General features: G+C 40.6%; 1 protein-coding gene across 6 annotated transcripts; it reads right to left on the reverse strand.

The window, feature by feature from the left end:
* Positions 1-48,826: 48,826 nt before the first annotated feature.
* On the reverse strand, positions 48,827-218,991 carry TBC1D32 (TBC1 domain family member 32). Of its 6 annotated transcripts, XM_043542855.1 has the most exons (35): positions 217,715-217,883; positions 214,588-214,742; positions 207,829-207,990; positions 202,644-202,821; positions 201,020-201,091; positions 199,484-199,603; positions 197,384-197,462; positions 197,148-197,251; positions 196,996-197,057; positions 193,866-194,010; positions 192,679-192,738; positions 189,242-189,341; positions 188,709-188,846; positions 187,926-188,018; positions 187,749-187,757; positions 187,521-187,663; positions 186,298-186,425; positions 176,206-176,407; positions 170,346-170,428; positions 167,682-167,820; positions 166,844-166,931; positions 162,011-162,129; positions 160,801-160,917; positions 156,367-156,455; positions 136,048-136,170; positions 133,957-134,065; positions 132,915-133,008; positions 118,089-118,214; positions 101,509-101,592; positions 75,919-75,988; positions 73,144-73,259; positions 70,965-71,119; positions 68,338-68,478; positions 63,672-63,860; positions 48,827-49,152 (listed from the first exon to the last, which is right to left on the reverse strand). In XM_043542855.1, the coding sequence occupies exons 1-35, from the start codon at positions 217,820-217,822 to the stop codon at positions 49,048-49,050; spliced, it is 4,005 nt and encodes a 1,334-aa protein (XP_043398790.1). In that variant the 5' UTR covers positions 217,823-217,883; the 3' UTR covers positions 48,827-49,047. The 6 variants fall into 6 exon arrangements, with proteins under 6 accessions (XP_043398790.1, XP_043398793.1, XP_043398791.1 ...); XM_043542858.1 differs by lacking the exons at positions 187,749-187,757; positions 217,715-217,883 and adding an exon at positions 218,834-218,991; XM_043542856.1 differs by lacking the exons at positions 187,749-187,757; positions 217,715-217,883 and adding an exon at positions 218,532-218,724.
* Between the last annotated feature and the right edge of the window lie 43,806 nt (positions 218,992-262,797).

Below are 262,797 nucleotides of genomic sequence, written 5' to 3' on the forward strand. Positions count from 1 at the left end.
CTCTCTGGGTGGCAGGTCTTGCCTCCCTTTTTCCAAAAGATTTCTCCTTTGATTTAGTCGTAAAACTTGATTTAAGTTTCCCCAAAATGTTGGACAGGGCAGTAAAGTTCTTTAAATAAATTGCTTGTTAAATGTTTTATGGAAGAAATTCTGTGAAGCCCCAAAGAAGGACACTGCTGGGCCTGAAAGTTGATGTGCAATAAATTATTTATTGGTCCAGCACAAGGTAGCACATTCTCTACCCTGTCTGTAAATTTTGACATTCACAGTACTTGGCCCTTGCCCTAGAGCACATAAATCCTTTTGATAAATTACTAATGAAAAGCTGAATGTCCAGTGGGCACAAAGAGAGTGGTGTCTCTTTCTTCTCCGCCCCTATTGATCAGGAGATACAGCATATTTGTCTTTACACTAAGTTACTATTTTCTAAAAAGATTATAGTGATTGAATCAACAAATAGTCACAACAACGGCCCTGGCACAATTGTGTCATCTTTGTGAATAGCATTGTTTTGCATTTCACAGCTCTCAGTGATCCACCTCCTCTTTCTACCAAGGGAAATACCAACTTATTTATACCATATAATTTACATTTTAGCCCTAAGAAAACTCCAACAAAGGGACACATCTCCTTGGCAACATGGGCTACCACGAACACATCAAACCTGTCCTCCAGCCTCAACATTGGCTTCCCAATTGAATACTGAGTCAACTTCAAGGCCTCAATTCTGATTTTCAGGTCGATCTATGGCCTGGGCCCAGCATATCTAAAAGATTGTCCAGAACTCTGGGACAAAGACTATATTTGACAACTCTGCTCCTCTGGCACAGTGGAACCTACGACCATTTGGGTAAACCTCATCTGTGCAGGAGACAGAGGTTTCTCAGAAGCAAGTTCATGACAGTGGAACAAATTCCCACAGGAACAAAGGACCAACACAAACCTCATCACCTTCCCCTCTTTAAGGGAAAGATGTACATCCTTGACCTTGGTTTCTCTAGCACTAACACATAGCAGTGTGCACATTTAATAGGGAGATTCCCCTAGCTCATTTAACAACAGTAGGAAAGAAAAAATCTGATCAGGTGCTACAACAAACTCTGGTGACCTTATGAAGACGACTCACTGAGATTTCACATAAAGATTTTTGAGCTAATTTAAGTCACTGGGCTGGAAAAAAATACTCTTTAAAATGGATACACATAGTCTGTGGGGGAAAGGAATAAAAAAGTAAGGCTGAATTTAGATTGTGACATTTTCTCTCATTTCTCTTTTGTGGTCTTTAAGGCTTTGGCCACTAACCATGCATGGATGCAGGATGAATAACTGTGACCTTAAAGCACATTCCATCCGAATTTGTGGGTAACTTTGTTTGACTTGGTGGCAGTGATTGCTATGTTAATGAGATGTCTTGCAATAACTGGTCTCTCTGTATGAAAATGTCACATGTTATAATTGAGAGGGCAAGGCTACAGTCAAAACTAAACTTAACTTTCTCCCCCCGCTTTTCTTTTTAAGTTGCTCCTGTTGTTTTAAAAAACTTCAAAATGCCACAACGATTCCATGATCTTTTGCACAGAGCATTGGGCCTGTGGCTTACAGTATTAAATCTTCTTTTTTTGTGGGGCGAGAGGGATGGCAAGGAGGTAGAGGTCTGTAATAGCTTGAGGTTTTAAACTGCGGTCTTGTCTACTCTCATGGCTCCTCTCTTGCTGGCTAGCTACTTACCTTTCTCCCTCTTTAGGATGAAAGGGATAGGGAAAGCTCTAGAAGTGAATAGAAACATCAGCACTTGCTCCTCCACTTTAGGAATGCGGCAATCCACCAAAAAAGATCCCTTTACATTGCTTTATAGGTCAGAATAGTTGGGCAGAATGTTTCCTGCCTTGAAAGGCTTGTCAGTGCAAAAAATGCCTAACTGTATCATGGCAAATGCTGGATAATGCCTCTTTTATTTAACCTGCTGGGAAATCAGTTCATCTGAAAAGGGTGCCTTCATCATCAATTACCCAGACTGGTCCATTCTTTTGCTCAAAGCTTTCTAATATCTTAGTCTTAATGGAAATAATAACTTTGCACTTATCTCAAGAGGCTTTTTATTAAATTAGTCTCACCACACCCCTGTGAGGCAGGTGAGTATTATTAGCCTCCATTTACAGATAGGAAAGCTGAAGTACAGTGAGAGCAAGGGCTAGACTCACACAAAGGATTAACTCCAAGGCACTCTGCTGCCTAATGGAACTCACAGCCTCGAGCTGGGCACTCAGATTCCCTATACAATACATGAGGAGAGTTAGAAGCCTAAGAATAGGATCCACAGAAGCCACCTTAGCCAATGTTGTTGTTCTGAGGGTGTGGCCTTAACCCCTAACCCTCAAAGAGAATTAGGCACCTACATCTACACTCAGGATTCGCAGCTATGAACCTTTTCCTGGAGTTGGGTTGCCTAAGCCAGGCCAGTTGTTTATCCTGAAAAACCAAGGTGGTGGAGGGGATGACGGTGGTGCCTCCACCTGGTAACTTCTCAACTAGTGATTGGTACACTCGCCCGGGATATGGGAGTCCCAGGTTAAATTCCCGCCTCTGGCAGATACAAAGGGATTTGAACTTGTGTCTCCTACTTCTTAGTGGTATCGTGAAGCAGATTGCGCTCAGTCTCTCCTGCTTGAAGCTGTTCCATGGCGTATAACGAATTAAATATTCACTGGGCTAAAGAGAGCATGAGAGACTCTAGTGCCCAGTGGTTAGGGCACTCAGTTGGTAGGTGTCTTACCCAAGGTTCAAATCCCTGCTTCACATCAGGTAGAGTGGGGAACTGAACCTAGATCTCCTGCCTCCCAGGTGAGTGCACTTATCACTGGTCTAAAATTTACAGAGGGGACACCACCATCATCTCCTTAGATGGCCAATTTGTGTGGATTTAGCCATGCTCTGAGCACCCCTACCAGCTCAGGTCCCAAAGGAAAGATAGGCACGAGAATGCCTAGCTTGTGAATCCTGTTGGGGCTTAGGCATGAGCTAGCTACCAAGCACCTCAGTGGTGTCAGGACTTAGACGGCTGCGTGTGTGCCCAGCTGCTGAAATGTAGGTGCCTCAGCAACTTTAATCGGGGAAACTCAGGTGCCCAGGGACTTGACACTCCGACAGTGTTAGGCGGCAGCTGAGCGGCTTTGGGGAAAGTGGCAGTGGCACCAAAATGTTGGACCTAGGTGCCTAAAGAGGCAGTGAGATGCCTAAGGCCTTTTGTGAATCTAACCTTAAGTGACTTGCTTCAGGTCACATGGTGAGTCTGTGGCAGAGCCGCTGTGATTGACAACCACTGAGCCTCACTCTTCTACCCTCATCTTTAGACCATATTGCCAACCCAGAGCAAAGAAATGGTTCAGTATACGGGTTTTTGTTGTTGGGGTTTTTTTTGTTTTTTTCTTTTGCGGGGGTGGGGGGGTTGGGAGAGACAGAAGATTTGAAGTATGGTGAAGTGGGGGTGGATAGGTGTGTGTTCGGCTTGCATTTCTTTCCGTCATTATTAAAAATAGCTGGAATATCAGCAATGCCAATAGTTAAGGATGCTGATGGGTTTCTTCTGTAACCACTATAATTTTTTGAGTGTTTCACCTCTCAGGCTTGGATTTTGTTGTCTTGGTATTCCAATGAAAATGGGTTGCAATTTAGACAAGCTGTATGAGGCTTTAAAAATCTCACTTTGCTCACGCAAGTAAATTTAATAGCAGCATTACTGAACTGCCAAATGGATGGTCATACATTTAGGAATAAAAATATTGGTCACATTGACAAGATGGGGGACCGTAACCTAGAATGCAGTCACACTGAAAAAGAATTGGGATTCATGGCAGATAACCAGATGACCACAAATGCCTAATATGATATGGTAAGTGGGTGAATACAATCCTTGGATGTGCAAGCCAGCGAATATCAAGTAAAAGTGATGGATCCTGGGAACTACAGGCCAGTCAGCCTCACCTCAGTCCCTGGAAAAATCATGGAGCAGGTCCTCAAAGAATCAATCCTGAAGCACTTACATGAGAGGAAAGTGATCAGGAACAGTCAGCATGGATTCACCAAGGGAAGGTCATGCCTGACTAATCTAATCGCCTTTTATGATGAGATTACTGGTTCTGTGGATGAAGGGAAAGCAGTGGATGTATTGTTTCTTGACTTTAGCAAAGCTTTTGACACGGTCTCCCACAGTATTCTTGTCAGCAAGTTAAGGAAGTATGGGCTGGATGAATGCACTATAAAATGGGTAGGAAGCTAGCTAGATTGTTGGGCTCAACGGGTAGTGATCAATGGCTCCATGTCTAGTTGGCAGCCGGTGTCAAGTGGAGTGCCCCAGGGGTCGGTCCTGGGGCCGGTTTTGTTCAATATCTTCATAAATGATCTGGAGGATGGTGTGGATTGCACTCTCAGCAAATTTGCGGATGATACTAAACTGGGAGGAGTGGTAGATACGCTGGAGAGGAGGGATAGGATAGACAAATTGGAGGATTGGGCCAAAAGAAATCTGATGAGGTTCAATAAGGATAAGTGCAGGGTCCTGCACTTAGGATGGAAGAATCCAATGCACCGCTACAGACTAGGGACCGAATGGCTAGGCAGCAGTTCTGCGGAAAAGGACCTAGGGGTGACAGTGGACGAGAAGCTGGATATGAGTCAGCAGTGTGCCCTTGTTGCCAAGAAGGCCAATGGCATTTTGGGATGTATAAGTAGGGGCATAGCAAGCAGATCGAGGGACGTGATCGTTCCCCTCTATTCGACACTGGTGTGGCCTCATCTGGAGTACTGTGTCCAGTTTTGGGCCCCACACTACAAGAAGGACGTGGATAAATTGGAGAGAGTCCAGCGAAGGGCAACAAAAATGATTAAGGGTCTAGAGCACATGACTTATGAGGAGAGGCTGAGGGAGCTGGGATTGTTTAGTCTGCAGAAGAGAAGAATGAGGGGGGATTTGATAGCTGCTTTCAACTACCTGAAAGGGGGTTCCAAAGAGGATGGCTCTAGACTGTTCTCAATGGTAGCAGATGACAGAACGAGGAGTAATGGTCTCAAGTTGCAATGGGGGAGGTTTAGATTGGATATTAGGAAAAACTTTTTCACTAAGAGGGTGGTGAAACACTGGAATTCATTACCTAGGGAGGTGGTAGAATCTCCTTCCTTAGAGGTTTTTAAGGTCAGGCTTGACAAAGCCCTGGCTGGGATGATTTAACTGGGAATTGGTCCTGCTTCGAGCAGGGGGTTGGACTAGATGACCTTCTGGGGTCCCTTCCAACCCTGATATTCTATGATTCTGTGATTCTATGAGGTGATGGGGGGTGGATTACTGTTGAATACAGCATAAGTGAGACCATTAAAGGAATACTGGGTTCAGTTCTGGTGTCCACATTTCTAAAAGGATGTCGATAATTTGGAAAGGGTTCAGAAAAGGGCTATGAGAATTAGCTGAGCTCTGAAAATCAGGCCTCATATGTTAGAGACTTTTAAAAGCTCAATCTAGTTCGTTTTCAAAGAAGACATAAAATATGACTTGATCAAGAATCAGCATGTACCTACATGAATTTCTGATAGTAGATGGCCTTTTAATCTAGCAGGAAAATGCATAAGTGGATCCAGTGGCTAGAAACAGGAGGTAGCCAAATTCAGACTAGAAATAAGGTACAAAATTATGGTGACGGTAATTAAGCGATGGGACATCTTACCTAGGGGCATAATGATTCTTCAGCACTTCAGGTTATTAAAGACTGGCCATCTTTTTAAAATATATGTGATAGTGCAAACACAAGTTATGGACTTGATACGAAAATTAAAAGGTGAGGTTTTCACGGCTGTTTTATGCAGGAAGTCAGACCAAATGATCATTATGGGTCCTTCCGGTGTTAAAAATCTATGAGTTTTATGAGTTCATTCTATTAATGGCATATATTCTACTAACGGGCACTCACATCCTTGTGTACTAGGAAAACATTTTTTTCTCTTAGCCCCAGTTTATCTCATTGCTTCCCACAGCCACATCTTTGTTACTAATGAGGCAGACACCCCTTAAGCAAAATGTATGTGCTATGTAATACTCACTGTCTATGCTGGATCAAGGTGCATGGTTTGCAGGCAGCTGTTGCAGTTTTGCCTGACCTTACCTGGAGGAGGGCCCATCAACAGCAGAACCCTGGCTTCATAGACAGTGATGAGGAAAGACTGCCACAGGGCCGTAAAACTATAGGCAAACAGCTGGCTGCATAACCAATACCATTATGGCTCCATTGGCCAGCTGTTCAGGTCCAGAGTGTCTGATGTCGCATCTGTTCCTGCCTTCCTTGGATGCTGCTAAGCACAACATTTCTCATCCCATATCTTAACCTCTGTCAGCCAGATCTGAGAACTAAGATTGTCACAGCCCAATTTATTGCTATAGTCAGGGGCCCAGTGCTGAATAGAAAAAGATTATCTTGCATGATCAGCACAATAGGATGGAGAAAGGAAAAGACAGCACAGAATGTCAGGCAGGAAAGTCTCTGTACAACTGGGTATGTGTCAGATCTTATTTCTAAGTCTTCAGTCTTAACCAGGACTTTATAGCATCCTTAGATGTGCAGTCAATCTGTGTCAGGCCATACGCTGCAAATAACGTGGACTGGCAGTTCACAGATTAAGTGAGAGATGAAAAGACTTGGCCTCCGTCGTCATTTAATTTAGTTCCAGGTTGATGAGCTTCAGGTGGCTTTGCATTAAATTCTGACATGGAAATCTTTAACTTTACTTTTGATCGAAGAAAGCTAGTCACCGGGGAGCTTCATATCTGGCTGAAAGAAGTGAATGGACTACAGGCCCTGAAACCCAGCGGGGTAGAATCATTTATGAAGTGGTAAGAACAAGACATTCTGTGAAGTCTTTACAATCTCTAGTATGATTAGTTTCTTATTGATCTGTGTGTTACATGTCCAGAGGCTGAGAATCATTTCTGAGAGCAGCAACTAACCCAGGGGCCCCCAAAGCAATGAACAGGTCAATTTCACTTTTCTGCAATGACATTCCTCACCTTGGCTTTTACTGCCTGATTGTCTAGACTGGAAACCCTGCATAATCCCCAATTATTGCATTTCATCATGTTGATGGGGAAAGAGAATGTGCTGTGGTAATTTTGGTGTGTTTGGTTTGTATTTAGATACAATTGCCACACTGTGCTGTGCTTTCCAGATGTGTGCTGAAATAATTTCTGTAGTTGTTTACATCTACTTCATTTATTAGACTTGAGTGGACTAGGGGCCAAATGCAATATGTCTTCAGCTGAATTCAATCTGTGATTCTGGAATGAAGACCTGGCTGTCTCTTAAAAAGTTCGGAGTGAGGCTGAGGACTGTAAAGATAAGTCCTTTTGCTTTTTCTGCCACTCATTTTTGGGACTGAAATGTAAAGCCTGAACTTTTGCAAAGGTGCAGAACAGCAATTTGGATTTCTTATGTACAGGCTGTTCTTCATAATAACCTATTCTGAGTTTTTCAAATCATGGCTTATTTCAGGTTTTATCTAGCGCTCCCAGCTTTACTTCACAACAACCCTCATTGTGGTAGCCAAAGATTGTGCATTAAATATGTGTTGCAGGGAAAGGCAGAGAGAATTTTTTTTCTAAGGCTTCACTTCTTATTTTTGAACAGCAGGGCATTTATTTGCTTTGTGCACATTCACGTTGCTTAGTGCTTTCATCAGCGGTGCAAGTAGAAATCATTTTTTGCCCGTACGCTGCACTCATGGGAGGGATGCAAAGGGGGGTCACATGACCTCCCCATGTGACCCCCCCCGCCCCATGTTGCTCCTCCCCGCCCCCAGCCTAGGGCCCCCACGCTCCCTGTCCCCTCCCTATGATTCACATCCATCCCACATTACCTGGGAAGGGGGGGTCTCTGTCCTCCTCCTGAGACTTCTGCTGTACAGACCTCAGATTAGGAGGACTCAGGAGATGCAATTGCATGGAAGGGTTGGGGACGGGGCTGGGAGCAGGCTCCTCCTATGTTTTTCAGGTACATCATACCAGCTATAAATATCTTACTGGTATGGCGTACTGTACCGTACCACCGTACTTGCACCACTGGCTCAGGTGGCAGTTTTTAAGTTAATCCTGGGTACAGTTTTAGGGGCTGGCTTAAACTGTCATAGTTCCATGAAGTCAGTGTACCTGTGACAACTTACATCAGTTGAGAATCTGCCCCACTGAGCCTTAACATTCCACCCATCCTATATAGCTTCCTATCCTGCAGGGTGAATTCCATTGGAAGACACTGGGTTCCTATATTTAAAAAAGAAGTTTCTCTTCTTGAGGAAAGGTAGAATTTTAAGAGTCAAAGGGCCATATTCTCAGTTGGTGTAACTCATCCCCATGCCTTGAAGCTATGCTGATCTATACCCACTGAGCATCTGGCCTCAGGATTGGAACACTGCAGACAGAGAAAAGTGAAGTATAAAATCAGTGTTGTTTTGTGTTTAATTAGCATACATCACTTCTTTAAAAAGAACCTATCAAGAGCTGAGCTGGTAATGCGTCAACAAACACAGCCCAGAAAACAGATAATATCCAAGTGCTATATTATGTCTCACCCGTACTCTGCCCACAAATTAATCTCTGCTGGGATTACTGCATTCCAAATATCTAGAAAACATCCAAAAGCTGCATTTTTAAAACAAAAAAAAGGGGAAATTTTCCCCACCAAATTGGACTGAGCTGAACTGAAGGAAATGAATATTCAGTCCTATGTCAGTGACAGCTTCAAAAGGGCCTAATTGTCATAAACTACCAAGGCTAGGAGTGGGTGTGTTATACCACAGGACAGCCATTTCCTGCCCACCTGCAAAAGGAAAGCACATGTATTCCTAGCCCTGACATGCTATAAAATATCAGACATTAAAATTATAACTCTATGCTTCATACCAAAGAAATTATATATAATTTTAGCAGTTTCTGAATCAAAGTTATAATTTTCCTTTCTCTCACCTAGCATGAGGGTGGAGGAGGTGACCAATATGGAAGTCAGCAAGGTTCAAATGCACCACTAACAGCAAAGGAAATGACAAAGCCCTGTCAGCCTGCAAAAATGTGTTTTGTGTGTGCGTGTTTGTATTCCTAGACAAATCTATATTAAGATGGGGTTAAGGTTGCAAGCACATATCAGTAATTTATGGTAACATACATTACAACAATGTTGTAATTATCCCAAAGGCAAGTGGTACAGATGAAGAAAATCCAGAGTAAAGATTACATTTAAAAGAAATCTAAGCATATTAAGCTATATAAATGTACAGTTAGGACACCCAAACAACCTTAGCTCTGCACAGTAGGGTCACCATGCATAGCCATGGGTCACCATGCATAGCCATACTGTAACAATTGACACATATTAGTGATTGTGCTTCCAGATTAGATGACATCATTTTTTAAAAACACATCGGATAATGTCATAGTTTTTTTCCCCCCCTCATGGTGTAACTACAGGGCAGTTATGTCTTCTTTGCAAATAATTTTAGATTATTATGGAGGCAATAGTCACAATGCCATAGTTAATGATACACATGCATCAAACTACTGCACCAAAGTCGACATCTGGGAGAAGGTAGTGCGGTGGGGTAAAAAAAGATTGAGGGTTAATCTGGTGTGTTTGGTGGGTGTAACTTGCTAAAAGGGGATCTGGAAGGTGGGATAACCAGTCTTTAATAACCTGAAGTGATGAAGAATCATTATGCTCCTAGGTAAGTTGTCCCATCGCTTAATTACCGTCACCATAATTTTGTACTTTATTTCTAATCTGAATTTGGCTACCTCCTGTTTCTAGCCACTGGATCCACTTATGCATTTTCCTGCTAGATTAAAAGGCCATCTACTACCAGAAATTCATGTAGGTACTTGCTGATCCTTGATCAAGTCATATTTTATGTCTTTCTTTGAAAACGAACTAGATTGAGCTTTTTAAAGTCTCTAACATATGAGGCCTGATTTTCAGAGCTCAGCTAATTCTCATAGCCCTTTTCTGAATCCTTTCCAAATTATCAACATCCTTTTAGAAATGTGGACACCAGAACTGAACACAGTATTCCTTTAATGCCCTCTGAGGAAAATAGCAAGCTCCTAAGGTGCCTTCAGCTCATGCTGCCCTCAGGACTGGCCTTGGTGCTGGCACCGTGAGCTGCTTCTGAGTCTATCCAGGGAGGCCTGTGGAATATCCCAAAATTAAAGTAAGAAGAAAAGAATGCCAGGGTAGGCAGGCATCCTTCCCAAGTGTGGTATGTGATGGGAGAATGTATCCTGTAGCCAAAGATTTTCCATCCCAACTGGATATGTAATCAGATGGACAACTTTATCTACTGGTGATGAATACCAGTATGAAACCTGTCTGTATGTGAGAGAGGAATTGTTTTGGATTATTCAGAGGGTGAGAATTAGGAGCACATCAGATGTGTTGCAATCTGCATGGAACTTAGAGGGAGAAGAAAAGTTTGCAGGAGAGAAGATTTTGGAGGAGGCACCAGGAAGTCAGTCTGTTTGCACACGGCTGTAATGCTGGCTGCAAGGACATCATCTCGGTAAATAATTCTCTTAATGTAGAGCAACTTTACTTTTAGAAACATATAGTGTGTTCATGTTATTCCACAGCACGCAGTATACAAAAGAAGATCTACTCCTAGCCTACTGCTGCCTCCTCTCTTCATTTTCCCTTTCACTGCACTCCCTCACTCTTGTCCCTGTGTTCTTCCACCATGTTACTCCCTTCCTGTCTCAGCTAATTACAATGTAATTGTATCACTTTAGCTCCCATCCATTTCTTCTACAAGGCCTGAAAGCCCTAATCTGCCCTCACAAGAAGAGTTTATGTACAAAGAGCATAGTACAAGAAAACTTCGATCATTAGAAGACTCAAGAGCTTCTTATACAGCATAAGTGAGACCACAAACCTTTTCAGCTTTGCAGTTATGATCTTCGTTTATGTCACCAGGGGTCTTTGATGTCTCTCTGGCCTGTGTCCCACACTAGGGAAAATTAGTATATTCCTGTATCTGTCTATATGTTAAAATATAATCTCCCAGTCACCGAGAGAGGCCCTTATAACACATTGGTGCAGAGTAACATGAGGAGAGTCAAACAGTTATCTAACTAACCCTATTTCAAATACTGAGCCTATTTGTGCAGAATTCTCTAGTCGTGCTGACACACAGAGGGTGAAATCACTCCTGAAAGTCACAATAAGACTTAAATAAAGGGACCTGTCTGTAACAGACAAACTGGACTTCCCTGGCCCTTTTGGGTACAGACTGTCTCTTAGTACCGAACCCCAATCTCCAAACCACCATCATCCAGTATCACAGGACTTTACCCTTTTCTGCAGGTGCTCCTCCACTGGGTGTTACCGAGGAGGATGAGAGAGACTTCCAGTTGGTCTCTTCCATTTCTGTTCAGGTTTTCCAACATATCCTTTCAGAAACCCATTCTTTGACAGTCACAGGGAAGATCACACTCATCATCAAAGATGGCAGCAACAGCCCTGTATACCATCCCCATTCCAGTATCGGCCTACCCCACCCCACCCCCCTAAAAGGCCACACAGGAAACCTTGAGCTGCTTATTAGCAGCAATTAACCAGACCACCAATACCATCTCATAGAGAGGCTAGAGTATTACAGTTCTCTCCTCCCCAACCAGCCCCTCCCCCCACAGCAGTTGATGTTTGAGGAGTAGAAACAAGGGGCAGATAAAAAGTCCACTCCTCAAATACTGATATCATCTTCATCTCCAGACAAAGTGGTTATGCTTCTGCCACCTTCCATGGCTGGTGATTTTGAGCAACTTCATAAAGTGGGTAGCAGATGCTCTTCAGATTCCACTTGAAGAGGTTAAGGTGTCTCAGCAACACACTCCAGGGTGGCTTTACCCATTAATGAGGTTCTCCTGGATGCAGCTAAGATTATATGGCAAACACCTGCTACCATAACAGCAACTTATAAGCGGGTGGATACGAAATATTATGTCCCCTCTAAGGATTCTGATTTTTTTGGTTCTCCCACCTCTCACCTAACTTTCTGGTGGTGGATGCAGTAAATGAGCAGGGTAGGCAACACTTCTCAAGTCTGCCCTGTATGACAAAGATAAAAAGAATTGTTTCTCTTTGGACAGAAGTCCTACTTGACAACAACCCTGCAATTCAGGCAGTCAAGCCCAAATATGATTTTACAATTAATAATAGATTTACTCCCTTTATTGAACATCTGCTGCAGGAACATAGGGTGCAATTCCAGTCTGTCATCTTGGAGGGCTAATTAGTGGCCAGACCACTCTTCAAGCAGCTTTGGATGCTGTGGACATTGCCGACAGGTTCCTCTCCATAGCAGCTATTATGTATAAGGCATCATGGCTCCAGCTTTTGGGGTTTCCTAGAGAAGAACAGAACACCACTGAGGACCTCGTCTTTGACAGTTGTAAGCTTTTCTCAGAGACCAAGGATGAGTCCTTGCACATACTGAAGGACTCTACAGCCACTTCATGATCCCTGGGCATATATACACCTATAAATAAGAGAGGGTTTAGTACATTACAGACAGCCCTGAGAACATGCCCTGATTAGTACTCTGGATTCCACGGATTGACTGAACCACCCAGGAAAAGACAAATTTCAAAGAAAGAGGGGAGCTCACCCACTGTCCACAACCACCCAGTCATCATCAAAACAGCAATTTTGATGGGTTTGTATCCTCTTGCTTCTCTGGTTTTACAGCTGCATCCATTTGACCACCTCCCCCACTTTGGAGACTGCCTTTCTCAACATGCTTGGAGGCAGATCACAACAAACAAGTGGGTCATATAGAGCTCATAACATCAGGATATACCATCTACTTTACGTCACTCCCTCCTTTCCACCCTGCCTTCCCCATCCCTCATGAGGGACCCCTATGACAAGCACTTCTTGAGACCAAAAGTTAACTCTCTCCTTTGATTAGGAGCAATAGAGCCAATCCCTTCTCCTCACAAGGGCAAGGGGTTTTACCCAAAATATTTCCTTGTGCTAAAGGAAGATTGATGATGGAGACCAGTATTAGATCTAAGAGTTCTAAACAAGATAATAAAGTCTCAAAAGTTCAGGATGGTGACTCTGGCAGCCAGAATTTCACCATTGGAGAAAGGGGATGGGTCTTCAACACTCATCCTACAAGATGCCTATTTCCATATAACGATACACCAATCATAAAGGCAGTACCTACACTTCACTGTTTGCCAGGATAATTTCCAATTCTGAGTGCTTTCCTTTGGCTTTTCTTGGCCCTAAGGGTGTTCTCAAAGGTCTTGGCAGTAATGGCTACTTACCTCTGACAGGGAATACTCCTAGTCTGCCTGTATCTTGACGATTGGCTACTCCAGGGTTGCTCCTACAAAACAGTGCTATCTTCCACCCAGATGACCCTTGCTTTGTTCCAGGAGTGGGTCTGCAGCTGAATGTACAAAAATCCAATTAACCTCTTTTTAGAAGATACAGTTCATAGGGGCGTATTTGTACTCATTGACAACAAGGGCCTGCCTTCCCTTAGACAAATCCGTAACTTTGTCAGATCTGGTGTAGGCAATTCAGGGGAGCCCTCAGATTACAATAAGGAACGGTCTACTGGCAGTTTGTACCTTTGTGACTGATCATGCAAGGCTACACCTCCGCTGCTTTCAAGCTTGGCACGGAAAGACCTGTCCCGTGAGAGACAGCTTGGACAAATAGGTGATGGTCCCTCTACAAGTTAGACACTCCCTAGGTTGGTAGAAGATCAACTCAGTGTCCATGCAGGGATTCCTTTCTGTGGCCCAGCTCCACCAGTAACTTTAACAACAGACCATCACTGTTGGACTAGGGAACCCATCTCAGTGGCCTCACCACTCAGGGCAGATGGAAAACTCAGGAAAGTTGCCAACATGTTGGAGCTCAGTGCTGTCAGAAATACTTGTCTTCATTTCCTACCCCTCCATCAAGGGCAAATCAATCAGGGGCATGACTGTTCTATATCAACAAATAGGGAGGCACTCCCTGTGTGCTGAAGCCATGAAAATATGGAACAGGTGAATAGCTTATCAGATCCAAATTTCAGTGGTCTTCATAGGTATTCATAACACCACAACTGATGTCCTCAACAGACAGTTCTTACAGGACTATGAATGGGAGCTACAGGCTCAAATTCTCCACAGCATTTTCCAAAGATAGGGACGGCCAGAGATAAATATCTTGGCCACTTCCAGGAACAAGCTCTTTTCTGCTCAAGAAGAAGTCTGGGCCACCACTCTTTCGGAGATGCCTTTCTTCAATCTTGGAAGAAAGGTCTGTTCTATGTGTTTCCTCCACCACCACTGATACTAAGGGTGACAAACAAAATCAGACAGTACAGGGACAGAGTTGTCCGTGAAGTGCTGACCTGGCCGAGACAAGCTCGGTACTGTTAACTGCTTCACCTACATGTTCAACCACCACTCAAGCACCTGACCACAATTCATCTTCTCCCATAGGATGCGGGTCATGTGCTTCACTCAAATTTGGGGGTTCTCCATATCATGGCATGGTTCCTTGATAGTTGTCATGGGGTAGAATCCTCCACTTCTATTCAGTAACACCCGTTGCAGTTGCGTAGTAGAAAGAGTTCAACCTGTACTATCTACCTACAGAAATGGAAAAGATTCTTCCATGGGTGCTGTTGTCACTTCCCCCTGTCTGAATGTGTGCCACTTTGAGTCATTCTGGATTACCTGTTGGATTAACTAGTAGCCATCAGGTCAGCCTGTAGCATGGGGGAGACTGGAGAGTTGATGGAAGAGTCCTCCCCCTCCCCAGTATTTTTCAAGGACAAAATGTCTTTAAGTCCAGACCCTACATTCTTACCTAACATTGTATTGGAGTTCCATCTTAACCAATCCATTCATCTACCAGTGTTTTATTCCAAAGCTGCATAGCTCTCTTCAGGAGTCCTGTTTTCATGCCCTGAATATTAGAGGGGTGTTGGCTTTTTACTTAGATAGGGCCAAACAATTTGGAAAGTCCCCTAGGCTCCTGTTTCATGATCCAAGGGGTCCATGGTCTCTGGTCAGAGACTATCAAGATGGATATCTGGATGTATTATCACTTGTAATGATGATGCTGATATTCACCCTCTCGCCCCCCACAAAGGGTGATAGGACATTTGACCAGATCACAAGCAATGTCTACTGCATTTCTTAAGAATGTGCCCGTATCTGAGATATGTAGGGCCACTTCATGGGCTTCAGTAAATACTTTTTTGAAACATTATGCTTTAATCCATGCCACCAGATCTGATACGGCACTTAGTACTTCAGCACTATCTTCAGTTCTAGACTCAGTTGTGAAGCTCCCTCCTCCCTCTGAGGATACATGAAGTGGAGAGCCCATAGGGATGCTACTTGAAGAAGAAGAAGGAGAAGAAGAAGAAGAAGAAGAAGAGGTTACTAACTTGGCGCAGTAACAGTGGTTCTTTGATGAATGTGTTCCTATGCATGCTCCATTATCTATCCTCCTTTACCTCTGCTTCAAACTCTGGGATGTTGTGGTGAAGTAGGAACTGAGGCCGGTTCACCCATGCATCCCTATATAGCCTCAGTGTCCGGCACAAGGAGGCATAGGTCTCATGCACGAGCTGACCAGACACTGTTAATGGAAAATCTCTGATCAAGGGCTTGAGAGTCACACACACCTGAAGTGGAGCACCCATAGGGGAACACATCTCAAAGAACTGCAGTTACTGCACAAAATAATCTCTTCCTTGTAGAGCATAGATTTTTAAGACCAGAAGGGACCACTGTGATCATCCAGTTGGACCTCCTGCAGAACATAAGCCATAGCATTTCCCTGTATTAATTCCTGCTTTAAGTCCAATAGCTGTGCTAGGAAAAGCAATTTTCTTTTCTCCTTGCTCAGATGCCATCAGAAGAAATGGAAAAATAGAAAGGTACATGAGAGTGTCTCTTTAAGTTCTACTACGATTTAACAGACGGGGGAAGGAACTAACTCCTGATTTCTTTTTCATTGGAGGGAGTACAGCTTCTGAATGTGCTGGTAGTCAGCAGAGTAACTTTATTCAGAACAGCATTCTTCCTCTCTTTAACAAGGGCCGGTGTGCTTCTTATGGTGTGGATAAGGAAGCCTGCTTTAGTCAGAGTCTGGTATAAATAATAGTTCATAGTGAGCTACAGTAATACATAATTTCCAAATTAAGACAGGGCCACCAAAGAGTTACTGAGACTTTTTTTTCATGTGCAGACCAGCAAAGGAATGAATTATTATCCTCATCTGCCATTGAGCTATCTGTGTCACATTCACTATGCCCAATCAGTGCCTCAGCAGTGACATTCTATAGCAAGAGTCTCACTGCCTATTAGTCATGCAGTAAAATATCCTATTGTTTAAGTACAGGTTGTTAACCATAATGAAAGTATTCCATTTTCTCTCTAGCATAAGGGCTGTGCTTTTGATGATGACATTTACTACTCTTGCACGAGGGATTATGTCTCAGATATTTCTGACAGCACTAAGTGCCTCAAACAGGCCAACTCACTAAATCACTCTCTATATCAGCTGAACTGTGATCAATCTCAGTAATCAACAACAGGAACCAAATGGCAATTTGTTCTGACCCATTGAACATCTAACATTTGCTTATTGCTCATAAAATCTCTGTCCTCCTCTCTCTCTCTCTCTCTCAGATATGTTTTACCAGACATCAATGTGCTGCACAGACAGAAGATTAGAGTGTGAAAAAAATGCTTTAATTTATTTTATTGCCACACCATGGTGTCAAATGGATTCAGGTAGGGTGAAATTAAAAAGCCTGTGCTGAGCTGGTGATCTGGGACCATGATACCTTCAGAAATCAGGTCCTTGGCAGAGTTCACCTTGTCTGGGTACACGTATGAGCTGCTAGATGTCTGATTTGCAGTTCAGTACTAATCTGGAGCTAATCATTGTGGGCAGAATTGCAAGGCAGAAAGAACACACAATGATGTTCAAATAAAGAAAAATAAATATATGCTAAGTGGAGGAAAGGATTGGGTGTCTTTTTATGTAGTCTTTGCCTGGAAACTTTGTTTCTGTCACTGACCTACTGCTAAAGGCAGTAGCATTAAAGTGGAACTGGGATATTAATAACTTTTTCTCAAGTGGCTCGTTCTGATGATTTAGACATTACACACCTTTGATTAAATTTATTGGAACATGCACTCTGCTTTTCTTGGAAAGGTGAAAAATGTCGATAAAGATGCATTGCTAATTTGGGTGCTGCATTTTCTAACAATCAATGCAATTAGTGATGGCCCTTGGATAGTTTGCAGCAAAATGTAATGTCATGGCTTTTGCATGTTTTCCATAATCGTTTTATAAAGTGTAACTGTTTGCTTGCTGCAAAATAAAATAGGAGCAAGACAGAGTGGAAATAACTATTGTTCCTATTGATCGCACTATAGCTGCATAAAGGTTAAATTGTTATTCTCTTTAGACAAGTAAAGTAATGAAGTATCTTTCTCAAGGTTTTAAGTCATTTCCCCTTCTTAGGATACAGAAGAGTTGCTTAAGTTTTATCTGTTAACTATATCTAATGTAACCTTTGTGCATGTTGGACGTAGCAGCAACAAGGGACAGGTTCAATATCTAGGGGGGTTCCTCTTCACAACACAAAACAGAAGCCTTTTAAGCCCCACTCAGTAATCTGGAAAAAACTAAACACATTCCTGGGTGCTTCAAAAAGGCAATACTTTCCCACTCACAAGCATAGAGTCTGTGTACAACAAAAGAAATTTTTTATTAAAAGGGAAAGGGAAGCCAGCATTAATTTGGGAAAACATCACACCCACAATTAAAAACCATCAGCAAACACCCACCCTATGGGAGTATTCATGTAGCTGGGCGTCCGGCGCCACATGTTGATGGCTGAGTGATCACAGAGCCTGTAAGGGTGTTGCTGCTTATCACTGGCAGAGCATTGTGTGAGACAACCCAGGCTACATCGTTAAGGAAGCACAGCAGTCCCACACTTCCAGGTTGTACCCGTCACAAGTGTAATGAACAAATGTCCCTTTAACATCCTATTCCCCTTTCCCTCTGTCACACCCCACCCACAGCTGGTGGTCCTGGTCAGCGAAGCCTCAGCCTTCAGAGTTGTGGTCACATGGCTTCACCTCCTACTCCTGAAAAGCACAGGGGGTGGCGTCAAGCAATGCCTCTGTGGCAGCCACCACCTCTGGAACTGGCTCAGTGCCGCTGCCACTCAGCACTTCTACTGTTATCGCTGCTGCTGCTGCTGCTGGCCACTCATGGCCACTTCTGCAATGCCATGTCTTGAGGGTCCCCCTCTTAGCCCAGTGCTAGTGATTTCAGCTGTTACTGATTTGACTAAATAGTGGGGAACCTTCTGCTGCTGCCTCATTGTTTCATTTCGTTACAATACTGTCCCCAAGCCTGGTCTAAGGCTTAGCCCATAGACCTGCTCACCAGTAATATCAGCTCTAACAATCACTGAACTGCAACAAGGACTCTCAATTGTGCCAAATCTGCGCTGTCTTTAAACACTGGAGAGGACATGGCCACATGCTATACAGGACTCTGTAGGCAGCAGCCACCCCACAAGATAGGAACATCTACTTTCACCCTCTCTCGTTTTCACTGGGATTTGACATCCGTACCCTCTGCTTAGCAAGTGAGGTTCAAGTTACATTGATCCCCCTCAATAAAGGTATGCTAAGTAAAGGTCTGTTGCCCTTTATTCATACAATAAGGATAAAAACATTTCATTACCCCTGCATTCAATACTAAAGTGAATTGTAATCCCAAATCAGCCTAAACTGGTCACTTTGACAAAGCAGCTCTGTCCCCGAGCACCCAGGCAGAGTAGGTGTGTCTATGCAAATACAATTTGTCCCTGAAGTGTTTTCCCCCCACTACGTCACTAGATGTCATGGGAGAACTCATCCCAGACCCTGCTTGTACTGGGTAAAATGCAATGAGTGAAAGCTTGACTCTACTGAAGTAAGTGGCAGAATGCCCATTGACTTAAGCAGGGCTGGGATTTCACCAAAATAACCTACAATTACAAAAATGAACACAAAACCCTCTGGTAGATGCCTCCCAAATTCCTAACTTATGTAGAGATTTTCCCCTTTTTTCAAATGTTGATTGAAATGGGGATAAGAATTTGGATAGGATTTTCAAAAGACCCTAAAGGACAGATTTTTAAAGGTATTTAGGCATTTAAGGAGGCAGATTGGGATTTTCAAAATTGCCTAGGCATTTTAAAAATCCTACTAGGTGCTTATCTGCCTCTATGGACATGACAGTACCTTTAAAAATCTGGCCCTAAGTGACTTAGGAGCACAAGTCCCACTAACTTTCACTTGTATTTAAGTGTTTTGGAATGTCCCTCCAAAAATCCCGTCCAGAGTCAAGGTTAGCATTTTGGGGAGAGACAGTGAGATGAATTATTTGTCCTCTTTTCCCCCAATTTAATCAACATTTGAAAATTATTTCAGTGCATGTTAAGATAAAGTTAAGGATGAGAACATCTATTAGTAACTCAATGGTAAAAAAAAATTACAGGGATGTTACAATTGAACCAAAATCAAGCATTATAAACCTAGGACATTCAAACTCAAGGTTACACTTAAAAGAAATTCCAACATGTCAGAAATGCAGTGTTAATGCACTTAACCTCAACTCTATCCTGGAGCAACACTATGCCACACGATTATGATTAAAGCATCTTAATGTTTGTGGTCCCAGATTATATTAAACTGATTTTTAAAGATACATTAGATATTTTTTCTGCCTTGCAGCATCACTACAGGACAGAGTTAAGGGTATTTGAATATCTTAACTGCTTTTTCAGACCTTAACATATACATATCTTTTTTTCCCTGAAGTATCCTTATTTTGTAAATATTATTAAAAACATGAGCACCTCCACACACCCACAAACAAAAACTCTTCATGGGCTATTCCATATGATTTGAAGATATATATAATACATCTTAAGTAATTGTACATTCTAACTGTTAAGGGCACAGTCACCAGTTACACCAAAGCAGCCAGACCACACTACCCAGTTAAGGTGAGTTTATTGATGCTTTGCATCACCAGAGCAATGCAAAGCAGATGAAATATGCGGGTGAACTCTGGACGTCAATTTACTTTTAGAGGACTGTGTTACAGAGAGCTGTACTATGTGAGACAAGGGGCAGAAGAAGCCCAGTCTGTGCATGTTAAAGGCTACCCTTCATGTTCCCCTGGCAATGCTACCATGGTGCACAGTGGAGCTGAGACAGCAAGCCATGGGTGCAGCCATGAACTGCTTAAAGAGCAAGGACACTTGGGAAACATAATGAGAACTCTTGGTACATGTGTCCAGTCTCCCTTATACCTCTGCATCGTTACATCCCACAGAACTGCTGCATGTGAATTAGGCTGGTTATTGGTTGAGTTACAAATGATGTTCCAGTGGCCCCACATAAGAGGCTCTACTTTCTTTGTAGATACAGCAATCTTTAGAAACTGAATGTAACTACCACCCATTTTTTTTAAAAAAAAATATGGCCTATGCACAAGAACGTTTAAAATATCATGCTACTCCATTGTTATGATCATCTGGGACAAAAACTGACCCAGATGCTACATTTCTTGAATCCCATTTAAATCAAATTAAGCTCAAACTAATTAACACATATACTTATAAATGCACCTGAAATTCATACTCAAAGAGTAAGTGCTGTAAGTTTGACGAGAATACACTCTATATTTTGTAGAACTCAACCTTAACTTTCATCTTTAATCATAGAATCAGAGGACTGGAAGGGTCTTCGAGAGGTCATCTAGTCCAGTCCCCTTCACTCATGGCAGGATTAAGCATTAAATAGACCATCCCTGACAGGTGTTTGTCTAACTTGCTCTTAAAAATCTCTGACAGAGATTCCACAACCTCCCTAGGCAATTTATTCCAGTGCTTAACCACCCTGACAGTTAGGAAGGTTTTTCCTAAAGTCCAGCCTAAACCATTCTTGTTGCAATTTAAGCCCATTGCTTTTTGTCCTATCGTCAGAGGTTAAGGAGAACAATTTTTCTCCCTCCTCCTTGTGACAACCTCTTATGTAATTGAAAACAGTTATTATGTCCCCTCTCAGGCTTCTCTTCTCCAGTTTTTTTTTTCAATCTTCCCTTGTAGGTCATGTTTTCTAGACCTTTAGTTATCTTTGTGGCTGTCCTCTGGACCTTCTCCAGTTTGTCCACATCTTTCCTGAAATGTGGCACCCAGAACTGGACTCAATACTCCAGCTGAAGCCTAATCAGTGTGGAGTAGAGCAAAAGAATTACTTCTTCTGTCTTGCTTACAACACTCCTGCAATGAATGTCTGTAAAGTACATATGTGACTGGGTTCAACATATTGGTTTATGAAATTTTAAATTATCCTCTAGGGCTGGGTGGGAAATGATTTTCACATTCAGATTTTTTTAAAAAATTCCCAGCCCACATCTGAAAGAAAAGTCAAAATCTCAAAAAATTTCACAAATGGTTATTCTGAAGGAAACTCTTCCCCCCCCCCCACCCCCGCCACCCAGCAATTTACGGACTGCCAAAATGTCTTTTAGATTTCAACTTTTGCAATTTTTAAAAATATTTACTATAAATTAACCAAAAATTAAACTTTTTATTTTGAAAATGTGGAAATAGGATGTTCTAACAACATCAAAACTTTTCAGGTTTTTTTCCTCCAGTCTTTTCTGTGAAGACACTCCCTTTACTTTGGAAACATCTTTCCCATTGGATGGTTCTTGGCTGATGAATGATCTTATACCTCCCTGCTCCATTTTTTGGTTTGACCTCACATATTGGGATAACTTTTCTCTTCGCAGCTTTATGAATCTGACACTCCCCAAATGCTCAAAATTTTCCTGGACCCCCACTCTCTGACAGATTCCTGGCAAATATGCAGTCTATGGGCTGAAGATCAGGTTCTCGCACTTTCCCATTGGAGAATTCTTTCCCTCTAATCATTGATTTCAGATTTGTGTGTGCATATGCAATCTGGTAAATATCTTTCATCTGCTTCTTTCTGTGCTTAACATATCCCTGTTAGGTGACAATTTCTTGATCTGGCTTCAGTCCAAATAATAAGTCAATCGGTAACTTTGGGTGTCTCCCATACAAAAGGAAGAAGGGTGAGAAACCTGTTGCTTTGCCAACTGTAGGCATGCATCACTTTGTAAGCTATTCCTTCCAGTTTGTTTTCTTGTATATTTCTAGAGCTCTGAGCCTGGAGAGTAAAGATCAGTTAAAATATTCAGCTGGATTTGTTTAAGAAAGGTATCTAAACCAATGCCTTACCAGTGTATTTCTGCAGTTTTTAAAACAACTGGTTCTGAAATTTGTTCTCAACTGGTTCACTCCTTTGTCCTGGTATATCTTTGAAGGGAATCCAAATTTAATTGAGAAGTCATTGAAGATTTTCTCAGCAGTAGTTTTAAGAGACTTATTTGTTGTAGGGTATACTTCAGCAAATTTTGTGAAATTATCTACAATCACAAGGATGAAAAGGAGTACTTGTGGCACCTTAGAGACTAACAAATTTATTTGAGCATAAGCTTTCGTGAGCCACGCGTACTCCTTTTCTTTTTGCGAATACAGACTAACACGGCTGCTACTCTGAAAGCAATCACCAGGATGTATTCATACCCTTCTTTACTCCTCTCCAAATGAAAATAGTCAGTGCAAATCATTTCAAAGGATGCTGTAGAGATGACACTGCGTATATGCTCTGCTAGGTACCTAGGCCTTTCTTGCTTCATACACTTACAAACTCTTGTGATATAATATTCAGTGTCCTGTCATATATTAGGCCAAAAGAACCTGCCTCTTGCTAGGTGTACTACTTGTTCTGTTCCCAAGTGTAACCTTTTGAGGTTCACTCAGGCCAAGGAGTGATTCAGTCAACATATGCCTTGTAACCCTGGGTGTCTTGTCGCTGTGTGCTTTGGTCCAGAGCTCTGACCCCAACAGCCTGCAGCAGCCACAAGCCTCACCCTGGATTTGCTTAACTTGGATACTCCTTGCAGGCTGGCCTTAGTGCCCTTCCAGCCCCAAATTCATCCCAAAATCATCCTCCTTCAGGGCCCTCTCCCTCTCACTGGCCCCTCACAAAAAACTTATTAAGTTTGCTGTCTTTACAGTGACAGTGTGTAACACTCCCACCTGTCAGCTTACTAGAAACAGACGCTTTACTGAACTCATCTGATATTGATGTTTTATAATGAATTCAAAATAAGTTTATTAACAAAAGAGCATGGATTAAGTGATACCAAGTAAAAGAGGTAAAGGTAGAGCTGGTTACAGTCAAATAAAAGTGAAACCAGGGACCTACAAGTCTACAACTTAATCTAGCAAAAAGTATTTGTTCAAGATTTTTTTCTCTCATTCACAGCCTTCTTTCCAGCTCTTTAAAGGCTGGCCTTAAGGTGAAGGATATTTTATGGGTTCACTTCCTGTCTCTTTATAGTTCAGTGAACCTTTGAAATGTATTCTTTTGAAGGGAACCCCCAGATAAAGTTCATTAGTTGAATCTGAGTAAAGGAGCCATGAGCTCTGGAGAATGAGAATCCATGCTGGTTCCTCCCCTCCTGGTGGTTGCAACTATGCAAATTATCTGTTCCTGTTGCAACCACCAGTACAAATGCATAGCCCATTAAATTTGGCCACACACGAGGTGACAGCCTCTTCCTTTGTCTGGAGAAAAATGTGTTATCAATTCTCACTGGTATGCCTGGGTTTTAGTCATAGACTTTAAAGCATAATATCAATGTGTAGCCATCATTTCACATACAGCATTGTTACCTCCTGTACAATGATATTATTGACCACTGTGGCATTAGGTTTCAAATGATACTTCAGAAGGCATATTTTGTTCAAAAATCATTGTAGTAGTTGTGGAGTCTGAATGAATGTCTAGGGTCACACCAAGTATGCCATTGCTTCATCCAGTTGTCTATATACTAGCTCCCTATATTGCCCTGGCAACCCAAGTTGGGTCCCATTGGCTTCCTTGTGCCTCAAAATATCATTACAGTCAATATGAATTGTTTAACTCCATAGGATTCCTTTTTTTTCTTTATTTCCTTCAGATTCAATTTATGGTTGCTTTTCTTTAAGGCTATAATTTAAGGCTACCAATTGTAGAATTGCTTGCTTGAGATTATTTTAATTCATTGGAGTCCCCCACACCAACTCCTGTGGTCAATATGTTCTATTCATTCACTTGCAGAGTAGATAGATGTGCTGAAATTCACTCCATGACCCTCATATTGGGCTTTTGCAGCTTGAACCATTGCGGAGATATTCTCATTATACATTTCACTTCAACTGCTTGTTCTACTGGAATAGTGATATCTCTTGCTCCTTTCTTAACAGTGCAAATATCCTATGCCCTTTTGCTGCATACTTTTGCTCGATTTGCCTCTGTATGAAGTGCTGAGGTTAAGAGTTGCACACATTGTGAGAAATGGGCATTAACTTTTCCTTGAGTCACACTAATAATCTCTTAAATGACACTGAAGCCTTGCTCCATCTCCCACAACTCACCATCATAGGAACACAAATCTTAGTCATATGATTGGCAGTGATGACTAGCAGAATTCTGTTTCAACCCAACCTTCAAAAGGACCTTCAGTACCATTCACTGCTTTTATATCTGGCCTCCCTTCAACACCTAACGGTTCTTCAATAAGTCTTATGTTCCACTCTGGGAGATGGTCCTTTTTCCATTTTTTTTATCAATCGCTTATACTTGGGCACCTGTGTCCCATAATACTGTTACTGTCCTATCATTAAGAACACCACACTAAACACCATTTTCCAGCTAATTTGGCAACTTTTCCTTGCTGTCTGCAAGCACCTATGTTAAAGCTTTCAGTCCCAGGCTTGGGTAAATTATTACTGTTCTCTGTGGAGCCTTGCTGGCTTTGGCAGACAGTTTTATGTTTTCTCCAGTGGTACATTTGATAATCCCTTGAACAATACATTTCCTGAAGATACTTTAAACACTGCATAAGCTGTCCTTCATTTCCTTTTTGTTGGCAAAAAGAGCACATATACTGCGACTTCTGCTTTCATCCAATCACTTCCTGTCCCACTGGTGTTGGCCCTCTCTCATTACCCAATTGCTGATATTGATTTTGCACCCAACGTCCTCTTGCCTCGTGTTCATTGCTATTAAACTTGTGGCAGTGATCACATCTTTCAGTTCTGTTTCCTTGCACTTCAGACAGTTTCTCTGATCATTATTTTGCATTTGTCCTTTCTGATCAGCATAATTTGTGGAATTTATTATAGGTCTTCCCTGACCCCTGGTCTTTGAGAGCAGCGATTTCAATTGCTAGTTGTTAGATTGCTTCATTTTTCTGTTCCACCTGAATAACTAATGAATTTTGGTGGCAAGATCTTTATTTTCTTCTCTTTCAAAACAGATTGCATGACATTTATTTGTAAAGGCATCTGTTGCCCCAATGCTCTTAATTTTTTGCTGGTGTTTCAACTCAGTGCTACAGGCAGTATTCAGCTTTTTCCAACAAAAGTTCATCTACATTTAAGTACAGTTTTAGGTCAGCTCCAACAGAGTGTAGAAAGTGACTCTGAACCAGGTCAACCTGATATTTTAGTGTAGGCTCTGCTTTCTCTGGTGCAAAGATAATGTTTTGATGAAGATCCACTGCACACACCAAGACATCCAGTGGCTTCTCTTTGGGTTTTTGAACTGACCTAGTTAATTTCTGATAGAGATCAGTGGCAAAATTCTTCAACATAATGTATTTACAGGATCTGCCTTAGTTTGGGCAATGTGAGATCACTCCTGCCCTCAAGATTTTCCGTTGAGCTAATGGACTCACTCTGTAAATGCTGCAGAATATTCTTCATCAAACCTCCTGGCCAATGGGAGCTGCAGGAAGTGGTGGCCAAGTGGTGGCCGCCTGCAGCTCCCAGTGGCTGTGGTTCGCCATTCCTGGCCAATGGGAGCTGCAGGAAGTGGCATGGGCTGGCCGCCACTTCCTGCAGCTGGTCACCACTTGGCCACCACTTCCTGCAGCTCCCATTAGCCAGGGACAGCGAACTGCTGCCACTGGGAGCTGCGGGCAGCCGTGCCTGCAGATGGTCAGTGTAAACAAACTGTCTCACAGCCTGCCGGTGGATTACCCTGATGGGCTGTGTGTGGCCCACGGGCCGCAGGTTGCCCACTTCTGCCAGAGGTTCATGAGCTTGCTTCAGTCATGGCTAATACAAGGGGGTCCCAGAGTTCGGGGTCAATCACTACAAAGAAGGAAGACCAGTGCAATACAGTGGCAAAAAGATTACTGTCAATGAAACTCCACAAACCAATCAAAAAGGACAAGGCCTGAGGGATCCTTTACAAATGCCACACAAATGGTGGTAATGGCCGTGTAATAAATTGCTTTTATAATTCACTTCTCAATATATACTCTTTGCATGAATCTAAGTGCACAGAGACTTACTCTGACATTCACATTTTAGTGTCATCACAGTAATGGAACTGTGGATTCTCATCCTCATTCACTAGAATCAGGTGGGGAGCATGCATCCAAATTCACGATTCAAAAGAGCAGAAGCAAAAGCACTTACCACGGCTATACTCCTGTTCCTTTTCTTTTTTTGTTTTTAGACTGGGTCCTCTGTAATAACTCTCTCTGTATGTTTCATCAGAGGCTTGTGCAGAAAAGTTACTCTGTCACAGCAATGCATTGCAGGGAGAGAAGATGGTTGCTTTACTTACCATTCGAAACTAATCAGGAAAAAAACAAACATTCTCCCAAATAAACTCTTTTCTGCTGTGTGTGGTTAATTAAAATCCCTTATTGCTTCTGGTTTGTGCAAAAACCACTCAACTAGATTATTGGTGGCTTGTCAGTGAAACCTGAAAAATGCCAGATTGAGAAAGAGCAAACTATTTGCAGCCAGATGTTAATTAGAAAGCAATGTAGTAGCAAGAGCTAACTGGGGTTATCAACCATGAAGGATCAGAAAATGAAAGACAGCAAACACTTAAGGTCCAATTTCCAAATCTCCATACATCATTTAAAGTACCAATTCCATAGTTTGGTATCCCATATTTGGCATCTGATCATTCAAATACAAACTTTAAACATTTAGCCCCCATTCAGCAGTGGTCACCTGCTTAAATGCTTTGCTGAAGCAGGGCCTTACTGTGCATGCTGGGCATATGTGGAACTGGGTGGCCAAATACCGATGCCCAAGCTTGACAACTGGGCTCTCAGAAAGAATCTTGAGAGGTGTTAGAGACCAGAAACTTTTTTATGATGTTGGACTACATTTCCTTACACAGTACAAGAGCAAACAGACAATCCTACCATCTCATTGGATAAGGGGTATATTGTTTTAATTTGCCTCGGGGAGGGGGGGTGTTGCTTATGTGGGGGAAGGCATGACCTATACTGTTTGTTATCCGTTGAGACTGCAAAATGAATTTCTAATGGATAAACTGTGCTATTCTCTGATTATTTTATGAAGTGCTTTATTTTGTTCCATCATACTGACATACTAATTTGCTAGTTATACCTATTCTAATTTTTTAGCCCCAGACCCCATGTTTACACTTCCTCTAATTGTTTTTTTTATTAATGCACTGATTGTTTTAAATTCTAGTGTCTCTGTGTAACTTAAGTACCTGGTTGCCAGTGCCACATCTTTGCTCTACCTCTGTGCACACACTGTTCACTGCCTGCATTTGCATAATGAGCTAATCTTTGTTGGCCAATTACTTTGTGGATAGACTTGAATATTTAGCTGATAATAATTGCAATTTATCAAACATAGATTCACCTTCTGTGGCACACTGTGCCTCAGAATGGCACCCTGTAACCCCCATATTCATTATTCATATATCCCAGTGATATTTCATACAAAGCATGCCATGTAAAGTATATCAAAGGTCATGATCTGCTGAAATCAGTTGTTCAATCCAAATATGGGTATCATTAGTGTGTATAAAGTTATGAGATTGTGCTATATGGTTGTAAGTTTGCTAGTGGCATGCAAAGGATGCCTGCCCAGGTGGGTGTTGACCAGCCATTAATCAACTGCGTGACTCAACTATGCAAGCACCAGACAATGGGAACTGATCATTCACTATGACTCAGCAAAGCCCACCAGGACATGCCTGGGCTAGTGTCTGCCAGGCACATGGGCCAAGGATATAAAATAAAGGACAGTTGCAGCATGCTGGGGCCTTTCTCCTTTACCACCTATGCTGGACACAACTGGGATGCCAAGAAAACAAAGATCTGCTGAGGAGACTGGTTGAGACTTCAGGAGGGAAGTCTGTGCATTAAGGACTGTAACATCCAGTGGGGTGAGAATATTGCTTAATTCAAATCCTGTTTAGTTCATAGAATATAAATTGCGTGCTTAGCTTTATTTTCTTTGGTGACAATCTCTGTCCTTTTATGCCTACCACTTATGACCGTTTAAAATCTATCTTTCTGTAGTTAATAAACCTGTTTTATATTTTACTTAAAACAGAGTGTTTTGCTTGAAGTGCTTGGGAAACCTCAGTTCAGGAACAAAAGCTGGTGCACGTCCTCTCCACATTGAGGGAGGGGCAGATTGGGTTATGAATTTACGCTGGCCAAGCTTCGGACCAGGGCAAGATGGTAGAGCTCTGGGGTCCTAGTCTGGGGACCTGTGGGGAATTAGCTGGAGCCTCTCTGTTGTTGGTTCATGATAAGCATTCGTGTAACTCAGCTGGGTGTGTCCCTGCCTATGGATGTCTGTGTAAGTGCAGTACGTGGAGAGGTTTGCAGCTTGTTACAACGTCACAGTGTGAGAGGCAGCCCAGGTTGGTAAATCAGAGGGCTCAGAGGTATCCTACTTCCAGGTTGCACCCGAGGGAACCCCTCACACCATCCAAGTGACTTCACTTTGTTTGGGAAGAACACGTTGCTTTTTGTATGAGCTCTAAGTTAGTACTTTTGGAGCTGGTTAGAAATGTGCATAACAGAGAACTCTCTCAGAAGAACACCTGGGATTTCTGCAACTGAAATATTTTGTTTCACTGAAGGCAACAGATTTCTACAAACCCCTTAATCCACTTTTGGAGGTGTTGGAGATTCCAAAGAAATCCATTCATCACTACTGTTTCAGACTCTTTGTTAAATGAATCAACTGTCATATGTTACCATATAGCACATATCTGAGATGAATGGGGAAAGTACACACTTCTCAGATTCAGACAGTCAGCAGACTCAGCAGATACCTTTTGCCTGCACTTTTTTTTTTACACACAGTTCACATTTTGAAGCTGCTTTTTTAAAAAAAAAATTTAGATCCTTTCTTGATAGACTTCATGATTCTAAGGAATGGAAGGAGTCAGAGCAGCAGACTAGGGACAACAGACTTCAAAAAACAAACAAACTTTGATGAACTCAGAAAACTGGTAGGTAAGGTCCTATGGGAAGATAATCTAAGAGAAAAAGTTCAGGAGAGCTGGCAGTTTCTCATGACAGTATTAAAAGCATAAATACAAAGAAAGAATAGTAAGAGACCAATGTGGCGCCATCAGGAGCTCTTTAATTGCCTGAAAACCAAAAAGGAATCCTACAAAAAGTGGAGACATGGACAAATTGCTAAGGAGGAGTACAAAATAATAGCACAAGCATGTAGAAACAAAATAAGAAAGGCTCAGGCACAAAATGAGTTACACCTCGCAAGAGACAAAAGCAATGTGAAGAGGTTCTTTAAATACAATAGGAGCAAAGAAAGATGAAGGAATGTAGGTCCTCTACTTAGCAGGGAAGGAGAGCTAATAACTGATGCCATCAAGAAAGCTGAGATGTTGAATGCTTATTTTGTTTCATTATTCATTACTGTTAATGGTGACCAGATACTCAACACAAGTAATATTCGCAAAAAGAAAAGGAGTACTTGTTGCACCTTAGAGACTAACCAATTTATTTGAGCATATGCTTTCGTGAGCTACAGCTCACTTCATCGGATGCATACTGTGGAAAATACAGAAGATGTTAACTTAGGCTTGAATAGAGACTGGGAGTGGCTAAGTCATTATGCAAGGTAACCTATTTCCCCTTGTTTTTTCCTAGCCCCCCTCCCCCTCCTCAGATGTTCTTGTTAAACCCTGGATTTGTGCTGAAATGGCCCACCTTGATTATCATACACATTGTAAGGAGAGTGGTCACTTTAGATAAGCTATTACCAACAGGAGAGTGGGGTGGAGGGAGGTATTTTTTCATGCTTTGTGTGTATAAAAAGATCTTCTACACTTTCCACAGTATGCATCCGATGAAGTGAGCTGTAGCTCACGAAAGCTTATGCTCAAATAAATTGGTTAGTCTCTAAGGTGCCACAAGTACTCCTTTTCTTTTTGCGAATACAGACTAACACGGCTGTTACTCTGAAACAAGTAATATTAACAATAAGGGGAAAGGAATCCTATCCAAAATAGGGAAAGAACAAGTTAAAGAATATTTAGATAAGTAAGTTAGATGTATTCAAGTTGACAGGGCCTGATTAAATTCATCCTAGTGTACTTATGGAACAAGCTGAAGCAATCTCAAAACTGTTAGCAATTATCTTTGAGAACTCCTGTAGGATGGCTAAAATCCCAGAAGACTGGAGAAGGGCAAACAAAGTGCCTATCTTTAAAAAGGGGAACAAAGAGGACCCAGGGAATTATAGACCAGTCAGTCTGGAAAACTACTGGAAGAAATTATTAAACAATCCATTTGTAATAACTGAGAAGATAAAATAATAGGCTTATAAGGAATAGACAGCATGGATTTGTCAAGAACAAATCATGCCAAACCAACTTAGTTTCTTTCTTTGACATGGTTACTTGCCCAGTGGATGGGAAGTGGGGAGTGGAGCAATAGATCTGATATATATAGAGAGAGAGAGAGAGAGAGAGAACTTGATTTAAGTAAGGCTTTTGACACAGTCATATGACATTCTTCAGCAAACTGTGGTCTAGATGAAGTTGCTATAAAGTGGGTCTATAACTGGTTGAAAGACTGTACTCAAAGAGTAGTTATCAATGGTGTACTATCCAACTGCGAGAGTGTATCTAATGGGGTCCCACAGGAGTTAGCACTGGGTCTGGGAAAATTGAATATTTTCTTTAATGCTTTGGATAATGGAGTGGAGAATATGCTTATAAAATTTGCAAATGACACCAAACTGGGTGGAGTTGCTAGCACTTTGGAGGACAGGATTAGAGATCAAAACAACCTTGGCAAATTGAAGTATTGGTCTGAAATGAACAAGATGACATTCAATAAAGGCAACTGTAAAGTACTTCACTTAGGAAGGCAAAGTAAAATACAAAGCTACAAAATGGGGACTAACTGGCTAGGTGGTAGTACTGCTGAAAAGGATCTGGGGTTATAGTGCATCACAAATTAAGAATGTGATGCATCCACAAAAAAGGCTAATCTCATTCTGGTGTGTATTAGTAGGAGTGTTGTATGTAAGACACGGTACTTGATTCCTCTAATGTGTAGGAACTGTCTTGACCCTATCTTTTGTGTTATTCTACAAAGACTAAGTATTGTAAATATGTTTCTTGGAACAGTAAAACACAGCTTTAATGTCTAAAATCATAGTAGAACTATATTCACTTTTTTCCATTGGTGTTTTGACAAAACCACAGCTGCTATCCTTAAATGAGGATATATGCTATCCTTAAAAGAATAGTATTTTAAATTTACTATTGCCACAATGTTTGAGGGAGAAACCTCAGTGATTTTTCAGATGCTTGGATGATTCCTCCAGAGCTACTCTGCCACTATGTTTATTCAAACCTTGGACAGAAAAGAGAAGAAACAAATTTGAAATCTCTTTTCTAAAGAGAAGAAACAAATTTGAAATCACCTATCTGTCAGACTAGAGGATAGACTATCTTAAAGAAGAACATGGTTATGTTGTGGGATGTCCCACAGCACTTTAAATGACCATACTGGGTCAGACTAAAAGTCCATCTAGCCCAGTATCCTGTCTTCCGACAGTGGCCAATGCCAGGTGCTTCAGAGAGGATGAACAGAACAGGTAGCCATCAAGTGATTCATCCCGTCACCCATTCCCACCTTCTGGCACCATCCCTACCCATCCTGGCCAATAACCATTAAGCCATTATCCTTCATGAATTCATCTAGTTCTTTTTTTAACCCTGTTAGTGTCTTGGCCTTCACAACATCATCTGGCAAAGAGTTCCAGAGGTTGACTGTGCATTGTGTGAAGAAATACTTCCTTTGTTTGTTTTAAACCTGCTGCCTATTAATTTCATTTGGTGACCCCTAGTTCTTGTGTTATGAGGAGTAAATAAAACCTCCTTATTTACTTTCTCCACATCAGTCATGATTTTATAGACCTCTATCATATCCCCCCCCCAGTCATCTCTTTTCCAAACTGAAAAGTCCCAGTCTTATTAATCTCACCTCATATGGAAAAATATATGCAAAAATATTTTACAACTGTTTTTTTAAAAACAATATAGACAGAGTGGAGTTATTTAGTAGGCTATTCTCCTATTGTGAAAATATATCACTGAGCTATAAGAAAATATTTTAAGCAAGTCTGATGGCACAAATTCACAATGGATCCAATTTTAATGTCATTATTCATAGTGGATGAGATAATAGAAATGTGGAGAATGAATAATGGTATAAACAGAACTCTATTGTGTGCTTGAGTGTGCTGTTAATTACAACAGTATTGTCAGTGTCTAGTTCAAAAAGTAACCTCACAGATGAAAAGTGGCTGGCCCTGGACAAAGGAACACCACAATTGTAGCATGTTGGGAGTGTCTCTGATTTACAATCCTACACAAATTCATTTCTTTGGGTATTTGCAGTCCTCCTTCAGATACCTATAGAATGATATACAAATGATAAGTTTAATAAAACATACACAAATGTTGATCTTCAGCCGTAGCATTATTAAGAAAATGATAATACTTTATATAGCACCTGTCAACAGGGGATTGTAGAATGGGTAGGTATTGTGGTATAGCTATTGTATAGAGCTCCGTTTTGAATTCAGCTATGAAGCATTTTAAGAGTCCATAAAAAAACTAAGTTTGAAATTACAAAAATATCGCTAGTAATACGACTGCTTTAAAAAGATTAAGACAAAGAAAATGTTCAACATAATATAAAACCGAGACTTGAAAATAAAGCAATTTATGTCTATTTTTCATACCACTTCTTTCTGGGTCTGCTGAATAAAAGCACATCATAATCTTTCTTATTTTTTCAGCAGAGCTATGATTGTGTTGACTTTTCTAAGGACTGCATCTTGCATTGTGTTCTTATGCAGGGTGGTCTATGTTTTTTGGGGAAAAAAACCACCTTGGTAAAGGGTGTCTATGAATCATTTTAAACAGATTAGTTTGGGACATTGAGGGCCAGGAGTTTTATCTTAAATAAACTCTGGATAAATGGACTCCTTGTCAAATTAGTTCCCTGAAGCTGAGAGCTCCTTATTGTCCCTTATTGTTGTTGCAAAAACTAAATATTCTGAACACTATGCGTCCAACTGTGGGTGGATGTGCTAATATGTAGGCAACAAACAATTGCTATTACCTGTTTGGGGGTCAGATACTCAAGTCCGAGCTACATATCTATAAAAGTTTTTTTTACATATTATCATGGGTTTTGAGACAGTCACCCAGAGAGGTGCTTTAAGAAAAAGACAGCTACATGCCTACTTTTTAATGAAGTGAAATTAGTGCTTATAAAAGGCATGGCCTGTTGATCACTGAACAGGAAGTGGTGGTGCCAACATCAGACCTGATCAGGAGTGACCACCAGTAGAGGTGAGTATATGCTTCAGTTCCCATGCCCATTTATGCATTGCCTCTCTGCAGAAGAATGCCAACTGTAGTCGTGCTTTTTCACTGTGAACCTCTTCCTAATTGAAACTGGAAGATTATTGACTGATGTAACTTAGAGTAACAGCTGGAAGCTGTGTTTGATCAAACTGACCAGGCCAATACAGGGAACTAATAATGGAGAGGAAGTAGTTTCACTGTCTTGTTGACAGACTACTGAGGTGCCAGTGATATCTTCTTTCTCCTCCCCCATCAGCTCTAGAGATCATTTTTAACATCTGTTCTGTAGAGTAGGAGACCGAGTAAGTAAATCTTCAAGTGAAGAATACAAAGTAGTGAACTGAGCTACTTTAATAACTTCCTGGCTGCACCCGGTTAGGACTAGAGATAGCATCCCCCAAACAGAGTCAGTCAGATGGGTTGCTTCAGGTCACCTAGTTTAACTGGAATGAAGCTATTCCCCTAGAAGTGTATGCAGAGAAAGTCCCTGCACTAAGTTACACAAGATAAGAATGGGAAATGTCTTGCTGCACAGAGCTTCCTCTCCAAATTCAGCAGCTTAAGTACTGTGGCGTGTTTCTTGTTCTGCATACTACAAAAGATAAAACATGTGTAGCCTTCTTTTGCTACTGGGAATCACTCAGTCAAAACATAAACTATTAAAAGGTTTAATATCAGCTGCAGGAAGTTGTGCAACAGGGGACTGAATCCAAAATGGCGGCCTTCACCCTCTGCAGTGTCATTTCACAGTTCCTGTAATGCAGTGTTCTGTGGGAGCTTCAATTCCAGCACACAATTAAAGTGAAAGCAATGAATCTGGGTACAAAATTAATTTCTCTAAAGGAGAAGTTGTTCCTTTGGCTCCAAATAATTTGGCTGAAACATTCATCAAATTTCATTTTCAGTGGGGTCCTGAAAGGGTTTAGGCATCTGGGGACTGTGGTTTCCCCTCATGTCCCTGATCTATACAAAATGAATTTCCTAAGAGTAATTGAATAAATTCAAAGTGTTCTAGACAGATGGTCTCACTTTCTGCTCACTTGCTGTCTGGGTGCATAATTTCCCTAAAAATGAATTCCTTGCCAGAGACATTGTATTGATTCCAAATCTTGTTTTGCTGTTTTCCAGCAGGAGACTTTTCTCTGTTGACTTGGAACAGGAGAAAAATGAAGTAGAAGCTAAACACCGTCCTGAATGAAAATGGGGAAATAGGTCTGCTGAGCCTAGGGAGTCATCATAATTAACACTGTAGAGCCTGCAGCTGTAACATCTTGGGTTCTTAATATCAGTGGATTTTAGAGGCAACAATAGAATGAGACTGAAAAATACTTCTACAGGAACGCTCCAAGGGAAAACTCTGCTGCAAGAAGTAGTCTGGGTGATTCCAAAGAAGTTATACAGTCTGTGAAGAATTTGGAGAGGGTTTTTTTTTTAAGATTAAAGATACTAATATGACAAAAATGGTACATAAATTACTGGGTAAATTGGTCACAAGATTTGGTTTGGTAACGGTCTGAATTCTCTCTGGGTTTTTTCTCCCTTCTCCCTTCCTTGTCAGAAGTTGTACACGTCTTTTGTTCTTTGAAGTGGGCAATTAAGTTCTGTTAACAAGAAGCCTTCTCCTTTCAAGAAGTACCCTTTTCCTGAGTTGGTGAGATCCTCAACCTTCTGCTAGCTTCCTTGTGATCCCCCCAAACCACTTTCCCTGGCGCCCAATGAAAAGCTGCCACTCCCTTAACACACACTTTAAAAGAAAACTGCAGTCTATATACAGCAGTATAGGCTTACTAATGTACATATAAAATTGCATAGTGAAGAATCATTAAAATAAATCAAGTCAAATGTAATAAAGGTAATTACACATCCATAAGGAAGCTGCCATCACGATAGGTTGTATCTTAGGATACAGGAAATGTCAATAGAAAATAAAGTATTTCAGAATTGTATTAAAAAAATAAAAAGTAGCTTCTCACAAATGTTTCTATTCTTTCAGTTATTTATTCTGAATGCATTTCATATATTTCCCATGTCTCATTCTATTTTCAAACACCAAGCCCAGCCTGATGAAGTATTGCAAAGTGTCAGCACCTACTTTTACACCGTCTAAACTAATTTTTCAGATCATGTCAGCACCTTTGGGTGGCCTTTTTGTGCTGAACCTGAGTCAAGCAGAATTGTGTTCTGGACCTGTTTTGTTTTTTTGTTTTTTGGGGGGGGGAGGGGACTTACTCCTCATTGTTTGCAGCGCCAAAATATCACATATGGAACTTGCAAACATACAAATCATACTTGCTTACATACAAAAGCCAGTAGGAGACCACTTCAATCTCCCTGGACACTCAATAACAGATTTAAAAGTAGCCATTCTTCAACAAAAAAACTTCAAAAACAGACTTCAAAGAGAAACTGCAGAGCTACAATTCTTTTGCAAACTTAACACCATCTGTTTGGGCTTGAATAGGGACTGGGAGTGGCTGGCTCACTAAAAAAACAATTTTTCCTCTCTTGGTATTGACACCTCCTCATCAATTATTGGGAGTGGACCACATCCACCCTGACTAAATTGGCCTTCAACATTGGTTCTCCACTTGTAAGGTAACTCCCTTCTCTTCATGTGACAATACTTATGCGGCTGCCTGTATCTATTTTTCACTCCATGCATCTGAAGAAGTGGATTTTTAACCCACGAAAGCTTATGCACAAATAAATCTGTTAGTCTTTAAGGTGCCACCAGACTCCTCGTTGTTTTTGATACACCTCTGATACTCAGGAATATGTCACAGTTTCTGGGTTCTGTAGAACTTCTGTTGTACTCTACAAATGGCTTCCCCTGTGTACCACTGTACATGGAGCTTTTACCAATAACTTTTTTTGGCATTGGTATAAGGCTATCAGATTTCAACCAGTTTTGATTTTTCTGTTCTGTCTGTTCAGGCTGGTTAACACTGTTAGATAGTTCAAATCCTACATATTTTTATATACTGTAACTGTTATTTTGAAAAATGTGTATCATCTTTACCATCCAACATAAATCCTTTTGAAAATATGTTCCAGCTACCATTAGCTTCTACCTTGTCCTGCTCCTATTTTGTTAGAATTTCACAAAAAATGTACTGGGAGAATAAGTGTAGATGTCACTCAATCAACTCCAGGCTATTTTGATAGCCATTTTTAACAGATTCGGATAGTTTTAAGGCCATAAAAATCAATCATTATTTAGTCTGACCTCCTGCATAACTCAGGCCATACACTATCACCTAGTAATTTCTGTGTTAGACCTGTAACTTCTGTTTGGCTCTCTTTCTAAAATATACTGTATGCTCTAGCCCAATCTTGATTTAAAGACTTCAAGACTCAGATCCACAAAGAGACTTAGGTGTTGCAACACAGAGCATTGCAATGCCTAACTTTTAAGCACCTAGAAAATCACTGGAATAACAATAGGATCCATAAAGCTTGAGTTAGACATCTAGGCTCCCTATACAATGAATGAGGAGAGAGAAGCAACTAAGAATGGGATTCACAAAAGCCAGCATGCTAGGCAGCTCCTTGCCTAAGCCAGCCAATGGGAGATGTTAATGAGAAGGGTGTATCCTCAGCTCTGCCCCACTCACAGAGGTAGGTGCCTCTGGGCTGCAAGGCTGCACCTATCTAGAGATCTGCTTCTGGCAACCCCTCTCCCTGAGTCAGGCAGCTTAGGTATTAAGTCATTTCTTGGGAGGGGGAAAAGGTGGAGGTGGTGACTCAAGAGGGCATTCAAGTGGCATGTGGGACACCTGGGTTCACTTTCCTCTCCTGCCTACTGGGGAGAAAAGACTTTAAAAGGGGTCTTCAACATCTCATGCGAGTGCCTTAACAAATGGGCAATGACACATTCTGATGTGGGGCTCTCTCAGTCTCACCTATTGAAGCTGGTCTACTGTGGATAAATACTTACAGTCAATGGATCAAAAAGAGAAGGACAGAAATTTCTGCAGCTCGATGCTTCGGGCACTTACCTGGGAGGTGGGAGACCCAGTGCCCGTCCCCCTGCTCCAAAGACTCTTAATTTTTTATCCAATATGGAAGCAGCTTCAACAGGAGAGACAGAAGGAGCCCCACATCAGACTGTCCTTCTACCTAGTGTAGGGTTGCCAACTTTCCAATTGCAGAATACCAAAACACCCTTTCCCTACCCCTTCCTGAGGCCCTGCACTTGCCCCGCCCTTTCTCCAAGGCCCTGCTCACTCCATCGCTCACTCTCCCCGACACTGGCTCACTCGCTCATTTTCACTAGGCTGGGCAGGGGGTTGGGATGTGGGAGGGGGTGAGAGCTCTGGCTGGGGGTGTGGACTCTGGGGTGAGGCCAGAAATGAGGGTTTTGGAATGTGGGAGGGGGCTCTGGGCTGGGGCAGGGGAGTAGGGTGTGGGAGGGGGTATGGGCTCTGGGCTGGGGGTGCAGACTCCAGGGTGGGGCTGAGGGGTTTGGAGTGCAGGAGGGGATGTGGTCTCTGGGAGGGTGTTTGGGTGCAGGAGGGTGCTCAGGGATGGGGTGGGGGGTTCGGGTAAAGGAGGGGGCTCAGGGCTGGAGCAGGAGATTGGGATGCAGGAAGGGTGTGGGCTCCAGGTGGCATTTACCTCAGATGGCTCCCGGAAGTGGCCGGCATTTCCTTCTGGTTCCTACGCAGAGGTGTGGCCAGGCTGCTTTGTGTGCTGCCCCCACCTGCAGCTGCCATTGGCCAGGGTTCTCAGCCAATGGGAGCTGTGGAGTCAGCACTCGGGGCATGGGCAGCACACAGAGTCCCCATGGCCACGCCTCTGCCTGGGAGCCAGAGGGAAATAGTGGCTGCTTCTGGGAGCTGCGAGGAGCCAGGGCAGGCATGGAGCCCACCTTAGCACTGCTGCGCCGCCATTTGGATTTTTAATGGCCGTCAGCCATGCTGACCGGAGCCACCAGGATCCCTTTTTGACCGGGTGCCTCGCAACACTAGCCCAGTGGTTAAAGCACACTCCAGCAAGGTAGGAGATCTCTGTTCAAATCCTTTCTCCCCTCAGGCAGAGAGGTAATTGAGGCTGGATTTCTCACATCTGGTGGAGCATTGTATGCACTGGGCTGAAATTATAAGGGAGGAGGCAGCACCTTCCTCTCCATGCATTTTAAATGTGGCCCAATCCAGTTGGTGTGCTCTGAGTACACCTACTAGATCAGGTGGGATAGGCATTTGTCACAACCCAAGGGCCCCCTCCCTTAGGGGGTCCCCTGGGGAGGAAAATCAGCACTGTATGTTGCTAACGTTGTTGCAAGCATTACAAAGCATATTGGGGAAGGGTCAAAGGTGTGAGTGTGGAGTGGAAGATTTCTTTGCAGGTTGCAAGAGACCAAAAGAGGGAGGTAGGAAGAGAGCAGAGAATGGGTTAACTCAACACTTCAGCTAGCTCCGTCTGAAGATAAGACACTGGCCCCGTCCAAGGTCAGGAGCTCGACAAGAAGTTGGCAGCTGCATTCACATCTTTACCCAACCTCCCTGCCAGCCATGAGAAATGGAGAACTAAGCGGAGCAGGGCTGCAGAGATTACAGTGAGAACGAATGAGAAGGCAAAAGCCAACGGGGGTGGGGGGGAACAAAGTTTCTGGAGCAGGTGTGTTTTGGGAAAGCCAAGGAGGCCACAGTGAGCCGGTTTGGACTGGTACAAAGGACACCAGGAACAGAACAGAAGCCACCGAATAAAAACACCCCCCAAAAAACCCAGGACTTAAAAACCCTCCTGAGCCACAACAAGTCAGAGATCACAGCAGACCCCAGACAACCCGTGCACGGGGCAAGAACTCCCGTCCACCCTTTCTCCCCCTCTTCTCCTTACTTTACACCCAGGCTTGGCCAGCCTCGGGTTGTGCATGTGTGAGTATGAAAGTGGGTTAGGGTTGGGGTACTAACGCTTTCTTTTTTTCCTTTGAGTGACGTGAGAGCAGTCCCAACACTCACCGCTGATATTTTATTGATAAAGCTTTGAAACTTAGACACTTTGTGTGCTCCATCATCTCCTCCCGTAAAGATCCTGCGACCTCAGCCTGATCACCTGATGCCCCAGGCAGATTGTTAACAAAAATCTGTCACACATTCCCTGCCTACTGTCCCCTGGATTGAGGATCATGCTGCATCTCAGGTGGGAGATAGACATCCTTCCACCTAAAGTGAGGCACCTAGAGGATGTTTATGGCAAAAAATATAGACACTGAAGGAGTTTAGACCCCCACAGGCTTAGTCAGCAGCTGAGAGGGAGTTTAGGCCCTTCCTAGTGCTTTATGGATCTGGGCCCAAGTGATGGAGAATCCACCCCATGCCCAGGTAAATTATTTCAGTGATTAATCGTTCTCACTATTAAAATAGTTTGGCTTATTTTGAGTCCCAGTTTCTCGGGATCTTATTGTGCCTTATGCTGCTAGATCAAAGATCAGTCTACTGTCAAAAAAATCTATGTAGGTACCTGTAGACCATGATCAAGTCATCTCTTAACCTGCCTTTGAATAAACTAAATAGACTGAGCTTCATAAGTCTCTCATTATAAAGCAGGTGTTCGAACTGTCTCATCAATCTTGTAGCTCTTTTCTGATCTAGCTTTTCAACCTCCTTTTAGAAGTGTGGATGCCAGAACTGGACATAGAAAAGGGGTCACTGATGCCATAAATAGTGGTAATACCCCCTCCCTACTTCTACCTGACATTTCCTTGCTTATATAGCCAACGATTGCATTCATCCTTTTAGTTATCATACAGCACCGGCAGTTCAGGTTCAGTTTGTATACACTCCTGAGTCACTACATTCCAGGATACTTTCTCTTATCTTGTAAGTCTGACCTATATTCTTTGTTCCTTGATGTGACATCTTGCATTGGGTTATATTAAAACATGTTGTTTCAATTAGCGCACCTTACCAAGTGATCCAGATCAATCTGCATAACCATATTGCCATCATTATTTACCACTCCAATAATTTTTGTGTCATTTTCAAATTGTACCAGCAATGAGTTTATATTTTCTTCCATATCATTAGTTTTGTGACAATTCCTCCCCATTGAAGCCTAAGAATTCTGTACACATGCTTTTACATATCCTTGTCCATGTGGGATAGATAAGACTGATTAGCTGCCCTTTTCCTTATGAAATGCAGCTTGAAATAATTGCTTCTAATGAATGGTTCCAGCAGTGACATTCAATGACTTATGTTTTTGCTCAACCACTGACAGAATTCATTTCCTTCCCTTGGGAAGAGCTATTGATCTAACTCATATGGATGATCTAGGGCCCCACTGTAATCTCATCATTGTCACTTTGATAGGGATAGATGATCCAGGTCTCTGGAGCCCATCTTGAACCTCGGAAGGAGCCATCTCTGCTCCTCCCACCAAATTCCTTGCCAATTTTGTAATGTCATCTCTATGTATAAAGAAATAGTGATGCAAACAAATAACTAGCATATCACACAGCTCTATTGATTCTAGCTAGATGAGGAGGAAAGGATAATGCAGGACTTAACCAAATACAAAGGAATTGGAAATGAATCACTAAGTTATCAATTTGCAGCATATCAGGGTACAAGCTTTCCCTGTAGGCTTGCTATTGCAACTCTCTCACAACTGCCAAGGCAGACTTCCCTCTGCCCTCGCTTTGAATGTGGCTTGGGCTCCTCCTCTTAGTGAGAACATAAAACAGAAACAAACTGTCCATTTTTTTTAAAGTGTGTATACTGAATTTAAGCTCAGTAGGTGGGATTTTCAAAGGAGCTCAGTGTTGGCCTAATACTTCTCCTTCTGAAGTCAGTGAGAGTGTTATCAATTTACTGGGAGCAGATTAAGACCAAGGCTGAATGCGTTTTATAATCTCAGTTTCCATTGCCCTAAGCAATGCTTACCTTGGACATCTTAAAATATTGACAAATCAGATTTTATAATTTAAAGATCTGACCTCAATTTTATTTTCTCCATTGAATTTAAGTTGCCATTTAAAGTGTTTATAACTGTTTCTGTGTCTCCTTCACAATATAATTTGACTAGTGTTTCTTCATTATAATACTATTATTTAGTTCTTTTAATTTATAGAGCAGTCTGGGGTTATAGGTAGGGTAGTAGAATTCATCATACCCCTATCTGTTTGCCCACCAGCACCTGCTGTTAATGCCTTCATGTCCTTCCTTCTGGATTCTGGGGGCATGACTTCACCCTGTTCTCTGGTTTGAGCCAGAGGCATTTGTCCTGGTCAGCAAACTTCTGTTGCCCCAGCTTTGCAAAGTAATTTTACAAATGTCTGTGTCATTTTATAGACAGGGTATCTGAAGCAAACAGCTGGAGATGAACGTCAGGTGTCCTGACTCCTAATTCTATACCCTCTCCTCTTGGCCACACTGCTTCACTAATGTAGTCTTTCAGCCAAAAGGCTGCAAAGAAAGGGCAGCAGACAGAAGCCTGCTGTGATAGAATTAGGTAGTCCTGTTCACAACTAGCAACTCTTGCATGGAATCCTTGCTGAAGAGGGTAATGTGTTATGCTTTAGGGCCTGATTCAAAGCCCACTGAACTCATTGGAAAGGATCCCATTAACTTCAGTGGGCTTAGGAACAGGCCCTTAAATGGCAAAAGTTGGGAGGATGAGGTAAATTAATTAATTTAAATTAATTAATCCTACACTATTATGATTCTATGTCTGGGCCTCTTTATGTGCAAAGATGGCTTCCAGTTAATGAGATGTGGGGTTGGTAGGGTTCTGTATTCTTTTTATGGACTTGAACAGCTGATTAATAAAATTGCAGGCTTCTGCCATTGATGCTCATTCTGATGTATATTCTGTGAAAAAAACACTGACATAGAAGTCAAAACACTTTAAAACAAAACAGTTTTTCTGCAATCAAAGGAAGAGTCTGGGTTGGCTAAACATAGGTGTTGGGGCGGGAGTGATGCAGGGGACAGGGAGCCAGGAGAACTGGGGCCCGTGGGAAGGAAATAATAGAGGTAAAGGTCACTTGGTTAGAAGAGAGGATGAGACAGAGGTGAGAGAATGATAAAAGGGGAAAACTGATACACAAGAAGAAAAAGAAAATATGAAGATGAAAGTGAACAATAGCAAGGGAAGAGGAGAGAGGAGTGGAAGGACAGCACCAGAGAGAGAGAGAGAAATGTATAGACCAGAGGGAAAAGGCAACACACAACTGTAAGGTTGGAAAACTGTATTTTATTTCCTTATTTTCCTGCATTTCACTTCTAGAAAAGGGGAATCTGAGTGGAGAGCAGAACTATTTTTAAACCCACCAGGGCTGGAGGGAGGAATATTGCAGCTGAATTTCACTCAGGGAGTGGGTGTATCTTCTGATGTTTGTGGCCCAGGTGGTGTTGGAGGAGTGTTTTAGGCTGATCATAGCCTAGAGGACATAGCAGCAGTTTTCCCCCTTAGTTCAAGCTCTGCTTCCCTCTGTCCCATAGTTGCATGCATGTCAGTGGTGCTGTGTCTTATTCATACAGTGCTGGGGAATCTTTTTGATTTTATACTGTCAGATATTAATACTTAGCTCTTATACAGCACTTTTCATTTTCTGAGTGCTCTACAGATATTCCCTAATTAATCATCACAACACCCATATGAAATGACTTTTATTGTTCTCATTTTACAGATGGGGAAATTTGAAGTTAACTGACTTGCCCAAGGCAACACGGCAGGACTCTGTCAGAATTAGCATTGGCACTCAGGAACTCCTGAATCTTGGCTCTGTACTCACACTTCACCTGTCTTTCTGATTATTTAATGTATTTTTGAAGTACTGTATCTTTTAACTCCTTCAAGTCATCCACTATGTTTTACGAGCAGCTGTCTTTGAATATATAAACCTTATTATTCCTGATGATTTGAAGATGTGGTGGTGATGGTGATGCTGAAAGCTGTTTTTGCATTGGTGGCTTTATGTATAAATGGTGTTTTAATGACCTCTTTGCAATGCCCATTATTTGTGCGTGGGGGTGGTTACTAATAAACTGGTAACAGTCCCTTGGGTGTCCCAATGCCTGTGGCAGGAGACATTAATTTCTGCATTGCATATTTGCCAATGATATGTGGATTAACTGTTATATAATTGATGAGTAATATAATAGCTATCATCCTCAATATATCCAAAATGCACAAGTTTGCTAAATATTCACATTTTAAGAGCCTAGCACTCAACAACTGCCTGGACATTTGCTAGCTGGCATAGGTATTGAACACTGTGGCAATGAAGTTAGGTACTTTTAAAATCAAATTAGAGACAGTACTAGCATTGAAAACATAGATTTGATAAATATGTGGTAGCATTAACTATTGCCATAATTCTTTTATTTCACTCTGCAGTACACATAACTAACGTGTGAAATCCACCCAGCAGTTTAAGAAAGACAAACTATTTTAATCAAGTTTAAGAGTTTCAATTTCTTTCTATTAAGCAACCCCTATCAAACACATTTTTATAGACAGAAAAAAGAAGTATCAATAGAAAATGTCAGTAATTCCTGGAGCATTCTCAAATTTACATGTAGAAAAAACCAAACCAAAACCCCAAACCTGAAAAACCCAGCACTACTGAATGCAAGTATGTTAATATTTTACCTTTGAGTGTGTACATATGTATGTATTCATTTCACACCAGTGGAAATATAGGGCAAAAAAACAAGAGCCATTACGAGTGGAATTAACTGTCCCCAAACTGACAGTATTTCTTCATTCACATTACGAGAAAGTGTTGTGATGACATTGGGTAACCTCAAATACAGCACTGACAGTATTTATAGAGCTGAGATGCTTTATTTTTTTCCGCCATAGATTTCAATTTTAAAAAATTCTGATGTAGCCACACCTAATTTGTACAGCTAGCTAGCTAGCTTTATTCATAGGTGGCAATCCCTTAGTGCATTGCAACATGTTCTGTAACCAGGTACTTCCCTAACTTAAACTTCCCCGAGCACCCCACCTCACCCGTAATTCTGCCTATATATACAGGAGGCACTATGGTAGTTTATATTGCTTTGCTGCTGGAACTAACCATAGCATGCCCTTTGTTCCCAACATTTCTGTTTTCTTAAGGGTGAACTATTATGCTGGATACTTGCACCTATCAAAATAGAAAATCTTTGTTGAAAGCCTCTATACTCTTGCACAGTAATCTAACTAAGATTTCTTATTGCAAAAAGGAAAATGTAGTGGAAACTATCAGACATAACGTGTGCCTTCTTGTTATTTTAAAGAGACCTCATTCAAAATGGCAGCAATAGAAGCTGCCACCACACCCACACACAATCCATCACTTAAATGGGGAATAAAACCTCATTATAGGGTGCCGACATTAGCCACACACACAGATCGACTTAGACAAGCCACATCATTTTTCTTCCATTCTGAGACATTACTGTAATAGATAGTGGCATAAGAACAACTTTGGTCTCTTGCAGTATACTGAATTCTCTCTCTTTGTGGTTTTGATTTTTGGCAGATAGTACGCAATTATCTTGAACTGTCTATCCACATTTAAAGTTCACAGTCAATATAGCCCATCCAGGTATTGTAAACGTTAGGTTTCTACTTGAAATTTTCTTCTTGAAATTTTGATAAACAGATTTGATAGACAACATGGCATCATCCTGGGACCTTTTAATCTTTTCAGTGTCTATCTAAATCCTTTGTTGATTTAGCTAAATGCCCACCTGTTTGCTAACAGTACAATCATTTTGAGTGAAATACAAATCTGATCTGTAATTACTAGTGGGACTACTGCAGTGTTCAGCTGAAACATATTGTCACCTAGCTGCTAATGCTCCTTATTGACTCAACATCCTGCTCACTGCTGCAAGACTTGGCTTCAGAAAGGTGACTGAAATTAGTGCACAAAGATTGTAGTGCTTTCTTTTTAAAAAAATTCCAATTTTTAGGGCCAGATTATGGCTTATGCGAAGGGGCAAGGGAAAGAGGGTTCTGGGAATCTTTCCCAAGCGCACCCACACAATTGTCTCCCAAACCAATTCTTCAAAGTCAATGAAGGAAGACAGGATGCAATTCTGGCCTCAATGAAGTCAATGGGAGTTTTGCCACTGATTTCAGTGGAAACAAGATTTCACCAATGACGTGATGGTTTCTGGTAGTCCTGTCACTGATGAGAAGCAGTAGGAGATGAAGCCCCTTCTGATGAGATTTCTCTCCATCCTGAAGAAGAGATGGAAAGTGGTGCTGCTTCTTATTGAAGGGGAGAAACTGGGGTGTGAAGTCCCTCTAAATGAAGAGAAGCAGCTTTTGTCACTTGACCATAACCCCGGCCAAGAAAAAGTCAGTAGCAGATGTCTCCTTCTTCTCTGCTGAAGCACAGACTTTGTAAAGGGTCAGAGGTAATTTTCTCAAGTCTGACTCCTTGTGGTTTGATGGATTTAAAGATGTGATTATGCTCCAGATCATCTTTCAACATTTCACATTAGTTGTCTTGGTGTTTAAAATGATGTTTAAAAAAGAATAATAACCTTTCTGCATTTACGCCATATTTAGCCTCCAACAAAACAATTTGATCAAAATTGTTACTGGCTCTGTATTGTCTCCGGAACGTCTAATGAAAAAAGAATGCATATACAAGTGCTCAAAACTACAATGTATAAATAAATAGCTGTGGCTGAGATCACAAATGCGCACAGCCCTCACTCTACTAAAGCAGGGACCAGTTTTTTGGAGGTAAACAGGTAAGTACATCATCCACAGTTATAAGACTAATAGGTGTCTGTCAGGGAAGGAAAACTGGAACAAGATACAAACTATTGGATCTGGAATAAATTAGTCCATTCAAGTTACATTTCTGAATTTAAATGAGATAAAATAATGACCTCCTCCTATTGATGATCACAAATAAAGTTCCAATTGGAGTTCATCTTCTGCATATGCAAGCACATACATGTGTACTCACTTACTTAGCCTTTGATAAGTCAACATTTGCTAGCTTGCCCCACAGTCATTTCCTGCTGTAAGTACAGGAGAAAACTCTTCTCTTAGATTTCACTGTGTAATAAAAGTGGGCAAATATTGACCGGAGCACATCACCTATATACGCACTAGCAAAAATGAACATTTAGCACCCGATCTTCTCCCAGCATGCTTGGGCAAAATGTAGCCAAAATACCATCTTTCTAATACGTTAATGGGGAAGGCAATGGAGAACCAGCCAAAGGAGACTCTATAATCTCATGTTCACTATGGACATGAGTAACCCACATAGTTGCAAGAAGGGTGGAGAGCAATGGCTGTTGCTACTGAGTCTGCACAGAGCACAAATCTGTATATCCCAAATTCAATGGAGCAGCTGAACAGTGCTCTGCTTTGTCTCCTCCCTTTGATACCTGGGGCAGCATCCCAGCTGTGAGAGCCTTTGGGATTTTACCAGAACGTAAGGACTAAAAATCCAATTCCTTTGCTGTTCCAGGAAAGCACAACCCTTCGTTCATAACTACATGGCACTTAAGTCTTAGAAATCCAAGAAACCACTGGACATTCATTTTTGGTTTTGACTCAGTTGTTAAAATCAGTGATTGTATATGGTACAAAATTAAGGTGAAAAGACTTCCAGTTGGCACAGCTTACAACTGTTATCAACTAATCAAATTGTTGTATATTTAGTCACAAGACTTTCCCTGGTGACATAAAATTTGGCCTCTCAGCCTAAGATGAATTCAGATTTCTGCAGTGTAATTGTTATCTGCTTCATCTTTCTTCAGATCCCAATCAAGACAGGGAGACGATGTTTCAAAATTAATTTATAGCTCCTTTTTTCTATTCAGTTTTTCCTGTTATTGTGATGCAGCTTTTTAAAAACAGTAACAAAGCACAGCAAGATTCTCTACATCAAATACAATAACTCACCAGCATAATGGGAAGAAAGGGAACCATAAACTTATATTATACATTGGGAAACAAGTTTGGAAAATGTAATTTTAAAGTAGTTCTTGTGCTTTTAGTACCATTTTTAGGACTCCTTTGTTAAATTCATATCAGTTGGGGCAAAAAGTCCAGTATGTCAAGCTAACTTACTGAATTTTCTTTTATAGACTTGCCATGCTATTGTAATAACAGAACTATAGGTTACACTGTAATGGAATTATTTTTATATACTCCAGTTTTTAAGTCAGTATTTTAACTGTCTGAAGTCACAATGAACAAAAAAGATAAAACAAGTAAATGAACCTTAATGAAAATTTGTTTTGCAAAAAGTATTTTAGATTAGTTGCCATTTTTTGTACTAGTGATACATAACAAAGTTATTTTGACTTATTTTATGTTTCAGAAACCCAGGCTTATACACACCAATACACACATTTAAGAATGTTGAAATCATTTATTTACCTCAGAATTATCTTGCTTTTACTTTTGCAAGATTTTTTATATAATGGCAATATGTACAATCAAGCCAATCAATAAAATGACTGTACTAAATAATGCATATTTTAGTAATCTGCCTTCCCATTTATCCATTCTGAGAATATAAAATTAGCATATAAGATTACAAATATAAATTTATGGTATAGACATATTTTTAAAATCATTATGGCTGAGGGCAGTATCAATCCCTTGTTCCACTTGGATGTAACTATTCCTCCTCAGCCAAATCACAAGGTCAGATCAGCTGCATACAGGAAAGCTGCTTTGCTTTTGCTCATCCCCATTCACATAAATACAGGATACCCAAGTGATTATTCTCAGTACTGCTTCTTATTGCCAGACCTGTGCAGAATTTTAAAGTTTTAGGTAAGATGATGTGGGTAGGAGATGACCAAAATGTATTAGTTTGGGAACAGCTTTCAGAGAATACAAACAAGACCCCTAAGTTAGCTAAGGGCAGATTTTCAAGCAATCTACCAAATAAAAATAAGGCAATACATTCAGTATGGCTGGAAAAATTATTTATTTTTCAGTTGATCCAGTTCAGATGATGTCCCCTTGAAAAACTTATATTCTGAAAACCTTTATTATTGATTTTAACGTATGTATATTTCCACAGCATGAATTTTTATGGAGACTGATATAAAACAATCAGCATTCCCTTTCAGAACTCATCTAAAGCTTGAAGATGAAATGCTTGTTTGCTTGATCTATGTGCTCTGCATTCAAATGTTCCTCATGTCTCTCAACAGCAATGGCCTGTAGGTTGCCTCCAAGCTTTCCATGTATTCTAAATAATCACTCACTCGAAATCTATGGAGTGCTTCTTCCTGCACAAATACACACAAAAAAATTATTAGCTATGAAAAAAGATGCAATATTACAGTGTAATGAATTTTAGATGTTTGAAGGTAGCCTATTTTACTTTTGCATGTCACTGCCTTGGTGTTTTATGGTGCAAACAGATACTTTATTACCCTTTGTTTAAAAGTGAAAAATCAGTGTGCTCATGTTCAGACAGCTCTTCCTAATTAGAAATTTGCTAACAAATGGCTTTTTCCGACTGAACCCATTTCTTCACTCTTAGGAGAGCATGCCATTTGATGATTTCAAGGAATACAAAATAAGCCTTAAATAGCAAATGACAGGTTACAAAAACAGTCTTTTCTCAAAGTGTATACAAGCTCTGGAAGCCCTAAGGTTGTTAATGTGCTAGGTATAATGAATAGGTTCCCAGTACGTTGATCCACTCTTTTTGCTAACAGCCAGCTAGGAGAATAGCACTCGTTATATATTTTAAAAACCAATTATGAACACTGATCTTCAAAATATGCTCTTTTAAAGCAGGCTAAGATACTTTTGCTTCATCGTCATTGTAAACAACGATGAACATTCTATAAAGCTCTGGATTTCATGTCCATATTTAACAGGGCAAAATAAGTCTGACCGCAAAAAAGACGATCAGGCTAAATCCTTCCATGGGACTGACAAGGTAGACAAGGGAGAAGGATGCTGGCAGATGTATCCTCTGCAAAAAGAAACCGAGAGTAGAGCTGGATTCAACAGGAAAGCCAAGAAAAAACTCTCTGGTACACTTTGATACTCCTTTGAGGAGGAACAACCTGTGTGCTGACCATCTGCTGAGCAGTGTTACTGCTAAAACAGCATATGCTGTAACAAGCATTTAGGAGCTCGACAGTGCTCTAGGGCACATGGCTGGTGCATTAGCTGAGCACTCCCCTAACTAGCGGTCTGCTGAGCTTAGAGTGACCAGATGTCCTAATTTTATAGGGACAGTCCTGATATTCAGGGTTTTGTCTTATATAGGCACTTATTACCTCCCAATCTCTGTCCTGATTTTTCACACTTGCTATCTGGTCACCCTAGCTGAGCTCATGGAGCACAATTTCCTACCGTCCAAAAGTCTGCACATCCCTGTTTGAATGAGGGTCTGAGGATGTCCTTACCCTTTTCCTCTCCTCCTCACAAGTGCAAACAAGGGCACAATTTTGTCCTATTTTGGGGAATCTTTTTTGCATATCTGGAATGGGAGAGGATTGATTACACTAGGCACTGGAGGAAAAAGAGCCTGTTGTAGGAGGAGTTTAACTCCCTTTTTCAGGCAGCCAAGTTTGTATTGATTAAATGTGTGTACGCTCTATAATGTATGCCTAATAAAAATTAAATAAAATAATTGCATATGTTATTAATTATTCTAGCTAGTGTTTATTTCAGCTACCTTTAAAACAGTCTGCAAAACTGTTCTGAGTTCCTCTGCATATTTTATGTAAGGGAGAATAAGAAGCCAAAGTATCTACTGACCACGTAGAAGAGAAAGAAGGTGCTACTTCATGGCCATATTTGACTTCTGAAATAAAATGGTTCCTGAGTTAAACTCCTTTTACATTCCCAAGTAGGAACCCACCTTAGTTCCTTAAAAAGAAGAAAGAAAAGGTACCTGATATATTGCCTCTCCAGACCCACATTATAGAACCTCTTTGTTGCATGACAAGACCCATGAAACATCCTAAAGCAGTTTGACTGTTAGAGGATGCACACACATCAATACAAAAGACCAACATATTGGTAAAAGCTGACCAACTGTGATTACAAAAGGCCCCATCCCTGTAACCATTCCCAGTTCCCCTCTGCTTCATCTAAACTAGCTATAATACACCACAGATTCAGAGAAGGATGGAGAGTAAATGTGGATTTGCAGAGGCAGTGAGCTAGAGTACCCAGACCCTCATGTGATGGATGGAAATAGGAAAGGTACAAGGAGCTTTGCCCCAGCCCCCATGCAAGGGCCAGTGATAATCACAGACCTTGCACTTAAGGAAGCACCACAAGACCTGTTGATTCTAGTAATTCTGGGGCTGCAAGACACTTCAAAGAGAGAAGAGACATAGCCTTCCCCACCAACATGCTGGCCAGTGGATCAGCCAGACACAGATAAAGGAAAATGCTGTACTATCCTAAGGGAAAGTGCAGCATGCACAATCCCCAAGTGCTCCCTGGAGCTTTGGCCTGGATTGTGCTTCCCAAGACACAACCCCTCTCAAAGCTCTCAGCTTCATAATGCCCCCCCTGAATACAGCTGTGTAATTATACAATCTTCTGGAGAATTCCAGTTACTAAGTACACTTTGTTTCTTCCTGAAGAACTCCACTGTAGGAGGGTAGCAAACAGAAGCCATTCCCAAGGGGAGGGTTGGAGGAATGTTTAACTCAAGAAGGCTGCCTGCTCAAACAAACATCCAATTTAGCTTCAGAATCAGAGAATATTGCTGAATAAAAGTGTAAATTTAACTACAAATGGTGATTTGAAGCCTTACAAATCTCAGACATACAGCAGCAGCCAATAAAGTCAACATCTGTCACAAGTTACTATAAACTGGTATCGTAGCTACTCAAGTTACTTCCTTGTCTAAATAGGGACAATAACCTCAGTATCTCAGATACCAATGTGTGATACATTCTTGGAAAACACTGATCTTCTAACAGAATGAACCTAATGTGGATATATTATGGAGACGAGCCTTGGAGGGGACTATTCCTCTGATAGAATGGACTCTAAATGGATCTATTTTAGGATTATGTATTGGAGCCCTTCCACATAATAATCTCTGTCTTTCTGGAATGAACCTCAGCTAGCTAGATCTCAATTTAAGCCTCTCTGTTGGTTAGACTCTTTTAGGGATGCTCCTACATGACATCAAGTAGACAGAAAATGAAGTCTTATGTCCCAAGAGCCATAAACAGTAAATTGAACATTAGGGCCCATACCTGACAAATTTGTTCCCCATATGACTGGGGAAGATTTGGTAGGAAGATTCTTGCAAATGTGAAGAAACTGGAGTCCCTGAACCCTGGGAAGTAGGAGAGAGACTGATCAATATGAATGGCCTCGGTGTTCGGTTGCACCTAAAGAAGGGAAGATTTTCACAACAAAGGCTCTGATTCAACAGAGGTGGTTCTGGATGGATGAAGCAGAATTAGTGTCTTGGAGCTGAGCAGCTATGCTTTGTCTCTAGATCCGAAAGCATAAGTAGGAGCCAGAGAATCCTTCCATTTTGGTGAGTGTTAGATCAAAGGATTAGCCGGGACCTCTCAAGAAACCTTCCTGACCTCATTGACAGCTCCACAAATGGTGACTAGGGTCTTTAAAGGCATCAGATACAAAACTTCCTCCCATACCTAACATACACATTGGCACTCTACATTAAACAGTGGCTAAATCCCTCATAATCAATAAAACTGAATGTACTGAACCACCTCACATCCCTAAACCACACCTGCAAACAGAAATTTGAAGAAATTCCCTCTGTTTGCCTAGATTTAGAGCTCTTCTTGAAAATCACTATTTCATAGTGAAACAGAGTCTTGAGTACTACTTCTGTTTGAATAAAGATTCTAGGTCTCTTTCGCTAATCTATTCATAGAGGTGGTAAGTATTTATGTTGGGACCTAGAACAGGTTAGTGGAAGACAAGGTTATTCACTTTGTATAGTAACTGAGGTTCTTCAAGATGGTTGTCCCTGGGTGCTCCATTTTAGGTGTTTTGATGCCCTGTGCTCGTAATTGGAGATTTGTGGTAGCAATGTGCTGTAGCCATCTCGTGCCACTCCGAGCGGTTACATAGTGGTGCACAGCCAATCGTCCCCATGTTCCCTCTCTACCTCAGATAATCGGCCTGAAATTCTGAAGTAGAGGGCAGGAGAGGGTAGTGGAGCACTCACAGGGACAACCATCTTGAAGAATCTCAGTTACTACACTAGATGAGTAACCCTCGCTTGTTCTTTGAGGAGTGTCCCTGTGGGTGCTCCACTTTAGGTGACTGTGGAGCAGTGCCCCTCAGTGGAGGCGAGGGGCTTCAAAGTTGCACTGTTGATGGTGCATAACACAGTAATTCCAAAGTGAGCATCTGACACGGATTGTTGTTCTAAAGCATAGTGTTTAATGAAAGTATGGACTGATGCCCAGGTAGCTGCTCTGCAAATGTCAGTGATAGGGACGTTATTGAAAAGGGCCACAGATGCTGCCATTTCTCTGGTGGAGTGTGTGCAAACTCCTGGAGGAGGTTGTAGATTGTTGTTTTGGTAGCACAAATGGATACATCCTGATATCCATTTGGATAGTCTCTGTTTTGAGATGGTTTGACCCATCGAGCAGTCTGTTATGGAAACAAATAGTCTAGATGATTTTCTAAATGTTTTTATTCTTTCAGTATAGAAAGCTAATGCTCTGAGAACATCCAATGTGTGGAGCAAGGCCACAAATCTCCAATTACGAGCACAGGGCATCAAAACACCTAAAATGGTTTAAATGAAAGGGGGAGGTGATTTTATCTATAAGAATATTGTATAAGGTGGGTGTGCCATTAGGGCACCTAATTTTGCCACCAGTCTGGTGGACGTGATGGCAATGAGGAAAGCCCCCTTCATGGATAAGTGCAACAAAGAGCAAGTTGCAAGGGGTTCAAGAGGCTTTCCCATGACTCCTCGTAGAACAAGGCTGAGGTCCCACATGTGTGTAGCGTTTATCATTGTGGGATGTTTTCAATGCCTTTAAGGAAGTGTTTAATCATCGGGTGAGTAAATATGGTGACCCCATCCACCTTTTTATGGAACGAGGTAATAACAGCCAAGTGTACTCTGATGGAGCTTGTGGATAGTTGGGGATTGGTCCTGCTTTGAGCAGGGGGTTGGACTAGATGACCTCCTGAGGTCCCTTCCAACCCTGATATTCTATGATTCTATGATAGTTTGCCATCTGATGCAAGTATGAGAACCATGCTTGTCTGGGCCATGTGGGCGCTATGAGAATGACCCCTGGATTTGTCCTGCTTGATCTAGTGAATGACTTATCTTAGGAGTGGGGTCAGAGGAAATGCATACATCAGTGGTGCCTCCCATTTTATCAGAAGAGCATTGCCTAGGGAGTGGTATCCCAATCCCGCTCTGGAGCAATATTGTGGGCACGTGACATTCTGAGCTGTTTCAAATAGATCTATGGTGGGGAACCCCCATTGTTTTAATATGGATTTGAGAATTTCAGGATCCATCTATGACTCATGCGTTTGTGAGAAATCCCTGCTTAGTACATCCACTGTTGTATTCTGACATCCCGCCAGATAGGATGCCGATATCTCTATGTTGTTGGTGATGCACCATTTCCAAAGGCGTATCATCTCTGTACATAGGGAGTATGATCGTGCTCCCCCTTGGCAGTTTATATAAAACATGCATGCTATATTGTCCATGAAGATCTTGATTGTATTGTTCTTGACTAGAAGGAGAAAGTGATCACATGCATTTCGGACTGCCCTTAGTGCCAATAAGTTTATGTGTAGGTTGGACTTCGCTGGGGACCTGCAGCCTTGGACTGTATTGTTGAGTAGATGTGCCCCCCAACCTATTAGGGAAGCATCTGTCGTGATTGTCATGGTTGGAGTTCTTTATTGGAAAGGGACTCTTGAGCAGATGTTCTTTGGTTGTGTTCACCATGTTAATGAGTCTTTTACTCTGCGTGGCATTATGAGGAATCTGTTGAGAGAGTGTCTGTGCGGTATATACACTGTTCGAAGCCAGGCCTGCAAGCATCTCATGTGGAGTCTGGCATGCTTAACAACAAATGTTGTTGCCGACTTATGCCCCAAGAGTTGTAAACATGTTCTGGTGGATGTTTGTGGGCTTTCCCTCACCACTGAATTTAGGTTGACGAGGGTGAGGAAGCGTTGTTGGGGTAGCGTTACTATTGCTGTTAGACAGTTGAGACAGGCTCCTATGAATTCAAACTTTTGGACAGGAACCAATGTGGACTTTTGCACATTTATTTGGAATCCTAGGTTTGTAAGGGTTATCATGCTCTGTGTGGCGTTTATTGCTTCTTGCTGTGTTGGTGCCAGTATGAGGCAGTCGTCCAAGTATGGAAATATCATTACTCCATGTCTGCACAGGTGAGCTGCAATGACAGCAAGAATCTTGGGAAAAAACCCTTGGGGCAGTGGATAGGCCGAAGGGTAGTACTCTATGGTGGAAATGAATCATAGAATATCAGGGTTGGAAGGGACCTCAGGAGGTCATCTAGTCCAACCCCCTGCTCAAAGCAGGACCAATCCCCAACTAAATCATCCCAGCCACGGCTTTGTCAAGCCTGACCTTAAAAACTTCTAAGGAAGGAGATTCCACCACCTCCCTAGGTAACGCATTCCAGTGTTTCACCACCCTCCTAGTCAAAATTTTTTTCCTAACATCCAACCTAAATCTCCCCCACTGCAACTTGAGACCATTACTCTTTGTTCTGTCATCTGCTACCACTGAGAACAGTCTAGATCCATCCTCTTTGGAACCCCCTTTCAGGTACTTGAAAGCAGTGATCAAATCCCACCTCATTCTTCTCTTCCACATACTAAACAATCCCAGTTCCCTCAGCCTCTCCTCATAAGTCATGTGTTCCAGTCCCCTAATCATTTTTGTTGCCCTCTGCTGGACTCTTTCCAATTTTTCCACATCCTTCTTGTAGTGTGGGGCCCCAAACTGGACACAGTACTGCAGATGAGGCCTCACCAATGTCGAATAGAGGGGAATGATCACGTCCCTCGATCTGCTGGCAATGCCCCTACATATACATCCAAAAATGCCATTGGCCTTCTTGGCAACAAGGGCACACTGTTGACTCATATCCAGCTTCTTGTCCACTGTAACCCCTAGGTCCTTTTCTGCAGAACTGCTGCCTAGCCATTCGGTCCCTAGTCTGTAGTAGTGCATGGGATTCTTCCATCCTAAGTGCAGGACTCTGCACTTGTCTTTGTTGAACCTCATCAGATTTCTTTTGGCCCAATCCTCTAATTCGTCTATGGCCCTCTGTATCCTACCGCACCCTCCAGTGTATCTACCACTCCTCCCAGTTTAGTGTCATCTGCAAACTTGTTGAGGATGCAGTCCATGCCATCCTCCAGATCATTAATGAAGATATTGAAATGCTGTTTCCCTAGGGTGAATCTCAGGAATCTTTTGTGTGATGGGTGGATAGTAATATGAAAATAAGCATCCTGAAGGTCCAGGGCTGAGAGTCAATCTCCTTTCGCTAATGCTGGAATTATTGTGCTTAGAGTCACCATTTTGAAACATTGTGTTCTCATGAATTTGTTGAGTTTTTGTAAATCCAGGATGGGTCTCCACCTACCGGTCTTTTTCTGAGTTAGAAAGTAATGTGAATAAAAACCTCTCCCCCTGTGTTGTAATGGTACAGGTTCCATGGCACCTAATTGTACCAGGTGATTTATTTGCTGTTGTAACAGGTACGTATGAGAGGCAGTGGCGTATTAATGCCTAGGCCGACAAAGCCTAGGCCTAGGGCGGCAAATGTGCAGGGGTGGCAAATTTATAAAAGCAGCCAGAGGCTGCCTACCTTGGCGCCGGTTCGCGCCCTCCGCTCCTGGCTCCTCCCCAACTCCACCCCTTCCCTGCACCCTCCCTGCCCCTATGGTCCCCTTCCCCAAATCCCCGCCCTGGCCCAGCCCCGCCTGCTCTCCTGAACGCGCCGCATTCCCCCCTCTTCCCCCCTCCTTCGCGAATCTCTTTCGCGCACAAGCACTGGCAGGGAGCGGGGAGAAACAGGACCCGGCGACACACTCAGGGGAGGAGGCGGAGGCAGCGTGGAGGTGAGCTGGGGCAGGGAGTTGCTGGGGGGGGGCAATTATTTCAGGGCCTAGGGGCGACAAAATCATTAATCCACCACTGGTGAGAGGGGTCCCTGAAGAGGGACGAGGATGGGGGGTGGGTAGGTGGGATAGAAATAAAGGGGATAGAGTAGCTCTTCTGGATAATCTCTGAAACTCATTTGTCTGTCATGATGGTGTTCCAGACTGGGTAGTATGGTGACAGATGGTCTCCGAATGGGTGGGGGACTGTTTCTGGTTCCAGAGTCAGAGAGTATGGAGGTTTCGTGCCCTCGACCACACCTTCAAAATAATCGTTTAGAGGTGGATTGTTGCGATGTCGAAGACTGATCTTGGTTCTGCTGACATCTGTTCTGTCTTTGTTTACGCTGTTGGTCACACTGTCTTTGGGACTAAGAATATGGCATAGACCAGAATCTCGGATTGTAAAACCTGCTCTGTTTCCTTTTGTTTGCAGGTATGTAAATGCCACGGGTTTTTAAGGTTGCCCTTGAGTCTTTAAGGATGCGTAATGAAACATTGGTTTTGTCTGCAAATAGTTTCCGCCCCTTGAAGGGTAAGTCCTCAACTGTTGCCTGGACCTCCCTTGGGAACCTGGAGAGGTGGAGCCCATGACCACAGATATCACAATGGATCATGCTGCTGTGTCTGCAGAGTCAAGGGAGGACTGGAGGGCCATCCTGGTGATGAGAGACCCTTCAGAAATGTTTGCCTTGTATTGTTCTTTTTTGTCATCTGGTAAATTTTCAAAAAAAGTTGACATTTTGGTGAACAAATTGTGTGTATATTTGGCTAGCAGGGCAGCATAGTTGGCTATGAGGAGCTGAAATGTAGCTGAGGAATAAGCTTTCCACCTGAAAAGGTCTAGCCTTTTCCAGTCCTTATCATATGGGGTCGTTCGAGACTGGTGTTGTTTCCCCCTTTGGTTGACCGCCTCTACTACTAAAGAGTTTGGTGTGGGGTATGTAAATAGGAACTCAGGAACTTTTGCTGGCATATAATATTTTTTTGGTCAGATCTTTTACTTGAGGGTACGTGTCTGCCAGACTATTTTTGAAGGCTCCATGATTGCATCATTAATTGGCAGAGCTATCTTTGCTGATAGGGATGCCTGGAGTCTGTGAGCTTGTGTTGGGCTTCTGTAACTGAGCCAATGAAATGTCCAGAAATGCAGCAACCCTTATGAAGAGGTCCTGAAAGGATTTGAAATCATCCCCCATGGTGTTTGGGGGGGGGGGGTGGCATTATAGTTTTGTCCAGTGACAAAGATGAGAGGTGAGTAGGCAGCGAAGTGTCATGTTCAGCTGTGTCTTCAGGTTCCTCAGTGTCTTCGTCTTGTATTTCTGAGGGTTCCGGGACAGTTGGGGAAGGAGACCAGGATGTTCTGGACTTAGGCAGACTAGGGGGGATGTGGTTTTGAGCCCTATACATTTCCCATGGATCCCAGTATGACCAGTAAGGTGGGAATGGTATGGCGGGGCGGTGCCCATGGGTGACCATACCATCCTCGTATATCTGCAAGTGTTTGGTGATGAGATGGTCTTGGCTTGGGTGAGGAGTTGTGAAGAGTATTTATTACTGCATCATCATCTTCTTCCTCATCACCAACCACCTGCAGATATACAGTGTGGTGGCTGAGCAGCAAGGAGTAGTCAGCTGGCTTACTACCGATCTAGATGGGGTACCCTTGGTGCCAAGTAGAGGAGATTCAGGAATTAAGACCACTATCAGGTCCGCATGCCTCACAAATTGCTGTGGAACTGTGAGGCTTGGTGCCGGAGACGGTGTGGTGGACAGCCCGGAAGCATGAGCTGAAGCTGCAGGTGCCAAGGATTTAGAGCTGTGAGGCACGGATACAGCAGTGGCACCACTGTAACTCTCAGTGCTGAGATTTTCTTCAGCTCCATGGGTGCCAAGCTGGAAGATTTCACTTTAGTGTGTGAACCTCCATTACGGCTTGCTGGCAGAGGGTCTTTAGCTCTTTGAGAACTCTCAGTGCCGGAGGTTCCCAGTGCCTCGTGGTCCAGTGCTCTTGGTGCCATCAGTACTGGGGCAGATTTTTCAACTGGAGATTGCTTCCTTTTAGGCGATTCTTGACGTGGGGATGTCTGCAACTGCTTTTTGGTAGCCCTTCTAGGAGCAGGCTCCTTGGTAGCCATTGTTGAAGTGGAGCCCCTGTCAGAGGCTGCCGCTGGTGACCATTGGCCAGGGGGTGTCCTGAACTCAGGGTTGGAGGCTGGCCTGAGGGATTTCTCCATCATGAGGTGCTTCAGTTGAAGATCCCTGGCTTTTCTTGTCCTAGCTGTCAGTTTTCTGCAGTACGGGCACTTTTGAGTAATGTGTGTCTCACCAAGGCAGCGGACACACTGAGCACGATCGTCAGAGACCAGTACGGAGAGTCTGCAAGTCAGGCAGCATTTAAAGCCAGGTGAGCTGGGCATGCCTGAGAGTCAGTCTCTTAGAGAGAAAAAAACAAGGGTAAACCCTGTTTCAGACTAAGACTGTATACCTGCGAGAGAGGCAGGAGTAGATAGGGAAAGTAAAGGAATTTTTTTTTTAATTTTAAAGAAATTAGAGTAATGCAAGGGGATAGGGGAACTAAGTACAACTAAGCTAACACTATCACTATGAACTAGCTACTATAAATCTTATCTGAGGTAAGAAAGGGTGCTGCTGATTGCTCCGAGTCAAGCCAACGGAGGTGAATGGTTGGCTGTGCACCGCTATGTGACCATTCAGAGCGGCGTGAGACGGCAGAGCGGCCCAACTGGGCACTGCTACCACAAATCTCCTATTGCAAGCACAGCGCATCAAGGCACCTAATGTGGAGCACCCACAGAGAAACTCTTTGAAGAAGAACCCAAAGTTTTTTCCTTTCTTTTCAGTGATTGATATATTGGCATCTGATGTCTCCAGCTTTTTGATATAGAATGTTGAACAAATAAGGCCTCCTCCAAAAGGATAAAGTCTGTCTCTCTTGCTTCTTGCCCGCACCACTTCCCTCAGCTCCCACTGGCCGGGAATGGCGAACTGCGGGCACTGGGAGCTGCGGGCAGCCGTGCCTGCGGACGGTCGTTGTAAACAAACTGTCTGGATGGTCGATGTAAACAAATTGTCTCACAGACCACCAGTGGATTACCCTGACAGGCCGCGTGTGGCTCGCGGGCTGCAGGTTGTCTACCACTGATCTACTCTATTATTTTATTAATTCAAGTTCAGCAATTTTATGGACTGTCAATAGGGTTAATTAGGTTTAATACCCATAATGCTGTTGGTCAATTACTAGTTTTCTTGAAATTTACAAGTCCAGGTTTGAGTTTTAACTTCTCAGTGCAGGGATTATTCACTTACTGTACTGAAACAGCACTCATAAAATGGAAGTCTAAAAGTTTCTGCATGCATAGTAATTGCAAAAGGAGTTGAATCTACATTTTCCCATTTCTTTAGATGTGCTACATCTCCTCCATTTCTTATTAATAGGAGTCATTTGATATGTATAGAATCCCCAACCCTCTCTATCTATCATATACAAAGATATGGTATAGTGCTTGATGGTTGTATATTTTCTTTTTTTACCCGCTGCCACTTATATTTTCTAAAAGGAAAGGATCATGATTTGTCAGCAAAAAATTATTTATCTTGCTTATAACCACCACTGTCTTTTCATACTGGCCTACCTTACTATTCCAGTTTAAAAAAAAAATCCTTTAAAATATGAGGACACTTTCATTTGCACACAAAAAAGAAGCTACAGACAAGCATTATATTCAGCACCAGATAATATTAGCCCTAACTCTTAAAATTCTCTAAATAGTCACATGTACCCTTTCAGGGTTCAAGAATCTTTTCCATTATACATTAAAAAAATAGGAGCTAAAATGTGAAAGAGAGAATTTTTTAAAGTACCTTAGTCCGATGATTTGTCCCTCCTCTAAAACCCTAACCACTTTCTTTATGTCTGTAAATAATAAGATGCACTGTTCCTGACATAAGATTTATTTTTTCTTTTGCCGCTCTCTTCCTCCTTTGTTGTCTTGGCATCTCCTTTTCTTTTCTCTTACCTTCATCCCTTTGACTCTCCCTCAAAGCACTTACAATCATACTCCCCTCCAAACACAAATCAGCACTGGATACCCAGTGCGGCATGCGGGTGGCACTTCTAGTGTATAATATAAGAGAATCTCCATTTTATGAACACCAGTACTACAAATGATAAGTTATATGAACCATTTTTCCTGATTAAAAAAAATTATATAACAAAGGTGATGTTGGTGATGAACAAGTCAACATCCTTTCACATTCTAATGCCTTTAATACACTCAAAATGCCTTACCGTGGTTTGAAAAACAAGAAAGCAATTACTCCTGACAGAATTCCAGAATTCATATAGCCCCCACTTTTCTGTGCCCCCTGCACAGAAAAATGAAAAAAAAAAAATCTGCCAGCAATACCTGGTTTTTCTGAGGTACCTCAACGGAAGCTAAAATTGTAAGGGAAAAGATTGTGCCTGAAGCTATTCAAAGTCAACCTATTTTTTGTTGACCTCCAAGTGTTTTGACTTTCAGTGACACAGAGAATTCCAAATATCGCCAAACTGGCCTTGAATTGCATACGTGCTGTCTCAAATTCTGCAGATGCAGAGAGAAGTTTTTCACTGTACAATTTGATCCTTTCAAGCAGAAGGAAATCACTAAGTGAGAAAAACTTGAAGGCTCCGTTTTCTGTACTATAATTTAAATGAAAATACTGGATTGCACAGAAATGCAGGACAATGATTAGCAAAACTGCATGACTTTCATGTGTGAAAGTCTGAGCAATTTAAAATGACACACTTTTTTTTTTTTTTTTTTGCTGTTTGGTGTTCTGTAATGTAATTTCAATGAAATTCCAGAATTATAACTCGAATGCAGGGTATTAGTTACTAACTTTGTAACTAACTTTCATCTGTTTAGGAAATGCTAAATAGTTATTGTAACTTTTTTCTGTTTTGTAGTTTAAATAAATTACCCAAACAACTGAAACTGGTGTGAGTCTATTGCATTATTTTGACAAATAAAATATGCAGAATTTTGAACTTTGTTATGCAGAATTTTGAATTTTTTGGAGCAGAATCCCCCCAGGAGTAAGCAATACAGTACATCATACTGAAACGTATGTATCATACCTACTGTAATATTGTAAGACCCCTACAGTATAAGCGAATGACAAGTGAAAAAAGGGTCATATTGTGAAGCTACCAAAGAAAGGAGACTTCAGTAAGGGGTAAAAACTGGAGAAGCATTCAACTGCTGTCTATTCCAACTAACGTATTTAAAGGTATTATTCTCGACAGAATAAAGAAAGTGGTAGGGTCACAGTTTCAACAACAGGTATTGTTCAAACAAGAGAAATAACGTATAGATCAAATAGTAACCCTATGTGTCATCATAAAACTGTTGATCAAATGGCATTTACCACTTCATATTGATTTTATAGATTTCCAAAAAGCCATACAGAGGATAAAACTCTTTTATGGAAGTTGCTGTGCCATTATGAAAATTTCCCTTAGAAATATGTGAACATCATTCAGAGCTTTTATGAAAATATGACGTGCCAAGAAATACATAGCAGCGAACTGATTAAATCATTCAGGTGTGAGACAAGACTGTTTAATGTCACCTATGATCTTTTTTACTGATAGGGGATTGGGTAATGAGAAAGACTACAGGGTCAGATAATGGACTGCCACACAAGTTAACAGGACCTTGACTTTGCAAATGACATCAACTTGCTATACCATACCAACAGAGACATGAAAGCTCAAACGTACGATTGCCAGGCCTCTGCACAGATAGTAAGGTTGAAAAATCAACACCAAGAAAACTAAAACCATGAGAATCAACACACAACATGAAACACCAACAGAAATTTCCGAGACGGACAAAGAAGAAGTCTGCTATTTCAAATATCTTGGTAACACGGTAAGTACAATGGGTGGAACAGATGAAGACTTTAAAACCAGAAGAGTAAAAGCTAGACATGCGTTTGTAACTCTAAAGCCAATCGGGAGAAACAGAAATCTTTCTCTCCAAACTAAACTTTGAATATATAACACCACTGTACAGTTGGGCTTACTATGTGGCACTGAAACTTGGAGACTTATTATGAGCATATTATTTAAATTCCACGTTTTCATTAACAGCTGCCTTAGACAAATCCTCAATATCAGGTGGCTAGAAAAAAAGTCACAAACAAACAACTCTGGAGAATGATGAAACAGAAACCAATAGGAAAGGAAATTACATTAAAAAAATGAGATGGCTATGACACAGATGGAGGAAAGACCTGAATAACATAGCAGGAGAGGCCTTGGACTGGAATTCCCAGGGGAAGAGACAATGAGGTAGACGAAGGATAACATGAAAATACACAAAAGAAGCAGAATTGAAAGCTATCAGAATGACATGGGAACAAGCTAAGAATGCAGCAGGAGATCAGCAAAGATAGTAGGCGGGTGAAGGCCCTTTGTTCCTCATGGAAAACAGACATGAGAGACGGGGGAGAGAGAGGAATGAGACTAAAATAAAACCAATACTGGAAATTCAGTTGTTTGGCAAAATAGTATCTCTTTTCAGTCTGGAAAGTGTAGCTTTCCTCTAATCTGGTAATCTAAAGAAAAAAACATTACTTTGAGAAAAACCTGTAGATCTTGGGTCTGTGTGTGCTGCAGAATATCTTGCTGAAGATGTTTGAACACAGATATACACATATAGATCTGATAATCAGGACCAAGGAAAATACATGTAGCAATGTAGTGACAGATCTCGCTCCAGTCCAAGTAATTCCAGAAACACTGAGCTAGCCACTGCTGACAAATCTAGGGAAATATAAAAACAAATTCAATTTCCTACAGTAATTCACTGATAAATTAATAACTTTTCTATACCACAAACCTCTTTTCAACACCAAGACCATCCTATGCCCCCTTCTCATCCAGCCAGGATCTAGCTAAAACCGCTACCCAACCCATAGGTTGGTGGTCATGACTAACAGGCAGAGAACCCCGGCTTAATATATGCATTTAAAATGGATACACTACGTAGTTGGTATATTGAATAAAAAATATTATTTACCATAGTAACTGTGGTTCTTGAAGAGAGGCCTGTGTAGATCCCCACTCTTAAGAAAAGTGTGCCTCTAGTGCACAAACCCAAAAGTTTGTAGCAAGCAGTGTTGGTCTTAAATTCTTCCCTTGTACTGGGATGTAAGAGCATAAGAGGTGTGGCTCCCAATGCCCTTTAGTCATTCCCATGTATTCAAGACTCCCTCACCTGAGGCTCTAAAGAAGGTACACAGTGAGTCTGAATTCCTGTGGGCAACCATCTCAAAGAACTGCAGTTAGCACACTCCGTAACCATTGTTCTGCTTTGAGAACTTCCCATATGGCTCACAACTCTTGGGAGATTCAAAAGAACAAGTGACTCTCCAAGAGGTGGTCTGAGAAGGATAAGATCAAAAATAATTCAGAGCCAGCTACTGGCTTCAGACATGTTGGTCTCAATATTGTCTGGCTTGGAACAATGCAAAAGTGATACATAACAGCGTCGCCTTAACCAACAAAGTCAATTCAACAAAACAAAATGACCCATAAAGTGAAAAAACCTCCAGATTAATTGTCCTAAACGTATTCTCTTCTTAACAACTATTGTTCTGTTAACAGGAAAAAGGGGTTTTAAAAAAGGATAATGAAGTGAGCTTTGAAGTTTGACCTCACTGCTTATGATAGTCAAAAAGAACTGAGGTGCAGCAGGGACCATGATCCTCATTTGATATCACTGGCCCTGAAATAATGCATGTTCAGCCCCGATTGACACTGCTATATAGAAGAACCCAATGCATGTAATCCATTAATGTACATCTATAGAGGCAATTGGGATACTGTGTGCAGTTCTGGTCTCCCATGTTTAAGAAGGATGAATTCAAACTGGAACAGGTACAGAGAAGGGCTACTAGGATGATCCGAGGAATGGAAAACTTGTCTTATGAAAGGAGACTCAAGGAGCTTGGCTTGTTTAGCCTAACTAAAAGAAGGTTGAGGGGAGATATGATTGCTCTCTATAAATATATCAGAGGGATAAATACCGGAGAGGGAGAGGAATTATTTAAGCTCAGTACCAATGTGGACACAAGAACAAATGGATATAAACTGGTCATTGGGAAGTTTAGACTTGAAATTACACGAAGGTTTCTAAACATCAGAAGAGTGAAGTTTTGGAATAGTCTTCCAAGGGAAGCAGTGGGGGCAAAAGACATATCTGGCTTTAAGATTAAACTCGATAAGTTTATGGAGGAGATGGTATGATGGGATAACATGATTTTGGTAATTAACTGATCTTTAAATATTCATGGTAAATAGGCCCAATGGCCTGTGATGGGATGTTAGATGGGGTGGGATCTGAGTTACTACAGAAAATTCTTTCCTGGGTATCTGGCTGGTGAATCTTGCCCATGTGTTCAGGGTTTAGCTGATCGCCATATTTGGGGTCGGGAAGGAATTTTCCTCCAGGGCAGATTGGAAGAGGCCCTGGAGGTTTTTTGCCTTCCTCTGTAGCATGGGGCACAGGTCACTTGCTGGAGGATTCTCCGCTCCTTGAAGTCTTTAAACCACGATTTGAGGACTTCAATAGCTCAGACATAGGTGAGAGGTTTCTCGCAGGAGTGGGTGGGTGAGATTCTGTGGCCTGCATTGTGCAGGAGGTCGGACTAGATGATCATAATGGTCCCTTCTGACCTTAGTATCTATGAATCTATAATTGTTTAAGTTGAAACACAAATTTCAAAGTTTAATGACAGAAAAAATAAACTATTCTTTATGTATTGAATTTTCTTATGATTTTTTTAAATGGCATGGAGGTCTTTGAAGGTATATTTAATGTGTGTTTCCCTTTAAATTAAAGAATTTCTGTGCCTTGTAAATGAATGGTAGGTCCTTCCCTGAGGCAGCTTTGGATTTAATTGAATGGTATGGGAGACAGGCTTTAGCAGCTTGTGTTTTTTCCATTTCTAAATCACAATTTGTTGCTTAATCCCTTGTGTACAGCACACTTCATTTAGCTCTAGACCACAAATCCTTTGTTAATCAGCCCCTAAGTGTTTAAAAATATGAAGCAGCAGAAAGTACTGTGTTTCTAATTAGATTACAATGGCTATGCTTTAGAATGAGACTGCATTCAGTTGTGTATTCCTGTACACTGACATTTATATATGTTAAAGTTGCTTTCATAGTTAAATGAAGCATTATCTTTTGCAATAAAATAACACAATAGTATAGCCAGAGGATGTGTGCCTATTACAGTGGTGTCCATTCTAGTTACATGTTTCCATTAAAAGCTTATTCTTGCCATGGGTATTACTGTGAATTGTGATAAAACTTGGCATACAAATTATCTCATATATTTTTCAAAAGACAGATTATTTATTATTATTAAAAGTAAATGCAGTGTTTGTGAAAGTGAGATCCCTGGAGGGAAAGCCTCTATTCCACTTAATAGCATGCATTATTCTGCTTGTGCAGTACCTTTCTCTATGCTGCCCCACCAGTATGCCTCAACCCTGACCCTGAAGGGATTGCATGGAGGTCTAGTTCAATCTCCATATTCACTGAGTTTTTAACATCCCTGCTGAGACTTCCAATAAAGGCGTTAATACCAATATTGATTTATTTAGTTAATAGGTTGTTCAACTGCTCATCACTGTAGTATTTCAACACCTCACGTACAATGATTTTATCCATGTAATACCCCTGTGGAGGAAGGACAATATTACTACCTCCACTTAACAGATGGGGAACTGAAGAATAAAGAAATTCAGGAACTGATTTTCAGATGAGTTGAGCAGCAACAACTCTCATTGACTTGGGAATTCTTGATCTCAACACCTTTGATAATGAGGCCTTCAAGTGACTTGCTCAAGATTGCACAGGAAGGCTTTGAATCCCAGTCCAATGCTTTAATACTAAGACATTCATTCCCTTCATCTGAGCTTTTCTGTGATAAGAACATCTGTCCTGTAAGAATGAGAATCCAGTGGGAGTTGGGAATGCTCAGCATCTCTGAAACTTAGGCAATTAACTTTTATTGGGGCCAGATCCTGCTCACTATGCTTGTCTAAAGGACGATAAAAAGTGTGTTGTAAGGATAGGTTCATTAACAGGTACTAACACCACATTTTTAATCCTAAACTAGACAAGAACAATTGACTTCAACAACAGCTGGATCAGGCCATGTGTGAACTGATGCTTTGTGCTATTATACTTCCTCCCCTTTCTCATTTTAAAAAAAACAGTCCTTTCCTTTCACTTTGAAAGGCAGCTTTTTCTTATATTTTACATTTTATCCTTTATGGGTAAGGCTGAGCAGTATACATAAGGAAGTAGAATCAAATTCAGACATTGTAGATCTTGATGAGTTCATGTTTTCTCTCTTTTAATCAATTCTTGCATCACATCCACATCCATTCCCATAAAGAACACACTTGGGCCTCCAAATCTTGGCACAAAATGACCTTTTTAATGAGTTAAGCCCAGTACAACTATAAGACTTTTTCTTGATCTTTTCCAGCACCCTTCCCCACCCGTAAGGTGGTGAAGAAGAGCCTGCATGTTTGTTCATCCATAGCCTTGAGTAAATCTCTAGAAGCAACAGCACTTACATGGGACTTTACGTCTTCAAAGCACGATGGAAACACACATGAGAGGACCTAAGGTTGCTGTGTTTGAGTAAAATCTCAGCCTTAATATTACATTAATATATGGATTTGGGCTTGCTTTTTCACCTAATTGTAATGATTGGTTGTGATATCAGGAAATTTAACTCCAATATAAGCTGAATTGTCTTATACCATACAAATGTACTACAGAATTTAGCCCCCTACTGGAAATGACCGTGCCATTGAGATTTTTTTACCCCTTATGATTCCATTAAAAAATCCAGCACATTTTGGTCAAGCTTTTGCATAAAACAGGAAGGGGCAGCTCCTCAGCTGAAGTAAATTGGCATAGTTCCATTGAAGTCAACAGTTTTCCATTTTAAAATGTTTTAACTGTGTACTTTTAGTCCTAAACATAAAAATCTATATTAAAAAGCCTACAAGATGAATAGTTATCTGATTTTCACAACAATTTATTTTGTGTGGCTGAAGACTAAAACTTTATTCTTTAGTCATTTTATTGTGGCTGGGTTTTATAGCTTGTTATGTACCTGAGCCATAGTAGCTTCAACCTTCTCTGAATAGCCTTGATTTTGTGGATTTAAGTCAAACATTTAACAATGCTTTAATATGCTTTTGTAAATTACCTGTGATGGAGTGAAACCAGACATGTGGAAAGCTGAAAAGACAAGTGGCAACTCAGCCTTCAGCAACATCTCAATGTAGTGAGCACTGCAAAAATAGATTGGGTGGATGCCAGATTCTGCTGTGTCAATAGATAGGTGTACCTGACCAACAAAGCAAACAACAAATAATAATTGTTACTTACTACAGAAGAAAATGTATGATTTTACTTTAAAAGACACTACTAAATAAGTAAATATTCATTGGTACCAGAAGCAGGAGAAAAGTGTGGTAAAATGAGTGGAAAACTGTAGAGAGAGAAACTGTTGAGAGAAACAAAAAGGTTTACAAGCTATTTCTCTTGGTTGACAGCCCAAGTCATTATTACATATATGTTTTAATGAATGTTAACTTTGTGAGTAGGAAGGGTGAGATTCCCCTCCCCATTCATTGCCCAAGTAGACACATAGAGACTGTTGTTTATAAATGAGGGAGTGGAGAATAGGAGACTGATGCTGTCAAGGTTCCTTCCCCACTTTGAACTCTAGGGTACAAATGTGGGGACCTGCAAGAAAACCTCCTAAGCTTACTTTTACCAGCTTTGGTTAAAACTTCCCCAAGGTACAAACTATTTTACCCCTTGCCCTTGGTTTTCCACTGCCACCACCAAACGTTTCTCTGGCTTCCTGAGAAAGTGTTGTTTGGAAATGTCTTTCCCCCCAAAAATCCTCCCAACCCTTGCACCCTACTTCTTGGGGAAGGTTTGGTAAAAATCCTCGTCAATTTGCATAGGTGACCACAGACCCAAACCCTTGGATCTTAGAACAATGAAAAAAAAGCATTCAGTTCTTGAAAAGAAACATTTTAATAGAAGAAACAGTAAAAAGAAAAGGATCACCTCTGTAAGATCAGGATGGTAAATACCTTACAGGGTAATCAGATTCAAAACGTAGAGAATCCCTCTAGGCAAAACCTTAGGTTACAAAAAGACACACAGACAGGAATATTCATTCTATTCAGCACAACTTATTTTCTCAGCCATTTAAAGAAATCATAATCTAATGCATATCTAGCTAGATTACTTACTAAGTTCTAAGACTCCATTCCTGTTCTGTCCCCGGCAAAAGACTCACCCAGACAGACACAGACCCTTTGATGTTCTCCCTCTTCCCAGCTTTTGAAAGTATCTTGTCTCCTCATTGGTCATTTTGGTCAGGTGCCAGTGAGGTTATCCTAGTTTCTTAACCCTTTACAGGTGAAAGGGTTTTTTCCTCTGGCCAGGAGGGATTTAAAAGTGGTTAGCCTTCCCTTTATATTTATGACAGATGCTTTTTGCAATCCTATGTAGTGGATAGAGAATTGGATGGAGCTGTCATGATTTGCCCAGGTGTGGTGTGTGTGTGTGGAGGAGAATATATATGGAGGGTAGAAGTGAAGTTCTATTTGAATGGGAGAATGGGGAATGAAAGGTTACCAGTGTGGAATGTGCTGGGTAGATGGGTGTGTGGTTTGTAAGTAATGTGTTTTTGGCTTGGTGAAGACGTGCATTCCTTTGAACTTTTCCTTCTTTTTCCTTTGGGTCCTGGCTCACAGGAGGTTGCATGTATAGTACAACCTCCCACTCCATATAGGTGACACCTCAGTTGAGACGGAGAGTTACATAATGGGAGAAATTAAGACTCCTGTTTGGGGCAAAGAGGAGGTAGAGGTGAGTTCTGGATTGTACATGTTAATGCTTTGGTGGAGCTAATTAACATTTAATGTGGGGATCTTTAGCCTAAAACTGCTTTATACTTTTGCCTGGAGGTTCCACACTTGTTAATTTAGCTATGAAGATACCAAACTCCTCAGTACGGAGGATGGTCAGCACAAACAGACTCACAAAATGAAGACAACCTTCTCAGTGCTGGAACAGCAGCAGAATTGGACCAGGTGCTAGTCATACGGTATGTACTACAATTGGGAATATACAAACACCCTCTTGAAAAAGAGCTAGAGAATCATCTAATAAGACCACAATTTTCTAGTGACTGACTATAGCTGATAGTTTAATTTACACCAGTCACAGAACCTGACAAAGAACAATACCAAACAAAAGAGATTTTTTAAAATAGATGACATCATATTTAACAAAGGATGAAAATTATGGAGCTTGTGTAACTAGCTTGATTTAAATACCAGCCATTTGAAATATGGAATTATTCGGTACTTGGTCAGTACGGAAGTTTTTAATTACTAAAGCATTTTAGTATCTTCTGTACAACTCTGATATTTTGTGCCTTTTATTGATTTTATAATACAACAAAGCTAATAATCAAAACAATGAACTTGCACAGTGTAATAAGAATAAAAAGGCCACTCAACAGTACCTTCTCCCTACACAAAGAATTTAACACAACCAATAAAGTTTATTTTATTGCCAACTTTAACTTTCAATAACACTGCCATTAGCATACCCATTATTTCACAGCCTTTAAACAACCATTTGAACAAATGTCAAATCTATATTTTTCTGAGAGAATTTTTAAGGGACAAGCATTCAGTTAGAGGATCTTAATGAAAAGTGAAACAATAACTCAGTGAAACTGATAAACATTCCTTTAAAAAATTTCAAAGCCACCTTTAAAAAGAAAAGCTTTTAAAGTCTTACAGAAACATGCAGTCTTCGCAGCCAGAGAAATGCTGAGATGAGAAGACTGGAAAATTGTTGAAGAAATGTTAATGTTTTCTCTCTCTCTCCTGACATTATCAGAAATACAGAAGATGCAAACCAGTCATAGCCAGCGTAACCGTCCTGCAAACAACCTGTAGGAGAACGTTAAGGAACTCTGACAAAGAACAAACTATTGCTGGCATAAAACCACGTTTCTTTTCTCCAAGGAACAAAGAATCAGCAAAATAATAATAAAAAAATTAGATTGTGAATCACAACAAATCAGGTACTTTAAAAAAAATGGGAACCTGCAAGTTAATATAACAATCCAAACACAACAATGTCAAGATGTGTAGACCCAGGGCCCTATTGTAGCAACTCCGGTGTTGCACTAGTGTAGCTACACTGAAGATGGTTTCTTGAACATAAAAAGTCCATTAAAGTTAAATCAGTATAAAACTGGAGTAAAATTCATTGTGATAAATTAGGCCCCTAGACTTTGAACTAATTTTCCTCTCTGCAAAGTCCACGTAATTCTGCCATGACCCTTCGAAAAACACAAGCAAAAACACCAAAACCTAGGTGCTTGAATGCTTATTTTAAGTTAACACTAATAGCCCAACACCCATAAGTACTTTTATAACAGTAAACAAATATGTGCATGTGTCAAGGTTCCTTCCCCACTCTGAACTCTAGGGTACAGATGTGGGGACCTGCATGAAAACCCCCTAAGCTTATTTTTACCAGCTCAGGTTAAAACTTCCCCAAGGTACAAACTATTTTACCTTTTGCCCTTGGACTTTATTGCTGCCACCACCTAACGTTTAACAGGGAAAGAGCCCGCTTGGAAACATCTTTCCCCCCCAAATCTTTCCCAAACCCTACACCCCCTTTCCTGGGGAAGGCTTGATAAAAATCCTCACCAATTTGCAGTGAACACAGACCCAAACCCTTGGATCTTAAGAACAATGAAAAAGCAATCAGGTTTTTAAAAGAACAATTTTAATTGAAGAAAAAAAGTAAAATCAGGATGGTAAATACCTTACAGGGTAATCAGATTCAAAACATAGAGAATCCCTCTAGGCTAAACCTTAAGTTACAAAAAGACACAAAAACAGGAATATACATTCCATTCAGCACAGCTATTTTATCAGCCATTTAAACAAAACAGAATCTAACGCATATCTAGCTAGATTACTTACTAAGTTCTAAGACTCCATTCTTTTTCTGTTCCCGGCAAAAAGCATCACACAGACAGAGAGAACCTTTGTTTCTCTCCCTCCTCCAGCTTTGAAAGTATCTGGTCTCCTCATTGGTCATTTTGGTCAGGTGCCAGCGAGGTTCTCCTAGCTTCTTAACCCTCTACAGGTGAAAGGGTTTTTCCTCTGGCCAGGAGGGATTTTAAAGGTCTTTACCCTTCCCTTTATATTTATGACAGCATGTAATAAAGAGGAGCCTGGATACAAACATTTCAGTAAGAAAACAGGTTGTAGCTTCCAAACTTCCAAGGAGGTATAAAACAATAGTAAACATAAAAAAATTAAAGGCTTTAAAAATGAAGTATATTTTGCCAGCATCCTTAAATATTGTATAAAATAATAAACCAAACACATTACTAGGTAGGATAGCCTGTCAAAGGGCTTTTTTGTTTTGTGTTTTTTTTATACAAACAAGTAAAATACACAACGATTTGAAAAAATATTAGATCAAAACCGTAGTGCAAATCAAATTATAACTGCAGATGACTAAATGTTCAATATTAATAATATTATCATCAATATTACAGAAGAAACTAGCAGACCTAATGGGGATCAGAGCTAATTGCTCTAGGCACTGTACCAACATATTGAAAGACATGATTCTGCCCCAAAGAGCTTAAAATCAAAACCAGACAAGACACACAAGCAAGTTTAATAATCAAATGAAAGGGAAGGACGAGGGTTACAGTCAAAGATCATATAGTTATTCTGTCAAGTACACATTTTAGTGATATAAAGGTTTCATAATAATGGATTTTTCTTTTATGTGTGCACAAAATGTAATGAAAAATACTATGTAGTCTGCACCACCACCAGGAATTCAAAGAACGAGATAAATGAAGAATTTCTTTGACAGTGATTAGTGACTACTGTCACTAATGTCTTGGTCAATCTAACGTGTCATCTAAAAAGGATACGAAGTGAGGACTTTACAGATGTTTGCTGTTGTTTCAGAAATTTATCACAGTGCATTAACACCAGGCACAGATCATTTTCAGCACCATCTTTCAGCAAATTTAAATATTTACCATACCTAATAAAATAAAGTTTAAACAAACTTAGACACTTAAGTTTCAATAAATGTAAAACATAAAATGTCTATTCTTTAAAAATAAGAACACATTTTACTGGATGCATTTAATACAGTCTAGGATTTATGAAAAGTTAAGAACTCATAGCCCTATATGTAATTAAGCGTATACTGTGGTTAGGGCTGGGAACTCAGTCTGGTGACAGTTCGGGAAGCAACTGGTGAACTGGTCTAGATTCTATTGAAGGAGCACAGCAGACATTTGTTACTAAGGTTTGCAACCTGTCATAGGAGTCTTATTATATCCTCAGCTGTCCCTGGACATTCAGATTGCAGCAGATGCCAACACTGTATTTTTTTTAAATCTGCACTGTGCTAGAAGGCCTCAACCATTTCTTTCAGACACAGACCTTGCTTCCATTATCCATGTCTTTGTGATTTCAAGATAAGATTATTGTGAAGTCCTACATGTGAGGCAATTCTTTAAGATCATTTGGAAATTTAGGCCTCAAACCTGCACACACTTATGCAACCTCACTCACATGAGCTCTCCTGTTGACTTTAATAGGATTACATGCATTTAAAGTTAAGCATGGGTGTGATCCTTTGCAAGTTCAGGGTCTGAAATTCCTGTAGAAAGTGATGTAGAAATTTGGTGAAGAAATAATCTGCTTAATCTGCAACAAGGAAGATTTAGGTTAGATATTAGGAAAATATTTCTAAGCCCTGGTCTACACTAGGACTTTAGGTCGAATTTAGCAGCGTTAAATCGATGTAAACCTGCACCTGTCCACACGATGAAGCCCTTTATTTCGACTTAAAGGGCTCTTAAAATCGATTTCCTTACTCCACCCCGACAAGTGGATTAGCGCTTAAATCGGCCTTGCCGGGTTGAATTTGGGGTACTGTGGACACAAATCGACGGTACTGGCCTCCGGGAGCTATCCCAGAGTGCTCCATTGTGACTGCTCTGGACAGTACTCTCAACTCAGATGCACAATTGTTTGCCATTGCTCTGACGCAGGGAGGGGCGACTGATGACACGGCTTACAGGGTTGGCTTATAGGGAGCTAAAATCAACAAAGGGGGTGGCTTTACATCAAGGAGTATTTCAGGCAGGACTTCACGGAGGGTTCCAATAAGAAATGGTGCACCTAAGTTATTGTTCTTATTGGAACAAGGAGTTTAGTCTGGCCTCTGATTGATACATGGCTAGATTTACCTCCCTGCACCTTCTCTGTGAGTGACTGCAGTGTGACCTAGAGGAATGAGTCCCCTAGACGGGGGGTGGCGGGGGGGTTTGCAAATGAGTACAAAACAAATCTGGTCTATTTCTTGTTTTGATCCACTCCATCTATCTTTTACATCTTTGGCTGGCAGCAGACGGTGCAGAAGGACTGCACGCCATCCACATCTCATGGCTGCTCGGCAGAAGATGGTACAATAGGACTGCTAGCCATCCTCATCTCTTGCCTGCCCAGCAGAAGATGATGCAATAGGACTGCTAGCAATCCGTATCACCTGCCTGCTCACCATAAGATGGTTCAATAGGACTGACTGCAGGACTAAAGAGAATGACTTGATCAAGTCACTCCAAATTTAGTCCCTGCGCCCATGTCTGCCCAGGCGCTCCTGATCGACCTCACACAGGTGACCAGGAGCACCTCGGACATGACGATGACTGCTACCAGTCCTATTTCACTGTCTGTTGCCACAAGGCAATGGGTTGCTGCTACTGTGTAGCAATGCAGTACCGCGTCTGCCAGCACCCAGGAGACATACGGTGACAGTGAGCTGAGCGGGCTCCATGCTTGCCGTGGTATGGCGTCTGCACAGGTAACACAGGAAAAAAGGCGTGAAACGATTGTCTGCCCTTGCTTTCATGGTGGATGGGAGGGAAGGGGGGCCTGACGATATGTACCCAGAACCACCCGTGACAATGTTTTAGCCCCATCAGGCATTGGGATCTCATCCCAGAATTCCAATGGGCAGCGGAGACTGCGGGAACTGTGGGATAGCTACCCACAGTGCAACACTCCGGAAGTCGACTCTAGCCTCAGTACTGTGGAAGCACTCCGCTGAGTTAATGCACTTAATGCACTTAGAGCATTTTCTGTGGGGACACACACACTCGAATATATAAAACCGATTTCTAAAAAACCAACTTCTATAAATTCGACCTAATTTCGTAGTGTAGACATACCCTAATAGAAGGATAGTTAAGCATTGGAATAGGCTTAAGAGGGGCTGTGAAACCTCCATTGTTGGAGGTTTTAAAGAACAGGTTAGACAAGCACCTGCCAGGGATGTTCTTTGTTTTGCCTCAGAGCAGGGGGGTGGACTAAATGACCTCTCGAGGTACTTTCCAGGCCTATATTTCTAAGATTCTATAATGTACGGTTAGCTGTAAATCTTGCTAAACAAGTTGCAATTAGCCCTTAGAAAAATAATGAATAATAACCTATTTAATTTGTTGCAGATAATTTAACCATGTACTAATACCTTTTTCATCTTTAAAGTAAATATTCATTCTCTCAAAAATGATCTTTAGATTTAAATGGTACAAAACGTTGAGTTGATGGATCAAATATCATTAAAGTCATTGCAAAAAAATCAAACAAACTCTAGAAATACAGAAGAGAAATATTTTAATGCAATGTACCTGACTGTCATTTTAATGCCAAGCTGCTGCACAGATGAAAGGCTTTCATTCTTCACATTTGCATCATCAGCTAAAAACAAAAGCAAATATAAATATAAATATGTAAAAAGTCTGCATTATAATGATGATTTTAATTGAAAATGGGATGAAGGTAATATTTTTACATATTTTAATGCCAAATCCAGAACATTGTTTGTATCTGAAGTGCTGTCAGTAATCTCTGCAAAGATTATTACAGGAAACTACATACAACTGAACCGTCTGCTTTTTTTAAAAGATGTTTGAAAACAAAAAGCAATTATGTGCATGTTTCTCATGGTCACAACCAGCCTGCAGCACAACCAGAACAGGCAACTAGCTAGGGCCCTACTCCTTGATACCTCCATTCTCAGCATAACATCTTCGCTCTGGCAGGTGAAAAAGACAAAACTGTAACTCCTGGCCCAATTCCTTCCCTTCCAGCAGTTTGGGACCTCACGAGTGTAAAGCCAACCTTGTTTGCACATACCGTGTTGTAAATCTCATCAAATATATCAAACATATTGAAAATATTGAACTGAAAGGGACCTAAAAGTACTTTCCTCATTTATTGTTCTGTATGACTGTAATGTACTCCTCTACTTTACGCACTTCGTATTGAATTTAAAAGCTGTAAACTAGAGTGTGGCAAGCCTCAGCTGTTTTTACCCTTGGTGAGACGGGGTTGGGGTAAAACAGTCCCTCTTGGCTGCACAGGGGCAGTACGTCCTTCCCTCAGTCAATGTTTTGGGCTTATTTTTCTCCATTATGGGAGGGAATACAGCCTCCCCTCCTGGAGAGGCTTGCTCCCATGCTGCTACTCGCCTGATAGCTTGACTCCTTCCCGCCCCCCAGGGAGGGTTTATAAAGGTCCCAGGCCACCCTTGGTTGGAATCAGCTGATCCTAATTGACCTCAGGTATCTTCCTCTCAGCTGATCCTAATTGATCTCTGGTAACCGCTTCTCAGCTGAACCTGATTGACGTGTAGTCACCCGTCCCCAGTTGATAGGGAGGAGAGCCTTTTAACCTTCTGAGACTGTTTTCTACCGCTCTCTCCCTCGCAGCCATTTGTCCTGAGTTTATCACAAGAGCAAAAATATAATAAATCTGATGCATTAAAACTAAGCATCCTCTAAAAATATTATTTTATCACACATTTAAATCCTAAATGCAAAAGACCTAACAAAAGGATATTATCTCTCATACACATTATAATGAAAGACAAGTATAGAGTCCTCAGCAAACAATTAACACATAATAAATGTTCTGAGTTGGAGGGGTCCAGGGTCTGACAGGTTCTAATTTTCATTTTCTAGTTTAGTTTGTGGTCCTGGCCAGTAAGTACTAAAAAATTGACACTAAGCAGGTTTTTGTCATCTATCTAGTGGATGGCATGATTTTGTGAAAATACGTGATCAGTTTTCACATTTTTTAACATATATATTCAGCAGAAACCAAAATATACCATTTTCCCAGGATGTAAGTGATATTCTGTGACAGATCAGCTCACTTTCTAATTTGATGGGTATTTTCTCCCATCCCACTTGAACAGACATAAGAAACCAGACTAAAGGAACTACTCGTACCAATTTAAGTGAGCTCTCTAGTTTCCTTGTTTGCATACAAGCCATGGATACCATTGCACTAAAGATAAAATATTTACAAGCTGCGGGAGGTGAAGTCCTGGCTGGAATGAAAAAGGTTAACAAGAGCAACTAAGAGAACAAGCCCTCCATTTGGATCACCTGAAATAGATCAAAATGTTATTGAAAGAGTAAAGAAAACAACGATACAGGAAAATTACATTTAACAAAGAAGAGAGAGAGTTCAACAGTAGAACAGTGATAAGAAAACACAAGCTGTGTGTGACAGGTTGGATCACAGAAACCCCCTTGGGGCTGCCAACTGATGTGCCAAGACTACTTCTGCCCCTGCCTTCCCTGCCAGCTTGGGACTCCAGAACCCTGCCTGGTTGTGCCAGATACGCTTGCTGGCCACAAACACAGACCCAGGTCTGAACCACGTCCCACAAACTGCAAGCTTACCTGAAAGCAGCTTAAGAAGTGTTCCTGTCTTTAACACTCAGATGCCTAACTGCCAGTGGGGTCCAAACCCCAAATAGATCCATTTTACCCTGTATAAAACTTATACAGAGTAAACTCATAAATTGTTCGCCCTCTATAACACTGATAGAGAGATATACACAGCTGCCCCCCACCCCGGTATTAATACATGCTCTGGGTTAATTCATAAGTAAAAAGTGATTTTAAATACAGAAAGTAGGATTTAAGTGGTTCCAAGTAATAGTAGACAGAACAAAGTGATTACCAAGCAAAATAAAATAAAACACACAAGTCTATGCCTACTACAGTAAGAAAACTGAATACAGATAAAACCTCACCCTCAGAGGCGTTCCAGTAAGCTTCCTTTTACAGACTAGTCTCCTTCTAGTCTTGGTCCAGCAATCACTCACACCCCCTGTAGTTACTGTCCTTTGTTCCAGTTTCTCTCAGGTATCCTTGGGGGTGGAGAGGCTATCTCTTGAGCCAGCTGAAGACAAAATGGAGGGGTCTCCCGGGGGTTTAAATAGACTCTCTCTTCTGGGTGGACACTCCTCCCTCCCCCTGTGTAGAATCCCAGCTACAAGATGGAGTTTTGGAGTCACATGGGCAAGTCACACGTCCATGCATGACTCAGAACTTACAGGTAGCAGCCATGGTTCAAATGCCACCTTGAACATCCTCAAGTAGACTTCTTATATGGATTGGAGGCTTCCAAGATCCATTGTTCATTAAGTATTTCATGACTGGGCACTTAATTTGCCCATTCCTTTCTCAAGAAGCTGACCAAATCTTTATATTCATAATTTCAAATACAAAAATGATACGTGCATATCAATAGGATGAATAGATTCACTAGATCATAACCTTTACAGAGATGTGTTACATGACATATGTAGCATAAAACATATTCCAGTTATGTCATATATACATTCATAAGCATATTTCCATAAAGCCTTCTGGGGTGCACCGTCACACTGTGTATTAAAACATTAATAAGATATAACCATCAAAGAATTAAGGTAATTAGAAACTGACCTTGTCCATCTGAGAAACACCATTTATAGGTAAGAAAAATCACTTGTTCTCTGAGCAAGACAAGATCTTTCTCTAATGGGCTCTAAATAGCAAGCCCACAACAATATGGAGGAGTTATTTTTCCAGGCACCCAAGTTAGAATGCCTTGTGAAATGAGAGGCTTGTATGAAAGACTAACTGCAACTTACAGGTCTGTTAAAAAAGAAGCACTTGCTTACTGAAGATAAGAGAGTGGCCTTTACTCCTCAGAGTGAGCTCTGATCCCCATCAGGAAAGTTTGATGCTGAACAGTGCAGGAATCATCGTGTTGCATTCTGATTGTTTTGGATAATGCTTTCTCCCTTCCAAGCAAATGATCATAGTTTCACTGAAACTAAACCCCTGAACATTCATGACCTGTCATTAAGGGAAAGGAGTATATTTTTCATTTTTGAAAAATTTCTTTGTGGACAAGGAGCAGGATCATCATCAGCAGAAGAACCCCAACTTCTGGGCACCGTGGTTTGGACCTATTGGATATTTTCTTCTATGGAACAAACTGTCCATGATACAAAAAGCCTGTTTCACCTTAATGCCTCGGCTACTTGAAAAACTAATGGCAAAGCAGTTTCTGAGTCAACAGAAAATTCCCTCCTCCCCTCCCATCCTATAACGGGGTGAAACTCATCTGGCTGGTTGTGCTGGTATTAGGATCAGAATCGGCCAATGACACTATGAAAAATGAGTGCATCACAGCCCACAGTCCGAGACTCTTCTTCAATTTTACAACAGTGAGTTGTTATTGTCCACTTGGTATTCAAAGAACATAATTGATTTCATTGATTTTATTTGCCTTTTATTCTCCATTGTAATAATTTCTTAGTTGCTGGAAAATATTTTTCCCTTTATCATATTCCCTTTTATATTTTTCTCTGCATTTTGAAGGAAGATAAAATTAACATGGGGTTTGGATTTAATAACAATTCCACATTATGTAGTACCTTGTCAAGCCAAAAACTCTTGCTTTTGTGTACTAGTATATCTGATGTAATCATAGCTCTGAACATAGTGCAGGTTAACTGCAAATCCAGAGCTAGCAAAGGGAACATAAAAATTGTACTTTTCACCTTATGTAAAGAGTTATGACTTTTCATTTTGTTTTTCAATTAATGGACTAGAAATGAAGATTTAACAAAACAAAGCAAAACAAAATATTTAGAATCCAGAGGACTATCACCATCTACTTAAAAAAACTGGAGCTATAAAACCTTAATGTTCCTTTAAGATTACCAAAACATTTTATGGGATATTTAAATATTGTAGATCACAATCCATGGACAACAGGTGGACTTTTGTTCTTGGGAAGAAAGATTGACTGTGATTGTAATGAAGTCCAAACTATGTCTGATTCAATATGCACAATTTAATTCTCCACAAAACTGATCTGACATTTATCCATAAAACTGTTATGTTTAATTGTCTTGAAACACTATGGTTTTCAATATTCAAGCACAAAAAGATCAATTTTCTCAATAAGAACATGATTTCTCCTCAAACAAAAGGCAGAACATCTCTGAACTGTCAATTAGATGGAGAGGTGATGCAGGTACCGTAATTAAACAGAATAGGCTATGGCAGCATTTTCCCATATGTCAAATCCCGCAAAAGAATTAAACATAAGGGACAGAATCACTTTCCTCTCACAGCTCACAGGAAACAAAGAACTATACTGAACACATGTAATTCTATTTTTAAAAAGAATGAAATGCAAAATAGATGTTTCTTAATTCATATATAATTTCATGATTTGATGGATGTCAGGATTCCACACATTTACCCTTTAAAAACTCAGACTGAAAATAATACAATATATGGCAATAAAAAGAGTAAGATAATCTTTCCCACTGGAAAAGACACAGACTGGACAATTTAGTATTAGGGGAGAGAGATTTTTTAAATATATATGTTACCTGCTCTTTGGTTGAAAATACCCATTATTTAGTGCAATCCGGTTCATTAAAAAAATACAGTTTTCTTCAGAATATCTTTATAAGCCAAGGACAAAAGTCATCCCTGGCAACAAATAATTTAGCAGCAACCAGAAAAGGGGGATAAATTCTACAAGACAATTTTTCCTGCCTTTTTTAAAATCTGAAAATACTTTTATCGTCTGGACCCCTCACATTTAATTTCTAAGAATACTATGTCTTTTTCTTTCTCACTACAGATTCCATTCTTTGGATTCCCAAATCTTTCCAATATAATTTTTTGGTTGCCTTAATTTCTTTACCTCTTTCCTTTCCGGGGACTTCTGAGTGAGCCCAATTTCTTTCCTTTTGTCTTCCCTTAGCTATTTTCTTCTCACTATTTTAGACTCTTCCAATTTACTGCAGAATATTTAAGTAATGCTACAGACAAAATATAGCCATTTTGTGATAACAGACACTGGCTCATAAAGTGATGTAACTGTGCAAACAAAATAAAAAACATGAACTACTAGCAACAGTCAGAGAGCAGAGAGAGAAAGCAGGATGACTGTACTTATAGGTCTGGCATGAAAAAACAAGCAAGAATAGTTTGTAACAAAAATTCTTGGTGATTTAAGGACTAAACTGATAGAACTGGCAGTTTGTGCCATTAAACTGTCTGAACAGGAGACCTAGGCTGAAGACCTGGAGATGTTATCTCTTAGTTTAGTGGAAACTAATCAAGTTATAAAGGTGCCAACCACCACATCCCTTTTTAGCACACTGCAGAGGCCAATTAACTGAATATGAATAAATTCAGTTATTCATTAAGTTATGCATGCCAGTCTTCTAAAGAAGCTGCAACAGCAGTCAGGAGCCTAAAGAGCTACAGAACCAAGTAGCAACGGAGATCTTGCTTGGATACCAGTCTCCTTGCTGATAAAAATATAGTTAGTAAAACTGATAATGATTGAAAGACAAGAACTTTGTAAAATTATAATAATAATTTCTGAATGAAACTGTGCAATAAGTATAGACACATTGTATTTTAGTGCTGGGGAAAAAACCAGAAAGTTTACTGTTTAACTTACATTAATATGAATTTCCATTTCATATCATTCTGCTTCATAACATCTTCACTAGTCTATCTCCTCTACAGGTAAACTGGAAAAACCTCAAGTTCAACAAAGCTGTTCATTGCATTGACAGCCATTGCTAATGCAACTCAGACATTCTGAACCAGATTATGACATAGTGTAAACTGGCACAGCTCCACTGACTTCAGTGGAATTATATCAATTTACCCCAGATAAGGATCTGGCTCTCTCTTTCCAGCAGGAGGACCACATGGTGGCAGCAAGCTTACCACTGTGGTTTATTAGTATAATTTAATATTGATAGTACAGGAGTGCCAAGATAGCCCAGTCAGAAACAGGGCCCAATGTCTTCGTTCTGTATGTAGACAAATATGTTCAGGGCCCTACCAAATTCATGGCCACAAAAAACGCGTCACAGTCCATCAAATCTGGTCTCCCCCCGTGAAATCTGGTCTTTTGTGTGTGCTTTTACTTTATGCTATACAGATTTCATGAGGGAGGCCAGCGTTTCTCAAATTGGGGGTCCTGATCCAAAAGGAATGTGAAGGGGGGTTACAAGGTTATTTTATGGGGGCCCACAGTATTGCCACCCTTACTTCTGCGCTGCCTTCAGAGCTGGGTGGCCGGAGAGTGGTGGCTTCTGACTGAGGCCCCAGCTCTGCAGGCAACAGCACAGAAGTAAAGATGGCGATACCTTACCATGCCATCCTTATTTCTGCACTGTTGCTGGCAGTGGCTCTGCCCTCAGAAGTAGGCTTCTGGCCAGCAGCTGCCACTCTCCAGCTGCCCAGCTCTGAAGGCAGCACCACTGCCAGCCACAGTGCAGAAGTAAGGGTAGCAGTATCGCAGCCCCCTCAGCTGCGCCGCAATAGCCTTCTGATCCCACCCACGCACAACTCCTTTATGGGTCAAGACCCACAATTACAACACCGTGAAATTTCAGATTTAAATAGATGAATTCATGAAATTTACGATTTTTAAAATCCTATGACCGTGAAATAGACCAAAAAGGACCGAGATTTTGGTAGGGCCCTAGATATGTTTCCTGACAGCAAGAATTTGTAATCTAGGACAAACAACATAAGAAGGTCTGTGCAGTTGCAGTTTAACATATATTTGTATCTTTCATTTTAAACAATTATAAATAAAGGGCCAACCCCCCTCCCAATCTGTCAAGCTATCATTAATTGGCTGATTTCTTATAGACATTATTACATAGTCCATATTCATGTTTGATTTTTACCTCTTGTAATACAAATAGAGATTTTATTGTATATGTGGATTGATTATTTTGGTGGGTTGTACAAGAATCTTGCTGGAACTCTCTTTACTGACACCTCTCCTCTTTCCCCACTATGCAACACCATGACAGAGCTCACAAACAAGCACAACTCTGAGGCAAATAAGTGTTCCATTTGTGAGGCAGCTACTGAATCCTCAGCAAACATGGAATTATGGCTACCCTGTTCTCAGCTCATGAACCCATAATCTGCCGGAGAAAAGGGTCCCAAGTCTGATGTAGAATAGGGCCTCCTCCACGCAGCATAGCCAGGATTCCACAAAACAGTACAAGGAATACTCAGGGCAGTCTCTGCTCAGATTGGAGTTACACATAGGGCTAGTCTACATGGGGGAAAAATCCACAGTAGGTGCTGTGCAGCAGCTCCCTGCACAGTCAGAGTGTGCACGTGGGGAGTTAGTGCAGAGAAGCTAACAGACTTAAGGGCACTGAGGGCACACTCCAAAGTGCCTTAAGCTAATGATTTAAAGTGCATTTCTGCGAAAATCTCTTCACAGAAGCATAGCAAGGAGCAGAAAGATTCCCCCAGATCTTCAAGTGGGTACTATGTAATCTTGGCAAACAGACAAGCATCCACTTTGAATCCCAGAAGGAACTGCCTGACTTAAAAGGTTTTCCACCAATATTTGTTAATTGCATATCTCACAATAATTTAAGAACTAAGCAAGTCTGTTCTCATTTCACTGGGGCATTGGGACACTTTTAGAAAACACAAAGCCTGCCCCATCTCTGAATGGCCTGTGGTTCCACTGAAGACATAAAAATAAAAAAAACAAAAAATCTAAAAGCACCCACAAAATAAGAAAAAAAAATCTATAGAATTATTCCTCCTCAATTAGCTCCTTCCCCAAAGTGGACAACTTTTCCAGTTCTGAGCATAAGCAGATATAACCAGACAGAGGATTTTTTTCCCTTCCCAAACTTGTAAACAATATGCTAAATGGTGATTGCTACTTAGATATCTTGCTGGCAACATTAAAAATCAAAGGGAAGAAGAGAAAAGATCAAAACCAAAATGAAAACAACTAGGTTTTTTAGGTAGTGGTTTTCGTAGTTTTTATAAACCACTATTTACTTCAAAGTTAGAAAACCTAGACCTAGACCAAAACCAAAAGAGAAAATAAACTGTTCATTACATTTGATAAGTTTCAAGATCTCAAACTCTGATGGCCAAGGCCACTAAGGTCAAGGATCAGTTTCAATGGAAAAGGAAATGACCAATACCATCTGAAAGAGATTTTTCCCCACCCATATCTCTTGATTGAAAATGCTAAGCATACTCTGAAGCACAAGTGGCTGGTGTCTCTGGCAAGAATCAGATTCACAATTTGTCCTGATGCAATGACTTAAAGAACACAAACTTTGAACCAACAAGAATTCCTATCAGTAGTGAAGGAAATTGGTTGTATTCTTACTAACTGTAAAGGTTTGTTTACTAAATTAGGTTTCATAACATTGCACTGAAATTGAACTGATGTTAAATTTTGTGCAAGGATTATGTTTAGCTGTCTGGGTATTAATAGGAAGTGACAGGGCTAAATGGACAAATTGCTAATCAACATCTTCAGCCACTCCCATTCACCTCTAAAGAAGGGAGGCAACCAAGTATTTTGGACTAATGGACTATGTTAAGAACAGAAAGAAATTATTAGATAATAAACTTTACCTCATACTCTATGGCAGGGGTGGGAAAACTTTTTGGCCCGAGGGCCACACAGGGCTTGTGAAAAGGTATGGAGGGCCGGGTAGGGAAGGCTGTGCCTCCACAATCAGCTTGTCCCCTGTCTGCCCCCTCCCGCCCCCCCCCCCGACTGCCCCCCTCAGAACCCCCGACCCATCCAACCCCCGGCTCCTTGTCCCCTGACCGCCCCCTCCCAGGACCTCCCACCCCAACCGCCCCCCCAGAACTCCACCCCCATCCAACCCCCCCGCTCCCTGTCCCCTGACTGCCCCGACCCCTATCCACACCCCCACCCCCTGACAGGCCCCCCCCCGGACCCCCAACCCATCCAATCGCCCCCCCCAATCCTTGTCCCCTGACTGCCCCCTCCCGAGACCCCTGTCCCTAACTGCCCCCCAGCAGCTCCATCCCCCCCTGCTCCCCGTCTCCTGACCACCCCCCTGAATCTCTGCCCCATCCAACCGTTCCCTGTCCCCTGACTGCCCCCTGACACCTCCTGCCCTTATCCAACACCCTTCTCCCCCTGCCCCCTTACTATGTCACTCAGAGCGTCAGGACAGGCTTATTGGAAAGCCTGGGAGGTGGGCGGGTGCAAGCTGTGCTGCCAGTGTGGCTGTGGGGAAGGGGGGACAGCAGGGGAGGGACCAGGGGATAGCCGCCCCGGCTGGGAGCTCAAGGGCCGGGCAGGACGGTCCCATGGGCCGGATGTGGCCCACGGGCCGTAGTTTGCCCACCTCTGCTCTATGGTATTCACTCTAAGGCATCCCTTAATCATTCAGCATCAAATCAGGTCCATGCAACAAAACTTATGTTTCTGTTTCAATATGCCCCTTCCCTTTGCCCCATTTTGTTTTTCCTTCATTCTTTTTACTCACCATAAAAAAATAAAAAGGCTGCTGTTGCAGCCACTGAGTCATTATTCATGTTTTATTTTTCTCCCCAATAAAGTTGACTAGACATCTAAAGGGCATTTTTTAGTTAATAGTAAAATAATTCAAGTTTAAGAAAAACTATTTAAAGTGTTGGCAGATTTAATAACACATCAGAGATGGATAGATTTCTGTAGTTTAAGATGAACACTGTTCTGTCTACACAGCTCTCATTTAATTAGATATGGAATTATGAGATATGTCGTGCAGTTTAGAAGTTAACCTTTAATTTTTGGATTACTTAAACTCCACTGACAACTCTTTTAGTAAAAATACAAGATTGCCCATTTGATGGCTAATCTGTCTAAGAACTTGCTCTAGAAAAGAAAAAGAAATGCATAAAGAAACAAACTAACAAACTGAAAAATGGATTTTAATATAAAGCCAGGTGTCAGGCTGAAGCCTTGTCAAATGTGAGGTGAATTGTACGTTCTGCTTTTGTATGATTGAGCATTTGTACGATTGCTCTCAGAAGGCTTTTGCAATTGTACATTATTGAGCTTGGGCAGCCCTCTCTGCATATTCTCACTTGTGGGATGCACCTTCTGTGTTGCTGTGTTTCAAGAACCTTCTTGAGAAGCTTGGACCATTGTGACTCATGGCATGAACATGGATGTAAAACCTAGCACAAATGTCCACCCTCCACCCCCTTTCACAGCCTCAGAGATAGGGAAACGTTGCTCCAGCAGTGGAAAGAAACCCCTGGTGTCACTTTAAGGATTGCTCCCTTTTCCCTCCCTCTCCTCATGGGCTTGGTGTTGAGGAACAGTGGGGAAAAGGGGACTCCCTAGATGATTGGCAACACTGAAGGGTGCAGTTCTGTGCACCCAAGGTGAGGATTTAAAACGCCTTTACCATTCTGGGGCACCATTCTGCACCCTAGTTCCAAAGTTTCTCCTCATTCCCCTGTTACGGTCCTTGTGTAGGATGCCTCTTCTGAGACCCTCTCCTAGTCCCTTGAGTGCACATCTTTCAAGAGGTAGGCCCATGCCTCCACTTCTTTTTGGGGTGGATCCCTGGAATCCAACCAAGCTCCAACTGCATCTCCAGCTTACACTTCCCTGGTTGCCAGCTGTATTACCTAGTAAGTCTAAGTGGGGTTGGACCAAGTTCTACGTTAGGAGCCTCTGATCAGTAATAGTAACCAGTGACCACAGAAGCAGTTTCCCCAAAACAAAGTAAAATTTATTTTGTCAAAATGGTACACAGAGCTTAGAGAATTAGGTTTAAAATAAGAGACCTATATGCATATTGTCTTACCTATGCTGTCATTCCCCTCAAACCCCTAGGTAGTAACAGCTGTACCTTGGTACCCCTCCATTCTCTTTGGGCATCAAGTTACAGCTTGCATGTCACAGACTCTGATTCTCAGGCAGTCTCTGTGTCAGCCTACAGCATTCTGACTCTATCTCTCTCTGCCAACTTGCGGCTGAGCTATTTCCCTGCTCCCTCTTTGCCAGAGGTACCTCTTAACAGACCCCTCAGTGTCTTTTGATCTCTCTTCTCGGCATTGGCCGAACAGCCCTGCCACAAGAGTTGAGTCTCAAGGCTATAAACATGGCTAATGCATTTGAGGCGATGTCCTTTATCTGGACATTGCTTTATTCTTCTTGCCTGGTTTCTTAACAACCCTGTTTTACAGCCTCCTTGGAATGCACTATATGCATTAAGACATGTAACAATATCAAATTGAACAGGGAGATGAGGTCATAAATAACATTAATAAGAAATAACACACATTTTCTTGATTTGTAACACTTTGCAATTTGAGTAGGGCCAGATTTCTGGACCTAACCGTTGGCATTACACTAGTCATGCTTTTGGGGCTGGGAAGGATTTTTTTTTGCCGACTGGCCTGGTTGGTATGGGTTTTTTCACCTTCTTCTGAGCAACCCAGAGACCTGGTAGGAGGTTGGGTGGTTAGGAGTTCATGCTATTCCAATCTGGCAAATGTCTGGTGCAGATTAATGTGAATAGGGGGTCCAGTTCCTTGATAAACTGGAAGTGGAATTAGTATTAGAGGGCATCCCCCAAAATAAGGGTGGGTATAATGTCTGGTACAGCAAGAGGCCACACCTTTCCCCCATTGTCTCAACCCTCATATGGAGGACTGACCAGTGGTATCCTAGCAACTTTAATGGAACCAGGTAAAGGGCTTGGAGAGGAGGGATTGGGGCCAATTCTCCCCCCAGGTAATATGGCTCACAGAAGGAAAGCTGACCCACACTGGATGAGTTATTACTAGCTAGTTTCTCAGATGTGTGAATAAAGTTGTGACTTGTTAAACCACATTTCTTATGTCTTGTCTTGTTTTCCATTGGTGTCTGGGACAACAGTACATCTATCCTGCAAATAACCTTTTCCAATGGCCTAGAATCAATCCATCTAAATTACCTAAAGAAACAACTGCAACAAACATAAACAAACTAAACAGCACATTTGGTCAGAAAAAAGTCTCTCTAGGCACAGAGCAAAAGGTCCGTATGCCAGCAGCAAGCCATGAAAAGGAAGCATATAACCACTATTTATCACACCTCTGGAAAGGTCACCCCTTGGGTTGTTCTTCTACCATGACTTCACATCTAGCCCAAGTTATGAAGCTTGAAGTTATGAATGTTGTGCATGCACAGTGCATTTGTAATGACAGCTTGATATGTAACAGCAATCTGCCAACATTGCTCTTAGAATGCATCTCAGACTAACTGAATTGTGTAAAGGACAAGCTGATCAGTTAAGATGTATATTGAATGACGCAATACTCCATAAATTCAAGGATTTATACCTGTTTACAGGGACACATTTAGGTCTAGTCTACACTTCAAATTTTAAACATATTGTATCCATGTCAGGCAACTATTGTGTTGTAACGAAGTCCATTCTCTCTGTTATATTTTGTGACAAAGTTCCTCCTCTACCTTGGTGGGTCTTGCGCTTATTGGCAGATTTGCTCGCCTTGGAGCTTCACAGCAGCCCTCAGTTTGGCCGTTTTCATGAACTCACAGTGCAGGTCAACTCCTCCTGTGTCTGACCAGGAGTTGGGAGGTTTGGGGGGGAACCCGGGCCCGCCCTCTACTCCGGGTTCCAGCCCAGGGCCCTGTGGAATGCAGCTGTTTAGAGTGCCTCCTGGAACAGCTGTGCAACAGCAACAACTCCCTGGGCTACTTCCCCCTGGCCTCCTCCCAATACCTTCTTTATCCTCACCATAGGACCTTCCTTCTGGTGTCTGATAATGCTTGTACTCCTCAGTCCTCCAAAAGTATGTGTTCTCACTCTCAGCTCCTAGAGCCTCTTGCTTCCAGCTCCTTACACGCACACCACAAACTGAAGTGAGCTCCTTTTTAAACCCAGGTGCCCCGATTAGCCTACCTTAATTGATTCTAGCAGCTTCTTGGTTGGCTGCAGGTGTTCTAATCAGCCTGTCGTCTTAATTGTCTCCAGAAGGTTCCTGATTGTTCTGAAACCTTCCCTGTTACCTTACCCAGGGAAAAGGGACCTACTTAACCTGGGGCTAATATATCTGCCTTTTATTACTCTCCTGTAGCCATCTGGCCTGACCTTGTCACAATTTGTATGTTGGGCTTTAGATTTTAACGTTCCCAAGCAGAACGTGGTGAAGTGATTTCTTTTTCTATTTTAAAAAGTAGCATATTCTATCTTGCATTTGTACACTAGGAATATGTAAGAACAAGAAAACAAAATAGGACAGATGTAAAAAAATGGCTGTCATCATAACTATCTAAAAATCAATCAAATTACCTGCTCCCTTATGTGACTTTTTAATTAACAGGACATTAAGGCTATGTCTCCACTTATGGTGGAGTGTTGAATACAGGCACTACATGTGTAGCTACACACCACAGTGAAAAGCAGGCTACCTACAGTATCACTGCAGATGGAAAAGTCTCCGGCAGGGAGGAGGTAGCAGGGAAACTCTCCAGGAGCAGGGAAGCAGCAGGGAAAAGCTTCCCTCTACCAGAGCCTTTCCTCGCTGCCTCCCCACTGCCAAAACCTTTCTTTGCTGCTGTAGCCTTTGGCTGAGGCAGGAAAATGCTTTGACAATGGGTATGCAGAGGGACTAAAATAGCCTGTCAGTGTGTGAGACACTGCCTGAGCATGTAGAAAGCCATTTAGGGTACATCCAATAAGGGTTCAGGTGTTTATGACACTCCACTCACCAAGCTGTGTCTCACCCCCTAGGCTGCTATTTATACCCAAGCTAGCTGTCTGTACTCTATAACTGCAGTTGTACCCTTTGCATCAAATTGTATCTGCTCCTGAGCAGGTAGGAGAGGGAGAGGAACAGAGGACTGGCGCTCAACTCCTCAGCCCAGTGCAACTGTGATGGAGGCAGCTATAATGAGGTTGCTTGTACTTCCCATATGTAAGGAGAGGCTGCTAGAGCTACTGGCATATTCCAAGAAGGGCATGTGTGGTTGGGGGTTGGACTGGGAAGTCAGCATTGGGACAAAGGGAAAACTACATCTGTACTACAAGTATACGAAGTGTTTATTTCAAGACTGGGTCTCCCTTCCCTTCTACAGATGCTATACCTCCCCCTCCATCACCACTGCAGTTTCCCATTCCTTGCCCTGCTCCATTTGCTATCAGAACCATGGTTTAGCTCTAGGACTATTCATTTTTTTAGGTCAGAGGAAAAATAATAGCAAACAAGAAAGTACCAGTGGCAGGAGGCAGACAGAGAGAATTCATTAACTTGTAATGCCCACACTATGTGCATGTGCTCTCATCTGAGTACAAATCAGAGTCCATTTTCAGTGCCGATAATAGAAAGTTAACTTCAGTTAAGATTTGTGTTGCTGTTTATAATTAAGTATTGCAACTGCATAAAGATTTATCAGTTATTTTTTCTCCTCTGATCTTTAAAGGGATAACAACCCAATCTAATTTGATTTTTTCCAGATTTGCAAATTTTACAATAGATTGAAATCCTGAGGGAGTCCACAACAGATGGATGATTGTGTTATTCTAATTTTGGCTACCTAAGGGCTGTCATTTTTTTAAAGATAATAAATTTCTTATTTCAAGGAACATGATAAACACCGAGTATCCATGCATTGTACTGAAACTACTTTCATACAAATTACAGCTTCTGTTTATTAAAATAAAACATCTGGCTTCTGTTAAAGCCTCTGTTGTTCAAGAGACTGTTCAAATCCCAAGGAGTAATGTCAGAGGGAGGATGGAGCATACCACCATCTATCTGATGCTCTGTGAGCTTCTTTGGAGGTGGAGGTGGGAGAGGTGCTTGGGAAGAGATGAGGTCCTAAAATTTACTTATATGTTATTGGTTAAATACTACATATTAATTCTTGTGGAAGGTCTGTCTTATTATATTTTTGTTTCTGTAGATTGACTGATTTGTTTTTGTTTCGGGCTGATTCTGTAAAACATGGGCTAATTCCTTAATAATGCATGAGCTGGTAGGGATTTTTTTTTTGTATTAAATATTAGTATTTATAAGACTTGGCTGAGATTGCATAAACAGGCTGGTGAAGGAAAGACAATATCATGTAACACAAACAATACAATTAGTCTTGGTCAAGAATCAGTTGTCCCCTTTCTTAGAGAAATCCTTCCATAAGTCTCTCGGGGACAGAAGATCTTGGAAAGGCTGGGTATTAAGGTACTCATTCATTATCAGATCAATCAGAGAGTGACAAACTTGATATCCAAGAAATAAGGAAACTCAGTTCATATTGATCATGGGTTTCTATTTGTATTTCATTATTTTGCTGCTGGAACCTAACATTTAAATTTGGCCTGGAAGCATAGGTCCTGATTCCCATTTCATTCAGTATTGGAACAAGAACAAGTTCAAAACCTTGCAAGCTTTCAAAAAACAGAATTGTTTTCTGGCTGGCCCTACTCATTTCACAGCATATGAGGGGGAAAGGGTTTATCTTTATTTTTTGCCCCTAAGCGTATTCGTTTGTAAGAAGGGTCTGAAAGAGTTCTCCCCTAACAGCTAGTTGGGAGGGGAAGAGACTTCAGGAGCAAATTGTATTTATGAATGAATCCCACCTTTCCAACAGAATCTAGGACTTACATCTAGCTCTGAAAGATCTTGAGACACAGAACTTTAAATTCATGAACATACCTACTCTGCCTAGACATCCAGCAGATAGAGCAGTGTTGCTCAAAGTGATCAACTTTGTCTGGTGTTGGGTTACAAATCACTTTAGTACTGAATGCAGGGGTAGTGAAATGTTGTTATTAGGGTTGTTGTCTTTACTGTATGAATAAAGAGGAGCAGAACTGTGCTTAACCTGTACCAAAGGGGGGGAGGGAGTGTCACCCTTAGCTGAAAGGACCTCATTAAGCAAGGGGCTCTAATACCAGACCCCGTGAAAGTAAGAGGGGTGGGGACAGGTATCCCAGCCAGGAGGAGCAGACTCTGCCTAAGGATCCCTGATCTGGTTTTACCTGTTCCTCCCCACTGTTCAAAGATAGAGCTAAATAGACTCCATTAGGAGCCTTCTTTTATTTTAAGTGCTCAAAAAAGCTGACAATCACTTGTGGTGGAACAGCGTATCTGCCCAGCCTAAGAGCTGAAAATCACTGAGAGCTGGGTGAAACCTCAAGAGACTGACCTGCAGAGGTCATAGCAGAGAGGCAGCAGGGCGGCCAGCGGAGAGGAACTGCAGCTAGTGGGGTGGTCAGTAGAGAGAAACCATGGCTGGCTCAGATGGAGGAGCAAGCAAGGTGCCTTCTTCCCCGAGTGGGAGGTGAACTCACACAGATGCACCTTTGACTCCTGGCTCCTCACTGACCAAGGACAACCACTGTGAATGAGGTATGAGGAGGGAACAGAGAGGTGCACAGAAAAGGAACTTTTGGCTGTAGACCTCAGGAACATGAGGCAGAAGACACTTCCCTATGTACTCTGGGGTGGGTGTCCTGCTCACAGTTTTATGATTATGAATCATGCTTGTGGCATTTTCCCTAATTAATGTCAGGTGACTTCACTCCTTTCAATTAAAAGTTTCTTTTCTACACTTAGACTCTGTGCTTGAGAGTGGGGAAGTATTGTCTCTCAGAGGCACCTTGGGGTGGTGTGTAATTTTCCCAGGTTACTGCGTGGTGACTGGAGCTGGTTCTCTGTTGTATTGTTGAAAATGAACCCCTAGATATTGAACCCAGCCCTGGTTGCTGCCCGCTCCACCTGGCAGAAGGGTTACACATGTTACTTTCAAACTTTTGTATGTCACAATACTGTCTAATACTAGGTTCTTCATAATCATAACAAATATATTTGTTTTATGACCTAGACTGAGTGAAGGACTTTATACAGGGCAAGAATAAGAAATCTAATAAGATTAGGGGTATCACTATTTGTGACAATGGCACAAATACAACTGTGGAAAAGAGACTGATAAGAACTAATGCTTTACTGATTAATGAATTCTCAGAGTGCCTGCTACCAGTAATGTCAAGAAATAACACAATGTATACTGGAATGTTTGTTTTGAGAGCTGAACATTCAGTCATGTTCCAATAATGTGTGTCCAACTTTGCTTATAAGGATGATTGGGTTAAAATACTGCTGAAAAATTCTGACAAGGGCTATCATGCAGCCTAAGTTATTTACCATGGAAAGAGAAAGTGTAAAACCCAAGGTAACCCAGAAAAGAGGCCTTTGCTTTTGTCAGTTTTGTTTTGTTGCTGTGTCCATACTTTTTTACTTTTTCCAATTCTGAGAAATGAAGCTAATGGGTATAAAGTCTACTGAATATTGAAGCTGAGTGTTTCCCAAGCCTAACATGCATCCTAACATTTCCCTTGCCTATTCACACTTTCTGCTGTAGTTGACATGTGCAGGAAAAACTCCATCTTATCTACAAATTGAACAGAATTGGGCTTGTCTTCTGATCTGGCTTTCTAGCCTCCCACACTTCAGAGGGACCAGGATGCAGTGCCTGCCTGAAGGATCTCTGTCTCAGGAGGAAGCTGGTAACTATTATCCAAACCTCTTTCATTCACAGCTTTATTGTAGGGTTTTGAAAATAAAGCCTAAAAGGTATGATTTTGAGTGGATAATTAAATTATGTTGTAATCCTGGCATTTCTGTTCAAAATAATGCAAAATCATACAGTAATTCTACATGCATTTACATAATTCTATACACCATTAAAACTGTGATTGGAATCCAAGAATATAATATATTTATATAGGCAATATACAAGTGATGAATTGGTTAGGCTTGTACAATTTTTCACATGCTTATAGCTGTATCACTTACTTACTAACCCCTGGATTTATTCTAACATTTCAAACTCCTGAGAAGCTTTTAAAGCGTGTCATTTAAAAAAGAAAATCAATCCATCAAGGAAATATTTCTTCTTTCTCTCCAGAAATGTAAAACAACCCTCTCTTCTTCCACCAGCCCAAGGCGAGAACAGGCAAGATTGGGTGTGTCTACACTGCAATTAAAAACCCATGGCTGACCCGTGCCAGCTAACTCAGGCTTCCAGGGCTTAGGCTAAGGGACTGTTTAATTGCGGTATAGATCATAGAATCATAGACTTTAAGGGCAGAAGGGACCATTATGATCATCCACTTATATATACATATATATATATATATACACACACACACACACTAATGTATGATACAAATATACGCATACATATGTGCATGTGCGCACACACACAAAATTAGAGATGTTCATATACATCGTTATCCCTTGGAACAGATTTATAATATAAGTGAGGAAGAAAAGTAAGACCTTCAAATCATGTAAAGATTTTATATTACCCAATATACTATGTGCATATGCTGCCCTCATGCTGCACACAATAAAAAAATGCAAAAACAACTTTAAAATCATAGACTTTAAGGTCAGAAGGGACCATTATGATAGTCTAGTCTGACCTCTTGCACAATGCAGGCAACAGAATCTCACCCACTCACTCCTGTAACAAACCCCTAACCTATGTCTGAGCTACTGAAGTCCTCAAACCGTGGTTTAAAGACTTCAAGGTGCAGAGAATCCTACAGCAAGTGACCCGTGCCCCAGAGGAAGGCTGCAGAGGAAGGCGAAAAACCCCCACGGCCTCTGCCAATCTGCCCTGGACGAAAATTCCTTCCCGACCCCAAATATGGCGATCAGCTAAACCCTGAGCATGTGGGCAAGACTCACCAGCCAGAGACCCAGGAAAGAATTCTCTGTAGTAACTCAGATCCCACCCCATCTAACATCCCATCACAGGCCATTGGGCATATTTACCGCGAATAGTGAAAGATCAATTAATTGCCAGAATTAGGCTATCCCATCATACCATCCCCTCCATAAACTTATCAAGCCTAGTCTTGAAGCCAGATATGTCTTTTCCCACTGCTCCCCTTGGAAGGCTATTCCAGAACTTCACTCCTCTGATGGTTAGAAACCTTCGTCTAATTTCAAGTCTAAACTTTCTGATGGCCAGTTTATATCCATTTGTTCTTGTGTCCACATTGGTACTGAGCTTAAATAATTCCTCTGCCTCCCTGGTATTTATCCCTCCAATATATTTATAGAGAGCAATCATATCTCCCCTCAGCCTTCTTTTGGTTAGGCAAAACAAATCAAGCTCTTTGAGTCTCTTTTCATAAGACAGGTTTTCCATTCCTCGGATCATCCTAGTAGCCCTTTTCTGTACCTGTTCCAGTTTGAATTCATCCTTCTTAAACATGGGAGACCAGAACTGCACAAAATATTCCAGATGAGGTCTCACCAGTGCCTTGTATAACGGTACTAACACCTCCTTATCTCTACTGGAAATTCCTCTCCTGATGCATCCCCAGACCACATTAGCTTTTTTCATGGCCATATCACATTGGCACCTCATAGTCATCCTGTGATCAACCAATACTCTGAGGTCTTCTCCTCCTCTGTTACTTCCAAGTGATGCATCCCCAGGTTATGACAAAAATTCTTGTTATTAATCCCTAAATGTATGACCTTGCACTTTTCACTATTAAATTTCATCCTATTACTATTACTCCAGTTTACAAGGTCATCCAGATCTTCCTGTAGGATATCCCGGTCCTTCTCTGTATTGGCAATACCTCCCAGCTTTGTGTCATCCGCAAACTCCATTAGCACATTCCCACTTTTTGTGCCAAGGTTAATAATAAGAATATTAAATAAGATTGGTCCCAAAACCGATCCCTGAGGAACTTCACTAGTAACCTCCTTCCAGCCTAACAGTTCACCTTTCAGTATGACCCGTTGTAGTCTCCCCTTTAACCAGTTCCTTATCCACCTTTCAATTTTCATACTGATCCCCATCTTTTCCAATTTAGCTAATAATTCCCCATGTGGAACTGTATCAAATGACTTACTGAAATCGAGGTACATTAGAACCACTGCATTTCCTTTGTCTAAAAAATCCATTACCTTCTCGAAGAAGGAGATCAGGTTGGTTTGGCAGGATCTAACTTTTGTAAAACCATGTTGTATTTTGTCCCAATTACCATTGATCTCAATGTCCTTAACTACTTTTTCCTTCAATTTTTTTTCCAAGACCTTGCATACTACAGATGTCAAATTAACAGGCCTGTAATTACCCGGATCACATTTTTTCCCTTTCTTAAAAATAGGAACTATGTTAGCAATTCTCCAGTCATACTGTACAGCCCCTGAATTTACAGATGCATTAAAAATTCTTGCTAATGGTCTTGCAATTTCATATGCCAGTTCCTTTAATATTCTTGGATGAAGGTTATCTGGGGCCCCCGATTTAGTCCCATTAAGCTGTTCAAGTTTGGCTTCTACCTCGGATGTGGTAATATCTATTTCCATATCCTCATTCCCATTTGTCGTCCTACCATTATCCCTAATCTCCTCATTAAAGACTGAGGCAAAGTATTTGTTTAGATATTGGGCCATGCCTAGATTATCCTTAACCTCCATTCCATCCTCAGTGTTTAGCGGTCCCACTTCTTCTTTCTTTGTTTTCTTCCTATTTATATGGCTATAGAACCTTTTACTGTTGGTTTTAATTCCCTTTGCAAAGTCCAACTCTACAGGGCTTTTGGCCTTTCTCACTTTATCCCTACATGTTCTGACCTCAATAAGGTAGCTTTCCTTGCTGATCCCTCCCATCTTCCACTCTTTGTAGGCTTTCTGCTTTTTCTTAATCACCTCTCTGAGGTGCTTGCTCATCCAGCTTGGTCTACAACTCCTGCCTATGAATTTTTTCCCCTTTCTTGGGATGCAGGCTTCTGATAGTTTCTGTAACTTTGACTTGAAGTAATTCCAGGCCCCCTCCGCCTTTAGATCCACAAGTTCTTCAGTTCAATCCACTTCCCTAACTAATTTCCTTACTTTTTTAAAGTTAGCCTTTTTTAAATCAAAAAGCCTAGTCACAGATCTATTTTTGTTTATTCTCCCATTTAGTTTGAACTGAATTAGCTCATGATCGCTCGAACCAAGGTTGTCCCCTACAACCATTTCTTCTTTGAGGTCCTCACTATTCACCAAAACCAAATCTATAATGGCATCCCCCTTGTTCGTTCAGCAACTACTTGGTGAAGAAATCCATCAGCTATTGCATCCAGGAAAATCTGAGCCCTATTATTGTTACTAGCACTCTTCCTCCAGTCTATATCTGGGAAGTTAAAGTCTCCCATGATCACACAATTCCCATTAGTATTTACTTCATTAAAAACATTAAAGAGGTCTCTATCCATATCCAAATCAGATCCCGGTGGTCTACACCACACCCCAAGCACTATCCCAGGGGAGGCTCTAGTAGCTTTCTTCCCCAATGTGATTTTTGCCCAGACAGACTCTGTCTTATCCATTCCATCACATCTTATTTCTTTACAATCTACCTCATCATTGATATACAATGCTACTCCACCTTTGCCTTTTTTTCTGCCTTTCCTAAACAGCACCTACCTTTCAATACCTGTACTCCAGTCGTGACTACTGTTCTACCATGTTTCTGTTATACCTATAATATCTGGTTTCACTTCCTGCACCAGTAGCTCTAGTTCTTCCATTTTGTTCCTAGGCTCCTCGCATTAGTGTACAAACATCTTAATTTTTGCTGTTTGGCTTCACTCACATTCTTTACCCGATTAGGCACAGATGTTCTACCGCCCGTATCACCTATTACACTGGTATCTACACTACCCTTCCTCCTTTGTCCATTCTCCTAACCACGGCTGTATCCTTTCTTACCTCATTTTCTTCCCTCTCAATGTTAAAATCCAGAGTGGAGATTACCTGGACAACTTCCAACCATCTCCCCCAAATTCCTAGTTTAAAGCTCTCTTAATCAGTTGTGCCAGCCTCCATCCTAGAAGTCTATTTCCCTCTCTACTCAGGTGAAGTCCATCCTGAGAGAACAGTCCTCTGTTCATGAATGCTTCCCAGTGGCCATACTTCCCAAAACCCTCCTTATAGCACCACTGCCTGAGCCATCTGTTGAGCATCATAATCTTGTCACACCTTTGTTGCCCTTCTCTAGGAACAGGCAGAATCCCACTGAAGATCACCTGAGCCTCGATTTCCTTAAGCGTCTCCCCCAGCCTGGCATAGTCTCCCTTGATACGTTCCAGCGAGAACCTAGCCATATCATTTGTTCCCACAAAGGACAATCAGTGGATTCCTTTCCTGCTCCCGTTAGGATCCTCTTCAGCCCCAGGTCCACATCCCATATCTTAGCAGCCAGCAGACAGCACACCCTTCTGTTCTCTGGATCAGCTCTAGTTATAGGCCTGTCTATTCTTCTCAGTAAGAAGTTCCCAATCATGTAGACCTGCCTTTTCCTGGTGATGGTGCGATTCTCCGGTCTATCCCCTGTTCCCTCTGGCTGCAAGTCCTCTCGATTCCTATTGTCCCTTGCAATCATCCCGTATCACATCCCGTATCATCCCGGGGATCATATTTGGTGTTGTTATCTCCATTGACTCTTCCCCTCTTCCTATAGGACTAGCTTCCTTTTTCTTCTTCCTTGCCCTCTCACCTTCAGTGACCACCTGCTGTGACCCTTCTTCATTTTCCAACTCCGCAAACCTGTTCCTGATCACTATTTCTCCTTCACTAGCCTGTCTTTTCCTCTGCCTGTTTCTCTTAGTCACATGCTTCCTGTGTCCACTTTCCTCACCCAGCAGTCTCCCCTCAGAGTTCTTTGGTCCTGCTTCCATCTGCAAGTCTGCGCTTTTCCCTTCAGCCTCCTCATGTCTTTGCTCCATCATCTGCTTGAACCCCCTTCTAAACTCAACCAGAGTTTCCACCTGCATCTCCAATCCTTGGATCTGTCATATCTGACATATGTCATAGCCTTCTCACCTAAGTCCTGTTAGTCTGGGAAACAAAACAAACCAAAACACCACCATCCGCAGCAAAACAAACCCCCAACGAGCACCAAACACTGCCAGAACACCACACACTCCCTTCACAAGCCTGTCTATTCCTCTGCAGCCCAATGGGACTCTCCCATCTTGCAGGGTTCCAGAGACCTGGCTCCAGCCTGAGCCTGAACGTCTACACCACAATTATACAGCCCCTTAGCTTAAGCCCCGGGAGCCTGAGTCAGCTGGCATGGGCCAGTCACAGGTTTTTCATCGCAGAGTAGTCATACCCATTAAGACCTGGCCCAGGTTTTCTATACATACAAATGTCACAACTCTGAATTCTGATACCTTGCGTCCCTACAGGGCTATACATGTAAGTTTTATACCTTAGAAAGTAGGTTGAATCCCATCTTTCCAACAGAATCTAGGACTTACATCTAGCTTTGAAAGATCCTGAGACATAGAACTTTAAAATTATATTTTTGATCTAGAAAAAAATATTTCAACTTATGTTTAGAAATATTTTACATTTATTAGTTTTTATTTTCCTCAGTCTCTGAACCAGCACAGTTGAACACATGGTAAATAAGAGAATAAAGAAACAATCTCAATTATGTGTTTTAAAAATCTCAAAAAAAAACCCCTCCTAAAACAGTTTATGTAGCAAAGATAGTATATGTAAAATACATGATAATATGATGTGCAAAGAGATTTGGGGCCAACTGGAGCTAGGGAAATTTACATTAACAGAGTATCTGTTCCTTTACCTGCATTGATTTGGGCTGATGATAAAATTTTCAGAAGTAGCTAAGTTTCTTAGGAGGCTAAGCTAGATTCATTTTCAATAGGACATAGGCACTTTTGAAAATTTTACTTCATAAAACTCATTCATGAATAACAACTACCCTAAGCTCACAAAAAATAAATGGAGCTGGGCAGAAAATGGTAATTCCATTTCATGGAGGATTTGAAGATCTTTAAATTTGGCTTTGCTCTAATTTGGAATAAAACCAAAGATTTTCAAAATTCTTTGAAAAACTGTTCTCCACACAGCTATACAGGGAGCCCTGGCTCCAGGGCAGTCTGCCTGGGTTCTGTCAGAATTTAAGCAAAAGCAAACCATTTCTGCAACATATTTAGATTTCAACAAGTTGGCAAATTCTGATACAAAATGTCTTACTTAATTTTTTCTGACCAGCTGTCAATTAACCCTTACGTTATACTACATATTTTGTGGTGATAAAAATGCTGTTAATCTGTAGAGCCAGGTGATAAATTTTATTTATCCTTTATCTTTGACTAACTCACCCGCACTCTGCTCACTAATCTATATGCATCAATATTTATTCAAACATTAATAACTTCTGAATAGTTTCCAAGAGCTGCAATTAAACAAAACAAAACCCCTTATAAAAAAAAAAGCCTTTCTTCCTTCAGTAAGTTCTCCCTACGAACTTGTACTGAGGTTCTAGATGGACAACATTGCACAAGAAACCGATTTAAGATAAGATATCTCCTGATCTAATAGGGATAGAAAAAGGAGCTTAAGACCATTCAAAATGGGAAGATTACCAGGTTTCCAATAGGACACAAAATATTTCCTTCTAGTATGGAGAAAAGTGAATTATAAAGTGTTGGCATTTAATGTACGGGAAAGTTAGTTTGGGTCATTTTTACGAGTTTTAAAAAGTGAGTTAATTGTATTTTTAGTTCCCTGACACATGTAGATGGACTCACAGTAACTAAAAGGGAGGGCTAGCATTAAAAAAAAAAAAACAGCCCTCACTTGCAATTAAACTAAGACATTTCTAACATAGCTGTTGGTTAAATGTGTAACTTATAAACAATACGTGATGGGTTTTACTGGCATTTGTTTGGGATGGCAGTATTACTCAGTCACCTATGTAATTAATTCCTAAATAAGCATCCATAAAACCTTTATACCATACCATCATTTATTCTGTATCTCTCTTTATGTACTGTACATATATTACAAGAAGGTTCAAAATTCCATTAACATTAGTCACACTGTGCTTCAACAAACAGGCCCTGTTCCAGAAGGACGCTAAATGTTCCCCATGATTTGAATAATGAATACATGAACTGTTAAACAAAGAATATTAAAGACGTCTAGCTACTTTTTTAATAGTCAAAAAGATATGGATATATTATTTTTCTTTTAAATTCAAATATGAAGTGCCTGCAAACTTACCTTCATATTCTCCAGTGCTGAAGTAACATTCTGATGGGTTTTCAGAAAGATGCAACACAAACTTTTCAATTAATTCTGCCAAAACTGTAATAAGCAAAAACCCATTAAAACATTAGCGACAATGAATGGAATGTGGAACTACACTACCCAACAAAATTACAACATGTGGACAACTAAAGCAATTTGAACTCCTGAATGTTTATGCACAATTGTATGAGGAAACAATTTAAAATATTGTGTTTTTGTATTCATAACATTCCTGATTCAAATTAAATTTTTAATAGCTTCACTGAGAATCTATTCAGTGTTAACTGAAAGGGAATTATTTATCATCGTTAGATCCTCCAAGGATTACTTCAGAATTTGTTACATGGTTTCAAAATACAAAGAAAATTAACTCTAATTAGGCTACAATACCTTACCACATTTGTATGTGGATGTAGACTGCGGTAAAAATGTTACTTGAAAACAAAAGACATGAGACAATGCACTTTAAGGGTTCTGTCCTTCCTTCTGAGAAACAGTGCAAAATCAACTGTTTGCATATTTATACAAGAGTAATGGCCAACTTTCCAAAACATGAAAAATACAGTAAATATTATTAGATATTAGAGAGCAAGAACAAATCTTAAGGGGTGCTTCTATGCTTTATTATTACTACAGTCTTACTCAAAGATCTGCTCCCTCCATGGAAGCTCCCATGGGGATTGGGCTCTGCTCTGAATGTCTGTATTGTGGGGTCAAGCAGGATGCTGGAAGTTGGTCACTACCCATGGACCTAAGCACCCCTGTACAAAATATGCCTTGTGATATATCATTTGAAAACTAATAACTTTTAGGTTAATAACATCATGGTAAAATGTATATAGCAATATTATATGTAAATTTATGAATTCCCCTTATAGGATATCATTGTCATACGTTCAAGACCAGGTGCCCTAGACTAGGTAAAGCTATTAAACAAGTTTATCTCAGACAAAGGAATGTAGTTTCCTCACGTGGGAGTTGCTTCCATAGTACTTTGAAAGACAATGAGACTGCCTTTACATATTGTGTGAATAGACCCATGGAGCTAACAAGTGGTGGAGGCAAACCCTACATTATCACAACAGAGGAGGAAATTTTTAATGTTCATTAAGTTGCACTGGAGGGGGCAGGAACTAAAATAATTTACATTTTAGCAGACAACTCCAGGAGGGGAAGAAGCAACAGAAAACTTCCTTCAAGACAGACTCCATGTAGCCTACCTCACAGCTGGGAAGAGACTCATCTGGACATATCCTTCAGAAGAATCCATTTCAAAGATTTATTGGACTATAAAAGAGAGGGGCCAAGAAACCCTAAGTTATCTTTCACCTAAGAAGACAAAGGTACCAGCCCTTTGACATGTGGGGAGATAGATTCTGGCCCAAGGGTTCGGTCAGCCATCTTGGAGAAAGCACATGGTGAGGATTTTACCTTGAATCAAGTCTAGTTTGTTAAGTTTTAGTTGCCAGAAGGCATTTTATCTTTATTTCTCCTGTAACCATTTCGGACTTTAATCCTTGTACTCATTTAATAGCCATCTCTTTGGAATTAAATAAACCAACCCAGTGCTGTGTTTGAACTGAACTGTTTGGTAACTCCAGTTAAAGTATCAAACTGTTGTATACTGACTCTTCAAAGGAGCAACGAACCTTATCATTCCTCTCTTGTTCCATGACAAGGTTGGGCATTCCAGAACACCTTTTGGGGAAAAATTCGGGGCGGGGGAGAGTGTGAAGTCACCTTATCAGTTGTTAACCAAGGCAGGTGGGGATCAGTGGAAGTCTAGTCAGGCTCCAGAATCCAAACCATTGGACCACGGCTGCCCAATACATAAAGTACATGCTTGTTGCTGTCTGTGGGCATCCCAGGCAGAGGGCAACAGTAGCAAGACATTGTGAGGCACTCCGGGTTACAGGGTAAGAGGTGACAATTCCTCACTGATCTGTATTTCACCCCAGAATGTGACACTACCCAAAGAATTGTACCTACCTCCCTTGTAGGATAATAGCCAATAACTTAGTGCTCACCCTGTCAGCATTAGCCTTCCCTGATCATGTAGAAGAAGTCCTGAAGAACTGCTAAGGGATTGAGAGCCACTGCAATTGCACAGGTTCTTCTCAAACTTAAAATTACCTGTAGGTTTGGGGAGGCTGCATCCCTTTATACTTCTATAGCTGGGCAAAGTACATCACTACTTTAAACAGAAGAATGCAAATGAAGCCTTCCCATCTCCTCTATGGGGATATCCCATGTAGGGAACAATAATGACCTAAATTCAGAACTCAAGGTAGCACCAGTGAAAATGTAACAAGGAGAGCATGACCCAAAGACAGGTATCATTACCAAGACAATTCAGATTTCAAAAGGCTCTGATCTTGCTCTCAGTTTACAATACCCCCTCACCACTCCTAAAAATAACAATTAAAAATGCATAAAGACAATCATGTTTACAGTTTCTCCAGCCACTGTTTAATCTAATCTATTGTCATTAAATTATATACACTGCTTGTTTAATTGTCCAAAAGGTTCACAGGAATCACATTTTTACAGATCCAGTCTAACAAAAATGCCTTAATTAAGGAAGAAAAATGCCACTAAGAAAGACCGTACACTGTCTATTTTTGCATACAGAAATCTATGTCTTGTCAATCCACAGTTGTAAATATTGTAGGAAGTTGCTGGGAGATTACAGACTCTACTCTGTATGCCGGAGTTTTCCCCACTGGGGAAACAGAGACATATGGAACTTTAATGCATAGGAATCAGCTCCAAAGAAGTCTTCAAGACCTTTAATTATACCACTATTGATTTCACTGCAGTAGTAACAAGGAAAGTATATGCAGTGGCAGTTGGTATAGAAAATGATGATTGTTGTAACACCAAGTTCACATTGAGAAACATTACATTTTTACCAAGAAAGATCAGTCTCTTTCTACATCAAAGCAAAAGAGACTTCATAGAAATTGGGTTATTTCCCTCTTCTGTTTGAATAGGACTGTTGCATATATTTAATACCATTCTTTTTTCCCCTGAAATCTGTTAGGATATAGATATTCAAGCCTGTCTGTAAAAACCTATACTTTAAGAATTTAGGTATATGTTTATCATTTAGCTAGTTATAGAGGTATAAAACAAAGAATCTGTGTAAGGGATTCTGTCACTGTGACAGTCTGAGGCCCTGTTCTTAGGCTAAGGCCTTTGGCTAAGCGGCAGAGGCAGCCATAAGCTGGGAAGCGTATGGTCACATCATCACATTCCAAGCTAGTCACATTGAAATAAGGCAATCTGGGGCTGTTGGAAAGGTGATCCTATCTATCACCTCCAGAGAAAGGGAAGAGCCTAGAAGATGTAAAAGGAAATTTAATTTGATAGTTTTCTGTCTGGTAAGAACTCACTTATCAATAGACACAGCTGGGAAACCCTTATGTCTTTACAGATGTATTTGTAAAATCCTCACTTCTGTATTGTTTTGTTATTATAGTTCCCCCTTTACTATTGTTTATTTGCATGGTCTCTGTCTGGTTCTGTGATTGTTTCTCTCTGCTGTATAATTAATTTTGCTGGGCGTAAACTAATTAAGGTGGTGGCATATAATTGGTTAGCTAATCATGTTACAATATGTTAGGACTGGTTAGGCAAATTTCAGTAAAATGATTGGTTAAGGTATAGCTGAGATTGCTACTATATAAATTAGGGGAAAACAGGAGGTAAGTTGGGATTCAAAAATAAGGAAAAAGGAACTTGGATTTAAGCTTGCTGGAAGGTCACCCCAATAAACATCAAATTGTTTTCACCTTTGGACTTCGGGTATTGTTGCTCTCTGTTCATGCGAGAAGGATCAGGGAACTGAGAGGGTGAAGGAATAAGCCCCCTAACAAAATCATACCTTTATAAAAATTAATGTAGACAGCACAAGCATATTTATTCTATGGGACTCATTAAAGCACAACCTTATGTTCATTTTTTGGGTACCTGAAAAAAAATTAGTTTAGAGACTGCATATTTTCTAGTCCAGAGCAGAGGAATTTGGATCCCTGAGGATGGCGAACTCTGCCAAACTGTTTCTTGTTCAGTATATTTTTCAAAAGAAATACTATTTTCAGAATTATCACATAAAAGCCCCTTCTGCTGCTGCCATAGTTCAGCCACTCTGTGATGCAGCATTTGCCATTGAAATTAGACATTTGTAAAAGCTTTCTTCTTTTTCCTCTTCTTGGATTCAGTATAGATTAACATGCTAATATTTATGTAGCAGCATGACCCCACTCTTGAAAAATATATGCATGTGTTTAACTTTACATTCTGAGAGTAACGCTACTGTTGTACTTAAGCCTTTGTATAATTGGGGCCACAATTAGCATAACATAATTAAAAACAAGAAAAAAATTACTGCTTAGACTAAGACATGGAAACTAAAGAGCTTCTCTTGGGAAAACTTGCAGTTCACTTGTAACAGTACATTTAAGATATGACTGTTCACATTCAGATCAATGAAATATGTCATGCTCGAATAATAAATTGGAGCAATGTCACAAGCTTAAAAGATTGCATAATTCACAAAATTTAAAGTCAATACAGAATATTTTAATTTGATCTTTTTTATTGGAAGGCATCCACATGCTTGACCCAACAGCCAAATACTTTAGTTCAGTGATTGAATTAATGGGAGAAGTGACAGTTCAACTGCTAAGCAGTTTTTTTTTTTTTTTTCAAATTCTAGAACAAAATTGATTTCAGCCATCTGTAAGTATTCATCTAAGTGCCCAGCAGGGGTCTGTGAAAACACAATCAAGTTTGTGAGAGAAAAAAAATACCTAAGTGGAGTGTATTAAAATAAACTTGGTTATGAAGTAAATTGAGGGCTTTCACAGGACAAGACATTTCTTTTGAGATATTATTTATGTAAAATGATAGGCTGTTCTAAGTTGCTGTAGTCTGTGTGCTTTATCACCTAAAAGTTTACTTTAGCTACTTATGCTGATGCTACTTTCAGTTGGGCTCTTTCTGGAATCCAGAGCTCTCTGGTTTTGGAAGTAAAAAATATTGCAGAGCAAAGTAAATCTTCATTAAAATGAAAATCAACTGAGTGATTGGTCATTTTTTTCAACCAGATCAAAAAGATAATCGTGCATACTCATGGCATACAAACTCAGGATTGCTAAAGTACTGCAAGTAATACAGTCTACTGCAAGACACAACCATTGTTCCATTGCTGTCCATCACGGTACTGTGCGTAGCACTATACCTGGACAGAAAGTTTTATACACTCCCTTCTCTAAATTCACTTCAAAACTCAATGTTTGTGGCTCTAGTTCACCTTCATAAACAAAAAAGGAAAAACAAATAATCCTAATAAATTTATCTACTCATAATATACATGCTGTGCAAACATCATACCAAGTCTCCCATAAAATATATTTTATTAAAAACCAAGCGTTCCCAAACCAACACAGTTAGCCGGAATTTTGCTGTTTCTGAAATAACCCCATTCAGATCTACTGCAATTGAACGAGAGCTTTTAGCACCTTGGGGTTAGCAGTACCTTCTTCAGTTAAAGTATTATTTTGTGGTAGTATTTTTGGGAATAATTAAATTGCTTTTCAGGTCATTCAGTTTCCATGGCCGTAATGCTCTCTTCCTGTACCATAACACTTCTTTATGCTTTTCCAGAATCCATGTGATATACAAACATGCTTTCATGGGTACTTTCTTGCTTAGCTATTCCCCATGCTGTTCAATGCAAATATATTTATTCAGTATACATCTTTTGGATTCATGTTAACAAAATACAATATTTGCTTTAAATTCTCAGTTGTCACTTTTGATATCTTTTCAATGATGTTATGGAAAATAATGCACATCAGCTTTTGACATTGGATATGGCAATACAAAGCACAAAAGAATAAATCTCTGTTCTTTCCTTTGGAAGCTCACTGTTTTAAACATCAAGTGTTCTGTTTTCAGATTAAAATTGTTTTTCTTCAAAATTGCCTGTTTCTTTTTATACTCAGTAGGATACACTGACAGTTTTCAACACTAATTTCATATAGCCCAAGCAAAGAGAGCAAACTAGTAAAAATGCTGCGTACAAATAAACTGATTACGCACACATTCCAATTTTATTCCAACTTTTAAGAAAAACTGCTTAGAAGGTTGGGAGGTCAATGTGAGAGATGCAAGAAAGTAGGTGTGAAAAAGTCAGCATATTTTTATGCTAGAAAAAAAATCTATTTTAAAATGTATTAGATTTCAATTTATCTTTATTATACTGACAGAAATTCATATAAAATACACTTACTGGTTTGAGTTGTGGACCTCCATTTGTTTATCCTTTCTACGGAGTGCTTGGGAAAGAAAAACCCTGACTCTCAGTGAACTACAGTCATCAAAAACTATAAACTCATTATACAGAGTTTATGAGAATGAAAAGCCCTGAGAATTTAGCAACTTTTGATCATTGCTGACTTGAGCCACATTAACACAAACTAATACTGGAAAGTTCCTTATTTCATAATCTTTACACTGAATCTCTTCCTTTACAGATTACTTACTAAGTTTTCTGTTACTTTGGCACTAAAGCCCCTAGATTACTTTACCTTATAAGTAAAGGTGAAATTCTGGTACCCTGGGTTGCAGTCTCTCTGTAAAGGGAACACATATCGGGTTTCCTCTAAGCTTTCTTATGTTTGTTAGTTATATTGACCACCTTTCTAAAGTATGACATACTTTGAAAAGTGAGTTTCTGAAAATGCCACCTTTTTACTCAACAGTTCTGTTCCTCTGTGAGTTGTATCTCTTCCTACTTTAGTGGCAAAAATGTTTATACTCCTCTTTAATCTCATCAGCACTAAAGAGGCAACTCAGTTAAGACAGAATGAGGTGGATTCCACTCCTTTTTGTGCATTACCAACACTGATGTTTACATTCCCATCAACTCTCATTCATCAGCCTTCTGAGTTCCTAATATTTCCATGGTGGAGAGAGATTTCATCAGGTTAGAGGCTTTCTTCCATAGCTTCACCAGGCCATTGTCTAACAAGCCCTGGCAATCTACAGCTTTGTGGACTGCAACCATGGCTTGGTAAAAATGACACCAAAAAAATCCCAATGCGGAAGGTCACAGTTTTGGGTGCACCACCATGAGAACAGCCTGCCTTCTCTCCAGCCATCATTATTTCCAACAACAACCTTTTGTGCTGAAGGTAGGAGAGACAGCCAATGACCTGGTCAGGGTGGACGTATTTTTTTCAATAGCAAATGCTAATTTATGGCCAGAGGAACACCTCAATGCTGAAGCTTGAAGAATTTGTAGCCTAGTGTGACTTAGCTAAATTGATGAGCACATATTGCATCTGGAATCACTGTCTCCAACCCAAGAATATGAATGAACAATAGGAACACCATTACCATCAACTTCCAAATATTAGCGCTCAGTGTGTTGAGCAGCTTACATTTGACAAAGACCTTGACTTCAAACAAGGAAGTGTGGAACATTTCCATGACAAAGCTGCTCCATTACTATTCCCAGAGGGAAAGTGGGGTTTGGTGGTGACACTGACTTACAGGTGATCAGGTGTCGGGGCTGACTCCTACTTCTGTTTCAAGGATTTATCCTTCAAAATATTCTGGGGCAGCTTCATGCTGGACATAGTGGAAACTGCTTGGGGTGTCCTGAAAAGGGATTGGAGACATTTATCATTCTTCCATGAAGCTCAGGATCACATCTGGAAGCGAACCTGGCATCCTTTGACTTTGTGGTCAATTCCCAGATGATAATGTAACTGATTTTGTGGTCAGTCATTGGCATAGTCTACTGCCAAACACAGGCACCAAAGGCACTAAGGCAGGCTATCACAGTTACAGGATGAGCTGCACTTTAGATCTCTTCTCAGATGCACTTGCCAGGTGACAGGCTTGGCTTCCTTCACCTCTTTTAAGGGTCGAAGCCACTCTTAGACCGGATCTCTCAGTTGCATCTCCCAGTTTCCCAAATGCGGCTCCTCTGGCAGGTACATTTGACCTTGGTTCCCCACAAGATTTCCCTTTTGGTGACCAGCAGCTGATTAAAGTGACTCAAAATAGATTCAAACAAACAAACAAAACTTGTTTCATCACCCAAAGGAACCACAAACCTGGGTCTTACCTAAGCCTTATTCTTTCCTTGCAAGTTTTGTAAGTTCCAATTAGCTAAGCCACTCCTATATCTGGACTGGGATATTGTTTCCTCAGCTTCCTTGAAGTTCTTTATCTAGAAATGGATTATCACTGACAATTGTTTAATTTCCTGCTTCTTTCCTAACAGTCCCTTATTAAACTGAACCAGTTCATTCACACATTTCAATAACCTAAAATGGCTATTGTAGTGGGGCACCTGCCCCACTCCAGTAAAACAGAGGTTAAAAGCAGTCAAGCTAGGCTGATTGGGGAAGCAGCTACAGCTGTGGCCAGCTTAATTAAGGCCCAGCTGGCCCTGATAAGAGGGCTGTGGGCCAGAAGCTGGAGGAGTCTCACTCTAGCCCTGGAGTGGGAAGAGCTAGCTGCCTGGGAACAAGGTACCTGAAGTGTAGCAGTGCTGGGGAAGGGCAAAGGAGCTGGGGAGCTCCAGCCTGGTAAACTCCCAGGCTGCAGGCCTTGTTGAAGGCCTATCAAAGGTACTGGGTCAACAGAGGTACAGACTGGGACAGGCAAAGGCAGCAGGTCCTAACCCCTTGCCAATGATGAACGGCCATTATAGACTGCAGTCTGCCCCAGTGAGCGGGGGCTAGATGATGACTGGCAGGAGCCACTGAAGCAAGGTGGGTTTAGAAGGTTGGGAGGTTCCCTGGGAGGGGAGACCCAGATCGTGTGGGGGTACTGCTGGGGCAGAACACTGACGTAAAGGGCACTGGGGTCTGGGAGGGACACGGGGCCAGCAGCAGGTGAGACACCGCCCAGCAGAGGGCGCTCCGTACGCTGGAAAAGAGCTAATTCCCAGATGACCAGCAGGAGGCGCCGCACCGGTGAGTCCTCGTCTCACTATATTATGCGTGATTACCTTAATAATTAGATCACATATTCATAAAATTATTAGAAATTATAAACCCATGTTCTTCACACAGGCACTGGAAAACACTCATATCAGAAGTGCAAGACAGATGTGGGAACTCCTTGAAACACTGGTATCAAAACATCATAAAGAGTCAGAAAAAAGAGCCTGGTCCCAACACTGAAAATGATCACAGCTAGTGCACCGAGGAAGGTATCGGAGTTAACAAAACTGGAGGAAGAAGATGATTAAGACGGGTATAGATGCAACAGAGCACTGAAAACACAGGTACCAAAGCACAGGAAGAACTGAATGACCTTGAAGACTGAAGTAATGAAAAGGGGATGAAATTTAATAGTAGTGCAAGGTCATCCGCTAAGGATCTCATAATACGAATTTCTGCTATAAGACAGGGGCTCATCAGATGGAAGTTACTGAGGAGGATAGAGACCTGGCTGTGTCGGTTGATCACAGCATGACTATGAGCTACTGTAATGTGGCTGCGAAAAAGGCAAATGTAATCCTAGGATATATCAGGTGAGGCATTTCCTGTAGAGACAAAGTAGTATTAATGCCATAGTACAAGGCACTGGTAAAACCTCATCTGGAATACTGTGTACAATTCTGGTCATCCACGTTCAAAAAAGATTAATTCAAATTGGATAACTGCAGAGAAGAGGATGATCAGGAGGATTTATTTTATTACACTAAAAAGAGGTTGTTTTGGCTTAGGAAAACGAAGGCAGAGAGGGGATATGCTTGCTCTCTATAAATACATCAGGCTGATAAACATCAGGGAGGATCAAGAGAGAGGTATTTAATCTAAAGGACAATTCTGGCACAAGAACAAGGAGTCGTGGGGGCAAACAACTTAATTTTTTAAAGAGAGAACTGAACAAATTTATGAGTGCAATCATATAACCATGTTGCTTGTAATGGTGAGGGAAGGGCTCAGCAGTCCTGGGAGTCCCTTCCGGTTCATGTCAGATGTTTCTAAAATCTTATGCTTCAGGGGTTCAGTCGGTCACCTGCAGGGGTAAATCTGATGGTTCTCAGGGCGCCCAGAACTGAGAATCACCTTGTTACCTCCCTGCCTCCAGACCAAGAGATTTGATGGTGCTTAACTGAGTGTTTGCTCCCTGAGGTCTGTTACCCAAACAATCTCCTCTGAGCTATGCTAGCCCTTACTTTGCCTTGCAAGTTAACAAACGGTGCACCCCAGTTCCCTAGTCCCTGTGGAGCATTCCCCCTGTAGTGTTCAGCCCATTATGCACTGATCACACATAGTAAAAGCAGGTTTGCTGTTCCCAAAGGAACAGTGTACTTACCAGCTTGAACGAATCAACCTAGGATCAGCTCTTTGTATAATACCAGAGCATTGAGTTATAGTTATAGTGAAAACAATCATAAGTTTATTATCAAAGATTAAGATTTAAGAGATAGTGAGTAAGGATAATAGAAACAGAAGGGTTGCATATAAAACAAAATCATAAGATTCTTAGATAATAAACTTAAGCTACTTTAGACAGATGGTTAGCTTGCAGCATTTTCAAGCAGGGCTGGTTGGCATGCCCTTTTCGTAAATGTAAACCTGTTATCCATTTACTTACTTAGTGCAGAACAAGGTGCTTTTTTGTCTTCCTCTTAAATTCCCCAAAGTTCACTGTCTGCCTCATGAGACAGGGCAACCCCGTTTTGTTCAATTTCATGCGTCTTGTCTCCCTATTGACTTCCCACACTCCTGTTGACTTCCCATGTAAATGGGGCTTCACTGTGCTGGCTTACAATGCTTAATTTACATTTTGACAGATACACATCTTACCTCCTTTCTGGAAGAAAGCTATTTTTCTCTTTGGTTGGTGATAGACTTTAAATCATTTTTTAGTACATATACACAACTCCTTAAATATTATTTGTACATGCAGCTTGTTACGATTATGAGGATCAGTATGACAAAAGCTTTTATTAGAGACTTCACATGACAGAGCCTGTAATAGTGAGCTGTAGCTCACGAAAGCTTATGTTCAAATAAATTTGTTAGTTTCTAAGGTGCCACAAGTCCTCCTTTTCTTTTTGTAACAGGGCAGTCTGACCAAGCGGTCAGAGCCTAGAGTAGAATCAGGGTCATGGTTGGGAGTCGCACCAAATTGAAAACCAGAGTCAGAAGCCACACCAAGTGTCAGAGCCAGAGTCATGCTAAGGATTAAGCTGTAGTCAGACTCAAAAGTCACATCAAAGGTCAAGGATGGAGACAGCTGCAGGGGTCAAGGAAAGAAACAAAGAGCAGGGCATGGTAGGAGAGGAGATGAGGGGTGGTGAAAGGAACAAGGAGTAGAAGCAAAGCCAAGAAGCAAGAACTTGGTCTCAGAGAGCTCAGTGGTAAGAGACCTAGCAACTAGTTGATCAGACAAAGGGTGGGATAGGAATAAGAAGATTTATGCCAAGTGGGGTCCAAGCAGTCTGCTTCTAGTCACTCGATCCCACTGATTCAGCAGGTGCAGCCTCTGGTAGTGAGGTCTCAGTTGCAGTTCCCTCATCTGACCTTGCAATGTTATGGCACAGAGGGTAAGGCTCTTACTCAGTAACCTTGTACGCCTGGGTTCAAGACCTAAGGAGTCTGACAACATCATTTATGGGCAAATACCATGGAAGTGGTATGTCAGGTACAGTGAATTTGTCAGGCCCATTAGGAGTTGCTGTTGATGTTAGGAGTTGTTGACCTACTAAGTGTGCTATGTAATCTATCACTTAATTCAGCCTCTGCACCAGATGACTGGAGGATAGCTAACACCACCAATTTTTAAAAATGTCTCCAGAGGCAATCTTGGGAATTACAGGCTGGTAAACCTAACCTCAGTACCAGGCAAATTGATTGAAACTACAGTCAAGAACAAAATTATCAGACACACAGATGACCACAACTTGCTTGGGAAGAGTCAACATGGCTTTTGTAAAGGGAAATCATGCCTCACAACTCTATTAGAATTCTTGGAGGGGGCCAACAAACACGTAGACAAGGGTGATCCAGTGGATATAGGGTAATGGATTTTCAGGAAGCCTTTGACAAGGTCCCTCACCAAAGGCTCTTTAGCAAAGTAAGAAGCCAGAAGATAAGAGGAAAGGTCCTCTCATGGATCAGTAACAGGTTAAAAGACAGAAAAGAAAGGGTAGGAATAAATGATAACTTTTCACAATGTAGAGAGAGAAACAGTCAGGTCCCTCAGGGATCTGTACTAGGACCAGTGCTGTTCTGGAAAAAAGGGGTCAACAGTGAGATGGCAAAGTTTACAGACCACACAAAACTACTCAAGATAGTTAAGTCCAAAGAAGACTGTGAAGAGGATCTCACAAAACTGGGAGACTGGGCAAGAAAATGGCAGATCCAATTCAATGTTGATGAATGCAAAGCAGTGCACTTTGGAAAACATAATCCCAACTACACATACAAAATTATGGAGTCTAAATTAGCTCTTATCATTCAATAAAGAGATCTTCGAGACATTGTGGATAGTTCTCTGACACCATCCACACAATATGCAGCTGCAGTCAAAAAGCTAACTATGTTGGGAACCATTAAGAACAGGATAGATAATAAGACAATAAATATCATAATGCCACTAAATAAATCCAAAGGTACTCCTACACCTTGATTACTGCATATAATTTGTGGTCGCCCCATCTCAGAAAAGTTATATTAGAATTGGAAAAGGTACAGAGAAGGGCAATAAAAATGATTAGGGCTATGGAACAGATTCCATGTGACCAAAAAAAAGACTGGGACTGCTCAGCTTGGAAAAGAGACAACTGAGCGGGATATGATAGAGGTCTATAAAATCATGAATGGTGTGGAGAAAGTGAATAAGGAAATGTTATTTACCACTTCACATAACACAAGAATCAGGGGTCACCTGATGAAATTAATAGGCAGCAGGTTTACAACAAACAAAAGGAAATACTTCTTCAAACAGTCTATCTGTGGAATTCATTGCCACTGGATGTTGTGAAGGCCAAAAGTATAACTGGGTTAAAAAAAGAATCAGATAAGTGCACGGAGGATAGGTCCATCAATGGCTATTAGCCAAGATGGTCAAGAATGCAACCCCATGCTCTAGGTGTCCCTAAACCTCTGACTGCCAGATGCTGAGACTGGATAAAAGGATAGTTCATTTGATAATTGCCCTGTTCTGTTAAGTCCCTGTGACATTCCCCTAGTGTTATCTGGACTGGTGATCTGCTAGGTCACTCCAATCCCCAACTCTGGGAGCCAGCCTTACCCAGCTCTGCTGTGAGAATCCCCACTTCTGGGCTGTTCATGCACAGCCTCTAGCATGTAAGCTGCTCCTTGCATTGTACAACCGAATGACACTAGCCAATATCTCTGGTCCCAGACACAACCCTAGGAACCTTCGTCTTTCAATGTCCAGTTATGCCCGCTGGATGCTGCAAGCTTATATGAGTTCATCAATTTAACAAAGAAATTGATATGTACCAGACTTGTTATCCCAAGGGGAGTCTGACACACTTCAAACCAAACACACTGCTTCAGGTAGAACAAACAAACAAATCTGTTAACTACAAAAATAGATTTTAAGTGATTATAAGTCAAAGCACAACAAGTTAGATTTGGTCAAATGAAATAAAAGCAAAACGCATTCTAAGCTGATTTTAACACTTTCAGTGCCCTTACAAATTTAGAAGCTTCTCACCACAGGCTGGCTGGTTGCCCTTCAGCCAGGCTCTCCCCTTTGATCAGCACTTCAGTCACTTAGTGGTGATGTCTGTAGATGGAGGTGGAAGAGAGTGGAAGAGCATGGCAAATGTCTCTCCCTCTTATCATTTTGTTTTTTCCCTCTTGGCTTTGCCCGCCCCCACCCCCCCCGGGTCAGGTGAGCATTAACTCATCCTAATCCCTGACTGACCAAGGGAAGGGGGGTGACTCACTCGAGAGTCCAACAGATCCCTTTTTGCTGCCAAGGCCAGTGTCCTTTGTTCCTGTGAGGCTGGGCTGGGTTTGTCCCATAAATGCCCTGATGAGGTGCGAACTGCTCCTCTGTTCCTGGAGAGTTTTGCCTGGGCTTTTTTTAAGCCATGGGGACACATTTTCAGCCTCATAACTATATACATGAAATTACAACCTATAACATCAATGCTCACTGCATCATGAGCCTTCTGAAGACATCTGACATGACAAACTTTGCATTGGATATCACACAATCATTTTATAAGGATGAATATGGGAGTGCAGGGTGTTCCCCCAAGGCACAAAGTGTCACATTCCCTCTGACGCATTTGGCATTGGCCACTGCTCCAAGACAGGGTACCGGGCTAGATGGACCATTGGTCTGACCCAGTATAGCCACTCTTCTGTTCTTACACAACAGTGAATCCTTTTCTAGTTGACACTGAAGGGTTTTTATGGTCATACCTCCCTTCTTACAATGATGCAGGAGGGTCAGCCACTGGCTGATCCTTAGGTGTTGAGTCATAATTCCCTTATCTGAACAGGGTGTCTGCCACCATATTTTCTCTTCCCTTAATAGGCACAATTTCCATGTCATATTCTTGGACAGTGATGTTCTCAGGTAGCAGTTTGGAACTGTTACCTTTTGTTGATGCATAGGTGCCGATTTCCCCTCTTTCATGTGGGTGCTCGACCCCGCCTCTGCCCCTGGCTCTGCCCCCACTCCACCCCTTCCATGAGGCCCTGGCCCTGCCCCGCCTCTTCCCAGTCCTTCCCCGCACAAATTCCAATCCCTTCTCCAAAGTCCCCACCCCAACTCCGCCCCCTCCCTGCCAATAGTCCAACTCCTTCCCCTAATCCCCGCCCCAGCCCCACCTCTTCCCGGCCTCCTTCCCTGAGCGCGCCATGTTCCCGCTCCCCGTGCCCCACCGAGCATGCTAACGTTGCTAAACAACGGTTTGGCGGCGGCTGGGTAGGAAATTCTGGGAGGTAGGTGGAGGAGTGGGGACGTGGCAAGCTCAGGGGGGGAAGAGGAGGTGGGGCAGGGGGAGCTTGGTTGCTGGTGGGTGCAGAGCACCCACTAATTTTTCCCCCATGGGTGCTCCAGCCCTGGAGCACCCACGGAGTCTGCACCTATGGTTTGATGTATCCCCATCAACAGAGAATGGTTTATCAGGACCCTACTTCTTTTTTTTTTTTAAATAGATGGAGCTTTAACATTTTGACTACCCATACAAATCTAATTAAATGCCTGGAAAGAAACAGACCTCCAGTATATGCATTTTCTAGTTATCAATTCTTTACCAGCAGTTTCTGGGTTAACACTTCACATATCTCATTGCCCTCTAGTGATATGTCACTGTAGCATTTAGCCATCAAATCAATGAGAGGTGCAATCTTAGAATCCTCCTCAGCACATCACATTGACAATGGCTTGTCTATTGTGATAGGCTTTCAACACGTTTATATGCACAGCCTTTGAAGCAGCCTTGCTATGGGGCCTCTGCACATCATAAGTAACCTCATTAACCCTTTCCAAAATTTCATAAGGTCCCTCTCATGAGTTCTGCATTTTGTGCCCTTTTAACAGTGAGTAACATCAGTACCAAGTCCCCCACATCAAATGAGCATTTACATGCACTGTGGTCATACACCATGCTTTCTGTGCTGCTTGGCTTTTAGTGAGGTTCATTTTAATCATCTCCATCACAGACTTTAAATCCTTCTTAAACCTCTGAACACATTCAGCAGCTGGTCCCCCTTTAGCCTCAGTACCACCACTGCCAGAAGTCTATGATGAAATCCAAGAGACTTTTGACCTTCCTCCCACACAGGACATCAAATGGGAGTCCTTGTGGACTCTTGGGGTACTTCCCGCTAAGCTAGTAACAGCCACTTGCCCTCTTGGTTGCATTTGTTCCCAGCAGAGTTTTTAGAGTCCCATAAAACCTTTCAACTGAGCCATCTGTCTCTGGGTAATATGGAGTAGATCCACATATTTACCCCACATATTCTCCATAATTCAGTAAATAACGGGGAGATGAAATCTGATCCATAATCTGATAAGGTCTCCTTTGGAAAATCTACTCAGCTGAAAATAGTGCCATCTTCTATATTAGACAGAGCAACTCCCTCTGGGTATCTGTGGGATACACCAAAAATGCTATGTGTAATAGTAATAAAAATGGTACTGAGTGCATTAGTCCACCAGTATTTCCAGTGCTGCAGCATCTTTCCCTGATGTTCTACTTTAAGTTGTGACAAAGTGGTAGCCTTTATATCTGAATGTTAATGTATGACAATGCTAACCTGAGATCACAAGCGAAATACCAATCCCTGTTCTTCCTAAACAGTGTTGTTAAAAGAAATGAAACTTTTCTCATCCATTTGGTCCTTTTCTAAAATGTATTGGCTGAACCTTGAGAAACAGTAATTTGCTGATAGTAAGGGAAAAAAAATAACCAGGGTCAATGCATAATTAGATACGGTAAAAGCAATTCAGTACTCAGTGAAAATGTGAAAAACAGTTGTTTACCAGTGCCTAATGGGAAAAAAATATATACTCACTGGTTCCATTGATGACATCAGGTTTGGCTTTCATGATTTTGCAAAACTGTCTTCTACAGTTTTCAATCCATACTAGCTGTTTATCTGGATTTTTTAAGGATGCCAACAGCTTGTTGAGATCACTATCTAAAATAAAAATGAAACACACATTGTGTTTTTTATAACACAAATCAGCTTTATCATAGCAACATTTTTTAAAATAAATAGTAAAAAAGCTACAAGCTACAGATAGGCCTGAGGGCTACTGCTCCTTAGCTTCACAGGGAATGAGTAGACACTAGTACTGTTCAGAGAGGAACAGGAAACTCAGCTGACTCCTCCATCTCTTTGCTATCATCTTAGCCAGTGTTTGAGCAGCCCTCAAATGCTCTCATGAAAAGAAGATTGTTCAGCACTCCATAAATAACAATCATGTATATCCCAGGCTGGCTGTTCACCATCACATGGGGGAAGTAACTAATCCAACTGTGGAGATAGGAAGCAGGATTTTTTGTGCTTTATCCCAGGTCTTTATACCCACCACATCTGATGGGGGACTCTGGGTCATGTCTCACCTCCAGAATTCCCACGCCACCTCCTACTGAGAATGGGGAAGTGCCTTGATATTGGCATTCATCAGTGCTCCATGTGGCTGCACTTTGTATATTTCTGACAAGTTATTAGTACATGACCTCTCTCTCCTTCCCAGCAGCAACACTGCTACCACAGTTAGGTATCTGTAGTCCAGTAGGCCTGAAATGCCTACCTAAAGAACAGGAACTGAATAGATATTCTAATCTACAGCAGCACTACAAACCCCAACATTCAAAAATCAAAAGTCATTTCCCAAAGAATAATAAGGTTGGCTTAAAACTCACGAGGTTTATATTAATTAATTATTATTATTATTTGGGGTTATTTTTATTTGCCTTCTGTGTTTTTCTGAGTCTTTTACATGCAGTTGGATCACATTTTCAAATCTTTTTGCACAGCCATGAAGGCTAGAAAAGAGAGAAAGAAAATCACAGAACTGCGTGATTCTAGGACCGGGAGTTTAAAGAAAAACACCAAATATTGTCAGACTTATGCTATAATTATGAGAGTTGGCAGCACTGATATTGGTTTGTGGAACACTTAACAGTACAACAAGATGAAGCATGTGAGGTGGCACAGGCTGCAATGCCTGAGTTAAGATGGACTGTCATTTGCTATTATAAAACCCTGTTTTCAGCTCCTAATAACTTTGCCAAACTTTTTGGGCTGAAATTTCACCTGATGGGTATGTGCCCCATGATTAATTTGAAAAAAAAATCAGTCATTTCTGAGAACGAGATTAGGGAAAAATATATTGTTCTTGCCCACATTAAAAAGAATTCTTATATTCCTTTCATAGGGAAGCTCTAGCATGTCTGTGCTTTAACACTAGGGCTTGAAATCTGTGAAACCTTAATTCTCACATTCCTAACTTCTTTGTGTTTGATTTGCAACTTAATGTACCTTTAACATAGATTTTTCCATAGAATATTGGTATATGTTAACTACAATAATAACCAGGTTCAACTTTCATTATGAATTAATTTTGGCTTTAAAAACAAATCTGTACAATAGTTCACAGATATTTATGTAAGAATTCTTCCTAATGCTAAGAAAGGCAGTTCCAAAGACTGTTCTTTACTGTTCCTTTTGGCTTGTTATTAAAGCCAATTTCCCTCTCTCTACTATACAAAGGGGAGAGAGTCACATTAAAATTAAAACTGACAATTTGTGTCATGACAAAATAAGATTAATTGTGCTCAATCTATGATTAGATTCTTTCAACTGTAAAATGCTGCTTCTCTTTACTTTTTACAAAAAGTTATGGTAAATTACATCGGTTTTGCCACTTTTTCTACAGTGCAATAGCACAAACTGACAGCACTTCCATATTTCACTAGTAATCAATTCTAACTTTGGCTTCAAAAACTGAAGAATTAGAGGGATAAATGTTCCCCACATGAAATATTTACAGCAGAAACTCTGTAAGGGTTAGCCACCTACAGTGTAATCCCAACACTCAAAATTCTATGATTTTTTTCCTTTAAATATGGCATCCTCTGAAAACCTTCAGACCAGGAAACAAAAATTATTTCTTGGGATTTAGGCAGAGTGATAAACAGTAGAAAGCCAGTCTGACACACAACACAGTAAATCTAAGCAAAGCAGCAATTAAAAGAACAATGGATACATACACCTGAGCAAAATAAAGGGGGGAATGATTTCTTCCCATAAGTGCAATTTGTTAAAAGATTGGGTTCTAAATTGAGATGCTGTAACAGCTGTTTACAGGTGGTTACACTGACTGCCATTTCAAACATAAGGTCATGTTATAGAAAAATTACCAACTACCACTGGTTGAAAGTTTACTGATGAAACAGCCTGCCTGCTTATCTAGCACCCTGCGAGCCCGCTCTGCTCATGGACTGCTAAACTGCCCATCTCCCTGGCTGACTAGCTTGCAGACTGCTGTGCTGTGCTGCTCCCAGCTTCCTTGAGCTGCCTGGGTCATGGTTTATTAAGATCCCCAGCAGCTAGCATGGTGGGATACCGAGTTCCATTGGATCCCCAGCCCTCTAGGAGACCTCCTACCTGGGTCGCCAGCTCCCCAGGCTGCCTGAATCCCTGGACAGCTGGCTCCATGGTCTTCCCAACTGCCTGGGCAACCAGCTCCCCAGGCTCCCCTGGGGGAATCAAGCTGGCAATGGTGTTTTTTGTTTTGTTTTTTTAGTTTCTGATTTGGGAGAATTTTTTTTTTTCAATCTAAAATTTTCAAAGATGTGAAACTGTGTTTTCCAGCCAGCTCTATCACCAATCTTATCAAAGTTATTAGAGGCTAGTTAAATCCCCGATCATGCCATTAAATGAGCACAGGCGCATGTGTGTGTTGAGCCCTGTTGAAGACTATTTGGTTTTTTTTCAGGAGTGCATCTGAGCCTGGACACATCTTACTAAAGGATCAGGGCCTTGATTATCCCCTTTCTAGGTTTTAAAAGTAACTCTTCAGAAATTCAGAAAGTCAAGCAATTGCAAGTGACTTTTATCTTTAGGAATCAACAAGCTATCTTGTTACTTTTAGCAAGAAAATGACCTTTTACAAATTTTCTTATTTTTTACTTCTTAAGATCTTAATATTCAAATTTAAATTATCCTACAATAAACACACCTCTTGCAAATAACCTTATTGCTTTGAACTGAGTGAGAATATTTTCTTTTTGGTTTTCACAGAATTATTACATTGTACATCATTTATTTTAAACCAGTCTCAGGATTTTAACAGTTTACTCATTATAAATTGTTTCCCTGTCACTGGGATTTATTTAACCAATTCAGAATAAATCAGAAAAGCTGATTACACTACTTAACTATTAACATTAAGAATTCTTCCAAATTAATTAACAAGGAAATTCTCTTGTTATCTCCAAATAATTAAATCCTCAGTCAATGTCTTTCCTAATAATATGTGCTGACTTTAATAGTTTCTAAATATTTAATGTGAGGCAGGATTATAGGACTTGTAGTTGTTTCTTTCCCCTTTGCTGTAATATATTGCAAAGGCTAGGGTTTAAGATCATTTCAGAACAGTGCAGAAGTATCACTTTACAAGTTAATTAGTTATTTTGCTTTACAAAGTCCTTTGGTGGAATTAAAGTTGGCAACTAAGGATTAGATGTTATGTAGTTATACCCAGATGTACAGACACTCTTTTCTTAACCTGTGTATTATGTAATCTTTTAACATTAGCTTTAATAAAAATTTTAAATCTGAGATTTTTGTTGCAGGAGAACAAAATAAAAGATCAAGGTGAAATCCTGACTCCATTGAAGTCAATGGCATAATTCCCAATGACTTCAACAGAGCTAGGATTTCATCCATTTCACCATCTCTGCTGGTTCCTCCTGGTCTCTCAATCTGATCTTTTGTCTCTTATCTCTCTTCACATAGTTACTCAGTCAGTCTCAATGGCTTTTTCAGTAATGTTTTTCCACATTTTTTGTTTTATTCCTGACTCTCACCTACAGTCTTTACAACAATTGGGTCTTCACTGTGCTTTGGTTATGCCTCCCAGTACTCTGCCTCCACTTTATATCCACACAGTCTCTTCACCAGTCACATTCAATCATGCAGATAAAGTTTAGTGCCAAACTCAACCCTGGAACTTCATTCCCCAAAACACTTCATCTGATCCTGCAAAAGCAGCTAGCATCTGGCTTGCTCATGTCTCATATACCTGATATGCATAAGAAGTATCAGTGGAGTCAATGGACACAGGGCCTTGCACTGTAACTTTTTTTTGGGTGTAACATTTTGCAATTCTATGTCACATGATCAGGGGGAAAAAAAAAAAAGACCAGACTCTAATCAGCATTCCTGTATATAATACCCTTATTGAAGCACAGGGAGAAGTTTCTCTCAGTGCTTGGAAAGAGTCCATATGTTGGACAAGCACCTTTCTGACGATACTATTTTGTTCTCCAGAATATCAACTTTTTTTTTTTTTTTTTTTTTTTTTAAAGTAAATCTCCAACTGGAAAGAAAATCTCAAAAATGTGAACAAAGTGTAGCTGATGTAGAGATGCCTACTTGAGCCTGCAGAGGGTCTGGAAAGGTGAATGGCTCTGAGAGGTGTAAATTGCCCCAGTTCACCTCATTGAAGTGTTAACTTGGCCAAAGATTATAATTATATGTCAACATTGTAAACTTTTCTTTCTCATGTAACGAAGGACAGATCTGAACAATTCGCTGCGAGTGACGTCTCATTTTGATGCTACAAATGGATGGTGTTTGGGGGATATCCCCCCCACCAAAAATAAAACAGTGAAGGAACGAAACCCAAGGAGGCTAGCATAGCTCAGAGGCATATTCAGGCTCCACCAATTGGGAGCCAACCTCTAGGAGCCAAGAGACACCCACAATCATGTTTTAATATCTGCATTATGTATTGTGAAAATGGTCTCATTTTGGCACATGGATGGAGTTTATTTTATAGATAGAATTTCAAGGATTATCGCGACCTCTTTTCTTTCACCCAGGTTTTTCTTAACAGTTTGTAGTTAAATAGAGAATGTCATTTCTTCCAACCTAGAATGTAAAATATATTTCAGTTGATTCTGTAATAAACCAATGTATCTTGATTTAACTTTTGAATTGCAATCGTTACCTCCAACAGAACTTGTGAGAAAATAGTTAGTTAAGTTTCAGAAGTTGCTAGGCAAGAGTATACTGCCCTAAGGGTATGATCAGTCAGTTAGAACTCCAATTACATAATGCATCTATGATGTGCTCTATTGGTTAAGTGGGTTAGTACTTAATTTCCTGCAGTGCATTTGTATATGTACAGTTTCTCTGAAACTGGTCTGAACCAGAACATTGTAGCTCTCCTAAAGTTAAATTAATCTCTCTCCATAAAAGAAACTACTTTCTAATTCTCCTCCAAACTCTACTATTACTCAGATAGCTTTTGTGTCTAAAGTGTCTTGGCATGAACTGGGGAACATAAATGTCACAAGCCTTTATATCTGATTGCTTTTATTGTGAAAATCTGAATGAGTTTCTATTGCATTCAAGGGACAATAGCAAATTCTCACTGTGATCAATTTAAAACCTGCAAATTCACATGGATAATAACCAAAATAAGAAGCCTAATGGGCAAAGTGTCCAATTTATAATTCACAAGCTACTGAATACAAATCCTATTAAGGCTGTATTTTTTAACTAAAGACTTATACGAGGTTTTTCTCTCAGTGTCAACTGGGTCATCATTTAATTATCTTTATCAGTGTTCTTAAAATGGTGGACAAAGGATGAAAGCAGGGAAGGAAGATCAGGTCTTTGAAGAGAAATGCAGGTGAGAAAAACAATTGTGTCCAGCATTTTGAGCAGGGCACCAGGAAGACAGATGTAGCTGGTAACTGGAGTGAGGGAGGAAAGGAGCAGGACAGCTTGATTATAGGATTGAGGAGTATTAAAGGATGGGTAGAGGAGGGAAGCAGAATCCATGAAGGGCAAGTCCTTGGAGCAGTAGGTGCTCCCCACCCCAAAAGATGAAGGAAAAGCTCTAGATAGAGGGAGAGTAAAGCTCAGGGAACAAGGGCTGAGGAGGTGTATGGGTAAAAGGTTCTGAGCGGAGAAACGGTTGGGAACAGGGTCTGAAGAGGTCTGTTGTGGGGATTCTAGGCTTTGGGAGGCAGAAAAAGAAGGAAGCTTTGGGAGCAGGGGCTGATGAGGTCAGTGTACATGGAGGGTCCTGAGCTGTGGGATTGCTGCTCTAGGAACTTCATGAACTCTGTATGGCTGGATTTCCAGTCTTGCTCAGGTCCTGAACTATACTTGAGGCCTAAGCTCCCACCTTGCACAGTTCCTTAGCTAGTGAGGAGAAAGTGGCAGTGGGGTCTTTCAAGCAATAGAGGAGCAAATGTTACTGTAAACAACATGAGGATATTGTGTACTCACAATGGAAAAACAGAAAAGTTGGGAGAGGAGGTGGTCCACGCAATTCTAAATAGAAAAGAAGTTTCAAAGAGATAACCTCCTCATGGAGAAACTATTTACACTCAAGAAAGTTTGAGACCCCCTGATCTTTATCATCAAAACACACTGCTCTTGAAGATTAGACAACAATACATCTATTAAATGTAATTTTGCGTGTGACAAGAAATGCAAAATGCAAATTAAAAGCATAAATCACGATAAGTTAATTTCATTAATATAATTTTGCTTTGAATAACCTATGGTATTGTTAATACCACAGGTAAAGAAATCTCACTTATTTTTAATATGATATTGCCCCTAAACAACAAGAGGACTGTGTGTATCATTCTTTGAAGGGCACTAACCACTTACCCCTTAGCAGTTCTACTCCAAATTATATTACTGAAATATAATTGAACTCTTAAGGTAAAAGAAAAGTAACAGGGTATCTTGCTACAGTGTAAACAGGTGGAATTTACATCATTTATTTCCTCATGCAAATAATGACATTCCTAAGTCATTTGAAGTTTCATCATACATTATGTTTCAAATTCACACTAACAAAAGAGACACACACTCTATTATTGGCCAGTGCTTCAGCCTGTAGGTCTCCAGCTCTTAGCTGTGATAATTCATGCAAATAAATCACATCGTATGATTTTATTTTCCACATATCCTTTCCTAACAAAAGAGAAACCACATGGACAAACGCCTAGCACCTGCCAGAACAGAGTAGCTTCTTGGAAAGTTTTAAGCAGAGATGGGTGATATTTCTGCCTGCATCACAAGAACCTCATTTTCAATCCAGTGAACAAAGATGACTGGTTGCCATGAAGGGCTCATCATTAAGAGAAAGGGTTCTCTTCCTTTATATTCCCCATTTATTGAAAGGATATGTTCTGAAGTCACAAGCCAGGTTAAAACCACTGGAAATTGGTTTTTGACTATAATCTTTCCATGCAAAGCTACAGATCCAAGATGGCATGAAAATGTTTTCACTTTTCACAGAATGCACATGTATTTATTTTTTAACAGCTTCACAACAGCTACAAATGAGTTCAGGGTGACAAGGCTTGAATATTGTAATTCCCTTTTAGTAGGGCTTCCATCAGCGTTTTCACCTTGCAGTAAATACTGAGTTCAAATGTACACCTGCTGAGTAGCTGTGATAACGTTACGCACATCCTGCATTCTTTGATGGCTGTCTATAAAGTGACAGAGTGACTTTAAATTGTCTTTAGTGGTCTATAAACTCTTACAACAGGGGAGAAACCTAACTATGTTTGGGAACTCCTCTGTGAATCTGACAGGTATCTACATTCTGACACTACCCACAATAGCTTTGCAGATGATTTGGTTTTACTGTACCAACAACAAAATGCAGAACTTGCTCCCCTGGACATCCATCCATCTTAGCTTATTCTGCACTGTAGAATGGTATCTCATAACTTTACTTTTTCAGGCACCTTCAGCTTTAAATAATTTTGAATCCCCACATTCCTTTAAAATATCATCAAATTGTTTGGCTTTTAAAATAGTTTATCTAGTTTTCTTGTATTTGTTTTACAAAATTATTAGTCACAATTTCTTTAAAATGGTTGTGAGCACCTATGCAAGGGGGGAAAGTAGTGATATATGAGTAAGTACAGTATTATTACCGTTATCAATAGTTACTGGATGTCAAGAACCTTGACATCTAAAATGTGTCTGATGTGATACAGGGCTTGCTATGCTAAGTAATGAATGAGCTCAGTGAGTATGGCAGACAAATTTCATATAAGTGGGATGAATCACAGAAATAATAACCCATTTGAATCATTCTGAAAACTGTTATTTTAAAAGGAATCTATTTTCCATTTTTTGGTGTTTTTACTCCCAGAAGGCACAAGCTTGTCCTTAAGAAGAGAGTTATGAACTAGAAATTCACTTAATGTGTACCGCCCATTCAAAGGATTTATAAACTCATACCTGAGAGTTGACAGCTGGGATTCAGTTACCCCAATGGAATTCCATTAAACTTATTCTATTTATTTATTTATTAAGTACATACATAAATAAATAAAATATCACTGCATTCCTCATCCCAGAACTTTCACTGTCTTGCACCCATGCAAAACATATTTATTTTAACAAGTAAACAGCATCAGGCTGCTGTCTGCAACTCATAACAATGCCATCCTTGGAATGTGCATGTGCATGACAAGAATGGTCAGCAGTGCTCCCTGTATTATAGGCTTCAGGCCAAAGCACTAACAGGAGTTCCTGATGCACCACAGGTTTCTCCAACAAAAGAAGAACAGGAGCCACTGCTCTGTTTCTTCCAGTGGGGAAAAAGGGACTATCTGCCCTTGAGGTTCTTGCCAGAGGGGACAGCGAAAAGGAGACACTGGTCCAGGCTTCTTCCTCTTCTCCAAAGTGGTGGAGAGAGAAGTGGCACAGACCATCACTGAACTGCAAGCGAGGTGAGAAAACAAAAATTCTGCACTCTTGGCTGACAGGTAATAACATTTCTCTGCCCCTTTGCGGCTAGAAGCATAGGTGTGTGTGTGGAGTGTGTGTGTGCCAAACTGACCTAGAGGCTCCAGAATGGCTTCATTAATGGGGAGAGCTATTCTGTTGGGTCTGGGATGCCCACAAGTTTGTGCTGGGAGTCTTGGATCTCATTAAAAGGAATCTAAAGCTCTCCAGCAACTCTGCAGAGAAGGTCCTGGAATTTCCTGAAGTGCTTGGGGGTGAGGTGGGGATGTAGAAGTCACCACTTTGTCTGGGGATAACAATGCCAGTCTTGCAGGTTCTGGCCAAACCGCTGGATCTGGAGCTTTATGTTCCTCCTCCTCTGTCAGGCCTCGGGACAGATCTGAGCATTCCTTTTGTGTGAGAGGAAACAAGAAGTGACTCCCTGGCATATTTGGATCGACTCTGTAGGAGGGTACTCTTCCCAAGGCCTCCAATATGGCCAGTTGGAGGGGTCGATAGGTGGTCGCCGGGGGCCCCTATGGCATTAGGTACCAGCAGCTCCGAGATAGATGAGGCGGAGGTTGGTCTCAAACCAGTGCAGGTCTTTTTGGTAGTAGAGGACATGTAGGGTAAGGGAAGAATGTTTCATCGGATGGTTCAGAATCTCCCAACGAGGAGAAGGCTGATTCTGGTTCCAGTGGCAATACCATTGGTGCTGTTGAAGGGAAGGTGTATTCTGTGTATTGGCCGGGTGATCAGCTTCTTCCAGCAGTCAGTTCTCTCAGAGATTATATTATCCCTCTGGAAATGGAGGACCCCAGTGGAGAAGGGGATTCTAGATTCGGAAGAGCAAAATGTCTTGCAGGGTGGCCAATGTGAGAGGGGTTCTGCTTGTCCAGACCATTGGAGCCGGCAAGAAGGGTGGTATCTGAAGTTGGCAGTGATTGGAATCCGTTGATGCTGACGGATCCTGGGGTTTGGGAGGAGCTGGGGATAACAGTACTGACAGAACATGGGCTTGTGCTTTCTGGTCATGCATCTGGAACGTAGTTGAGTTGGTGGGATTTTTTACAGATGAGTCCAATTTCTTTGAAGTGGATTTAGAGGAAAATTCATGGTTATGAGAGTGCTTTCTAGCTTCTCAACAAGACCCCACCTTGTGGTCTATGGGGTAATTCTCCCACACCAGAGTTGGACTTCACAGCAGGAGGCCTGCTTCTTGCTGAATCAGGCCAAACCACCGCCACTGGGAGCTGCAGGTGAGGACGGTCAATGTAAACACTGTCTCGAGGCCCGCCAGCGGATTACCCTGATGGGCTGCAGATTGCGCACCACTGCCTTATAATCACTTAAAATCTATCTTTTGTAGGTAATAAACTTGTTTTATTTTGTCTAAAACCAGTCTGTGGAAATCATAACTTGGGGCAGAAAGCTGTGTATATTCCTCTCCACATTGAGGGAGGGGGCAAATTTCGTAAGCTTACTCTGTACAGTTCTCTGTGCAGCACAAGACGGTATAATTTTGGGTTTACACTCCAGAGGGGAGTGTGTGCCTTAGGAACTGGGAGGTACCTTAGCTGAGCCTTCCCATGCAGAGCTGATTTCAGCCTCTGTGTGTGTAGCTGCAGCTAGATGTGCCCCTACCTGTTTGTGAGCTGGTAAAGTGTAGTGTGACGCCTGGGGGAGGGCTTGGCAGGCTGCACAGCAGAGCAGTGTAAATGGAGCCTAGGCTGGCGGGTTAGGTGGGCTCAGTGGTATCGCAGTTCCAGGAGGCACCCCTGGAGGCGGAACCCGTCACAGTATTTACAGAGACAAAGTTCCTACTCTTCTTAAAATCCAGATTGGGCCCAAAATATTTGCTGGTCAGTTCTAATTTGTGCTCATCAAGGACTCTTCCATTTGACCTCAAGCTAGAGAAAGGGGAAAAGTGGATCTGCTATCATAGTAATCTTTGTCCACCAGCTCATGGGCTGGAGAGAAGACGACCCTGTCTAAAGTCTGCCATAACATTTGAGCAGCCTTGCAAAACAAATGTTTGCCATTTCCAACACCCACTCCATAAATATAACCTATTTTTGTTTCAACCTTAGAAACTGGCTTACATCAGTTTACGTTTTCAAAGCGAACACAATAAAAAAGGGGGTGGTGCTAGAATCGATCTTAAAAATACAAAATTGAGATTCTTATCAACTCCTACATTTCCTAGATTGGGGAGGAATGAAGAGGGGTGGGGGTTGCACAGCTGAAGACTATGGTTTCCAAAAGCCAACTTCTGCTATAACAAAATATCAGGTCAGGAAATGAAGAACGCAGTATCCATGGCCACCTCTTCCCATTTTAGCCGAAAGGAATTCTACACTTTTATATATTAGAATTAGTGTTAGTTATGTATCATAAGCCATAAAATCAAGGGAAGAAACCTATACCATGTGAGTTATGCAATTATTTTGCTTAGTCTAATTTCTGAGTATTCACAATTTGAATATTTATGAATGACCAAGAGAGAAAGAATTATTTGCTGAATAAATTTACAAATAATTTCTCATCATGAATACATCGGAGTATGTTGAGATCTGCTCACAGACAAACAAACAGGCAAATTCCACATGAGAAATTACCGTATATATATCATTCATTAGATTGTTCGTTTATAAGCCAACCCCCCAAGATGGATAGGTAAAAACAGTAAAAACTGTATGACCCTTTCATAAGCTGACCCTATATTTCAGAGGTTGGCAAACTTTGGCTCCCGGCCCATCACAGTAAGCTGCTGGCAGGTTGGGACGTTTTGTTTATCTGAAGCGTTCACAGGCACGGAGCCCCTCAGCTCCCAGTGGCCGCGGTTTGCTGTTCCCAGCCAATCAGAGCTGCAGGAAGTGGCGCCACTTCCCGCAGCTCCCATTGGCTGCGAATGGCAAACCGTGGCCACTGGGAGCTGAGGGGGCTCTGTGCCTGCAGATGCTCCATGTAAACAAAATGTTCCAACCCACCAGTGGCTTACCCTGACGGGCTGGGAGCCAAAGTTTGCCAACCCCTGCTATATTTTAAAAGCTGGCGTCACACGAAACACTCAAAAGTTTTGCTAGAATTATTTTAATGTAATCTAAAGAAAAACCTGTTGTTGTTATAATAATAACTAAACAAATATGTATTCACCTTCAAAATTACAGTCAATATTTAAACCCAGTAAATCGATATTTAAAACAAGTAACTTAGAACAATATGAGACTTTAAAAAGTCTTAAAATCCTTCAAAGTCTGAATCAGTCTCTGATTCACCAAATAGTTCATTCAACTCAGCTTCAGTCACAGCTGCACCTGCATTGTCATCGTAGATGTCGGCAGTTTCGTCTTCAGACTCAGATTCCTTCTCATCATCAGCCTCTGTTGTGTCATCATCAAATATGGCATCATCTTCTGATCCGTCAAGTGCATTGCTGATACAGCATTTCCTAAATGATTTTTCTATCATTTCAGAGGGAATGGACACCCATGCGTCCTTGATCCACTGGGCAACCAGACTGATTTCGGGCTTTATAAGATTCCTGCCTTTTGTCAACTTCACCATGCCTGAGCACATCCATTCAGACCACATTTTGCGTAGCCTGTCTTTAAACGGTTTGTTCAGGCAGACATCAAGCGGTTGTAGAACTGACGTTAAGCCTCCAGGTATTACAGCCAAAGTAGTTTTCATATTTTTGGCCACATTTTTCATCTCATCCGTCTTGTGTGCCCTGAACATGTCTCAAACGATCATAGCAGGTTTCTTGAAAAGTGCTCCTGGTCTCTTATTCCACACTTTTTCCAGCCATTCAATAGTCCGACTTTCATCCATCCACCCCTTTTCGTCTGCACCAGCAGGAAAATTTCATGTTTTTAAGCAAGGTTTTTCTTTTAAAAATAACAACAGGAGGGAGCTTTGATCCATTTGCCAAACATGATAAAACCACCGTAAAATGGATTTTTTTATGGCCAGTGGTTTTAATTAAAACTGTTTTTTCACTAACACCAATTACTGTTCTGTTGCTCGGGAGATCGAATGTCATCGGTGTTTCATCCATATTTCCTATTTGTGACAGTTCAAATGCATATTCCTTTCGATATTTTATAATAAAACCTTTGGAAAGATTCGATTTTTTCTTCCAGATCTCTCAGCAGCTTTTGCGCTATCTTTGTTCACTGAAGAAGACAGAGACTATGACGGTTCATGAAGCAAGTACACCAACCTGCTGATACGACAAACATTGATGGCTTTACTGACTTGTATTTGTCATCTTTCGACATTTGCAGAGCACACAGACGACTTCTAGTGCTAGTGACAACGTACCCATTTTGTTGACATTCAACAACCCAATTACTGAGATCTTTCTCCAGCTCAGGAAACCAAGTGCACCTCGTTGGACATTTTTTCTTGCTTCTTGGCATGTCTTTTAGTGTTGTTTTATTTTTTCGACATTCTCTTATTTGCTTCTCATTGATACAGATTTCACGAGCAGCAGCAGCACAATTGTTGTTTGCTTCTGCATATTCAACAACTTTAAGTTTGAACGCTGCATGATAAGCAGACCTTTTTCTTTTGATTTCACCGTTGTTCATTTTAAATACTAGTATGAAAACAGATTATTATTATTGTAGTTATAGATTTTGTAGGACTTTATATAGGAATGTGACCTTCTTTATCACTGTCAAATTATTATTTTTCTTTGTTTATTTCAAAGCAGCCCTGTAGATTGGCATGTCTGTGGGGATAACAGGCTATTTCAATTTTATTAGCGATTCCATCGATTCTGCATGTTATATTTTCACATTGGCTCGAGACTTATGAGGTCCATTGGTAGAAACGCATGAAGAGATCAAATTACACAGTAGCGGTGCTATAGTACTATCATTCATTGTATTTTTCTGATTGTCTTGTAAGGCATAGCATTTTGTAAAACGCATGAGTCAAATGTCATGCAGATCTGCAGCACTGCTCTTTTAGTATTCCTTTCAAACCAATCTAGTCCACTAAACAAAGCCTTTGCAACTTTAAAAGGCTGCAGTATTGACATCAATAAATGGGTCGGCAAACTTTGGCTCCCGGCCTGTCAGGGTAAGCCGCTGATGGGTCGGGATGTTTTGCTTACCTGGAGCGTCTCGCCGTTCCCAGCCAATGGGAGCTGCGGGAAGTGGCGCATCAGTTCCTGCAGCTCCCATTGGCTCGGAACGGAGAACAGCGGCCACAGGGAACTGAGGGGCTCCATGCCTGCAGATGCTCCAGGTAAACAAAACGACAATGTATTAGATATTCAATTCAATAATTTCATAGAGTTTAAAATCATCAAATTTTGGTGTAGACCCGTTTATAAGCTGACCCCCGCTCTTTGATGCGTCACTTTTTCATTCACCAAGTTCTAGTGTACTGTGTGCTCAATATAAAACCTTAAAATAGTTTCTGTATATACTTTGTCTAGATGAATCTACAATAGACTACTCACTTTGCATATATTCCACACTGATTCTCAATGCAAGAACCAACTGTTATAAACACTGTCTATTTCACACACTACCAAGCTCTGAAAACAGAGACCTAAATAAAAAAAAACAGTACACAAGAAATCCTATAGCTTAAGCATATTGTTTTACTCCAGCTGCCAGACAAGATGATATGTTTATGTCTCATGTGTCTCCCACATGAGATTAGCCAAAAGGGTAATCTTGACGTTCGCACAAGAAATGGATTACTAAACAGAGCAACACAACTACAAAAAAATTAACCCATTTGGCCACAAATGGTTCCAATAATATAAATCCCAGGCTATTTATAAGATTTCATTCTGAGAAAAGAATGAAAATAAACTGACATAAGATGTTTGTTTGGCATCTGAACTATTAATATATTTAGTACCTTGTCTAAAATCAGCTTTCCTAGGAGCTTCTGAAAGATAGCACCTTGGCAAGGGGTAGGATGAAAACATTGGCCAGGGATATGGATCAGTGCCCTAGAAAAAAGAACCAGAACAAAGTGATATTAGGAGGTAAATTAATAGCAGTTTACCCAACTCGTCCACAGGTAAAGTTTGCTTATTGTATAATTAATCTCCAACAGATTTGTCAGAATTATTGACACTACAATTTAATTGTATAATTTTCTATAATTAAAAGAAAAAGTAATACAAAATCCAGTACGTATATGAGCCAGAAGGTTTAACCAACTTGCTCTGGTAACTATTGTTAACAATTTTGAATTTAGTATTTTTTCATTGAAAGGAAAATTATACCTTTCAAAAGAAATACTGTATTTCCAATTTTATATATTGATCTAGTTGTCTTTTCTGTGCTGACAGTAATTTCCTTCTTCTCCTTATGAGTGACAGTCAGTAGAAAACCATAGCACTTAACAAAAGAACCTGCTTAACAAATACTGCACTGTGAGAATACTGATGAGAGATACAAGTATTTGATAGTGCAGATGAAAAGCAAGCAGGGTAAAATCATAGGCATATATTTGAGATGGCAGTTCCAGCTTGGCCAACGGGGCCTTCCATGGGGGGCAAATTCCGTACCTGCCCAAGGCTTGCAGTTTTGGGGAGAATGCACCCCCCATGTCCCTCCCAAACTATGCCCATAGGTAAAAAACCATCTGATAAAAGGAAGATGTTACAGATAGAAATCTATTAAAGAATTTAAAAAATCACTCCCACAGTTAGAGAAACAGATTTTTAATTAAAAAAAAAAAAGATATTAGCTGAGCACTTAGTAGCCCACTGACACTAGAAATAACATCTTTGCTAAGCAAATCTCTTTTCCTGCGATGGAAAATGTTAACACTCTTGATGTGCAGACAGTTGTCTTTTGATGCTAAATAATATTTATATTGTGAATTAGCAGTAGGAATACTTAAGACCTAGAACCAGCACAAGAACAATTGTTAAACTTTTCCCTCTAACCTTATTTAGTACTCTATGAGGCAAAATCCGTTCCACTGGTCCTCCTGTAAGATTTATCCTAACAAGAACATGGTTTCTCTCTACCGATAGACCATCAATTATAAAATTTCTGAAAAAACAAAACAAACTTGATTTACCATTGAGTGCTGCTCTTAGAAAATATGCAAGGATGCTAATAATTCTAGGGACACACTATAATTATAGAGCTAGATTGTGACTAGGACTACATACTTGTGTAAGGAAAAATCTACATAATAAGATTCCAGGATCGTCACTCTAAGCCTAGAATGTCTGTTGAGTCAGACTGAAGCATCAGCTACAAGCATTGTTGAGAGCTCTTTTTGTTCAGAATATCCCAAGGTTCAATCATCGCTGGGCTCTGCAGTTCATGTCTTTTTTTTTTTTTTAAAGTTCTCAGCCATTTTGACTTTATGAATTATACCTACGTGACAGAAAGATATGTATCTATTCCTTGCCAAGAGCCCCACATCATTGTGATATTAGAGGTAACTCAATAAATCACCACCTTAAAGCTAATTTGCATGCAACAATTTCATTGGCTGTATGTGGGAGATTGCACAGATGGTGGATTACTTGTCCCAACTGCCATACGTAAAGCACCCACCCACACAACAACAAAACCAGCATTCACTATAACCCCAAACACACATAACCCCTCATGACAGTATACACCCCTCATTTGCAACTCATACACATCAACACAAATCTCCCAGCACAGCCCTCCAGGGACAAATCAACACAACCAGCAAACAGGATAACACCAAATACACACATAGAACTGCACTGTACACCCCACCCTGCAGTGCACACAATTCTCTTTCACCACCCACAAAAATCAGCAGAAAACTACCAGCCAACACACACTCCCCAGCCCTCAGACATACTTACCATAAAACCATAAACCTGAGTAGCAAAGTCATTCTGACTTCACGAATTACACCCGTGCCACAGCATGGGCTTTCAGCTACTAGTAGGGCAGTAAAAACAACTCTCACATCCCTAAGATGGCTAAAGGAACCTGGGGTCTTAGGCATGTAGCAATAAGTAGGCTCTGCATGCCTACTTCCCACCTGAGGCAGATGAGAAGTGGGTGGGTTGGGATGGAGAACTTGGGGGACCCTTAGTTACACCTGCTAATTCAGTGGCTAGAGCACCTGAGCCCAACTGGGGGGTTTAAAATTTGCTGCTGACATAGGCCAGAAGCAAATTACTACTCCAGGAGCAAAGAAAAGCGTGGAGGGCATAGTGATTCAGACCTTACATGTCACTCCTTACTCAAGACTGTGCCTAAAGTCACAATCTAACCCAAAGTAAATTTGTTTTAGAAAGGAAAAGCACTTTCACTTTTCATATACAGAGTCTGCTAGAAGAACAGTGTGTAGCCATTATTTAGAAAGATAATAGACCCAGTCCTCACTTGGTATAAATCAGCAATATACACCAGTTGAGGATCTAGGCTGTACTATTAGAGTCTCAGCTCTATACCGATCACATTTGTAAACACCGTGACAAGTTCTTAATGTGCAACATACTGAGAGAGCTAAAGAACAAACTGACTTCTAATTTCACGCTATGCTGTGTGGGGCTGCACTGCAGGCCTCTCTTTAAGGAGAATGTGGTCTATTTACACAAGATAATTTTACTTGTGTAATTAGCAATTAGAAGTCATAGGAGGAAGAGAGAGAGCTGAGGTTACAAAGAGGAAAATTCAAGGTATATTTATTTGTACAACAGACCTTTATAAGGGTCCTTTAATAACACAACCTGACCATCACATTTACATCTGAAAATGTTGTGCCTACTATTATTACAAGTAGCCTTTAGGATTACTGTATATTAAAGAGACTAAAGACAAAATATTTCTCTTTTTTCAGTTTGTTAATTTTGCATTTTTTTATTATTAAAGATTACGGCCTCAATCTTGCAAGCATGCATTTAAATAATTTTACATATGTTAGGAGTCTAGTTTATTTCAATTGGAGTATTTATATGAATAAAGCTATTCAAATGTGTAAGTACTTGCTGGACTGAGTCTAAAATAACATCATATTTACATTGATCACTTCTTACCCAGGTCCTTCAGAAGTTTCTATGATGTTCTCCTTCTGGGCATTTAGAAGCACTTGTGATACTTTATATTGAGACTCTAAAAGTAGAAGTGTATCTAGATCACAGCACAGCACACTTAACAACCTGTAGAAGGACACACATTGAAATTACAGCATGGTTTAGGAATCTGTTAATACAGACTAAGGCAGACCAGAATAAACATGAGATCTCAAAGTAAAAAAAAAGTGCTTTAAGACGAAAGGTGCTGGAACTAGGAGTGCTGGGGGAGCGGCAGCACTCCCTGGTTTGTAGTGGTTTCCGTCATTGACAGGGTTTACAGTTTTGTTTTAATGGCTTTCAGCACCCTCATTCTAAAACTTGTTCCAGTAACTATGCTTTAAGAAACCCAGACAGAACTAAGAGACAAAGCACTGCTTTGTATCCCGTTAGTAGACATTCTGCTTGCTCGGGGTTATGCAACTAGGGACTAGCTCCCAATAGATTTTTAATTTATAATGAACAACTGTAAAAAAACATTCACAAACATATGCTGGTCAGCTTAGTCTGCTGACTGCACCTCACAGAAAACAAACATGATGTGGAATTAATAAAACAACCAATACTCTGAAATGTCAAGAAATGATACAACACTAACTAAATTGCTGCTGTAACTTCTAATTAAGTTCTGTTGAAAAAGTCAAGATAAAAAAACCACAAATTTATATTCCCTACTGTAAGTACTCTACTGTTTAGTCAAATTTGATGCAAAGATCAAAGGCAACAAAAGATTTAGCATGCAATTAAAACAATGCATCTCTTATTTTTTATATCAGAACATTTTGGTAGATAAAGGTAATAATCTCCAGAACACATGACAGCAAGCTAAATACAATTTTATTTTACAACATTCGGCCAAATTCACAATGATAATGCTCTCTTTCTAGCTTGACGTTACCTGTTGTAGAATCTGAGGTATCGCCAGGTTAATATATGAAGTACTGAAATTGTAAACTTTTTTGTATTTTTTGCATAAATCTGGTTACTGTAAATCACATCAAAAATTATTTAATCGAAAGTGCCCTATTTATGGAAAAATATATCAGTAAAATTCTTGTTGCTGCTTTCATTCTTTTATCGTAGAAGTAAAACACATCATGAATAACATCTGATTAGCATTACATTTTCCATTCACATATCTGCTGTAACCTAGGGAATACATATTACTTGACATTTGTATCTGTTAGTCAGTGTTCTCAATGTTTCTATTGAAAACAGGACAAATTCTGGAGCCATACTCACAATAATTTAATACCTGCATATTCAAGTGATCATAACTAAGGAATGCATAACCAAAATGACTATTTTTAATTCAGATCTGCTTAATTTACATCCTGTTTAAATTGTATTTCTATTTATTTTCTATTAACTTGTGCCTATCTATGAGATCAGAGGTTCATTCTTAGCACTTTTCTAAAGCACAAAAGCAGCAACATCTGGACTGTAATATTTCATGTGTTTAAAATAGCCAAGTTAGAAAAAGAACACTTCAACTGTTATAAAGATGTTGAGCTGAATTTAGTCCAGAATGGACAGTGGCTTTCACCGGCATATAACCTAACTGAACTCCCCATTAGAGAAAAATCTACCAGGAACGGAATTTGATAGCATACATCAATCATAACAGCCCCGCTTGTGGGCAGGAGAGAGTAACAGTCCATTAAGTGGGCAGATCTGGCCCAGGAAAGAGAATGGCATTGTGCTGATTCAGAACATCCCATGAGTAATCTCCGCTGCGGCATTCATCCGGAACTTGGCTATATTACAAAACATTAGCCATTAAAAGGATCAAATTAAACAATATACACTTCAAACTAGCATTCCCCTCCTCTACCTCTCAAGTTGGAGCCACAGGTGGTCTGGGTTAGTGGCTGGAGCAAGAGTCAGACCTAGTGGATCGCACAAACAGGGATTTCTCTAAAACGCGCCCCCCCCCCCCCCCCCCGAATTTTCCTAACACCCCCCACCCCCAGTTTTGTGAACTAGTTACATGCAGTGTTGCCAATTTAGTGATTGTTTGGAAATCTGAACTGAAACTGGAACATTAATACACACTATAAAAGCACATAAAGTATATGATAAAATACATGTATCTGAAAAAGTATAATAGATTTGAACAGTATGAACACAGACTAGCTTCCTTATACAGCCCTTGTTTTTTGTGACAATGTCAAGTGCATTCACTTTGGTGATGTTGGCCAACCTAATAATTTCAAACTATGATTTGTAAGCAAAGTCAAAATGAGCTCTCCCTGACAGCTAGTAATGAGCTGGGGGGGCAAGGCTTCAGGACCAGATTGTATTTACATTCACACCTAATCTACCTAGGTATCCAGCAAACAGGGCTACATTGCCCAAGTGATAGATTTTGGCTGGGGTTGGGTTACAAATCACTTGAATACGGGGTGATAGGGGGGAATGAAATGTTGTCGTTCTTATTGTGTGAGTAAAGGGCAGTAGAACTGTACTCAGCCTCTGCTGATTGAGGGCACCAAGAAAGAGGGTGGGGACAGGTGTTTTGCTTGATGGTTTGCCTGAGTCACAAGCACTATTTGACATGCCCCTCTCCACTGTTTAAAGACAAAGCTGATTAGGCTCCACAGATAGTCTTTTGGTTTGTTAAGTGACCTTTACAGCTGAAATCTCTGATAATCAGGTCTAAGTGCTTAGACCTGCTGTGGGACAGTGTTTCTGTGGAAGAGACGGCCCAGACTGCACTAGCAGCGAGGTTCCCCCACTGAGAGCTGAACATCCGCGGCATCTGTGACATCTTAGAGGAGTTAAATGCTTGTAAACTGAACCCTAAACAGATGTCTGCTTGTGCATTCGATAGAGCTACAAACTTCTCTGGAAGACATAGCGGACAAGCTTTGCTCAGAGAAAAGCGTAACCCTAGTCTCTCCTATGCACACTGTAGAGGCCATCTACTCCAACTAGCACTAGTACAAGCTGCAGAATCTTCAAGAGACATAAAAAAGTAATTAAATTTGTGGCTTTTTTATACTCTTTTTTTTTCAGCAAGAGTCCAAAAGGACTGAACATTTTGGAAACAAATAGAAGATACACTGGGATTGAAGTTCAAATGAGTCCAACTTGGGAAAACCTGCTTGCTTTCTCATTAGTGATTCTTGGCAGTTGTCTGAAAATTACTGCAACCATTATTACTGGCTTTGGAAAGTATCCACCAAGATAGAACAGATCTAAGTAGTGAGGCTGGTGGACTACTTTTGTTATTAAGTTCAGAGAAAACTATCGCCATTCTCTCTCTTGTAAGTCTACTGTTGAAACCACTTGGGTCATTAAACAATGTCATCCAGGCATCTGCTACAACAGTAGTAGATCTTTGTCCAGAAATAGAAGCTATCCTTGGATCAATCAGAGATATCCATTGAAAATGTACTGGAAGAAGCAAAAAGACTTCAGTCCAGAAGTTGACTAATGAAGGTACTTATATTGACTCCGTAAGTGAAGAGGATGAGAACTGTTTGTTAAGCCAGCTGAAAAAGTATGTAGACTTTATTCTTACAAATCCACAATAGAGATTTCTGGATTCTATTCGACCTCCACGTAGCTTTTACAGATGCCTGTCTTATAAAACACCTACAGTTGAGTGGACTCAGGCATTACCAGCAATGGGGATGCTATGTGATCAGGACAGAATAGAGAATTTTGAACACAGAGTGGAATATCATATGACAAATAAATGAAGATTTGACTTCAACTTCATCATCACTAGTGGTTCGACCCAATCTTTGTGCTATGTTTCCTGGGATGAAAGGAATTCATCTCTTGCTAATCCCAGTCACAACAGCTACAGTTGAGCATATTTTTTCCTCATTGAATAGAATTTTGTGTTCTTAAAGAAGTCGCCTTCTGCCTGATCATGGGCATATTATGAAGGACTGGAAGTAACCGACACACAAGAAGACACCAAAGAGTGCAAAATTACAGCAAGAAACCAAGATGCATGTAGAAGTAGTGCTTCATAGTAGGCTTGAGTAGCCAGCTTTAATTTTTGTGATGATTTTAAAACATGAGTTAAATCTAATAAAATAGTCATGAAACATTTTTCAGTTTTTACTATGGTGCCATACAGCCCACCTTTGCCCTCACAGTCTCAGCCCTCATCGGCCCTTACCTGCCCCTGGATATTCCAACACCCCCCCTAATTTCAATTCCTGGGGAAAACACTGCACAGGAGTCAGAACCAGGAATCAGAACCAGAGCCAGAGTCCAAATACCAGAGCCAACGGTCAATACAGAGTCAGAACCAGATTACCTGAAGTCAGGGAAGGAAGGAGCAGGGCTGGTTCCAAGGCAGGAACGAGGCTGGGAGAGGACTGGAAAAAGGCTGGGTGCAGGGCAGGGTCTAGGCCACATCAGGACAGAAGCAAGACAGTAGCAGGCTTGGAGTGTGGCAAGCACAGGGAAGCAAAGAATCCACAAGTGTGTGCTTTTAGCAGCCAGAGAGCTACTGCTGCTACTGGGCGTAAGAACCTGCTAGCTTCCACAGCCAATCAGGCAGGGTGGTCTGCCAGGCAGCTTAGCTGATTTGTAAGGCTGTCAGGAGATGGAGTACCAGCAGGGCCTTACTCCTGATAGAAGGTGTAACAATTTGGGGAATCTGTCTGTACAACTCATGAATTCTGTGTGAGATTAACAACTCTCTCTCTCTACCAAGCTGCAAACTCCATTTTGAATGTACAGCCCTTTGCCTCACCTGTTTTCCTTTTACCTCCAAATGCTGAACTAAAATTCCAAGCACTAGTGATACAGAGCTGACAACAGAGGGTTGTTAAATTGGGATGATCCTCTATTCAAATACAATCATACTAGACAACACGCTGGTGAGCTAGAGTGAGAAGCATTGCATTCAGAATGGGTTTTTTCCCATAAGATCTGTAATTTCTATGCTTTATTTGATTAGTAAAGATCAATAGCGTGTTTGAATCCTGTGCAAAGGCTGTCTGCGTGTGTTATGTGCTACACCTACCATATGTCCTTGAAGAGTTAATCTGTGACCTCAGAGTGCTCACACAACTGGTATGCTGACAGTGGATGTGTTTATACTATGCGGGACTCTGAGTGTTCAGAACTAGTCCCAGGTGTTAGGCAATTGCATCTCAGGGTCTAAACTCAGGAGGGAGATGCTATCTAGAGGATCTGCACCCTGACACTGTGCTCAGAGACCCCCAGGCCAGGAGCACTGCCTGGATTCTATTAACCACTGGAATAATTTATGAAGGACCATGGTAGATTTTCCATCCATGGCAATTTTTAAATCTAGTTTGGATTAAAAAAAAAAAAAAAGATATGCTCTAGTTCAAGGAATTATTTTGGGAAAGTTGTATTAGCCATGTTATACAGAAGGTCGGACTAGATGATCACAATTATCTCTTCTTGCCCTGGGATCTATTACTATTTTTAATATTTTGTCTCATATCTAGCATACTGTATACCAATTTCTCCCTATGTAGTAGCTCCTTACTCCTAATGTAGCTTATGTATGAGTTAAGCACATGCTTAAGTACTATCCTGAATAAAAACAGGTGTAAAGGCATTAGCATTAATGTTTTACTGAGAACCCTAACTTTTGCAATTATTATCTTTTCGCTAAAAATCTCATTGTTTTGTTTGTTTTTAACTGGAAAGGTATATTTCCCTTTTCCTCCAGCCTAACTCAAAACTGCATTAACAGCAGACTCCTATTGATATTTTGGCATGTACTATACCAGAGGTTCTCAAACTGTGGTCCGAGCTCCATTCAGGTGGTCTGCGGATAGTGCCCTCTAAGGCACGTGCCTGGGTGGCCACACACGAGAGAATGAAGGGCCAACCACCTAATTAATGGAGCCACACAGGCGCTGCTACACTAATTAGGTGCCTCGACCCTGGAGAAGATGCACATGTAAGGTGAGGTTGTGGCCTTGGGGGGAATAGGGAGTAAGTGGGGTGAGAAACGGAGGTGGGGGGAATTTGGGACGTGCAGGGCTGCAGCAACCAGAGAAAAGAGGGCTGCTGGGGAGAGATGACCCTCCTTCCCAGCCTCAGCTCTGTGGCTGCTGTGGCAGGGGAGAGACCCCCCTCCTTCCCAGCCCCAGAGTGGAGGCTGCCGTGGCAGGGGAGAGAGGGCACACCCATCGCATTAGAAAGGTAAGACTACTGATATTAAAATATGAGTTGTGTGCTTTTATTTGTAGAAGAAAAAAACGTGAATTATTATTAAGGGTTTTTTTATAAAGTGCTTTTATCCAAAAGCAATAGTTAGCTAACGGTACAAACAACATTTGGAAAGATCATTAAGTGGTCCGCCGAGACTCTCAACAATTTTCAAGTGGTCCGCGAAAAAAAAAGTTTGAGAACCATTGTACTTATACACATCAAAAAGTTTCACAAAATACTTAATTATATGCACAAAGGTACAGTATCATTCTTACGGTATCATTCTTTAGAAGGCATAATTCATTTCCACAATTGTTGTGTAAACCAATTAGTGACTTTTAATATGTAAACCACTTTTTTTTAACCTATCAGCATATTTAGTAGCATAGAGGTTTTATATTGGATTTACTCATAAAATTTGCCCTTCAAGACAAATACTACTTTGTTAATGTATTCCAAGTATGAATGCAGACATGCTGAGGATATCAATACTTATATCTGATGTTTTATAAAGATTTATTGAACCAAAAGAAACAAGAAAATCATATTTGTATTTCTTTAGCTACTCCTGTGAAATATTTGTGCTATGAAAGTTATTACCTTGGATTACTTATGAGTAATCAAAGACATTTTATTGCAATGCATTCAACATCAATGCTATATCAAAATCACTTTTTATGTACAGGTTTGCTTATATTTATTAGGAACTTATTGGAATTCCTTTGACAATTTGCTTTGAAGGTTGTCAGAGTCAAAAGCAACCAAGACTACAGTAACTTTGTGTATAAGAGATTGTAACCTATTCACCAAAACAAATGGCTACATCCAAAATTGTTAGTTGACATTCTGTAAAGACATGGAAATGTTCTGGACTCAGAGCAGAAGAATCTGCCTCTGAAATTTGTGAGGTGGCCACTTGGTCATCTCCTTATATTTTGATCTGCCATTGTATCTGTTTCTCTTCTGCTGACGTTTGTTGGCTATTAGGTGTTCCAAAAGCTATCATCAGGCAACCTCACTCCTCTGACTCTCTGCTCTCAACATCTGTTTTCTATAATTGTCACTTTGTAGGATGGGAGAAGAGGGAATGAACAAGGGGAATGAGTAACAAGGGATGAGTAATTCTGTTTGTTGCATCTTCTCTCTTCCCAGCCTACATCACATCTCTCTCTACTTGGAAGCGTCTCTTGGTTTATTTTTCCCCTTAATTTCTCATCCATTACTTTGGTCTGGAAATGTTTAACTTGAAAGGAAATTGGTAGATAGGTTCTTTATATACTAGTTTTGACTGATGGAGTTTTTGCCTTATTGCTTGCTGTGGTGACCCAGCTAGGCTAGACTATGCTAAATGTGAGAGACAAAGGCAAAGCCAAAAAGGGGTCATTTTAAATGTTTAAAATTTTATAAGGGAAACTCCCAAAATTGTATCAGGAGCATCAATAATATTGAATATTACCAAAGACTTACTAGTTATAATAATAAACTATAGGTTACCCAACCTTTGTGAGCTTGTACATGCAGTGCAGTTAGTGCCAAATGCATTGCTAGTAACAAGAACGCGAGAGATTACTGAACAACATACTGTGCTACTTCAGAGAAGAATTAACTTTTCCTCTCCTTGGCTGTAAGCCCAGCTCTACTCTTGCTATCCTGTTCTTTATTTCTCTTTGGCTTCAATGTTCCCATGGCTGAACTTCTTTGAATCAAGTTTATCCGCAAGTGGGGCTTCTTCTCCTAGTGGGTCCTCACTTGTCCATTAGACACCTTTGAACTGTACTCCTTCAATAGATGTTCAAACATTTACTGTAGGTCATTTGTAGGTGGGCTTCTCATTTACTATTGGATCGGTTTTCATCTAACGCAGCTTTTTGAGCAATTCCCCTTTTCACCAATTATATTTCCTTTCAGATTTTTCCCTTTATACACTCTCCCCAGTATATCTGTAGATTTTATTTCCATCTACTTCCTTTCTCTAATAGTGCCTGCTCACATACCTAGGTCTATTTTTTCTACTTCTCTGAACCTGAAACCTTTCCTATTTTCCTTCCTTCCTCTTTCTCGCTTCCCAGTTCTCTACTTTTATCCTCCTGTTCTTCTTTTATTTTATTGCGTCCTCTCCTACCCAGGCACCAGGTTGCATCCGATGAAGTGAGCTGTAGCTCACGAAAGCTTATGCTCAAATAAATTGGTTAGTCTCTAAGGTGCCACAAGTACTCCTTTTCTTTTTGTGAATACAGACTAACACGGCTGCTACTCTGAAACCAGGCACCAGTGTACATGCTACCTCTGCATCTACATTCTTCTCCTTGTCTAACACATTTTATTTCAACTGCCCCTTCAGGTGGAATCCAAGCACCCTCCCCAGCTTGAGCTCCCCTCTTGTTGGCTCTCTCTCCCCCCCAAGATAGCATTCTGTGATGCTGAATCACAGCTGCAGCAGGTGCTAGTGCCAGGGTGTGGGTTACTACAATGCTATCTATAACAACTGTTGCTAGCTAAAATGGGAGAAGAAGGAACTATGACAAACAGAATTACTGGTGAATAATTTTCCCATATGAAATCTAGCTTGTCAGTTTTGTTCACTGGCCCTTCATTTAATTTTTTTCTCATCTGAAAAACAAAATTGGAAGTACAGTCAGATTACTTAAAACGTGGTTTGATTTATTAAATGAGGTTATCCAAGACAGCTATACAGATAGCTAGTTTATAAAATAGTAGCTTGACTTTTTTTGTCTAATTTGATCAAGTATCAACAAATGTGACTTGGAAGGATTAAGTAAAGCAACAAGATTTTAAATAGTATTTGCCCTGTTAAGGATTACATTAACCCTCAGGGTCACTTGTGATATGAAAGAAGCAGCCATCTATAGTTCATTAATTGAAAAGCTGCATTATCACAATATGTCATATATCTTTGAAAGTCTTATAAAATTGCCCCAGAATGTATTTTGCTTTTTTTAAAAAAATGCAACTATGCTTTACTTTCTAGACAGAAAACACATTTACAATAATAACCAGAATATCTGACAGTAAATAAACAAAATACTAATTAGGAATGGTTGAATATTAACTGGGATTTGGTGGCAATAAAACCAAAGCATTAGAAAGATTCCTTTGCTTTCAGAAGACGGGATTCCAATCTAGTGATCTTAAAATGGGGTTGAGAGAGGGAAGAAGTACCTTCTCCAGGAGATTGTTCTTCTCTTCCTGGACCATAAGAAAGACCCTCTGTGGGTGCACCATAGATCCCCAGGATGCAAGTAATGGGTCAGGAGAAGCCACAGTCTATGGCCTTCTTTCCTTCCCAGAGACATAGTTATGCCTAAGTAAATGTAAGTTCACAGGTATTTTGCAAAGCATGAGGGTAATTGACCAATAGCATCACAGGATTCTTTGTAGGAGTAGGCATTTTGGTCCCAGTTAGTCAAATTTTGGCAATCGTAAGAGTTATCAGACCCAACAGCCACTCTTACTGGCTGACTGTCAACCTGTTTAAAAATGGAGATAATTGGATTGGCCATTTAGTGCTGCTGGTGTATCTGCATGTTTGCAGAACAGGGCCGGGAGAGAATATCTGAAACTAATGAGAGAATTCATGATTCAACAATGAAAAACAAGGTCTGCAAATGGAAAGGAATACATTACAAACATTTAAAAATGAAAAATTACATATGGAAACTACTTTATATGGAAAAGTGTCACTTTGGTTTAAACTGAATCATTTTTAATTTTTATAAAGGTAAAAATCAATAATTTTAAAATTTGCTGATAAGCGTAATGTAAGAGGCATTGTATTAAAAGAAAAAAAAGGGCCAACTTAAATAGTATACTGACCTGACAGAGGAATGTGGAAGGTTGAAGGCTTCCCTCTTATAGAACAAATTAATTAAAATTCCCTTTGTTGCGTTTCAGACATTAGTTCACACATTTAGTTAATTAACAATACATATACTACAGGTACAATTGGGTGAACAAATTCTTTAAAATGCTACTATTATGCCCATGTCATGACGAGGCAATTGTGGATACAGAAAGAGTGAATATTACAGTGCAAAAGAACAGAGAATCATCTTTAAAGCACAACTGAAAAGCACGTTACAGTGTTTAGTATTTGGATCTCCTAAACCCTCAAAGAGATATCAAATTTATAACATTTGTCTAACAAATGTATGTCTGCACATCTCATAGCTTCTGTGGAATTTGGTGCATTCATTTGAATTTGAAATAGAGTGAACTAGATGAAATGTTGACTAACACATACTACTCTGCGGCATATTTCAATAGGCTGCTTGATTTTCAGATAGATGTACACTATAAGCCGTTAAAGCTCCCATTCCTAAATCTTTTTCCTGACTTGTTCTATAGACCATTAGAAATATAGATATATGAGATACATTTCTGTATTATTCTGCATTCTTGCCAACAAAAAGGAAATGAATGAAAAGGAAAAAGCATATTAACCATGGTGTATTCTATGACAACCTAATATATATATATCTGGACCCAGGGAAAAGAAGCCCTTGAGGAATTCCACCATGATTTCAACAATTTCCATCCCACCATCAACCTCAGCCTGGACCAGTCCACACAAGAGATTCACTTCCTGGACACTACGGTGCTAATAAGAGATGGTCACATAACCATCACCCTATACCAGAAACCTACTGACCGCTATGCTTACCTACGTGCCTCCAGCTTTCATCCAGACCACACCACACGATCCATTGTCTATAGCCAAATCTACAATACAACCGCATTTGCTCCAACCCCTCAGACACAGACAAACACCTACAAGATCTCTATCAAGCTTTCTTAAAACTACAGTACCCACCTGCTGAAGTGAAGAAACAGATTGACAGAGCCAGAAGAGTACCCAGAAGTCACCTACTACAGGACAGGCCCAACAAAGAAAATAACAGAACGCCTCTAGCCATCGCCTTCAGCCCCCAACTAAAACCTCTCCAACGCATCATCAAGGATCTACAACCTATCCTGAAGGATGACCCATCACTCTCACAGATCTTGGGAGACAGGCCAGTCCTTGCTTACAGACAGCCCCCTAACCTGACACCATCATAGTGCTTAATCACATCAGCCACACTATCAGAGGCTCGTTCACCTGCACATCTACCAATGTGACATATGTCATTATGTGCCAGCAATGCCCCTCTGCCATGTACATTGGTCAAACTGGACAGTCTCCACGTAAAAGAATAAATGGACACAGATCAGACGTCAAGAATTATAACATTCAAAAACCAGTTGGAGAACACTTCAATCTCTTTGGTCACTCGATTACAGACCTAAAAGTGGCAATTCTTCAACAAAAAAACTTCAAAAACAGACTCCAACGAGAGACTGCTGAATTGGAATTAATTTGCAAACTAGATACAATTAACTTAGGCTTGAATAAAGACTGGGAGCGGATGGGTCATTACACAAAGTAAAACTATTTCCCCATGTTTATTCCCCCCCGCCCCTCCACGGTTCCTCACACGTTCTTGTCAACTGCTGGAAATGGCCCACCTTGATTATCACTACAAAAGGTTTGTTTTTTTTCCTCTCCTGCTGGTAATAGCTCACCTTACCTGATCACTCTCGTTACAGTGTGTATGGTAACACCCACCGTTTCATGTTCTCTGTGTATATAAAATCTCCCCACTGTATATTCTACTGCATGCATCCGATGAAGTGAGCTGTAGCTCATGAAAGCTTATGCTCAAAAAAAATGGTTAGTCTCTAAGGTGCCACAAGTACTCCTTTTCTTTTTGCTAATATACTGTAACATTCAAAGTATTTACTGTACAAACTTGGAAATAACTATCTAATTCCTCTTTTCATTGTAGATCCATACTCTTGGGAAAGATATTCCTAAACATGTGACTTTTGAAACAAACTTTAATAGTTTTCTAGAATTCCATATAAACATAACTGTGCCTAAAGGGGAAACAATGTATATAAGGCACTGTAACTGTAAGGAGAGCTCACTCACTTTGTGCAACAACTGGAGTTTTTCAAGATGCATGTCTCTGTGGTGCTTCACTTCAGGTGTGCATGTGCCCTGCATCTTTGACTGGAAAATTTTCGTAGCAGTGCCCATTCAGCACATCCTTGTGACCCATACTGAGGCTATATGGGATTGAGCACGTGAATGGCCCTCTTTTCTTTCTCTACCACAAAGTCCTACATAGGAAACTCTGAAGCAGAGGGGAAGGAAGGCAGGTAGTGGAGCACTCATAAGGACAGAGATCTCAAAGAAATCCAGTTACTGCACAAGGTGAGTAACAGCTCCATCTTCTTCGAGTAGTGCCCCTGTGGGTACTCCACTTCAGGTGACTCCCTAAATAATAACCCCATTAAGGAGGTGGTAGATTCGGAAAAGAGTCCAGCACTGAAGAGAACTATGTTGCCTACTGCAGCATTCAATCTAGCAACATGAACCAAAGTGCAATGGCTGAAAAAAGTATGCACCGAAGTCCACATTGCAAGTTTGCAAATCTCAGCAACTGGAATGTCCTTGAATAGGGCTACAGAGGTAGACTGTGATCTAGTAGAATGTGCAATCCCTCGTAGGGGAAACTGAGCATCAGACAAACCATAGCAAGTCATAATACATCGAAAGATCCCTTTAGAGAGTCTGTGTGTAGAGATAATGGATCCCCTAGACCTAACCACAAGAGAAACAAAATGTCTAGGGGACTTCCTGAATGGTCTGATTCTGTCCAAGTGAAAGGCCAATGCCCTCTAAACATCTAGTGTATGGAAGGTAGCGTCCTCTGTAGACTGGTGCAGCTTAGGAAAGAAAACTGGAAGATGAATAGTCTGGTTAATATGAAACTCAGAAGAAACTTTAGGTAAAAATTTTGGATGGGTTCATAATGATACCTTCTTCTGGCAGAACATAGTAAATGTAGGGCCTATTAAATAGAGCCCCTACTAAATAGAGCCCCAATCTTTCCAAGCCTTCACAAAGAAGTGATGGGCACCAAAAAGGCTGTTTTCATAGACAAATTTAACGGAGAACATGTAGCTAGTGGCTCAAAAGGTTGTTTCATGAAACAATTAAGAACAAGGTTTAGATCCCAAAGCGGAGCAGGATCTCTAGCCTGCAGAAAAAGGATCATAAGACCTTTCAGCAAAAAGAAAAGGAGTACTTGTACTTGTAAAGAAATTTAGTCTCTCAGGTGCCACAAGCACTCCTTTTCTTTTTGTGGATACAGACTAACACAGCTGCTACTCAAAGACCTTTCAGGAATCTCGAAGTGGTCAGATGTGTGAAAACTAAGAAACCTTCCACTGGCCAGCAGTAACTTGTTATTGACAAGTATCAGAGGGGTAGCTGTGTTTGCCGCTTTTACAAATCCAGACTAAGAGTCCTGTGGCATCTTATAGACTAAAAGATGTATTAGAGCATAAGCTTTCGTGGTTGCATGTATTTTTGTCCGATGCATGTATACACCCACGAAAGCTTATGCTCCAATACGTCTGTTAGACTATAAGGTGCCACAGGACTCTTTGCCGCTTTTGTTATTGACACTAAGTGAACGTTGACTGAACCTTGATTTGAGAGACCTGATGTTTTCAATTCCAACAGATAATCCAAGATTGTAGAAAGAGTCAACTGGACAGGTGACATATGACAACAGTTACACTAAGGATGATATCTTCTTCATTTATGAAGGAAAGTGAGTCTTGTAGATTCCTTCCTGTTATTTAAGAGCACATACTCCTGATGAACAGGATGCCTTAAGTCCCAAGAAATATTGAGGGCCCATAGTTGGAGTTGCAGAACATTCAAATTGGCGTGAAGTGTTGGACCCGCATTCTGAGACAACAATTGAGAACTGATCGGGAGCCGCCACGGAGGGCAAGAGATGAGTCTGAGGATGTAAGGAAACCAAACTTGTCTTGGTGAAGTTGGTGCAATCAAAATGACCCAGGCTTGGTCCTATTTGATCTTGTTGAGAACCTTTAAAAGCAACAGAGTTGATAGATATGCATAAAAAACCCCACCTTTGACCATGTAATAAGAAAAAACATCTACAAGAGATTGGAGATTGAATCCTTCTTTGGAACAAAATTTTCTGCACTTCATGGTGGCTGCAGTGTGACGTGGTCGACCTCTGGAAACCCCCTAATTAGGAATATTTTGTTGAGATCTTGAGAATCCCATTCATAATTTAGGGGAAAATGTCTGCTGAAGTTGTCTGCCATGGTGTATTGCATACCCGAGAAATAAGAAGCTGAAATGACTATCTGGTTGGCAATGCACCAATTCCAAAGCTTTACTGCTTCAGTGCAGAGCAACAGGGAAGAAGAAGTTACTCACCTTGTGCAGTAACAATGGTTCTTTAAGATATGTGTCTCTATGGGTGCTCCACTGTAAGTGTGCTTGCTTCCCTGAGCTGCTGATCGGAGAATTTTGGACAGCACATGCACTACCTCTCCTCGTGCCCTGCCACGAGATTAGCCAATGCATGTGGGCTCCCCCCGCCCCAGCTCCTTGTCTACCGCAGAGTCATAGACAAGAACTCTGAAGTAGAGGAGAGGAGGGTGGGCTGTGAAGCACCCAGAGGGACACACATCTCTAAGAACCACTGTTAGTGCACAAGGTGAGTAACTTCTTTTTTTCCTCCGAGTAGTGTCCCTAAGAGGGCTCCCCTGTAGGTGACTTCCGATCAGTATCCCTACTGGAGGGCTGGGGCTTTGGAATTTGGTCAGTTACAGATGACAGTACTGTGGAGCCAAAGATCACATCGGATCACATAGTGTTCTGTGAAGGTATGGACTGACGTCCATGTTGCCGCTCTACAGATTTCTCACATGGGGACATTCTTGAAGAAAGCAATGGTGAGGAGATCGACTTCATGGAGTGTGCACAAATCCTATCTGGAGGGATCACTCTTATGCAGTTTGAGACCCATTCGGAGAGAGTCTCTGGGCTGAAACTGCTGAGCCCTTGGATCTTTCCGCAATAGAGAGGAAAAGTTTAGGAGACTTCCTGAAAGCCTTTGTCCTATCTAGGTAAAAGGTTAGGGCTCTCTTTACATCTAGTGCATGTAATATTCCTATTCTCTCGGTGAAGCCTGGGGTAGAAGGCTAGAAGATGAATCAATTGGTTCATGTGGAATGGGGAGGTTACCTGAGGGATGAATTTGGATGTGGCCTGAGAGTAACCTTGTCCTGAAAGAATATTGTGTAAGGAGGATGTGCCATCAGAGCTGCTCTTTCTCCTATTCTCCTAGCCAAGGTGATTGCTATCAGGAAGGCTGTTTTCACTGAGAGATGTGTAAGCGAACAGGTGGCCATAGGTTTGAAGGGAGGCCTAGTCAGTCCTCTCAATACCAGGTTTAGGTCCCATGTGGGGATAGGAAGTCGGGGTTGTGGGGAAAGGTTAACTCTATCCATGAGGAATCTTTTAGTGGTCGGGTGTGATAGCACTAAGTATCCCTCTACTTGTTGGGGAGGGCTGCTACAGCTGCTTGGTGGACGCTGAGAGATAGTCCCAATCTTTTTAGGGTCAGTATATAGTCAAGGATCTTTGGCAGAGCCATGGATTTTGGGGAGATTTTCTGGGAAGTTCACCAAATCTGGAACCTGGACCATTTTTGCAAGTAAGTATGGCAGGTTGAGGACAGTGTGATCTCATGGGCGATACACCAATTCCATAGTCTCATCACTTCCACACAGAGGGAGGGTGACCTGGCTCCCCCTTGTCAGTTTATGTAGTACATACATGCCATATGGTCTGTAAGGAGTCTAGTGTGTGATCCCTTGATTAGTGAAAGGAAATGGGCAGAGGCATTTCTAACTGCCCTTAGCTCGAGGAGGTTGATATGAAGGGATATCTCCATTGATGACCACCTGCCTGGTGTTCTGAGGTTGTTTAGATGTCAACTCCATCCTATGAGCGTTGTGTTGGTAGTGAGAAGCAATGATGTAGGGGAGGGGATTGTGAAAAGGGGATCCCCCTACAAACATTGGCTGGGTCTTTCCACCAGTCAAAGAAGTTTTTGATCCTGTGGGTAGTGACAGAGTTGTCTAGTCTGCACTCTGTTGCTGTTTGGTCTGTAAACTGAGCTGAACCACATCTGGAGGCATCATATGTGAAGCCTGGCAGATGGTATTACTGCTGTGCCCGCTGCTATATGCCGAGGGTCCTACCAAATTACCAGCCATTTAAAACACGTCATGGACCGTGAAATCTGGTCTTTTTTTGTACTTTTACCCTAATACAGATTTCAAGGGGAAGACCAGCATTTCTCAAACTGGGGGTCCTGACCCAAAAGGGGTTGAGGGTGAGGGGGTTGCAAGGTTATTGTAAGGGTGTCATGGTATTTGCCACCCTTCTGCGCTGTCTTCAGAGCTGGGGGGACAGAGAGTGGTGGCTGCTGCCTGAGGGCCCAGCTCTGAAGACACTGGTGCAGAAGTAAGCGTAGCAACAACATACCGTGCCGTCCTTACTTCTGTGCTGCTGCTGGCAGTGGCACTGCCTTCAGAGCTGGGGTCCTGGCTAGCAGCCGCTGCTCTCTGGCTACCCAACTCTGAAGTCAGTGCCGCTGTCAGCAGCAGTGCAGATTTAAGGGTGACAATGTGGAGATCCCTGTACAATAACCTTGTGACCACCCCACAACCCCCTTTGGGGTCAGGACCCCTCCAGTTACAACACCATGAAAACTGAGATTTAAATATCTGAAATAATGAAATTTATGATTTTTAAAATCCTATGACTGTAATATTGCCCAAAATGGACTGTGAATTTGGTACATATGCCCCAATAGTAGAAAGCAGTGTCTGGCTGATATTTGTGGGCTCTTTTGAATGGTCTCTACAAGTGTGGCCAAGGAGAAGAATCTGTGTTGAGGTAGGAGAGCTCTGGCCTGTACCTAGTCGAGGTCGACCCATATAAATTCCAGGCACTGTACCGGAAAGATGGTTGATTTCTGGGCATTGATCTAAACACCCAGCTCCATGAACAAGTTGATTGCAGATTTGGTGACTTGGAGAGCCTCTTGGAGAGAACAGGCTCTGAGGAGGCAATTATCCAGGTAGGGGTAAATCATGATCCCTTGGGAGCATAAGTGTACTGCCATTCCTAGGAGAACCTTGGAGATTACTCTCAGAGCAGATGATAGTACCAAGGGGAGTACTTTGTACTGGTAATGTTCTTGTCCCAGAGTATATCTGAGAAACCGTCTGTGAGATGGTAGGATTGAGATATGCAAGTAGGCGTCCTGAAGGTTGAAGGCTGAAAATCAGTCTTCCTGTTCCAACACTGGAATACTCATATCTAGTGTGACCAACTTGAATTTTTGAGCTTTGACAAACTTGTTGAGTGCTCTGACATCTATTATGGGTCTCCAACCTCCCTTCCTGTTGGGTATTAGGAAATAACGAGAATAAAAAACTTTGCCTCACACATATTGAGGTACTGGTTCCATGGCTTCTAACTGGAGGACACAATCTATCTCTTGTCGTAGTAAACTCTTGTGAGAAGGGTTCCTGAAGAGTGATGGTTGTAGTAAACTCTTGTGAGAAGGGTTCCTGAAGAGTGATGGTTGTAGTAAACTCTTGTGAGAAGGGTCCCTGAAGAGGGATGGGGAAGGGTGTTGTGGAGAGGGACGGGAGGTAAAACTGGATGGAATACCCATTGCAAACAATCTCCAGGACTCATCAGTCCGATGTTATGTGTTACAAGTGCTGCAAAACATTACAAGACAGTAGCCGAATAGGTGGGAAGCAGTGGTCAGCTGTAGCAGTTGGGGGAAGTAGTCTGTTAATGCCTTGACCAACACGTTAAAATTGGTGCTTGGAATTAGATGGTTGTGACATGGAAGACTGTGAGCCAGATGGTTTACACCTAAGGAACTTAGATTTTTTTACTCTGGGGTTCGTAATAGCACTGAGTTTGGTATTGGGAGGTGCATGATTTGTGCTGGGGCTGCAGACTAAATTTCCACTTCTGTCCAGGTGTGCAGATATCCAACAAATAGAGAGTGGCCCTGGAATCTTTAAAGGTCTGTCGGGAGGTGTCCGTCTCATCCACAACGAGCTTTGTGCCTTCAAAGGGAATGTATTCGATGGTCAACTGCACCTCTTTGGGGAAGCCCAAAAGGTGTAACTATGACATATGCCGCATAACCACCACTGTGGAGATGGACTGGGCTGCTGTATCAGCTGTGTCGAGAGCAGACTGTAGCATTGGCTTGGCCGCTAGCTAGTATATCTTTTGTGCTCTCTATGAGTAAAGTGTGATTGGTTTAGAATTCCTTTTGCAAAGTCAGTCTTCTTGGTTCATAAGAACATAAGAATGGCCATACTGGGCCAGAATAAAGGTCCATCTAGCCCAGTATCCTGTCTTCCGACAGGATCCAATGCCACGTGCCCCAGAGGGAATGAACAGAACAGGTAATCATCAAGTGATCCATTCCCTGTTGCTCATTCCCAGCTTCTGGCAAAGAGAAGCTAGGGATACCATCCCTGCCCATTCTGGCTAACAGCAATTGATGGACCTATCCTCCATGAATTTATCTAGTTCTTTTTTGAACCCTGTTATAGTCTTGGCCTTCACAACATCTTCTGGCAAAGAGTCCCACAGGTTGACTGTGCATTGTGTGAAGAAATACTTCCTTTTGTTTGCTTTAAACCTGCTGCCTATTAATTTCATTTGGTAATCAGGCTGAAAAGTCCCAGTCTTATTAATGACAGGTTTCAGAGTAACAGCCGTGTTAGTCTGTATTCGCAAAAAGAAAAGGAGTACTTGTGGCACCTTAGAGACTAACCAATTTATTTGAGCATGAGCTTTCGTGAGCTACAGCTCACTTCATCGGATGCATACTGTGGAAACTGCAGAAGACATTATATACACAGAGACCATGAAACAATACCTCCTCCCACCGAGAGGAGGTATGCAATATAAACACAATATATAAAAACGCAATATAAACACACAGACAAAACTCATAGTTCCTTTTCAGAACAGCCTACCCAACTGGGGGTGAAATCCTGGCTCTACTGAAATCAAAGGGAGTTTTGCCATTGACTTCAATGGTGCTAGGATTTCACAGTTGTTCCTAAGTAACTACTAGCTATTTCAAATGCTATTTGCAGACTCATCACTTCTACCTAACTTAAGACTCCTATAGTCCTATATTATTTTATGAAACAATTTCTGACTCCCTGTTTCATGGTACAAGACTGTACTTCTCATATCTCAAAACTTTGACACTGTACATCTCATACCTGTCCTGCCAGATGAAAGATGTTACCTGGATTATTTGATGTAATCTACAGTACATAGTTCACTATTATTTGCATGTATGGTACAGATTAATTTACTCTGATATTTTGGTAAAAGTGGGGCTATAGAAAACTAACTTTGGACTTTATAAACCATTGGGACCATTATTCTGCCCAATCAGACATTATCAAACTTTTTCATAGTATGGATCACATCTTAGTAGAGATATCCTTTCACTTATACACACGAATATATAAACTAAGCAAACTATTTATCATTCAGGCTAGGAAAGCAGAAAGAAAGATAGATAGATTGTTATTTTTATCTTTAAATACGTGGAAACCATGCAGACACTATATTGATGAGCATCATATTCAGTAGACACATTTAAAATGTTCATCCAAGTTCTAGACATATTACTGATTCTAGTGGTACCTCCCATTTTAAGCACAGGGAATATTGCTGGAATTGGTAATATAATTAAAACAGAATGAATTTCTGAAATGCACTCATTGTAGATAAATTAAATATATAAAGCTTCACATGGTAATGAAAAATCCTCAATTTATTACAGTATTTTAGCAGGATGTTTCTTTCACATATCATGATGGATGTACTACATTTGCTTTTCAAACATCCATGCTAAATAACCTTATGCAACTGTTTTTATTGCATCAGATACAGGAATATTAAATAAAGATGGTCTTTGCTGTTTTCCTAATTCTATATAATGCATTTTTCATTCAACCTTTCCATGTTTAAAAAAAAATAACTAACTGAATTTCACTTTCATGCACAATAAGAAGCAATAATATAAGTTTATTGGAAACCAATAAAAACTTGCCGTACTGTATTCTCATTTTGAACAGAGTGGATCTTACCTCAGACCAAAGATGTGTGATTGTTCATAATTGAATAAGGAGTGAATTTTAGCTTCTGAATTCAAAATTATAAGTCTGTCAATTATATCCTGCAAAAAGAAGGCATTATTGTAAAATTATCATGCATCTTCTTATATTTCTTACACTTAAGGTTAATGTGTAAAAATACAGCATTATTTATTCTAAATGTTACAAAAATACATTATTTTTTTTTTGAAAGTGTTAGTGCTTAATGTTCTTGCTCCCATTGAAGTCAATGGTGCAGAATCAAGGCCAAGATATACATAAAAAGCCACAAACACATAGCTAAATACATGTCAAGGCACTGAAATATTAAACATTTTAAATTACTATTGAATGTTAATATTGGAGTAAAATGGTAAAGTGTATTTTTAGGGTTTTTGAAATATGTACAGTTCTTTCCATTTCAAGCTAATTTAATCAAAATTTCAGGTACTAAATAATTCTGTGCATAGAAACATAAGTACCAACTCAGACTAAACAATGGTCCATCTTGTCCAGTATTCTAGCTCTAACTATGGTGAGTACCAGATGCTGCAAAGAAAAGTTCAAGAAATCTGGTAGTGGACAATTATGGAAAAACTTGCCCAACAGGAAAGTTCTGTGGATTATTTTTGTTTGTTTTAGTTATTTGAAAACCCTGTCAAATCATCAGTTTCTTTATGACGTGATGTAAGAGTGTTTTATATGGGAAATTTTATTTTAAGCCTACAGTGCTTGACAAAACTGTAAATGACCAGTGGGCTACTTACTGTTTTATGCACAGTTCAGATTGTATTATCCCTCTCTCTAGTTTGTCTCAGATATTGCTCCCAAAGTAATAATTGCATTTTAAAGAATGCATAAAATGTACAAAAATTCCACTAACATCATTCTCTTGGACTCAGATTGGTGTGGTAAACTCAAAGAACTAAAACCAACAAAATCCTTAGGGGCTTTGTTTGTGTCAGATGAAATCCATTTATTTATTTACTTATTTATTAAATTCTATTTGAGAAGCATGGCCTCGGAAACAGCAAGGAGAATTACTGACTGATTCTTTAGATCAATGAGTCACTTCATGACCACATCAGAGAGAAAAAAATATAAACTTAATTTCATAAAATGCATAAGAACTTGTACTTCATTTTTTATAAAATAAAGCTACCCTACCAGTAAAATAACATTGGTCAAAGCAGATTCTCCTTTATTTAAAATGCATCCTTATTTAAAGATAGTGGAATCCTCTGACACCAAATTATCCCGCCCCTCCCCGCCCACCATAGAATAACTTCACTGTAAGTGAAGCTGCTACTTTACACTGCCATGCAACTAAACAATTCAACATTTATTCTAAATCACTGGAAATTCGATTTTATTGGATCATTTGTGTATGCAAAGATTCTTTTGAATATCATTTCCTTTACCCCAAGATTGCTGCTGCCTTTTCAGTCAGTTGGTTGGCCATGAACTCTGTAATGTAAATAATTCATAAGGGACTGTCATAAATATCAAAGGAAGGGTAAACACCTTTAAATCCCTCCTGGCCAGAGGAAAAACCCTTTCACCTGTAAAGGGTTAAGAAGAGAAGATAACCTTGCTGGCACCTGACCAAAATGACCAATGAGGAGACAAGATACTTTCAAAGCTGAGGGGGGGAGAAACAAAGCTGTCTGTGTGTTGCTTTTGCCGGGAACAGAGCAGGAATGCAGGTCAGAACTCCTGTAAAGAGTTAATAAGCAATCTAGTTAGATATGTGTTAGATTTTGTTTTGTTTAAATGGCTGATAAACTAAGTTGTGCTGAATGGAACATATATTCCTGTTTTTGTGTCTTTTTGTAACTTAAGGTTTAGCCTAGAGGGATTCTCTATGTTTTGAATCTGATTACCCTGTAAGGTATTTACCATCCTGATTTTACAGAGGTGATTCTTTTACTTTTTCTTTAATTAAAATTCTTCTTTTAAGAACCTGATTGCTTTTTCATTGTTCTTAAGATCCAAGGATTTGGGTCTGTGTTCACCTATGCAAATTGGTGAGGATTTTTAATCAAGCCTTCCCCAGGAAAGGGGGTGTAGGGCTTGGGGGGATTTGGGGGGGGAAAGACGTTTCCAAGTGGGCTTTTTCCCTGTTATTTTTGTTAGACGCTTGGTGGTGGCAGCAATAAGGTCCAGGGACAAAAGGTAAAATAGTTTGCACCTTGGGGAAGTTTTAACCTAAGCTGGTAAAAATAAGCTTAGGGGGTTTTTCATGCAGGTCCCCACATCTGTACCCTAGAGTTCAGAGTGGGGAAGGAACCTTGACAGGGACAATTAATGCAAATTGGCTATTTGTGTGCTCAAAGAAAGAGATGTTGCGGGATGTTTGTCTGACAACTGCAGCCTCTTCTGCCATCTATATGTTTTAGCCCAGAGCCAAGAACGAGCAGTGGAGTACTGCAGAGACACAGGAGTTCTAAAGAGTGACCTGGGGACATCTGAGCCATGGATGGGGGTTATGAGGGAATGAAGATCTGGAGAGTAACATGGGGAAGGAGCGCAGGTGTACAGGAGCCAAGAAAAGATTCTGGGTTGTGGAGGGGCTTGAGCAAACACCGGGGCTCTGAGGGTGGAGAGAGCATAATTTGGAGAATATATATGAACTTTTACTACTATCCATGTGAGCAACTATTAGCACTGAAATAACACTTCTTTACAAACTTAAGAAATTCCCCAAACAAAAAGCTTTATTAAAAAATCAGTTAAAGGTGCTCCAGAGCATAATACACCAACCCAGATTTATAAAGCTATGAAATCACTAAAGTCTCATGCAACCTATAGGAAACTTCAAACACGATTTTGCTTTCTTCATATTACATCACTTGCATACACTACCCTCAACAAATGACTACTCCCCTCCTATGCCTCACAAAACATGCAATTTTGACTCTGAACACAAATAACTACTGAAAACAGAAAATAGCACCATACTGCTTCATTATCATGTAAATAGTGTTACAAGATTTTAAAATAGTAACTTCCAAACATGACAGACAATTTTATAAACTATTTCCACTTTTAAAAATATTCCCTGCACTAACAGTCATCCAAGACTCTCATGCATAACTAAAAATCTACACCATAAACACTAATCAAATATTTTAATACAATATTCAACCGTTTGACCAATTAACAAACATCCAATTGTCTCCACTTTGTGTGGTTAGAGTTGAAGTTTACACGTGACGTGTAGAAGAGGAAAAAAGAGGGTAGGAAATGTGGATAAAATAATGTGGAGAATGAGCAATCATTAGCATAGCTTACCAGGACTGGGTAAGCATTTACCTAGTAACTTCCTGACTTTTTATGTTGTATTGGTAGTTTATGGACTTCAGAAACTCTAACCCATTTAAACTAATTTTTTATTAAAAGGTTAAATATTTGTCTCTACAATGGATGTGGTATAAGACTATATATATATAGTCCCTCCTCCTTTCACTTATATATATATACACACACAATAATGTATGATACAAATATATGCATACATATGTACATGTGCGCACACACACAAAATTAGAGATGTTCATATATATCATTATCCCTGGGAACAGATTTATAATAAAAGTGAGGAAGAAAAGTAAGACCTTCAAATCATGCAAAGATTTATATTACCCAATATACTATGTGCATATGCTGCCCTCATGCTGCACACAATAAAAAATGCAAAAACAATTTTAAAATCACAGAAGCATAGACTTTAAGGTCAGAAGGGACCATTATGATTGTCTAGTCTGACCTCCTGCACAGAGCAGGCAACAGAATCTCACCCACCAACTCCTGTAACAAACCCCTAACTTATGTCTGAACTATTGAAGTCCTCAAATCATGGTTAAAGGCTTCGAGGTGCAGAGAATTCTCCAGCAAGTGACCCATGCCCCACACTGCAGAGGAAGGCGAAAAACCCCCAGGGCCTCTGCCAATCTGCCCTGGGTGAAAATTCCTTCCCGACCCCAAATAGGTGATCAGCTAAACTCTGAGCACGTGGGCAAGACTCACCAGCCAGAGACCCAGGAAAGAATTCTCTGAAGTAACTCAGATCCCACCCCATCTAACATCCCATCACAGGCCATTGGGCATATTTACCGCTAATAGTGAAAGATCAATTAATTGCCAGAATTAGACTATCCCATCATATCATCGCCTCCATAAACTTATCAAGCTTTGTCTTGAAACAGATATGTCTTTTGCCCCCAAGGGTTCCCTCGGAAGGCTGTTCCAGAACTTCACTCCTCTGATGGTTAGAAACCTTCATCTAATTTCAAGTCTAAAGTTATCATTTGAGCAGAAAATAGAGCATGTCTTTAATTATTAACATAATACTTGCTCAGGCAAAATGTCTAACCACATTGTAGTATTTTGAAAAAAAGAAAGAAAAAAAAAGAAAAAATTACTTACAATAACATTTGTAGGAACTTCACGGAGAGAATATTCTGGTTTATTTGGTATCTCCTGATCACCTATCAGTTCATAAATAGCAGGATAGGATAGCAAATTGACCAGCGCTAGAAAAGACTTTAAAAAAATAAATAAATAAAAAGTTTGCTACTGTGAACTTTTATATTTATATAATCAACCATTAGATAGCATTTAATTGGAAGTTAATTAAAAACATTGTAAAGAAGTTTGGCCCAGGTCTCAGTCTCACCCTGCTCTGCAGTGTGAAGTTTAAACAGGCAGAGCTACCCAGCAAAACAAATGTGGAACATTACTCATATCCTAATGGGAGACACATCTATGCTAGCCTAAGGTAGTGCCCATGCACCTTGTGAGAACTGTGTGAACTGATGTGTTGACACATTGCAGAAACGAATGGCCCAGTGAAAGCTGAGAATTCTTCCATGGGTCTGAATGAAGTACAATTCTGGCAATAAATGTTGAATGATTTTCGAATGCTATTCTGCTTATATCATCACATACTTGTACAATTTGGTGGTTTAGATCATCCTGAACTAGTAGTTGTAACTCATTCTAAGACAAAGTAACCGCTATCAGAAAGAGAGCTTTCCACCTGAAAGAATGTAACCTCACGAAAATCAAACTAACTGAAAATCAAGCATAAAATCAAATCATATTCCATCTAAAACATTAGCCAATTTAGGTATACATTTATATGCTGTTCAATCACACTGCTCATAAATCTCAATTTATGCTATTATAAGACCTCATTTCGTCAAGATGATCCTCTATATCACTCTTTTTATGATATACACAGGACCCTCGCTAGAACACGGGATTTGGGATCCATGCGCGGGACCACGTTATAGCAGGGACCACATTAAAATGAATTCCAATTAAAGTAATTACATTTGGGATCCAAGACCACGACCACATTATATGCGAATTTGCACTATACAGACGCGTGTTCTAGCGAGGGCCAGTGTACTTTTTAATTGACTTTAGTGACCCTTGCAATTGTGACCCTCCATATAACACAGGAACCTATTTCATTCAGTCATTGTTTTGCTTGTTGTACTATACCAATTTTGCTTTAAGTGCCTAAATTAGAAACAATGCTGATGAAATGTCACATTTAGGATATTAATGAAACCACCTGTGTATTTATACACAGTAGTAACAAATTGCATAAAATAAGATAATTTCTCACCTTCTGACAGTTTCGGTCAATAGGATCTACTGGAGTAGAACTGGGGTGAGTTACTCTATGATCATCTCTTCCACACTCCAAAACAGCCCATAATTCAGTTATAAGTGATTTTATAAACCCTAAAATTTAATATTTGATTTAGTCACAAAAATGCTTAAAAAAACAAGTAAAATAAAACTCAAAACTCTATACAGCATGGACCAAATCTTAAAAAGAGATTGCCTCAGGGACTACTCTCCTCTTCTAGCCATGATAATATGGTACACCACTGTCCTTCCCACTGATGATCGAATAACATCATTTTGACAACTACAGAAACGGTTTACAAGGAAAAGTAATATTACTGTAGGTAATACATTTTTCCATTTTTGTTTGTTTGTTTTGAAGCGATTAAGTAGCTGGAAAGAAAGAAGACCCAGTATTTTGTCACACGCTAGCTCCTATAGACCACAATTTGGGAACCATATATGTTATACAATATCATTGATTCTAAAGACACAGGATTTAAGACAACTTGTCTGGAAACAACTGACTTGCACTTGCATAATAAAGTAAACTAGATTTACCTAAAGAGAGAGAGTAGTTTTGCACAGCTGCCTGTGCCAGTCTACAGTAATATACAGGGTCGGATTTAGGGGCAGGCAATCCAGCGACCATCTGGGGTGCTGGGGTTCGGGGGCACCAGGCTTGGGGTGCTGTTTTTGTTGTTAGCAACAAAAGGGAAAATAGAATGTTTGAAGTAAAATGTTTCAGGTATTCTGTATGTGGATTCATTTTTCACTAACCACCTAGAATGTTTTGGACCTTTGTAGAATCTTGTGGAAGCTTCAAGACTTTCTGAGAACTACATTGCCCTTGACCCTCCTGGAATGTTGTCAGCCATGCCCTCGCAGGTATATAATAGACAGGGCATCACCAGTCAGTCAATGAGATAAAAGAATGAAGTGAGAGCCCAGTTGCAATATTGCAAACCTTGTTGTATTGTGTAATTGTGAAAGTGTACTTGTGTTTTAAGATTTGAAGAGTGTAAGTAGTGACTAATAAAGGACATAGCTAATTAGATGCCAGAAATATCTATCGAACCCTTATCTATGCAACAAGATAAAATAAATACTGTTATTTCTTTTGCCATGCTTAACACGTACGGTTTCAAAAGTGTTCTGTTTTTGTTGCAAAATATTTGACAAGAATGTAAAATTGTTGTTTGCACTTTCTGGGTACAATTACTAGGATAACTTAGCTGATACTTTGAAGTCACCCGGCCATTTTACGGCCCACTCCAAATGGATGGAGGTCGAGTCCAGGCTCAAGCTGAATAAATGCATAGATACAGAAAGCCAGCACATTATTAATGTAGAAATCCAGCACTGGAGGAATGCACTCGAGTGTTTGATCTCAATTATCCTCTTCCTTGCAAAGAATAATTTGGCTTTCCGGGGATCGTCAGATAAGTTGTTCATTGAGCACAATGGTAATTTTCTCAGTTTGGCAGAACTCCTAGAGAAATATGATAATGTCGTACGTGAACACCTATGTTGAGTAGTTTGTAAAGAAGATGTGGACCATTACTACAGCAAAACAATTCAAAACTGATTGATTGACTTTATGGCAAGGCAAGTGCTTGATAACGTATTGATGCAGCTTGGCAAAGCACTATGCTGTAATAATGAACTGCACTCCCAACATTAGTCACAGTAAAAAGATGTCATTTACAGTAAGATTTGTTAACAAGGATGGCTGTATCCAAGAAAAGGAATGTTTTATCTGTTTCTGGTCCGTGGACGACTCTACTGGAAAAGGCCTAACAGAACTGTTTATGAACATTTTGAACAAGAATAAAGTTTCAGAACTGCCGCAACCAAGGCTATGACAATGGCGTAAACATGAAGGGAAGAAACAGTGGCATCCAGGCAAAGATCCTTGTGTTGAATCCAAGAGCTTTCTTCGTGCCTTGTGGCTGCCATTCCCTCAACCTGATTTGTCAGATGCAGCATCATCTTCACTAGATTAGTCTTCTTTTCAGCATCAACTATCAGGTAGTAGATCCTCACAGACAATGTTACAAATCTGACCGTGAAGCCGGTAGCTGACACTCACTGGGAGAGCCATATTGACAATGAGGTACCAAGTGACTGAGGTTTATGATGCTCTGATGGAACTGGCGCAGTTGAGTAAAGCTGAGGCCAGAATCCAACACAAGATGCAAAGCCTGGCAAACCAGACCACTGACTTCAAATTTCTAGTCTCAGTTGTGTTTTGGCATAATATCCTGTTCCAAGTAAACACTGTAAACAAGACATTAGAAACTCAGTTGATGGACAACATGACAGGTACTACTTTGATGAGAAGTTGCCTTGATTTTGTTGTGGACTACATAGACAACAGATTTGAAGATGCCATCACTGCTACCAAAGAAATGGCAGAAAACTTAGGAGTTCAGCCTGTCTTCAAGGATACTCGTATTGATCAGAAGAAGAGACAGTTTGGTTAAGAGGACAGAGATTAGGTGATGGAAGCTCGGAAGAAAAATTCAAGAGGCAGCTTTTTTGCTCACTCGTTGACACTGCTACATTGTCCATCAAAGAAAGGTTTGGACAAATGAAACACCACTAAAAGAGCTGGGGATTTTTGTATGACCTTAATAAGCTGCTGGCGGACAGGAAAACTGTACGGAGCTTCACCAGATGCTGACACATGATGAATGTTCAGATGTCATTGATAAAGATCTCTATGTTGAATTGGACAACATCTGTGACATTTGGCAACCTGGGAAGCTCTCTGCACTCCAAGTTCTCCAATTCATCATGATGCAGAGTTCAAGGACACATTTCCTAAATGTGTGGATAGCTTTGAGGATTCTTCTCATGCTGTCGGTCACAGTTGCAAGTGGTGAGTGCAGCTTTTCAATGCTCAGACTCATTAAAACGTATCTTTGACAGATGATGGTCGACAAGAGACTGATATCACTTGTTATTTTATCACTTGAAAATGCCCTTAGCCAGTCTTTGGAACTCTCTGACACTGTGCTTCAGTGCGTGAAGGCAAAGGCGAGAAAAGCGACCTTTTGAACTAAAGGACTAGGGTTAACATTCTAAGGCTGTCACCTACCGTAACACTATTTAATACTGGTCCACCCAATGTTGGTGCACAATTCAATTTCTTGATGTTAGTACATTTCAGTTATTCTTAAAGTTAAAAAGGGTCTATAAGCTTAGAGGAAATGAATTTATTTTTTATTTGCTTATATATGGCATGAATAAATACAGATTTACAGTGTGCAAATTTATCTTCTTATATGCTAGGGATAAATCACACATGCAAATTGTGCATCAAAGTCATGAAATAGGCTACAACTGCAATAAAAATAAGGTATTCAAAAGTTTAATAAATGGAGTGGGGGCGGGGTGCCAAAGATGCTCCTCACCTGAGATGCCATATGGTCTAGGGTTGGTCCTAGTAATGTATATTGCTAGCTGATTGTAAAAATATGTTAAGAAATCTTATCAATATATATCTTCAAATGAAAATTAAGGGAAAGATAAATAGAAATACATATCTTCTGAGTACTGTCTACTGTAAATGATAGGCTGATAATTATGACCTCATTCATGTTTGTATAAATGCCTTCTGGTAGGGGTGAAGATCTGGGCTGATTCTTTCAGGTATTTCACCTGCCTTCAATACCATTAACCATAGGATATGGCTGTGGACCATAGTAGGACAGAAGGAGTCACTCAAGTTAATCTGTTCCTCATTTCCTGAGAGACTCTAGAAAGTAGTAGTAGACATTTTTTTTCAGTCGGTCACAAGGTTTCTCTTATGTGACACACCATCGGGCTCCATTCTGTTGTGCAGGAGCTGAAACATGTATACAGATCATTTTAAAAGATTAGTGAGAAAATTGAAGCTGTTGTGTCTTCACTATGAGGACTAGCTGGCTGAAACTGAACCAAGAAAAGACTGAAATAAAGCTTGTGGTTTAGGGACAGAGGTCTGAAGAACTGGTAGAGGTTATTTCAGCTTCATTCATTGGTGGAGTTTGCCTGTCATACCCTTGCCATCTTAATTACATCCCCAACTGCTTCTGGATGAACAAACAGAACAGTTGCCAGAGAGTTCCGTAATCAACACTAGTTGCAATTCAAGTTATCAGTTTTAATCTTTGAAACACTACATGGTTTAGGTGCAGGCTACTTGAGCTGTGGTGTCAGTCCCTGGTTTAACTTGGAGAAGCTTTCTGGCACAGCATTTTTAGTGAAGAATCCTTGATTCTGGAACTCATTTCTTCACCAATCAGTGGTCCTAAACAGCTAGCGTCTGTTGATGTTCAGACCTATCCATCTTCCCAGGCTTTTGAGAAGTGAGTGGGTCATGAAGATGGTAAATCAGTTAAAGTTGGTATTTATTAATTAGGATTTGTTGATGAATGAGGAAGGTTTGTGATTTATTACTGGTTTGTTTTGTAACGTTCATTAATGCATTCATGCATTTAGGTGAAAGGATAAATTTCTTTGAAATCAAAACAAATGAAATAAAAATAAAAAGAGGAACATTCTTTCACAATTCTATCTTTGTTTTGTTTCACAGAGTATACAAGATCATATTCTTCCATCTGCAAAAACTTAAATTCATAAGGCATTTCTGTACTTAAGAAAAAAAGCATTTAAAAGAATAATTTTCCACCAAAAATTCAGCAGGCTCCAAAGTAGTCATTGCTAGTATTGCATATCTATGTTAATCACATCTGACTTTATTTTGTTTGGAATTGTATTATTTTAATTCATAATATTACAATATGTTAGTACTTATGATAAAGTTCACCCTTAAAATTACCTGAACGATGCAGAGCTACTGCACCTGGAGATGTCGATGCGATTTGTGTAACTATCACTCCATAACCAAACCTTTCACATCCACTCACCTATTCATAATAAACGTAAAGAGATAAAAGAAGTTTGGAGATTACAACCAAGACACTCATATTCTCAAATGTTCTCTTATGTATTTTTACTTGTTCCCTACAGAACTTTAAATTCTGTAAACAAATGTATCTCGACCAGTCAGGGTCAGAGTACAACACAAGCATGTTTATTTAGCAAGTAAAGGAATCTCTCCCTTTGCTAGTTCAAAGTATAAATAGCATAAGATAAAGCATATGCAACTTCTGCACACAGAATAACAACTTTGTAAAACTAGAACCTCCCAAATCCTTTGCACCCACCAATTAAGAATAGGGGCTAAAAAACCTTTTAGAATTCCATGTGATAACATACTTTGCCTCCGAATTGAACGCATAATTCCCTATGTAATTTGATGTCTGGCATGTTAGATCTTGCCGTTTTACTGGCAACCACTGTACATATATTTCAGTGTACATATATCACTGAGCACTCGTCTGACTAAGGATTAGGTCCCAAAATTAAATGTAGGGTAAAAAGTATCCTTTTGATTAACATTTTGAGCTAAAAAGTAACAGTGACAATATCTGACATTCTTATTGACATTTTACAGAGTAACGACTGAAATAAAATCATGTACCATGCATTTAGAATGTCAGATTACATTTTAACTCAACTCTTCCAATAAAATAACAGATAAACAATGGTTTATGGTTTTCCCTTCTAATTACCTTAATTAAAAAAGTGATTGTACTAGACTCTGACATGCCTACCTGGAGTTTTTTTGAGAATCTGCTGAACATAAAGGTTACACATTCATTGAGGGCTCCTGTATTCTGAAGAAGAAGACCACCTTTTGGAGTGGCAGCAAAGTTTAATAAATCATCTAATAAAGTCTCTTCCCATACCATACTGAAAATGATAGAAAAATAAAATGAATCAAAAAAGATTTAAAAATAAAAGTAGTGAAAAGCAAGAGAAAATATAAACTTTTCAGTTTAAAAAAATCTTTCACTGGACCTATGTGTATGGTAGCAAGATCAACTACTTCTTGAGGGTTAAAATATGTACAGAACAGCGGCACGGAATACAAATACTGCATCGAAATTCGAGATCACAGAAAAGATCTCACATGATAAGATAGGATGGTTTAGTGAATAGATAACATGACCAGGAGCCAGAAGGCTTGGGCTCTAAATCTCAAATCTACTGCTGACTTACTGTGTGTAAGTCACCTCTCAGTGTCTCAATTTCCCCATCTGTAAAGTGGGAATAAGATTGCTTTCTCACCACTGTAAAGCATATTGAGAGCTACAGATAAAAAGCATTATGTAACTGCAAAATATTATTAAAACTGTTTTGTAGGTGTTATACCAGACGTGAAACAATGCTAGAAAATGGGGGCGGTGTTTATGAAAATGAGGTGCTGTTACATACAATAACCCACATGTGGGCTCAGTAAGCATATGTGCATTCTTTCCAAACTATTCCGCTTTTGAGGTGGATTAAAATGTGTCCAGTGGAGTCCAGATACTAGTGACTCCATGTTCAGTGAGAAACACTGTGTGTACATATATATGAATTGGTAGGGTGACAGGGGAAAAGATGACTTTTACAAGCAGTGGTGAAAGTAAGCCGGTCCGGTCCGGTCCAGTGTACCGGCAACAGACAGTACGCCGTGCCAGACAGGACCAGCTTCCCCAGGCTGGCGTTTTAAAGGGCCCCGGGCTCCCTGCAGCGGCCAAAGCCCTGGGCCCTTTAAAGCGCCCCCGAGCCCTGCTGCCGGAGCCCCTGGGGTAGCCGCGGCAGGGCTCCAGCAGCTCTTTAAAGGGCCGGGGCTCTGGCCGCTGCAGGGAGCCCCAGGCCTTTTAAAGCGCCCCCGAACCCCGCTGCCAGAGCCCCAGGGTAGCGGCGGCAGGGCTCCGGCAGTGATTTAAAAGGCCCAGAGCTCCACTGAGGCAGCTGGAGCCCAGGGCCCTTTAAATCGCCCCTGAGCTCCCAGTTGCCTCTGCAGCTGGTAGCTCCAGGGGTGATTTAAAGGCCCAGGGGCTCCCAGCCGCAGCCGGAGCCCTGGGGCCTTTAAATCTTCATTTAAAGGGCCTGGGTATTTAAAGGCCCCACCTCTTCCGGTCAAGGCCACGCCCTCTTCTGGTCAAGGCTACACACCCCTGCTCAGGACTCCAGAGTACCCAGTAAATCCTTTAAGTTACTTTCACCCTGATTAGAAGCAAGTGTGAATACACCCAAACCATCCTCTAACCAAGAAAGAGAAGCCCAGCATTTAAACGATCTCTCACCAGACACCATCCCATCACGATTCACCTTGTAATCCTGCTTCCCTGAAAACATCACCTTACTGGATTCTCACATCTGGGTCTGAGCTCCCCTGGTGGATGTTTGATTCCCACCAGCAGCTTTGACAGATATAAGCAGAAACCACACTTCCAACCATGGTCAAACACCACCCTAGACTTTAGCCCCTGTACCTAGAATCTTGAAGTCATTTCTTGTTCAGTGGGAAGCAAAAGCTTTATCTAAAAATAATTTCTTGGAGTCTCTTATTCCATAAAAAACTGTCAAATTCAGCCGTTAGGAAGGGATTGTACTTTATAATTCATTGGAATTTACTATTGACAGGGATCTCCAGCAGAGCACTCCATATAGGGTTTCCTTTCTCAACACTGATTTAAAGTCACTACAGTCACTTCACAAAAGGGAAAAAAATAAACCAACAACAAATATTGTAATTCCTATACAAATTAAGTATGGAAGCTTTTTTAGAGGCTATCCCACACAATTAAAAGTAAAGAAAGATACACATAAGTCTATCAATAGTGTTTAATTACATTTTTTAACACCCCACATTCACATGCAGTATAGAGTTCACGTATTTCTCACCAATGTAAAACTTAACATACAAACATCTACTGGGGAAATGAAGTTTGTATTAACATCAAAGGAGAGATGTCTTTTCTCTCACTGTGTGACTGGCTTTCAGCCAGTATTCTGATAATCTCACTATATGATGTTTTGAAGGCATTAATGGTATTCTACAAAACAGGATTTTTAACTAATAACACAATCAAAGCCATGAGAGAAAAACTGTGTCAACTATTTTGTTTTACGTCTTTTAATTCATATTTTCCCCAACAAGTTTTGATCCACATAGACAGCAAATTATGAGCCAAATCTACATAGAACTTAGTAAAACCACACAGAGCTAGGAAGAACTTTATGACTCTATGAGCCCTGTGCTAGGGAGGTCTAAAATGAGAAACCTCAGCTCAAGATATGTACCTTCTTGTAGCTACCAACCTGCTCCTGGCAAAAGCCTAAGAAAACAGATGGGCCTAATAACTGTCCTGAAGGTCAACAAATCTGGGCTGCAGTGGACTTGTGTATTTTACCCAAATATGAATAGACGCAGCAGTACTTACATGTTTTGTGACTCTTGATTTCCTGATGAAATGGAGTCTGCTCCAGGTACAGGAGTAGGAATCCTTTCTGAAAGTGAACTAGCCTATGAAATAAAAAATGCAGTTATTATTACATCTTTCTTAGAAGTTCTGACTACCAATAAGAAAAAGGATGGAAGGATGGTCCAGCGGTTAGGGCATTAGCCTGGCACTTGGGAGATCTGAATTCAATTCCCTGCTTGGTCAACAGGCTTCCCATGTGATTGTACACAAGGCACTTAAGGACAAATTCTAAAAGGCATTCTGGCTTCTATCTGCAACTTTAGGTACCTAAAAAGAAAAGGAGTACTTGTGGCACCTTAGAGACTAACCAATTTATTTGAGCATAAGCTTTCGTGAGCTACACGAAAGCTTATGATTAAATAAATTGGTTAGTCTCTAAGGTGCCACAAGTACTCCTTTTCTTTTTGCGAATACAGACTAACATGGCTGTTACTCTGAAACCTTTAGGTACCTAAATACCTTTACAAATTTGGCTCTAAGCCTCTGTGTGTCACAGATTCCCATATGTAAAATGGGGATAAATAGTCCTTCCCTGCTTCACAGGGGTATTGTGAGGACAAAGACATTAAAGATCCTGAGGCACTCAGCTACTATAGTAATGGGGCCATATAAATGTCTCAGTTAGATAAAATAAATTAGATTAAATAAACCCTGAATATGTTTTAAAGGGAATATATTTCAAGGTGACACTATAATTTCTGTTAATAAAATATAACTTTATTATGAACCTTTCTTTCATAGTTTTTCAGTTCCTAGACTATTTTTTAAATGACAGTAGCAAAAAAGGAAAAAAAACAACTGCACACTGTCGTACGTGCTACTGTAGTGGGGAATTACATTGTAATTCTGCTTCTCTAAGTATGTCATTCTGGTAGGATTCTCACTCCTGGGTTTCAGCTCCTTAGTGTGAGAACAGGCAAAACTTGCCAAGTTTCTGAGGCATTTTTTGGTCAGTAGTAGCTGATGGAAGCACAAGTCACTACCCCAGCTACTAATGACTAAACATTAACTCTTGAAACCTCCTAGTCAGTTCTTTCTTGACCACGGTCAGCAAAGGAGCAACTCACTCAAACTGTGCTACTCCAATCACCATTCCAACTTCAACCTATCCAATATCATTTGGCTATGATACCCTGTACTCTGAGTCCCTCCCTTCAATGTTAGGTCTGTTTCTTTTTATTATATTTTTCCCATAGCTCTTTTGTCACAATTGACCCAGAAATGTAAATGGCCCTGGTCTCCAAATAACCTTTGACTCTTCAGTCAGGCCTTTTTTTATGTCTTGTAAAAGTTTTGGTACCTTTTTTCCCCTCAATGCTTTCTTTGGTTTTCTTTTAAACAAAAACAAAAAAAATCTCCTATGCTTTCCTTTGACCATGGCACTGTATAATTCAAAACATGATGATTGTCACTATACTGAAATTTTATCAGTACCCTTTTATGTGAGGTAAGGAAATTCAGTGTCAGGAAATAATACCTAACATTACAATATACAAAATAAAACAAAATTAATAATCTCCAAAATAAACGCTTAGATCCAGAATGTCCTGGCATAGTGTGCCAGAATTCTGAATCAGACTAGTTCAATTTCATTAATAAACACCTATCTGCCAAGTTGTAAAATACTGTGGAATATTTATCAGAGGTGTGAAAATATTAAGGTAGTTAAGTAAATATTTTCTATATCACTTATTTATCAACAGAGCTAAAAAATCCTGAAAAAAATCTGAAAAATTGTAATTCTATTTCCATATCTTATGTGGTATAGAAAGAATTGCAAATATATTTTTCCAATCTTACTTAAAAGAAAACTACACACACTCTGACATTTTGTAGATAACTTTGTTTTGTTTTTAATTACAAAATTTCACACAGAAAAAGGAAGAACTTTTTACTCCATTTGCATCTACAGAGATCATTGTTCTTAACTGTAGGATATTGGTGTCTTTACTGCATATTAGCTTTGATCTGATCTGAAGTAAGAAGTACCTTCTGAATCATCTATACAACATTAAATATACCAAACAACCCTATCAACGTTCAGAAAAAAAAGTCAACAATTTTAATGGGGATGCTAATGTAAAAGATATCTGAAAAAAATATTTAAGAAAATACTTTATTTAAGATCAACGATTTAAGATTTTTAGGTTTTAAGCAATGATGGGGACATTACACTACTTAATCAAATGATAATGGATGTTATAGATTATATAATTTCAGATATGTAATTTCAATGAGCATAATGAAGTTATATTGTAACATACACATGACCATATACATCCATAATATCATTGTGTAGTATGCTGTTGCTTTTTCTGGGTCTGTCAACTCTCTTTTTATCTTCTTCTTTTTATCATGCCAGCATCTGCCCCAGAATTCTACTACCGCCATATACTTGATCATGAGCACTTTTTAGTGGCTTTCCCTGCAGAGTGAAACTGTTCCTTATCTGTCTTACTGAAAAGTGCTCATGTTCAGATGTACAGTGCTAAAAGAGTGAAAAGTGAAAAGGTCGGTTCGTTGGGAAAGAGATACCATGATCAAAATATCTGTAAGAATAAAAAGTTGAGATTTATAAGTGTCCCAACGGTGAGTCCACATATTAGTATCAAGAAAAAGCTGACACATTTGGGTTATATTTTCAAACTATTTTTACAGTTTTTATTTTGGAGGGTAGTAATGGGATTCTCCCATTGCCCCACTCTTAGCAGCTGTCGGAATCTTGCAAGTATCTACAAGGTTTCTTACTGCTCACATGCTCTGGAAGATACTCTACATCAGATTGCACAATAAACAGAACGGAAATGGGAGTATTGCTCTAGCCAGGGGAACTAGGGTTTGAGCCAGACAGGTCCTGAAAGAGAGAACCCAGAAACAGCCAACCCTGGGAAAAAGTGCTTAGGTTGAGGGGTGGCATCCATTGTTACTTTGGAATTACCTTTTAATAATAAACCACTCCACATGATGAGTAACCTTTTTACACTTTATGAGTAAGTAACTTATGTTTGTTGCTGGGTGAAGACTCCAACACCTTACAAAATGGCAATGTGCTTGCCTCTGATACTTCTAGAAACTTTTTAAAAATCATCAGATTTATTTTTTAAAACTAGCAACTCCTAATTTCAGAGATTTATCACCTGCTCAAATACTTTGTTACATTACCAATGTCTGGAACTCGTAAAGCTTTTTATAAGTTGAAGCTAATTTGAAGAAACCAGGAATGGAAAACTACTAACAAAAACATCCAAGATGGCGAAGCTGAAAACTCAGTTTCTTTACTAGTTCATTAGGGATGAACGTAAGGCATATTCACACTGTAATCTCAACTTGGCCTTTGATGTGGGATACAGGAACAGGAGCTGTATCACAGTTATATGTTTGATGGATTTTTCATTCTAATTCTTCATATTCATCTTCTGCATGTCAAATTTAGTTTTTTTGTCCAAATGATGTTCTGTACTATGACAAGAGAATTTAATGTGCATAGAGGTGTGTACGTATGCCTAGCTATATCACTTGTAGCACTTCATCACAGCAGCTAATTGGAAATGCCCATCAAAAGCTTGTAAGATTTCATGTCGTAAAAATTAAATAAAGTAAGACAGACTGTTTAAGCTAGACTAGACAACTTGCTGAGTTACATAAATTATAGCACAATACATGTAAACTAGTTCACTTAAGTCCGCAGAATTCTAGTCCAGCGTTCTCAATGCAACAGACAGCACAAGCTTCAAGATCAGCTTTGTTCAATTAGAAATCTAATTTATCATTATAAAATTGAGATTCTGGTAATTACTTATTTTATTTTCACTATTTTGAATAATTAACCTTTGTCTTTCACTGCAGTACCTGTGCGCGACAGGGGCAAGAAATATCCAAAATAAACTGATGATTCTAAATATCTCTTTTTCAGACTTTAGATTACTGTAAATGAATGCTTAAATTTAGATTTGTGACTGTTTATATTACTTTAAATTATTACTTAATTAATACTGTACATACATATATATTATATTCACATTAATCATAGGGTGTATATACAGTAACGTAGTGGAAGCCGTAGCTATTCCATTCTAACTCCTCCCTTCCCCACGACTTCAGTATCATATCTTTCTGAAAATTTAACCTTCAAAGACTTTTCTTTTCCAGGGCTGGGCTGGTTTCTGTTGTAAGTTAATATTTTGGGAATATTTGAGCTAAAATATTCCATTCATTTTTGAGCATGAGGGAAAAGAAAAAATTCCACCACTTTCCCAACTGAAATATTTCAGTGACTTACTTGAAATCAACTCTAGCCTCAAAGTGCTTGAGGGAAGAAAACTGAAATTTGGCATGAAAATCTTCATCCTCTTAAACATTTGTTTTGATTTGACTAAGTTATGAACTGTTTGACAACTGCACTCTCGGAATGTGCAACATTCACAATGACTATGCTAAGCTCACAACATGCTTATATAAGAACATGTTGCTCGTGTGCATGACTAGCCTATCTGAGCAATGAAAATGTTAGTGAATGAAATAGTGTTGAAAAATGGTTTATTCACTGAGTATATTGTAAAGTAAAAGCTGCACAGCTCTTCAAGTTTCAGGAGAATGGCTCTCTAGGACAGGCTTGTTGCTAAGGTACACAAGGTAAGAGCTCCCTTGTGCAGGCCTCATAGGTGCAAGTGTTAGGGAATCTCAGTTGGGTCTAACCAATAATTTCACAGTTTGAAATACCTTTTTTTTTGTGTCTTTCCCCCCCCCCCCCCCAAAAATAGGAAAATTCATTTTAAAAAATGACTAAAGTATTTTTTTGTTTGTTTTAATTTTACAAGCCCAGGAACCGAGAGTGGCGATTAGAAAAGGTTGGCGATAGAAAGTGATACTTTGGAATCTTCCTTTGACATGTGATGAGCACTGACCAGTGGTGGGATACCAGAGGAGCTCTTTCATGGACAATCTTCAAAAATAAATTAACCTGTGGACAACTGAGGGCAGCCTATGTACTTCATCAGGTATGGTATAAAATTTCCCAGTTTAATACAAAGGCATAAAACTTCCAAGTTATAAATGGGATCCTGCCATGCCCACATGCAGATGCATAGATTCAGGAATGGGAATTATCTGTAGAGCACAAGTGTTGTACAATAAAGGGTCTTCTCAAGCATATCAAGCTTCAGAGGGGTAGCCGTGTTAGTCTGGATCTGTAATAGCGGCAAAGAGTCCTGTGGCACCTTATAGACTAACAGACGTATTGGAGCATAAGCTTTCGTGGGTGAATACCCACTTCGTCAGATGCATGTAGTGGAAATTTCCAGAGGCAGGTATAAATATGCAAGCAAGAATCAGGCTAGGGATAACGCGGTTAGTTCAATCAGGGAGGATGAGTGCTTCTTCTAGCAGTTGAGGTGTGAACACCAAGGGAGGAGAAACTGCTTTTGTAGTTGGCTAGCCATTCACTGTCTTTGTTTAATCCTGAGCTGATGGTGTCAAATTTGCAGATGAACTGAAGCTCAGCAGTTTCTCTTTGAAGTCTCGTCCTGAAGATTTTTTGGTGCAGGATGGCTATTTTAAATCTGCTATTGTGTGCCAGGGAGATTGAAGTGTTCTCCTACAGATTTTTGTATATTGCCGTTCCTAATATCTGATTTGTGTCCATTTATCCCTACATAAAATACGTCTGTTAGTCTATACGTTGCCACAGGACTCTTTGCCGCTCAAGCACCCCTACTATAGTGTAAATTAAATATAAAGGATTTAATCTGAAGAGCAATATAATAGTAAAGATATATTTTTATTGTTCACAAAAAACTTATGTTTGCAATAAGATGGTTACCTTCTTCCAAGCATCAGCAATGGATTCATGCAAACCATAAGGAATCAGCACCTGCAGACCTTCACAGGTACTATACATCTGACGACACACAAAAATGAAAGCTCCTTTAACGGCTGGCAACATCTCGGATCCAGACAAAACAGAAATATTTTCATCAAGGAGTTTCTTTGTAAATTGAACAATTGTATGAGCTGCTGTAAGACTAGAAACAAAATAGCCCTTTTAAAACATTGTTTTGCAGTCACTAATAAATAGCATTAAATTAACCATTTTGATTAGCTCATGCAATTTCTACAGTAGAAGTGTAACTGGACTGCTGGGAAGTCCTAGGGGTTGAGGTCATGACCTCTTTAAGTTATGCCTCCAAAAAAGAGAAAAAAAATTGTTCCAACCTCAGTCAGAGGAAAATAAAAATCACTGGGCAGTTTCCTTTGGACTACAGATCCAAACAAAACAAATGTGGAGCAGCTTCCGTCCACCCAGTCCAAATAACGGTGGATAAAAATTGATGATTTTTTAAGACAAAAAATGATTTTTTAAAAAATTTAAATTAAATTATCTTAATATAAATTAAATACATTTTTCCTCTTTAAAATGCTAAGGACTCAATTTACTATAATCTATTACAATCATTTGAATTAAATTTTAATATGTATATATTTAAGCAGTATGTTTGCTGATGAAATTTTAAAGAAAGCCAAGTGACTGAACTGTTGGAAATCACTGGCTAAGCATCTGGAACCAGGTTTATTGAAGTGCTAACCCAGCTTTTGACAGTAGCTACCTCTGCTGCAGGTACAGCGAGACTATTTACCTCATTTCAATTTATTCTACTAGTTCAGTTCAGTGACTAACTCATTCAAAGTTAAGAAACCAGCTGGGAGTTGAAAAAGAAGGAAATCTCATTTTCCTCAATCAATCTATGAATAAAAACAAATTGTGAGACGATGAGGTCTCCTATTTCTAAAATCTTAAAGGACATAGTGACCAGAAGCAATCAGTTCAACACACTAACTACAGATTATATATATTTTTTGTTTCATAAATCAATTATCTTAAAATACAAAACATGTTTGGAAAACTTACTTTGTTTTTCAAAGTAGTTTTATTCAACTAATAAAACCATTTTAAAATGCAGTTTTTGTGCATTTTCATTGAATTCCAATGTACAGACAAATGCAGCTTGATACAAATAACAAGTAAAAAACTAATCTAGTAAACAAGTGCATCATTCACCATTTTTACATAATAAAATGTAAATATTAAGAATCTGAGTAAGAGGAGGTTACTCACTCTGTGCAGTTCTTCGAGATGACTGTCCCTGTGGATGCTCCACTTCAGGTCAAGGTGCATCCCAGCGCCTTTGATGGGCGATTTCTACAGCAGTACCCCTATGGGCCACGCATGCACTGTGCCTGCCTCACGAGCTGTCAGTGTTTGAATAGCACATGCCTGGCCCGGGCTACTCAGTTCCTTCTCGACAATGGAGCACGTTCCAGATTCTGAAGTAGAGGGGAGGAGGGTGGGTAGTGGAGCATCCACAGGGACTCTCATTTCAAAGAACTTCAGTTACTGCACAGGGTGAGTAACCTCCTCTTCGAGAGAGAGATGTCCCTTTGGGTGCTCCACCTCAGGTGACTGAAAAGCGGTATCCCTTAGGATGGTTGGGACTTCGGATCCGGTAAGACGGTTGTTGACAAGACAGCTCTACCCATCCTGCTGTTGGATGCTGCCCGTGTGCACGAGAGCAGAATGATTGGCGAAGATAAGGTTCGATGCCCAGGTCGCTGCCTTGCCTATGTCAGAAAGCGGGACATTACAGAGAAAGGCAGTGGAAGTGGAGACAGCTCTAGTAGAGAGTGTGTCCTATTTGATGTAGGGGGTTGTATTTGCTTCAGTTGGTAGCAGAGACGTATGCAGCCTGCAATCCATTTGGAGAGTCTCTGGGTAGAGATAGCTTTTCCGTGTGATCGCCGAGTGGTAGAGACAAAAAGTTTGGGGGTTTTCCTAAACAGTTTTGTTCTATCCAGGTGAAAGGATAGTGCTCTGCGCAGATCAAGAGTGTTCACTGCTGTTTCAAAAGCATTAGTGTGGGGTTTGGGGGAAAATGTTGTTAGGTGTATTGGCTCATTGAGGTGAAAGGGAGAATGCATCTTAGGCAGGAACTTCGGATGTGTGTGGAGTGTGACCTTATCATGGAAGAATGTGGTATATGAAGGTTCCACCATCAGTGCTCCCATTTTTCCCACTCGTCTGGCAGACATGATTGCTATCAGGAAGGCGGTCTTCATAGATAGGTGGAGAAGGGAGCAGGTAGCCATTGGCTCAAAGGGTTTATCCATCAGGGCTCTGAGGACGAGGTGGAGGTCCCAGGGCACAGCAGGCGGATTTACGTCTGGATATAATGTTTGGATGCCCTTCAGGAACCTTTTGGTTACTGGATGGGCAAAGACCACAGTGTTGTCAATCTTATGGTGAAATGTGATGATTGCCACGAGGTGGACCTTGAGGGAACTCATGGAGAGACCTGATGTTTTAAGGTCCAGCAGGTAATCCAGTGTCAGTGGGAGTGGGGCGGAAACTGGGGAGGTCTGTTTGGCCGTACACCAAGATGTGAACCTCTTCCATTTATGTAAGGTAAGTAGTGCGCATGGTGTGTGTCCTGCTGTGTGTCCTGCTGTCCGCACTTGTTCAGAACATGCTAACTCCTCATTAGAGAACCATTGATTAGCCAGGCCCTCAGGTGGAGTCACTGTATGTCGGGGTGAAATATCTGGCCCCTGCGTTGTGATAGGAGGTTGCTGAGGGGGGGAAAAGAGAATCGGTGGCTTGACCGACATCCGCATGAGGAATGGATACCATGGTTGTCTGGGCCACGATGGGGCTATTAGAATGATGTTGGATCTGTCTGTTCTTATCTTCTGTATTACTCTGTTCAACAGAGGTATTGGTGGAAATGCATATATTAGAGTATCGGCCCATGGAAGCATGAAGGCATCTCCTCGAGAGTGTTTCCCCAAGCCGGCTCTGGAGCAGAACATTGGGCATTTTTTGTTTAGTGCCGTGGCAAATAGATCTAGTTGGGGATAACCCCAGGTCTGGAAAATGGTGGATAGGATAGCACAGTTGAGTTCCCACTCGTGCTGTATGGGGAAAGGATCGACTGAGTTCGGTGGTGTTCTGAGAACCAGGCAGGTATGAGGCGGAGATATGGATATTTTGTTGAAGGCACCAATTCCATAGTTTTACCACCTCTGTGCAGGGGGAGTGGGACTGGGCTCCCTCCTGTCTGTTCACATAGAAAATGCATGTGATGTTGTCTGTCAAGATCTGAATTTTGCGGTTTTGGATAATGGGAAGGAAATGGAGGCAGGCATTGCATATGGCTCGGAGCTCTAGTAGATTTATATAAAGCTGGGTTTCCGTAGAGGACTAGAGGCCCTGAGTGGTGAGATGACCCATGTGCGCTCCCCATCCTGTGACGGATGCATCTGTAGTGATGGTCAGTGAAGGGGGTTCTTGTCAGAAGGGAATCCCGGCACAGATGTTGATAGGAGAGGTCCACCAGAGGAGCGAGTCCTTGACCTTTGGAGGCAGAGTTAACAATTTGTTTAATCTGTGGATATTTGGTTTGTATACCTTGGCTAGCCACCCCTGAAGGCATCACATGTACAGGTAGGCATTTGGGACCACGAATGTGGAGGCGGCCATGTGCCCTACCAGCTGCAGGGAATCTCGGACTGTAACCAGTGGGCTAGCACATATCTGGATAATTAGGGTATTTATGTGTGGAATACATAATGTGTGGAATCTGTCCTGGGGAAGAGAGGCAAGTTGCAGAAGTTGCTTGGATAGCCTCCAAGTGAGTGGGCGACTTGAGGAGACAATCGTCCAAGTAAGAAAAAATGAGGACCCCTTTATTTATGAGATGTGCTATTACGACTGCTAGCACTTTTGAGAAGACACGTGGGGCAGTGGAAAGGCCAGAGGGCAGGACCCTGTATGTTCTGCCTGTATGGCAGTGTTCCATTCCCACAGCAAATCTGAGAAAACGTCGATGGACAGGGTGGATAGTGACATGGAAATATGCGTCTTGGAGGGCAGCGGTTGAAAACCAGTCTCCCTGCTTCAGTGTCGGAATTATCATTGGTAGAGTAATCATCCAGAATTTCTGTTTCTTGACATGCTTGTTTAGATATTGAAAGTTGAGGATAGGGCGCCATCCACCATTTTTCTTTTCTGTCAAGAAGCAGTGGGAGTAAAACCCTTTCCCTCTGTGTTGAGCTGGTACCCGCTCTATCACTCCTAGTTGTATGAGGTGTTGTACCCCTTGAGCAACTGTTTGTGAGAGGGGTCCCTGAAGCGGAATGGGGTGGGAAGGTGGATGGGGGGGGTAAAGAGAGGAAGGGGATGACATAACCTGATCCGATAATTTCCAGGACTCATCTGTCCATAGTAGTAGCTTCCCAATTGGCAAGGAATGGACGCAGATGGTGTCCAAAGAAATGGATGGTTGAAATCAATGCTGAAGAGGGTGGGAGGTTTTCTATACCCTCGACCAAGGCTTCAACTTTGTTTGTTTGAGGCAGAAGGGTGGGTTGTCATTGTTTGTGGAGGGCGATGTCATTGGGTTCTGGGTCTATGGCGTTGTTGTTGCTGCTTATCATATTGTCTGAAATGCTGCATGGTAGCGTGGCCATTGGTATGGCTGATATGTGTACTGTCTCTTTTTTCTGGCAGGTGGCTGAATGCCTAAAGATCTGAGTGTAGCATGTGATTCTTTCATGGAATGGAGGACCTCATTGGTTGTAGAGGTGAAGAGCTTATCCCCATCGAAGGGAACATCCTTGACAGTGCTCTGTATCTCCTTGGGAAAGGAGGAAGTAGTAAACCATGAGGCACACCATATGACAATGGTCGTGGCCGTGGATCTGGCGGCTGCATCCGCAGCACCGAGGGCAGCCTGAAGAGCTATGCGGGAGATCATTTGGCCATCAGACACCACTGCTTTGAATTGTTATCATTTGTCTTCTGACACATTATCAATAAATTGCATTACTTTAGCATAATTTTTGTGGTCATATTTTGCTAAGAGCGCCGCGTAATTCGCTACTCAAAATTGCATAGTGGAAGACGAATACACTTTGTGCCCAAAGGAGTCCAGTCTCTTGTTCTCCTTGTCAGATAGGGTAAATTGGAAAGGCTGGTGCTTATTCTTCTGGTTGGCCACCTCAACCACTAGCGAATTGGGTGATGGGTGAGTAAATAGAAACTCCGAACCCTTCGACGGGACAAGATATTTGCGGCCCAGACTCTTGCTAGTGGGGGTTATCGTGGCCAGCGTCTGCCAGATAATTTTAGCTGGTTCCATGATGGCCCCATTAATTGGTATGGCTATTTCGGATGAGGTGGTAGCTTGTAATATGTTGGTGAGTTCATGGTGGGTTTCTGGTATCTCCTCTAGGGTAATCTTGAGTTCATTAGCTACCCTTTTAAATAATTCCTGAAAGTGAATGAGCTTATCAATAGTGGGTGGTGGGGGCACTGTGACTTCCTGTGGTGCTATCACTGTAGGATGGGGAGCAATGTCCTGTGCAGACGGAGCAGCTACTTCAGGTGTTATCTGCCTATCCGTGTAAGAAAGCATCAGGGAGCGCATGACAGCTTTTCTACGGGCGGCACGGTGAACACTGGATTGTGCCGTGGTGTAGTTCCATGGATCCCAGTGTGGCCATTGCCCAGTAAAGGGGGTAGGTAGTCCCATCCAGGGGTTACCATACCAGTGTGGGTAGCCACTAGGCTAGGAGGAGCACAGTATAGTGCATCTCCTACTTGTAGGTAAGCGAACCTGGGAGGAACATTGGAAGGAAAACATATGGTCATCGTCCTCTTCCTCCTCCTCTTCTCCACTTGAGAGGCTTGGAGCGGTAGGGGAGTGCTGCAGATAGGGTGCTGAAGTTCCCGGTGATAGATCGGTGCCAAGTAGCGGAGATTGAGGAGTATGTGACACTCTTAAGTCCCCTGGATGTAAAAACTGAGGTGGTGCTGTGACTCCAGGTGCCGAATGATAAGGCAGGAGAGGAGTAAGGGTTAACTGAAGTGGAGCTGGTGCTGCTGCTGTTGGTGTAGGCAGAGTCTGCGGACGCATCTGCTGCGCCGAAGGTTGCACTGGGGTGCATACTGTGCCGCAGGAGTAGGTGACCCAGATGTGGGCACTGTTGGGCGGGCAGACAGGCAATATGATGCAGCTTGGTGCCTGGAGCGTCGGCTGCGGCGAGTGAGAAAGCGGCACTGCAAGATCAAACGGCAGTGCCACGATCTCTGCTTGTGCTCTCGGACTGTGCTGTCAAAGACTGCCGAGGGAGAGCTGTAGGAGGCAGGCAGCTGAAAGCCCTGAGCCTCGGCATCAGGAAGCTGAACAGCTGACTCACAGTCAGTGCCTGCACACTTAAAAGTCCTGAGCCGTGGAGCGGCGGTCACTGGTGAGGGGGGGTAGTCATTTGAGACTTCTTTGCCGAGGAGCGGCTCCTGAGGGGGAGGAAGCTGGCTGTTTCTTTTTTTTACCTTTCTCCCTTGAGGGTTTTAAAGAGCTTTGCTGGCCAGGGTCAGACGCGGGTCTGAAGGAGTTTTCTAAGAGGAGCAGTTTCAGTCTTCGCTCCCTGTCCTTGAGGGTTCGCGCTTTAAGCTTATTACAATGGATGCATTTTTGGGGTACATGAGACTCCCCCAAACAGCGTACACACTGTGAATGACCATCCGAGATAGGAATGGCCTCGTTGCAGAAGGCACGTCTCTTGAAGCCAGGGGAGCCGGGCATGTCCATAGCCAAGGGGGTTTTTTGTTTGTTTTTGGGGGTTTTGTTTTTGTTTTTAAATAACTCTAAAAAATTATTTTTTAAATTAACTATTTTTCTTAAATAGTAACTCTCTGACTAAACTATCTAAATTAAACTGAGAAAACAGAACTATCTATGAGTAAATCTGAGAGGACTGCTGAACTCCGTCTCTAGCCTGGGACGGTAGAGAAGGAGCTAAGGAGCCCAGGCTGTGCACGCGCTATTTATACACTGACAGCTCGTGAGGTAGGCACAGCACATGTGTGGCCCGTAGGCATACTGCTGTAGAAATCTCCGATCAGAGGTGCTGGGACACATCTTGACCTGAAGTAGAGCACCCACAGCGACATCTCTTATAGAAGAAATATATGTTAAACTATATAACTGCTGATATAAGCAAATAAATGTGTACAGATAGAGTATCTTCCTGATTAGCAAGAAGTACCAAATCAAGTGTAAAGTGCAGCTATATCTAGTTGCAAATCAACATGTTTTAATGGTTACCAAGCAGCTAAAAAGTGCAATGGTTGTAAAGCAAGATTAAAATCAGTGATTTAAACCACTTTGCTCCAAGTGCCCACAAACCACACAAAGCTGCTTTCTTCAGCTAAGAATCCAGTTGGGAAAAGCAACAAAAGACAGTTCTTAGAATGGTTACAGTCTGAGCATCTGCGATGGAGTGAACTCACCCCGCCCTGGACGGAGAAGGGTTAACTCCTCACTGTGGGCAGAAGAAGCCATGCCCCTATGTTCCTACTGGGCATGCTCCAGGTGTAGCACCAATATAAGAGGGAGCAGCTCAGCTCAGTCTGGGCTGACCCCTGGACAGGAAGGATGTTCCTTGCTGGCTCCTGCCCAGGAGCAGTTGGAACCCTGGATGGTGGAAACCAGAGGCACTGAGACCCAAGCAGACATCCAGCTACCTGTGGATACCCCAGGGAAGTTTGAGCTACAGGGATTTGCACCAGCTGAGGAACCCGGAGACCCCAAAGACGCACAGACCACCACCTTGAGTAGTACAGTAGGAAGTAGCCCAGGAGGGGGACTAGCTATTGTCCGAACGATAGTCAGGATATTGCATACAGATCCCCGCTGACTCAGTGGCAGGCATCCTCACCCCTCACCAGGGTTCTGGGCTGGGACCCGGTGGAGCAGGGAAGGCCCGGGTCCCCCAACCCTGGCTGCCACCATCCCCCTGGGTGGCGGCCCCCACACCGTAACTGGCTGCCAAGCCGTACAGCCCCACCCGCACCCTGGAGGGCAACTCTATTGACTCTGGGAGTGGATGGGTCATTACAAAAACTAATTTCACCATACTAATTTCCCCCTACTGTTACTCACACGTTCTTGTCAACTGTTTGAAATGGGCCACCCTCATTACCGCTACAAAAGTGATTTTTCCTCCCTTGGTATTCTACTGTTAATTGAATCGTCTCATTAGCACTGACCCCGTCCCCCCCCCCCCCCGCACTTGGTAAGGCAACTCCCATCTTTTCATGTACTGTATATATACCTGCTACTGTATTTTCCACTCCATGCATCTGATTAAGTGGGTTCTAGCCCATGAAAGCTTATGCATAAATAAATTTGTTAGTCTCTAAGGTGCCACAGGGACTCCTCGTTGTTTTTGCTGATTCAGACTAACACAGCTACCACGCTGAAATCTATTGACTCTAGCCACTAGGCCATACAGCCCCACTCCAGACAGCCACTCTATTGAATCTGACATCTAGACCACACTGCCCTGCAAACCCAGGGTATCTCTATTGACTCTGGCTGCTAGGCCTCACTGCAGAGAAGGGCTTCCCCATTGACATGGATCATGAGACTCTACCGCCCTGCGGATCAGGGCGATTATATAGACTCCGGCCATTGGGCCTTACAGCCCTGCGGATCAGGGCAACACTAATGACTTGAGCCTTTAGGTCCCACTGCCTAGAGACAGAGGGCAGCTTGAAGGACAAAGTGAACTCTCCCCACACTGGATGGGGTCTCCCCGCCCCGTCATGGTATCACTATAAAAATCCTCACCAGTACAATCCAGGTAAACAGTTATTCCTTTCCCTTAGCTGGGGTCTGGGTTCAGAAGTCTCCCAAGTTAGAAGACATTGAGCTCCTCTCCCTAGTCAGAAATACTTTGCTCTTACTCTACCTTTCTCCCCACTCCACCCCCAAAAATTGCTACCTTCTTATGACTTCCCTCACTTAGGAGGCATATTTATTAGTTCCATCTCCAAACAGCCTAACAAGCCATTGCTGTCAGATCTTCTCTCCAGAACTTGAAGCTCAATCTTTAAAGGCTAGTTTCCACTTCTCTGCCCAGTAGTGAGGTTTCAGCCCTACCACCCGTTATAGGGATGGAGCACACACAGCCCATAACAGGGAAATAATAATCTATGTAAAACTGCGGATCAAAACTCTATAATGGAGTATGTACGGAGAATGGAGGTACGGAGAATGGAGGTAATTCATTTTGCAAAATTATTTTCTTTTATAGATCAATATGTCAAAGAGAACACAGGCTGATGGCCTATGTGGCAACGCAATACAGGGGATCTACGTTCAGATACCAAGACCTCCAGAAAGGGAATGCTGTGGAGGTAGTATGCACTGCACTGGGAAGAAAGCTCGCACTTTGTGTCAAACTCCAATCAATATATACTACATTATGTTTGGGTAATCTTATTGTTGATGGACAACAATTCAGCCAGTCAGAAAACATTCTTTTCACAAGGAACAGTAAATGTAAACTACATTTTTATCAATCAGCTGTTTTTTTTATTATGTTAGGCCGATAGCTGATTTTAGGTGAGAGAAGGATGCAAAAATGTAGAGCTGGCACAGACAGACAGATGGGTGCAGGGGGCATGTGACCGACCTTTCCAGAGCTGGCTCTGTTCCAATACTATTTACTCCTCACTTTCATGAGCATTAAATTGACCCAAGAATCCTCCAATTACTTTTTTTAAAAGTCTATTGAAAGGACAAAGCCCTCATGTTACAAAGGAAAATTTTAAACAATCAAAATCTGCTTCTTCTTTGCCTTCTATAAAAGTGCCCCTTCACCTTGCGATTCACACTACATTGTCCTGTCACAGTTCATTCCACTGATACACTCCCTTCATGTATCTGCTAATTAGACTTTGTTATTTAAAGCAAAAACAAAACATATGTACTTTATAAATAACAAGGGGACAATGAATGACTTCAAGCTCATATTTAGTGGAGTAAAATATTTTTTTAAAGTACTCTCTTACCTATCCTTTTTGGCAGAGTTCATGTTTCCTCCATAAAGGAGAAGAGAAAGGCCATCTTCTACAGCAGCAATCCTTGCCAAAATATCAGCTATATGTATTAAAGAGGTTTCAGGGCAATTTATATACATCTGTTTTGTTAAAAAAATACATTAGTTTTTTAGGTAAATGGCTTATAAAGTTTCTTTTTACATTTTTAATATGTTTCTGTAAAATATGCGTGTACAAGTCTGGCTCAGGTCTGTAGTGACCAATGATCACCCTTACAATAGCTGTTCAATGGCCTAAATCAGTGATACTCAAACTGAGGCCAGGTCCACACTATCGGCTAAATTGGCACTACTGCGATTGATGCAGCGGTGTCGATTTAACAGGTCTGGTGAAGACACAAAGTCAATGGGAGAGCGTTCTCCCATCCACATCTGTACTCCACCTCCCCAAGAGGCAGAAGCTATGTTGACAGGAGAGCATCTCTTGTCAACATAGCACAGTGAAGACACCACTGTAAGTCGATCCAAATTACGTCGACTTCAGTTACGTAACTTACATAACTGAACTAGTGTAATTTAGATTGATTTATAGTGCTAATGTAGACCAGCCCTGATGCTTACGAGCCACAAGTGACTCTTTAATGTACCTTCTGTGGCTCTTTGCAACACATGATATTAAAACACTGTGATTTAATTATTAACCAATTTAAATTATTAACCAATCAGGATGCTTTTACTATGCTATTAATCAATTAAGTTATTAACGTATTTGCTGTGAGAGTGCGCGTGTGTGTATTACTATAGTAAATGAAACAATGAATTCACACTACCGTGGCTCTTTTGCGTAATGCTGATAGCTAATTTGGCTCCTGAACCACTGAGATCTGAGTATCACTGGCATAAACAAAATTAGCAAATGGCCTCTGTTCAAATTGAAGCACGTACATATCCTCATCATAATTATCACCTTTAATGATACTGACAGAAAAGAGTCCCTGGACTGAATCAGCATGGAGAATGCACTACCCATACACTAAAGGGGATACTGTAATGAAAATAAACTATACCAATTAAGCACCTTTATAGCAGATAACAACATCCACACTATCAGGTTGCGCTGATTTCCAATACCACAAGAATACACTTTAACAAAAGTATTGATTTTTCTCACACATCTCTTTGATATGGTAAGATTTAAACAAACATTTAAAGTTTATTTGGGGGAACACTACAAACCTCTGTTTCATTCAGTAAATTATGAATGGGATGAAGAAGTGCATCTATCACCGTATTAGTATATAAACATTCAGTAGCACATTCAATTCGGTCACACAGAATTTGTAGCACCTCTGTAACAAGGACTGCTGGAGAATAATTGCCTGACAAACACAAGAAGTATTAGTTTAAATTTTTAATATTAAATGAACATTAATATATTATCATCTCTTTTATCCAGATGCTTACTTGAGTCATCTTCAGTTGGGTAATATCCAGTCAAGAAAGAAAGAAAACAAAAGAAAGTTTGCAAAGCTGTTATTTAAAATATCCAAATTAAAAGTAACCAGATACAAAAGGTATTGAATTCTTCCTCTAGTCACAAAGTGACACAATTAAGAAATTAAATAAAAAGGGCAATATTACCTGTGTGCACTGTCAGAGTTGTCTTTGGGCAAGTGGGAGAGCAATAAATAAATTGAATAAATAGTACCAACAGGTCGGTTAGGGATATGAAATCTACAAAAATCACAAAGAAAAAAAGGAGTCTATAAAATAAAGCACTATATTAACCTCATAACAAAATGAACTTTCTAAACATAGGTAATCAACGTCTTGTTTTATTGTGATTAACGGCTTTATCTACAGATGACACACTACAGTAATTTTGGACTATAGCCACTTAGCTAACCACTGTAAATATTTCCAAATCATCTAATATGGCTTGATCCTCTCCCATTTAAATCAACTGGAGTTTTACCACATCTTCTGTGGAAGTAGGAGGCGGCCTATAGTTTAAAGGTATTGAATACATGTACGATATTTATGAATAGTTGGACAAACTTCATCAAGACTATTACAAGTTGAAGTTAATTGCAAAGGGAATTTTCCATAAATTTGCAATAAGACTGTGGATTTAACTTATTATCTCAATCGTTGTCATAATTTAACCATTCTTAGTACATTAACTGTGCCATTACTACTTTCACTACTCAGACAACAATACAAATTTACTTACTATCAAGGATGAAGAAATTAGGCCCAATGCTCAGTTTTAGCCACACTATGTCTAACAAAGACTCCCAGTTACAGAAGTGCCGAATAATAGGAACAATCTCACGTAACGTCTACAATACCACATTTGAAACACAGCTTAACAACAAACACATTGTCATTAAACATCTTCCTCTTTCCTCCACTTGCCCATACCTTTTCTATTTTCCAGCTGTACAGGAAATAGGTTTCTGCCTTGTTTATATATCAACAATCTTCCTAAAAGGCACAGTGAATGAACAAAATAGATATACTGTAATTCTTGTCCTGAGTAGAAAGTCTTCTGGTTATTGCCTTTAAAAAAAACAAAAAAAAACATTTCTCACAATTCAGTTACAGTTTCAGTACCATACCTGTCTATTATGTATTCCTCCTGTTTGAACCACCAATAAATGTGTAATACTACATTTGTAAAGGAAGTTTCCCAGACAGCATAAATAAGCAAATATCACTGAAATATACTTTTTCCCCCCATTTCAAGTGAAAAAGACATAAAGAGCTATTTCAAAAGATTATACATAAAGAGATTTTTGTGGGGTTAAAGCGTGAGGGTGTATTCTTCTTTTGCCATGTGGAGCTCAGATATCACAGTAATAAGCACAGTATAAAAATCTAGGTTTATCTATGTATATGTATAAAAATATAAAATATATAAAAATTGTAGAACACATGATAAAATAATTACTTACTGCTGTACTGCTGGGGCAAAACATTAACTTTAGAAGTTGCATCAACTGCTGATTCACATGATTCAAAGTAGTAAACACACTGTTGAACAGATGCAGTAATCTGAAAAAAGCAAAATACAATAAAACTTCCAACACCTCAGAATAAATTAATTCTCCTTTAGATCCAAGTACTGCCTCTTAACAACAGGGTCTGAATTTTCATATGATTGCACATAGTTTAAAATGAATCAGCCACTTACCAAAAGGAGGGAAAATTTTCCAAAGCAATATAAGTGCCACTGCAAAGTCCATAATGTTTATCAATAGAAACTTCAGATCTAGAGGTATCAAAAGGATTATTCTGCGAAAAATATATTCGTAGGTATTTGTGAAAGCTAAAACAAGTACAGTATTCAGTGTTATACAGGAACATTGATATGGAAACTGTGTGGTGGGAATTATTTTGGAATGTCAAGAAGTTCAGCAGGCCAATCTAAACCACAACATTGTCCAGTTATACTGGAAGAAGGACAGAAGACACTGTGTATGGTTTAATCAGCCCACAACTTTATTATTAGATGTCTGAGATAACTCGGCAGATAATATAATATAGTGCAGGTAACTCCATGTTCATTTCAATATCTACCTGGGGGCTTCCGCCAGCCCCCCTTTTTCCAGCCAATCCATTGCTGCTCCACCTGGTCTGGTGAAAAGGGGTTTCTCTTGCTGAGCTTGCCCTTATCAACTCCCCAGCTCTTCCAGTCCCTGGGGGGATGAGTCAACTGACTCCCAGCGCTTTTGCAGAAGGGTCTGTGCCTCTTTTCCCCGCACTTAAAGTGATATACCCCTTCTTTCGGCAAGCCTCCCCTCCCATTGGTTAACTAAATAAAAACATGTTGCAGGGTAGCATTGTAAAGATGTCAGGAGAATAAGCTACATATGTCCAAAAAAGCCAAATGTTTTCTTTAATTTAGCCCACATTTTAATCACCCTTTTAAAATAATTTCACTCATGATCTCTTTTCACTTTTAATAGCCATGTTTTAAGTCACTTTGCCCACTACACATGTGGTTTTTTTTTTTTAATCCTGCTTCAAAAGGACACCTAATCTGGTCTTCAAAGCCTCAAACTATTTTTTCTTTTTCTTCCCCCTCCCAATGTACTGTACAATAGTGTCTATATCACTGAATATGACGGATCAAATTTGCACTGGCTTAAATGCGTATGGTGCTATAAGCTAGATATTTGATTAAGATTATCTGAAAGTTTGTGGTCAACATTTTCAAACCTATGTGCCTAACATTAGACTTCTAAATTGATGTTTAATCATTTAAACAAAAGTGGTCTGATTTTCGAAGGTAGAGCACACCTGCAGCTCTCATTGATTTTGATGGGATTAGTTGGAGGCCAGCAATTCTGAATATCGGCTACTTTTATGTAGGTGCTTAAATATGAATTTAGAAGCCTAGGTTTAGGCATCCAGATTTTAAATGTTTGATCAGAGGATCCATCTATACTAGTCAAATGTGTCAGTGCCTTAACAATATTGCTAGCACTGATGGTCTCTGCAAAAGGGCAGCGTGTTTATGCTACAAAATATTTTTTTATTTACAAAAAAGGGTTTTCAACACACAGCACTCTACTCAAACAGGTGCTGCAATTAAAACTGCAGATGTACACCTCCCCAGAAATGTGTTTTTGAAATTAGCAAATAATGAAAGAGATGGCCTGAAGTTATATTTGCAATTATTATAATACTGGGGTACCGCGTCTCTTTTACTATCGACCCACATATTGCATATACATTGAAAAAAAGTAAAATAAATGCACAACTTGGTAGTGGGCCTAACTTATACTTACGGATCATGTATGTTTAACTGTACTGTGTGTACACTTTATATTATGAACTCTTTGGGGCATGGACCACATTTTCCTCTATGTTTTCAGAGAGCCAAGCATGACGTTGGTGCACAACTAATAAACCTAGATGCACCTGATATAAAAGGTATTTTTATGTTTTTTCTGTATTTTATTTAATATATTATAATGTTATAAATTATATATATATATATTACATCAAACTTCTTCATTTGTATTAACATATTTTATAAAATATAGCCTCAATCCTGCAACATGTTCTATACGGATGGACCCCCACTAGCATCTGCATGGAGCCCCACTGAAATCAGCAAAGCTTTGTGCAAGTGCAGGGGGCACAGATTCAGAGTCAACTGCACCTTTGACTCTCCTCCTGGTCTTCCTCGAGGGCACCCACTTAAGGGTTTAGGCTTCCCAGCAGTCACCTCTTTTAGGGTGTCCTGCATCTCTCTCCCATGAGACTGGGGGTTTAGGTTTTCAGTCCCTTTGCAATTTGCTGTAATTTCCCAGTAGGTCTGACCAGGATCCAGCACCTGCGGTTAACTCTTTCTCCAGGTGCTATAACAGTATACACCAGCTACCAACCGGCCTTCACAAAGCAAACTGCATTTATTCGAGCAAAAACACTACAGAGAAAACATATAAAACCAAAAAAGAACCTACATGAATGATAAATGCTTACCCGCGGTCACCCCTAATTCAAACACAGGGTTCTGGTAGGTGTCATTCTTTCAAACCCCACAGCTGGGTTTGCCCCCTTGATTACAAGTTCATGTCAGTTTTTAGACCAGGAACCACACTCCAGTGGACAGTTCAGCTGTTTCTTATAGAGCTTGAGCCAAGGTAACTAGTCAGTAGCCATCTTTTTTGGCTTTTGCATAGCCCAGGCTGTGGAATTTGCATTATACACTCCCCAAGGATTCCCCAGGAAACCCACTTATCACATTGTGCCAAAAGTCCATGCCTGCTACCACATTTCAATATAGTCGTTTGAACTCTTTACACTTCCCAGGTCCCACAACTGCCACACAGGGGTCTGCTCAGGTGGAACAAGTTGCAGTATCGGTGCTTTACATATTTGATATGTTCTGCCTTAGCCTTACAATTTTTGATTGATGATGCTTGATTTCATAACCTTAATATTGCATTAACAGGAGGAGTCTTTTTTCATCAAACAGTTTAAAACCAAACTCAAGATGTATGTTTTTATGACAATTTTCCACGTGTTTATCCTCATCTATATGTATGTCTTATGCAACAAATCTATAATACAACATGTATAAATAGTATTAAACAACAGTCTCATTTATTAAATAGCTGATATAAAACTTTTCAATTTCCCCTTATTCAAATCTGCTCACGTGCCCCATATTGCATTTAGCACTGACAAAAGACTATTGGGTTCTGAAACAATTTTTTTAAACCAAAGACTTGACCAATTTAAAAAACTATCACATGATCTACCAAAGGAAAAAAGACCAGGCACAATAGAAGACAGGAACAAATAACTGCTCAAACCACAAGGAACATAATGAAAATAAATTCCAAGCAGAATATGGTAACCACAAATATAGACTTACCAGAGATTTATATTTCTTTTCAAGGAGCCACAGCACCACTGTTCTGCTATAATTTGCATGCTAAAATTGTACAATAGAAATAGTGTGAACATCAATCATTTGATTTAATTTTTACTTTGCAACACAAAAATCAAAGTTCTCCAATTCTATTCCAATAATTACTGCACAGAATTAAGTTCTAACTCATGTTAATCACTGTTGCATACAGGTATGTTTTTCTATTGGCATTAGATTAGGGTAGCAATAAAAAAGAGAGGATTACAATAAAACTACAGTAGTTTTAGAGATAGGCCAGAATGAAAATAAACACAATGTGCAGTTACGCATGTGCCAAACTAGAAAACCAGTAACTATGCTTAGATGACAGGATATGGCTTCAGACAGAGCTATGCAAATCCTGAATGGCATAGTTGTGAGGGGCAGAATGCAAATTGACCTTTCTGTGCTCCCTTGGAGAACTCCTAATTCTAACCTCAAAAGGAACCTACACCACACCTTCCCAAAGAAGCTATTCTCTATCCTTCCACCTGTACCCTTCTCTCTAACCTGGCCCAGGACTATTGCCACACACAACTTTTTATATATGTTTCTCATCGTTTTATGATGTTTAAATTTTAACCCTTAATTACACTATAATCACCTTTACTTAAAAACTGTCACAAAAGATGCATTTTAACTACTTCTGCAACAATTACTTTCTGCCCCCAAAGCCCTTTAGCAGGTATATATACCATATGTTATAGTCTATACCAGTGGTTCTCAAAGCCGGTCCGCCGCTTGTTCAGGGAAAGCCCCTGGCGCACCGGACCGGTTTGTTTACCTGCCGTGTCTGCAGGTTCGGCCGATCGCGGCTCCCACTGGCTGCGGTTTGCCGCTCCAGGCCAATGGGGGCTGCGGGAAACGGTGCGGGCCAAGGAACATGCTGGCCGCCCTTCCCGCAGCCCCCATTGGCCTGCAGCGGCAAACCACAGCCAGTGGGAGCCGCAATAGGCCGAAACTGTGGATGCGGCAGGTAAACAAACCAGTCCGGCGCGCCAGGGGCTTTCCTTGAACAAGTGGCAGACTGGCTTTGAGAATCACTGGTCTATAGAACTGGATACAACCTAGAATCACTGTTTCCAATCTTTATGAGTTAAACATTTTGAAATCCATAAAATCCATCAGCAGATCCTTCCATTTTTCCTTACCATCCATTTTTTAAACCACACAGCTTTGATATCAAGCAGAGCCAAGAAGTAGACTGCATCCAAAAGTTTTGGAGAGACAAGGTGTGTTTGCTCACGTTTTACTGACAACAGCAATAAGGTACTCTCAACTATTTCTTCCATATACCTCAAGAGATTATTAGAAAAAAAAATGGTCAAGTGTTAAATCAAATTAAATTTTATACTGGTACCAGTCAAAAATAATCTTGCTTATAATACTGGGAAACTTTTTAAATTGGAAATATACATATACTATAAATGGAACCTGAATTACATTTAATTTGATCTTTTAACGTTCATTTTTAGCCCTTACTGCATTACTGTGAATAAAATGGATAACAACATGCATGTTTTTATATAGCATCTTCCCAACGGAATCCATAACAGTATATAAAAGTTGGCTAGTAATTATTATTATTAATTGTTTACCCCCATGGAAATGCAGTCTCCTCCAAGACAAAAGAAGGTAAACGTTTAACTATGCATAAAAACTACTACCCAAATTGTTAGGAAAAAGAATTTAAGTAGGTAGAACGTAATTACCGGTACTTAGATTTGCATTTGGCCAGAACCCTGGGGGCCAAAGTCTCCGACTGTTGGGGAAAATGCCATTGATCTTTTAATTAAAAGTGATTAGCCACTTTTCTCTCATCTGAAAGAGAACAATTCCAATAGCAAAGCACCTCTGAGATGCTGCGGCACTGGACCATCAATGACTTGGAATTAAGAGTGCTACATACTCAATCACCAACACTTCCTGCATCAGACAGTCATACTGCCTGAGTACTGGAGATCCTGACATCTGTTGGCATATGCTAAAAGATGCCAGGAGAGGATAAGGTTTCCAGAGAGTCTGGAGAGGAGGTAGATTATTTTGAGTCACTGATGGGGAACTGATGTCATGCAGCTGATGCCAAGCTGCAGTGGAACTAACAGGGAAAAGTGTTTGCCTGCTTCCCCAAAGGTAGGGGGCCTGAAGGCTGAAAGACCGTAGGAGGAAAGGCTGAAAGGCACAGAAGACTGAAAACCAGAAGTTGAACTAGCTATGGAGAGAAGAAAGATAGGGTTATTAGTGTCAAATGGTTCTTTATGATTTCAAAATAAGGGTGGCGGTGTACGCGGAGACTTTGGCAAATCAGTAAAGTTCCTGAAACCACTATGGCTTATTGCTAAAAGCAGCCAAGTAAGCAGGCTGTAAACTGGCCATTCAGCAGTCTCAGTTTAACCAAGGCAGAAGGGGGGGGGGGGGGGGGCGGGGGGCCACAGAAAGGGCAGCTTGACCCTGCGTCCTTCCTGATAAGAATTGTGTTGAAGTTGCTGATACATACATTTTAGAAGAGCAGGATGTGCCCCAGGAATGTCTATTGGGGTCTCAAGGCTGCAAACTCTGGAAAAACCCACACCTGGTTAATCAATAATCAGAAGAAAGCCTCTCGCTTGACCATTGAAACTGCTTGCTTGACAAGTTTTCTTTAGGGGACATGTCATTTTATTACTAATGTATAAATAAAAGGGGGAAAGTCTGAGGTGGTGGGACTCTTCAGGACTGGACTCTCCCTCTGGATGTATCTTGTGTTCCCCACCGGCAGATGGGCTGCCGCTGTGACACTCGAGAGCCACACTCAGCTTTGGTAATTATCAAGGGTTGGGGGTGTTTTACTAACCTGTTGCGGACGTGTGTATAAGTGCTTGAAACTAAGTGAAGTTTAGCTTTAAGTGAAAGCACTCTTGTGTTGTCCTGTTTGTGCCAGCCATCTATCGGTCGGACGGCCGTGTCTCCCCTGATTTATTTCCTGACACCACCTCGCACAGAGTAAAAGTTACCAAGAGCTTTGGGTTAAAAGAACCCCGGGTAATAGCGGGAATGGAAAGAGTATATATCGAAAAATATATTTACACAAAGACACCTGCATAGCTGATGGTAGTTGAGAGGGCTAATGAAGTAGTAGCCCTGAACTGGCAGATGGGAAATGGAAAGGGACTTTCTCTAAGACTGTGACTAATTAATTGGAAGAAACCAATATCTTTATATGAGTAGTATACTAAATTAAAGAGAAAAAGAATATGGTACCCAAAAAAAAGGCATAGTGGGGCACAAAAATGATGTTTTGTACATACAGTAATCATCGTACATGTTTATTCAGAGAGTCACAAATGTTAGGGCCAAAAGGAACCACAATGATAATCAAGTCTGACCCTCTCCATAACATGGGCTATAGCATTTCACCAAGTGGTTCCTGAATCAAGCCCATAACTATGCAGTGAAACAGCTGACAATGCAGATAATCCGTCAAGCAAGGCTTGACTGAAAGGGTTACTGAAATTATGCAGAGACTGTAGAGTGAACTCATTTCCTCAAGTGTCTACACAGCTTGACTGCACCCATTACTACAACCTATGGATAGCATCTCTCCTTTAAACTAATTTCTTCAACACAGCCTTTTAACTCCTTTTTCCTCATTCCCATCCAAAAACTGCTTTCTTTATATAGACCCTTTGTATGTGCACAAGAGAAAGAAAACAAGGAACAATAAGAGATACACTGAATATCACTACTAGTTCTACCACTTCCTTTGTCACCCTCCACCCACCATTCCTCGTGGAAGCGGTGGCCAGTACACCCTTTGGCCTGTGCCGCTTCCAGTAGCTCCCATTGGCCTGCAGCAGCGAACCGCGGCCATTGGGAGCCGTGATCAGCCAAACCTACGGACACGGCAGGTAAACAAACCGGCCCGGCCCGCCAGGGGCTTTCCCTGCACAAGCGGCGGAACAAGTTTGGGAACCACTGGTTTAGGTTTTAAAATTCTCAGCATAGGGGCCTTGCCTCTTGATTTGTAAAGCATCCAATAAAATAAAATAGTAATGAAGGGAAGGAGTAGTAGACCACTATCCACAGTGAGCCTCTAAGTAGTTTTGTGATCCAGTGGATCCATGCCATGACAGATCCAGTGGCCATTCCCCGTCCCATGCTCAACCAGCTCTCAGTCCCTCTCCATTGCCCCCACAATCCAGACATTTAGATACACATTACTAATCTTCTGATAAAATTCTATGCCTTTAACACTAATGTAAAAAATATTTATCTTAGAAATACTGATTCAAGGTGACATACTTTTCTGGATGACGAATCCAGAAAGAGGGAACCTCTCTTTGGTACTCATTTAGAAGACGCACCTATGAACATAAAGGTTATAATTTTTTAAAAAAAGAATTAATAATATTTCAATAATTAAAAAAAATAAAAGGGATAGAAAACTAACATACCTTTTTAAGTAAACGAATTATTTCTGCGTTAGTTATGTCTATACCATCTGAAATAGTAGGAACACAGTTTTCTCCAGAAAGAAAGTACAATTCCAAGTGTTTCGCTGAAAAGAGAAGGAAAAAAAAACAGTATTACTAGTAATACAGACCTCATTAAGATGTGATTTTTTTTAAGGTGATTTCTGAAAAGCATATGAAACATGAAAAACTCTTAAAACAAGATTAAATGCACATACCTAGACTTGTATAGACTTCCTTTGTCATAGTTAGTGGAGAAGATGAAAAGGTCTTTGCATAGAATCTCAAAATTTTGTCCTAAGAGGAAAAAGAAATAAAATTAGTAACCTATGCTCAAATAACCTTATTAGCATGGTGCAAAATATGATACAATTAAAATGTATTGTGTGTTATGCTCAATATTACATATTACTTAAATAGTACTAAAGATGCACCTGGTGCATTACAAGCGTACAAAACAGGTCTGTGGTCTCAAGAACTTACAATCTAAAAGTAACAGTGCCCTGATCTTGCAATTTGCTGCTCCCTAATGGAACTGCATTGATCTATGCAAGCACAGGATCAGGGCCTATATTAGTATATTTTAATTGTTTTAATGTCATACAAAATGCAAGTAACTTACACAGTAACACTAATATATGAAGATTATCCACTGCTTTTAAACCAATGAAAGCACTACTTAGGAATAAGGAGAGAGATAAATGACAGCAGTTGACGCAGCTTTAACTATTTTAGTTTTGGCAGATATGAAGGGCACCTCCAGACTGAAAAAAACCCATATCTCTTCATTTGCATTGCTTTTTCCACAGGAGATGTGCCCCAGAGATCATGCCAAAAGCAATAAAGAAAGCATCATACTTTTTTTCTGAACAGTGCATATGCAACACTGTATCTTCATGATGTATTATATCTTTTGTGACAGTAAGAAAATACACCGCTTTACTGTGAGAGATTACCATCACATTTTATATAGTAGTTCGGCAATCTTGTTAACAAAATGATAAATATATTTTATGTTTATGCTATTGCAGAGAACAAAGCAGAAGATACAACTTAAATAACATTCCATGCACTTAACTTTTAAAGTGCAAATTTAATATACCACAGTCAGCACTATAATACAGAAATAATGAAGTTCTCTTCTGAATAGAAGAAAATCCTTAGTATATTCATTTTAAAATTAGTCCCGTCAAAATGAGTCTACACAAAGCAATATTTGGATATCAGTCACATACCCACTGATTTAAATGTGAATTGAACTGGCTGCATAAAGCTTGTCTGAAAAATGGCAACTGAATGCAAGTACTGCACTATATACCTGAGAGGTTCCAACAAACATATGTAAACTCTACGCTGAATAATTTGTCGGGTCTGATGTGAATTGCAGTAATCTCTGCCAATCTGTCTCACTTTTTAAGGTCCTTTATCTCTTCACACTCTAGTCCAAATCATGGCCTCTTAAACAATGATCTTCAGGTTCAGATAATCAGAATTGGACCCAGCTTGTACCACATTCTACCAGAATGGGAAGCATGGTACGTTCTCCAACTGATTGATATTATAACATTTAGTTAGTTTTCACAGAAATTCATTTGACTGCCTAAAACTAATGTAGGCTGACATTTTCACAAGGACCTAAAGAAATTAGGCACCAAATTCCCACGAAAAGCCAATGGATGATGGGCATGTTGCTCAAATTTATGCCTTTGAAAATTTCTCCCACTAATAGGTCTTCTAAGAGTTGTGGCACTCCTCCAGGCTATACTGGAGTGAAATTACTGAATAAAGCAGTGTGCACTACACTAGACAGACATAGTAATTAAAAAGTGTTACTTTTTACTTTAAAAAAATGATCTGTATCTGTTTAACTTCAATGACTAATGAAATAAGATTGGAGAAAGGAGGTCTTTGTTAAAGATTCAATACAAACACCCGCACCCCTTCAATTAAAGTATGAGAACACACAAAACACATCCTCTGAGACCTCTAGCAAAACACAGATATTTCTAAGGGCAAAATAATCAGAAAAAAATCTATAAAAACCAAGAACAATATTTAGGCATCTTCATACATTATAAAAAAATCAATACAGGGAACAAGTCCAGTTATTACAGAATCCTGTGCCAGTCACCTTTAAATCAAGTGCTGGAGAAACCTGGTAAGCTGTTTTACCTCAAGAACAATTTAACTGATAAATATACAAATTAGTTACCTCCTGCCAGACCACTGGACTACCATGTCACAAATGGACATATTTATTCCTGTGAACTGTTTAGTATGGATAAACATCTGATTGCTACATATAAACATTTGCTTACACTGGAATCAGGATCCGAGAGAGAAACTGTCAGATGTTTACGCAAATTAGACCAACTCTCACAGTTAAGTACATCAGAGGGAGGCACAGAACATAATGTCTGCATTGCTTCGTGGCGCACCTGAAATAATCAAGAAATATAAACAAAACAATGCTGTTAACAGCACCATTACAATGAAATACTTAAAAATGTGATTTTTGAGGGGAAACAGTCCATAGTGATAGGACACAAAAAGCAAGAATTAAAAAACCAAAAACAAAAAACAAACTCATACCTCTTCTGCTAGTAGACTGTTAAGATAATTTGGACAAAACAGTGAGGACAACACAAAAGCATATATTTTTTAAAATACATAATTAAATTAATCTAAGGATTATGTGGATTCCTATTACTATTTTGCTCTCCTATAGCAACTATATATTTTATCAAATACAAGATTTATACAAGATCATTAAATTGCTTTACTTTATTAATCAAATGCCACAACCTGGAGTAATAGCATTGCAAAAAATAAACAACAACAAAAATGAAGCAATTTACTGCCAGACACCTTTCAGGGACATGCTGGCCGCTGCTTCCCGCAGCTCCCATTGGCCAGAAACAGCGAACTGAGGCCACTGGGAGCTGTGGGGGGCCACGCCTGCAGACGGTCAATGTAAACAAAATGTCTCGCAGCCCGCCAGCAGATTACCCTGATGGGCAGCATGCCAAAGGTTGCCGACCCCTGTATGGGGGAAAGTATTGACCTGACCCTATCCCACTTTGTGACAAGACCTATGCACTATATGCAGCATAGGCAAGAGCAGTAACGCAAGAGACCTACAGGCCTGCATCCTGTAAGACTTAGCTTAAGCTAAGAGCATATGCTGGGCCGTGGTATTTTGACCCAGATAACAAACTAGGCCAACCTTTCACCCTCGCTCAAGACCCTAGCTGTCTATTATGTACAACCCCCCCAAACCTGCAAAAGCCCCTAGACAAAACGCTGCCACAAGCATACCACAGATCTTGATAATAACAAAGTGCATCAGCACAATGCTAATTATAAAATTGTTTACCTTGGCTCCTTGTAAGGCTTTATTAACAATGCTTGAGTGATAAAAAAATTAAGGAAATGTATCATTTACTGAAATGTAAAAAATTATATAAGACTGGTATTATAGGGGCAGGACAAAAGGAGACCGGGGTGGCACCTGTGTGTGACCATCTGTGACTCCTTCTCTGCATGCTTGTATTCAAAATAAAAGGACCTCAGACTGTTTGAACCAAAAGAGATAGTGTGACTTGTTTTCCACAACACCAGAAATGGAATGATGGCTGCGACTGTAACTATCGTTATTATTATTTGTATTATTGTAACTATAAAGCTGAAGTCCATAGGATGAAATCATGGACCCGCTGAAGTCATTTACAGTTTTGCCATTCATTTCAGTGGAGCCAGGATTTCACCCATGTTTATCTACAGGTGCCATATTCTCAAATATACCATAAGTTTTCATTTTTATGAGTGATATTTTAGATATTCTTTTGACTTACCTCCTTAGGCTGAGCAGGGTCAAGCCTTTCCACAAGTAGCTGTAATTGTTCTTGATTCATGAATGTATAACTCTGTAACACACAATGTAAAATGTTCACTTAGTAAATCCTATTAAAATGCACCATTAATGACTAAAATCATCAGACTTTATGGATATAAAATTTATTTTTGAACAATTAGGATGTTAGCATTTATCTTAATGAAACATTAAAGTTGAGATTTTAAATGGCCAAATTTCAGAAAATGGAAACTTGAAGTTCCAGTAACAAGATTCTGTCTTCTCCATTCTGCCTCTGTATACAAAATTATTATAGAATGCTAGGTAATGTGGCATGCAGTTAATAATATAGCATAGTATTGCATGTTGGAAAAGAAATACATATATAGTATTTTATTGTTCTTCCAGTAAAAATGCAAAAAGTTAAACTGAATATTGTGTTTATGTAAACTTTACCTTGTTCTCACATTCTTTGCACATATTTTGCAGATTATATGTGTCCACGCACTTGCACGCTCACAGATATTGTACATGCAAGGAACCATGTTTTCCATTACTCTAAGGCAACAGAACTGCGAAAGAATTTACCCTTTGCAGAAGAATCTGGCTGCAGAATCTAAGCTTTCATTTTTTAAAAACGATTCAACTCTGCTACTACTCAACTGAAAAGATTCTTCAGATATCATCTTTAAAAAAATCACTTCAAGGTTCAGACCATATGTGAAGATATTCAGACAAAAGGGTAACTTTTTGAAAAAAGGTATAATCAATTGAAAACTGGGGTTTACAGTGAAAGTGCCATCTCATCCTTAATTATAACATCACTAGTCACCACTGTAATGGAGAACCATAAACATCAAATTAATCAAGATCACAAGTGTGGTTAGATGTTGATAGATATTTGGCTGTGTGTGTGTTCCCTTGGAGTGCTGCCCCAGCCCTGCACAGACAGCTGGCACGGCAGACTTTGAGCGAACCAACCAATAACCACAAGATCCCTTAAGGGATGAAGGCACCCAGCCATGTTTATTATCAATGAAGTACGGTACTAGTATCCCGCAGACTCTACCGGACCACTAACAGACGTATACCCATAACAATGGACCAGCTCAGTGAACAGTGGGACTTTCCGTTCCTCCCTAGGTTAGACGATGATACTCCCTCTGAGATATATATTCATACCCCAATACAAGCAAACTAATACTGCCCCTCTGACATAGTTAGTTACTGCCCCCTGACGTGGCTAGTTATCATCCATCACCTTGTACATGTTGGTTTGATTAAAACATTTAAATTCTGTACTGTCATCCTGATCTTATCTTTTAAGAGGGGTCAGTGTGTTCCTGTTATCCTTGGGGAATGTTTTTGTACCATTCTCGATATTTTGATGTTCTGGTACTGGTACCACTTAATATCAGGATGTGTTTGAGTGAGTACTCTGTGACTAGCACTTCTTAAGAATATGTATTTCTGCAATATTAGCCGTGTTCTTGCCAGATTCTGTGAGCAGGTCCTGCCTCGTACCAGGCCTCTGATACAAAGACTCATGTCTCAGGCTCTCTTTCTACTACAAGTATACGTTTCTTACTTATTTCACAATACAGGTCCAGATCGTAATATCATACCCGATTGAATGATGAGTCACTATCAGAGCAGTTGTCTGTATAGTAAGCACTATGTTGCTCTTTCTTGGTTTTCCTATGCATCTCCTTATTACGCATCTGATCTTCTTCAAATTTGTTAATCAGAGATTCCACCACCACCATCATGACATTCTTCAAGGAATGCATCATTTCTCTGTACCTTCGAAGTCAAGGTTATGTTAATACTAAACATAAAAATCACTAATTAAATTATAATGGAATAAGGCATGCCATTACATTTACATTTCACTCAATTTACTCAGTGAACTAAAAAGGTTTTAAAATAAATAAAAAACGCTATACAGATCCCAAGTAATTGTGCGTGCAAACTTAAAAACTACAGATATATACATTTTAAAAATAAACCAAAAAGCTTTTAAATTTTATGGCTCTCCTAAAACTATTCAAATAACAATACTAAAATTTGTAACAAACAACATAGGGACCTGCATTCCCAGTTTTGTCACTAATCTGTATTCTGCACTCAGATGTCCTTCAATAGGAATAATGTGCAAGCCAACAGCAGAATACGGCCCTAGCAAAATACAAGAAACCAAATCTGATCCTCGTTACCGTTTCTTTCTCCGCAAGTTTAATTAAGGTTTTTTCTTCCACAAAAGTCCTCTGCAGAAGCAGCAGTACAGAATGCATGGACAGAGTAGCCCTCAGATTCAAGATCTTAATAACCAAGTTCATCTAAAATTTTGAGGTGTATATAAACGTAGTGCAGTTTACTGTCTGTGGGTCTTTGGGCAAACTTTAAATACACAAGCTATGCCTGCTGTGTAGAGGCACCAAAGATCTCAATGACTCTGTTTATTTTCTTCATACAAATGCTTGACCAAAATTGCTCCTTGCCCAGTGTTGTGCAGCATGCAAATTTTGCACTGGGCAGCTGCCCTGCATCTCGTATATGGCTGCATTTTAGAGGTGCTGAACATATATAGTCTGTGAAGTTTCTTGACCTCCTTCAGAATGAAAACCACTATTATACATGTAAAATTTAACATTATTGCATAGTTCTCTTTACAGATCAAGTTTTGTTTTCATGTATGTACATATTGACTACCCAGAGACTTAGTGAATGGCACATTCATACCATGGCTTGCCGTGCACCAAGTCACCATGTGAACCCTGCTACCATGCACTAAAAGTTCCATAGTGCACTTTGACAAGCCACATGGCAAGTTAGTGCATGAGAAGCTAGTGCACTATAGATTTACATCCTGGCTTGCTGTGCACGAAGTCTTTATGCAGAAAAGCCCAAAAGAACTGAGTTAATGCTGCTGGGTTTTGAACCTAGGAATTCAAGGAGTTTGGGTATTTCAAACTTAATGCTTAAAGCATTAAACTACTCCCACTGGTATTATGCTAATGTAAGCTAGTATATCTTTTGAGGGAGAAACAACTAAAGAAACTCAGACTTCACATTAAAGAACAAAGCTGGCATTGCAACTGCTCAGGTAGGCCCTGGGCCCAGATCCTGCACAATTAAAGTTAATGGGAGCTTTGCCATTGACTTCAGTGAGCGTAGGATCAAGCCCTAAAGCCCAGATCCTGCAAGACTTAGACACATGGGTAACTTTACATATATGAAGTTCAAAAGCTTAGTTCAAAAGCACGTACCACAAATTATTATATTTAGTGCCAAAAGGAAAGCCAACAGTGGTTGGTTAAGAATTGATTTGTAGTCTCTAAATGTAAATGATTGACTTATAAAAGATATTTTTGCTTAGAGTGACAAGATGTCCCGATTTTACATGGACAGTACCAATTTTGATGGCTTTTTCTTATAATAGGCACCTATTACTCCCCACCCCCCTTAATTTTTTAAACTTGCTATCTGGTCACCCTAATTTTGCTTTGTGTTTCTAAAGTAATATGTGAATAACAATTAGGCACTAATTAATGAATTTGCTCATGCAAGGATTTTATCCTGCAATAAAACGTCTAATTTCTTCTTGTAGTATGACCTACCCATATATTACCAAAATTATTTCAGAAATATTATCATTAAATCTATAGCTCATAATCAAAAGCTCTAATTCCCAAGACAGACCCCCATCCACTTAAATAATTATATATCCAGCTAATAACAGGAAGACTATAGTTATCCACAATAAGGGCTACGATAGTCTTGAAATCATACCTACTGGACTGTAAAAAGAAAAAGAGTACTTGTGGCACCTTAGAGACCAAAAAGTGAGCTGTAGCTCACGAAAGCTTATGCTCAAATACATTTGTTAGTCTCTAATGTGCCACAAGTACTCCTGTTCTTTTTGCGAATACAGACTAACACAGCTGCTACTCTGAAACCTACTAGACTGTGAGACCCAAACAGAAGATTATCTGAGCACTGATTTTCTTGCAGTCATAATGTAACAAATTTTGGAACAGGTGACATGTACAAGACACTATTTAAGCATAGTTTAAAACTTCAGTTGTTTTGTTTCCTTCTAGATCTGAAACATTTAAAATGAATTTCTATCAACACAAAAACAAACTTTGATTGTTTTCACTTCCTACTGAACTGAGAACTTAAAATTAAAAGAAATGGTTTTGGTAACAAAATCACTTTCTATTCATAACACAACAAACAGAGATTAAGTTTATACTGTGCAACAAATGTGTATACACAAAAATCATTTTATCTGCCTTAGATAATATAAAGACACATTGTTTTGTTCACTAAAGGTAAATTGTGAAACAAATAGAAGGTGTTTTTCTTTTCATGTTGTATAAACATGACCTCAAAAACTGAAAATAGTAATTTCTGTTTTTCAACATTTCTCACTTTCCTTTCTTCGTTGGCTTTCAAGCATAGTGATATTGTAAATTGAGATTCAATATTCCCTCTCCCCTGAGCTCGGGCTGGAGAAGAGGGAGATTTCAGTGAAACATCACTATTCATAGAGCCTTGTGTAACAACATTGTTCATGTTCCCCAAGACCTAGTCTAGGTCCTCCGGCAAAAAAAGGAAAGCAAGGATCTGATGTAACAAAAACAAGCAGAAAAAAGACGGGCTTATTTGTTGTTGAGTTTCTTTAAGTGTTGGAACAGCTTTATACATCATAAAGTAGTAATAAAGAATTTTTTAAACTTTTTTTATGATTTGCAGATCACTTTTGAGAGAGAGAGGCCAGCATATGGAATCGTGATGAGGCAAGGATTCAAGTCCTAACACAACCAGTAAATTTTGGAATCACAGTTGCTGTGACAAAGTGTTTCTCAATTTCAAGATTCAAGGCAAGTAGGTTGTTTGAAATATCAAGTAGATTCATCAGTACTCAACTAGATTTTAACTTTGCACTGAATGCCCAAGCTACAGATAAATTGCCTTTTTTTTCCAGTTTGTTATTTCACCTGCTTTGAAACAAAAACTCCAAGGATGACTACACACGGATTAAGGTTGTGTAGTTTCACCAGGACTTCTGGAAATACAATTCCATACACTAAAAGCCATTTTGTATCACTACTCACCAATGTTCTAATTCAGTGGTTCTCAAACTTTTTTTTCCACGGACCACTTGAAAATTTCTGAGGGTCTCAGCGGACCACTTAATGATCTTTCCAAATGTTGTTTGTACCGTTAGCTAACTATTGTAAAGTGCTTTGGATAGAAGCGCTTTATTAAAAAAATCTTAATAATTAACTTTTTTTCTTCTACAAATAAAAGCACACAACTCATATTTTAATATCAGTAGTCTTAACTTTCTAATGTGATGGATTTGCCCTCTCCCACACATCGCAACAGCCCCCAAGCTGGAACTGGGAAGGAGGGGATCTCCCCCACCGTGGCAGCCCCCAAGCTGGAGCTTGGAAGGGTGGGGAGGGTCTCTCCCTCTTTCCCCCACCGCAGAAGCCCCCAAGCTGGGGTTGAGAAGGAGGGGAGGGTCTCCCCTGCCGCAGCAGCCACTGAGCTGATGCTGGGAAGGAGGGCCGTCTCTCCCTGGCAGCCACAGCCCTGGAGCTGGGGAAAGTCACCTCTTTCTCTGGCCGCCACAGCCCTGCAGGTCCCAAATTCCCCCCACCCCCTCTTCTCACCCTACTGCCCTCTCCCAGCTATGCCCTATTCCCCCCAAGGCCACCACCTCACTTTACATGTGCGTCTTCTCCAGGGTCCAGACACCTAATTAGTGAAGCCAGGCCTGAGCGGCTCCACTAATTAGGTGAGTGGCCCTTCATTCTTTTGCGTGCGGCCGCCCAGGTGCACAACTTAGAGGGAACTATCCGCAGACCACCTGAATGGAGCTTGCAGACCACAGTTTGAGAACCTCTGCTCTAATGAATCGTAACAGCTATATCTTACACAAATTTGAAATTTGCACCACAAAGGCTCATTAGAAAGGCCTCCAGTCCTAAAAGGTTCCTTCCAATGCCATTTTAAAGTCTATGGGAAGGGAGGGAAATCAAGAGAATCTGCAAAGAAGGGATGGCTAACCAGGTTGTAAGAATTATCTGGCATATACATGGGCTTTCCATTTAAGGTCATGCCTTCACTAAATAAACCACTATCTCAGGAAACTGGCTACAACTCACATGTCCCCTAATATGATTATAAATATGGTTCTGATGTGTAACATAGACCAGAGAATTTGTATGCAGACAGGATTTAAAAGAAGCTCAACTAACCCACTTTAGTTGAATTACAGCTTTCAACATATGTATATCTAGATAATCATGTTCTATGCCCACTTAAATCTATAAGGAAATTAAAAAATTGTGCATGAACAAATTATTTCTCAGATACACACATTTATATTTGACAAAGACCTCATTTCTCTCATAGGACTATTTGTAAATCAAGTCTAAAATTTAAAATACAGCTATTTGAGTTTAAGTGCCACCAAAATCCTAAATAATCCCCTAACCCTACAAAGTCAGAAATCTTAAATAGTTCAGTGGATTGTCTTCAAACTTTCCTAGATAGCAATATACTTTCATTTCCAAGATAAGATAATCATGGGGAATTTCAACCCAAAAGGCAATCTGTTAGGAAAGTTATAAATGACAAAAAAAAAAAATAGATTTTAGAACCAACATACCTTCATCCATAAATATTCCAATTAAGATATGAAAGGAAAAAAGAATAAGTTGGGCCAAACAATCCTGCCAACTGCATATTTTTAAAAATGGAATTTTATATGTATCCTGTGCACATACTCACTCTTTTGATTCACGAGTCTTCTTAGTAACATGTTGGACAAGAGTGTCATAACCAGATCCTTCACCCTGATTTTGAGCAGAGGTACATTTTTCTGTTTCTTCTTCAATCACAGAGCCCAGGGTGCTACATATGTATTGTCTAAGGTATTTCACAAACTCATAGCTGCAACAAATATCCAGAAATTAAAATGCAATGTATTTCATGATATTCATCTTCCAAACATTTTCAACATTACATATGCAACATTTTTCCAGGAGACACATCTCTTTAAATATCAGTACTTTTAAGAATTAAAGAGGCGTTTTTCAGCTCAGTGAAAAGTTCAGCACCAAACCCGGGGTGCTGGAACAATTTGTATAGATGGGGTGCTGAGGGCCATTGAACCAAACTGTAAACCTTGTATATGATGGAAACCATTCCAAATCAGGGAGTGCTGCCACACCCCTAATTCCAGAACCTATGCACCAAACAATTTTGCTTTCCTTGAATGTCTTCAGTATTGGTATATCATATGAAAGGGATATCTCAGTAAGTCATAATTCCCTTTTGTGCCTATGAAAATCTTCCCCTAAATGCAAAGATCTATATTGATCAAGGCTGCACAGTCAAAAATCATAGTGTTAGTAAATGCAAAAGTTAAGGCTCTAAGAAGAACATTAACTTGAATGCACTGATAAAAAAGTACCTTGAAGCATACACATTTATGACAATTAGTAACAACTGATCCAAGCTATACATGTAACTAGGAAAACTGGAAGAGAAAATGACCTAATGAAGGGAACAGTGTTTTATGGCTGGGAGGAGAGAGGAAAACTGCTGCAACAGGGAACAAGGGACCAGCATGACAACGCTGACTCATCCTCTGCAAACTGGATGGGCAGAAGGGTTTAAAAGGGGCAGCCCTGTGTACGAAGCCCCCTTTTACACGGAACAGGCGGAGGCAGCACCTACCCTCCCTCCCCTTTAGGTGTTGAAATACCAGGTTTGGTCAAGACCTGCTGTGGGCAGTGCGCTAGCCACCGCTTTTTATGGCGGGCTGGAAAGGAATTTTTCCCTTACCACCAGATTGGCATAGGTGGATTTGGGGTTTCTTCGCCTTCCCTGCATTGGGTTCAGGAAGTGCTTTTTCCATGCATGGCATGAAGGGCAGTAGGCTGTATGTCACAACTCATTACTTAAGTGTGGGGCGGATGTCCAGTGCAGGTACTCCACAGGGAAGGTATACAGTGACCAGATAAATGGCTTAGAAAAGGACTTAAAAAGGAAAGGGGGGGACTCCTAAGATTGATATGGCAGGAGCCAACCCCCTTTTCTTATAGCCCACCTTAAGCCTCCTACAAGAGGGAGTGGATGCTAAAATCCCAGCAATGGATTGACTGGGTGGATCTGAATGGAAAAAGAGGGGGAGCTGGCAGAAGCATACCAGGTAATTATGGAATGAACATGGGGTTACCTGCACTGTACAGTTTTTTATCCGCCGGGTAGTCCCACACATCTAATAATAAAGTTGCAGCCTGATTAAATCCACATCAAATGTCTCCTGTCCGTCTTTCGGTATAGCTGGACAACAGCACATATAGGCTATGCAGTTGAATTAAAACTTGTTCAAAGCTTAACTTTTGAGTTTCCTGGCTTTTTTTATTTTAGCTTTGCAATCTTCACATCACATTAATGCAGTCTCTTGCATTTAAATTACTGGAGTTAGTCAAGGAAAAAAATCTTCCAGCAGAACTAGTGAGTTCTTGAACCAACCAGTACACAATTCACTAGTTGCATGATCATGCCCCTCCAAGCAAGAAACATCCCCATTCAGGACAAAAGTTGCTTATGTCATTAAAGCAAATGGGACATAAGCATGTGCTTAAGTGCTTTACTGAATCAGGGCATGTCTATATTTACATGTGTACCTGGAACCTTAAGGAAATTTTCTGTGTTGTAGTTTCATTAAGCAATTTTCAAATAGTCATAACTTTGTTAAATTAGAATCACTGGCTTTTCAAACAAACAAAAGGCAACAGTCCGCACTGAGGACTAGTCTGTCGCTTCACGCTTATTTGAAGCAACTATTTTTTTAAAAAGTTGTCCAGACTACATGAGCAATATAATCTTGATAATCTGTTTATTTTGCATTAGGGGCAAGACATACAGCAAGTTACCACAACAGTGACTGTGCAACAGTTGTTTATGGGATTACACTACATTTTCATTGTATCAAATGTGGATACAAGGTGAGAGTATGTGAGCAGGTACTTTGTGTGAATTGAAAAGAATCAATATATGGAGTGGACGTGCTTATATATGGTGTACTGGCTTTTAATATGAACTATCCAATCCTGGAAAGTGCACATGAAAACAAAAGTAACTGTTGCAGTTGCAGGAGTAGTTTCTTTTTTCTTGAACATTTTAAAAACGAGTAAGAGAGTCAAGTCATTTTTGTTATCAACTATTTCATATGATGTTCTTTTCATCAGATTAAACTTCTGGCTACCTGAAGTCACTTTAAGTGTAATGGCTCTAAACTATTTCCTCTTCCATTTATTCCCTTTCATATTTGATTGTCACTGCTCGTAGAGGTAACATAAATGCAGCCCAAGGAAAAATGTAACTCTTTAGCTTCTCTGTTCATTTTCTGTCTCCCCTTTCACTTGTTTATAAGGTTAGCTCAGTCATTACTATTACTATAAAAAATAGCACTATGGCAGTCTGCCGAATGAAAGCTTTCGTAAGTCTTTTTTTCTCATTTTTTTTTTATGGCTGGGGTGTTTGCAGAAAATGTATTTTTGAAGTAAGTGCTTCATTCTCACAAATAATAATAATAATAATTTAGAGATCACAGCACAGTGTATTTGCTGCAAAGACGGTAGTCCTAAAGACAGACTAAATGTATTTGTACAGTTGACACTATAGTGTTGCTCCTTGCAGCATTCTTTCATCTTTTTCACTAGCTCGTAACAAAATGATGGAAAAGTCAAATTTCTGCACAGGCCTGCAAGTTCCATTCAAGCTATATTGTTGGTGTTCCCCAAATCTGAAGAAAACAAGGTAAATATGATTATTGAAAAAAAAAATTCTAAGGTCCTAGATTATTGATGTGAATCAGCTCTGACTGAACTTTGGAAAGAGAAATGTCATCCATTCTGTCCTTCTGCAGCAGACTCAAATTAAGGGCTCCATGTTTCCTGCTGTTCAACATCAAGGAAGAAGAAAAGGGTAAAGGAATACCTCAAAACTTAAAGGCACTGGGGGAGCAGAGTCTCCATGGCATATTGCCACCCCTTTGCGAACCAATGAAAGCCCATCTAGAGCACCAGGGATCTATGGTTCAGTTGAAAGAAGAATGTCACGGGGGTACAAATCCAGGGCAGTGACTGTGATCCATGCTCCCATCAAGCATTACGAAATTCATTGCAACAGTTAATTCTGGTCAGATTAGAATCAAGTATCTTTGACTCCAAACTGTATTACAGCACAGGCATAAGAGATGGGGGACAGTCAATAGTAGTATGGCTCACACAGAAACTTGCTAAGAAGAGGGAAAAGCTGAGGACCCCCAAGAAGCTAACCCTCATCTTTGGCTGCTCCAGATTGAGACTGCTTTCCCCATAGCATTTCTAGGATCATCTCCTTTCCTCGCGTCCAATCCCTCCACTCAATTTCTTTGAGCACAACGAGCTCCAGAAGATGAATTTTGTAGAATTTTCTGTGTACTTTTGCACCATTTGTGGAGGGGAGTATGTTGCCAGAAGCTACAAATGCTTCTTCAGAAACATCAGAAAACTTAATTTCACATTTTATAATGTGAAAGTCACCTTATTCTAATGAAAATGTGTTATTGTCCAGAAATTAAAATGTAATTTTAATACTGATATCTGTGCAACCACTTTTCTTTTCGTGTTCAGTATCTGCTGATCTAGAGCAGCAGTTCTCAATTGAGGGTCTGGGGCCCCTTCAGGGGCTGTGAACAGGTTTCAGGGAGTCCATCAAGCAGGGTCAGCATTAGACTCAGTGGGGCCCAGGGCAGAAAGCTGAAGCCGGAGTCCCATCGCAGCAGCCCAACCACAAGCGCAAGCAACTTAGCTTCATGGGGCCTCCTGCGGCATGGGGCCTCTTGCAGCCCGTGGCCACAGACAATTTCTCTGCTTCATACCCCCTAATGCTGGCCCTGGATTTTATGTACAGAACAACAGTTATGGCACAGGTAGGCTGTGGAATTTTTATAGCATGTTGGGGGGGGGCCTCAGAAAGAAAAAGCGTGAGAACACCTGATCTAGAGCTTAAATTCTGAGTGGCTGCAGCGATATTAGTATTAAAATGGCATTAACAATTACATAATACAAGTTACAAGTGAAAAATAAATTTTAACAATAAAACCATTTAAGACTTAAATAGCCTTGGAAAGCCAGTTAATTGACCAGTTAAATAATGTCAGATAACTGCCTATTATTTGATCATGGTCAAATATTCCAGAAAGAATTCCTCAATGTAGGCAATGGCCTACCTTTTTTTATTGCATCCTGGTGCTCGTCTTTCATTTTTTAGAACTTCATTTCATTGTTTTTCACATTTTTCTGAGTTAAAATAACTCAGTTAAGTAATTTGTTTTTTGTAATTAGGCATAAACATCTAAGACTAACCCTGTTGGAGGCCATAATGTGACAGATTTCTGTTACCAATCTGCCTAGGGCGTCAGGTGACCAGGCTGAGGCCGCAGGATCTTTAGGGAGGAGATGATGGAGCACACCCCGTAACTGAGTTTTAAAGCTTTATTGATAAAATAATAAAATAACAGCAGAGAGTGCTGGGGGAGAGAGGGGGTTCCCCATGTCACTCAGAGGGAAGGAAGAAAGCGTTAGTGCCCCAAGCCCTAACCCACTTTCATACTCACACACACACTACCCGAGGCTGGCCAGGCCTGGGTGTAATGTAAGAAGAAGAGAGGGAGGGGTGGACGGGAGTTCTGTCCTGTGTGCACAGGTCGTCCAGGGTCCTCTGTTGATCTCTAATTTGCCTCAGCTCTCAGAAGGGAGTTTAAGTCCTAGGTTCTTTTGGGGGCGTTTTGTTCAGCGACCTCTGTTCCCCGTGCTCTTTGTACCAGTCCAACCCGGCTCACTGTGGCCTCCTCGGCTTTCACAAAACACCCCCCCACCCCCATTGGCCTTTACAGTGAAAAAAGAATGAGACGGCAATCTCTGCAGCCCTGCTCCACTTAGTTCTCCTCTTCTCATGACTGGCGGGGGGGGAGGGGGGGAGGTTGGGTAAAATGTGAAGCCTATGACCTTGGACCGGGGCCAGCGTCTTATCTTCGGACGGAGCTAGCTGAAGTATTGAGTTAACCCGTTCTCTGCTCTCTTCCTCCCTCCCCCTTTGGCCTCTCGCAGCCTGCAAAGGAATCTTCCACTTCACACTCACAACTCTGACTCGCCCCAAAATGCTTTGTGATGCTTGCAACAGTGTTAGCAACATGCACTGCTGATCTGCCTTCCCAGGGAACCCCCCGGGGGGGGGGGGGGGGCGCGCTGGGAGTGTGACAATAAAAAGTCTTGCTTTTTGTTTATTTTTTACTGTTCTAATTAATCAGTGCTTTAAAATATTTTTGACGAACATTTGACTGGTCCACTGACCATTTATTTTTGGACTGCTCAAATGCACAACCCTAAATCTAAAATCATTAACAGAAAACATATGAAGGCATTAAAATTCTAAATGTAGTTTTAAAAATAGCTTAAAGTAATTTCTATTTTTTTACTTTACTTACTTGCTATCACCCAAGTTCAGAGATGTCGGGTAGCTCGCTACTACTACTGACAACACATCACTGACAGCTAGTTAAAGTATAAGAAGTGCAGATAATGCACTACCTAGTATTATTTAAAGATATTTTTGAGGTCACCAGCTTTTGCAGAAGAAATGAAGGTCACAGAACCCAGGTTTTAACAATTAAACAGCTTTCAGTTCATCTAAGTTAGATGGCTTCTCTCAGATCTCACAACTGTGTCCTAAAAACTGCCATGTAGCAAAATATATTCTATTGGCTAGAAGCCTGCGCACAAAACCATTACAATATTGTGTTTGTGTAATGGAGGTGAAGTGCAAAGATGAGTGTGACCTCAGGAGAATTTGAGCACAGTACGTATGTAAATATGTGAGTGTGCATTAGCACAAGTTGGACATCCAAAAGTCATTAGAGATAATAGAGAAGATTTTCAGTTTTATTCAAAATGTAACAGGATTTCTGTTAGAAACTAGAATTTATCTTATCAAATGTATAAAAAGACAGTTGGCTAAGGACTAATTGTGAAAGTTGCCTGTAAACTATCATATTTTAGCCATCTTGCTTGTATTTCACCTACATGAGGAACAATAATAAGGACCCCAACAGCAATTACAAATATTGTCTGGCATTCTTCAATTAGGATTTTTTTCTAGCTCGTTTGTCTCTGAATGTAGCACATTTATCAGAGTTAATTAAATAAATTTAGAGACAATGGATTTTCCCTGAAGAGGCATTTACTCTATTGATAATGTTTCAACCAAAGAAAAAAGAAAATACCAACAGAATTAAAAAAAATAAGAACTAGGAAAAATATAGTTTATTAAATCTCTGAAGTAACATTCTTCTGGAGCTCATCAGTAATAGGGAAGTTTAAAGTATTTCTTAATATATAAAAGTCAATATAGGTAGTAAACATTTTCCCTTCACAGAACAGTTGACAGCACTTAGATGACTCCATAAAATTAAAATAACAAAAATATTTTTACTTGTGAAAATTTTCATCCGTTTCTTCCAAATGTAAAAGAATCTCTTCTGCACATTCTACTGATGGTGCTCCTATGATTTTTTCCTTCACACTCTGCAGTAATTGTCTGAGCATAGACTGTAACAGAGCTTCATCTTCACAAGAGAAATGAGACATCTGTGTGAAACATATGAAAGTACTGTAACTGTACATTTCCCAGGTCTGTTTTCTCAATATCTTAAAATAAGAGTACTAATCTCTCATACAAATATCACTTTTCTTCCTCTGGTCACCAATAATATGAAGTTATACCCTCACTTTGGCAAAAATTGTAATACACATATAAATGCATTCATACACAGAAAGGATTTAATAAGTTTGTTTCTATTTATGAGTGCCCTACTTCAAAATGGCAAAGAGATTTCTTATCTACTTAATTTAAATTGAAATAGGACACTCTTAATCTGAAATAAAGATGCCACACACAGCCTTACACTGAAATAACTAAAGGTGAGAGAATTACAACTGATTTATTTTGTTTCCAGTTTGTACACAGACAAGCCCTTGAACACTTACTGTTCCGAGGACTAAGCCTGTTAGATAGCAGCACATATAAAAATATAGGGGCCTCCTCACCAATAAGATCTAGAGATAGTACCTGGATGAGAAACCCAGAAGCCATCTCCCAAACCCTCATATACATAAGCATGGCTGAAAAATGAAAGGGTGTTGTGAGTCTTATTAGGAAGATGCCCTGGGACTGGGACCCCTCTTATAAGCACCTTCTTTCATACCAGGCTCTGACTAATAGGTGCTTGATAAATTTACAGCATGAACCAGTTTGCATCTTAAAAAGGAGAAATGACTTTCTTTTCTCAGTCCACCACAGAGCCTTCTATAATCCGAAGGATCTCTTCTATTCAGCATCCTCCCACAACCTCTGATTTTTGGATTCTCCTCCCCAAGGGCCTGAATTGGCTGGTGCTCATAGTTTTCCCAACATCAAGAGCAAAGTGAAATTGACATAAGTTTTTACTGTCCACATGGCTGTCAATATCTCAGTGGCCTGACCAGAGACTTGTCAATTTCACTCTACAGAGGCCTAAGAAAACTATGAGCAGCAAAAGTAAGGCATTAGATCTGTCTGTATGCCGCATCAGCAAGACATCCTTATATCAGCTCATGCTGTGAGGGTTTACTCTTCCATTTAAAAAAAAAAAAAAAAAAGGCTTTATTTCTGCCCCAAGTAATGGCTTAAGCATCTCGTTCTCCAAGGAAAGTTTCCTACTCCCCAGTGCTGACTGGATTTGTCATCATCTGTATCAAGGAAGGATGATTTTGAGACTATTAGTTTTTTCAAATCTCAAGAGCACCAATCTTAAAACCTGTAACCACCTGTACATAAATCAGATATGCAAAGTTAATACAATCTGTACAATGAATAACTGTCACTAACAACCACTATTAACAAATCCAAAAAACAACCACCCAGAACAATTTAAGGACCCACTTTCCGCAAAAGATTTCTAATATTTAAAACCTGAACAATATTTCAACAACAGTCAATAACGTTCACAATTTGAGGCATTTATCTAATGATAGTAGAGATTTTTATATTCCAAAAGTGAAATCAAATTGTGGCAAAACATCATTGATTAGTGTCACATTTAATACAATCCAGGGCGTGCAACTCTACTAAAATATTATTTTCAGGAATTATTTTAATTGGTTTAACATTTTCCTTTGCCAAAATAATAAACCTGAATAGCAACAAGAAAAGGAGTACTTGTGGCACCTTAGAGACTAACCAATTTATTTGAGCATAAGCTTTCGTGAGCTACAGATCACTTCATCGGATGCATACTGTGGAAAGTGTAGAAGATCTTTTTATACACACAAAGCATGAAAAAATACCTCCCCCCACCCCACTCCCCTGCTGGTAATAGCTTATCTAAAGTGATCACTCTCCTTACAATGTGTATGATAATCAAGTTGGGCCATTTCCAGCACAAATCCTGGACAGTCTCTACGTAAAAGAATAAATGGACACAAATCAGATGTCAAGAATTATAACATTCTTAAACCAGTCGGAGAACACTTCAATCTCTCTGGTCACACAATTACAGACATGAAAGTTGCGATATTACAACAAAAAAACTTCAAATCCAGACTCCAGCGAGAGACTGCTGAATTGGAATTCATTTGCAAATTGGATACAATTAACTTAGGCTTGAATAGAGACTGGGAGTGGCTAAGTCATTATGCAAGGTAACCTATTTCCCCTTGTTTTTTCCTACCCCACCCCCCCTCAGACGTTCTTGTTAAATCCTGGATTTGTGCTGGAAATGGCCCACCTAAATCCCTGAAAGATTTAGTTTCAGAGTAGCAGCCGTGTTAGTCTGTATTCGCAAAAAGAAAAGGAGTACTTGTGGCACCTTAGAGACTAACAAATTTATTTGAGCATAAGCTTTCATGAGCTATAGCTCACTTCATCATTCAGTGGATTCCACTGAATGCATCCGATGAAGTGAGCTGTAGCTCACAAAAGCTTATGCTCAAATAAATTTGTTAGTCTCTAAGGTGCCACAAGTACTCCTTTTCTTTTTGTGAAAGATTTAGATCTACCTTTTAACTGAAGACACATCTGAAATGTCAAGTCTAGTTTTCCCTGGTTTTGATATAGGACCTCTCAGTTATGACGTCTATGACCTGTCCTGTAAAATGATCCATGCAGTCAGATCCCTAGTCACAGCTCCATAAGAATAAGGGTCCATCCATGAGAAAAAACTTGTAGGACTAAAGTTTAACATTCTAAATGAAGGTGCAGGGGTAATAATTTTACCAAAGGCCACCTTAATCCAAAATGTTAATTTATTATTGAAGCTAAATTAATTTTAACAGCATTTTAAAATAGTCTGACTAAAAATTCCTACTCCATTCAATTGCTCAACATTTACTCTCGACTCTTATGATATAATCATTTTGCTAGGACTCCAGACTACAAAGGACCTGAATTTCGAATGGAAACAAGTGGAGGTAATGGGTGGGGAGAGTGTTTTTTGAGGGGTAAGACAACTGTTCAGGTCTTTCTTATATATTATAAAGAAGCATAAATGGGCACAGACCCATTATTCATTTTGGCAAGGTACCTTTGAAAATTTTGAGAGAACAGCCTGATTTTTAATGTACACTGGTTGCAAACAACAGTACTCTGTGCACTTGACAACATAAATGATGCCGATGACCTTCATCCACATCAGTTGCTGAAATCAGAATACAGGGCGCTGTCAGCCCCCCTCTCCCTAAGCAAAGTGATGGTCAAACCTCCAGATTTGAAGCAACTCAGCCGCTTTAAAAAACACTGCCACAGCTGAACTGCTGGCTGCCCCTGACGCGGACGCTTCTACCCCGTTAATGCGAAATGCGCTAGACACCCGGAGACCCAGGGACGAGTTTACCCTGTCGGCTCGCGGCCGCCTCACCCCTGCCAAGGGCGGAGGAAACACCTTTGCTTCGTGGGGCTGGGAACGCGGCTTCCCCGGCCTGGCTAAGGCTCCGCAGCGTCCCGGAGCCGCCTCGACCGGGGCTGGCCGGACAGTAGGTGACAGGGGGCGGCTGGGGCCTTAACGCAGCGCGTTTGTTTCAGCGTTGCCGGGGGGCGGGGCGGGAGGGGGGACTGACAATCACCAAACGACGCGCGACGCACGGACCGTCCCCGCGTCGGTTGGATCGCCCGGTTGGTTGGCACAGGAGCCGGCCAGGCGGGGAGTGGCCGCCGGTCTCCGCTCCCAGTCACCCCCCAGACTCAGGGAGCGAGTCACTGAGCCAGGCCCCGCAGAGGGGCACGTGCCAGGCCGGGAGGCGGGGTGGGAGCCAGGCCCCGGGAGGTCTCCGGTGCAAAGGAGCCGACAGGGGGCCGGTGGTTCCCCCGCAGCGCGGCGCCGCGCTCCCGGGGGCGGGAATCACCTTGTGACCACGGCGGGGGCTCCAGCGTCGCTTCTCCCCAACCGCTCGCAGCGGCCGCTCGCGGAAGCTCCGGCCCCTAGCAACTGGCCACGCGCCTGCCGCACGGTCTCGCGGCCCCTTAGCAACATCGCGAGAGGCCTGGCGGGAAGGGCGGGGCGCCGGGGCGGGAAGAGCGGGGGCTGGCCCGCCTGCAGCCGGAGCTTGGTGAGGTTATTGTGGTGGAGGGGAAGTCACTGCTGAGTGACACATACCCACCCCCCTTCCTCTCTCTCCCCATCCCACCTGACGCATCGCCTGGTTACCTTCTCCAAGGGTGAGGAAGAGCTCTGTGAAGCTGGAGAGCGTGTCCCTTCCAGCCGAAGTTGGTGCAATACAGCATGTCATCTCTCTCCCACGTTGTCTCGTTCATATCCTGGGGCCAACAGGGCCACAACATCGCTGCACACATCGGCTTTCAGCCACGCTCTCTCATGCTGCCGGCTTTCTCAGAGACTCTCCTGATAGCTGTTCTAGAGCAAAAAGAAAAGGAGTACTAGTGGCACGTTAGAGACTAACCAATTTATTTGAGCATAAGCAGTTGTTGCCGGCACCCAGTGCCGAGAGGCTAAACAACAGTTGAAGTTGGTTCGCTACCTGGTGTGCTACACCTGATAATCACAACGGGATGGAGAAGCAGAAAAGTTTATTTGCAGCTGCAAAAAGGTACAGGGAGAATAAAATCTCAAATCCTGCACACAGAGCAGGAAGTTACACAGGCTTTTATACATCCTTTTTCCCTTTTATACATACTTATCCAATAGCAAGCTGCCCTAAGTATCCATATAGCCAGCCAATCCAGTTTCCAGCTAGTTCCCTTGTTCTCTGTATCATTTGTTAAACCATACATAAAGCTGCTTTATTCAGCATTGTTCTTCCATATCTGCCCTGTTTGGCCTTGCTTAGTTTCAGGCAGTCTGACTCTGCAGTATATTGTTGCAGATTCTCAGCATAACTGCTGTGTGTGCCTCCAGGCAGGGGAGCCAAGGACACTTGGGCCTAGTACGCAGAGCTGCTGCGGGTGCCTCCAGGCTGGGGGGCCAAGGACACTTGGGCCTAGTGCGAGGGGGCTTCATCGACACTCGTGGTCTTCCATCCCCCCGAGTTACCTAGCGGCCATGCCCCAGTGTCCCCAACACAGTGGTTCTCGAAGCCCCTAGCACGCCGGGCAGGAAGGGCAGCCAGCATGTCCCTTGGCCCGCACCGCTTCCCGCAGCCCCCATTAGCCTGGAGCAGCGAACCGCGGCCAGTAGGAGCCGCGATCGGCCGAACCTGCGGACACGGCAGGCAAACAAACCGGTCCTGCCTGCCAGTGGCTTTCCCTGAACAAGCAGCAGACTGGCTTTGAGAACCACTGTTCTAGAGCATTGTGCAAAGCAGAGGAAGTCGGAGATCGTACAGAGACAATCTGTTTTCTTGCCTGTCTTCCCTGTAAACACTTAGGGAATGTCTCTGCCCGATCCACCCACCCGTTATCATAAAGTAATGGCAAGAGAGCAGAAGTCATGGGTTACTTTTGCCCAGGGCTCAGAAATTTGGAGAACTTTCCAGGGAAGGCCAGAGTTTATAGAAGAACAACCAGACACTACCTAAAACAATTTCAGAAAAATATGCTCTCTGCAGCTTCAACATTAAGGAGTAAAGACCCAGGCCTGCCCACCCTCACTCAGATGAGAAGCTAGTTATCCTGATTATCCTGTCCCTTTGCTTTTACATTGGTGTGATTCCTTTGATTTTAGTGCTACTAGTACAGATTTACACTAGTAGGAGAGCAGATTCAGGTACAATGGAGCTACCTGCACATGCATGGATTTATAGTGTAATAGGACAACAGAATTCTCCATGAGAAGAGGGAAATATTATAAGAAATGCATTAAAATTGATACCTACTGAGATTTTCCTTCCTTCAAATAAGTGAGCACCAAGCAAGAGTGGAAGCAGGATTGCTCGATAAGTTTTAATTTCCATACCATTTTTCAGCAGATGGTTGCAATAAATAATACAGTGATATGGTACAATACATGTATATTATATATAAAGAGATAAAGTTGATAATTATTTATTAAATTTCATGCTACATAAATATAATGACTACAAAAGTTTTTAAAATGGCATTTTATTGGTTATCAAATTATAAGTGTTACTGGTATTCTTTTTAAGACCCTGATCCTGCAAATGACTGGGCAAGCTTTGAGTCAACAGGGCTCTGCACGTATGGACTCACTTGCAGATTGGGGTCCAAGTGAGCAATATGTACTTACTAATTATCTGTTGTGAGGTGATACATTGTTTTTTATCAGATTGAAAAATCCACTTGTCCTATCAAGTAGGGTATAAGAAACTTCCTCAGGTGCATGGATGACTGCTGTCATCAGTGAAAGGAAATTGACAATATTTTGATCATTCACACTGTCTGCTCCGAACAGGCTTAGGAAAAACAGTAAAACTAACTGAAGTCTTGTCAGTTTCTGGCTTTTAATCTGAAGTCATTTAAGAAGCTAGACGAGCTCTTGCAGAAGTTAGAAGGATGAAACAAACTGGGCAGAGGGAGAGGAAGAGTCTAGAAGAAAGACCCCAAAAATGAAGGAAAGAGAATATAGTTTCAAAGTTGTGACAACTACCAGTCAGCTTAATAGTTTTACTTTGTGTAATGACTCATCCACTCCCAGTCTCTATTCAAGCCGCTATATTACAACAAAAAGACTTCAAAAACAGACTCCAGCGAGAGACTGCTGAATTGGAATTAATTTGCAAACTGGATACAATTAACTCAGGCTTCATAGAATCATAGAATATCAGGGTTGGAAGGGACCTCAGGAGGTCATCTAGTCCAACCCCCTGCTCAAAGCAGGACCAATCCCCAACTAAATCATCCCAGCCAGGGCTCTGTCAAGCCTGACCTTAAAAACTTCTAAGGAAGGAGATTCTACCACCTCCCTAGGTAACGCATTCCAGTGTTTCACCACCCTCCTAGTGAAAAAGTTTTTCCTAATATCCAACCTAAACCTCCCCCACTGCAACTTGAGTCCATTACTCCTTGTGCTGTCCTCTTCTACCACTAAGAATAGTCTAGAACCATCCTCTTTGGAACCACCTCTCACGTAGTTGAAAGCAGCTATCAAATCCCCCCTCATTCTTCTCTTCTGCAGACTAAACAATCCCAGTTCCCTCAGCCTCTCCTCATAAGTCATGTGTTCCAGACCCCTAATCATTTTTGTTGCCCTTCGCTGGACTCTCTCCAATTTATCCACATCCTTCTTGTATTGCGGGACCCAAAACTGGACACAGTACTCCAGATGAGGCCTCACCAATGTCGAATAGAGGGGAACGATCACGTCCCTCGATCTGCTCGCTATGCCCCTACTTATACATCCCAAAATACCATTGGCCTTCTTGGCAACAAGAGCACACTGTTGACTCATATCCAGCTTCTCATCCACTGTCACCCCTAGGTCCTTTTCCGCAGAACTGCTGCCTAGCCATTTGGTCCCTAGTCTGTAGCGGTGCATTGGATTCTTCCATCCTAAGTGCAGGACCCTGCACTTATCCTTATTGAACCTCATCAGATTTCTTTTGGCCCAAACCTCCAATTTGTCTAGGTCCTTCTGTATCCTGTCCCTCCCCTCCAGCGTATCTACCACTCCTCCCAGTTTAGTATCATCCGCAAATTTGCTGAGAGTGCAATCCACACCATCCTCCAGATCATTTATGAAGATATTGAACAAAACCGGCCCCAGGACCGACCCTTGGGGCACTCCACTTGATACCGGCTGCCAACTAGATATGGAGCCATTGATCACTACCTGTTGAGCCCGACAATCTAGCCAACTTTCTACCCACCTTATAGTGCATTCATCCAGCCCATACTTCTTTAACTTGCTGACAAGAATACTGTGGGAGACCGTGTCAAAAGCTTTGCTAAAGTCAAGAAACAATACATCCACTGCTTTCCCTTCATCCACAGAACCAGTAATCTCATCATAGAAGGCGATTAGATTAGTCAGGCATGACCTTCCCTTGGTGAATCCATGCTGACTGTTCCTGATCACTTTCCTCTCGTCTAAGTGCTTCAGGATTGATTCCTTGAGGACTGCTCCATGACTTTTCCGGGGACTGAGGTGAGACTGACTGGCCTGTAGTTCCCAGGATCCTCCTTCTTCCCTTTTTTAAAGATTGGCACTACATTAGCCTTTTTCCAGTCATCCGGGACTTCCCCCGTTCGCCATGAGTTTTCAAAGATAATGGCCAATGGCTCTGCAATCACAGCCGCCAATTCCTTTAGCACTCTCGGATGCAACGCGTCCGGCCCCATGGACTTGTGCACATCCAGCTTTTCTAAATATATATAGCTTGAATAGAGTCTGGGAGTGGGTGAGTCATTACACAAAGTAAAACTATTTCCCCATGTTTATTTCATCCCCCCACCCCCCGTTCCTCAGACTTCTTGTTAACTGCTGGAAATGGCCCACCTTGATTATCACTACAAAAGGTTTTCTTTCCCCCACCCCCCACCCCCCGCTCTCCTGCTGGTAATAGCTCATCTTAAGTGATCACTCTCCTTACAGTGTGTATGATAACACCCATTTTTTCATGTTCTGTGTGTATATAAATCTCCTCACTGTATTTTCCACAGTATGCATCCGATAAAGTGAGCTGTAGTTCATGAAAGCTTATGCTCAAATAAATTGGTTAGTCTCTAAGGTGCCACAAATACTCTTTTTCTTAATGGAAAAAGGGGAGATGTATACCAGGGACCCCCTGTAGCTGCTGCGGTGGCCTCTGCTGACTGGGTGGCAGAAACGGCCATTGCCAGGGCAACCTTGGAACCCTGCGTGGACTGCTGTTGCTGCTGCAAGAGCTGCTTGGGAACGATGCTAGCGAGTGTGGGTTGCAGTGCTGCTGTAACTGCTTTGCTAGGGTGGAAAGGCCATTAGCTATTTACAGAATCCTGTAAGTTGATATGGCTTGATATATCCGTTGATATACTGCTGCAGTAGTAGCTGCTTTGTGAACGATGGCCTCTAGTGAGTGTTTTCTGTGGCTTGTAATCGTGGGTAGCTAGCTATTCTGCTGCTGTAAGGCAATAGTTATCTTTCTAACACAGCAAGGTTCTGCTGGTGTGGTTGCCACAGCTCTGTGAGTGTCTTCCTTCTTCCAGGTGTCCTGTAGTGTTCCGATCTCCTTCAGGTCCCTGTCCCCTGCAAGGTTTTAGCCTGCTGGCTGTCTCCTTTATATATGATTTGCAGCTCATTGGCTATAATTTATTATCATAATTCAGCCAATCAGCTTTCAGGGATTTGCCTATGCTAATTTATGACACATGTGACACTCAAGCTCAGCATCTAGATATTATCATATGTTAATTATATGCTAATTAGACATGTGTACTAGTAGCTCCTCCTCCTCCCATACACTTTTATGGGCTCAATGTATTCCTATGGAGTTTTTCAGCTGACCTTTGGATGAACCCTAACTACCTCCTGTTTGAAAGCCCCATGTATTCCTATAGGCTTCAATGGATCTCTGTGGAATTTTGCTGAGTCAGTCCCCACAAGAAGTGGAATTTACCATTGCATCATAGGAAATGGAATCGTTACATCATAGGCAATGGACCCCCATGTGCCCTAGAAATGGGATCTCCCACTATATTACATCACCCGATAGCCACCATTACAAGATGTTCAAATTTAAACTACTCTTAATTTTTCTTTAATTAAAGAGTTATTCCTCAAAGTAATTACTGTTCTGAGCATTCCAAAGGATCCTGATATTATCGCCATTCATTTTATGTCCAATTAAGCACTTTCTAATTTTTCCAAATTTAAACCCTTTCTCAAGGTTTTTCTGCAGATCTTCAATTTAAAGTGTTGTAAGGCATTTCAGGCATCTGAGGCAAAATCTCTGGTCACAAAAGGTAAGAGACATGAGGCCTGAGAGCAAGACTTTCATCCCTGCAAATCCTGGGGATCAATGGAGAAAGCTCTCTTTGAGACTGCAGTGTCCTTTCTTGGGCGATAATTGGTCCTCATCAAGGAAGTGCAGGAGAGTTCTCTCTTCACTAGCGAGGTTGCATACTTGGAACAGAATTTAAGCTTCTTGTAGCAGTATTAATTTTTGTGCAGACGACCACCAGGCTTGGAGGACAGGATGCAGCAGAGAACAGCTGCTCTCTCTGGCATGCTTCTCCCAGTATATAGAGCTCCTGTCCTACAGTCTCTGGAGCAGACACTTCCAGGTTCTCATGGAGAGCCTGAAGAGGAACTGATGTTTTCCATCTCATGCCTTCTACACCAATTCTGTTGGCTTCTGCTCATGTTAGTTAAAGGATACATAGAGTAAATCACTGTACAAGGCTTACTATTCTTTCTTTCTTCACAAAATATCCACAGCAAAACTTCCTATAAAATGTATGTGGCAAAATCACAGGTTGTGAACACACGAACCTACATTTTTATCAATAAAGTTCATATTTGTGATCTGACTTGGTGGCTCTGAGTTGGTACTCAGCACTGTTATGCAAGAGTCCTTTTTGATTTGTTGTCCCAATCTCTAACCTCTCTCCCCTGGAGTAAGAAGCCAGGAATAGCAATTTTAGGCCTGGTCCACATATAAAATTGTACCGATATAACTAAAGGTGTGATTTTGTACTAATTTAGTTAAGTTGGTGCAACTTTTGTTCGTGGACTCTAGTATATCAGTTTGAACTTGGTTTGTATATGTTTAGCTATCACCAGTGAGATAAAAACTGAACTGATATTAGCCATTTTAAATTGATACACTAAACAAAAGTGGCACAAGTTTAACTAAACTGATCTAAGTTACACTGGTGCAACTGCTGTAGACAAGCCCTAAGACAGGCCTTCTTCCAAGTGGCAATCGAAAACACTAACACTAAGCTATCTATGGCAGGCTTCCCCTTAAAAACAAAAGAAACAAAATTTGTGTTTATGCATTCACCATGAGTTCTCTTTGTATTTGTTTTAACACAGAGTCTTTGGATATAATTACATTAGTGCAGATATCTAGGAACTGATTCCAGTGTTTCCTCAGGATTTCAGGTAAAGGTGAAATAAATGTTAAATAAATAAATGAGAAAGGCAATGGCAGATGGAAAAACTGTGGTCCGTGAAAGGGAAAATTCCCTTTGGAGTTGTTTTAAAGAATCTGTTTCCCATAAATAAATAAATAAATAAATAAATAAATACATTTATTCCATGTGTGAAAATCCGTGACGTCATAGCAGAAATTTTGGAAGCCTTCAGGATCCATTGCTAACTTTGGGCAATCAGCAGCTGACCTTCCGGTGATCTCAGGTTTTCCCCTGCTATGTTGCCCCCCACCATTCCTTCCATCCTAACTTTCTCAATGTTATTTTCCTTTTTATGCCTAATGTGACCAAAGTACATACGTTTGTGTCTGTTGATTTCTGACTTCAGGGTATGCTTCTCTCCAATAGTATTTCTAACATAGGCATTCATCTTTTTTTTTTCCCCCACTCAGAAGATACACAAGAGTCTTCACCAGCACTACTTTTCAAAAGCTTCAATTTTCTTCTTGTCAGCAGCATTAACTTCCCATGATTCACATCCATAAATGATTATGGAAAAAATTAGGCTTTTTAGCAGTGAGACCTTCATACATTTCGAGATGCTCTAGTTTTTCCACACTTTCTTAAGGGAGGCCATAGCAGACCGAGCCATCCCTAGTCATCTTCTGATTTCTTTGGAACAGCATCCTTTGTTGGATATGGATGATCCCAGATATTATAATAAATTACCATATTTTAGAATAGTTTTATTTTGTATTCTAATAGGTTACCAAAATAGTTTGATTGTTCATCTCTAAATGTGGGTATAAATCTCAGTGTTAAAAGGTTTCAGGCATCAGCATTATGTCACTTATTTGGGCTTTTCTCTTTTCCCCCATCTCATTGAATTATTGCAGTACCTAATAATGTTTTTGATCACTGCTTATTGATTTGGTTTATGTTTAAGCTAGTTTAAGCTATTCTATTTACTGCATTACAAAATAGGTAAGAATGAAGGATTAACACTCTTTATCACCATTATAGCGAGTCAGAGGCAGAGCCAAGATTAAAACACAGAACTTTCTTGCTCCCAGCTTGGGGCTTAGCCCTTAATAACACCACACATCAAGTCTTTCATTCTGTACAGTACAGTACAGAGAATACAGTCTGCACTTAAATAATGAATAACAATCTCAATAAGTCAATAGCAAAACAAGTCTCAGTGACAGTAGTCCATGTCTGGATGGCCAAGGCAAAGATTTAATGGGCCAAATTCTTCTTTGGCATAACTTCGAGGGAGGCAAGAACTTAATCCTGGGTATGTCATTGTTTCTGTATGATTTTAGGCAAGCCACTTAATATTAGTTTCTTAGTTTTCTCATTGGTAAAGTGAGGATAATAAAATCTACTTCAATTGCTAATATGAAAAGTACTATGAACACCTAAAGCACGATATAAGTGCTAACTGGCAGTTTTACCATAATCCTCCAATATAATCTGTAAAGCACGATATAAGTGCTAACTAGTGGTTTTACCATAATTCTTCAATATAATCTAACAGTAATTTCTCTTATTAGTTTTTGTGATTTATACCATTTGCAACCTGAAGGTGGCAGCAATATTTAACTGCTGCCCTGCACATCTCTCTGACTTTTGAAGCTATTGACCTGGAATCTGACATTTGTTTAAGCATTAGTTTATTAAGGAAAAGAATATGACAGTGTGTTGTTGTTTTTTTGCTGCAATTACTACATGTAAATATTTCCCATTGTGATTTTTTCTTTTGTGGTAGAATTACTAAAAGGTGTGATTTATATTAATTCTTTTTAGTTAATGTATGCAAGGTAAAGCAATAAACTATAAATAAAAACAGAGTTGTACCAATTGTTATGCCACTTGAATGTGGTATATTAAAACCACAGCTTGATATCTCTGGTACCAAAGTGAACACATTATACAAGCATGGAATAAATACAAAGTAAAGAATAAAACACAGATTATTATTTTTTGCTTGCTTTTAGAAAATCTCTGACAGAAGTTCACAGACTAAAGGGGTTGATTTCTGAAGACGTTTCCTAAAGTACTAAAATGTTTTGTGTTAGTAAAACACTCTGCTCTCACACGGAGTTAAATGTATTCATTCCATTGATTTCAGTGAGCTTTGGATTACTGAACATTGTGGGGTGAGTTGCCTAACCAATGTCTGGGCACCACTCCCATTAACACTACAAAAGTTATCCATGGACAGCAGTGGAGAATATAAATGGTGCTATGGAATCCCACTCAGTCCCTCTTTGCAGTTTGATTTTGCACCATTTATAATCACTCTGTTTCTAGTCAGACAGCCAGTTTTATCTCCACACCAGACACCATAGTATTTTAATACAAACAACATCTTTTTGACCTACTTCCTCACATCACATTTGTCTTGAACTCAATATACTTCACATTGTTTTTAAGCATTTTTGTTACAGGCTGGGGCAAAGTAGTTATTGGTGGTTTCATCCATTGTAGAGTCATCTGATAAATCTTAACCCCATTTGGAGACTTGTGTGCCCTTCTCCAAGCAGAGTGGATTGGGACCTGTAGATCCCAGCTGCAGTATAGTGGGAGGGTCATCATGGAAGAGAGAAATTATACTCTCCCCATTTGCCACTCCTTATAAGTCCCTTTTGTAGTGCTTTGTGGAGTTCCAGCTCTGCAAAAGGGAAGGGACCATACTGCTAAGGGTGGTTTGGTAGCAGTACAAAAGCTCAGGGTTTCTGCATGGATGCTTATTGCCTCCAATAGATCCCCTGATAGCCTCACTTGTCTTGGCAGTTGAGCACCCACAGCTGATGGAAAAATAAGGAAGAAACTCCATGGGTATAAATTTACATACTCCGATGTGAGTTATCCCCATGTAGGGACGCATGGGGGCCTCAGATTTTTAAATAAATCTTTACTACCCTTCAGTTTTATAAGGAATCTGCTGGATGGTCACAATGTTTTTTTTGTACTTCTCCTGTTCTTTTACTGAACTTGAATAATTATATGTCTTAGAATCCTTCATCTTTCCTCCCAGTAAGTCCCTATTTAGTATCCATAAGACCCTGCCCCACTGTCCTTTTAATTTCAGAAGGTTTGCCTTTCAGAAGCTGAATACCTTTATAACTTCCTGCATTTAGTCTTGTCTTCCTTACAGTGAATGAGTACAACTAGTCCATGATCTCTTGCTCCAGATTTTTCTTAGTGCTAAATACTAATTCCTCTGCGAGTGTCAAACTGGTATGTTTCAGAAGCAGTTAATCAACTCCCCCTCTTTCCTGATGTGGTGTTCTGCAGCAGACACTTCTGTGAATTCCCTTTTGTTTTCTATCTGTCTCAACTTAACCTGTACAATGTGTCATTGTTATCAATTAGATCATTGTTCCATCTGAGTTACAATGCTTTTGTATAGAGAAACCACATCCTCTCTTCCTTTCCTCTGTCCCCCATCCTTACACAAATTTTATTCATTAATATGAACAATAACATTCCATGCATAGGATTTCCCACTACAGTTCTGTAATACCAGTACCCAACAAGACAGAATTTCCCCTCTCTAGTATCACCTCAAGTGTTTCCCATGATCCTTGCATTTGTATGTAGAGCCATACACTTAATATATTTCCTTCCTTAGCATTTAATGTGTAATGTTCCTATTTAGTGACTTGTACCCTTCCTTTCAGGGGAATACAAAGAGGTGGGGGGATGGGGATCTAATTAGAAATGATAAACAAGTAGGTTTGCTTGGTTCATTTTTGAAGTGCTTCAAAAATACTTACTGAGATTCTCCTTGGGACTGAATTCTGCTCTCAGATGCTCATGCATAGCTGTAATTCACTTTAATAATGGCCACATGTGTGTGTATGTGTGGGCAGAATTTGGCCCTTAGTTTTCCAGACAATGTCAAACTATATCAACTTTTTAGTGGAAGTGTGTATATATAGTACTATGAAAGAAATATGCTTTGTTTCTCAAGTATTTTGAATGACAGTAAACTAGCTATGACGTCTGCAACTGCCTAAGTGCTGTTAAAAAAATTAAAAGCATTACAAATAGTAACACCAGTGTTTATTTCAATTCAGGAAGACAATATTTTGTACTTTTATTTTCTTTTAGTTGTTTAATTTCTCTTGAAGACTGCTGTAATTTTACATCCAGAAAAGTTTTTAGATCTCATGTAAACAGCTGCTGGTGTAAAGTAGTGGAAAAGCGAGAAGGAATTTTACAACAAAAATAGCTTCTCACCATGACATTTTGCTCTTTTATCTGTACACTGAAGTTAGTATTTGGTTTCTAAGTGAATTATGCTGCGTAATAGAAGGTAATTAGAACACACAGAGACATATATGGTGTTAATAGATAATTAATGCTAATCTCTTGGAGAAAAAAATAATGCATTACATGTATGTCTTTTCTCAAGTTAATGGGTATAATTCCAATAAATTCATTGCAGTTATGTTAGGGATGAATTTGGCCTAATAAATCTGCAAATATATTTCACTACCATGCATCATAAAATAAGCTCCAGGTAACAAAGAGAATAGTTAATATTTTACTGATAGTTACTGTAGCAGTTTGTGGCATAAGTAAAGATCCAGCAGTCATATGGCTGTATCCATCAAATTCATTTCCACTTGTGATCTAATTCCAGATTTGATTCCAGGTGCCTACAAGAGAAAAAAGAAAAGGAGTACTTGTGGCACCTTAGAGACTAACCAATTTATTTGAGCATAAGCTTTCGTGAGCTACAGCTCACTTCATCGGATGCATACTATGGAAAATACAGAAGATGTTTTTATACACACAAACCATGAAAAAATGGGTGTTTATCACTACAAAAGGTTTTCTCTCCCCCCACCCCACTCTCCTGCTGGTAATAGCTTATGTAAAGTGATCACTCTCCTTACAATGTGTATGATAATCAAGGTGGGCCATTTCCACCACAAATCCAGGTTTTCTCCCCACCCCCCCACCCTCCCACAAACCCACTCTCCTGTTGGTAATAGCTTATGTAAAGTGATCACTCTCCTTACAATGTGTATGATAATCAAGGTGGGCCATTTCCACCACAAATCCAGGTTTTCTCCCCCCCACCACCACCCCCCGCGCACACACACAAAAACCCACTCTCGTGTTGGTAATAGCTTATCTAAAGTGATCACTATCCTTACAATGTGTATGATAATCAAGGTGGGCCATTTCCAGCACAAATCCAGGGTTTAACAAGAACGTCTGAGGAACGGTGGGGAGGGGAAGGAATAAACAAGGGGAAATAGGTTACCTTGCATAATGACTTAGCCACTCCCAGTCTCTATTCAAGCCTAAGTTAATTGTATCCAATTTGCAAATGAATTCCAATTCAGCAGTCTCCCACTGGAGTCTGGTTTTGACATTTTTCTGTTGTAATATCGCAACTTTCATGTCTGTAATCGCGTGACCAGAGAGATTGAAGTGTTCTCCGACTGGTTTATGGATGTTATAATTCTTGACATCTGATTTGTGTCCATTTATTCTTTTACGTAGAGACTGTCCAGTTTGACCAATGTACATGGCAGAGGGGCATTGCTGGCACATGATGGCATATATCACATTGGTAGATGTGCAGGTGAACGAGCCTCTGATAGTGTGACTGATGTGATTAGGCCCTGTGATGGTGTCCCCTGAATAGATATGTGGGCACAGTTGGCAATGGGCTTTGTTGCAAGGATAGGTTCCTGGGTTAGTGGTTCTGTTGTGTGGTATGTGGTTGCTGGTGAGTATTCGCTTCAGGTTGGGGCCTGTCTGTAGGCAAGGACTGGCCTGTCTCCCAAGATTTGTGAGAGTGTTGGGTCATCCTTCAGGATAGGTTGTAGATCCTTGATAATCCGTTGGAGGGGTTTTAGTTAGGGGCTGAAGGTGACGGCTAGTGGCGTTCTGTTATTTTCTTGGCTGAAGGTGACGGCTAGTGGCATTCTGTTGGTGGGGTGGGGAGAAAACCTGGATTTGTGGTGGAAATGGCCCACCTTGATTATCATACACATTGTAAGGAGAGTGATCACTTTACATAAGCTATTACCAGCAGGAGAGTGGGGTGGGGGGAGAGAAAACCTTTTGTAGTGATAAACACTCATTTTTTCATGGTTTGTGTGTATAAAAACATCCTCTGTATTTTCCACAGTACGCATCCGATGAAGTGAGCTGTAGCTCACGAAAGCTTATGCTCAAATAAATTGGTTAGTCTCTAAGATGCCACAAGTACTCCTTTTCTTTTTGCGAATACAGACTAACACGGCTGTTACTCTGATACAAGAGAAAAGCAAGTCCATTAACTCCCTGGTACACCTGCCCACTTAGCATTCTCAGTGTTATAATGCAGAGTTAACCCCTTTGCACAGTATTTCTCAGGCCGAAACCAGTATGTTGACAAGGAAGTAAAACAATGTTTTATTTTTAGTACTTTTAAAAGTAAATATAATGTTCATAAAAATGCCACATGTATACCACTGCAGAATGAAGTCCCTTGTTAGCTACAGAACAAGTATAGCATAAAGAAAAGGAGTACTTGTGGCACCTTAGAGACTAACAAATTTATTAGAGCATAAGCTTTCATGAGCTACAGCTCACTTCATCGGATGCTCACGGATGCTGTAGCTCACGAAAGCTTATGCTCTAATAAATTTGTTAGTCTCTAAGGTGCCACAAGTACTCCTTTTTGCGGATAAAGACTAACACAGCTGCTACTCGGAAACCTGCCAAGTATAGCATAGAAACTAACAGTGCAAACTTCCCTGCCACTAACTTACAAATGTGCTTCCACCCTGACTTAAATGGACTATGAAAGGGTAGTTTTTATTTTCTATGAACTCTCAGTCCTTGACCTTGAAGCAGGAACAGCCAAAAAGGTTGCCAATTTGGGAGTTTGTGAGAGGGTATCATATCAGCTAGGAAGTGGTTAATGTGATATTTTATGTGCACATCACAAAAGTCACTATGACAGTCGGCTCTAATTGGCATTTTTGTTCTCACTCTCAGCAGAGTAACCCCATGGAAACTGAGCTGCCTGCTAGTTAATGTTTGCAAAATGCATTGAAGATGGAAAGCTTGGTATAACATAATTTATTGCAAAATCTCAACCTACATTACTAGGTTATGCCACTCAAAAACAATGGCACCATTGGCTCTAGGGGCAAGAAGTATGAATCATCTTGAGGTTAAGGTGCGGCAGTGAGAGTCAGCTGATCAAGGTTTATTCCTGGCTCTCCTACAGATTTCTTGTTTGATTTTAGCTGAAACTTTTAGGCCCGGTTCCTCAAAGGTATTGATTTCCATCAGCACATAAATAATTTTGAGGATATGGGTTTAATTCCTCTATTCCTTGGTTTCCTCATCTGTAAAATGGGGACACATGGAAGTTGTGAGCTTTTTCATTAGTTGCTTAATGTTTATAAAGCTCTCAGGATTCTTGGATGGGAGGTGCTACACAAGAGTGAAGTAAGATTATAATTTCTGTAAGTAAATGAATATTTTTTCTCTATTCCTCTTCGAGTCTTCTCCTCTTTGCTCAGTACTGTTTTCTTGCTTGAGCACTGTGCTTGCCCTGGAAGGTGAAGGGCTCACGGAAGGGATGAAGAAATCAGGGGAAGAACTTCAGCTGATGTAAATTGCTGTAGGTCCAGTAACTTTAATTAGAACCATAGAATATCAGGGTTGGAAGGGACCCCAGAAGGTCATCTAGTCCAACCCCCTGCTCGAAGCAGGACCAAGTCCCAGTTAAATCATCCCAGCCAGGGCTTTGTCAAGCCTGACCTTAAAAACCTCTAAGGAAGGAGATTCTACCACCTCCCTAGGTAACGCATTCCAGTGTTTCACCACCCTCTTAGTGAAAAAGTTTTTCCTAATATCCAATCTAAACCTCCCCCATTGCAACTTGAGACCATTACTCCTCGTTCTGTCATCTGCTACCATTGAGAACAGTCTAGAGCCATCCTCTTTGGAACCCCCTTTCAGGTAGTTGAAAGCAGCTATCAAATCCCCCCTCATTCTTCTCTTCTGCAGACTAAATAATCCCAGCTCCCTCAGCCTCTCCTCATAAGTCATGTGCTCTAGACCCCTAATCATTTTTGTTGCCCTTCGCTGGACTCTCTCCAATTTATCCACATCCTTCTTGTAGTGTGGGGCCCAAAACTGGACACAGTACTCCAGATGAGGCCTCACCAGTGTCGAATAGAGGGGAACGATCACGTCCCTCGATCTGCTCGCTATGCCCCTACTTATACATCCCAAAATGCCATTGGCCTTCTTGGCAACAAGGGCACACTGCTGACTCATATCCAGCTTCTCGTCCACTGTCACCCCTAGGTCCTTTTCCGCAGAACTGCTGCCTAGCCATTCGGTCCCTAGTCTGTAGCGGTGCATTGGATTCTTCCATCCTAAGTGCAGGACCCTGCACTTATCCTTATTGAACCTCATCAGATTTCTTTTGGCCCAAACCTCCAATTTGTCTAGGTCCTTCTGTATCCTGTCCCTCCCCTCCAGCGTATCTACCACTCCTCCCAGTTTAGTATCATCCGCAAATTTGCTGAGAGTGCAATCCACACCATCCTCCAGATCATTTATGAAGATATTGAACAAAACCGGCCCCAGGACCGACCCCTGGGGCACTCCACTTGACACCGGCTGCCAACTAGACATGGAGCCATTGATCACTACCCGTTGAGCCCGACAATCTAGCCAGCTTTCTACCCACCTTATAGTGCATTCATCCAGCCCATACTTCCTTAACTTGCTGACAAGAATACTGTGGGAGACCGTGTCAAAAGCTTTGCTAAAGTCAAGAAACAATACATCCACTGCTTTCCCTTCATCCACAGAACCAGTAATCTCATCATAGAAGGCGATTAGATTAGTCAGGCATGACCTTCCCTTGGTGAATCCATGCTGACTGTTCCTGATCACTTTCCTCTCATGTAAGTGCTTCAGGATTGATTCCCTCTGGTTTTAAGAAGGATGGCCCAAATCTCCAAATTTGATTTCAGTGGGAGTTAGGCACCTAAATACCTTTGAGGATCTGGGCAGTTGTGTGTACTGCTGAAGTGTACTTGGCTCTTTTCATTTGGTATCTTGAAGAATTTTAATGAAATGTCCCTGCTCAGTGTATAGCATTTTAACTTCACTAGGTTCCTTTGTTGCTTTGTAGCACTAAATAATTGTAATGTCAATGTGTTTCATATTCATTACTTTACTTTTTATGTACTTTATAGCAGTGATGTGTAATATATTGCATAGAACTCAATACAATAAACAGTGATAAAATCAAAGTCACTTTAAAAAAATCATTTTAATAGATGCCCTAGTTGTGGCGAAATTTATATATATAAAATTTAAGCAAATTCTTCTTCTTCGTCCCACTTCTTTTATTGAAGAAACAAGCCACAGTAAATTAAGTGTAATTTTCATGGAATTTTATAAAAAAAATAGATCTTGATATGAATTAGAGAATAAACTTTCCTTGAATTCCATAGCCCTTAAACCTGATTTTTAAAATTCATTTTATCCTTGTAATGCTTTGTTTCAAGTGTAATTTGAAGCTCAGTCCTGAGAATTGCTGCACACTCTCAACTATTGGAGTTAATCAGAGTCTGACCTTGAAGAATTGGGTCCTTGATCTTTCTCATATCTGCTCACATATGGGCAAGGTTTCTTTAATTATAGAAATCATAGAAATGTGGAAATGGAAGGAACCTCAAAAGGTCATCTAGTCCATCTTCCTGCACGGAGGCAAGGTTAAGTATACCTAGATCATCCCTGACTTGTGTTTGTCGAACTTGTTCTTAAAAGCCTCTAAGGATAGGGATTCTACAACCTCCTTAGGTAACCTGTTCGAGTACTTAATTATCCTTATAGTTAGAAATATCTTAACAATATATGACCTAAATCTCCCTGGCTGTGAACTAACCTTATTATTTATTGTCCTGCCCTTTGTGGACAGGGAGAACAATTAATCACTGTCCTTTTTCAAACATCCCCTTCAAACATATTTGAAGTCTTATCATGTCCCCTTTCAGCCTTCTCTTATTTAGACTAAACATGTCCATTTCTTTCAACCTTTCCTCAGAGGTAATGATTTCTAAAATACTTACCATTTTTGTTGATGTCCTGTTTAACTGGACCATTTTAATCCCCAATCCTGCAAAGACTTCACGTGTACTTAACCTTACTCATGTGAGTAGTCCCATTGAAATCTACTCACATACATAAAGTTAAATATACATGCAAGTCTTCGCAAGATTGGGGCCTAAATGTCTACCATTTTTCATACTTTTTTTTTTAACAGAAGGTCAGTGGTGATTCTTATGAATAATAATAAAGTACCACTCTATCATATCTCTACATGCCTAAGCTATTTTTTCTAACTTGGCTTTTGTTTTGCATATTCGATAGGCTTTGAGTCAGATAGCTGTAAAGTAAATTACACCCAAAATGCTGAAATGAAGGAATTGAAAGCAAAGCAGTACTGGACCATGTGGAACAAAATGGATTCAGTTTATGGCAAATTGCTTCAGTGTGGGTATGCACTGGAAGTTAGAGGTTTTATATGACTGATAGGAAGGATGCTTGAAATTCAGCCAGTCCTTTATGTCATTTTTCATGTTTCTCAAAAAGTCAGTTTAACCTGTCATCTCTTAACAGTATGTTGTTTGTGTCGTGGTATGAAAGCATTGGTGTATAATTCATTACGTAGATTCTACTATCTTGAATAATTCCCGCAACATCATTAATATTGGATTTTTCATAAATGGATCGCAATGTGAGACAAATGGAGATACCCGCTCTTGTTCTCCTCTCGCTCCAATGTAACTCCACTGATGTCAATAAAATTACACCTGATTTACGCTAGTGTTAGTGAGAGAGTCAGCCCTAGTACTTTTAGTGTGAGTTCAGTATATGCACTATAGTGTGAAAGACTCGCACGAGAGCTCTATGATCATTACTATTCAGGCTGGTGCATTTATGGCCCCCATGGATTTTTAAGCAGACAGACTGCAGAGGCTCACTGAAAACAAAAGAAGCTGTTCAAGTGCTGATTATTCCAGAAGAGCCTGACCAAATTAATTAATACCTAGGTGTGAAATGAACTTATGCCTTCTGTTTTCCCTAATACATCTCCTATGGTACTAATTTACTTTCAGTATAATTTGGTACAGAATGGATGTGAGGAACATATGTGAGGCTGAGTTAAAACCTTGATTAGATAAGCATTGCCACATTTCTTGTAAGTTTTAGTGGCATAGCTCGTGCCTTAGCCTTAGTTCTTTAAAAAGTGTAATGTACTGATACTTAAACATTGTTAGTGTCTTTCTAAATGAGGTATCTTTGGATGATAACAAAGAGAAATTGGTACTTAGCAGTTATATTATAGCACAGTATTGTATCATTCCACAATCTTTTACAGTGTACATTTGAGTTTAAAATGAGTTGTTTGAAGGTTTTTGTTGAGGATGTGTTAAATGGAAATTGTGTGAGTGAATGTTATAGCTGCAATCTTGCGTGCAGTGTAATACTATGTTGCTGGAGGGGCTTTATGTTTATGTGTGTGTTAAGCAGATTTTTTATGGCTATGGGTGTCTCTTGTGCATTTTTAGTATGAGAGATCCACAAAATGAAGCTGAATGGTCCCAACACCCTTAGTATGAGCAAAAAGGCATTTAACCATAGAAAGTTCCAAAGTGCAATATAAATATAAACATTTCGGTCAGTGCTTTAAGACACAATCTGCATTTTGATGGGGTGTGGAAGTACTTCCTGGGACTCTGATTTAGCATAAGCCAGAGTGAGAGCTCTGCTTCATTTTGAAAGGGGCAGCATGTGCTTTTGCCTATGGGGGCCCAACTTTGGGCCTGATATAGAGGATTAAGAGGGGAATAATCCTGCCCCAAATTACATCTACCATTTGGGTATTAGCTGAGAGCAGGTAGTGGCAGTAGCCCTCCATTAGGATTAGTTCTTCTGCTTTCCCCTGGGACTGTGGTAGGCTCCTGCAGAAAGGCGGAAGATGGGGACAAAAACACCTTATGGCCCAGCCTTTGGGAATTCCTTTGCTTCAGGTTCTTGAGTCCAACACCCAACTTCTTGCAGTGTAATCTCCCCCCCCCCCCCCCCCTTAAAACCTCACTCGTAGTTGTGCCTGGTCAGCACAGACCCAGAGTTCCTAGGTACATTTGTGTGGATTCTCCTCCGCCATGAGTGTGTGGGGGGGGGTAAATGCCACCATGCTCGCTCCGCTGCCCGAGCTCCTGCCGGCTGCCTGCTTGCTCACTGCTCCCACCGGCCGTCCCTGCCAGCCGCGACCGCCGGCTGCCTGCTCGCTGCTCCCAGGGTGACCTCTACTGGTCAGTCTCTTAGTGATTTTAGCTCTGGGCAGAAACAGTCTTGCCACAAGTGATTTCAGCTCTCAGTGATTTCCAGCTCTGAAAAGGCAGGGCAAAAGCACAGTTCTACCATCCTACCAGAACTGGTTTCAGCTCTGATTGAGCAATTAAAATAACAAAGAGGCTCCTAATGAAATCTATTTAGCTCTATTCTTTGAACTGGGGAGGGGGGGGGAGAGGGAGGGGGAAGGGGAGGAGGAGAGAACAGGTTAAACCAGTCTAGAGAGGATGTGAGGGTGTGCAGTCCCCTGACTGGGATACCTGTCCCCACCCCTCTTACTTTCACAGGGCTCTGACATTCGAGGCCCTGGCTTAAGGAGGAGGGTGGCCCCCTCATTTGGGACAGGTTAAGCACACTCATGCTTTCCTGTGTTCCTACAATAATTACAATATTGGTAACCATATTTCACTACCCATGCATTCAGTACTAAGGTGATTTGTACCTAGCACCAGCCAAAGTTGATCACTTTGACATGGCTGTATCCGCTGAATCTGTAAGAAGAGCAGGAGCAAACTGTATTTACATAAACACACCCAAAGTCTCTCCTCCGCCCAGTTAGCTGTCAGGGCAACATTCATTCAGACCCTGCTTACACAGATTTCCATTTTGGTCCACTATGCCCAGAGAATAGTGAGAATATCTTAACATCTTTCGGCATCAGCTTTTGATGTAGCCACCCTCTCATAAAGTGAAAATAAAGCCTCTCTCTTATTGTATCTACTATGTAAATCATATTAATTAAGTCAGCATAGCCAGTCTTGTATAAATTTGCCTTGCTGTTAAACCTGTCAGTACCTTAGCAGAGTGACCTTTCTGGTCCCAGAGCTTGTTTCTTTTATTGCTCTAATAAAAGGCAACACATTCTCTATTTTGGCTGCTATTTAGCATCATGAAACACAGGAAGAAAATAAGCTGAAAGGTAAATAATTACTTAATCATCGTGTAAACTGTACTAAGCAGCAATGAGAAGATTGAATACATTCCAACAATTATAATTACAAAGGGGAGTATGTATATATATTAACCCAAATAACAGGTTATGCAAAGATTTTTGAAAAGCTGGTTCATCAAAAACAAGTTACAAAAATAGAGGTTAGAATTAAATAAAGTCAAATTATGACTAGATTTAAGCTATTTGCTAATAGTTGAAAATGTCTGACATGCTATTTCCACAGTCCTAATGACTTAATTTCTCTTTGCTCCTAAATTAGCTCCACTAGCTATGCACTGAAGTAAATATTCTTATAGGGCCAAATCTGCTCTTAAGCAGGGAAAACTCCCACTGGAATCTCAGCTTGCCAAATCCTAGTGCAGCCATTGACCCATGGGACAGTAATCCAGTTCTGACAGAGGAGGGGCCCTCAGCCATAACCCTGGAACTGCCCTTTAGCTACCTAGCCTTTTCACCTTCCATGAAGGCAGATTTCCAGACTGTGCTTGTGTGGGGAAGGAAGAGGAAGACTGAGTAAGAGCCAGGCCCCATCACTACCAACACCAGAGCCAGCTGGCGTCTGTGAAATGGAGCGGTCAGCCAGGGATGGTGGTCCACCCAGAAGGAAAATAACCCCATACTGCAGGAAAAGGAAAGTAGGGGAGAACAGCAGAACCCCCTTCAACTCTCACACTCTCCACCCCACCAATACTAACTCTCCCTCCCTTTCTGTGGATGCTATTTCTGCCACCAAACAACAGTATTCTCTGCAGTCCTTGAACAGGAAAGAGAAGGATCAGGATCCTTCACAAGTCAGTGAAGGAGATGTGAGCTCATTTATATGAGCTCCCAGACACATCTTAGATTAAACAGGTTCCAACCACAGAGCAGCCTAACTTTCTTCCTAAGTATTGGTCAGTTTGGTGGTGTACATGACTTAAAGCCATGCCAGAATACTGCTAGTTTAGCTGTAGTGAACACTGCAGGATTTGGCTCTTCGGCAGCAAATTACAAACTTTTACATTCATTGCTAGCTTGTGCTAAACTCTGTAGCACAAAACAGTGGGGAAATCCTCTCCCCAAGACACTTTTGTCCATCCAACGTTACAGAATGCTACTTTGAACCAGAGCCATCCCATGATATGAGAAAAAGTGATGAGCTGTAATAGAGCTGTTCTCATGGATGTCAGTTCCTGTATCTAAACTTCAGTTCACTCATCCTCCTGTACATTAATGTATCAGTTATTTTCTCCATGAACCAAAATGAGCTTCTGTTTTAATATAATGGTGTATAATGTTGTTTACTTGTGTTACTACAATTTAAGTCTTATTATTATGTTACTGGACTTCCGATGCTCATGTGTGTTCTTTTTCCCTCCTACTACATTTTCTATACTTAAAACTTGCATATGACTCAAGGTCACACATAAATGGCCTGATTTTGCTCCTCTTATGTGCATGTAAATTGTAATACTCTAACTCAGCTGAAAGCAGAAGAATTGAAGTACACCAGTGCAAGACCAGTGGTAAAAGCCTGATCCAATTCCCAAACTAAAGATAATGGGGATATTTCCATTGACTTCAGTGGGCTTTGGATCAGGCCCTAAGTGAGAGCAGGATCTGTTCCCATGTCTTCAGCAAAGTCAGAAATAAAACACATATCTGCTTACTCCCAACCCTGTGCTTTCATCATAAAACCATCCTTCTTCATATGTGGCACCTGTAGTATTATATCTTCATAAGCAACCAACCCATCACATATTTTATCCTGCAAAAATCAATGGGTATAATCTGGTAGAAGTTCAGCAGCCATCGTACAACTAAAATATCTGACAAAATGTCCATCTCAAGCATTCTCTTCCTCCTTAAATGACATTATCTACCTTAAGGACCTAATTTAAAGGAGCAAAATCAGAGTAATTCAGAATTGCATCTGTTGAACCATCCACAAAAAATTACACAGAAGAAGTGGATGAGATATGGAAAAATCATTGGAAGCAGCAAATGCAACATCATTAAGTATGAAATCCTCAGTGTTAGGTACCACCCTATACGAAGGAAGCCATTGTTTCCATGCCATATTTAGTAAATCTTTTTCTGGTTATACAGAGTCACTCAGGTCAGCAAGTTGTCTTTTGTAGTAAGTTTCACCTTGATAGTAAACTTTTTGGGGGGAAGAGACCTTGTCATATTGTGTTTGTCTGTATTATGCATATTTACAGGAGTAGGACTAATAATATATTTTTTTTCAGATTCTGTGAGTAAACACCTAGCAAAACTTGCTTTCACATTTGACAAGTTCAGACTGGTCATTTTAGCTGATGTTCACTTTCTGTAGGACAGGCTGTGTGCAAATTAGCTTGGCATAGGGATAGTAAATGTGAGGTCTACCCTCCGTTTGGCTTTGTCTTACCTCATTTAGTAGACCTGGTGGAACTGTATGAAAATCAGCATTTTACTTGTCAAAGTCTAAATCCTCTTGAAGGGGAAGAGTAAATTACTGAACTCATTCATCATACTTATCGTATAGGATAATTGTACATCTTATATATCTTAGACTGTATCATAACAAATCTTTGACCATCTAGGATTTCATGACATGATGCACATGATAGCTTTAAGGTAGCATCACTTACAGAACTCAGATCCTCTTCAGTGAGCACAAGCCCCCATGCCACTGAAACTAAAGAAAAAATCTCTATTAGCTGTTAGCAGGACAGGACCTATGACCCATAGTTGAATCATTCTGATTCTATCCAGTAGAGGGCAATAGGATATATACACACTATCCAAGTTCATTACATTATTCTTGATGTTTTATTTTCAGTGGTTTGGGGATTAGCTTAACCAACATTCTGGAGGCTGGTTTTCTTTAAAGTGCTCAGCTATCTAGACTGTCAGTGAATGTAAAACAGGACTTTTCTGTAAGACTCTGCCCACTGAAAATCATTGCTAGTCTGAGAAGATTATCTTCTGTTGAAATGAGAATGTTTTTTTCTTTCTGCAAGCTTATTTAGTCCTATCATTTTAAAGGAAAAACCACTAATAACTCTGTTCAACTGTGCTAAATGTGAGATCTTGCTGTGATGGGAACAATAGTCTTTCAGAAAGGGAATTGAAAGCACTAAACTTCTTTTCCTTAATACTGGCCAGAGTTGAATTTAAACTGGCTGTCGAGGCAAAAAGCCAGGAACATGTCTTTTTTTGACACCCAGCTGTTAGTACTTTCAGTCCTTGAATCGGAAAGAGAAATAAATGATCTACTGCAAACAATCAGATATCAGATGTATCTTTCTTTTCCCCACTTTAAATACTATTGATGTGGTTTTTTTGTATGCATTTCCAGCACATTCCTGTTTGTGTGCAGCCTAAAGCAGTCCTAGGTTTTACAAGCCTTGAATGCCAGGAGCATAAAATTATATACTGTATAAAATTGTATTAGTATAGATCTGTATTATAATTATATGTGTCTGTAGCATACATTAGTATTCGTTTTCCCAACTTTGTCCCAGATCCTTCCCTTTTGACATAAAAACAGTGGAAGGGGAAAGTTATTTAGGAGGGGAAAAAACGTTCTTTGTTTTTGCCTCATCTCCTGCACAACCTCCCTTTTTAAATTTGGAATAGTGGCCTAGCAGAAGGAAAACTGGGAGGGGATTCATAGGCTACTCAGGACCTGACCTCAAAGATCTTTGACCAGACCCACAGAGCTGCCCTACCTATGGAAGCACCTCTGGCTTCTGCTATTGCTGCCACTAGCTTCTTCATTCCAATCTGCCAACTTCCATGATAAAACTGGTGAGGGATTTATTCCTTTCCTCAGGGGATCAGGGCACTTATTTGCTTCTTTGCTTGGCAATCTTGCAAACTGCCCCATCTTCTACCCTCCTCCAATTTCTAGCAGATCCCCAACATATTGTTCCCAAGGATGAACTGCACGAGAGAGGGAACATGCAGTATAGCTTTTACTGCCCTTTACAAGGTCTCCCCAGCCCACTTCTTCACTATTTTAATTCCCGTCTTAGTAAACAATGTTCAGATCTAACTTCCTGGGCTTTCCTGATCCTTGGGCATTGGTTTGGGATTTATTTCATTATGAGATGGTCAAGAGCCCATTGAAGTCAATAGAAAGGCTACCATTGACTTCAGCAGGGTTTGGATCATTGTTTAAAAGGAACATAGGATTAGCTATACTACATCAAGCCTTCAGCCCCACATGAGAAATCTGCCTCTGGCAATGACCCATATCTGATGCTTCAAAGGAAGGTGAAAATCTACCATAACTCTCCAAGCCAATTGTGCAGTATTATAATTGATGGTAGTGAGAGATATTTTCTTGACTTCCGTTATGATCAGTATGAGATCTGATTACCCACATGATGGTGATAAAATTGAGGACTTTGGTCCCCCTTACCAATTTAATTCTAAAACAAAAATGCTGTGACTTAAATTTATAAGTTACAGAAGGAAAAGACCAATACATTCATGCAATCCATCCATCTTCCAATGCAGGATTACTCCCTAGAGTAAATTTTCTAATGCTTTGTCTCATCTAGTTTCAAAACTCTGAAGTTATGGAAATTTCTCTACTTCCCTTCAGAGAACAGTCCATCTATGGCAGGACTTTCCTCCATATATTTAGTCTAAATTTTCCATTACTCTTACTTTTACCCACATGTGCCACCGTGAAGTCTTCAGATATCAGAAAGTTACGTTGCCACTTAGTCAGCTCTTTGCTAAATTATACATATTAACTCCCCTAATCCTTCTTTATGAATCAGTCACAGCCCTCTGACTATTCTTGTTGCTCTTATCTGAACCTTTTTTTAATTCACTAATATTTTTCTGGTTATAGAAATTCATTGAAGAAATCCCCATGGACAAAATTTACAACTGACAATATAATTATTATGTATAACTTAATTATAGTTATTTGAATTATAATTTTAAAATAACAAATTGTGTGTATACTGTAGTCTTCCAACCACACTGTCACTTTTTAATGGCGTTTTCAAGCAATTACTTTGTAAATCTTAAAACACAAAACTGGCTTTCTCTCTGGAATGTGACTTTTAATTTGGTGCACCTGAGTATGTGTCATTGGCTTAACTGTCATAGCCAAGATACTAGCTTTATCCTCTGTAAAGATCTTTAGCAAACTATTTTTGTCCTCCAGACTCAACTTTGGAATTTTTTAAAGACATTAACTGTAGGCAAAATATCCTTTGTGACATTTTATTCATTGTTAATAACTAGAATTTAGTGTATGGCAATATACTGTGTCAAACAAATGGAGAAAGCAAGCTATGTAGACTAAATCACACATGCTGTTTTGTTGCATTTTTATAACCCCTTTCTCTCTCCTATTTCGTCAGAATGTCTTGAGTCAGCAAGAGTTTTTCACTGCTGTATCATTCCCAAGTAATACGTTCAAAGTAATTTGGTTGCTGGAAATAAAATCCAAGTAATACGTTCAAAGTAATTTGGTTGCTGGAAATAAAATCCAACATCTTCCTTCACCCAGGATAAAAGGGGGACTGTAGTGAAGGTGATTTTGTTATTTTAAGCAACCAGAATTTACACAGAGAATCATCATGGGAGTTGGATCAGCAGTCTGCTCAGTACTAATTGTGAATTTCAACCAAAAGGGAAAGCTCAGTCATTGTCAAACCCAAGTGCTCAAGTAATTTATAACTGATGAAAATGAAAATCATGAAAATAGAATGAGACAAACTTAGAAGATAACCACTAATTTTGGTGAGGTCAAATAGATCTGTTTTCTCTTTCAGGCATGCAAATGATGAATTGCTTCCAAACTTCAATTTTTGATGGGATTCATACAGTTCACTGCATATACAAGGCTGTCCTGGGATTCATACAGTTAACTGCATATACAAGGCTGTCACACAAGACATATGCAGACCAGCTGTATCCAATTCTGAGCAGTGGAGCTAAAAGAAATCCATAGTATGAAATCAAGCAGAACTGAAACCCAGTATTCCACTGACATTGACTGAACTGCAACAGAGATGAATTGTCCCCCTCTCTTCTAATGTACCCCCCCAAGAAGTCTTTGGTGCTGTGTTTTCATAGTATGAAGTACAGTTGCTCTCTGTTTTGATGATAGCTCTGCTTTCCAGGAACAAGATTGACCATTTGGATGATGGCTGAAGCAGGAGAGCCCTACACTTATTATGCAAATGCACTTAATATGTCTCGTATTAGGTCAGCAATGGCAGTTCCCATTCCCTTTGGTGCCTACACCAGATGGAAAATAAATTCTGCAGGTACTGATAGTTGAAGAATTAGATAAATTCATGGAGGACAGGTCCATCAATGGCTATTAGCTACAATAGTGAAGGATGTAACAATATGCTCTGGGTGTCCCTAAGCCTCTGACTGCTAGATGCTGGGACTGGATGACAGGGGATGGATCACTTGATAATTGTCCCGTTCTGTTCATACCCTCTGAAGCATCTGGCATTGGCCACTGTCCAAAGATAGGATACTGGGTTAGATGGACCATTCTTCTGACCCAGTGTGACCATTCTTATGTTCTTGATTATGCCTGGCTCTTAAATGGTTGTGAAAGAAGAACTAAGGATTCCCCTCCCACCTAGCATCACTACTTAAGGGCTACCTGGATTACAACTCTGTGCTTGGAGGAATCCTAGGACTGCACACCAGAAGCACCCTCAGGAGTGGGCATGGCTCTCCCCCGACTCACCATGTACACATGCCCCACCCATCATCACAGTAGGGAAGCCCCAAGCTATATAACTGAGTAACGGTGTCTCCCAATTGTCTTTCTGGGATGGTGTGCCTGTGCACCAGCCATTACTATGGGCAGCATGAAAGTAGCCTGACTTAGCCCGCAGTAAGTGCATTTTATTTTATCTTTTAAAAAATAATCTGCTGTTTTAGGGCCTGATGCAAAGCCCAGTAACGTCAACAGGAGTTTTTCTACTGGGCTGCAGGGGGATTTGTATCTGGCCCTGTAGGTTGTATGTATATCTGAGAAAGATTTGCAGAATGGTCTTGTGAAGAAAGCAATCCTACCAAATCACATGGTACCACTCTGTTGCTTTAAGAACTGGAAAAATAAATTACCAATATTCTCAAAAAGTAAAAGTTCTGACAGCATGTGCGCTGTGGCCTGCAGCAGTTTTATGAGAGAGAGAAAGCAAGACTATTAAACCGTGCAAGAAAGGCAATAAAAAATGGTTTGGAAGGCAAGAAAGCCACAAGGAGTTTGAAAACTAAGCATCCTAAATGATCCATCCAGGTGGTCTACCTAAGGGCACAAGTGTACAGGAATTTGGAGCATTTTTGTTGGTTTTTTTTGTTTAATGCAACTTTCTTGCACAAATTTGAGAAAGATGAAGGAATGGTTAGATGGAAGGTTGAAATAAATGGAAAATGAAAGTTTCTGTCTGCTGTTTAAAGCATACCCTTTCTTAAGGCCTGGCCATTAATTTTTACTTTTGTTTGGCGCTCTGGAGAGTGTCAGTGCTTCTTGGAGGCACTATATATTTTATACAAAATGTATACATTTTATATAAAAACAGCATCTTTCACAATTTTGTCAGATTTGTGTTTAAAATAGTGTGGAGAAAACATCCTGTGATGCAACTCTACTGCCTTCAATTAATTTATACTGCGGGATGAATTTGACCCACTGTCTCATAAATTATCATCTTTTTATCAACTCCTGTTGTACTTTCAGCAAAGAAATGTGACGGAAGAACAAAGTAAATTGGTTAATGAATCAAATGCTGAACATTTCTTGCTGGGCAAATTTGAAGGTGACTTTGTAGAAACCTTAAAAAATATCTCAGGGCTCAGTTTCTTAGAAGTCACACATTCATTTATGTTGGCTAATGGCACTTCCCAGGGTTGTTACAAATATCATGATGGGAAAGTTTAGAATACGTTTCCAAAGTTGTGCATGGGTAGTTATTAGTACAACTTCAGTTATCAGCTGAAAGTATGTTACTTCCTGTGCTCCTCTATTAACTTTGAATAATCTTTTTCTTTCTTTCTTTCTTTCTTTCTTTCTTTCTTTCTTTCTTTCTTTCTTTCTTTCTTCTTCAAATTATTAGCTTTTTTCTTCATCATATATTCTATAGGGAGCTGGTAGTGACCTCTCTAGATAGGTTGCTTTACGCTTTCATTATAGGACATTCTTGCAGCCTTTTCTCTGAGAAGTTTTCACACTTCCATTGTTTACAGCAGGCCTTCAATTGTTAATAGTGTGCTAGCCCTCTTATTTGTCCCATGAAATTCTCTTCAGCATAAGGTCCCAGAAGCCCATGCACCCCTTTGGGTGCATTATTTGGGGCAGGAATCCCCCAACTTCTGTGGAGCTGGAGAAAGAAGGAGCCAGGCAAATCTCCTCACCTCAGCCACTACCTATCAGATGCAGAACATGGCCCCAGCAGCCCATTGCCTTCTCCCTCCAATCCTGGTGGCAGCACCTTGTGGCATCACCTAGGGTAGGCATGGCAAGGGGAAGAGAGAGTTGGCAAAGCCAACCTGGGTTCCTCCTAGCCAACTACTGCCCCTCAGATTCCAGGACATAAACCCAGCTGTCTATCCCTCTGCCCCCTTCTCGAGGATAACAGCCTCCTCTTGCTGCCAGTTAGTTCTATAGCTCAAGTGGGGGAAGTCTGTGCTGTTATGCTAAGGTTTGAAACTTTGCTGATGATGCATGATGAGGAGCTTGTTATAGATGCACACAATAAAATCTGTATTTACCTTTTACCTTTAAAATAATTGGGCAATTACATTTGAAAAAAGGAACCCCTCAAATGTTATTTACATTGCAAACACAAGCACCCGAAATTTTAGAAACGTCAGATTTTCAGTTGCTCATGAAAACTTAATTCTGTCTCCCCAACCACCCCTTTATGCCTATGTATCACAGTACAGTCTTCAATTACATGCTCACATATTATTTCTTCCACAGGACCAGTGCACAGGCTAGACACACAAAGTCTCAGAATTAAGGCTGCATCAGCAGCAACTGCAGTAGCGGTATTTGTATGCTTGTCTATGAAACCTAAATAGTGTTTTTTTAACACAGATTATTTTATGTCATATACATGCAAACTTTATTACAAAGTGAAACTGAACACATAGTTTCACAAGGGCCAACATAGCAAATACAGTAGTGTTACACGATATTTTTTAGATGAATAAATGGCCAATTTTTCCCTTAGGTGCATTCATAGGGCTTCAACAACAGATGTAACCTCAGTGATAGAAGTGAGTATACCTATATCAGGGCAGAATTTGACCCAAGGGCCAGAAAAACAAGATGGTGATCAGACTAACATGAATTCCAGTGGTGAAAAGATATCTGACCTTATCCTAATACCCTTCTCTTTCTCCTCTGAGGATCTCAGTGCCCTTTACATGTGCTAGAAATGAATGAGTGCAGTATATATCACTGAGACATTTGAAATCACAGCTTTCTGAGGATGAATTTAGCTTTGATGATTCATGAAATCATAGAATCATAGAAATGTAGGGTTGGAAGGGACCCCGAGAAGTCATCAAGTCCAGCCACCTGTGCTGAGGCAGAACCATGGAAACCTAGACCATCCCTGACAGGTGTTTGTCCAACCTGTTCTTAAATAACCTCCAATGATGAGGATTCCACAACTCCCTTGGAAGCCTTTTCCAGAGCTTAACTACCCTCATAGACAGAAAGTTTTTCCAAATATCCAACCCAAATTTCCCTTGCTGCAGATTAAACCTTCGGTGGACCCAAAGAACAATCAGTCATGATCCTTTTTATAACATCCCTTAACATAGCTGAAGGCTGTTGTCAGGTCCCCCCTCAGTCTTCTTTTCTCAAGAATAAACATGCCCAGTTTTCTTAACCTTTCCTCATTACTTTTTAAATCTTTAATAATTTTTGTTGCTCTCCTCTGGATGTTCTCCAATTTGTTCACATCTTTCCTAAAGTGTAATGCCCAGAATTGGACACAGTATTTCAGTTGCGATCTCACCAGTTCCGAGTAGAATGGGATAATTAGCTCCTGTGTCTTACATATGACATACCTGTTAATACAATCCAGAATATTAGCCTTTTTTGCAGCTGTATCACATTGTTGACTCATATTCAATTTGTGATCCACTAGCATACCCAAATCTTTTTCAACAGTCTTACTGCCTAGCCAGTTGTTCCCCATTTTGTAGTTGTGCATTTGATTTTTCTTTCCTAAATGTAGTACTTTGCACTTGTCTTTATTGAATTCTATTTTGTTGATTTCAGACCAATTCTCCAATTTGTGAAGGTCGTTTGAATTCTAATCCTGTCTTCCAAAGTGCTTGCAATACCTCCCAGCATGGTGTCATCAGCAAATTTTATAAGCATACTGTCCACTCCATCAGCCAAGTCATTAATGAAAATATTGAATAGTAACAGACCCACAGCCCTTAAATCTGTGACTGGTCCAGGAGTGAATATAGCAAATCCTGGATCTCAAGCTATTAATAATTGCTCTGACCTGAATTAATTTCCCACATCCTGTGGAGAATGGAGCAGCATTTTGTGATACATCATTTTTGTGGTATATTTTGTGGCACATCCAACTGTTTGAGTAGAGCTCAGAAGTTTGAAATGGATACGAGGCAACAAGAACACATATTGTGAAAATCATGGGAGCTTAGAGTCTGTTTGAACATGGCTAGTATCTCATCTTGCTTAGGTTTTAAATGATTTATCCAACACATCAGAGGTCTCTGAAATCTATTAAGGCTCAATACTATATATTCTTTCCTTGTAAAGAGAAAAGCTAATCTGGTTGTGTGATATGAGCAGCTCTCAGAAATGTGGTTTTAATTTTTTTTCTTTGATTTAAGAAAAAAATTAAACTAACCTTGAGTAAAAATTAATTAATCTGTTCATTAATCAATAATTGTCTGTTTTGCTTATTCTTAAAAAACAAAACAAACAAACAAAAAACCAACATCCCAATAGCCAGACTAAGTGCTGAGTCACAGAAATCCATTCTGAAACAGGATCAACACAAAGGGCCAAATTTGGCAGTGAGATACATGCACATAGCTAGCACTGACTGGGAACCGCATTTGGCTCAGAGGATGGAAATATGGTACTCTCTGCCAAATTTCAGAAACCGCAACACAGGAACATTTCTTGAATGTGACTGTGGTTGTGGTCCAATGGTCTACAAAAGTGAAAGAGAACAGGGAAGCATGAAATCAGCAAAACAGATGTGTTCACAAGGCATTAAGTATCAAGAGGGATGTAGCACAGAGTCTAGGGAGCCAGTAAACCATGCCTTACTGTTTGTTTGACTTTCTGAAATGGTTTGAAAAGCATTAAAGGAAAATAATTTTGTTCTTCAGTACCATTTAAAGAATTCAAACATACCCTTACTATAATAAAGTTTACGTTTTTGTTTATTGATTCCTAGAGGCATTGACTATGAATGGATGCCATCCTATGCTTATATTTTTCTATACACATGAATGTATTAAAGTAAATATTATGGTAATAGTCATTCCACATACAGGTGCACATTATATTTTAAATGTTTTGCAGAAGGTCATTATTAGTTGCTTGGGTGATGACTGTGAAAGAAAAATGAAAATGTCTAATTGTATGTTAAACTGACCATACAAAATTAATATTTTAATATACTTTTTAGGGTACATTTGGTATTATTATTAGCCTAATTTGAATTAAACCAGCCTCAGTGAAAACCTCTCAAAATGTGTCCAAATTCTGAGGACAAAACTGTAAATCTAAGCCAGATTTGTTTGTTAAATGAATATTTGGTCACAACTTTTAAGGGGGGGTGGGGTTTGGAGAATCTTGGGAAACATTATTATTGCTCAAAGTAACTAACTGTATCTTTTAGACTGAGATACTTTTATTCATGTTTCTACATTATTTTCCAGCTGTTTTCCATGGGGCCAGAGAAGGAAAGATGGGCACCCTCCTTGCTCCAACAACTGCACCCCTTTCCCTGTGCAGCCCAGGCCCTTGAGCTCTCAGAAGGTTTCATAAGCCTGGGGACTGTGCCACTGAGATAGTGAGTGTTACTGCTATTCAGAAGGTGAGAGATCTATGTGCAGAGGTCCCTTTAATTTGTAATTCTCACTTAGGGACAATCCAGACACAGCTTTGGTAGTGCTAGTCCATCCTTAACCGCTAAACTCTTGTTATCTTGCAGCCCAATCTAATATTGTCTTACTCATTTGAGCAAAGATTACTCATGAAAATAAAGCTTTACAGGACTGAAATCATAGTTGTGGGCCTCTCCTAAACATAAGATGCTTGGGGTGAAATTTTGGCCCCACTGAAATCAATGGCAAAACTCCCACTGACTTCAGTGGTGCCAGGATTTCTCCCCGATTGTGACAAACTGTACGTAATTAGTATGAGGTAGGTTTAATCTATCCTTTTTTCATCATGTGTACAGTATACAAGTAAACTCATACAACCATCTGTACAAGCAACAGTGAAACGTGATAAGTTGATGATTCTCGGTGTTTGCTTTTAAAATCCATTAAGTTACCAGGGACACATTATTTGTAATTATGTTTAGAAAAAGTCAGCTAATACTTTTTTTATGTTAACTTAAAAATAAGTGCTAAAGACATTACATTTGCTGTTTAGCATGCTCCAGCCAGATGCTGGATATTCCTGTCTACACTAACCTTAACCTGCATATTGTTGGTGGCTAAGGTTTTTATCTTAACTCTGAATTTTTTGGCTTTGTTGAGTTAAATGATTCCCCCAGAGTTATCCTTCCATTTCCTCTCTATTAATTTCAGGTAGTAATGAAACATACAAACAAACAAACCTCATAACTTATGGATGAAACTTCTGAGAGAGGGCCAGATCATCCCCTCCTGGTGGTAAAACCTGTGGCAGGAGGCTCTGGTGATAGCATGTTCGATGTCATGAAAGGGCATGCAGTAGGAACCAGAGAGATCAGAGAGGATTAGTTTAGAGTAGTCAAAGCAAGATATGGTGAGGGAATGGGCTACAGTTTTGGTAGGGTTGGCGCACAAAAGATCCATTTTGGAGCTGTTGTAAGGACAGACAGATAGCTTTTAATGTCAGGCTCCATATCAGAGGAGTCAAAGATGATGCCAAAGGTTGTGACGGGGGGATGGTGGACAGAGATAGAGAAGGGAGGGAGAAGGCAGGGTGAGGTGGGGTGAGAAGCTCAATTTTTGCAATGTTGAATTTGACTTGACAGTGAGATGAGATTTGGGAGAGACAGTTGATGATGTAGGACTGGATAAAGCAGGAGAGTTCTTAATAAATGTCTCTTGAAACTGGGTAGATTTCTCAAGTTCTCCTCTCCTACTAAACAATAACAGCACTCATCAAAGCAGTAGGTACTCTCTCTTAACTGCAGAGAGCCAGGTTGTAACTGTTGTGTTCACACTGAGCAGAATCTTATGCCACAAGCAACCTGAATGACTTCAGTAGGACTGCTCATTGTGTAAGGTGCTGTTCAGAATGTAACCTGGCCCTTCAGAGTGGCACTGTCACAGTACAATAACACTCTGTGGCTAACATTTTCCAACCAGCAGTGCTTGTCTCCTGCTCAGGAGACAGACCTTCCCCCATGAAGGTCTGGGACAGACTGCCTGCTCTCTTCCTGGGCTGCCTTTATATAAGGCCTATCCTAGCACTGATTGGCTGGCTGTAATACTGGCCCTGATTGCCTCCCAGTAGGCCTTTTCCTGTTTGGCTTCCCTTCTGCTCAGCCACTCTGGCCTACTCTAGCCCTGTCTCTCATAGGTCTGGGGCAGCCGCCCCACCACAGGTATGAAAAATTAAAGAGCTGGAGAGTTTCAGCTGTAAAATGTGTTTTCCTCATGCTGCTGCAGTAACTTCTTAACTTATTTATTTTTGTAAGGTTTTTTTTTATTCCATCATTTAGAACTGATGTTGGTATCAGACAGTCATAGGACTGTAAATATGCAGGACAAGATTTTCAAAGGCAACTAGCATTTTTGAGTGCCCAATTTGATGTACATCAAGTTCCAGAGGATGGATGCTCAGCACTTCCTGGAAATTAGGCCCCTTTAAGTTTTCTTAAGTTAGGCATCCAAAAACTGAGGCACCCAAAAACACAGACAGAGCGGTGCTGGGCAGACTCGGGGGAGGATAGAAGGGCTCTGGCCCAATACCTGCCAGACTGCGGGCCCTGATAGAAAGGGCCTAGAGGGTGTGAAGGGCCAGACAGGAAGTGGCCCAGGGACAGTTAGACAAGGGGAGAGAAGGAGGGCAGGGAGGCTGCCACTAGAGGATTCCTGGGTCGGGACCCAGAGTAGTGAGCGGGCCTGGGTCCCCCCCTTCCTCCTTGTACAGCACCTGGCAGTGGAAGGGTGGCCGTGACAGACTGCAACCGGCCCTTGAACAGAGGGGCTAGACTCGAGAGGTTGTGGTTGGCCACTGCGGCAGGAGCAAACTGGAGAGACTGCTGTTAACCCCCCTGCCCCCCCCCCCCCCGGAAGGGGGCGAGTGTGGACTTGGGGGCATTGCTGGAGGGCAGTGTCCTGAAAAAGATGCCGCGAGCTGGGAGCAACGCGGGTCAAGACGCCAGCAGGGCGAGAGATGGATGGGACACCCCCGGCAGAGGGCACTCCGCACTGAACAGGGCTAATTCCCGGCCTGAACAGCAGGAGGTGCTGCAGTGGTGAGTCCCGACCCCATCACAATACCCTTCCTTTCTAAGCAATGGCATGTGCTTTTTGAATCTGCCAGTGTCTACTCTTGTGCTTCTCAATAGTAGCAACAGATTTAAAGTTGCAATTTCTATTTAAGGAAGCTTAACCAAGAGTTTTAACACTACCACTTCAGTATTTTTGAATATAAAACCACTTTAGAGCTGCCAAAAAACAGAATAGAAGCCTGCAGCCAGTGGCAGACCAAGAGCCAATCCCTTGGACTGGAGCGGAACGGAGAAATGAGAGAGGCAGATGAGCATGGAAAAACAAGAAGAAAGGAGACAACAACCAGGGACAGCTGAGAAGACGGAAGTAAGAGAAAATAAAGCATGGTAATACAGATATGAAAACTCATTATTGATCATAGTGTAAATAATGGCATATTCTTCACCAAACAAATGAGCCCAAGGTTGTAAGTCCACCTTAGGTGTTCAGATGATACTAATGAACCCAATGATATTGATGAATATCTCCTGTTTGATGTTATGAGAACTCATTGATGGAAATACCACCTCACTGTTTGCACACAGCTGGACAGTATTTAGTATGTTAATGTTCGTGAAATGTTTATAGATTAATACACACTACTAGAAAGTCATTAGAGTTAGAGAAGGAAGTGATCTGTCATGCCTGCTTTTCAAAGGGGTATTGATAGCTATTTGTATGTATTGCACACAGTCAGGTGCTTGGTGTTTGAAGATCTAATAAAATCCATTTTAAAGCCATGGAACCTGTTTGTGCCTAGAGACTGCATATTTAATTTACACTCAAAGCTGAAACCTCTTTGAAGGTTTGGTCCTTGAGGTCATCTTGTCTTTCTGCATGCTTGTGCAGGTTTTCTTTCTCATGGGATATTTCAGATGGTTTTTCCAGTCCACATTTTTTTTGTTTTGTCTAGTTTGTTCTCCGTGTGGTTTCTGTCACAACCCATGGGAAAATATTCTGCATTCTACTAGACAAGGGCATTGTGGAAACTTTTCTGATAAACAACCTACATTTTCCTTTGCCTAGTTTCATACAATCACTTCTATGGTGATTATAGCTCCTAAATCTAATCTATTTGTTTTATTACTGCTGCCCATTCCTGTAGAATCTGTGTGTCTAATTGACGAGGTGGTACATTGGTAAGTGGATGTAAAAGTGTCTAAATGAGGCTAAAATGGCTAGATTCTTCTCCCACTTATCCCTGTTTTACACCAGTGTAACTCCATCGGGGAGTCACTCTCCATTTACACTGGGATAAGTGAGAGGAGAATCATTCTAAAGTAATATCTAGGAGTCTAAGTGAATGGGAGGGGGGATTAAAATGGTGTAAGTCATATGATCAAGGATCAGAAGAAAGTGCAAGAAAAAAATAAATTAAGTAAGGGGTTATCCATGTACACTTATTGTGACGTTGAACTCCATATGATTTTATGAAAATGTGCTAATGAGTGTGAATGTAATGTAACTGGAATGTGCTTCATGCAGGGGGTCTCTTGTAAGGTATCATTACAGAGTTTGTGGTCTGCTGAGTGTGGTCATCCAATTTGTATGGATGTATGATTCTTGTATCTGAAGCTAGAAATGTGGGATATAACTCTGAGGTCCTATTGTGATTATGCAGAGTGTGGGCCATTGATGGTGGCTTGGAATCTTGATGGCTCCCATTGGCCAGGACAATTGACTGTAGATGGCTCTGTTTGCCTGCAGGCCTTCCTGTGAATCAGGCTGGGAGGCATGAGAGCTTAGGGTCTCACAGGACATATGGCCATGTCTCCTGGTGCTGGAATCCATCTTGGACCTGGTGCTTTTCCATGTAGAGAGAGGGTGGGAACCCAGAGAGGGACAGGGGATTCCCGCTTTGTGCAAAAGATATATAAGGGGGTGGAACAGAACAAAGGGAGCTGCAGTCATGAGAAATCCCCTAGCTACCACCTGAGCTGGAACAAAGACTGTATCAGGGGAAAGGATTGGGCCCAGACTAGAAAGAGGCTAGTCTGTCAAAGAAGCTTATTGGAACATCTCTGAGGGTGAGATTTGCCTGCATTTAGTTTCCTACTCTATTAGGCTTAGACTTCTGTGCGTTATTTTATTTTGTTTGGTAATTTGCTTTGTTCTGTCTGTTATTATTTGGAACCACTTACATCCTACTTTTTGTATTTAATAAAATCACTTTTTACTTATTAATTAACCCAGAGTAAGTATTAATACTGGTGGGGAGGGAAAACAGCTGTGCATATCTCTCTTTCAGTGTTATAGAGGGAGAACAATTTATGAGTTTACCCTGTATAAGCTTTATACAGGGTAAAACAGATTTATTTGGGGCTTGGACGCCATTGGGAGCTAGGTATCTGAGTGCTGGAGACAGGAGCACTTCTTAAGCTGTTTTCAGTTAAGCCTGCAGCTTGTGGGGGAAGTGGTTCAGACATGGATCTGTGTTTGCAGCAGGCTAGCGTATCTGGCTCAAACAAGGCAAGGTACTGAAGTCCTAAGTTGGCAGGAAAAACAGGCTCAGAGGTAGTCCCAGCACATCAGGTGGCAGTTCCCAAGGGAGACTCTCATAGACTCTCATGTGGGTCACTTTTTCTGCTACGCCCCTATTGATATGTGAGTAATAACATAGACAGTACCTCACCTTTAATTAGGGTACATCTACACAGCAGCTGGGAGGAGTAATTCCCAGCTGAGATAGATGAAAACATACTAGCTCTGCTCAAGCTAGTGCCTGAAAATCACAGTGTGGCCACAGTGGCTCAGGCGGCAACTAGCTGCCAAAGTATGCACCCAGGATGGTCAGGCTACACAGCTACCAGCTGCTGTGTAGGCATACGTTTAGATGTTTAGACTTCCTGTGACTCATTTACATCCACATACATCATTTCTGAGTCTGAGAATTCACTGACAATATGGTCAACTGCCCTCAGTAACTTCCATTGGTTATCTTCAGGAGTTCTGCCAAGGAGAGGAAATGAATCATTGCATGCTCTGACCCATTCGTTCTTGCCTACTGTTCTGGCAGCAGAGGCCCTCTTTCTCCCCCGCAGTGGGCGGTTACAAGGCTGCAACAGCAGCAGCAAACTCACACTGTGCATTATCAATCACTGGACTCCGCTGAGGTTTAGGCCAGCATTGACTGGCATAAATTATAGATAAATCTGGGCTATTAAATGGAAATCATAAAATTATCAATAAAATAAAACCAGAAAAGGCAGAAGTGTTCAATAAATATTTCTGTTCTGTATTTGGGGAAAAACAGATGATATAGTCTCATCATATGGTGATAATAACATTCTTTCTCTGGGAGACGTTAAAGAAAAGCTACTGAAGTTAGACATTTTTAAATCAGCAGGTCCAGATTAATGTGCATCCAAGAGTTTTAAAATAGTTGGCTGAGGAGCTCACTGGATCACGAATACTGATTTTTTCAGTAGGTCTTAGAAAACTGGGGAAGTGCTAGAAGACTGCAAGAAAGCTAACGTTATGCCAATTTTTAAAAAGGGTAAATGGGATGACTCAGATAATTGTAGGTCTGTCAGCCTGACATCAATATTGGGCAAGATAATGGAGCAGCTGTTATGGGACTCAGTTAATAAAGAATTAAAGGAGAGTAATGTAATTCATGTAAATCAACATGAGTTTATAGAAAATAGATTCTGCCAAAATAACTTTATATCTTTTTTTGGCTGAGATTATAAGTTTGGCTAATAAAGATAATAGCGTTGACTTCTGCTTAAGACTTCTATAAGACATTTTACTTGGTATTGCATAATACTTTGATTAAAAAACTAAAACAGTATCATAACATGGCTCTCATTAAATGGATTAAAAACTGGATAACTGATAGGTCTCAAAATGTAATTGACATGAGGAATTTCCATTGAGTGGGCATGTTTCCAGTGGGGTCCTGCAGTGGTAGGTTCTTGGCCCTACGCTATTTGACATTTTCATTGGTGACCTGGAAGAAAACATAAAATCATTACTGATAAAGTTTGCAGATGAGACAAAGTCGGGGAGTGGTAAAGAAAGAAAAGGACAGGTCACTGATTCAGGGTGATCTGGAATGATTGGTAAACTGGGTGCAAGCAAATAATATTTGTTTTAACATGGCTAAATATAAATGTATACATCTAGTAACAAAGAAAGTAGGTTTCAGAGTAGCAGCCGTGTTAGTCTGTATTCGCAAAAAGAAAAGGAGTACCTGTGGCACCTTAGAGACTAACAAATTTATTTGAGCATAAGCTTTCATGAGCTACAGCTCACTTCATCGGATGCATTCAGTAGACCATACTTACAGGATCACTCTTTTCTGGGAACCAGTGTCTCCAAAAATATTTGAGGGGTCGTGGTGGATAATGAGCTGAATACGAGGTTCTAGCGTGATGCTGTGGCCAAAAGAACTAATGAGATCCTGGAATGTATAAAAATGGGAATCTCGAGTAGAAATAGAGGTTATTTTTACTTCTATATTTGTCAAGGCTGTGAGCGCTGCCAAAATACTGTGTTCGGTTCTGATGCCTACAGTTCAATAAGAATGTTGATCAATTGTAGAGGGTTCAGAGAATGATTAAAGGATTAGAAAACGTGTTCTAGTGATAGACTCAAGTAGCTATTAATTTAACAAAGAGAAGGGTAAGCTGTGAATTGATTAGTCTGTAAGTATCTACATGGGGAACAAATATTTAATAATGGGCTCTTCAGTCTAGCAGAGAAAGGTATTACACAATCCAATAACTGGAAGTTGAAGCTAGACAAAATCAGGCTGGAAATAAGGTGTACATTTTTGACAGGGAGTGTAATTAGCCACTGTCAAAGGGTGGTGGTAGATTCTCCACTGACTATTTTAAAATCAAGATTGGATGATTTTTTTAAAAGATTTGCTCTAGCAATTATTTAGAGGAAGTTCTAAGGGCTGTGTTATACAGGAGGTCAGACATGATCACAATGGTACCTTCTAGTCTTAGTATCTATGTATCTATGAATCTATTAACTAACTAGTTCTCACACCACCACTGTGAGGATTCATGATTAATGAAGTCTTCACTAAAGTGCCAACCCTGTAGACAGTTTCTTAAAATTGCCAGAATCATCTCTTCTCTTGCACTGCTCTTAACAGAGAAGCTTCAGCAAGTGTTAATTAGTCATTCATTGTGCTATGTGAAACACACTGCTGTGAAGAATTGTGCAATGCAAAGCAATCCTGCTTAGTATTTGCAAGTTGTCATTGGAGTGAGGACTGTAAATAACCCTGAAGATGTACTGAACATGCTTTGGAACAATATTAAGATTGAAAATAATCTGTCCGTTAATAAAATCCAGCTTTTAAATTGGGCCAATTTAACTTAAAATACACTGCTTAAGTACTGTCTTCATGATATTTTATTGCTGTAACAGAATAGTGTGGCAAGTGAATTCAAAACTATTTTATTTATTTAATCTTCCTGTTCATACATTTTGTTTCTATATTCCTTATGTGCTCTAGCCTCTTTTGGTGGTCTAAGTGGATTTTTTCTCAAACATCAGAGTAGATATATATCTTTAAAGTTTACTGGAGAAAGTAGAAAAATGCCAGAAAAAAATGGAACACTTCATTTGGACAAGGCTTTTTTAGAAAACCACTCAACAGAATGTAAAACTATGAGATAAATCAGTTCTAGTTTTGTGTAAAATCATTATTTGTTTTTCGTACTGTAGTACGTAGAGAACTCAACCAATATCAGTGTTCCTTTGTTCTAGAGGTACTACATACACATTATGAGAAACTTTAGTTACCCCAAAGAGTTTATAATCTAAATAGCTAAATCAGATAAAGGCTGCAAGAAAGGAATTATTATCCCCATTCTACAGATGGAGAACTGAGGCACAGAAAGATCAAGTAACTTGCCCACGATCACACAGGAAGTCTGTGGTGGAATTCAACTCAGATCTCCTGAGTCCCAATGCAGTACCTTAACCACAAGGCCATCCTTCAACTTTAAATCATATTGTTTTAACATTTATGGAGAACTTTGCCTTTTGAGGAATCCTTTAATGTGCAACTGTAAAGACTATATACAGGGATCACTTCATCTAAGATGCAGCCACTTACTGTATGAAAAGCAGTAGCTATTCCATTCCAGACACATTACATGACAGTGGCATTAGGACATATGAATACTAATTTATCTGATTGAAACAAAAGGGAAGACTTAGACAGAATTATTGTAATTGAAATTTGGCTAGGGCTTGTACTATTCTCTAGCGATTATTATTTTATTTTGGTACCATCATTTTATGGTTCCCGTGGATTGATACAAACATAATGATCCTGACCATTAACTAGTAACTCTTTGTATGGAGGCCATGCAGATGTGGACCTACTGTGATGAATAAGATTTCATAGAAAAACAGGTTAAATAAAGAACTGTTTGGCCACATAACAATATTCGACTAAATTTTCATCTCAGTGGAATTACAACAGTGTAACTGAGAGGGAAATTTATTTTGTGCTATTTTTACTAAACAGCAGGGACCATGTACAAAGCCTTAGCCATTTAGGCCCCAAGTCTACAATTGGAGCTGCTACATGTTCTGTACCCATGCAGAGCCCCACTGATTTCTAAGCCACTCCATGCAGACATAAGAGCCTGCCCATGCAGATCTGATCGCAGGATCAGAGCCATGAAAAGTAAAGTCACATGCAGCAAAATTAAGACTAATTTTCCAAGTCAGAGCTAAAATGTATATATTTATGGATCCTTGTAGGTGGATCAGTTTATCCCACTATCTTTTTAAACTTGACCATGGACCACAGCAAGCTTTTACTAACATAGCTGTTTCTCAAGCAATGCTGTCTTTATTTATCTAAATTATTTTTAGCTGTTTTGAATTCAGTGTTGTAAACAATGATTTGTCAATTTAATGTGGAGTTATCATTCAAATTAGAAGTTGCAGTTGTTTTTTTTTTTCCCGGGAGGCAAGTAAGTGGGCAGCTAGTTGCAATGGCTCTTGATATATCAAGAAAATACTCCTTCACAGATGACAGGGAAAACAGGCTTAGCTGTTTGGAATATTAGAAACTGACTGTAGTTATATTTCAAAGAATGAATAGAGAGCGCATAAATGTGATACTTGTCAGATTCCTAATGCAAAAACATATTTCAAAGTAACACAATTCAACTCACCTTGAAGAACTATTTATTCTGCTGTAGGAAGAGAATTGTCCCAGTGAACATCAAAAATTATGGTGTTAAAGGGCAATTTCCCACCATATCCTTGAAAAACGTTATTAAATTAAGTGTCTTTGAAGTATGTTGCATTGAATGCAAACTTTATGTATTATTATGGGATTAGCTGTAACTTCCGTAGGGGGGAGATGTGTCCGATGTAAACCCAGCAACATGTTATGAGCTTCAAAGGACTATTTTAAACAATGTACCAGACAAGAAGGAACTTTTGGGACAAAGTTAAATAGGTTTCCTAGGAAATACCTGGTGGGGGGGGGGGGAGAGATGCATGAAAATTCCCACGTCCAGACTCAACCTTTTGAAGCTATCCTTGAAGAGAGTACCATTGTCTGCAGATTCCGTATTCCCAGAATCTGAATATCAAAGGCCCAAGATGTATAAAGGACAGTCCTATTTATTCATGTGGGTATTTGTTCTGAGCAGAGGCTGTTATGAACTTGTAACCACAGAAACCCACCTGGTGTGGTTTGAAGGACTGCCAGAGACCCTGCTGTGTGTGTTTTTGTGTGGGGGGGGGAGGGCGTGATCTCTGGCAAGCTTATTGGCATGTGAGTAGGTTCTTTTAGTCTTTGTAATATGTTTTCTCTGCAATACTTCCACATTAAGAATAAATGTGCTTGCTTAAAAAGGGCGGTGAGGTAACTTATAACTGTGGGAAATCACAACTGCTCATAGCTTCTGAGGCGAAAGCAAAGCACAGACACAAGCCTGCTTAGGCAGCCTAGTTTGCTGAGAATAACATAGTATAGGCAGAGAATTATGCAGTCTGAACAAAAACCTGTTAGAAGGGAGATAGACACAGGTCTTCATACACGAGTGATGATGGCTGGGGAGCCGGAGCCTAGAGTGGGTGCCCTTACTGCACTACAGAGGGGGAATATAGGTTCAGTTGCCATGAACTTGACAGGTGGAAGTTTCATAATGGATACCTAGAACTTGATTCTCCAAGTTAGAGTCAGGCCCTTAGGCTATATAAATGAGAGCAATTTGCTATGACACAATATACTAGAAATAATTTAGAGGTAGATTGTGAACCCCTTACTCCTTAATTGACTTCAGTCTGACTATTCATGTGAGTAACCAGACACCAGTAAGACTAAGGGGGTCATAGTCTGGTCCATAATTAATGAAGGATCAAATTCTCTTCACTGAGGTCCAAGGGGTTTCATTAGATCTGTAGAGTGATCTTGGAATGAGAAAGGAAACAGTTACCCTAATTTTATGTCGCCCAAGTGTGGATTATTTGTCCTGTAGATCAAAAGTTACTGCTGGTATGGGGTGGTAACTTGGCATGGATATTTGAGCATGAAAACCTTACTTTATGGAGAGTACCAAATATTGCATATTACCTTTCTGTTGACTTGTCTCACTTTTGCTCCTTGCATAGCCCTCATTTTCAGCCTAATTCTGCCACCGTGCTCACTCTGAGTAGTACCTTAACCCAGAAGTAGTCCTATTTAATTGCAATAGGACTTCTTGTGCAGTATGGTTTTACTCATTTATTTGAAATCAGTGAGACTACTTGCAGAGTAAGATATTGCTCTGCATGAGAAAGGGTGGTAGAATTAGGCTTTTTAAGATCAGATCCCACAACCGTTATGCAGACAGCAGCATATGTGGCAATCTGACAATGACATTATACCATGCACCCTGTGCATTCATGTGGATGCCATTAGACTGAAATTGCTCAACTTCAGACTATTTTCCAGTTGTGCAGCTGTTGAGAACATATGGGCCTTAATGTTCTGTTACTTAGTGATGCTTCTCTCACACACAGACACAGTCTGGCTTCCCCTGTACACACTACAAAACATATTTGCGTTAGAAATGGGATAATGATACACTGAACTTCCTATAAATATTTAATAGCTTCATTGGTTTGGAACAATTTGAAACTGTTGCCAA

Source organism: Chelonia mydas, chromosome 3 (assembly GCF_015237465.2).
Source record: "Chelonia mydas isolate rCheMyd1 chromosome 3, rCheMyd1.pri.v2, whole genome shotgun sequence".
NCBI lineage: Eukaryota > Metazoa > Chordata > Testudines > Cheloniidae > Chelonia > Chelonia mydas.

Coding starts and splice junctions, on each gene's coding strand:
- TBC1D32 (XM_043542855.1), bottom strand. CDS start 217,822: ATGTGGATGAAGGTCATCGGCATCATTTATGTTGTCAAGTGCACAGAG. Junction 188,847..189,241: donor TTTGCCCCAGCAGTACAGCA/GTAAGTAATTAT, acceptor TTTTTTTTAAAG/GCAATAACCAGAAGACTTTC. Junction 101,593..118,088: donor TGATGTCATCAATGGAACCA/GTGAGTATATAT, acceptor TGCTTATTACAG/TTTTGGCAGAATTAATTGAA.